The 226,863-nt window shown below is 37.4% G+C and overlaps 2 protein-coding genes across 19 annotated transcripts; both read right to left on the reverse strand.

Annotated features, from left to right (window-relative positions):
* Positions 1–16,842: 16,842 nt before the first annotated feature.
* On the reverse strand, positions 16,843–126,195 carry XRN1 (5'-3' exoribonuclease 1). 11 transcript variants are annotated; one of them, XM_064275540.1, is made up of 43 exons: positions 126,024–126,195; positions 119,515–119,747; positions 115,270–115,367; positions 113,982–114,091; positions 113,767–113,877; positions 112,448–112,530; positions 111,408–111,495; positions 111,157–111,325; positions 110,317–110,384; positions 109,670–109,807; positions 107,834–107,897; positions 107,516–107,621; positions 103,252–103,341; positions 102,294–102,450; positions 100,704–100,823; positions 96,259–96,428; positions 95,254–95,374; positions 95,057–95,155; positions 90,787–90,890; positions 87,107–87,238; positions 82,548–82,710; positions 81,670–81,783; positions 79,286–79,384; positions 76,434–76,549; positions 75,785–75,931; positions 71,509–71,598; positions 70,996–71,131; positions 66,327–66,383; positions 66,062–66,209; positions 62,044–62,113; positions 59,019–59,226; positions 57,777–57,872; positions 51,359–51,467; positions 41,793–41,854; positions 40,010–40,120; positions 39,755–39,877; positions 39,148–39,307; positions 36,238–36,419; positions 34,273–34,386; positions 34,077–34,179; positions 23,120–23,158; positions 22,589–22,749; positions 16,843–22,159 (listed from the first exon to the last, which is right to left on the reverse strand). In XM_064275540.1, exons 1-43 carry the CDS (start codon positions 126,096–126,098, stop codon positions 21,857–21,859), a joined length of 5,247 nt encoding a protein of 1,748 aa, XP_064131610.1. In that variant the 5' UTR covers positions 126,099–126,195; the 3' UTR covers positions 16,843–21,856. The 11 variants fall into 11 exon arrangements, 10 of the variants coding, with proteins under 10 accessions (XP_064131610.1, XP_064131611.1, XP_064131615.1 ...); XM_064275541.1 differs by having other exon boundaries at positions 66,062–66,194; positions 126,024–126,194; XM_064275545.1 differs by lacking the exon at positions 40,010–40,120 and having other exon boundaries at positions 66,062–66,194; positions 126,024–126,194.
* A 187-nt stretch (positions 126,196–126,382) lies between these two features.
* Positions 126,383–226,234, reverse strand: ATR (ATR serine/threonine kinase). 8 transcript variants are annotated; one of them, XM_023555458.2, is made up of 47 exons: positions 226,024–226,233; positions 221,077–221,168; positions 220,039–220,188; positions 217,189–218,066; positions 216,218–216,396; positions 215,548–215,739; positions 213,736–213,926; positions 213,067–213,219; positions 210,952–211,144; positions 210,315–210,577; positions 209,183–209,373; positions 208,997–209,097; positions 208,623–208,794; positions 207,798–207,968; positions 205,529–205,561; positions 203,254–203,439; positions 197,103–197,195; positions 195,663–195,793; positions 192,215–192,358; positions 190,304–190,397; positions 189,214–189,339; positions 185,112–185,318; positions 183,796–183,909; positions 175,855–175,970; positions 172,615–172,735; positions 170,879–171,016; positions 168,620–168,830; positions 167,676–167,854; positions 164,617–164,781; positions 163,451–163,542; positions 160,617–160,708; positions 160,201–160,378; positions 158,775–158,954; positions 158,183–158,342; positions 156,134–156,313; positions 152,968–153,110; positions 149,339–149,436; positions 147,853–148,085; positions 146,788–146,922; positions 145,075–145,275; positions 143,467–143,610; positions 138,274–138,424; positions 135,768–135,924; positions 135,288–135,441; positions 133,985–134,136; positions 128,628–128,730; positions 126,384–127,739 (listed from the first exon to the last, which is right to left on the reverse strand). In XM_023555458.2, exons 1-47 carry the CDS (start codon positions 226,080–226,082, stop codon positions 127,566–127,568), a joined length of 7,770 nt encoding a protein of 2,589 aa, XP_023411226.1. In that variant the 5' UTR covers positions 226,083–226,233; the 3' UTR covers positions 126,384–127,565. The 8 variants fall into 8 exon arrangements, 6 of the variants coding, with proteins under 6 accessions (XP_023411229.1, XP_064131609.1, XP_023411226.1 ...); XM_003416172.4 differs by having other exon boundaries at positions 205,529–205,723; XR_010319141.1 differs by lacking the exon at positions 126,384–127,739 and adding an exon at positions 129,915–130,082 and having other exon boundaries at positions 128,627–128,730; positions 205,529–205,723; positions 226,024–226,234.
* Positions 226,235–226,863: the final 629 nt, after the last annotated feature.

Consider the following 226,863-nt stretch of genomic DNA (forward strand, 5'->3'; position numbering starts at 1 on the left):
AATTAACTGGAGCACCGATTTACTTGGTAATGACATGCTGCCCAACTTTAAAGCTGTCTATTAAACCTGCGGAAACCTTGGTGGCGTAGTAGTTAAGTGCTACGGCTGCTAACCGAAGGGTCAGCAGTTCGAATCTGCCAGGCGCTCCTTGGAAACTCTATGGGGCAGTTCTACTCTGTCCTATAGGGTCGCTGTGGGTCGGAATCGACTCGACGGCACTGGGTTTGGTTTTTGGTTTTTTTTTTTTTTTAAACCTGCACAGCAATCTGTTGATGGTGCTCTGAGCTGTTTATATCTGACAGCTCCAAGACACACAAAGTAAGTACTTAACAACTGAATGAACAAATAGATTAATATGTGCAAATCTCTACCGGGTCTTATCTTCTCAGGTGGCCTCACCTGGCCACAAGACATAGAGGGCGCTGGGCCTTCCCTAATCTCTGAGCTAATCTGAGCATAATGTCAAGTGACTACCAATACAGACCTTCCAGTGTACCGGGAGGTCTGGAATTGGGCTCACTGCCAGAACTGAGTCCTGGATATCCACATGAACACTGAACCACCTCCTTTTTTCTTAACCCTTGTTTTATGAGCCCAGTCTGTTTTGGATTGGGCTCCTGACTCAGTTTCCTGATTTGTATCGCTGCTTCTGCTGTGTCTGAAGACCTAGCCTGAACCCCACTGTGAGACAGAGGTAGGCCTACCATGAAGTTAATGAAGGTTAAACTTCAGGGCCCTCACTTGCCTGGATATAAGGATGCATGTTATATTGGATTAGGGTAGACCCTAGTCTGGTATGACTTCACGTTAACTAATTACATTTGCAAAGACCCTATTTCCAGATAACGTCACATTTACAGAACTGGGGGTTAGGACTCCAATAAATCTTTTTGGAGGACACAAATTAACTTATAAAAGTCAGTAAATGATGAAGACAGAATTCTTTCCCCAATACACTGGTGCCTTCGGAGTACCAGGAAACACACGAACTCTTTCCAGAGGTAAACAGTGAGAACTGATCCTGCTACCCAGCTACCTCTGACAAACCCCGCAAGGCTGCATAGTTGCAACCACGTCAAAGGCTGTTTTCCAGCCTTAGTAGAGAGGGAGATAAAAAGCTCCATGGCCCACCTAAACCTAGAGGGGATCCTGGCTTAAATGGCGGCATTTCCATGGCTGAGCTGCTGTGCGTCTCAGAAAGGGTTACTATTTAATCTAAGGGAAACCAGAGTCACAGTGCTACACCTGCCCTGTGTATCTGCCCATCTCCATGCCCTTAAGAGGCATCCAGCGTCAGAAACATGAGTAGGCTCGTTTCTCCGCCTCTTAAATTCTCCCCACCTGAAGTGTGTTAAGTGCCAGGAAATCTTTTCATTCACTTACCTGTGTATGGTGTGAGAGGGAAAGAAACCACAGGATACACAGGTTTGTGAGCACAGCTTTTGTGTTTATAAACACCTGGAGGCTGGAAATATCTAAAGAGAGGCCACTGCTCAAGAAAAGACCTCTACCTTCTCTTCTCATCACAGCCGTTGTGCTTCTCTAGTGGTCAGACGCCTTTTATTCAAATAACAACAACAACAACAAAAAAAAAAACCGAACCCGTTGCCGTTGAGTGGATTCCGATTCATAGCGACCCTATAGGACAGAGTAGAATTGCCCCATAGAGTTTCCAGAGAGCACCTGGTGGATTTGAACTGCCGACCTTTTGGTTAGGAGTCCTCTTAACCGCTACACCACCGGGGTTTCCTTTTTATTCAAATAGGAAAGTTATACAATCTCAAATGAGTGAGCTCTGAGAGTTAAGATTTAAAACACAGAGAATGGCTGAAAAAAATTTTTTGAATTCATGTATACAAATTAAAAAAAAAAACTTTTTTGGAGGAAAAAATTTCGATCTTTGTATAAAGCAATTAAAAATCCAAAGTAAGGAATAGCAGTGTGGAAAAAAAATGTGAAAAATAAGCCAAGTTAGTAGACTCAGAGTAAGTTTTCAGCGATAAAGATTTTACCTCAGACTTTTGGCTAAGAACAAGGACAGGAATAAAGCCTCCACTGGCGTTATTTTCTTCTTAAATGCAACAAGGTTCTTTTTACTTTTAAAGTTAGATTTATTGAAGTATGATTTATATACAGTAAAATTCACCAGTTTTAGATGTACAGTTCTGTGAGTTTTGACAAATGTATACAGTCGTATAACCACTAACACCATCAAGATAGAGAATATTTCCATCACCCCAGAAAGTCCTGTCTGTACATGGCAGTAACTCTTTAAATAGGAGCATATGGTGATGTCATCTTCACATATAACCCAGAAATCTTGAGTTTAGCAGATTGATCTCAGTCATTTTAGATACAGCACGTGCCAAAAGGAAGTTGCAGTTTCCAGACTGACTTTAAATGGGCCCTTAATCCTTATGGCACAGGGCAAATTGTGTAGACCTAGGGGCTTTCACTCACATGATGCTGAAAAATGGCATAGGGGTGGCGTATGAATTCCTCTCTCTTCACAAGAGGGAAGGAGGATCAAGATCAACAGCCCAAGGCTGATTCCTATGAAGTGGAGGTCAGACATGCTTCCTCATTCTTCATCAATTCTGACACCAATTCTCCCCCTCACAGCACTCTCTACTTCCCTCCTGGGTTCGATAATTCATTGCAACGGCCACACAGAGCTCACAGGCAATACTCACCATTATGGGGCTTATTAGGGAGGTAACAGGTTACAACTCAGGTTCAGAAATGCTTAAACCAAAAAAACCAAACCAAACCCACTGCCATTGAGTCGATTCTGACTCATAGAGACCCTACAGGGCAGAGTAGAGCTGCCCCATAGAGTTTCCAAGGAGGGCCTGGCGGATTCGAACTGCTGACCTTTTGGTTAGCAGCCGTAGCACTTAACTACTATGCCACCAGGGTTTCCCAGGAATGCTTAGGATACAGTGCTTCCATCAGGACAATGTCTGCCTCTCCCTGGCCTTCTGTCTCTACCCAAAGACACTCATTTTTCTCGCTCTGTGGGATAAGAATCCCACTGCTTGGTCTCCTGCCAGTCTCTCCTGCCATGGCTCCTCATTGTCTTCAAGGTTACAGCTCTCTCTCTCTTCCTTGTCTCCTGGTTCCAGGAGCTTCTCAGCACAGTGATACACTCTCCTCTCCTGGCTGTTCTTTCTTGGTGGTGGGATCCTCTCCTTTCCTGCCTCTGGGATGGCTCACTTCCAGCCCATCAGGATGGCAAAAACCAACCAATCCCCTTGGTAAGCCACAATTACCCTATCACACAGTCCTGTTCAATCGCTTAGGTGAGAGTTACAAGACCACGGCTAGAGGGGCCACACAAAAGAGATCCATCACATCGCAGATACATTATATAAAGCTAAGCATAATAAAGGAACCCCTGGGTGGTTCAAAGGCTCGGCTGCTAACTGAAAGGTTGGAAGCTTGAGTCTACCCAAAGGCTTCTGAGAAGAAAGGCCTGGCAGTCTATTTCTGACAAATCGGCTGTTGAAAACCCTGTGGAGCACAGTTCTACTCTGACATACATGGGGCTGCCATGAGTTCAAATTGGCTCCACAGCAACTTTTTTTTTAAGCATAATAACTTAGTAATTCTTGGTTTAGTTATATGACTTGATTAAATCCCAACTACTAGATATGATTGTTGGCAATGAAGACATGTAGTTGGCATATATGCATTTTATTCTGTAAAGAAAAGCGCTGTTTTTGAAATATACTTAGTACGGGCTGTATTTCACAAATTGTAACTCTAGTATACCATGCTTTATTACCATAAAGGAGACTCTAACTTAGAATAACATCTAATTAATAGAAAACAAAAAAGAATGAAATTAGACGTGAGGAACCATAAACAGTAACCACTAAACTTTAAATAACTGAAAAAAAAGATCTAATATTTTCATTGTTAACATTTGAGAATTCTGTAATTGACACCTAAATATCTCCTGTCTTTAGATATGTCATCTTAATGTATAATGACAATGCTGACTGTTAAAGATATTAAGGGAAATTTTTGATTGAAGGTACAAAGGTCTGAGTGTGTTAATATACAGCAATTCTTTATTATAACTTCCAAGATAATAACTCATGATAAATAAGGACATTGCCAGCAGCCACGAGTGAACCTTGAACACAAATGACCTGACATGATTCAGTATGATTGATATTCAACAGGGTATTACAAATTTTAATAAAGTAGTTCACATATCGGGTTTCAGATGTTTGGGTTGCAAGTAATTTTAAAATCAATTTGTTTTAATAATGTGTTTTCTTTTAGTGAAGGAGAAAAATAATTTCATTAGCTTTCTGTTTATCTAAATAACACTCTTGAGTGCTAATGACTTTTTGTGGCTCAACTTCTTTTATAAATCCTGGGGGGACAGGATGAGATCTCAGGAAGATCGTCTTCCAACACAACTAGTGCTCGGCGACCACCACTGACTGCTCTGACAGGGATCACAATAGAAGGTCCTGGGCAGAGCCGAAGAAAAATGTAGAGCAAAATTCTAACTCACAAAAAAAGGCCAGACTTACTGGTCTGACAGAGACTGGAGAAATGCCGAGAGAATGGCCCCTGGACACCCTTCTCGCTCAGCTCAGTACTGAAATCACTCCTGAGGTTCACCCTTCAGCCAAAGATTAGACAGGCCAATAAAACAAACAGTAATACACGTAGCTCAACCACGTATGTGAGGCTAAATGGACACACCAGCCCAGGAGCAAGGATGAGAAGGCAGGAGGGTACGGGAAAGCTGGAAATGGGGAACCCAAGGCCAAGAAGAGCAGAGTGTTGATATGTCGCAGGGTTGGCAACCCATGTCACAAAACAATATGTGTATTAATTGCTTAATGAGAAACTAATTTGCTCTGTAAACCTTCATCTAAGGCACAATAAAAAAAGTGCCTGGAATTATAGTGGTCAAAGTATCCTCTTGATTAATTTTTAATAGTATTGAAATTTAGATTTTTCTGACTCTAGTTTGATGGAATTTTGCCCACATTCTTAAAATTATTTGGGGGATTAACTGAGTTTAATTGAGTAGACTTATCATCTCTCTATTGTATTTAATATCTTCAATTATAAGAAAAAAATTTTTTCCTACCAATTTTGATAGTGGGATTTTGAGATTTGAATTTCAGTTCAATTTAATGCCCTTTAATCAGAATATTCAGTTCTTTTCAGAAAACTAGAATATTCTCATCTGAAAAGTTGATCCTCTTATATAAACAATGAATACACATTGTTCAACCAAATATCATGTATTGGAATGAACAAACCTTAATCTCCTCTTAAGTTTAAAATTACAGGTATTGAAAGTAAGTGGGAATTATTTGGAGAAAGAAGGTTGCTTTTCAATGTTAAAAGAGACTGCATGCAAAAAAAAAACAGACAGCCTGTCTTAGTTCCTTAGTGCTCGTATAACAGAAATACCACAAGTGGGTTGCATTAATAAATAGAACTTTATTTTCTCACAGTTGGAGGAGGATACAAGTCCAAGTTTAGGGTGCCAACTCTAGGGGAAGGCTCTCTCTTTGCTGGCTCTCGTGGAAGGTCCTTGTCTCTTTTCAGCTTCTGTCCATCGGTTCCTTGGTGATTTTTATGTGGTGTAGCATCTATCTGCCTCCATCTGTGCTTGCTTTATTCTGAGCCTGATCTGCTCTTTTATATCTCAAAAGTGATTGATTTAAGACACACCTGACATTGACACGGCTTCATTAACGTAACAAAGAAATCCCTTTTTTCTAATGGGATTACATCCACTGGTTTAACGGTGAGGATTTACAACACATAATTTAGGGGGGACACAATTCAATCCATAACATTTTATCCTTTGGCACCCCCTCCAACTCATGTCCTTACCACGTGCAAAACACATTCACCCCATCACATCGTCCCGAAAGTCTTATCCCATTCCAGCATCAACTCTAAATCCAAAAATCTCATGCTCTGGAGTATTTAAATCAAGTATGGGCCAGAATCTGGGAGTATTCCATCCTGGGGCAAAATTCCTTTCCTTCTCTGGACCTGTGCAATCTAGAATACAAATTATGTATTTCCAAAGTACAATGGTGGAAAAAACAGGGTAACATTCCCATTACAAATGGGAGAAATAGAGGTAGCCAGCAAGTCCAAAACCCAGCAAAAAAAATTACATTAGCTTTCAAGCTTTGAAAATAATACTCTGTTCTCTAGGCTCATCTAGGCAGTAGCTCTGCCCTCCTGGCTCTGGGTATTGACTATGATCTCTGAATTCCAGGTGGAAGCCCTCAGCCCTGGGCATCCACCCTGTTTTCCAGGCCCACTTAGATGGCAACCCAGGTATCTCAGCTTTTGGTGGCCCCCTTTTCCTGGTCCACTTGAGTGATGACCCCATTCCCTCACCCTCGTAGACTTTGTACTCCTGGCCCTTGGTCATGGAAGCCCTGCCCCCTTGGCTTTGGGTGACAGCCCCATTCTCTTGGCCCACTTGAATGGCAGCCTACCTTCAGGATCTGAGATGGTGGCCTTGGCTCTACCCTTGGAAACCTAGGAGGTTGTGGCTCCACCCTTCCAAACCCAGGCAGCCCTGCTTCTGGTGCTCCGTCCAACAGTGGTGCTGATCTCAGAACTTCTCCTGGGATGGCCCTTTTCTTTTCTTGGAGGACAACTGATATTCACAATCAAGTATATCCTGTTTCCTGCCTATGGAATTCCAATAGGCAGACATCTTTGTTTCATTTCATTCTGCCTCTGTCCCTTTCAGTCTAAGCAGATGGGTTTTCTGCTGGGGTAGTTGATTAGATCCATCAGTCATGGGCTTCATCTCTTTAAAAAAAAAGATCGTGTAGCCACATCTTGGGTGAAAGTTCTAGGACACATGTTCTTAGTTTGTCTGACAGAATTTTCCAAATCTTTAAACTCTGGTTTCATTTTGCATAGTTCATTTTTAAGTCTATCACTTCCGGATTTTACTGTAAGCGGAGAAACCACACAGCCCCTTTAAGATCTGTTTAGCAATCTCCTCAGCCAAACATCCAAGTTCATCATTTACTATCCTACCTTCCACCAAACGCTTGAACATAATTTAGACAAGTTCTTTGCTCCTGCATAAAAAGCATTTCCTTTCCTCCATCGTTCTATCACATGTTCATCAGTTCCTTTTAACACCTCACTAGAGGCACCCTTAACGCCCACGTTTCTAGCAACCTTGAAACTGTTGTGCTGAGTGAAATAAGTCAGACACAGAAGGACAATTGTTGCCTGATTCCACTTATATGAAATATCTAGAACAGGCAAATTCATAGAGACAGAAAGTAGATTAGAGGTTACCACAGGCCAGCCAGTAAAAAAGAGCCAGTGCCGCAGGCCAAGGGAGTACATAATGGAGAGTTACTGCTAATGGTCATGGGGTTTCTGTTTGGGGTGAGGAAAAGCTTCTGGAATTATGTAGTGGCGATGGTTGTACAACATGACGAATATACTTACTACCACTGAATTGTACACTTTAAAATGGTTAAAAACAGTAAATTTTAAGTTATGTGTACCACAATAAAAAACACTAAAAGCTAAAAAAATTAAAGGAATATAGGTTCTAAAAAGAGAGAGAGAGAGACTGCATGGACATGTTTTAAACTATCCTAAGTTCTTGTGAGTGCAAGAAAGCAAAGTTTTATTAACTTCTCTCTGTGTGCAGGAGCCGTGGTGGCACAGCCGTTAAGAGTTTGGCTGCTAATCAAAATGTCGGCAGTTCGAACCCACCAGGTCTTCCTTGGAAACTCCACGGGGCAGTTCCGCTCTGTCCTATAGGGTCACTATGAGTTGGAATTGACTCATGGCAATGGGTTTCATTTTTTTATGTGAACATACCCTCTTTTTCTAAAACTAAACTGACTTTGGTTGTATTAAATGCATTTATAAAATGAATAAACAATAACAGAATGGCTAAAATTAAAGACTGAGGAGAAAATTGTTGCCGAGGATGTGGAGTAACCCGAATTCTTATGTGTTGTTGGTAGGAGTATAAAACGGTACAAGGACTCTGTAAAAGTCTGACAGTTTCTTATGAAACTAAACATACACTTCTATGACCCACCAATTCCATTCGTAGGTATTTACCCAAGACAAGGACAAACTAATGTCCACAAAAAAACCTGTACAGTAACATAGCAACTTTATTCATTATATCCCCAAACTGGAAATAGTGCAGCTGTGTAAGCATTGGAGGATAAATAACAAGCTATGTTATTCACACAATGGACTACTATTCTGAAATAAAAAGGAGCAAACGACTGATAGACACAACAATGTGAATGAGTCCCAAATCATTATACTGAGTAAGGGAACATAAAAGAATACATACTGTATGATTCCACTGATCTAGAGCCCTAGAGGAGGCAAAATCAAGCTACGGTAGAAAAAATTTCAGAACAACAGTTGGCTCTGGAGGACTGGGGCGTGAGGATTTATTGGGAGAGGGTATGAAAGACCTTTTTGAGGGTGATAGTCATGTTCTATACCTTGGTAGCAGGTTTCACATGTATGTATGTTTGCCAATGTCATCGAATCATGTGCTTAAGATTTGTGTAGTTTATTCTATGTAAATTTTATCTCAAAACAAGCAAAAAGAGCCATAAACAAATATTGAACTGTAGTTACTGATATGCACGCTGAAGTGTTTGGAGGGAAGTATACTGCTGTCTCCGGCTGACTTTGAAATGCATATTAAAAAAATGGATAGATGTATAGAGGGGATGAATAGATATGTGTTAAAGTAAGAACAGTAACAAGTTAATGGTAGAATTTAGGTGGTGACTATACAAATGCTCACTGAGTTATCTTTCACCTTTTGCATGTGTTTGAAAATTTTTATAATAAAATGTAGGGGAAATAAATAATCAAATATTTACTGCAAACCTACCCTTCTTACTGTCTGGAGTCTTAAAACTTGGCAAGGATATTGGGCAGACATTCTTTCTAGCAAGCCAAGTACTCCAAATTCTAGGAAATGTTTTTGTTTGTCTAGCAATCTCAGCGTTCACCAGGAGCAGCAACAAAGCTTCTTTGTGAGTCTTATTGCGCTGACTTTTTGATGGCTAGGCCAAATGTTGGGAGCCAAAGTCTTACAAGCTTCTTGGTATCAATTACTATGATTTAATAGCCAATTACAGTGTCAACATATGAAACCCTCTAATTTGATGGAATTAATTCTGTATTACCTGGGAGTCACTCCTCAACGTCAGTCTCAATTTCCCTTTCTTAAGAAAGAGCACAGATCACTACACAGTTAGTCACTGTCCAATAGTGTTATGCAGCAAGAGATGAAAGAGTCAAGGTATGTAAAGGAAAGATTACTGCATTAGAAGTGTGGAGATCTGTCTTGTACACCTGGCTGTGCTGCTAAATAGGTGTGTGACCTTGGGTAATTCACCTAACTCTCCTGAACCTCATTTTACTGATTTGTACAAAGAAGGAGTCAGGCTAGAGGTTTTCCACGGTAAATTCCAGCCCTAGAATTCAAATGCCTAATTTAAAAGCATTAATTTCCAAACAACTAATGTAGTTATTAGAAAACATTTTTTCTCTTTAAAATTGTATGGTTTGTTCTATCAATCTTGATACATTTCTTTTATTAGTTTTTGTTGTTTTCAAAGTTAAACACGTATGCAGTTTGTAGAGTCAAACACTCTAAAGGCTTTGTCTTAGTTATCTAGTGCTGCTGTAACAGGTACCACAAGTGGGTGGCTTTAACAAAGAGAAATTTATTCTCTCACAGTCTTGTCGGTTATAAGTCCAAATTCAGGGTGTCAGCTCCAGGGGAAGGCTTTCTCTCTTTGTCGGCTGTGGAGGAAGGTCCTTGTCCTCAAACCTCCCCGGTCTAGGAGCTTCTCAGTGTGGGGACATCGAGTCCAAAGGACATACTCCACTCCTGGCTTTTCTTGCTTGGTGGTAATGAGGTCCTTCCCGGCTCTGCTTGCTTCTCTATCTTATATCTCAAAAGAGATTGACTCAAAATACAACCTAATCTTATAGATTGAGTCCTGCCTCATTAACATAACTGTCTCTAATCCTGCCTCATTAACATCATAGAGGTTAGGATTTACAACTCTTAAGATAATCATATCAAATCACAAAATGGTGGACAACTACACAACACTGGTAATCATGGTCCAGTCAAGTTGACACATATCCTTGGGGGACACGATTCAATTCATAACAGCTTATTGTGAAAAACAGCAGCCCTATCCACCTCACATTTGTCCTTCCCCAAAGGCAATCACTTAAAAAAAAAAAAAAATTGAACCCACAGAAAAGTTGTAAGTACAGTATTCAGGTATTTGGACTTGAATAGTCCACATCTAGAAGGCTACTGTTGACATCTTACCACACTCTCTCCATTCCTTTCCACACTTCCTTTTCGCCAGACCATATGAAATGACACTTCACTCCTAAGTACTTCAGCACGCAACTTCCAAGTACAAGAACCCTTTCTCCATAACCACAGCATCATCACCACACATAAGAAAATCTACACTAATTCAATAATACCATTTGTGCTCAAAGATGCCCAATTGCCCCATAAAATGATAGCAGTTATTATTATTTTTCCTATCTTTGACCTAATCAAGGTTCACGCATTGCATTTGACTATTAGGTTTCTTGACTTTCTCCCAATCCAGAACATAACCCCACTCCCACAGATGCCTCCCTTTGAAGAAAACAGGCCAGTTGTCTTGCAGAATACCCCACATTCTGGATTTGTCTTTGTGTTTCGTTTTATTGGATTTAGAACAAATATTCCTGGCAAGAATGCTGTGTCCTTCCTCTGCATCACAGCAAGAAGCCTATAATGTTGGGCCTTTCCTGGCAACCCTTGGAGTCCTTTGCTTGTAGACAATCCTCACATGTCATCTGTCTTCCTCTTTGTGTATGTTGTTGTTGTTAGGAGCCGTCGAGTTGGTTCCGACTCATAGTGACCCTATGCGCAACAGAACGAAACACTGCCGGGTCCTGAGCCATTCTTACAATCGTTGTTATGCTTGAGCTCATTGTTGCAGCCACTGTGTCAATCCACCTCGTTGAGGGTCTTCCTCTTTTCCGCTGACCCTGTACTCTGCCAAGCATGATGTCCTTCTCCAGGGACTGATCCCTTCTGACAACATGTCCAAAGTATATAAGAGACAGTTCTCGCCATCCTTGCCTCTAAGAAGCATTCTGGTTGTACTTCCTCCAAGACAGATTTGTTCGTTCTTTTGGCAGTCCATGGTATATTCAATATTCTTCGCCAACACCACAATTCAAAGGCGTCAACTCTTCTTCTGTCTTCCTTATTCATTGTCCAGCTTTCACATGCATATGATGTGATTGAAAATACCATGGCTTGGGTCAGGCGCACCTTAGTCTTCTGGGTGACGTCTTTGCTCTTCAACGCTTTGAAGAGGTCCTTTGCAGCAGATTTACCCAATGCAATGTGTCTTTTGATTTCTTTCTATCTAGAATAGGCAAATTCATAGAGACAGAAAGTGGATTAGTGGTTACAGGGGCTGAGGGGAGAGGAGAATGGCGAGTTATTGCTTAAGGGACACTGAGTTTCTCTTTGGGTGATGAAAGTTTTGGAAGTAAACAGTGGTGAAGGTTGCACAACATTGTGAATGAAACTAATGCCACTGAAATGTACATTTAAAATGATTAAAATTTTATCTTATGCATATTTTACCACACACAAAAAAAATACATTGATTTGTTCATTCACTCTTGGCCACATTCCTTAAGAAATGTCAGACACAGAGGGGTATAAAAGCTGTGTTTTTACCTAGAGGTCTGTACTGTCCTTTCAGCCTGACTGTGGATTTAGGTAGGAAAAGGGTCTTGACCACAAATTCCTCCATTTCAAACAAGATAAAGAGAGACTCCCATAAATGATGGTTCCTGCCATCCTACAGCTGAAAATAGTTGGCTCAGGGTTGTTACTCCAGAGATTTGAGTTGGATAGGGAAGGACATTGATTCATTTTGAGAAGCCAGCCACCATACAACCAAGAAGTTCTTCGTTGAACTCAGCCTGGATTCTCAATGGATCTCTCTTTGAAAAAGCAGAGACTTAGCACTGTTTGTTTTTGGCAGTCCAGCATGTATTTCATTCTTCTAAGGTTTAGTCACCTGTAGGCACAATTCAAGGCCATTCTGGGTAATTTTTCAGTCAGGCAGTCCTGGATGTCCTTCATGGTAGGTAATTCCGACAAACTATTTGGATTCCTCAGGCAGTTTTACTACTGTTCCTCACCCATCCAGTTAGGCATAATACTGGTCATTTGACACCCTAAGCAGAGCTGATGACTCAATGAGGTGCTTCAGGGAGGTATCATTAAAATTCCCATGGACAGATAGATGGATGGATATGTGATAAAGTAGAACAGTAAAATATCAATGATAGAATCTAGGTGGTTGGTACATGGGTGTTCACCGTATACGTTTTTAAAGCTTTGCTATATAGAAGAAAATTTTCATAATAAAATGTTGGGGAAAAATCCCTTAAAAAGCGGTGATCAGCTGAGACCTTCAGCACTAGCTTCATCCTGTTAGGTTTTTAGAGTTGTAAGTAGACCAGTAGTAGGGTCACCAGTGAGCGACAAGAGCATGCTAGGTCTTGGAGACACTTGTTGAGGGAAAAAGGCAAGTTTCAGAATGATGCATACAATATGACACCATTTATGGAAAAGAATTGTAAGTAGTTATACTGGTGCAGATATGTGTGTGTATCTATCAAAAAAGGCTACAATACACACCACACAATAACAGTGGTTACCTCCAGAAGGTGGTCAACCAGATTTTAATTTTTTGTCTGTCATGCTTTAAAATTTTATAGGAAACATAGACATGTATTACTTGTACCATTAAAAATTAATTAAAAAAAGGCTAGAACACCGGTTTTAGGACCCAACAGACCTCTTTTGAATCCCAGCTCAGGTACATACTGTGTCTTTGTGCAAGTTAACCTCCTCATGCCTCAGTTTTCTCATTTGTGAAATGGGTTAATTATATTTTTAATATTGTTAATTACATATTATTGTTATTAATGTTGTGAGGATTGTTAAGTGTTAAATAAAGTGACTGGTACCTAGTGGACATTCCGTAAAAGGTAGCTCTTAGTCTTACTAAGCCTTGGGCACAAAACCTCAACGCTGTGTTTGAGGAGACATCATTAATGAGGTGGCTTGTGCCTGTGAGTAATGCAGGTGTAAAGCCCTGTAACGGAGTAGTGAAGACATTTCCAGCCTTGACAACAACATGAAGGATTTGTTTGCCAATTTGTGTCCAGCTTTCATTTTTTTTTTTTTTTTTTGGTAGAACAAGATGTTCTAATATGGTGAGCAAAAGTTACCTCATCACAATCCAGAATTTTGTGGTGAGTATAGCTCTAAAAAAAAAAAAAAATTTTTTTTTTTTTTATAGCTCTGACTCTGTAAGTTGATGTGTTCTTGGTAAGAAATAGGAGTTTATATTTCCAGTAATCCATGATGGTGGCTGCGGAAGTCAATATCTATTTGACATTCTTGAAAGTGTTATCAGCCTGAGAGACTTCTTGGAAGAGACTCCTGTATTTCTTAGACAATAAAGAGACTCTGCAGGTCATAAGTGAGAGAAAGTAATTTTCCTCAGGAAAGCTTGTTGTTTCAGGACCAAATAAACTATGAACTGCAATATATCTCCTCTCAGGTAAAATATAAATGGGTCTGCCTGAGAGGGTGACCCTGGAAACTCTTACTTCACATTTTTCGTTTCCCTTGGATATCCAGCATTTTAAACAATATACGAGCCTCTAAGTATAGCTTCTTAGTATAGCCGCATCATTCTTATCTGAATTACTGAAACAGCCGTTTTCTTCTCGTCTATGATTTCTACCCTATTCTCTACATTGCCACCAAAGTTTTCATTTTAAAAGCAAAGAACTCCCTCCTTAAAATCTTCTAGTAGCTTGTCTTAGAAGAATGTTTTGGGCATATCTTCACATCCCAAGCCTTCTTGTTCTGAAAAACACCATCCTACATGGATGGACCATGGCAATCATGTTTGTATCAATTGACCTTTCTTGCCTAGGCACAGAGGTGGACATCTGACACAAACTCAGGCCCTCTGGAGTTGAGGTGGAGAGATGCTAGTTCTAGGCTGGTTGCTAGAACAGGAGCAGTGTACAACTGGAATATGGAAACCTTGAGTGTTAAATAGAAGAGCAGGGATGAGACTAGATGGGGTAGAATAGCTATTTGGATTCCTGGTACTTTTCTTGTTCCTGGCCCAGGCCCCTCTGAGGCCCAGCTGTGTTCCTGCCCTTGAATTCTAGGTCTTCCTGCATCTTATGATACAGGCTCTACCCCCATACACCCCTCCTTTTTTTTTCCTGCTTGAGTTAATTTCAGTGGAACTTTGTAACATCCAAACAAAATAGCTTTAAGACAGCTCCCTGCCTTTAGGATGAAATCCAAACACTTTAGCATGATCAACAAGGCCTTTGCCTTCATCTCCATTTTTACCTCCATCCTTTTTTTTTTAGTGTGCGCCTTACATCATCTGCAATTCTCAGATACCTTCCTAGCCTGTGAAGTAGTCCTTTCTTGTGTACTTGTCACACTGGTGTGATGTCTCCTGGTTTACTAGTCCAACCTTGTGTAACCATTTAGAACATCAGTCTGGGACATAGCAAACAATTAATAAGCACCTAATAATCAAAAAAAAAAAAAATAATCATAACTATATTTATTTATAGAAGCCCTGGTGGCGTAGTGGTTAAGTATTTGGCTGCTAACCAAAATGGTGACAGTTCAAATCTACCAGCTGTTTTTTCGAAACCGTATGGGGCAGTTCTACTGTGTCCTATAGGGTCACTATGAGTCAGAATTGACTTGACAGCAATGGGTGTTTTTTTGGTATATTTACTTATTGATTCTATTTTTAGGAACTAATTGTAACATGGCTAAGACTCTTAAAACTGTAGGAATCAGTGACTACACAAAGTGTTGAGAAATTCTGAAGGCAACCACTTTCCAAGTTGGAGTGTAACTGGAATTACTCATCTCTAAGAGCTGTCTGTTTCCTGGTGCATCACAGAGAGTGAGTTTTGGTTAATAGTAGGTAAAGCTCCTGTTTGCAGGGTTATTTTTTAAAAATAATTTATTGTTGTTGTTGAGAATTTACACAACAAAACACACACCAACTCAACAGTTTCTACACGTAGAATTCAGTGACATTACTTCCTTCAAGTTGTATAAGTATTTTCTGAGTAGTTCCTCCCCCATTAACATAAACTCACTGACACCTAAGGATTCTATCTAGTTGCTGTTGTCAATTTGATCCCATATAGATAAGTCTGAAAAGAGCATAATGCTGAAGGCAGGCATTCTTTACTAGTTAAACTAAACTACTGCTTGGTTTTAAGAAGATTTCAGGGGATATTTCTGGTTTAAGGTTTTAAAGATTATCTCAGGACAACAGTTGCAGGGGTTTGTCCAGCCTCTATGGTGCCAGAAAATTTTGGATTCCATGAGAATTTGAAATTTTGTTCTCTGTGGACTTTAATGTAAAAACTGTAAGGACTTGACTGCTGGCCCAGGATGTGGTTGTTCCTTAAGAGCCTGACCCAGAGAGGCCAGCATTTCCTCACTGCCTAGATTCTCTGAGAGAAGCTTTCAACCCACAGCCCAGCACAGGAGGTCCCTCCTTAAGGTGACCTACCCTCCCCTCTCATCCCTATGAAGCATGAGCTAGCAAAGACCCTGATCTACACGTCGCTGACCCCCCACAAACCCATGGAGAGAAGACAGAGAGTGAATTGGAGGGTAACATCCTGACACAGCTTCCTGAGGCACCTGATTGTACTTCCTGGGTTGCATTTTCGAAGACTGCCCCATATTCTTGCAACAAATTCCTTTTTTTAAAGCTAGCTTGAGTTTCAGTTTGTTTTTGTAATCAATGATTCTCAGGCAAAAAAAAATTGGTACAAGACGGAGGTCTCAATGAGTATAGCGTTAGGTTACGTCAGGGTGGTTACTGGGGCTGTCAGTGTGAAGAGCTGGCAGACTGGGGAGTGAAGTGGAAAAGCAGCTAGTTTAGTCTTCACTGGTAATCTTAGACCACATGCCTCCTGCTGGATCAAAGTGGCCAAATACCGCATCAGAATTTGATCACTGCTTGTGACCTTTGGTAATGTACAACAGGAAGGATACCCTCAGGTTTATGGTGCAGAGCTGGAAGCAGGTATAAGAGATTTTCTTCCTTCCTCATCCCTTTCTTTCCAACTCTTTCCGTCCCTACCACAGAGATGCTGGTAAAATAATGTATGTTATACTGTGAGACATGGTCAATGTTCTCAGAGTTTGTTAGTCTTGTAGATGTTCCAGTCTTACCTGTAGGAATTAAAGCCTCTTCCGAGGTGGCTCTGTAGGAACTCAACCCTGCATGGTAGAAAAGATAAATGGGATCATGGGAGGAAAAGGCAGGAAGAACAGAGAGTCCATCAGATGCCCAAGTGTGGCATGAAGGCTCTGAACAAACTGGATACTGGAGGATTGCTCAGTGGGAAGGGCATAGCAGTATTTGGCACTACGCAGAGGACTTGCTGTGTATTTGAGATCCAGCTAATAGATCTGAGCATACACATAATAAACCATTATTATTACTAACATGTGTGAAGCACCTACTATGTATCTGGTGTGGGAACCCTAGTGGCATAGTGGTTAAGACTTTGGCTGCTAACCAAAATGTCGGCAGTTCGAATTCACCAGGTGCTCCTTGGAAACCCTATGGGGGCAGTTCTACTCTGCTGTACGGGGTAGCTGTAAATCGGAATCGACTCGGTGGCAATGGGTTTTTTTTTTTTTTTTTCTGGTTTTATGTATCTGGTGCTTTGCATATACATGAACAACACAAGGGTATTGTTTTCCTCTTTTAGGAGATGAAGAAACTGAGGCTTAGACTTTATATAACTTCCAACACTGATACGATAATGACTCATTTACAAATAGTAAGAGATAGAACTAGGATCTGAACAGTGGTCATCTGAATTTACAATTCGTGCTTTTTCCAGCAGCTACGTTGTCTCAGTAGAATTAAGATACAAATATAAAAGGATACGGGGTATGAGTGATACTGTAATGGTTCCAACTTTGGACATTACTGCAAACATACAAGAACAAACAGCTTATGAAATCATTCTCAAGTCTTTAATTAAAATCCATATAGCATTTAACATGTATAGATGTTTAAACTCTTTCAGTGACTCTTATATTTTAAAATCCTTTTGCACAGTATTTTGGGGATAACTTCATGCTAGAAATCTACAAATGTACAACTTAACAACACAAAAATACATTCGGAGTCCATTCCAATGCATGTTTAAAACACTTTACCTGGCAGAACAATGTAAAGATATTGTAAAAACAAAAACTACAAAATGAGCACAAAAAAGTCTTCCCTTTTGAATTTTTAATAAAATACTGCTCTGTATAAGATCTAATGAAAAATTCCAGTTACTTATAAAATAGTTATATGTGAGAAAAGAAATGAATCATATATATACACACACACATATACATATGTATGAATTAAATGGACACTTTGACAACACAGCACACTATTATTACATGTCAAAATAGATGAAAATACTCAAAAGCAATTGGGTGCTAGGTGAAAAAAAAGTAAGATACCGGGGCGGAAGGACTAAGAAAAGACTAAAAGACCTTAAAGGAAACTGTGGGACCAAATTCTCACTATTATTTCATGAGAAAGAGTATGAGAACTGGGCTTCAAATTATGCAAACATCTACAGAGACTTAATTACTTGGCCTGGGCAATTTAATAGTATACCAATTGTGGAAATAATCAAGAGCAATGGGTGTACCGCTGGAAAAAAACGAACTTTGACAGGTTTAACGATGTACAAACGTATCTATTGGAAACCACGGTCTCCTTCACAAATTGCACTTGAGATGTCCGAATGCATTGATGGAGCAAGGCATTAGTAGTGGTACACACACACAAACACACACACACACCACAAGCAGCTATGGATTGTTAATGCTCCTAACTACTAGAACTATTTTATCCATTTTTTCTTCTCTCTCTGAGAGAATGGCCTGTGATATCTGAGCTGTTAACTCAGTAAGTTAACAGTGAAGCTTACAGCTGGCCTGTTTGCTCTGCCCTGTTGATGGAGACCTGCTGACATCAGTTTCCCCTCTGTCTTCTTGCTAACCCGCAAAAGACAGAGAGGTCTTATGGAAATATGAATCAGGTCAGTCTGAAAATATTCATTTCTCAAACATGAAGCTTTATCCTGACTAGGAAAGGAAGCTCCTGTAAACAAGATTGTATCACCGACAAACCTTACAGAATAAAGAACACTGCCAGTTTGAGTACTACTGCTGTCTCTAGAAAAATGCCAAGTAAACATCTGTGATTCATTTCCTTTTAGGCAGACGATGTCTTTCACAGATACTTCCTTCCAATAAATGAATTCCCCTCTACAGTAAAGAGAATTTAGACACAAGATGGTACTAAGAAATACAGCAAGCTCAAAATGCTAGGAAATCACACAACAGTTGTTTAAGAAAATGATGTTCTGAATGACAAGAAGCATGTTAGAACTAATTTCTGTGGAGATCTGGACAGTTTTAGCTATCTCATATAATAAGGTAAAAATTAATCACTATAAAAATGTTTGCTTTATTAATACAAATAGAATGATGATTAAAGAGTGAGTGAATAAAAAAAAACCCTGCAACTTATCATTTCTTTGATCTAGAAGGATGCATTAGTCTGAAAATGTAGTGACTGGATTTGTCTTATTTAACTGTTTTCCTTCTTTCAACCCCTTGTCGCTGCTCCCTCCCCTTGAAACAAAGAATCTAGAATATTCTTGAAGTCTCAGTCTAAAACCAAAGCAAATAACTGATCATAAAAAAGGAAATATAACAAAAACCCTGCATCAATAGTTCTTTGTTACCCTACTCCCATCGTTCCACCACCAAGAGGCAAAAACAAAAAACCCTCCAATCTTCACTACTTGTCCCTTTGAAAAAGCAAGGAAACTCTTAAACTGAAACCAAGATTCACAAGAGGTAAATTTAATTTTTCACAGTCCCAGATGTTTAAAGCAAGCAATACATTCTGTCAGATTATAAAACTCTTAAGACCAGGTAATGCAGGAAACTGTGTATGGGGCGGGGGGGGAGTGAGATTGGAAAGATCAATCTTCAAAGTTCACTTAATTTGCTTAAAAAAAAAAAAAAAAAGATTTATTGAAGAAGAATATTTACAAATAATGTTTCAGTAAAGAGGGGAAGGTTTAAATAGATTTAACTGCTTCAGTTATGTAGAATCATGAAGAAATACGGAGAATCTGCTCCTCTGTACTCTATACGGTCCACAGTTCTCACAAAGTCCACAGCAGAGCCAATGGGTGAACAGACATACTTCTAACCTTTGGGGGTGGTCTGAGTCTGCTTCATCCAAAAGGGAAAAGCAGTAAGTTTCCCAAAGAATGGATCCAATCTCCTCAAGGTCATCATGAGGAAAGAATGGCTCTGCCTTATGTCCTTCATGGGGAGGACACATCTCTCATTAATCTCAGGTCTATGAGGAAAACAATCTAGAAGACTGCCTGACCACTATCCAGACGCTATGGAGCTTGCTCCCATTTCAATCTCTTTTCCATCTTAACCTTTAGAATAATATGTCTACAAAAAGAATGAAAAGAAAACACTTTCACTGCCTATCCATATAGCATCATCAGCTTGCTTTGCTAGAACATGGGGAAGTATTCTCACAGGCTCAGTGGCACTGTGCTTACTGACATTTTTCTTGGAGTTCTCAGAAGATAACTCGTGCCCCTCTCTCTGTGCCCTAAAACAGACGCGGGCTGCTCAGCCTTCACAGTTTCACAGGAGTAATGACTGAGGCAACTGAATGTTGGAGTCTGTACGGTTACGTGAGGGGAAGAAGATTATATACTTTAAATGTAATAAGAGGTTCACACAACATTATTGTTACAATTTAACTTTTTGCTTATAGTCCCATAATAGATACATCCATTTCCTTTTAAAACAAACAGAGTAAAGCTGTACATCTGACCGCCCAGAATGACGTATGGTAATTTCCAAGTTTGAATGTGGGTGCTCAGAAGGGAGCTTGTGAGGCAGGAAGGACAAACACTGAGATTTTTTTCAGCCTCATTATCAGAGTCTCACTACGGATAAACATTGCCAACAAGGAAATGCTGGGAACCAGTAAACATCTGAACCTAAGAAATTAACAGAAAATCAAATCACAGGAGCTCACATGACTATAACAAGTGACAGCTAATGAATATTTATCTCCTTATACTAAAGGCACTACTAATATACAATTATCCTGCTAATATTCAGAGAAACCTTGAAATCAGCAGTTAAAGAAATGAATCCATTTAGTTCAATACCAGCATTTTTTTAAAAAAAAAAACAAATAGAGTACTTTAAGACTCATGATAAAGTCTTCAAAGAGCTAAATGAAATCGAGTGTAATAATAAAGCAGCTCCATAGAAAGATTGTGATTCTTACTTTTAAAAAAGTATGATAACTTCCTTAAAAATATAAGCATATCACAAAAACTAAAAGGTAAATATATATACATATAAAATCAAAACCTCAGGTCCTGGTACTACCGGGAAATTTTCATAAATTTTAAAATAATTTCAACAGCCACAGCTTAAACAACACACATCCACACATGACATGCAAAGACAAAATGCCAGAGTCACCGAACGGTCCAGCATAAAGCTAAAAATACGGAACTAGAATAAGACAGGCATTTGTCACGTAAACCATGTCCATCAGTAACTAATGACTGCGCCTGTTTTATAGCACACTTTGGAATTTAAAAAACATTAATAATTTCATCGATCCAGGAAGCACTACACATGGACCAAAAATGGGGCTCTTGTATGTTAAGCAAGCAGATAAAAAGCTATACAAGAGAGACATACAATTTGTTTTAATTAACAACATGATTGATATTTTGTACTTAATTTTATTAGAAGATTAATTTGTGATCATTGTACCCTGTATATTTTGAAACTTAATCTCATTAGAAATTACTAATGCTGGTTCTTCAATAATCTAAAAAATCGTAATGACTTACTCAAACCTAGATTGCCATTTATAGTTCCAAGCAGTTAGATGAAATATTCTCGTCAGTATTCTAAAGTTGCTTTGGTACAAAATTGAGAATAAAGCAAAACTGGCAGCACCTCACATGCGTGATCATTTCACAGCAGGTCTAAAGGACCTTCGGAGATGACAAGACATAAATTAAAACACATATAAATAAGAGCCACTCTTTTGAAAATTTGTTACATCATTAAAAAGTGAAACAAAGTCCACATTCAGTAAATAATATTTGAGGCCCAATTCTCATGCTTCATTTAATTATCCCTCAATGACAGCATAAAAAAAAGTTTTTTATTATTGCTACGATGATGTCTAATTCGTAGTTTAAGATGTTTCTAATGAGGAAGCCAATGGTTAGAGTGGTACATTTTGATGCTTAGTCCACTGATACTATTTTAGCACAAGGTTTTAATTTAGTCTTTTTTGTTTTTTAAACAGCTTTGTTGAGGTATAACTGACATACAACAAATTGCACATATTTAAAGTGTATAATTTGGTATATAGTCTTTTAAACAGCATGAAAAGTGCCTGACAACTAAAATATTAAAAATTTTCAACTCAAACATATCTTAAAATAGTACATTCTACTTTTATGAGACACAGATATATGGACTATGCCTCATAAAAGGGAAAGGGAAGAAATTAATTTAATTCCAATACCAAATTTATTCAGAAGGTTTAGAAACACCAAAATTCACTGCAAGTTTTCTTGGCTTTCTTCTTGAAGAACTTGGTGTTGCCTTATGATGAGACAGACTGTGGCCTTGGGAGACAGCTTCAACTTGAACAGAAGTTGCAGGTTGAGGAATCTGAGGAGACTTTACAGAAGCTGATGAACCCTCCTGTGGAATCACTTTGGTGACGTCAGAAGACCCTGGCTGGCTTGTCTGAAGTGGGGCAGCTTGAGAAGAACTCTGGGCCTCTTTACTCTCAAAGTTCTTTTTATTTGCAACTCTTTTTTTAGTAACCTTCAAGGGATAAAAGTATCAACAATTAACAATGTAGACAAAAAAGGCCAGTGTCAGATAACACCATTAATCACGCTGCTATAGTTGTCACTCACTGTTGATTTTTCACCTCGATCTCCAGTCTTCAAACCAAACTTCAGTAATTCAGAGAATTGAGTGACAAAAGGAAAGAATTCTCCATAACTTAAATATATAGAGAATTTATATTCCTGATTTTAAATTTTGCTAGAATTATTATTACTAGTTATTAGATCACAAACCCAGAGAGCAGGGGCCAGTCAGACTTGTCACGCCACACATCCTCAGCACTCATATCAGTACTTGTCTTCTTGTTGACGCTGAGCATGTAATTCCTGAATACACTCATTTTGCTCACCCGTCTTTAAACTTAATTTTGAGCAAGAAAAACAAGTTTCCTCCAGGTCTTACCTGCAGAGGTATGAACTGATTGTGTACACCACCTGGCACTCCCCCAGCCACGGGCATGGTCCCGGGATAGGAAGCTCGATGGAAAGTCTTTCCAGGTACTGTCGCTGGTGGTGCCCATGGCATCGAGGCAAAGAGATGAGATGACGAAGGCATCATATTGGCTGTTGAAAACCATGGAAAATTTCTCTTACAAATAAAACTTCATCATCAAAGCCCTGAAACTTAAGGCTTCTTTCTGCTAGCCGTTTTTCCCCCCCTATATTTTGTTCTCTTTGGCAAAAGGGCTACACTTATTGTAATTATTCTTGCTTTTAACACTCAACCTTGGGAGCCCCCCACTGGGACTGTGAAGTCTCTACAGAAGTCAATTTGTCATTATGCTGTCTGGCATGCAAAGTCCGAGAGTACCACATACTGACATGAGCTTTGGGAATACTAGTAATTTTATTAAAATAGTAATAATAAAATGGTTATGAATGGTCCCCAGAGGCAGAGAAGCCTGGGAACAAAGAGAAATCTTAAGGATCTCACCTGCCCCCAGTGCTAAGTTGCTTCCATAATGATCCCAGCCTACAGAAAAAAAATAAATAAAAAGCTCAAGTCCTGAAATCCGTTAACTTTCAAAAACATGCAGATTCTTTCCCCTACTGTAATACTTGTAATTTAAGGATTTTTATAATTTACATTTTGTTACTGAAAGTGCATTGAACTAGTGGTTCCCAAACCTGAATCACCCAGGGAGCTGCAAGATACAGACTCCTTCCTGGGCAGGGCCTCAGGCACAGTGAGTCAGACTCTGAGGGGCCCAGGAATCCGCATTTTCAACAAGCGCCACAGGTGGTTCTTATGCAGACAGCTAGTACCAGTGCCGCACGTGGGAACCACTGCATTCAACAGTGGCAACACGAGCACACTGTCACTGAAGAAGGGATGCACTGTTTTCAGTCTTTTCAGAGGAATAAAAAAGTAGCCTGACCTGTGAAATAGCACTGCTTCATTACAGTGGTCAAATTAGATTTTCCAAGTTGTGGCGAACTTCCTACCTTGAGCTACATGAAAATATCAGATCCATTATGACTAAAATTATATGATTAAGAGGCGGGACCAAGATGGCAGACTAGGTAGACGCTACCTCCGATCCCTCTTGCAACAAAGACTCGGAAAAACAAGTGAATCGATCACGTACATAACAATCTATGAACCCTGAACAACAAACACAGATTTAGAGACGGAAAACGAACAAATACGGGGAAGCAGCGATTGTTTTTGGAGCCTGGAGCCAGCGTCCCAGTCAGCGGATTTTCTGGAAAAACTAGTTTCCCAGTGATGGCTCGGAGACAGCAGTCCATATCAGACCACATAAAGAAGCAGACCATGACAGCTTCTACCCCCCAAACAAAAGAATCAAAATCTTTCCCAAATGAAGATACAATCCTGGAATTAACAGATACAGAATATAAAAAACTAATTTACAGAATGCTTCAAGACATCAGAAACGAAATAAGGCAAACTGCAGAAAAAGCCAAGGAACACACTGATAAAACTGTTGAAGAACTCAAAAAGAGTATTCAAGAACATAGTGGAAAAATTAATAAGTTGCAAGAATCCATAGAGAGACAGCATGCAGAAATCCAAAAGATTAACAATAAAATTACAGAATTAGACAACGCAATAGGAAGTCAGAGGAGCAGACTCGAGCAATTAGAATGCAGACTGGGACATCTGGAGAACCAGGGAATTAACACCAACATAGATGAAAAAAAATCAGATAAAAGAATTAAAAAAAATGAAGAAACCCTAAGAATCATGTGGGACTCTATCAAGAAGAATAACTTGCATGTGACTGGAGTCCCAGAACAGGGAGGGGGGACAGAAAACACAGAGAAAATAGTTGAAGAACTCCTGACACAAAACTTTCCTGACATCATGAAAGACGAAAGGATATCTATCCAAGATATGCATCGAACCCCATTTAAGATTGATCCAAAAAGAAAAACACCAAGACATATCATCATCAAACTCGCCAAAACCAGAGATAAACAGAAAATTTTAAAAGCAGCCAGGGAGAAAAGAAAGGTTTCCTTCAAGGGAGATCAATAAGTTCAGACTACTCAGCAGAAACCAGGCAGGCAAGAAGGGAATGGGACGACATATACAGAACACTGAAGGAGAAAAACTGCCAGCCAAGGATCATATATCCAGCAAAATTCTCTCTGAAATATGAAGGCGAAATTAAGATATTTACAGATAAACACAAGTTTAGAGAATTTGCAAAAACCAAACCAAAACTACAAGAAATACTAAAGGATATTATTGTTTGGTCAGAAAACCAATAATATCAGATACCAGCACAACACAAGGTCACAAAACAGAACATCCTGATATCAACTCAAATAGGGAAATCACAAAAACAAATTAAGATTAATTAAAAAAAAAAATACTCATAACAGGGAATCACGGAAGTCAATATGTAAAAGATCACAATAATCAAAAAGAGGTACAAAATACAGGAGGCATAGAACTGCTATATGGAGAGCGATACAGGGCGATATAGAACACTACAAGTTAGGTTTTTACTTAGAAAAATAGGGGTAAATAATAAGGTAACCACAAAGACGTATAACAACTCCATAACTCAAGATAAAAGCCAAGAAAAACGTTTAACGACTCAACAAACATAAAAGTCAAACACTACGAAAATGAGGATCTCACAATTTACTCAGAAAAACGTCTCAGCACAAAAAAGTATGTGGAAAAATGAAACTGTCAACAACACACACAAAAAGGCATCAAAACGACAACACTAAACACTTATTTATCTATAATTACGCTGAATGTAAATGGACTAAATGCACCAATAAAGAGACAGAGAGTCTCGGACTGGATAAAGAAACACGATCCGTCTATATGCTGCCTACAAGAGACACACCTTAGACTTAGAGACACAAACAAACTAAAACTCAAAGGATGGAAAAAAATATATCAAGCAAACAATAAGCAAAAAAGAAGAGGAGTAGCAATACTAATTTCTGACAAAATAGACTTTAGACTTAAATCCACCTCAAAGGATAAAGAAGGACACTACATAATGATAAAAGGGACAATTGATCAGGAAGACATAACCATATTAAATATTTATGCACCCAATGACAGGGCTGCAAGATACATAAATCAAATTTTAACAGAATTGAAAAGTGAGATAGACACCTCCACAATTATAGTAGGAGACTTCAACACACCACTTTCGGAGAAGGACAGGACTTCCAGTAAGAAGCTCACTAGAGACACGGAAGACCTAATTACAACCATCAACCTACTTGACCTCATTGACTTATACAGAACTCTCCACCCAACTGCTGCAAAGTATACTTTTTTTTCTAGCGCACGTGGAACGTTCTCTAGAGTAGACCACATATTAGGTCATAAAACAAACCTTTGCAGAGTCCAAAACATCGAAATATTACAAAGCATCGTCTCAGACCACAAGGCAATAAAACTAGAAATCAATAACAGAAAAACTAGGGAAAAGAAATCAAATACTTGGAAAATGAACAATACCCTCCTGAAAAAAGACTGGGTTATAGAAGACATCAAGGAGGGAATAAGGAAATTCATAGAATGCAACGAGAATGAAAATACTTCCTATCAAAACCTCTGGGACACAGCAAAAGCAGTGCTCAGAGGCCAATTTAGATCGATAAATGCACACATACAAAAAGAATAAAGAGCCAAAATCAGAGAACTGTCCCTACAACTTGAACAAATAGAAAGTGAGCAACAAAAGAATCCATCAGGCACCAGAAGAAAACAAATAATAAAAATTAGAGCTGAACTAAATGAATTAGAGAACAGAAAAACAATTGAAAGAATTAACAAAGCCGAAAGCTGGTTCTTTGAAAAAATTAACAAAATTGATAAACCACTGGCTAGACTGACTAAAGAAATACAGGAAGGAAACAAATAACCCGAATAAGAAACGAGAAGGACCACATCACAACAGAACCAACTGAAATTAAAAGAATCATATCAGATTATTACGAAAAATTGTACTCTAACAAATTTGAAAACCTAGAAGAAATGGATGAATTCCTGGAAAAACACTACCTACCTAAACTAACACATTCAGAAGTAGAACAACTAAATAGACCCATAACAAAAAAAGAGATTGAAATGGTAATCAAAAAACTCCCAACAAAAAAAAGCCCTGGCCCGGATGGCTTCACTGCAGAGTTCTACCAAACTTTCAGAGAAGAGTTAACACCACTACTACTGAAGGTATTTCAAAGCATAGAAAATGACGGAATACTACCCAACTCATTCTATGAAGCCACCATCTCCCTGATACCAAAACCAGGTAAAGACATCACAGAAAAAGAAAATTACAGACCTATATCCCTCATGAACATAGATGCAAAAATCCTCAACAAAATTCTAGCCAATAGAATCCAACAACACATCAAAAAAATAATTCACCACGATCAAGTGGGATTTATACCAGGTATGCAAGGCTGGTTTAATGTCAGAAAAACCATTAATGTAATCCATCACATAAATAAAACAAAAGACAAAAACCACATGATCTTATCAATTGATGCAGAAAAGGCATTTGACAAAGTCCAACACCCATTTATGATAAAAACTCTCACCAAAATAGGAATTGAAGGAAAATTCCTCAACATAATAAAGGGCATCTATGCAAAGCCAACAGCCAATATCACTCTAAATGGAGAGAACCTGAAAGCATTTCCCTTGAGAACGGGAACCAGACAAGGATGCCCTTTATCACCGCTCTTATTCAACATCGCGCTAAAGTCCTAGCCAGGTCAATTAGTCTCGACAAAGAAATAAAAGGCATCCGGATTGGCAAGGAGGAAGTAAAATTATCTCTATTTGCAGATGACATGATCTTATACACAGAAAACCCTAAGGAATCCTCCAGAAAACTACTGAAACTAATAGAAGAGTTTGGCAGAGTCTCAGGTTATAAAATAAACATACAAAAATCACTTGGATTCCTCTACATCAACAAAAAGAACATCGAAGAGGAAATAACCAAATCAATACCATTCACAGTAGCCCCCAAGAAGATAAAATACTTAGGAATAAATCTTACCAAGGAGGTAAAAGACCTATACAAAGAAAACTACAAAGCTCTACTACAAGAGATTAAAAAGGACATACTTAAGTGGAAAAACATACCTTGCTCATGGATAGGAAGACTTAACATAGTAAAAATGTCTATTCTACCAAAAGCCATCTATACATATAACGCACTTCCGATCCAAATTCCAATGTCATTTTTTAAGGTGACAGAGAAACAAATCACCAATTTCATATGGAAGGGAAAGAAGCCTCGGATAAGCAAAGCATTACTGAAAAAGAAGAAGAAAGCGGGAGGCCTCACTGTACCCGATTTCAGAAGCTATTATACAGCCACAGTAGTCAAAACAGCCTGGTACTGGTACAACAACAGGCACATAGACCAATGGAACAGAATTGAGAACCCAGATATAAATCCACCCACGTATGAGCAGCTGATATTTGACAAAGGACCAGTGTCAGTTAATTCGGGAAAAAATAGTCTTTTTAACAAATGGTGCTGGCGTAACTGGATATCCATTTGCAAAAAAATGAAACAGGACCCATACCTCACACCATGCACAAAAACTAACTCCAAGTGGATCAAAGACCTAAACATAAAGACTAAAATGATAAAGATCATGGAAGAAAAAATAGGGACAACCCTAGGAGCCCTAATACGAGGCATAAACAGAATACAAAACATTACCAAAAATGACGAAGAGAAACCAGATAACTGGGAGCTCCTAAAAATCAAACACCTATGCTCATCTAAAGACTTCACCAAAAGAGTAAAAAGACCACCTACAGACTGGGAAAGAATTTTCAGCTATGACATCTCTGACCAGCGCTTGATCTCTAAAATCTACATGATTCTGTCAAAACTCAACCACAAAAAGACAAACAACCCAATCAAGAAGTGGGCAAAGGATATGAACACACATTTCACTAAAGAAGATATTCAGGCAGCTAACAGATACATGAGAAAATGCTCTCGATCATTAGCCATTAGAGAAATGCAAATTAAAACTACGATGAGATTCTATCTCACTCCAACAAGGCTGGCATTAATCCAAAAAACACAAAATAACAAATGTTGGAGAGGCTGCGGAGAGACTGGAACTCTCATACACTGCTGGTGGGAATGTAAAATGGTACAACCACTTTGGAAATCTATCTGGCGTTATCTTAAACAGTTAGAAATAGAACTACCATACAACCCAGAAATCCCAATCCTAGGAATATACCCTAGAGATACAAGAGCCTTCATACAAACAGATACATGCACACCCATGTTTATTGCAGCTCTGTTTACAATAGCAAAAAGTTGGAAGCAACCAAGGTGTCCATCAACGGATGAATGGGTAAATAAATTGTGGTATATTCACACAATGGAATACTACGCATCGATAAAGAACAGTGACGAATCTCTGAAACATTTCATAACATGGAGGAATCTGGAAGGCATTATGCTGAGCGAAATTAGTCAGAAGCAAAAGGACAAATATTGTATAAGACCACTATTATAAGATCTTGAGAAATAGTATAAACTGAGAAGAACACATACTTTTGTGGTTACAAGGAGGGGAGGGAGGGAGGGAGGGAGGGAGAGGGTTTTTTATTGATTAATTAGTAGATAAGAACTGCTTTAGGTGAAGGGAAGGACAACACTCAGTACATGGAAGGTCAGCTCAAATGGACTGGACCAAAAGCAAAGAAGTTTCCAGGATAAAATGAATGCTTCAAAGGTCAGCGGAGCAAGGGTGGGGGTTTGGGGACCATGGTTTAAGGGGACTTCTAAGTCAATTGGCAAAATAATTCCATTACGAAAACATTCTGCATCCCACTTTCAAATGTGGCGTCTGGGGCCTTAAATGCTAACAAGCGGCCATCTAAGACGCATCAATTGGTCTCAACCCACCTGGAGCAAAGGAGAATGAAGAAGACCAAGGTCACACGACAACTAAGAGCCCAAGAGACAGAAAGGGCCACATGAACCAGAGACCTACATCATCCTGAGACCAGAAGAACTAGTTGGTGCCCGGCCACAACTGATGACTGCCCTGACAGGGAGCACAACAGAGAACCCCTGAGGGAGCAGGAGATCAGTGGGATGCAGACCCCAAATTCTCATAAAAAGACCATACTTAATGGTCTGACCGAGACTAGAGGAATCCCGGTGGCCATGGTCCCCAGACCTTCTGTTGGCACAGGACAGGAACCATCCCCGAAGACAACTCATCAGACATGAAAGGGACGGACAGTGGGTGGCAGAGAGATGCTGATGAAGAGTGAGCTAATTGTATCAGGTGGACACTTGAGATTGTGTTGGCATCTCTTGTCTGGAGGGGGGATGGGAGGATAGAGAGAGTGGGAAGCTGGCAAAATTGTCACGAAAGGAGAGACTGGAAGGGCTGACTCATTAGGGGGAGAGGAAGTGGGAGTACGGCGTAAGATGTATGTAAACTTATATGTGACAGACTGACTTGATTTGTAAACGTTCACTTGAAGCTCAATAAAAGTTAATAAAAAAAAAATTATATGATTAAGACATTGTTTATATTGTCAAGGGCATGCCGGTGTAGCAAAGTAACAAAAGCAAGGGCTTGAGAATCAGATAGATGGGTTTTAAATGCCAATTCTGCTACTTATTTATGACCTTACACAAGTTAAAAAATTTTAATAATACAACTACATGCATGTTGTACTAAAAAAATGTTTTCAACATGAAATAGCAGTTACCTGTTACACCCAGAGTTCAATTGTTTTAGGTGTTTACTTCCACACTGCTCAATAATTTGCTTAGACTACTATTTAGCGATTTATCAATTTTAGGTACTATTGATAAACCTGTCCACTCCTGTTAAGTATATGTTAAGTATGTCACAAAATTTGTTTAAAGATATAAGCAGTGTTTATGGCATGTGCTCGTTTAATACTGTCACTACAGATCAAAGGAGGGTACGCAGAGTCTTGAAAACATTTTTACTCCAATAAGTAATTATCTTTTGCAAGTGCACTGTGTACCTATTCTTAATACTTCTCCATACACCGCATCTGATCTATCATATAACCTACCTTGCCGGCCAAGACCTCCCTCTGCCCCTCTAGTTGGCTCTAGTTACTTTCTAGACCTGCTGGGCAGCTGCCATCCTGGGATTTCAATTCATCTCATAAGATCCCTTATGTTTTTGGTCTCATGGCTTCCTTTTTTTGAACTCTTCTTTGTTTTGCTGGAGCACACAATCTAGTAGCTTCTTAAGAAAGGGTGCCACCAGAAAAAAATCCGGTTGCTGTCGAGTCGATTCTGACTCATGACGACGCGTGTGTGTCAGGGTAGAACTGTGCTCTATAGAGTTTTCATTGGCTGATTTTTCAGAACTAGATCACCAAGTCTTTCTTTCAAGGTGCCTCTGGGTGGACTCAAACCTCCAACCTTTTGGTTAGCAGTTGAGTGCATTAACCTTTGCACCACCCAACGGTGCACTGGAGGTAAACCTGCATGTCTGAAAATGTCTTTATTCTACCCTTGTACTGGATTCATAGTCTGGTTATACAGAGAAGTCTAAGACAAAAATCATTCTGCCTCAGTATTTTGAGCTACTTAATGCTCAACTGCTCTGTAGCTTCCAGCCACTGTTAAACAGTGCGATTTTTTCCCCTCATTCTTGATCTTTTATGTGTACTTCTCCCTCCGCCTCCCCTTTCTGGAGCTCTCAGAACCAGCTCTTTATCACTGGCATTCTGAATGAAAGGCAGTCAAAATCATTCATTGTGCTCATCATTTGGCAGGCCCTTTGTTTCAGAGATAGACGGCTGTTCTTTAGTTCCAGGAAACTTTTTTTATATAATTTTGTGGATACTTTCCTCCTTTCCATTATCTCTGGTCTCTTTTTCTGGAACTGCCATTAGATACATGTTGGACCTGCACGTTGTTGCTCTAAATCTCTCTCCTTTCCTATTTTTCAGCTTTTATCTTGTTCTTCTTCCTAAGATTTCCTTGGCTTTATTTACTGAATTTTAAAATTATGACTCAACAATTTTAATTCTTGTTCTTCAGTTATTCTGTTTTCATAGATTCTGTTCTTTTTGCATGCAGTACTATTTTATTTAACTGAGGTTATTAATTATAGTTGTCTTTGAAGTTTTCTTATTTTCTACATTATCTCTGTTTCTATGTTCTTTTTATTTCTCTTTGTTTTGGTCTCTCTAGAGTTGCTCCTTAAATGTGTAGTGATCTCTCATAGTTTAGATCTATTCATAAAATAGAGTGACTCACTAAAACTGTGATTAGATGTGGTGTGTGTAGGAGGAGGGAGCAGGGCTAGATGATTTGAGGGCTTCACTCTGGGATGACTGGATGGTGAGCCAGTCTTTTGGTTGGGACACTCCCCAAAAGTCAGTAGGTCTTTGGAGGTCAATGAACTTCTCAAAAGAATTATCCTCCAATTTCCTATCTCAAGGGTAGGACAATGGCTGGCTACAATCTAGGAATCAGCCTCATTCATTATTTACTCTGTGCCTGGTGTCCTCACATCTGGAATGCCTCCAGAGGACACAACTCCGGTCTTTTGCCTGAAGAGGGAACTGCCTGGCTATGTGGGGGAGAACTGGGGTGGCCCTATCACTCCCCATGTGAACATTCAACCAATCCCTCTTTTTAGTGCATGCTTCGTCTTTGCCTTCTCTGATAGCTTCTGATACCTTCCAAGTCTGCATCTTGTGGGAACTGCGTGGAGCAACTCTGCTCATCAGGTCATTTGTACACTCTTCTACAGGTGCTTTAGTTTGTAGCCTTCCCTGCTCTGCTAACTTGGTTACTACTTCTTCAGCTGCTTTACATCATCACAAATCTCTTTAATCTTTAATGAGCTGATCCTTCTTGCGATGATTAAGATTGTGTGCCAACGTGGCTGGGCCGTGATTTTCAGTGGTTTGGCAGTTGTATGATGTTGTCGTCACCCCCATGATGAGATCTGCTGTGAGCACACAATCAGTCAAAAGGGAATCTCCTTGGGTGTGTGGCCTGCTGCGAATCTAAGTGGACATTCTGGCAAAGCTTGCAGGCTTTTGTTCATCCAACCTCTGGTTCTTGGGGCTTGAGCTGGAAGCTTACCTGCAGTCTCGTCTGCCAATCTTGGGATTTATTGATCTTTGCAGCCTGTGAGCAAGAGCCTTGCACTCTGAGCTACCGATCTTGGGTTTGCCAGCACCTGCAACTATGTGAATCAGGAGAAGCCTCCAGCCTGACCCACAGACTTGGGACCTTCTAGTCTCTACAAATGCGTGATCCATTTCCTTGATTTAATCTCCCTGTATATATATATTTATACACTTCACTGGTTTTGCTTCTCTAGAGAACTTGGCCTAAGAGACACTTCTGCCATCTTTGCCCTTATAGGTTTACACTTTTAAAATTCTTTATTATTCAGTTTAATGGAACTTGGAAAAGAGGACAACTACATGTTGTAAATTTACCTTGTTTAATCAGCATTATTAACCTTTCTAATATTTGTAGTAAGGATTAGATACATAGAGCTCCTGGAGTAAAACCTGCCATACAGTAGGGAGTAACAAACTATCCCCTAAGGATACTAGAGGGGGAGAAAAATAGTTTTCTAAACTAAAAAAAAAAAAAAAACCACCCCACAAATTACTGGTTTATAAAATGACAGTAATTACGATATGGAGAAGACAACTGCTATCAGAAGAAAGGCTGGGTGATTAACTTAAGATTTAGAATCATAAAATTATAAAATGTTAGTCTTAAGATGATTCTGGACACAAAGAAGTTCAATGATTGTTTTTCAAGGTCAGTCAAAAGAAGAGCCTGGACAAAAATAAGAGTCCCGATTCCACAGTGACCTTTCCACTCCACTGTGGCTTCCAGCACGTTAGGAAGTCACTAACTGGCCACAGAAAGAAGGGAATTACCTGCCTGACAACTCAGGCATAATGCTTGAAGGAGGAGGACAAAGACACGAGAATATAAGAAACATATACGATAAGCTTAAAAGCCTTTTCATTATTCCTTCCCTCATCATTAGGGGCAGTTTCTTTCACATCTATAGCTTCAAAGCCTCCCTCACCTTCTCCCTTCCTCCCCCACCTCCTGTATCTGGTTTTTGATGTTTAACTTAAACTCAAATTCACCTGTTGGCAGTTTTTAGGGGAACAAGATCCTGCCTACTACAAAGAGCTGTCCTGGTCTCATTACATGGAGGCCGCAGAAGAGGGATGTTGTTTCTAGATGAATCTATAGGCTGGGCTTCAGGCCGACTCCTCACAATTTGCTCTTACATTCCTACACATTTGATGAATTTTTGCTTGCCTCAATATGCTTCTTAAAGAAGAACCTTCTAAAAATGACAACTCAATGACAACTATTTAGAAAAACAAAATATCTTACCAGTAGGTTGAGGAAAAACTGGAGGAATGGTTCCAGGTGGTACAGCAGCAGGATAATTTGGAAACATTGGTGGAGGCACAGAGAGATTCACTCCTATCGAGCTCTATGAAAGCATTAAAAAGTTATAAGACAATGCAACAAAAATATTCTATACAGACTAATTAAAAATGTAAGAGAAGTTATGCACAGTTCTTACCAACTGTTGTAAAGCAAAAAATGCAGCCTTCTCCTTGGCTTCATTTTCAGAGTGACACTGTGGTCCATGTACCAGTAAACCATTAGATAATTTTACCTGGCAAACTGTCATTGTCTAAGAGAGAGAATACAATGCCAATGAAATTATTTGTCTAGAAAGTTGATACCCCCTGCCAAAGTTTAGTGTAAACAAGTAGAATAATTTTATTTGACATTCTATAAAAAAGAACTCAAGAATTCAAACAAGGACTATCAATTTATGTTTTGAATCACCATGCAAAATTGCAAAAATTTTGTAAACTTTCAATGTTTACAAAATAAAATACTCTCTAAGCTGGTTGCTGGCACAGTGGTTAAGAGTTACAGCTGCAAACCAAAAGGTTGGCAGTTCAAATCCACCAGCTGCTCCTTGGAAGCCCTATAAGGCAGTTCTACTCTGTCCTCTAGGGTCACACTATCGGTTGGAACTGACTCAGTGGCAATGGGTTTGGTTTTGGTTTTCATAAGCTGTTTGAAGGGTTAAACATCTTAATGCAAATGAAAACCAGCAATTTTTTTCCTTTATACTAAGGGCTGCAGTAAGGACTGCCACCTGTTTTTGTAAACAGGTTTTACTGGAACAAAGCCATGTCCGTTTTTTTACATATTGTCTATGGTTGCTTTCACACTCCAACAGCAGAGCTGAATAGATGCAACACAGACCATATTGGCTGAAAAACCTAAAATATTGACTATCTGGCCCTATACCATCCACTAATTAGCAGTTATTTTTCTAATATGAACCGATTTCCAAAATCTAAGACTCAGAGATTCTGGCTGATTTTATGTTCACATCTAAATTACAGCTCTTTATATTTTGCTTTAATACTTTTTCTTTTACAAAAAGATTTTTTGAAAAATAATCTCCCTCCCCCCACCACCAAAAAGGTAGCCAGCTCTATGCAATATTATTAGTACAATCCTGCCTTCTGTTTTAGGCTAGAATGTGCCAAGAACTTGGATATAAAGAGGATAAAACAATCTTTCTGGTTACAGTACAGTCTGGGGGTCCCTGAGGCCCTTTTCAGGGGATCCTTAAGGTCAAAATTATTTTCACAATAATATTAAAATGTTATTTGCCTTTTTCACTCTCATTTTCTCACAAATGTAAAGAGTACAAAAAAGTTCACTGATATGGTTTCAGAAAGCACACAGCAACGAACCTTGAAGAAAACACTACTTTGCAAGTTTTAAAGTAGTATCAAAGAATATCAAATAGCCGGCTAATTAGCCAAAAAGGCTATGAAAAATTTCCTTCCTTTTCCAGCTATCTATCTGTGTGAGGCCAGATTTTCTTCATATACATCAACAAAACAATATATCACAGGAGACTGAATACTGAAGCAGATAATGAGAATCTAGCTTCTTTAATCAAACCATAAATGGAAAAGATTCACAAAAAATGTAGAACAATGCTACTCTTCTCATTTACTTTTTTAAAGAGTTATTTGAATAAAAAATGAATAAACATTAAAAATATTCTCAACTTTAATTTCGAATATGGTAAATATAGATGATTATAACCTAAAAAAAAAAAAAAAACTTTTTTTTAACCTAAGAAAACAAAAATTCTTCAGAATCTTAAAAAAAAAAAAAAATGGGGGAATCTTAAAATTCTTTGGTGGTTCTGAGACCAAAATGTAGAGAACTGCTGCTGTAGACCAAGATCCCTAGCTCTATTAGTCTGAAGCACCTTGCCAGGCAGATCTGCTGCTGCCCAAGGGACCTCGCCCTCAGCCTCTTTGCGGGCTCTGGTTATGCATAAATGGAACAGCCAGAATGAGAAGCATAATTTATGCTGTTCATAAAGTCAATACAAAAAACCAACCCCAGCCCCATTTTTTTTTTTTTAGTCGAAGATTTTTCATCAATTTATTTAAGCTCAGCATTAAAGAAATTATGTGAATGGGACAGTAGTGTAACATACCTGTGGTGTTCTAAGAAAGGAGAAATCTGGTTGTGGCATTCCAACAAGTGAACAAATTCGAGAAAGTTCAGTTACTGGTGTGGACACAGGAGGCATCTGGCTGGGGGTGGGCCAACACATATTGTCCATAGACTGAACGTTATGGTACTCATTAGCACTGTGAGACTTGTTCATGTAAGATGCTACAAAAGAGAAATATCTATATTAATGAAATGACATCTCATACTATTATTGCCAGGTTTTATATGAGAGCAAGCAGAAAATCGTTAAAATGTGAAAAAATTAATCTCCATGAAGCAAATACGAGAACTATTCAGTTACTGCCTAAAATTACTGACTATAATAAAAATTTTCAGGTGATTATAAATTGCATAAGATTTTAAAATATGTAGTTGACTGTCAAAAACTAACACCTTAGATGACTATATGGTGCTGTTATAGCAAAATGTGAACAAGTAAATAGGGCCTTCTTGAGTCGATTTGTAATTAATTCTTAAGTTTTGAGACTTCAGATTCAGCCTTACTTCTCATAATCTCACCTTACATTCCAAGACACATGGACAAATTTTTTGGATGCTCCAAAATGATGCTTCTTAAAAGTTTTTCTGAAATTAAGTTTTTTAAGTACTTTTATATAGAAGAGGATTAAACATTTTGAAATTACACTGATCCACAAACCACTAATGGGACAAGAATGTACCTCTGTGAAAAATTAATCCAAAACCTTTACTATTACAGACTTAAAAAGAAGTGGCTTGCCCAGAATCACAGAGCCTGTAACTTCTATGATGTGGACTAGACTCAGGGCTCTTTACTCCAAGTCTATAAGCTTTCTTACTATACTGAAATAAAAGTAAAAATTACTTGTCATTGATGGGGGAACTATTTTTATCCAATTTTGTTTAGAACATTTATTTTGCTCTATTTTAGGAGCAATTCTATCACTATGATAAATAATTAGCTTCCTAACAGTTAATGACTCATAGCAACCCTATAGGACAGAGTAGAACTGCCCCACAGAGTTTCCAAGGAGTGCCTGGTGGGTTCAAACTGCCAACCTTTTGGTTAATAGCTGTAGCACCTAACCACTATACCAACAGGGTTGCTGTGAGTCGGAATCGACTCAATGGCAATGGGTTTGATTTTTGGTTTTAACAATTTAGTGCAATTTTTAACTATTTACCCTATTACTCACCGGAGTATAAATGGGACTTGGCTCTGATTTTGTTCTGGACTTTGATGCTTAATAATCTCAGGTCTGCTTATTCTAAAACATTTTTTATTTCCCTGAGAAACTTCTATCCGCTGTCACTTTCGTATTAGTCATTCTCCCTGGGAAGGCTTTGGCAGATAATTACACAGACAGAGTACTAAACTACGGTGGAGACAGAGGCAGTGATGGACATTTACCGGATTTCAACAGCTGCGCTACAGCCTTCACGGGTAATTGCCCATTTTTCAATGTCTGCTTCCTATTATTTATTTACAGCCTTCATGTTGGTTATTTAGACATAATACTGATACCAGTTATCAATACCTACTATGTGCCAGAAGGAACCCTGGTGGTGCAACAGTTAATCTCTTGGCTGCTAACTGAAAGGTTGGGAATTTGAACTCATCTAGTGGCTCCGTGACAGAAAAGATCTGGTGATCTGCTCCAGTAGATTTAAAAAAAAAAAAAAAAAAAACCACCAAACCCACTGCCCTCGAGTTGATTCCAACTCACAGTGACCCCATAGGACAGAGCAGAGCTGCCCCATAGGGTTTCAAAGGAGCACCTGGGGGATTCGAACTGCTGACCTTTTTGGTTAGCAGCCGTAGCTCTTAACCACTATGCCACAAGGGTTTCCTCCCATAGATTACAGTCTAGAAAACCCTAATGGGGAAGTTCTACTCTGTCACACGGGGTTGCTATGATTTGAAAAATCAACTTGATGGCAACTAACAACTATGTGCACCAGATACAGTGCTAATTGCTTTATACATGTTATTTAATGGTCAAAACAGTCATTTCCAATGTTATTATTCTCATTTTTAAACAGGAAAAATGAATTTCAGAAAAGTTAACATATTTAAGTTATATAGTTATTTTTAAACCACCAAGAAAAAAAGAACTAGAATGTGCAAATCTTTCCAGGTGTAGATACCAGGTTTGGGTATCTAAGGAATGCATAATCGGACTAATACAAGTTAAGTAATCATAAGAAGACATTTTAGGGATTATGGTCCTATTGGTTACATATTTATATTAGTACATAACTGACACAAGTATAAAATGATACTCCTTTAAAATTTAAATAAGTTTTCTTTCTTAAAAGTACATTGTCATGGATTGAATTTTGTCCCCCCAAAAATGTGTATATCAACTTGGTTAGGCCATGATTCCCAGTATTCTGTGGTGGTCCTCCATTTTGTGATTGTAATTTTAAGCTAAAAGGATTAGGGTGGGATTGCAACACCTTTACCAGGTCATATCCTCGATCCAATGTAAAGGGAGTTTCCCTGGGGTGTAGCCTGCACCACCTTTTATCTCTCAAGAGATAAAAGGAAAGGGAAGCAAGCAGAGAGCTGGGAACCTCATACCACTAAGAAGCCGTGCTGGGAGCATAGCAAGTCCATTGGACCTGAGGTTCCTGTGCTGAGATGCTCCTAGGCCAAGGGAAGATGGATGACAAAGACCTTCTTCCAGAGCTGACAGAGAAAGAAAGCTTTCCCCTGGAGCTGGCGCCCTGAATTTGGACTTCCAGTCTACTGGACTACGAGAATAAACTTCTCTTTGTTAAAACCACTCACTCGTGGTATTTCTGTTATAGCAGCACTAGGTGACTAGGACACACATGATAAAAAGAACTAAATGAACTGGATTTTGGAAGTGATATTGTCATTAGTTATGGTACTTAGTTTACTTACCTAATTTCTTATTTTGCTTAGGCTGTGAGGAATATCCATATTCCTCTCTTCTATTAGAAGAAACACTGACTTCATTACCAAACTGTTTCATTTCATTCTTATGGTCCACAGTGTCAGAGCCATCAATTTTTAGCATTTCTTTAAGCATCCGTGTTCCCTTCTTTTTGGAGAATGATTGGGATGGAGACGGTGGTAGGAGAAGGAAAGTTAACATTAGATTTATACAGCTTATTGGCCCTTCTTTTGAAGAATCCTATTGTTAAAAATTAAGATGTTAACTACATTCAAATAGAGAATACGGAGAAGCAACAGTCAAGAGTTGGAAAAGAAAAAACACCCATTTTCTGGCATAGAAAAAATGCTTAACCTTCTGCTTAACTTTTGACCCAACTGTCTAGCAGCGATGTTTGAAAAGCAGGGGAGCTACGGTCTAAAGAAAAAGATGGCTAAAGTGCCCAGGGCAGCCTGGTTTTCTTCACAGGTTGACAATAATGATGCAAAACAGAGCCTGTGTGAAGGAAGAGGGTTTTAACAGCTCCGTGGAGTACGCGTGCACAACCAACATAGCAAAACGACCACAGTACAATAGCTCTTGCAAGATACCAACCATGGCAAACGACTGTGGTGACAAGTGTTCTTCACTTGGAGACTCTTTGTGGTGAGGTGACTGTACTTCCTTTTCTTTGGAGATATTCAAGGATGCTAAAAAGTTCTCGATTCCAGGGCTGGGCTAAAAGAATATTTTGTGCATAAAGATGAAAGTGTAAGAGTTTTATGTACAAAAATAGTCATTCTATTCCACTCAATAATCTTCCCATGTGTTCAAAGTTTGGGAAGAGAAACTGAATAAATGATCTTTTACCTTATCAATAGGATTTGGATAACCAGTCACAACTTTGTGGGTTTCTAAGACTTCTGGACTTTCATTTTTCTTTAATAGCTTAATATTATATTTGGCAGGCCCTCCAAAAGTCTATAAAAAAGTTAAGAATGAGCCCCCCCTTTTTTTATTTTCTAAACAAAATTTATATTTACTAAACAGTGTTCTAAATAAATTTCTGCAAAGTTTTTGAAGTGCTATTTTCCCACATATATAATAAGAAAAAAAGGGAGCCTGTAAACTTGCACGGGAAAAAAATTACACCTTTATCTTCATTAACCTCTAAATGAAATTTGGCATCTTCTTCAATTATGAATGTAGGCAATAAACCACAGTAGTATTAGCATTAGCACTGATTTTTAGTTGTATTTAAAAATAATCAATTTTCTTTCAAATCTTAGGTATTTTATTCTGAGAAAGATCCACAGGCTTCCCCAGACTGCCAGAGAAGCCAGCCTAAGGCAAAAAAAGCTTACGAATCCTTTCTCTAGAAGGAAAGGCAATTACAGCATACAAGTTTCTGAAGGCCTTAAAAGTCACACAATTCAATCACCATTCACTGGTATCTAAAATTACTGGGTTCCATTTCCTACCACGTGCCTTATATGCATGTGTACTTACCTACCATGTGCCAAATATTTGCTGAGGAACCTTTTATAAATTATCTAATGTATTACTACAAGAGAGCTAATTTTTAAATTATAATATGCATATGGAAAAGCACACACATTTTAAGTGCACAGGTTGATGAATATTATTAGATTAAAAATTTGTTAATCTTTTATATATTATATATCAAACATATATATATGATATATATTATATATATCAAACAGTAGAGACTATATAAAATGAAGCATAAATGATCTTGGCGTTCCCCACGATAATCTAACTCCCCAGAATTAACAATTAACCCTGTTAAGTTTGCTATGTTGTTCTGTATACTTTCATAGTATATACAAACATATATTTTCATATATCTGGAGGTCAGCTGCTAACCAAAAGGTTGGCAGTTGGAGTCCACCAGCCACTGCTTGGAAACCCTATGGGGCAGTTCTACTCTGTCCTATAGGGTGGCTATGAGTCAGAATCCACTCAATGGGCAACGGTTTTTTATTACAGATAAACACACACACACATTTATACACACATATATCTGTAGAGATATAAAGGAGCCCTGGTGGTTCAACAGTTAAGCCCTTGGCTATGAACCAAAAGGTTGGTGGTTTTAACCCACCAAGCTGCTCTGCAGGAAAAAGACCTGGAAGACCTGGTGATTTGCTTCCGTAAAGACAACAGCCAAGAAATCCTATGGGGTAGTTCTAAAATGTCACATGGGGTTGCTATCAACTGGATTTGACTCGGTGGCAAGCAGCAACAACAACTGATACAGATAGCCTACTTTCCTTCCATTTTAAAGATGAGGCAACTGAGGCTGTGAGAGACAAAATGAGTTTCTCAAGGCCAATTATTAAATGGCAGAAACAGGATTTAAAGCCAGAGGTTTCTTGTTCTAAATCCTGAACTCCAGCTGTGTAATCTCCCACCCATGTGGCTTTCAGCCTGCATTCAGCAATCTTCATGTCATGCATCTTAGAGATTTGCTTGAAAGAGTTGCAAAGTTCAGTTAGATGCCACAGAATAACCAATTACATAAAAAAAAAAACTAGAACTATGATGTTAAGAAAACTTGTCTACAATGTAGAATTGGCAAATGTTGTGTTACATATATTTTACAATTAAAAAAAAAAAAAAGAAAGCTTACCTGCTTATTTGACATTTTTTGTGATCGACACTCATTTTTAGGATTCTTACATTCTTCTTTAACTAGAGACAAGATAATAGAAATTCTGGTAAATCAAAGAGCTTGCTGCATACCAAATAAATTTAGCAAATACTACAGCAAGGTACTGTGTTAAAAATTCAGAAAATTCCAAGAAAACATAAAAAGTGATCGTGAAGAATTTATAACCTAGGTGAGCTGGAGAAGAGATATCCACAGATAACAATAAGGGAAAAGGAAAGGTGGCATCTGAATTGGGCCTTGAAGGATGGGAGGTTTTCAAAGGACAGAATAGAAGGCTAAGTATTTTAGGCAAAAGGAATGATGGGAGAAAAGGAATGGAAGCAGAAAGCAAGGAATGTGTTTATGCACCTCTAAACAAGCACAGGTCAGTTTACCTCAAGGTTAAGGAGCATAACGGATATAAATGGCACTAGGGAAGCAGGCTGGAGCCATAATCTCCAAGGTATTGAAGACTATGGATTTAAACTGGTATACAGTGGCCTGCCAATCACAGACAGGTTTTAAGCTGTGATTTAGGAAGATTAAATTATGGCAATGCCCTATAGGATAGGAAGAAAGAAAGAGAAGGAAGGAATTGGGGGATGGTAGGAGAAATGGAAAGGATGATTTTGACAGAGATTGTGGAGATAATCCATATTATTTAGCAAATGAAGAGGGGGTGGATATGTGTGGGAGGAAGGAAATAGGAGAGAGGAGGGAAGGAAGGGAAAATGAGGACAAGAGAGAATACAGAGGGAACAAAAACGGGAAAAGAAAGAGGAAGGAGAGGGGATAGAAGGGAAAGGAAAGAATGCAAAGGGAGGAAACTAATCTTTTAAAGTATTTTAAGAAAGGAAAAAGCAAACTGACATACATCAACATTAAACTTTTGTTCTAAGACTCACACAAGAACACTAATTGGAATCCCATATAATGGCTTAAATTGAAGAAAATCACAAGGTATCTCAATGAAATATAAAATCTTTAAGCGATATTTATTAGATTTATAGGAACATTAGTCTGTAATTCAAAATATAAAAGAAACAAAAATAACATATAGACAATGGTATTAAAAAATTAGTCTAAGCACTTAGCAAACTGAACCATAAAATATTTTTGAATATAGTTTTTCACAAAATATTTTTAAAGATGATCCTTATATTACATGTAATATGCAAATACATAACCTAACACATATATAAAACATAATAAATGGGACTCGGGGCCCAGTATTTGATTATTTCCTCTGGTGGAAAGTGCTTCAGCTAGCTTTGCATAACACACCTCTGCTTTATTCAGGTCTCTGCTCAAATGTTACCTCCTTAGAGAGGCCTTCTTGAACACCCTGTTTAAAACGACTCTTTGTCACTCTATCCTCTTAATCTGTTTATTTTTCATTATAGCACTTATCATTACTTCAGATTATGGATGTATTGTTTACTTGCTACTATCCATCTCCACCTCAGAATGTAAACACCCTTAGGTCAGAAGACTTGTCTGTCTTGTTCGCTCATTTATCCCCAGAACATAGTCTGGCACCTAATAGCTCAATAAATAGCAGCTGAGTAAATAAATTAATGAATAAAAAAAGTTTCGTATTTTGAATGTACAGATTAATTTTCTGCAATTTGAGAATATTTTGATCCAGGGGAAAGAAAGTAACTGCGTGATGACTCTCGTCTCTGAATCTGCATTCCCTTCTATGCCTGGAACACAGCAGACAATACCAAATGAATTAAAGAGAAGAAAAGTATACAAAATACGTGAGAGGATATGGACAAAATAACTGTACATATTTATAACAACAATCTGTAATAATATATTTTTGAATAAATTAATAGTGTTTACATTCAAAAAAAGTAATTGGGTTGCTCTAAATAAAATTTATCCCAAGAAGCAGTTTGTCAGGGGGCATTAACAAAACTAATGGTGTAAACAAAAAAAACCCTGTGGCCATCAAGTGGATTCCAACTACAGGACAGAGTAGAACTGCCCCACAGGGTTTCCAAGGAGCAGCTGGTGGACCCGAACTGTCGACCTTTTCGTTAGCAGCCAAGCTCCTTAACCACTATGCAACCAGGGATCCAATGCTGTAAGGACCTCCAAAATTTTTCTCCTCCATAAGAGTAATAAGAAAACTGGCATATGCAGCATTGTTCACAATAGCAAAAAGATAAACAACAGACGAATGGATAAACAAATTACGATACATACACACAATGGAATACTGCACAATGGTAAAGAACAATGATGAATCCTCAAAACATCTCATAACATGGATGAATATGGAGGGCATTATGCTGAGTGAAATTAGTCAGTCACAAAAGGACAAATATTATATGAGACCACTATTATAAGAACTCAAGAAAAGGTTTAAACACAGAAAAAGGCATTCGCTGATGGCCATGAGGGTGGGGAGGGAGGAGGAGAGAAATTCACTAACTAGATAGCAGACAAGGATCAACTCTGGTGAAGGGATGGACTACACACAGTACCAGAGAAGTCGACACAACTGGACCAAAGCAAAAGCTAAGAAGTTTCCTGGACACATCCAAATACTATGAGGGACAGAGTAGCTGGGGTCTGGGTACCATGGTTTCGGGGGGACAACGAGGTCAACTGGCATAACAAAGTTTATTAAGAAAATGTTCTGCATCTCGCTTTGGTTAAAAAAAAAAAAAAAAAAGCTGGCATAAATTGTCAGACCAGTAATTCAGAACTATGGAAGTTAACTAATGGCTTGCAGCAACCTGGAGAATGTTTATTCAAGAAAAAAACAATCTCAGTAAGAACAGCAAACTTCGCGGTATTTGAACTCATTCTAGTCTTTTCCTCCACTCTCCAGGCCCATAATTGCACTGAAAAATAACACTCTGTATCCACAATGACAACCAGTAGCCTGGAAGCTGGCAGAGAACGCAGAATAAGGCAGAAGCTATTTCAAAGTGTCATTCCCAAACAACTGTCATTATTTGACCTGTCTGGAAGTTTCCTGGAAGAAGCCAGTTGCAAGGCTGTGTATTTGACCTAATTCAGAGTTTAAGCGCAATAAGTCTTTTCTCTGGAGGTAATATTTAAAAAAAAAAAAAAAGGCAGTGATTACCTTTACAGCTGCCTGACATGATGGGTAACAGTTGAGGTAAAAAACAGACTAAGCAAAATGATTAAAAGGAAAAGCAAGGGAATGAGATATCCTTGTTGTTGTTGTCAGATGGTGTCGAGTTGATTTTCAACTCCTAGTGACCCCATGTGACAGAGTAGAACTGCCCCATAGGGTTTTCTTGGCTGTAATCTTTACAAAAGCAGATCGCCAGGTCTTTCTCCCAAGGAGCCAGCTGCTGGATGGACTCAAACTGCCAACCTTTTGGTTGGCATCCGAGTGCTTAACTGTTGCACCAGGAGGGCTCCTGAGAGGTCCGTCCATTATCCATTGCCATCGAGTCGGTTCCGACTCAAAGCGACCCTAAAGGACCGAGCAGAACTGCCCCATAGGGTTTCCAAGGAGTGCCCGGGGGATTCGAGCTGCCGACCTTTTAGTTAGCAGCCACAGCTCTTAACCACTATGCCACCAGGGTTTCGAGACATCCACAGAGGCTTTGAAAGGCTCCAGCATATTCCTGGAAATCTAGAAGCTATGTGCATGCTCAGGGCTATGCAAATGGTTAGGAAATACTTGAGAAGGCCCTATGCTCTCATCTCTGGCTGACTTTGAGGCTCTTACCAAGCAGTAAGAGAATGCTAAAGCAGAGTTGTGAGCTGACTGGCTGAGTTCTGAAGGCATGCCTTAAACCTGTTGCCATCAAGTTGGTTCCAACTCATAGTGACCCTATAGGACTGAGCAGAACTGCCCCAGAGGGTTTCCAATGAGCGGCTGGATTCAAATTGCCAACCTTTTGGTTAGCAGCTGAATGCTTAACCACTGTACCACCAGGGCTCTGATAAATACTTCAGTAAATATAGAGTATAAATGTAGTTTTTGTTTGTAACTCTTTTTTCTTTATCTGATTGAATAAAACAAAAATTATAAATTTGTGTTGATGGGCACACAATGTATAAGATGTAATTTATATGACAACAGCACAAAGAGGGTGAGGGAACAGAGCTATACAGGACCAAGCTTCTTGGATATTATATTCACAAAACCCAGACCTATTAAGTTGGTATTAATCTGAACTAGCTTGTTATACCCCACCTATCTGACAGTTTTTGTACATACTGTGGAGGCTTCCATGTTGCTATGATGTTGAAAGCTATGGCACTAGTATTTGAAATACTAGCAGGGTCACCTAGGATGGACAGGTTTCAGCGGAGCTTCCAGATTGAGATATGCTAGGAAGAAGGCCCTGGCATTCTACTTCTGAAAATTAGCCAATGAAAACCCTATGGATCACAACAGAATACTGTCTGATACAGTGGTGGAAGATGACCCCTCACATTGGAAGGCACTCAAAATACACAGTGGCTACAATAATGGAGACTTGAGCATACCAACGATTTTGGAAACGGTGCAGGATCGAGCGATGTTTCTTTGTTATATATGGGGCTGCCATGAGTTAGCGATGACTCAAAGGCAAATGACAATAACAGTAACAACAGATTGTTATAAATTAAGACGTTAATTGTAATCCCCAGGCCAACAGCTAAGAAAATGCTAAAAAAAATACAATAAAAAAAATTACAAGGGAGTTAAAAATAGTACCCTAGAGAATATCTATTTAACAACAACACAAAAAAGCAGTAATGGGTGAATAGAGGAAGACAACTACACGAGACATAGCTGCCCTCCTAGCACCTGCACACCCGCTCCCCGCCCGGTCCCTGCAGCCTCCTCTCCGCATCCCCCATGCGCCCCCCTGCCCTGCACCCGGATATGTACAAAGTCCTAATCTGGCAGCCAGCACATCGCCACCTGGCACGGCTAGCCTCCTGTATCCAGTAGATACACTCTTGCGCTTTATCTGGCAGGCTCCCGTAAGATTTTAATATAATAGGCTTTAAGGGGGTTGGTTTGTAACTACAGATTGTACAGGGACTGCCTGTATATAATAGGTGTTTGCACAATATCCAAATCGCGTAATGTCCTATTTCACAGAACATATTATGGATGTTAAGTGATGCATGACTGTACTACCTAATCAATAATTACATTAAACTTAAATGGACTATATACTTCAATTAAAAGGTGATACTGGCAGAATGGAATAAAAAAAAATGGCCAAACTATATGCTGTGTCAATAAACATATTTTAGATTCAAAGACACAAACAGGATGAAAGCAGAAGTATGGAAAAAGATGTATCATGTAAACGGTAATTGTAAGAGAGCTGGAATGTCTATACTAGTATCAGACAAAGTAGACTTTAGCACAAAAATTGTTACTAGTGATAAAAAAGACATTTTATGATGATAAGAGAATCAATCCATCAAGAAGTCACAGGAATTGAAAATATAACAGAGCCCCAAGATACATGAAATAAAAACTGACAAAATGAAAGGAATAGACAATTCAGCAATAATAATTAGAGGCCTCGATACCCCACTTTCATTAATGGATAGAACAACTGGCGGAAGATTAACAAGGAAACAGAAGACTTGAACAGCACTATAACCAACTAGACCTAATAGACATCTATCTATAAGACCCTCTACCCAACGACAGCAGAAAACATTCTTCTCAAGTGTGCGTGGAATATCCTCCAGAATAGAGCATACGTTAGGCCATAAAACGGGTTGCAATAAATTTAAAAGGATTTAGATTATACAAAGTACGTTCTCCAAACACAATGGAATGAAAGTAGCAAGGAGTTAACAGAGGAAATTATGGAATGCACTAACACGTGGAAATTAACAACATACTGTTCAATAACCAATGGGTCAAAGAAGAAATCACAAGAAAATTAAAAATACTTTGAGATGAATGACAATGAAAACACAACATGTCAAAACTTATGGTATGCAACTAAAGCAGTGCTTAGCTGGAAATTTATAGCTGTAAATGCATATATTAAAAGAAGAAAGATCTCAAATCAATAACGTAGCCTTCCGCCTAAAGATACTAAATCCAAAGCAAGAATAAAGAAGAAAATAATAATGACTATAATGAAAATAAATAAAGAATAGAAATACAATTGAGAAAATGAAACCAATCAAGAAAATTGACAAACCTTTAGGTATATTATGAAAAAAAAAGAACAGACTCAAATGACTAAATTCATGAATCAAAGGGGGACATAACTACCAACCTTACAGAAATAAAAACGATAATAAGGCAATACTATGAGCATTGTATGCCAACAAATTAGATAACCTAGATGAAATGGAAAATTCCTAAAAAGATGAAAACTAGTGAAACTGACTCAAGAAGAAATAGACAATTTGAATAGACCTATAACAAGTAAAGAGATTGAATTAACAATTAAAAAAAAAAATTTCCTACAAAGAAAAGCCCAAGTCTAGATAGCTTCACTGGTGAACTTTACCACATGTTGTAAAGAATTCACACCAATCTTTCCCAAGATTTTCTAAAACACAGAGGAGAAGGGAACACTTTCCAACTCATTCTATAAGTCATTATACCAAAACAAGACAAAGACATCTCAAGAAAACAAAACTATAGACCAATATCCCTTGTGAATACAGATGTAAAAATTCTCAACAAAACACCAGCAAACTGAATCCAGCAGCATATAAAAAGGATTATACATTATGACAAAGTGGGATTTATCCCAGGAATGCAAGGTTGATTTAATATACTAAAAAAATTAATCAGTGTAATATACCATAATAATTAAATGGATAAAGATCATCACGAAAGGTACAGAAAAAGCATTGGACAAAATCTAACACTCTTTCATGATAAAAATACTCAACAAAGTAGGAGTAGAAGGGAACTTCCTCAGCCTGATGAAGGGCATCTATGAAAAATCCACAGCTAATTTCATACCTTGACTGACAGATGAGTGGTAGTAAAGTAGAGGGTCAGCAAAAAAGAGGAAGAGCCTCAATGAGATGAACTGACACAGTGGCTGTAACAATGGGCTCAAACAGCAATGATTGTTGAGAAGGGCGTATAACCGGGCAGCATTTTGTTCTGTTGCACACAGGGTTGCTATGAGTCAGAACCTACTTGATGGCACCTAATGACAACAACAACAATTTCATACTTAATGATGAAAGACTAGATGCTTTACCTCCTAAAATCAGGAATAATACAAGGATGCCCATTCCTTCAACTTCTATTCAACACAGCACTAGAGTTATAGCCAGGGCAATTAAGCAAGAAAAAGAAAAGGAATCCAGATAGGATAGAAAGAAGTAAAACTGTATTTTCAGAATCCACACACACACACACACACACACACACACACACACACACACACACACACACACACACACAAATTACTAGAACTAATAAACGAGTTGGGCAAGGTGGCAGGATACAAGAGCAACATACAAAAATCACTGCAATTTCTTTACACTCACACAGAACAATAAATAAAATTAAGGAAACAGTTCCATTAGCAATAGCCTTAAAAGGAATAAAATACGAAGAAATTTAACAAAAAAATAAAACTTGTATACTGAAAAGCATAAGATATCACTGAGAGAAATTTAAAAAGACCTAAATAAATGGAAAGACACTTTGTGTTCATAGACTGAAAGATTTAAAATTGTTGTAGGTAGAAATACTCCTCAAATCGATCTACAGGGTTCAGTGCAAACCCTATCAAAATCACAGCTGGCTTTTTTGCAGAAACAGATAAAGTGATCCTAAAATTCATATGAAATGCAAGGGACTCATAATAGGCTAAATAATGTTGAAAAAGATAAACAAAGTTGGAACACTCAAACTTTCCAATTTCAAAACTTACAAATGAAGACTGTGTGTTGTTGGCGTAAGCACAGACACACAGATCAGCAGAACAGAACTGAAGAATTGGGAAAGAAGAGTCTTTTCAAAAAATGGTGCTGAGACAACTGGATATCCACATGTAAAAGAATGCCTACAGACTTCTACTTTTTACCATATACAAAAAGTAACTCAAGAGCTGAAACTAAAACTCTCAGAAGACACAGGTGTAAATCTTCATGACTTTAGATTAAGAAATGGCTTCTCAAGCTGTGACATCTAAAGCACAAGCAAGCAAAAAAAAAAAAAAGATAAACTGAATTTCATCTAAACTAAAATCTTCTTTGCTTCAAGGACTCTAAAGAAAGTAAAAAGACAGCTCACGGGATGGGAAAAAATATTTACAAATTATACATCTGGTAAGAGTCTAATATCTAGAAATAATAAAGAACTTTCACAACTTAAGAACAGAAAGACAAATACCTAAATTTTGAAAAAAAAATGAGCAAAGGATTTGAACAGATAGCTCGCCAAAGAAGATACACTAAAAAAAAAGAGGATGGGTATAACTTAAAAAAAAAAAAAAAAAAAAGGACAGGAGTGTTGGTGAGGATGTGGAAACTCTGGAACTCACATACGTTGCTGGCAGGAACGTAAATGGGGCAGCCACTTGGAAAAACAGGTTGGCACTGCCACAAAAAGTTATACCTAGAGTTACGATATGACCCAGCAATTCTACTCCTGGGTATAGACCCAAGAAAGCTGGAAGCCAATGTTCACATAAAAACTTAGACGTGAGTATTCACAGCAGCGTTTATAACAATCCCAAAGTAGAAACAACCCAAATATCCATCAACTCATGAATGGATAAATAAAATGCAGTACAGTCAGCCCTCTGTATCTGTGGGTTCTGTATCTGTGGATTCAACCAACTGCAGATGGAAAATATTAAAAAAAAAAAAAAAATTGACACTGCTACTGAAGTGTAGTGTATAGTTAGGCCTACAATGGCTGCATCTGTACTGAACATGTATGAAGTGTTTTTTTCCTTGCCTAAGCAATATAGTACAACAACTCTTTACACTGTATTAGGTATTATAAGTAATCTAGAGATGATTTAATGTATATGGGAGGATGTGTGTAGGCTGTATGCAAATACTATGCCATTTTATATAAGGGACTTGAGCATTCCTATATTTTGGTATCCATGGGGGTCCTGGAACCAAACCCCTGCAGATACTGAGGGATGACTGTATATCCACAGAACGGAATATTAGTCAACCATAAAAAGGAATAAAGGACTAACATGCTACAACATGGATGAATCTTGAAAACATTATGCCAAATGAAAGGAGCCAGTCACACAAAGCCACATATTGGATGACTACATTTGTATGAACTGTCCAGAACAGGTAAAGCCATAGTGGCAGAAAGCAGATTAGTGGTTGCCATCAGTTGGGGCCAGGAGAAGATAGGGAATGACTGTAACAAATACAGGGTTTCGTTTTGGGGTGATGAAAATATTCTGGAATTAGACAGTGGTTGCACAACTTTGTGAAAATACAAAAAATTCACTGAATTGTACACTTTAAAAAAGGTAAACTTTATGGTATGTAAATTATACCTTGATAAAGCTATTAATTAAAAAAAGCAAGCAGTTAGCACTGCAAATATATTTTTCTAATTTAAAACTTACATTTTCTGTGAGGGTCATGTTTTCTTTGCTGACCTTGTATACCGCTGTCATTAATGCCAGATTTATGAAGTTGAGTTACTTGACTTATTTCTTGAGGTAGAACTGCACCCTGAAAGGTGAAAATCTTATAAATTAAACCAAATCTTAATATTATCACTACTTCGTTTCCTCAAATTTTAGTAAAAAAAATTATGTTATTTTTATAAAAATTATATAGCTCATCAGAAAAGTCAAGCAATGGCAGAAAAATACAGAGAATTTTCAAAACACGCCCCAAATCCCAACACCCAGAAAGAACCATCATTAACATAACAACCATCACTCCAGACATTTCTCTAGACATTTATTAGATAGCAAGAGACATAGAAAACCTTTTTACGCAAATGATATTTTCAAGAGAAAGTATTAAATTTAATTTTGCTTTGAGGTAACAAATGCAGAAGTAAAATGGAAGAAAATAATAAATTTTAGACAAATATTTTTTCACAACAGAAACATCCCTCTATATTAGCTTCAAAATAATTCCACCTCTGAGGGAAGTTGGGGTGGAACGTAAGCGGGAGTTATAGAAAAAACAAAACTGGACACGTGTAAGGTAGGGGATGATTATCTGGGGGTTATTTATAGTATTCTCTCTATTTCATCATGTTTAGAGTTTTCCATAAAAATGTGATTAAAGTTCATTATTTCCGACTCTCTATGAAAGTTAAGAATATTATTAGCCCATTTACATTCACTTCCACTTCTCTTTCCCCGATTCCTAATTTTTGTTAAATATTCATATTGTCAAAGTTTTCAAATTATGGAAGACTTATACTACCAGATAGCAAGACTGATTATAAAGCAACTGTACTTGAGACAGTACAAGTATTAAAAAAAACCCACTGCCGTCGAGTCGATTCCGACTCATAGCGATCCTACAGGACAGAGTAGAACTGCCCGATAGTTTCCAAGGAGTGCCTGGAGGATGTGAACTGCCGACCTCTTGGTTAGCAGCCGTAGCACTTAACCACTACACTGCCAGGATTTCCAGTACAAGTACAGATAGAATTAATAAAACAGTATAGATAAATTTCATATAAATATAAAAGATTGTAGCAGATTCCTTTGTTTTTTGATAGGGAGAGGAAGCCCGAAGGCAAAAAGAAGCCAGGTAGTTGAAATGTCAACAAGAAGCAAAAATGGAGGCTGGAGATGTTTAATGTAATCATTTCACAATTTTATTTTGGGCTGGTCCTACTTATTTTCACCTGGAAACAGTGCACTGGGTATAAAGGCATCTCACGTTCTAGCTGGTATCAGACATGCTCTGAAGTAGCTGTGATATGCATGAGTGTATGGGAAGGTCCAACGAAGTTGAAAAGGGCTAGAAGATTTCTATCAGCCTCGTACAATGACCGATGAGGTTTTGGACTACAGCAGTGCATTATGGAGGTTCCTGATACCAAGGAAGGGAATTAGAATGTCAAGCTCAAAAGATGGGTACAAACAACTATTCTGTGAGCATGAAATATGTGCCAGGCATTAAGATGTACTTTGCATCCATTATCTTAACATCATCGTAACAATACTATGTCATATCTTGATTCCATTTCATAGATGAATAAACTGAGGTTCAAAGTGATAAGCCGGTCAGAGAACTAAGTAATGGGAGAGATGACATCTGAGCTCAGATTTGCCTAACTTCAAAATCCATGTTCATGGTACCACTTGAGAAAAAGTGTGCCATAAGTTTAATCAGAAAGCAAATATTCTAGTTTTGAGTACAGTTCTTTGGGCTGTTTTCAAAAACATGTTTCTATCTGATATTCATATAAAGCTATTTGTGCCAGTCACATTGTTAGGGTTTTACTGGGTATATTGTTATATCAAGAAAAGGCAGAATATTTTTATTATGCTGAGCTCTTCAAGATTTGCTCACCAGATGAAAACCAGTCTCGTTATTAACATTTCAGGATCTGAGTTGCATTTGGTCGCTCATAATTCTTGGAACATAAAGGAAATAAAACGTGGGTGTGAATGATTATTTATACCAGAAGATGCACGCAGCAGATTCTGAGAAACTTAATATCAAGTTGCTGGATTCTATCTTAAGGAAACAGGGTGAAAACATGACTAGCAGAATTTGACCTAGACTATGACAGAATTGGGGGTTTCGGCAGTTAGAGAGGAAAGGGCATTTGAAGTGGAAGGAACAAAAAGAGTACATGTCCAGAAATGAAAATTATCTGTTTATGGAAAAGGGAAAGTAAAGAGACTAATCTGACTGGTACAGACTATTTTACCAAGTAGTTGGGCATACTTTTATGAATCAGGCAGGGTTAGATTATGGAAGGCCTTAGGTATTAGTTTGAGGAGTTGAGGTTGGATTTGTGTAGTACTAAAAGGTAGTACTCTATATTCTAGAGTATCAGAGAAACAAACTACTTTAGGGCTGGAAAAGACCACAGGCATCATTTAAGTCCAATGCCTTAATTTCACAGATGAGGGGACAGAGCCCCAGAGAAATCAGAAGATTTGCTCAGTTTGAGTCACAAAACCTGTATTTCCTAATTCTGAGCCCAATACCACATTTATCACACCACACTACTTCCGGGCATAAGCTGAGTTCAGACCCAAGAGCTCTTATTAGCCAGACGCTCTACCCAATTATACCATGGGGCCAACACAGGTGAAAGAGTCTTTAGAAGAGATTAATTAGGCAATAATATATAAGAAAGACTATAGGGGAAAGACATAAGAAACAGGAAGAGCACAAGGGAAGCTAGCGTAAGCCTGAGATGATAATCTAAGGTCCTGTTACTGAGAACTAACTGGGAAGGAACAGATGTAGGGTCTCATTGGTAATAAAATTTTAGGAAGAAAAAGCAAAGCATCTTTACTCGAAGATTTCTAGAATATATTACTGGGGAAATGGTGGTGTAATCGACAGAAACAAGGATAACAGAAGACGCTTTACATGAGGTCAATCTGAGACTTCTTTAGGTTGAGGTGATGGCAGGACATTCAGCTATACCTGTGCTCTAGAAAGCTGGAGATACTGAATTAGATCTTGATTGAGGCTGGAACTAGAGATATAGATTGTATGATAAAGCTGAAGCCAGCGGTTGAGAAAAAAGGCAAAAGAAGGAAAAAGAAACTAAGCTGATACTGAGTTTTGGGGTACAGTCTCTAGTGAAAGGTTGGAAGAGGAGTTAATAAAGAAGCTGGTTAAGGCAACAGGGGACTCAGGGAAATGTTTCCTTTTAGAGCAAAACTCCTTGAAAGTGTTTGTTGCCACTAATTTCTCTTCTCCCCTTGTCTCTTAAACCCACTCCAATTTATCTTTTATTCCCACCACTCCACTGAAAATGCTCGTCAAGCCTTCCAATGACCTTCATGCACTAAACCCGAGGGTCAACTTTCAGTTTTCATCTTAACTGATCCACCAACAGTTTGACAGAGCTGATCACTCACTTCTCCTTGACATCCATTTTTCACTTGCCATCTAGAACGCCACTCTCTCCTCGTTTTTTCCTGTTTCATCGGCTGTTCCTACTCAGTGTTCTTTGTCAGTTTCACCTAATTTTTCTGACTCTTTGAAGATGAAATGCCCAAAGGCTCAGGTATTGGACCTCTTTTCTATCTATACCCACTTCCTTGGCTTTAAATAACATATATGTTCTTTGTCCAAATATATAAATCCACAACTGAATTCTTGATCTTCACCCACAAACCAGCTTGGCCTGCAATCTTCCCATCTCAATGGCCACTCCATCCTTTCAGTTACTCAGACTGTAAGAGTCACATCCTTTACGCCCCTCTCTTTCTCTTTCACACTCACACCCAATTCATTGGCAGAAGAATTACTTTCCAAAATGTTTAGAACTTGACCACTTCTCACAAACTTCAACTACCTTGGTCCAGTCATTATCAACTCTCACCCTGATGATTTCAGGAGCCTCCTAACTAATTTGTTTCTACCTTGGCTCCTCTACAGTCCATTCTCGAGAGAACAGGCAGAGTGATCCTGTTAAAATGTAAGTCAGATCATGTCACTCCCCTGCTCAAAATCCTCCATTAACTTCCCACCTGACTCAGAGTAAAAGCCAATATCTAAATAATGGCTTACAAGGTCCTACATTAGGCTGATGTGTTGCGGCTCTAATCTCATTTCCTACTGCTCACTCTAATCCTTTAGCCATCACAGTTTCCCTTCTCTTCCTTGAGAATGTCACACATGCTCCCCACTTCCCCCACCCAAGGACTACCTCTGAATTTGTCTGGAATACTCTCCTTTCACATACCCTACTCCTTATTTCATTCAAACCTTTGCTCAAATGACACCTGATCATTTCATTAAAAACTGCAACATCTCACCACCCCACCCTAATTCCCACTCCTCTTCCCTGAATTGTTCTCAAACTTACATATTATCTTCTAATATACCATGCAATTTACTTATCTTGTTTATTGTCCTGTCCTCCCTAGAATACAAACTGTTATGATGCCCAGCATTTTTGTTTTATTTACTATATTCTCACTGCACAGAGCAACACCTGGCAAATACATGGTAGGCACTCAGTAAATATGTACTGATGGAGTGAATGAATGAATGATAATGGAGAATTCCTGACACATGAGTGGCTAGCAGTATCAAATAAATTAGACGAAAAGAGAATTTGAAAATCTGGATATGGATTACATTTAGGTAGAAAAAATTTATGGATGATATAAAGAAGGCTTTTAATTATTAACAGAGGAGAACTGTACATCGTCATCAAAAAAAAAAAAAAAAACCCAAACAAATCCAGTGCCATCGAGTTGATCCTGACTCATAGCGACCCTATAAGACAGAGTAGAACTGCCCCATAGGGTTTCCAAGGAGCGCCTGGTAATTCAAACTGCTGACCTTTTGGTTAGCAGCCAAACTCTTAACCACTACACCACCAGGGTCTCATAATTCTTTTTATGTTTTTACCATCATTCTCTTTGCTATTTCCCCCCCTAGCTCTGATAATGACAACATTCCAAAACCAAAACAAAACCTGTTGCCTTTGAGTTGATTCTGACTCAATAATGACTGTAGGACAGAGCAGAACTGCCCCATAGGGTTTCTCAGACTGTGTTCTTTACGGAAGCAGACTGCCACATCTTTTTCCCACAGTGGGTTCGAACCACTGACCTTTTGGTTAGCAGCTGAGAGCTTAACTATCGTGTCACCAAGGCTCCTTAATGCCTGTATTACTGGAGGGTACTGAGGAGTCAGGTTCCAGGCCAAAATCCCATGTGCGATCTTTTGGGGCCGACCATAGGCAATTACAAAGGCTAGAGGCAGGTCTCATGAGGGAAAATTGCCCTATCCACAGCAGACTTGGTACAGAGTCTGGAGGGACTTACAGTTAAGTACTCAAGTGCCTCCCTTCTTTCCCCTCCCCAGGCCAGCCATGCATTTACATTTATCACCATTCTTAGCCCAAATGTCTCTATTTAGAGGCCTCTATTTTTTATTTGATGGGCCCTTGGCCCTTCACAGGTACCTCTGTTGAGACCTCCTTATGGGGAACTTTGAAGACCCTTTTCTCCGTTTTTACTCAGTCTACTCCTAGCCCTACCTCCTCTCTCCCTCCCTACCCGACTCTGGCCCCTGGGCCATAAAATGGTAAGTCTTTTGTTTGGGGCTCCTTCAGCAGTGAGATGATCCCCTCTGTCTGCACTAATATATCTGACCCTTGCCAGTGCCTTCTGTTGGTGAAAAATAGAATACTGGGGGAGCCAGTACCTTCTTTCTGGCCCCTTGCTTATACTACTGAAGTGAGTAAATTGTTATTTCAGTTTGGCTTGTCTTAACTGACTACCTGGACACTGGGAGATAGCTCTCTTTAGCTCAGCTCTTGACACACATTAGAATAAATGAGCCCCTCCTTCTAGAGCCTGAGCTGAGAAGGTAGGACTGTAACTAGCAAAAAATGTAGTAGGAATTCATCCCTTTTCCTCCTCCTCTCTCTGGCTAAGTTTCTACTCTTTCAGCAGAATTTCTTTTCTTAATCTCTACCAAGGAATGCAAATTTGCTCATTCAGATTTACAATCAATTGCCAGCAGAAAACTATGAACTCAAATGGAAACAAATACTTCAATGAATGCTATTAAAAGCTCTTAACTACTACGCCACCAGGGTTTCCTTAAAATTATAGTTATTATAATTTTGAAAACAAGTTAAAAAAAAATCCAAACACTAAGAGAAAAATTATCTATATTCTTATACACAGGTCCAAAATTTTTATATATGTCTGAGAAATATGTAAATTTATGGTCAAAACTGTCATTTCATTTTTTATGAGATTTAAGGAAAAAATAATCCTTGCATGCTTAAAAGAGAAATATAAAAATATTTATTCTTTAAATTAACTGTCCATCAAACAAAGTGCACTAACTAACCTTCTCTTGAATAGCTGGCTGAAAGTGTTGAGACTTTCCAGATTCTTGTAAGGACTGCCAAATGTTGCAAAATTCATCATCTTCTTTAGTAGGTACCTGGCAAAATACAAAAAAATTCATAAGGATATAAAATATGAATAAAGGTTCATATTAAAAATCAAATAATTTATTCACTAAATAATTTATTCTATAGAACTACAACACAGTACAGAATTGTACTGTACATAGAAATATTCTATTGGCATGAAAGTAATCTTCTTTACATGCAACTGGTATTTAATGGTTTTATTAAAAAACTATTCAAAGTACAACAAATACTACAAAAGATTATCCTTGACCAACAGATTTATCTCCTAATTTACTAATATATTACCATATTCAAAGTAACATCTAAAGACTTTATTTAAAAAAATCTTCGGTGCACACAGAAGTAACTTAATAGTTAACAAATCAGCTATTACTTGTAAGGAAGTGATTTTATGCAGATTCAAAACTCTAGAAAAGCTTGCACCACAATTTAACAGTGGTTACTATGAGATTTCAGAGGCTTTTTATTTGTGTCTCTTGTTATTACCTACTTATTTATGTTCTCTAATTGTTCTACAATAAACATGTGTTATTTGGGGTGAAAAAATTTGGTTAAGTGAAAGATCTGGGGCCACAGAATCAAATAAAGTGTCTGATAAAAGAAAACTCAATTTTTGTCCCCAGAAAGATGAAATAAAGGAAACCACCCATCAGTTAAAGGGTAGAAACTTGACAATTGTTTTGTTTTTTTCAAATTGTGCTAAAAATATTTATAACAAAACATTTACCCTTTCAACATTTTTTACCTGTACAGTTCAGTGTGAAAATTGCTTTTGATAAACATGATTTAGTTGTCTCTCTTTTGGCTTTCAAATTTATGTCATTCATAGCAGATAGCATGGGGGCATTTAAACTACTGTGTAGGTAAAAAACTTAAATGCTAATTTGAAAAGTAAATACACGAGAAAATACGCACAGTCTCAAGCTCATTATTTAAACAAAACGCATTCTTCTTTAATGTAACTGTAATTTTATAAGAGTTAGAATGCTATCAATTATAATTTAAAAAATCTGAAATTGACTTGAACCAAATGTTTTGAATAAGGAAAACTAAGTCAAATTAGGTTTTTAGTTAGTAATTCAACAACTATGCTTACAAAGCACACCTGTGATTTGTAACGAGGGTAGAAGGCTATCAAAAACTGGGGGTCTTACTTGAGTAGGAACAAAAAGCGATTGAGGGGAATGGTTGAGGCCTCCCAAATGCCCGGATGAAACTGAGTAATTTGAGCTGTAGTGATTCACAGCTGGTTGTGGTTTCACTATGGCTGTCAACTTCTGATTTCCAGTTTCGGAGCGGCTCCCGTGAGAAAGGTTCACTAAGGCACTTGTTGGCAGTCGATAACCTCTACCAGGTAAGCATCTAAAAATAAAGTTGTATCAGAGTCAGAGGAAAATAATACTAGATGTGCTAAAAAAAAAAATAGGGAGCAGAAAAATCAAGTTTTGAGGGGGGACAGTCCATCATCAAGGAGCCCTGGTGGCACACGAGTTAAGTGCTTGGCTGCTAACTGAAAGGTTGGCGGTTTGAACCCACCCAGCAGCTCCAAAGGAGAAACACCCGGTGATCTGCTTCTGTAAAGATTACAGACTAGGAAACCATATGGAGCAGTTCTACTCTGTCACATGGGGTCGCTACGAGTCAAAAATCAACTTGACGGCACCCAACAAGTCTATCATCAGGATTAATAAACATTATTTTAAAATTCAGCAGAGGAACTTGAATTCATAGACAAATCTCAATTACATTTCTGAAGTTACTCACTAACAGACTATACCCAGTGCTTACCAGATGGGGAGAAAAAAACCTGTTCTAGAGGTGTAGGTGTGCGTACGTGTACGTGTTTGCTGTAACGAAGGGAGGCAAGAACTGTAACAGCTTGTCATTAAGAAGTTTACAACTTAATAACTCAGCATAACTGGAAATTTATGAATTAAACACCAAACTTCTTTAAAAAATTGTGGTTTGCACAGTGTGGTCTAAGAAAGCCCAGGAACTACCTAAGGTATGAAGCCATTCTCAGTGCAGCTCAACCTATGCAACAAGGCAAATGCTAATTTTGTCTCTTGATCATTTATTGAGTCTAGTCTTTCATCCTTAAAGTTCTGGGTCTGGAGCTGGGAAGGCTTAAGAGACAAGGGCTTGTGTTCTCTTTTGGCCTCGATAAATGCATTAGGATATTAAAATACACCTTCTCTTGTCAAATGTTTTCAGTTCTATCACCTAATTTTTTCTGAGAATACGATTTGCTTATACTGTTAAGACCATGGAAAAAGAGAATTACTTTATGAGAAATCTTTCTAAGCTCAAGGTTGCCAGGTACATCTACTGAAGGTTGTGCGTTATAGGAATGACTATAGCACAAAAAAAAAAAAAAAAAAAAATTTTTTTTTTTTTTTATAGCACAAGAAGGTAATTTTTTACACAGCCCTCTGTTACATATTCCATCAGTCAAGAAATTCACTCTGTTTACCTGGGATGGAAAAAAAGACACCGAGAATAAAGTTAATCATATTAAAAAAGTTTCTGAAAGTTGGTTGACTAACATTGTAAGTCAACATTTTCATGAAAAATAAAATCAAACACGGGATCCAGACTCTGCTACAGCATGTGAAGAGTACAGACAAGATAAAGTCTTTAGGTAACAGACATATCTAAATTGCAAAACCTTCAGCGTTCTCAAGGTGACCACTTGGTATAAGGCTTGTTGTTGGCTGGTCATTGCTGTTGAGTTGGCTCTGACACATGGAGACCCTATGTACAACAGAAGGAAACTGCCTGGTCCTGCACTATCTTCACGATCGTTGGTATACTTGAGTCCACTGCTGTGGTCACTGTGTATTTTGAGTGCCTCCCAACCTAGCAGCTCAACTTCCAGCACTAACTGTACTGGACAATACTCTGCTGTGATTTTGGAAAGAGACCGCCAGGCCTTTCTTTCTAGTCTGTCTTCGTCTGGAAGCTCCGCTGAAACCTGCCCACCCCGGGTAACCCACTGGTATTTGAAATATCAGTGGCATAGCTTCCAGCATCACAGCAACATGTAAGCCACCATAGTACCAAAAACTGACAGACAGGTGGTAGATAAGGACTGAAGACTGTAGTTTTAGGCAAGGAGGTTCAACAAGAGTAACTACTTTTTAATTTTAATTAGCCATTAATAAAAACAGAGAAGAAAAAAAAATTAAGCTAAATTCTGTTTAGATTTCCAGCTAATTTTTAGAAGGGGAAGGACAAGTGGAAAGCATTTTATTCTATCCTCACAACAACCTGCTGAAGTATGTATCTTCCTTACAGATGAAGAAATTAAGGGTCAGGATGCTTCCAACTAACTTATCCAAGGAAACACAAATTATAGGTAGGAGAGCCTCACTTTACTATACCGTGATGCCTCTCATTCTGTCGTGATACTTTCTCCTCTAACTTTAATCTTTCATTTTATTGGGTGCTTCCCAAAAACATACTCAAGTCTCACCCACAGCTTACAAGTCCCTACACGGTGTGGGCACTGCTCTTCTCTCTTCCTTAGTCTCTGAGGCTTAGCCACGCTGGCATTCTTTTGGTTTCTTGAATGAGTGAAAATGCCCTTGGTTACATATGTTATCCCTTCTTCCTGAGACACTTTTCACTCTTCTCCCTCTTCTCCTAAACCAAAAAAATCAAACCTGCTGCTGTCGAGTTGATTCCGACTCATAGCGACCCTACAGGACAGAGTAGAACTGTCCCACTGGGTTTCCAAGGAGCAGTTGGTGGATTTGAACTGCTGACGTTTTGATTACTGGCCAAATGCTTAACCACTGCGCCACCAGGGCTGGTTCATTTTTCAAGTCCCATCTAAAATATCACCTCCTCAAACAAGCCTTTCGGGCACTATCAGGGCAGTCATACTGTTACGGCAACCTGCACTTCTCTTTGCCAGCACTGATTGTACTTTAACTAAATAATTAACATTGTAATCAGTTGCTTAATTATCTCCTCCATTAGACTGAAAGTTCCATGAGGGTAGAAATCATGTCTGTTTTATTCACAGTTATATCCCTAGCACCAAGTTTGATGTCCTGCAAATAATATGAAGTCAAATTGTAGATAAATAAAGAAATAAGTAAAATAAAAATATCATGTAAAATATAACCACATAGATACACTCACAAAGAGCAATTATCATCTGGAAATACAAACCTTATTGTTAAACCTCCAGGAAATTCTTCATCAAATAATACTTCAAATAGTACATCAGCCTCTCTATTAGCTATTAAAAGAGACAAAGGGAGTAGGGGAGGACAAGGAGGGAGATTAAAAACACATGACGACAAATCAGCAGCTCATTTTTTGAAGTGCTCAAAAGCATTTATTTTCAAAATTTGTACAAGATATTCTGGACATGAAAAATGGTATTATAATAATAAAATGAATACCACCTAGACTAAGAAACACAGAGCCAGTACTCTAGGAAACCAGTGTGCCCCATTTCCCAACTAACCTCTTTTTCTTCAATTTGAACTTATGATTCCCGTACATTTTTGGAGAGCCCTGGTGACACGGTGGTTAAGTGCTTGGATGCTAACCAAAAGGTGGGCAGTTAGAATCCACCAACTACTCCTTGGAAACCCTATGGGGCAGTTCCACTATGTCCTACACGGTCACTATGAGACTGAATCGACTCAACCACATCGGATTTATACATTTTTGGAGCCATGCTGGCGCAGTGGTTAAGAGCTATGGTTGTTAATCAAAAGATCGGCAGTTCGAATCCACCCGCTGCTCCTTGAAAACCCTATGGGGCAGTTCTGCTCTTTCCTATATATGGTTGCTATGAGTCGGAATTGACTCAGTGGCAATGGGTTTACACATTTCTTCATACTTTTACTACAACTGTACATATACCAAATATGTAGTATTATTTTGCAAGTTTTTAAACATTATATACGTATCATAGAGAATACATTCTGCAACTTACTTTTACTTGGTATAACATTCTTTTGTGGGATTTACCTATTTGATATGTGTTCATTCAGTTTTTTGGGTGTACAATATTTCATTTATGGAAATACCATCATTTATCCATTCTCCTGCTAATGAACATTGAGCTTGTTTCTGACTTTTTGGTATTATAAACACTACCATGAACAGCCTGTAAATAAATGCATCCTTAGACAAGTGATTGTTTCCCTAGGGCTGAAGTGAAATTGCTGGGTCTTAGGGAATGCGCGGAAACCCTGGTGGCATAGTGGTTACATGCTACGTACGGCTGGTAACCAAAGGGTCGGCAGTTTGAATCCGTCAGGTGCTCCTTGGAAACTCTACGGGGGAGTTCTACTCTGTCCTATGAGTCGGAATCGACTCGACAGCACTGGACAGGGAATGCACTGTTTTGTTTTTGTTTTTTATAGCTTTACTGCGGTATAAGTGACACATTATAAACTGCATATATTTAAAATATACAATTTGATGAGTTGTAACATATGCATACAATCAAGAAGCCATCACAGTTAAGATAAGCACTCTCAAAAGTATCCTTGTATCCTTTTGTAATCTTTGTAATCCTTCCTCAACCACTAAAAATGTACTTTCTGTCACCATAGATTAGTTTGCAAAATTGTATATAAATGAAATCATATAAGTATATACATTTTTTTGGTATGACTTCTTTCATTCAGCATACTTATTTTGAGAGCCCCCCATGTTGTATGTATCAGTAAGTTGTTCTTTTTTTATTGCTGGGAAGTATTACGTTGTATGAATATCCAACAATGTGCTTATCCATTCACTTGCTGATGGTCATTTGAATTGTTTCCAGTTTTTTGGTTACTGCAAATAAAGCCGCTAACAAGATCCATGAACAAGTCTTTTTGAAGACATATGCCTTCATTTCTCTTGGGTAAATACCTGAAATGGAATGTCTGGGTCCCATGGCAAATGAATGCTTAACATTTTAAGAAACTGCCAAACTGTTTTCCAAAGTGATTTTATCCTTTTACATTCTCACTAGCAATGCATGAGAGTTCTAGTTGCTCCACATCCTTGCCAACACTTGGGATGCTCAGTCTTTTTAAGTCATTCTAGTTGGTGTGTGATAGCATCTTATTATAGTTTTAATTTGTATTTCCATGACTAAAAAATAATGTTGCAAATCTTTTTGTGTGCTTATTTGCCATCAGAAACCCTGGTGGCGCAGTGGTTAAGACCTACAGCTGCTAACCAAAAGGTCGACAGTTTGAATCCACCAGGTGCTCCTTGGAAACTCTATGGGGCAGTTCTACTCTGACCTACAGGGCTGCTATGAGTCGGAATCGACGCGATGGCAACGAGTTTGGTTTGGATTTTTATTTGCCATCAATGTATCTTTGGTGGTAAAATATGTTTAACTTATTTTGCCCACTTTAAAAATTAGGTTTTTGTCTAATTACTGAGTCAGAAAAATTCTTTACATATTTCAAATACAAGTAATTTCATTAGATGTTTTGTGAATATTTCTTTAAGCTCTCTGTGGCTTTTCATTTGTGACACTGAGAAGTTTTTTGTTTTGATGAAGTCCAAATTGTCAGTATTTTCTTCTACAGTTTAGGTTTTTTTGTGTTCTATTTCAGGTATCTTTGCCAAATCCTGGGTTGCTGAGATTTTTATAATTTAAGCTCTTACATTTAGGTTTCTGATCATTTGAGTTAATTTCTATTGAAGGTATAATGTAAGAATCCAGGTTCAGTTTTTGCGTGTGGTTATCTAATCGTCGCAGCACCTCTGCTGAAGAGCAGATCCTTTCCCCACTGAATTACCCGGGTACCCTGGTTGAAAAACCAATTGATCGTGTATGTGTGGATCTATTTCTGGACTCTTCTATTCCATTGATCTCTATGTCTATCTTTATGTCAATCCACACTCTTTTCATTACAATAGCTTTATAATAAATTTTGAAATCAGGTAGTGTAAGTCCTCCTACTTTGTCTCTCTTTATCAGAATTGCTCTGACTAGTCTAGATTCTTTGCTCTCCATATAAATTTTGGGAATCCATCTGTGAATTTCTATAAAATAAGCTGGGATTTTGAATGGGATTGCTTTGAATCTATGAATCAAAGCAACTGACATCTTAACAACATTGAGTCTTCTGATCCACAAACAAGATATATATTGAGTCTTCTGATCCACAAACGAGGTATACTTCTCCATTAATTTTGGGTAACTTTAATTTCTCTCACCAATTTATTGTGTTTTTTCAGCATACTGGTCTTTCACATGTTTTGTTAAATTTATCCTTTAAATAATTCGTATTTTTAATGCTATTACAAAAGGTATTTTTAAAAATTTCAATTTCTAACTATTCATTGCTAGTATATAGAAAGATAATTGATTTTTGTATATTGATGGTGTATCCTGAAACCCTGGTAAACTTACCTTTAGCTCTAGTAGCTTTAACTTTACCAGATATTACTAACAGAGTTATAAAAATTCTTACTCTATAGCCTAACCAACCCTTGATACTTCTGAGGTTGGTGATTTTTATTAAAAACCTTCCATAATTTCTAAGTGGATATATGAAACCACTTGTTCCCATTTTGCCTTTCTTCCCATGTGACATATAAATACCATAGTTCAAATACCTAAAGACGGCATTACTTTTATTTTGGGAGTTCTTAAAGAGACAGAGAGCGATTTCTATAGCCCAAAGGGAATCATTTCTCTGATAAGTCTGTTTTATACACATAATCGAGTCATATTAATGAAAGCTCAAATCAATATACAAATTTAATTTTCAATTCTTTTCACCGTAAATAAGCTCATATATCCTGTTTGTTTACTTCCCAAAGAACCAAGGAGACTATAATAAAAATTAAGGTAAATCTCTCAGCAGGATTCAATGAAAGACTAAGGTGATAAAATTTTACTGTCAGTTTCATGAAACTTATGCATACCCATCAAAGTCTGTGTGTAATGTGGTATACAGAAATCTCCAAATTCTCAGCAGCCCTTTCTCAACTTCCCTTTCTTTTAACCACTTCCCAAATGATTACGCAAGATAGAAAAGGAGAATTTTCTCTGAAAAATATAACCTAAAAAAAAAAAAAAACTTAACTAAAATATGAAAGGATTTAATTTTTTCCTGATTTGTAGTTGTTTTCTGCACAGATAAAAGGAAACAAATTTGTGTTTTATTTTAGGATATAAATGCAGTTGAAGACATGTCAAGTACTGAGGTCTTACCCCCTTTAATTCCTATGATGGTGCCTCGAAGGCCGACGGGAACTGAAAAGTTCTCTCTCACGTTGACAACACGGTCAAAGAGACGAAATTCTGCATCCCGATCGGGAATGACTCCGTGTTGCTGTTCTAAAGGCTGAAGAGAAGAAAGCTACGAATCCTAATTTGAAAAAGAAGTTTTTCTACTAATACATTAAGACCAATTTTTGTCCCTTCTACATATTCAGAGTAAAAGTGACCGCTCCGAATTCTCTGATACGAAACTTACTCTGTACAGCAAATGGGGCTTCACTGTCACTCGTACCTTCTTATTGTTCTTCCTTTGCTGAGAAAATGAAAGAAAATTTTAAAGTATTTAAAAATATTAACTGATAAAACATTAAATTATTCAAGTACTTTTACATGTCTGAATTAGAAAAGTCAAAAGAAATGATCTATTTTACGAACATTTGAAGTTTCTGCAGAAGCAGCCAAGAGGAATAAAATAAACATCTACAAGGTGCCTGTTGCCTACATTCTTCTTACACAGAAAATTTTGTTAAAGTAAAATTTTTGTTGAAGTATCACGCATAAAGAAAAATGCAAAATTATAAGTGTATGGCTTAATGAATCTTTATGTTGTTGTTAGGTCCTGTTGAGTCAGTTCTTACTCATAGCGACCCCAGGTACAACAGAACGGAACATTGCCCAATCCTGCACCATCCTCAATCATTGCTGTGTTTGAGCCCGTTGTTGCAGACACTGTGTCAATCCATCTCATTGAGGGTTGTCTTCTTAACTGCTGGACCCTCTACTTTACCAAGCATGATGTCCCTCTCCAGGGACTGGTCTCTGCTCATAACATGTCCAAAGTATGTGAGATGACATCTCGCCATCCTTGCTTCCAAGGAACATTCTTTCAAGACAGGTTTGTTCGTTCTTCTGGCAGTCCGTGGTATATTCAGTATTCTTCACCAACACCACAATTGAAATGCATCAATTCTTCTTCGGTCTTTCTTATCCATTGTCCAGCTTTTACATGCATATAAGGTGACTGAAAATACTACAGTATGACAAACTGACAGACGAGTAGCGGAATGAATCTTCATAGAGCGAATGTGTTTATGTAACCACATCCAGGTTCAAGAAATGGAACATTACTAAGCACAACACAAGAACAACCTCCCCCACATCCTTTCCCAGTTACTACCCATCCCCAAAATAACCTTACTTCTAACACGAAAGATTGTTGTTGTTGCTGTTAGGTGCCACTGAGTCGGTTCCGACTCATGGCAACCCTATAGGACAGAGTAGAACTGCCCCTTAGGGACTGAGCTGCCAACCTTTTTGGTTAGCAGCCATAGCTCACCGTAGCTCTCAGCCACTGTGCCACACAAAGGATTAGATTTACCTTTTTGAACTTTATATAAATGCTATTGCGTTCAAGTGCGTTTTTTTACTCCAAAAAGAATACAATGGTCAACACGGATCTATATTAAAAAAAAAAACCATTGATCTATGACAATAATGTGGGGTTGTAGCTACTTAAAAAAATTAAACTGGCATTCATTCAACAAGTCCTTGCCTTCAGAGTCTATTGTGAAATTGGCTCTGAAGTCTGAGTCTTCTGATTACCTGAAAAATGCTAGAAGTAAACTGAAACTCAAAAGAAGAATTTTCTCCTATCTTTGCTACAGGGTCGCTAAGAGTCGAAATTGACTTGACAGCAATGGGTTTTGGTTTGTCTTTTTTTTGCTGCTTTATAGGAATATAGTAATTTATATCCATTGCAATTCATAAAATAGTATTCAAATTAATTTTTTTAAAGTAAATTTTTATGTAATAACAAAAATGGCAAACGTTTACTTTAATGGCAGGCAACTCTAAGTGACATATCCAAACCAAAACTAAACCCACAGCTGTCAAGTCAATTCTGACTCATAGCAACACTACAGGACAGAGTAGAACTGCCCCGTAGAGTTTCCAAGGAGCGCCTGGTGGATTCGAACTGCCTACCTTTTGGTTAGCAGCCGTAGCACTTAACCACAGCACCACCAGGGTTTCCAAGTGACATATAGCTTATGTAAATGTGTACGAGTTACAGAGTTCATAAACTACAGAGGTCAGATGTACTTATACACTGCAAAATGTTCAAGCCTTTAAACAGTCATTTTCTTCTATTATACAGACATTTCATTTATTCTGTCAACAAACATTTACTAAGTTCCATTTACATGCCATTCACTGATCTAAGTGCCGGGCATAAAGCAGTGAACTGTTTTTTTATTCTACTTGAGGATAATAAAGTAAGAAAAAAAAAAGTATGCCATGTTTGAAGGTAAAAAGTGTGGCAAAAATAAAGCAGGTGAGAGGAATAGCAGTGATGACAGACTGCAATTTTAAATAGGGTAAACACTGAAGCCATTACAGACAAGGTGTTCCCAGCCCACAACTGGTGCCCACTGACAACAGCAAGAAGAAATAACTGACAATATGAGAGGAGATTTAAAGTGTGTGTGTGTGTGTGTGTGTAAACCAAACAAAAACTGACACAAGAACTGTGCCCGGGATATTGTATACAAAAAAACAACTCATATACTAGTACACCCCTAGGCATTATTATACTATAAAACAAAACAAACAAACCCAGTGCCGTCGAGTCAATTCTGACTCATAGCGACCCTATAGGACAGAGTACAACTGCCCCATAGAGTTTCCAAGGAGCGCCTGGTGGATTCAAACTGCCAACCTTTTGGTTAGCAGCCGTAGCACTTAACCACTACGCCACCAGGGTTTCCGACACTATACACTATATTACACTATTAAAAAAAAAAAAAAAAACCTCACTAGAAAATTGAATCACCTGGGGAACTTTCACAACAGGCTCAACCAACAGTTACTGAATGATAAGTTCTAGGCTCTGGCTACTCAAAATATGGCCACCTGAGAACTTGTTAGAAATGTTGAATCTTAAGCCCCACCTTAGGCCTACTGAATCAGAACCTATATTTTAACAAGTTCCACTGGTGATTCCTTTGCACATTAAAGCTTGAAAAGCACTGTCTTTTTTAAACAGCTCTACCAGTAATCCTGACAATTAGGTGAATTTGGTAACCACTGTCCAATAAGAAAGTTACTGATACTTTTAATGATGACCCTGCATTATAATGAAAGTGCTTAAATTATGCTCATTTTTTAAAAGTATTTTCTCCTTTTATTACCCTAATAACATTACTAAAGGAAAAAATCGCTTATAAATTATAAGTAAAGAAAAATCACTTATAGTTGCAGCTTCTTGATACATTAAGATGTCAAAAAAAATTCCTGTCTTATCTATATGTACACAGAATTTTAAAAATGTTATCATCAAAATAACAGATTATAACTTTATACAGGATGCTTAACATCCATGATATGTTCTGTGAAATAGGGCGTTACGAGATTTAGACGTGCAAACAACATATTACATACTTAGCAAAGCTACACGGGATACTGCCAGGACAATTACTTCACATATAAGAGACATTAGATACATGTGTTGCACGCAAGAAGCTGTTGTACCCACTACGTTCCGTTCTCTGTTCAGGATTTCTGAACTCTATTATAACCTTATGGGACCACAGATGTATATGCAGTTGGACATGTTGCTCAGATGTTATGTGGCGCGTGACTGTATATATATCTTCTGTTTATAAAGGAAGGAAAAAAATGTGTGAAGCATTTTAGAAAGCTCTGCTTCCAAATGGGTTAAAATAAAATGTAGGGGCTTAAAGTTATATATACTTTTGTTAACTGAAAAATTCACTTCAATAGTATTGCTGGAAAAACAGATTTTACTTTACATTGAAAAACAAACAAAAAGAAACACAATCTTTCTACCCTTAGCTGATTATCAATGACCTTTCCAAAATCAAACTAGAGCCTCTGACCCTTCTTTCAGAAAGAGAAAAAGCATTATCTAGTGGTAATTTTTCAGGCTGTACTCACAACTCTTGAGGATGTGATGAGAGAATTCAAACAACAGGTAAGCATTATTTAAAAAAGAAAAAAAGTTGTCAACTCTGACTCATCGTGATCCCATGTGTGTCAGAGTGGAACTGTCCTCCATAGGGTTTTCAACGGCTGATTTTCAGAAGTAGATTGCCAGTACTTCCTTCCAACGCACCAAACTGCAACAGTTTGGTCAGCAGCCAAGCACGTTAACTGTCTGCACCACCCTAAGATTCCAAGCATTACTGTTGTTGTGTGCTGTCGAGCTGACTCCAACTTATAAAACCCATTGCCATTGATTCCGACTCATAGCGACACTACAGCGCAGAGTAGAACCACCCCATAGGGTTTCCAAGGAGCAGCTGGTGGATTTGAACTGCTGACCTTTTGATTAGCAGCTGAGCTCTTAACCACTGCACCACCATAGATAAAATAGGTATATCTACTACAGAAGTTCATTGTTTTTAAAAACAAAAGCCTTATAAAATGGAAGAGATTAAGTGAGATTTAATAAATACTAATAGAATGAGTTCAAAAGTGAAAAAGTACAATTTAGAATTCTGTAAAAGTCAAAACAATTTTTTATGTTTATAAAAAGATGAACTGTACCTTTAAAAGACTTGGAATAGGAAGGATAAGAGATGACCCTCATTTTTCATTTGCCCACTTTCTATCACAAGATATTAATTCTTAAAATTAGAAACACAACGAGGACATAAAATTTAAATGCTATGCCTTCATATAGTTCAATGCATTTATATTCATCCAAAATCTTCAGAATGAGTTATTAATAGCTATTACAAATTGTTGGAACTTTTTTTTTAATTTTAAGATTATTTGACATTAATTGGAATCAGTCTGTTTTATTTGGTTAAAAGAGAAATGCTTATTTGTAGAATAATATTCACATTAATTTCAAAAATCATCAATAATCTTAGTTACCGAAAGCTATTTTTTTTTTTTATTACCTTGCACTTTTCGACTTCCTCCTCGATTTTCTCCACAATAGCTGCATCCAGAATTTGTAAATCACAAGAAGAACGAGACAAAGTACTGACAGGATGTCCCTTGAGCCAAGTAATAATTTCTTGAACTTTCTCAGCACTACATTAAAAACAGTAACAAAAGCTTTTTACTTTCTGAGGAATTATACTAAAGGGCCAATATAAACTTTCTGAGGGCTATGAATTATAAGAGATGTCAAATTATATAATTAATGGTTAATCACTAAGCTTAACTGCTACTATTCATAAATCTAATATAAATATGAAAATGTTACCTCTAGTAATAAAATCACAAGTTATTTTTTAAAAAGTTACTGATATAATAAATGAAATGAAAGATTCTATTAAGATTTTAAAGCAAAACCAAAACAAACAAAAAAAATAGTAACATAAGAAAATCTTGGTAAACGAGCTATGTCTTTCACTGAAAGCAGAAGCTTGAACCATGAGGCAATAAACACCGTTAATTTTGCTTACCCATTCTCATTTTCTCCTGGCCAAATGTCATCTTCATAGAACACATCCTCTTGGCTATTTTTGGCTATATAACTAAATAGTTCTGGAGCTCTAGCCAAAAAAAAAAAAAAAAGAAACAAAAATGCTGCTTTAAAAAAAAAAATACAAAGCTAACTTCACATAAAGTTCTTCTCAGATAATTTCTGCTCCTAAGTGGACATGCAATGTGTGTTCAAGATTCTTATACAGAGAGTATTAATAAGGGAGAGAGACCGAAAGACTATTCACCGACCCTCAAAACACTCTCCATGGCTGAGGGAGAAACGGTTCTATAACTAGCTTCAATTACTGACTTCCTGTTTGATCATAATGATGAGTGTTAAATGGACAAAAATCGTATCTACAGGTTCACTTCCTAATTTTCACAACAAAGTTGGCATACTCCACAATATGGCGAACTGAAATACATTATAAATTTCTTCTGGTATCCCTTAAAACTCTGCTTCTTCAGCGCAGGGTTTTTAGGAACCCATAGCTGGCTGAACACATTTGCTTATCTTTGCTCTCTCCCCAACCCATTAAAATGATAATAAAGTATAAAAAAGGGCATAAACCTAGAAAGACCCATGAAAAGAGAAACAGAGAATCTGACAGCATAGATGATAAACAAAATGCGGTATATACATGCAACGGAATACTACTCAGCCATAAAGAAAAACGAAGTCTTGATGCATGCCATTAAGTGGATAAACCTTGAATAACATCATGCTGAGCAAAGTAAGTCGCAAAAAGGCAAATACTATATGATCTCACTTCTATGAAATAAGCAAATATATAGAAACAAACGATTATTAGTGGCTACCAGGGGTAGGAGAGAGGAGCAAGTAGGGAATTTCCGCCTAGGGGGTACTGAGTTTATGTTAAATGTGGAAGAATGACTTGGAAAAGGATATCAAGAATTGATGCACATCCCACTTTGGTGAGTGGCATCTAGTGCCTTAAAAGCTAGCAAGCAGCCATCTAAGACACATCAATTGATCCCAACCCACTTGGAGCAAAGGAGAATGAAGAACACCAAAGACACAAGGTAAATATTAGCTCAAGAGACAAAAGGGCCACACAAATCAGAGACTCCATCTGCCTGAGACCAGAACAACAAGATAGTGCCCGGTTACCACCAATGACTGCCCTGAGAAGGAACACAACAGACAGTCCCTGGTGGAGAAGGAGAGAAGTGTGAAGCAGACGTCAAATTCATGTGAAAAGACCAGACTTAATGGTCTGACTGAGACTGGAGGAACCCTTGAAGCCATGGCTTCTGGATGCTCTGTTAACTCAGAACTAAAACCATTCCCGAAGCCCACTCCTCAGACAAAGATTACACTGGACTATAAAACAAAGCAATACTTGTGAAGAAGGTGCTTTATAGTTCAAGCAGATACAAGAGACCAAATGGCTGGCTCCTGTGCGGAGGCAGGATGAAAAGGCAGGAAGGGACAGGAGTTGGTTGGATGGACACAGGAAACCAGGAATGGAAAGGGTAGTGTGCTGTCACATTGCAAGGATTGCAATTACTGTCACATAAAAATATGTGTATAAATTTTTATATGAGAAATTAACTTGAGCTGTGAACTTTCACCTAAAGCACAATAAGAAAAAAAAAAAAGAATTGATGCACAACTTGAAGAATGTAATCAATGTCACTGAAATGTACATGTAGAAAGTGATGAGAGGGCATGTATTTTGTTATGTGTATTTTCACCACAATAAATTAAAAAACAACAAAATGCTTTAAAAAAGGAATAGTCATAGCAGAAGAATTATAAGAAAATTGAAGAAATCTTGCACAGATCATGGGTAGTCCCCAACTTATGATGTATTTGAGTTATGATGAATTGCACTTAGGACCATAGTTTTTTTTTTGTACATCTTATCGGTAGTGATGTGTACCACACACAATGCTGCATTGCGTAATTTGCTTACGTTATCATTCTCAGACCAGTCCCCAAAGACAAATAACAATTAGATTTACAAAGATACTGATAATAAAAAGCAATAATAATGAAAACAAAACAAAAAAGAGGTATTTGACTTACATCAGAACCGACTAACGACAGAGTAATCAGAACAGAACCCCATTGTAAGTTGGGGATGACGTGTAGAACAGAATTATGTAACAATTTAGAAAATGGATGAGAAAAAATAAGAATATTGGAGGGATCAAACCAACTTTCTAACCAATAAGAATCTCAGAAAGACAGAACAGAGAAAATGGTGACGAAAAAATTACCAAAGAGATTCTCAGAATGGAAGGGCATTAATTTCAAGACTGAAAGAGCTGAACAGTAAAAGGAAGGAAAAAAGATCCATACCAAGGCACACATTATCACATTTCTAAAGAGCAATGGTAAAAGGAAGACTCTAAAAAGATTTCAGAAAATGAAAACAGATCACATTCAGAGTCAGAATCAGAATGGGACAGGACTTCTCAACAGCAATAATGGAAGTAAGACAAGAACGGAACAATGCTTTCAAAATTCGGAGGGGAACTAATTCATGACATACAGGGTTCTATATCCAGTCATGGAAACGCTGGTGGCGTAGCGATTAAGTGCTACGCTGCTAGCCAAAAGGTCAGCAGTTTGAATCCGCTAGGCGCTCTTTGGAAACTCTATCGGGCAGTTCTACTCTGTCCAATACAGTCACTATGAGTTGGAATCGACTTGACGGCAGTGGGTTTTAGGATATCCAGTCAAGCTATCAACCAAGTACAGCCGGAGGATAAAGACATTTCCAGGCATGCAGACTTTTTCAGGAAGCTACTGGAGTAAATATGGAGACACAACCCAGAAAGAGTAAGGCACAGGAGCCAGGAAGTACAGGAATCTTACATAGGAGAGTGGTGGTGAGAATTCACAGGATGATAGCAAAGGGAAACACCACAAGTGCGAGCTATGCAACAGGCCGAGACAGCAATCGGTTCGATTTGAAGCAGGAGACTAGGTTTAAGGAAGTCTCCAGGAAGAAAAATGCAACTGAGAGACCATCTGTTCTGTTTGACAGTACAGAGTTTTCAAGTGATGGCACAGAGTTTAGAGCTGAATTAGTTTCGGAAACATATATAATTAAACAATTAAAAAAAAAAATAAGGCAGGAAAAACAAAAATGCATACAAGGAAGTAAACATAATCACAATATACTATGAGGTTCAGCTGTGAACAACCGTCATATTAACATAATTAAGCAAACCTTAAATATGGATTTAAACAAAAATTGTGATAAAACTATAGTGAGAGAATGAGGGGAGAGGGGAAATATGTGTGTATGTATGTGCAGTGGGGATAGTGGACGGGGAGTATAGTAGAAGAGAGCTAATAAAATTTCTTCTTCAGTGGTAGAAAATCAAGGGTATGTTGAGCTGAAAGTGCAGAAAAAGTAAAATAAATACAATCTTTTAGAGAAATATGAAAGTGAACAGAACAAAGTTGCATACTTCAGACTGTACTATGGGATCCACATGCATGAAAAGGTTAGAAACCAAGGGCATAACAGAAAAAACATTCAACTGTGAATCAGAAATAAAAATATTTCCTGAAAATCTTTGCCACCAAGTAACTCAATTTACTTTGGTACTTAGTTTTCTCATTTTGTAATGAGGAATTGAGATTTGCTGACTTCTCAGACCATTTCAGCAATAAAAATCAATAATTCTAAAAAAAGTAACTTTCTGTTCAGCTGGGACTGAAAACTCAGAAAAATCCACTATGCCAAGAGCTGCTTTGTTTATCCACATCAGTCCTCTTATTTCTGACACAGAAATGCAGAACACTGAATAATTTCTAACAGCAAGTTAAGGAAATTTTTAATTAAAAGGTGGCCAATTCTCATCATTCTTTTTCTTTTTAAATAATAACAGGAGTACAGTATTTTCTACTCTATTTTAACTAATGGCTGTGACTTTGGCTCCGTAACACAAAATTAAGTTTATGAATGACATGCCATCTTTTACTAGAGAAAACATTTTCTTCCTGAAAGTGGTATCAGCAAGGCAAAATAAAGTTATTACACCCCTAAGTTTATGCATACATAACAGGATCTTTTTGGAGCCCTGGTGGCACAGTGGGTAAGAGTTCAGCGACTAAGCAAGGGTTCGGCAGTTCAAATCCACCAGCCGCTCCTTGGAAATCCTCTGGGGCAGTTCTGCTCTGTCCTACAGGGTCACTATGAGTCAGAATCAGTTCAAGAGCAATGGGTTTGGTTTCTGGTTTGGGTTAATAAGGTCTTTCTCGGCACTTACCTCTCTAAGTACTCCGCAAGAAGCTGCTCTGCTGCAGATGAATACATCCACTCACTTCCGACTTTCTTGGTATATCCAGGTACCTCCTCATTTTTCTTGTTGAATTTGAGATTCAAACCCACATTTGCTTTATGGTCTCCATGAGGGCTGAATTTAAACCACACATACACACAGAAGAGTTTTAAAATTTTTTCAAGGAGTAAAATGTTTTGCTTTTAATCCTTAGAAAAGCTCTGTTTTGACTGTGGTTCTATATTTTAGATGTTATGTATCTATAAAGTAGCGGTAATTGAAAAACTAGAGGAAAAGCTTCAAAACCCAAGTTAACAATGCAAATAGATAAATTATTTATGTAACTAGAGAGGAAAATAAAATACCAAAATGCAGGGAAATACATTATTGAGGTTCACACACATCCTCTGATACCTTTTTTCAAGGTTCATTTTGTTAGCTGTTAAAAAGACCTTTTTTCCAACCATCTAAAACATTTGTCATTCAGATGAAAGATCACCATCAGAGAAATTTATGCACAATTTTAAAAGGAAATTCAGAGCAATTAAAAAAAAATGAATGCTGAAATATTAACCATTTTATCTGTATCATTTAATTTTTCTGCCACTTTAAGTAAATTTCTCCAGTGTAAACTTACTTTCTCCTAGATCCTCTTCCAATAAAAATACTTCCTGTAAACCTTGAAACAAGGTATCCACTCACTCCAAGGCGACTGGCCAACACATATCCTGGGTTGTACTTTACAGAATATTTCTTTAAATATAAAAACAAAAAGGTCAATTATGGAAACGTGAAGTCATTAAATGTTACTTCTTTACCTTTAAAATGTGGAGATAATCAATACATCACTAACCACTGGACTGTGGCAATGTAAGGATTCTCAAAAGTAAGTGATCCACTTCCCTTTCTTTTTAAAAGGGTCTGTATGCAGAAATTTTCTGCTCTTCTCTCTCTTTCCTTAAAGAACAGAATTCCCAAGGATGGATAAAAGGGGGAGGAAATATGCATTTATGAAACTGTCTCAAGAAATTAACTCTACTGCAAGTACTACATGGCAAACTTGACAGGCAAGAGTATTTTTTTTTTTAAACTAATTTTCATATTCTAAGCAGAGCCTAACAAAGTACCTGGCACAAGATGAGGCTTTGCTACTTATTGCGCTTAATTAAAACAAAACTATGTCATCAAAGTAGTTGCTACTGAGGGAAATTAAGAGTTCTTTATATCTGGACATAAGTAATATTTATTTTCTCTAATACTTACTATCATATGAAAATAACATGTATGAATAGGCTTGTAATTAATATTGTGAAATGTAAAAAATTTGTGTACTTAAGGGAAGAGACCATGATTGTCAATTAAAAAAAAAAAAAAAAAAGTATCAGACTATATCCGTTTTAACCAGAAAGCAAATTAAAGTCTCATAAATCCAGTACCAACTAGAGCGAGCTACCACCTGCCGTACAGAACAAGAATTCACACTTATTTTATACAGATATAAGGAAATTTTATCACCAACAAATACCAAATTTCCAGAAGTTGGTAAGGAATTAAATCAGCTACTATTATTTTTTATAATAATCATGTCTATAATGACCTCCAAAATAGTCTTTTTTTTTTTTTTGGTGGCCTAGAATATGAAGTCACTATTAAAATACAAGAATATATTAGCAAAGAACACAAAACAGTTTTCTCATCAAGAACATCATTAGATTTAGAAATAAAATAGATGAACAAAGTATGCTTTAGTAGTTCTCGATCACAGGCAGTATCCTCTTTCTAATAAGCATTTGGAAATGTCTAGGGGCACATTCAGCTACAGTAACTGGCATGGGCTGCTAGTCCTTAGTGTCTAGGGGCCAAGGATGCCAACTGTCCTGCCATATGCATACTATTGAATACGTAATTGTCCTGCCCAAAATACAAAGAGAACTCCTTTTGAGAAATGCTGGGTTATAATTAAAAACTAATTCAAATAATGAAAAATATTCTGGAAAATGTAAAATAAATATCTTACAACGTTGAGACAGAGAAAGAGGCCTTGAGTAAAAGTTAAAGAAGATACGTAAAGGGCAAGAAAGGATACTGGAGAAGACATGCCAATCCACACTGTTTGCTAGAGTGGGCAAACTCTTCTACATCTAGAAAAAGCCAGGGCTGAAGAAGTGCAAGCTCTTCTACCTTCACTGACTCCCAGAACAAAGCTCTAGCTTCTTTGTCTACTGGTCCACTCTCCCAGTTTCCGGACTGTGCTTTCTGAATTCTTTCTCTAGGAGACCTGATGGTAAGATTTTAAGAGTTCCTCTGCCTTCCATAAAATTTCTTCATGAGTGTACTGATGCTTAATGCCTTGAACTCATTTCACAGGATATAAAACTTTAGATTTTATCATGGTTGTTGTTAGGTGCTATCGGGTCGGTTCTGACTCATAGCAACCCTATGTACAACAGAACAAAACACTGCCCAGTCCTGAGCCATCCTCGCAATCGTTGTTATGCTTAAGCTCATTCTTGCCACCACGTGTCAATCCACCTCATCAAGGGTCTTCCTCTTTTTCTTGGACCCTCTACTTTACCAAGCATGATGTCCTTCTCCAGGGACCGATCCCTCCTGAGAACATGTCCAAAGCATGTGAGATGATGTCTCACCATTCGAGATTTTATCATTAGTAGAAATAAAAGCTTAAGTAGCAATAGCTGGTTGATTGTGAATTAATCTCAGTCAACTTAATCAACCAATAAAAACAAATGACTAATAGCGAACCTGCCCCCTATTTTAAGAGGGAAAAACAAAAAGAGGCCAGGCAATACTTTGGAGAAAAAGGTCCATAAAAAAAAGACCCTGTGGACTTAAATGTAGCCTCCCAATTTTCTCTAGGGTTGATATCATTCATTTTTGGCTGGGTAGAGACAAACATCCTTTGCAGGAAGGCCATTTGTCACTTCTAACTAAAAATAAAGGCATCTGTGCTTGGATTAATTGTTAGGAGGTTGAAAAAACGTTAACTCTATTCCCAGAAGTTATGTTAATCAGTATACTTCTTATAAGCTTGAAGCAAAGCCCCAAAAACCAAACTTGCTGTTGTCCAGTTGATTCCGACTCAGAGGACCCTATACAACAGAGGAGAACTGCCCCATAGGGTTTCCAAGGAGCAGCTGCGGGATTTGAACTACCAACTTCTTGGTTAGCAGCGAAACGCTTAACCACTGCACCGCCAGGCTGTGTAAGCTTGAACAGAATCTGCCATATAACCATTATGGATTAATAATGGGATTTCAGTGATTTTGTTTAACCCCAAAGATCTACATGGAGATTTGGGCACAGATTCCACAATTATCTTTAAACAACACTAGATGCAACTGTGAGCAAATCTAATCAGCATTAAATATCTGAAACAAATTCAAAGGAGATGGCAAAATATCCTTCTAACATTTTTAAAATTTATCGATTCTACTTAATAAATGAAACAATATGAACTGCTGTACTCACATGCTGGTTCTGAATTAAAGCATCAAGATTGGGCTCACACGGAATGCTGAAAACCACACGAATCCTACCTTCTGTAATCACATCGCGTGAATCTTGAACCTTGGGGGGAGAGAGAGAGAGAAAGCATGTTTTAGTCTCCTGCACTACGTTTTATTTATTTTTCTTTTTCTCTGAACAGTGTTTATTATTTCTGAAATACAATGAGAATAAAGTCGGATAGTGGGAATTCTCTTGACATTTGTTAGTGGATGTGATAATATTGTACATTTGAGTCACTGCACCCTTGCTTTTTTTGTTTGTTTTTTTACCCTTGCTTTAATAGCTGCTCATTTTTTTAATTCATTTTTTATTTGCAAATAATTTCAAACTAATGGAAGTTGCAAAAACAAAAACAGCAGAAGGAGCAAGTGAACATATATCCTGATTCACCTATTAACATATTACCTATTCGCTTCACCATTTGCACTCTGTGTGTAATTACACGAACAATCTTTTTCTGAACCATTTGAGGGTGTATTACACACATCAAGTCCCTTACCCCTAAATATTTTAGTGTATATTTCCTCACAAGAAGGACACTCTGTGACATAACCACAGTATAGTTATTATACAAACTTACCCGATAGAATACTTTCATTTCATCTATATCCCAATTTTGTCAACTGATGTAATAATGTCCTTCCTTCACAGAACTCCTTTCTCCCTCCAGTATAGGATCCAATCTAGGATCAGGTATTGCATTTAGAGGTCACATCTTTTTAGCCTCCTTTATTCTGGATTATATCCACAGCCTTTCCTTGTCTTTTATGACAATGACATTTTGAAGAACACAATTCACCCCTCTTTTTAAAAAAGGTTCCTATTTTGTGTTTGTCTGATGCTTCCTCATGATTAGATTAAGGTTATACAGTCTCATCCAGAATACTGCATAGGTCATGTGGTGTCCTCCTCGAAGTATCACATCTGGAGGTACACGATGTCCATCTGTCCCTCACTGTGATATTAACTTTCATCATACAGTCAAGATATTTCTCGATTTCTTCATGGTAAGTATTTTTTTTTCCTCGCCCCCAACCAATAAACGGCCTAAGGGGAGACACTTTCCAACACTGCAAATATTCTGCTCCTAGTCAAAAATTCCCACTAGATTTAGTTTCCACTGATTCTTGCCTGATTCAATCTTTACCATAGATTGGCTATAAAATAATGGTTTTCCAACTCTAGTATTCTCTCCACACTTACCCTCAACATGTTACTGTAAGCAACATTCCTTCCTTTCCCTATGTATTGTCACTATGGAATCATGAATTCCTACCCCCCACCAATGGTTCATAATTCATTAATCCCATTAATCCATTACTGTTGAGTCGATTGCAACTCATAGCGACCCTACAGGACAGAGTAAAACTGCCCCATAGGGTTTACTAGGCTATAATCTAGTAAACCACATCTTTCTCCCACAAAGTGGCTGATGGGCTCGAACCACCAACCTTTTGGTTAGCAGCCGAGTGCTTAACCACTGCGCCACCAGATCTCCTTATAATTCATTAGTGTACTTCATTATTTTGGTGCCTGAACTGTCCCTTCAACCTGGTTCCTGTGTTTAAGTGACAGGCCCATCATTAGTTTGAGCACTTCCTTACTTCCTGGTATAACAAGAGGTTCCAGGCTCATCTTGCAGCTACTCTGCCCCAGCCCTGGAGTGAGCCATTTCTCTGAGGAGCCCTGGTTACTTTTAGTGGGCAATGGTATTAGAGGTCAAGATCTGGGTGTTACATGTGTTCGTTGCTACTGAGGTGTCTTTGTTTCTTAGCCCTTTGAGCAAACAACATTAGGTTATGTATGTATGTACAGATACACGTGCATACATACACATACAAATATACATATTATATACATGTGCCTACATAAATGCATATACACACATATATACATATTTTCGCCATTATGAGTTCACATTAGTACCTTCGATTCTAATCCAACCCCACAGGTTCCTTCTTGCTTTCTTCCATTACGTATTTACATATACCTTATTCCATGTGAGAATTGGGGCTCCACCAAACAACAACACATTTACTAAATCATTCAGTCCTATAATACACCTAAAATAGTTTCAGAACTGCTTCATCCATACCACCAGAATAAGCAAATTTCTGGGAAAAAAAATCAGGATTTAAATTCTTTATCCCCTACCCTCAACTCCAACCTGCTTAAGACTGAAGGTATATAGTCAAATACTGTGTTCACAAACTACAAGGATAAATTTTTCTTATTTCTCCTTTGAGTACTGTATTTTATTTTACAACTAAATGAAGAGAAGTTAAATAATTGTATCAACTTGAAACCAGAAATAAATTTAATTAGTAACAATAACCGAAACTAACTTCTCCAGTGCAGCCATAGTAGGGGGTTCCCAGCATAAAGACCACACTTCTAGGCGGAAACAAGTCATCCAATGTTTTGATATTGGAGAAACGGGAGTCGAAAGCTCGGATGTCCTACGTAAAATAAAATATAAAAGTAAATCACCACAATCGAAATTTCTACAGATTGCACATCATGTTTTTCTTATGCGATTATGACTATGCTGACTGCAAATGTCAAACCTGCAGGTTTTCTACGGAATAATCGCAGATAAAATTTATTAACTACTTCGCATGCATCAGGCACTGTACTGTTCTAGGCATTTTGTATTATTTATTTGAAATATAATTCTCAAGACAACCCTCTGTGGCAGAGACCACTATTAGCCCTACTGTACAGATGAGGAAACTAAGGCACAGGAAGGGGCGAACCTTACCCAGGGTCACACAGCTAAGAAGCCAACTCGGCAGTCTATGCTCTTGATTACTACATTATACAGTACTCCCCAAATTACAGGGTCACCACACGCTCTAAAAAATTTTTTGTCCCCTTACTATGTCTACGATTAGAAACAAACTATTTTTGTTTTACTTAATGGGAACTATTTTTGGTGAATAAAAATCTGAAAATTCAAGTGTGTAAGCTAATGCTAGAATTTTTTTTCCCAAGATTAAGTCCTTTAAAAAAAAAAAAAGATGAGCTCCTTAGCCCTATACACAGTGAGTGTCTGAGCGTGTAATACTCCTCACAAAGTCTTACAGTAAATTGCAAATTATGTTCCGTTATAATCTCTATCATACATTGCTAAATTAGTCTACGTATAAATATTAACGTCTTTTCTTTACACAATGTGCCACAGTGTACATCCAGATGGAAGTGAGACCTGATGGACACTTACTTTAACAATAGTTTGATAAACAAAAGGAAGAACTTGTTTTGACCACTGTTTCTCTAGTCGAACTTCACCGTTTTGATTTATTTGATATTTACGACCTGTGAGTAACTGAGCGTATATAACTGCAGAGGTTTCATTTATTATTATTCCTTTTCTTCTCAGGTAACTAAGAGAAAGAATAACAAAGAAATACACATGTATCCATGAGTGTGACAGGTATTCTGGAAATAGAACTTAGTCATCACCCAAACGGGTTTCTTCCAATTCATCATCAAACACTTAAACAAACGTTAAATAGTGCAGTAAGGATTAATATGCTGTCAGTTCTTAGTACCCAACTTAAGATTTTGTGTGTTACTTGTTTAACTCTGTGGCTACCTCTCCCAGTGTCTGTGTGATGATAAAATGAGAACTCACACCCACAATGATAGGTGTAATAAAAATAAAAAATGGAAAATAACAAGTGTTAATGAGGATGTGGAAAAACTGGAACTCTCTTACACTGCTGGCGGGAGTGTAAAATGGTGCAGCTCCAGTGAAAAACAGTTTGATGGTTCCTTAAAAAGTTAAACAGAATTACCATGTCTTGGCAATTCCACTCCTAGATATACACCCAAAAGAACTGAAAGCAGGGACTCAAACATGTACTTGTACATGTTCACACCATCACTATTCACAACAACCAAAAGGTAGAAACAACCCAAATATCTGTAAAAATGGTACGACAGGTTCTGACCTCCTCTCATTTCACAAGGGGGAAGGAGAATCAACATCAACAGCCGGAGGCTGATTCCTAGGAGGTCAGACTCCTCTTTCCAACCTTTTTACCAATTCTGACACCAGCTGTCCCTCCAATGGCATTCTACACTTCTCTGCTAGGTTTGATCATTCATTGCAATGGCCACACAGAACTTAAAGACCATACAGTTATGGGGTTTATTAGGTTACAATTCAGGATCAAGAATGACTCAGGATGTAGTTCTTTGATCAGGGCAGCCTCTTCTCAGCTGTGCCCACAGGCAGGCCTCTCTCTGGCCCTTGGCCTCTCGGTTCTTTGACCCAGCCTCTGCCCTGCTGGGGCAAGTGTTACAAAGCTCTTTAGCTCTGCCAATAAGTGCCCGGGGGTACCCCACTCTACCAGTAAGCCTCCTGCCTGAAGGTACTCAGTTGTCCTGCTCTGTGGGGCAGCATGTCCACTGTAACTGCCTTGCCCTGTGGACCGGGAAACCCACGTGCCATCTCACACCAGTCTCCTGCTTCTACTGCCGTCATTTCTCTGCCGCTACCTCTTGCCATCTTGTGCCTTCTCAGGTGTTACAGCTCTCTGTCTCCAAAGTCTATGAGGTTCTCAGAGCAGGGACCATACGTACAAAGGACATGCTCCACTCCTGTCTCTTCTACTTGACGGTAGTGAGGTTCCCCCTTTTCCGCCTCTGCGGTAACTCATTTTAAGCCCAGCAAGATGGCAAAACTGACCAATCTCCTCGTTAGGGTTTCATACATCTTATTTGCATTATTAGAAAGCTGTCCAATCCCCTTGGTGGGCCACAAGCATCTTATTTGTATAGCCCCACCCAGTCATTTGGTGGGAGTTAAAAGACCATGGTCAGAAAGATCAAAGATTTCACTGCACCACAGTATCCATTAACTTATTTAATTGATATACGAAATGTGGTATATCCATAAAATGGAATATTATTTGGTTATAAAAAGTACTGAAGTACTGATACATGATATAGCATGGACAAACCTTGGCATATTTTTTAGTTATTGGTGGTGTTTTTACAGAATTGTATTTGTCATATCCTTTACCAAAAAACATCATTTTCTCTTGTGTACTTCTTAATGACATCATTTACCATGGTCGAGCTGTGTGCGCTTCACCCACATTTGATGCTATCTTTCCCATCACCAAAAATAACAAGTGTCTACTATCTCCAGAGTGCTTCCCTTGCTAACTACCAACAAGCACTGGTCTCTGTATGTATGTATATATATACTTGTTTTCTTATAAAAGTGTGGTCATACAATACTTGTCCTTTTGTGACGGACTTATTTCACTCAGCATAATGTCTTCCAGACTCATCCACATTATGTTTTGAGGACTTATTATTTCTGATGGCTGCACAGTATTCCATCATATGTATGTACCACATTTTGTTTATCCATTCATCTGTTGTGTTCCATCCAGCACTTAGGCTGTTTCTGTCCATCCTGCTGTTTTGATTGTTCTCTTTGACCTTTGCTGCCATCGTAGAAACCCAACCAGACTGGAAAGATTAGGTAGTATAAGGGGTCAAGGTCTCTCTATTCCCTTCGCGTTAAACCTTTTGAATAAGTGGTCTATTCCTACTGTGTTTCCCTTTCTTTAACTCGCAGTCATTTCCCCACTCACTCTAGTCGGGCTTTCAGTCCCATCATTCAATCAAAATAGCTTTTGCTTAACCTCTTCATGTCTGACATGGCCATTGCCTTTTTCTTGAAACACTTTCTTTCTCTGATGTACATCATGTAGCTCTCTCCTGACTGCTCTCCTTCCTCTCAGGTTTTTTCCTTTTCCTTTGTTGACTCATCGTTCTCAGTTAGGCTCCCTCTTGTTTTCTTCACCTTAGTCGCAGAGGCCATCATCTGGTCCTTACACATGCTGCTTTTCCTCCTGCCACAGGGACTTGTACGTGCCTCTTCCCTCATCCGGAAACATGCTCCTTTTTCACTATTTGCCTAATGTCTACTTCACGCTCAGATCTCAGGTGAATCAGCACTAACTCGGGAAACTTTTTCCTGACTAAGGTAAATTCCTCCCTGCTGCTGCTGTCGTCAGCTGCCATTGAGTCAGTCCGCAACTCAAACGATCCACAGGGTTTTTATGGCACCTGGTGGCGTAGTGGTTAAGAGCTATGGCTGCTAACCAAAAGGGCGGCAGTTCGAATCCACCAGGCGCTCCTTGGAAACCCTATGGGGCAGTTCTACTCTGTGCTATAGGGTCACTATGAGTCGGAATCAACCTGACGGCACTGGGTTTTTCTTTCTGGGGGGATTTTTATTGGCTAATTTTCAGAAGTATATTGCCAGGGCTCATTTCTTAGTCCATCTTAACACAGGAGCTCCACTAAAACCGGTTCAGCCTCAGAGCAACACGCGAGCCCCCACTGACATGGGAGTGGTGGCTGCGCCTGAGGTTCACTTCCCCTATGGGAGGCAAGAATTCTACCACTGAACCACCACTGCTCTCAAATTCCTCCCTGGCTAGGTCTCAGAGCACCACCCCTTCAGAGCAGTTATCATAGCTGCAGTTTGATCATACACTCATATAAGATGTTAATATCTATCTCCCATCTACCAGCTATAAGCTTCATAAGGGTAGGAACTGTGTATTTTTTTAAATTTGTTATGGCATCTACAGTGCTTACTATTGTGCCTAGCTGGTAATCAATAAGTAATTGATGAATATATGAACAAATGACTTAAAAAATGCTTCTATTTTTTCTTTTTTAATTAAGAGTCTTGACTAAAACAATTTCAATTCATTCAAATAAACAAGTATTTACTAAGTGCTGTGACACTAGGCAATGAATGAGAAAATAGTGGTGACAAAAATAGATGTGTTCCCTGCCTTCAGGGAGCATACTATATAAGGAGAGAGCTATTAAAGTAACCAGACAAATAAATTTATAATTATGATTTTGTTTATGTGCAATAATGAAAAAATTAGAATGCTGGGAGCTGTGATGGGGCATCTTATTGAGACTGTTAGGAGGCAAACGTACACTGCACCTCTATTTCTTGAGAGCTATCTCCTTCTTTTATGCTGGATGGATCTGTATGGTCTTTGTACATTTTCTCTGTTTACTCATCTTTGAATAAAGATATTATAGACTGGTATTAGTTACAAAATTGTGGAGGATTTTCCCCAAATTCTCCAACAGTATACCAATTTAAACTACCTATTACAATTTGAATGGGGGGCTGATGGATATACATTTATAACACTGTTTCATATGCCACTATCAGTCTCTATTATTCTGTTTTGTTTTTGGAAATTCTAGTGTTTGGATGAAGAAAGAGAGGTATTATCAGGATGGGGCACAGGCCACAAGGCACTCTGGTGAACTCAAAAATTAGCATTCTGAAGAAGGCCAGCTTCTCCACTATTTGGTTGGTAAGACCTTGTCTTTCTGAACAAAGGGGCGTGGGGGTCTGGGTACAAAGGAACAAAGGAGGGTCTTCTCTCTATTTTCATTACTTACATGTGGCCAAGAAATTCAAAGGCCTTATGGTTACTGAAATTCACTTCTAAATTCAGAAAACTTATTAACTGTTATTCCTAGTACTAAGTGATTGTGTATTTTCATTTTCTTCATAAAGTATTTTAGTGACAAACTGGACAAGGCTACAACTGCTGTTAGCCAGATATTATTTTAAGCTGAAACTCATTATTTTCTTTAGAACATAAGATGAAGAGGTAGTCCATATTCAGAGTGACTACTACGTTAAGGGGAAATTAAGTCAGAAGTACATTAAATCATCATCTATTTCTATGATATATTTTTTATGACACTCACTGTTCTGAAATTCCTTGTACTTCTTTTGTCCAGTTAGATTGTTCTTTATCTCCAAGATGGATCACTTTAGATGGCGGGGAAGTTCTTCCCAAATAAAGCCTCTGTGTTCCTGGAGGTTCTTCCACGTAAAACCTTAAAAATTAAAATAAAATAAAAAATTATAATACCCAATAGCATGTGGTTTATATAGAGTACTAGCAGTAAGGCTTCAAAGTGAGTAAGTTTCTATAAGGCAAACAGCAAAAAAAAAAAAAAAAAAAAAAAGGCCTCCTTTTATTGTAATGTAAATTGCAGAAAAATAATTTGTAAAAAAGTCAATAAAAATTTTAAAATAAATATTCTTTCTATCTTAAGAAACTAAATACCCAATAAAAGTAAAAAATTTTAAAGAATTAAAAAATGCTCTCAACTGCAATATAAAGTATACAGTATCACTATGATGTATTCTTCCCAAAAAGTTTAATCTGAATCTAGCCAACTGATTAGGCCCAACTTCCTGTTTGCAGGAAATATGGGAGATGGAGGCCCGAGTTAAATAAGACTAAGAGGAAATAATCAGAATGACAAAATTTCTACCAAAAATCTGGCCTGAAATCTTTAAAAAAGGGGGGGAGGGGGCAAGGAATTAAGTTCAGTAAATAAAACCTGTTGCCATCAAGTCAAATCCAACTCATACTGACCCAATAGGACAGAACAGAATTGCCCCATAGGGTTTCCAAGGAGCAGCTGATGGATTCAAACTCCTGAACTTTTGGTTATCAGATATAGCTCTTAAAATTAACATACAAAAAGCAATTGTATTTCTACATACTAGCAAAGAACATGGGGAAAACTGAAATTAAAAGCACATTATCATTTAAAATTTCTCTGAAAAAATTACTTAGGTGTAAATCTAATAAAATACGTTCAGGATCTGTACTCTGAAAACTGATGAATGAAATCAAAGATCTAAACTGACAGAGATATATACTATGTTCATGGATTAGAAGACTGAACACAATAAAGATGTCACTTCTCCCCAAATTTTATGGATGGATATAATGTAATTCCTGTCAAAATCCCACTGAGATTTTTTGTAGATAAAGAATATCTTATTCTAAAATGTATATGCAAAAGCAGAAGACTTAGAATACCTAAAACAATCATGAAAAAAAAAAAAAAGATTGAAGAAATTACTTCACCTGATGTTAAGACTTACTATATAGCTACAGTAATCAAGACAGTTGGAGTTAGCATAAAAATAGAAACATAAATCAATGGAACAGAATAGAGAACCCAGAAACAGATCCACACAATATGCCCAGCTGATTTCTGACAAAGGTGCAAACACAATCCAATGGAGAAAGGACAGTCTTTTCAACAAATGGTGCTGGAACAGCTGAACAGTCAAAAGCAAAAAAATAGAAAAGGAACTTTATTCTAAACCATATATCAGGTACAAGAATTAATTCAAAATGGATCAGGAATTTAAATGTAAAAGATAGAACTATAAAATTTTTTGAAGAAAACAAAGTTTTCAGGTAGGGCTAGGTGAAGTATTGTTAAGACATGACAGGAAAAGCATAATGAACAAAAAAGAAAATTGATAAATTCATCAAAAGGGCAAGGGAACCAAATTCTAAGGATTAAAAAAGAATCCTCAAGATTTCATACAGAAATACAGATTATTCACAAAGGAAAAAAATCTTACGAGCATTGACTTCTCATCAGCATTACATATATATAACAGAAGACAACTGAGATACATTAGCAGAGCTCTGAGGAAAAAAGATTGGGCCTGTAAGATTTTAAACCTATGTATTATATTTTGAACATGTAATAACTCAGAAAACAAAGCATTTTCTCAGGAAAAAAAAATTACAGGTACTTTAGAGAGTTCTAGTCATGTGAAAGTTCTAGTCATGTGAAAAACAACAAAGGAATGGTTTATATAAAATAAAGGTAATGACAAAGAATAACTTGTCTAAACAATCATGATAAAATGATCGTAAATTTGAATACAATGTTAATAACTTATTCTAAAAAAATAGAAGATATGTATTTTTAAAAAAGAATGTGTTATTTAAACAAACCCTGGGAGGAGCATGGTAAAGGTCAGGTTGTATATGCTAGTAATTCTTGTCAAAAAGAGAAGTATATTTGCTAAATAATATAATGATAAACACTTGTAGAAAAGAATTAGGATAAAAAACTTCCAAGATATTGAAAGAAAAAGAAGGGAGAATAATATATATATCTAAAATACTTCAAGGAAAACCTATAAGAAAATAGAGGTATAGCTTTGTGACTAGATTTTTAATAACAGATTCTTAAATATGACACCAAAAGCACTAGCAAGAGAAGACAAAATAGAAATACTGGACTTCGTAAAAATTAAAAGCTTTGGTTCAACAAAAGACTTTATTAGCAAAGTGAAGAGACAAACTACAGGCTGGGAGACAATTTTTGGGAACCATGTATCAGATAAAGGTTTAATATTCAGAATATATAAAGAACTCCTACAACTTAACAAGAAATAAGACAAATAACCTGATAAAAAAAATGGTCAAAAGATCTGAACAAAGATTTCACCAAAGAAGATATACAAATGGCCAATAAGCACATGAAAAAATGCTCAACACCATTAGCCATTTAGGAGGTGAAATCAAAACCACAATGAGGTACCACCTCACTCCCATTAAGAAGGCTAAGATTAAAAACAAAACAAAAACCAGAAAACAAGTATTGGTGAGGATGTACAGAAATTGAAATCCTTATCCATTGCTGGTGGGAATGTAAAATGGTACAGCCACTGCGGAAAAGTCTGGCGGTTCCTCAAAAAGTTAAACACAGAACTACCATTGTTGTTGTTGTGGGCCATTCCAACTCAGAGCTATCCCATGTGACAGAGCAGAACTGCCCCAGAGAGATTCCTAGGCCTTAAGCTTTTGGGGAGCAAATTACCAGGTCTCTTCTCCTAAGTAGCTGCTAGGTGCAATTCCATTCCTAGGTATATATTACAAGACTTGAAAGCAGTGATGCAAACAGACACATGTACACCAATGTTCACTGCAGCACTGCTCACATTAGCCAAAAGGTGGAAACTACATAAATGCCTACCAAGGGGTAAAGAGATAAAGAAAATGTAGTACATACATACAATGGACTACTACTCAGCCACGAAGAGAAATGAAATCCTGATATATGCTCCAACACAGATGAACCTTGAAAACATGCTGAAGGAAGTAAATCAACCAGAAAAGGACAAATATTGTATGATCTCACTTACATGAAATATCTAGAATAGGTAAATGTATAGAGACATAAGTTTCCTAGTGCTTACCAGAAGCGGGAGGGCGGGGGAAAGGTGGAGTCATTGTTTAGGACGCAGCGTGGCTACTGGTGAGGGTCGCACGACATGACTAATGTAACTGATATCACTAAATGTACACGTGGGAAATGGTGAAATGGGGAATGCTGAGTCATGTACATTTTTACAACAATGAAAAAATATTTCAAGAGATGTACAATAAATTATCAATAGTTGTTGAACTTTAATATGTGATGAGAGGGCTTACACTTTCTCTATAGTGTTGTTTTTTTTAAATAATAATTTTATCAGTAAAAAATGAATCAATAAAAGCCATGATGTAGCACAGCAAATGTTAAGTTAAAAATACTGTAAATGAAATCTTACTTACTTAGTTTCTCCATCTGATACAGCTACAACTCTAGCTTCTTCAAGGTGAGGCCAATTAACAAAGACAGACTTTCCAAGCACTGATGAAGCTACATTTTCTATACTCTTAAAGTAAAAACAGAAAAATTCATTCATGTTGCAGGTCCAAGAGAAAACTTCAGAAAGGCAAAGTCAGACAATTAAAAACTGGCTCAGAAAGGGATAGGAGCTGATTGAACGGACACGGGAAACCCAGAGTGGAAAGGGGGAGTGTGCTGTCACATCATAGGGATTGCAACTAGGGTCACGTAACAATATGTGTATGAATTTTTGTATGAGAAGCTAACTTGAGCTGAAAACTTTCACCTAAAGCACAATGAAAAATAAAACTGGCTGAAATGCTTATACCCAGAAAAAAAAACCCAGTGCCGTCGAGTCAATTCTGACTCATAGCGACCCTATAGGACAGAGTAGAACCGTCCCATAGAGTTTCCAAGGAGTGCCTGGCAGATTTGAACTGCTGACCCTTTGGTCAGCAGCCATAGCACTTAAACACTACACCACCAGGGTTCCCAAAATGCTTATAAGTATTTAAAATATATATGTAAAAAAAAAACCTCACCTTAATAATTAAACCAGATGAAATAGCCTGAATTTAAAATAAAAGTTAGAAAGAAAACTTTGCTCACTCAAGGCAGTTATTCTCAAGTATACATGCTCTTCTCGACTTTAATGCAACTAACTTATTCCATCCACTCAAATTCAGTTTTCTTAATTTTTCTTTATTGCTAACTCTTTTTCAATGCGTTTGCCAGAATTTTAGTGTTTCCACTTCTTTCCTTTATTCTTCTTCTTTAAAAAAAATTCTTTTTCTTCTGTTGTTTTCTCTGTCTTTCACTTCATCCTTGAATTTAGAACGTACCCATGAAAAGCACATAAGACATACTAAGAAGGACTCCATAAATTTTATCTATTATTATTACTTGATGACAACAGGTTTGGTTTGGTTATTACTGTTATTATCACTTCTTTTGCTATTTCCTTTTTCTTATTTTCCAAATTTACCTTCCCCTCTGCCAATCTCTTCTCATTAGAAAGGTATTATGACCAACTTAAAGGTACTATGACCAACATCAGGACACCAGGAAGCTTGCCTGCTCCTTACTGTCTCAACAGCCCTGGCAGTAAAGAGTGGCCACTGACAGTAATCCTGAATGAAATTACTTGGTGAGAGAAGTGAGTTTTAGAAAAATCAAACAGAATAGCACTGACTGGGTTTACTGGGTATAGTGTTTTACTCTTCATATAAATAGCCTAATTCTATTTTTAGAAAACAGTTCAGCAAGAAACCTAGATTCTTAGTTCTACCAGTGTGTAAATCTGAGCAAGTGTCTTTTCCAATCTCCATTTAAATTTCTTAATTTGTAAAACTGAGTTGGAACAGATTTACACAATCCCCAGTTGTAAAGTTCTACGATCCCACTAACTAGACTCATGATTATTTTGCTTATTTTTCTCATTGAAACTGAGAAAAGTTGAAAAGAGCAGCAGAAATGTCTAGAAAAGGGCTATTCACTATTCCATATCAAACAGGTATTTTAAAATCTAAGAATTCTCCTCTCATTTCAGTTTGTAGCTGATAATAATGAAAAGGAACACTAGACTTAAAGTCAGGAGATGTGGATTCAAACTTGGCTTCTACCTCTTTCGAGTACATAATCTTAAGCAAATCATTAAATTCCACTAAGTCTCAAGTTTTTTCTTATGAGAAAGAATAAAATCTACTTCACAATGTTCATTTCAAGATAATATACACAAAAGCTTTTTGTAAACTATAAAATGCTGTACAAATATTCAGTATGAAATATCTTAAGTGAAAATTCTAGCTTTAGTTTGTTTTATCCAATTCAATTTATACACATAGGTTAGACTATAACTTTGCAGTTGAAACTAAAGTTTAAATACATATTTTCATTCACCTTTTTTCTGTTTCTCATCCTTGATCATTACATTTCTTTAACAATTAATGATGACTATTTTTAGACTTTTGGGGGGTAACTTTTTATTTTGGCATTTAGACATTTCTTCGTGTTAACATATAAAACAATAGAATGACTATTCTGATAAAGTAAGTTTCAACATTAGAACGAAGCTGCCCCACTTATTCTTTTCCTTACTATACATCTATTTCTTTCACTTTAATCTCCCACCCTTTTGGTTTTCTTGTTTGAGGAAAAGGCTGTCCCCCTTTCCTAGTTGAATCCTCTCACTTACGCTCTAGCTGAACTCCCTTATTACCTCACATGGGATCATACCATCACAAACATTCCCTCCTGCTCCAGTGCCTTTAAGACCTCCTTTCTCCTTCAGCTCTACCTCCCCTCTTTCATACAGACTTTGCTGGACCAACTGCCTCTACTCCACCCACAGTTATGCTTCTAGTCTCCTTTTCAGAGCCCTGGTGGCCCAACAGTTAGGAGCTTGGCTGCCAAAAGATCAGCAGTTCGAATCCAACAGCTGCCCCTTGGAAACCCTATGGGGCAGTTCTACTCTGTTCTATAGGAATGCTGTAAGTTGAAACCGATTCGATGGCAATGGGTTTGGTTTTGGTTTTTTCAATTATAAACTTCTTGACCAAGGCTCAATACGCTGCTCTCTCAACAGCCTATGTATTTAGTCCCAGCCTACACCTCAGGAATTAGTCTTCTGCCCCCACCAATCTATTGGAATGGAATTCTCAAAGGCCAGCAATGATACCCTAAAGGACAAATTCACAGACCTTGCTTCAGTGTTTATTCTTCTCGAACCTATGCAGCATACAGCCCCTGTTCCACGCTTCTGTGATAATACTTTAGCTTGGGAATGATTCCCTCTTACTCCTCTGACCACTATGTCTCTTCTGGCTCCTTTTCCATCCTTTATAAGTGTGCGTTATTCTTTATGCTGAGACCTTGAAACCTCAGTGTTTCTTTTCTTCAGAGAAATGAGCCCCAAGGCCTCAGCCATCACCTCCCTGCTGAAGACTCTTAAATCCCTACCTCCCTCCAAGTTCTTACCCCAGGTGTTAAACGGTCTATAAAGAGTTTTTCTCAACTGAGGCTCTCCAACTGGACCACAGAACACACAAAAATGATTTGATTATTTTTTCTTGATTGTCCCAAGAATGGTACATTAACTATTACCATTCCAGAAGCATAGAAAATAAATTAATTTGTTACATATAATGGATGATTTAAAAATGGCAATAGGGCTTAAATCTCTTGTGGAACCCTGGTTGAGAAAGGCTGGCAGGGCAGTTCCGGTTGAATGTGTTACTACCACCTTAAAATTCCATCACTGTTTATGATTAACCCCACAGACTCTTCCATTCAACTTTTCTATTCCAGTAAACAGTTATTTTTTAGTTAATTAGCCTGGATATCTCAAAGCCATGTTTAATGTTTTTCTCATTTTATTCCCTACATTTAAATAAATAACAAAATTTGTCGATGTTTTTGTCTTGTTCATCTAGCAGATCTATTGCCACTTTCACAGTTTATGTTCTTATCACCTAAAACTTAAACAACCAACAGCCACTGAACTTGGCAGGCTTTTCCATTTCTCTTTTGTGCAATATAGTGTCTTATATTCCCACCACACTAATCTTTATGAAAAAACTGATTTCAAGATAACAGTCATGAAAAAAAAGAGTCCAAATTCCTTGGCCTTGTATTCAAGTCCTCCATAATCTGGCCTCAATCTGTTTTTTTTTTCAACCTTATCTTCCACTATTTCCCAATACAAGTCCTCTGCTTCAGTCAGGTTTATCTACTCCTTCTCCTCAAATACATCACATTTATTCTAAAAAAGAAAAAGCATTAAAAAAAATTTCAGACACACAAAAAAGTTAAAGTAAGATAATGTATCACATTTATTTTTTACTTCAATTTCCAGTCCCTGCTATTCCTTTCAACTAGAATGCCTTTTCCCCTTCCTTTACTCCTCTTGGTCCTAATCCATTTTTTAGCACCCAGCTTAAGTCTTTTCTCATCTGTAAGTGTGTACTTAATCTTTAGCTTACATAGCTCATGTTTTCAAAATTTTTGAAGCATTATTTTTGCTCACTGTATCACAGTAACACATGTCCTGAACTGTTAGGTAATTTGTGTATATGTTTCCTTGCTTTATCCTTATTTAGACAGTAAACTTCTGGAGTTAAAAGATGTTATACCTCTTTGGTAAACACCTCAGAACCTAGAATAGTTTCATCCATATTAAGTACCTAATAAATGAATAATTAATAAAATACTTACAAGTTCGTCTGAGTCTGCATTTGATAAGATTTCCAACATCATGTTTTCTCCACGACTGCTTTGCTGGAATACTTGTACCCCACTTTTCTTCAAAAAAAACTTTAAAAGAAGTCAGAGAATTTAATTTTAATTCTTTTTTAATAATCACATCACATTAAAAAAAAAACGAAAAAATTCTGAACTAAGTAGCCACTAACTTTGTGTTTGATGTGTTTCAGAGTGGGAAATCCACAGAAATACAATGCCTTCTGGTCAACCCTGGTTATTTTGTTCTTGCTTATGTCTACACGCCAAGCATCTAAAGATATTATTTTGTACCTAGAAAATAAATCAGGGTATTTAACTTTAAACTCAAACAGTTTTTTAACTTTCCCTTGAACGCTTTGCAAGAGTTATCCATGCTTTTAAAGAAAGGAATGACAATTCCTTCTTTAAGGCAGAGAAAGTACAGAGGATCCAGCTTCTTTGCTATTACTGGTCCAGACACAACCATGCCCGTAAGTTACTGAGTATGGTTTTCTACCATTAATTTAAAACAAAGCAATATATGTAATTAATTTTTAAAATGAAGGAAAGTATAAAACATAATACAACTCTCCATACCCTCCCATGTTCCAAAACCCATAACATAATATGAACTTTATATAATTCCTATTTCTTCTTTCTGTTTTAACAAAAGGAAATATCACAGCTGATAGATGTACACTTATCTTCAGCTCTATTGTTATCTGGGTAGATTGTATGCAGGGGGGAGGAGAGAAGAGAAAAAACAAGGGAGAAATTATAACGAGAAAGAAAAAATGGGTCTGAGATAAGAAAATGGAGGAGCTCTTTTGTTTCTTCTTTGTAGTTGGGGTGGGGGTGTTAAGAGGCAAAGTTAAAGCGTGTCAAATAATGCTGGCAGCAAAGACACGGGGAATGAAAACAATAAAAATTCACACACCCTCTTGAAGGAAATAAAGAACAGAGATATACAATTAGGAGAAAAAATACCAACTTTAACAGAAGAGGGAAAGAGAGAAACAATCTGACCCAAGTACAGAGCTATAAAAACAAGGAGAAAGAGAGATGACACGATCCTCGGCAAGTTAGATTTAACTCATTACCTACTGACTATAACTGCAGTAAACTATTTGTTAATTCTCCAAATAGACAGTCCAAAGGTTTTTTTTTCCCCCTCTTTCATAGTTGCTGAAAATTACCTTGTGCAACATCGTTGTATGGGGGGGAATTTTTCTGGCCACGGAGAAGGGTAGATGAACTCTGTGTCTCTATCATACCAGCACATTAGGCACTCACTATGTTGGTTTCTTTTCCTTTCTTCCTTTTTGAGGGAGTGGTTACATGACTCCATGGCTTCCAACAATCGCTTCTGAAAATAAAGATTGAAGAGAGGAGGTAAAAGTATAAGAATTCTGTAATCTCAGCATACATAATAAATCTTTACCCTCAGCATACAGAATCATTGTTTGTGTTCCTGAGAAACACATCTTAACTGATGAAACTCTTTTCCATTTCAGTATATGAAAAACTGATGCACTATTTTTTCACTTCAAAAGGCCGCAGTGGTAAATTTCTCTGAAGCTATTACTCAACATTAGTCACTAAGTGCAGATAGGAATAGTAGCAGAAATTAAATTTTAAATGTAAATTTGTCGTAATTCTCATAATTTACCTTAATTTATAGAGTATTAATACCTTACTTTACAAGTCGTGCAGTGGTATACAAATGTCCACCTTTCCAAATTAACACATACACTTAACAGTATTCCAATCAGAATCTCCATGGTTAAAAAAAATTTTTTTAAAGGACAAAATTATGTTAGTGTTCATATGGAAAAATTAACGTGTGAGCAGCAAAGAATAACCGGGGACTTGTCTTACCAGATACTTTTTATAAAGCTACTTCAGTCCAAGCACTTTAATACTGGCACCAGAAGAGACCCACAGAGAATCAAACAGATTCAAATCTATGCCAAAAACCGTATTTCAGATATCATAATGGGGGTGGGGGGACCACATATACCTGACTTCACACCATAACAAAAACAAGTGTCAGAGTAATAAAAAAATAAAAGCATTAAAAGAAAATCTAGGAGAGGACTGACAATTTAGAAGTATGAACTTTTATTTAAGCAAGACAGAAAAAAAACTAATAGCCTTAAGGGAAAATGTGTTTTTAACTATAAGAAGATTTGTGTGACAGAGGGGCCATAAGCAAACCAAGAAACAAATGCTACACCAGGGAAGAATACCCCTAATATACAAAGAGCTGCTACAAATCAGAAAATAAAAAGAAAACGACGGAGAGGGTATAAACAGGCAATTTATAAAAGAGAAAATGCAAAGGGCAAACGCAGACATAAAAATCTACTCAAATTAGTGTCAGGAAAATACATATTTGAATAATAATAAATGGCATTTTTCATCATCAATACATTGGCCAGAACTAAATAAAACAATAGTATCTAGCATTGAAGAAGAAGCAGAGAAGTGGGCACTGAAACACTGCTGGTATGAATTAGATCAATCTTCTTGAAAAATCATTTGGTAACATCAAAACTAACAATGTACATTCTTGTTGACTTAGCAATCCCACTTTTGGGAGCCTACCTAATAACAATAAAAGCTCCAATGCATAAGAATACATAAACAAACATGAAGAATACATAAATATATAAGCACTTTTATTACAGCGCTGTATACAGTGTAAAAAAACATGAGGTAGCCTGAATATCGATCAGAGTAATGGTTGAGTAAGTTACTGTCTATTCATACTATAAAACATGCTGCTGTTAAAGAATGAGTTTGATTTCTATTTACTGACCTGGAGGGATGTCCATGATATTTTTACTATTAGGTAAGAAAAAAATTGGAGAAAATGTCTAAGTATGATCTCATTAAAAAAAAAAATTCTATGAATATATGTTATTTACATTTCTATGACTATGAATAAGGAAGACTGAAGAATAATTGATGCCTCTGAATTATGGTATTGGTAAAGAATATGGAATATACCATGGACTGCCAAAAGAACAAACAAATCTGTCCTGGAAGAAGTACAGCCAGAAAGCTCCTCAGAAGCAAGAATGGTGAGACTTTGTCTCACATACTTTGGTCATGTTTTCAGGAGGGATCAGTTCCTGGAGAAGGACATTTTGCTTGGTAAAGTAGAGGGTCACCAAAAAAGAGGAAGCCCCTCAATGAGATGAACTGACACAGTGGCTGTAACAATGGGCTCAAGCATAACAACAGCCATGAGTATGGCCAGGACCAGGCAGCGTTCTGTTCTGCTGTACACCGGGTTGCTTTGAGTCTGAACCGACTTGACAGCAGCTAACAAAGACAGAGGACGCTAACATTAATTATCTCAGAAAAAGAGACAGTAGCTAAAGCAAAGCAAAATAATAATAATAAGCAAAGGTCCAAGACAGCAAATATAAAATATTTAAATACATACACGCACAAGAACAACTCTACCATAATATACACCCAAAAGCTTTTACCATTTTTGTTAAAGAAAAAAAGAAATTCTTTAATTTCACAACAACAAATACCATAATATTCTAAAAAAAGACAGTATGCATAAACTTATCCGTATGAATAGGAAAAAAGTACATATAAATATGCTAAAGATGGCACCATACATGCATCCCGCCTCTGGCCTGACACAGAGGAGATATCCAACCAACACGTGCTAACGGCAGACATCGCTCTACTCCCTCCCCTGGACTGCATGCCCCGCTGAGGAGCACTGCAAAGGACAGGACATTATGCTGAAGGAGCAGTGATGGGCTCCCAGACTTTTTAAAAAATAATTTAAAGTTCACAAGAAGTTGCAGGAATACTACAGAGCACTCCCACATACCTTTCACCCAGCTTTTTCCAACGATAACATCTTCCATGTGACTACAGTGCATTATCAAAACCGGGAAACTGATACTGGTACAACATCACTAACTAAACCACACACTTATCTGGATTTCACCAGTTTCTACATGTGGCTTTTTTTTTGGCGTATTGTGCTAAGGAACAGTATCAGATGTATAGATTACTGTATTCACCACTGAAACTGGTATACGGAACTCCTACATCACCATAGATCCCCTCGTGCCACTCTTTTATAGTCAGAACCTATCTCCAGCCCTATCCCTGCCAACCACTGATCTGTTTTGAATCACTCTAATTTTGTCATTTTGGGTATCATGTAAAAGGAATCATACAATATACACCCATTAGAGAGATCGACTTTTTTCACTCAAGTGAACTTTTTTCATCCAAGTTGTTATCAATAGCTTACTCCTTTTTATTGCTGCGCAGTATTCCATTGTATGAACGTACTATAGTTTATAAAGGACATCTGGATTGTTTCCAGTTTGGGGTAATTGCAAACAAAGCTGCTCTGAACAATTGTGTACACGTTTCTGTGTAAACACAAGTTCTCATTTTTCTAGAATAATAATTTCTTGATTCTAAGGTACCAGTGGTATTGTAAGGTACACAATCAATTACTAAGTAACAGCCTTTTAAGAAATCTATACAACGCCTACTCTTTGATTCCTAATATTGTTAATTTATGTGTCCCATCACTCTTCCTTTTTTTCCCCTCCTTTCTTGATTAGCCTGGCTGGGATTTATCAATCTGATGAATCTTTTCAAAGGACCAACTCTTGGTTTCATTAATTTCTCTCCATTGTTTGTTCATTTTCCATAGATTTTTGCTCCTACCTTTCTTATTTCCTTCATTTTGCTTAATTTGGATTTAATTTGCTTTTTTTTTTTTTTTTGCTTCTTAAGGTAGAAGCTTAATTTATTCTAAACCTTTTTCTTGCTTAGTGTAAGTATTTAGAATCACTAAGTTTCTCTTTGAGCCCTGCTTTTGTTGTATCACACAGATTTTGATGTTGTGCTTTCATTATCATTCAGATCAAAATATTTTCTAGCTTCCTTTTTAATTTGTTCTTTCATTCATGGGTTATTTAGAAGCATGTTATTTCATTTCAAAATATCTGAGGATTTTCTGGATATCTGTTACTGATTCTAATTTAATTCCATGTGGCTGGAGAATATTCTCTGTATGATTTCAATCCTTTTAAAATATGGAGACGTGTTTCATGGCTCAGGGAATAACCTTGCTGAACGTTCCTTACTCACGTAAAAAGAATGTGTATTCTGCAGTTGTTGGGTGTAGTGTTTTACAAAATATCAATGAAGTTGAGTAGGTTTATATTGTTATTCAAGTCTTCTATATCCTTACCAATTTTTTGTTTCTATGATTGTGAATTTGTCTATTTATCCTACTAATTCTGATAATTTTTGTTTCATGTGTTTTGAAGCTCTGTTATTAGGTACATATACATTTAGGATTGTTGTGTGTTTTTGATGAACTTGAAGCTCTCATCATTATGACATATCCCTCTTAATCTCGTTATACTCCTCGTCCTGAATCTACTTTGTCTAATATTAATAAAGCCACTCCAGCTTTCTGATAATTAGCATATCTAGAGGTTTTGATGAACATAATGAAGAAGTTGTTAAATCTCATGAACAAAACATACAAGGTGATTAAAACCCAGTGCTCATTAAGTTATGCTAATAATCTGATTAAAAATATATGTACATATATATAATTACTTAACGTACTGACCTCATCAATAAAAGGTATTAATACCACAGCTTCCCATTCCTGTTGTTTCCCATTTAGGTCAGTTTTAAAATCAGGTGGATAGTATTCTATAATTGGCGAGTCTTCACTGGTCATCAAATGCTGTGAAAATATAAATGCAATAAAAATATAAGAACTAATGTCAATACAGCATCTTGTTAATGCATTTATACTATTTCCTCCCATTACTGTTGAGAATTTCTGAGCAAACTAAAATTTTATATCTTAGACATGTTGAAATACACTAACTCTATTTTGATTTTTAACTATAAGACTTCTAATTTCACCGCTACTTATTACTTTCCTTCTCTGGTGGCTTAGTTACATGACAAAATCATCTTTACTCTGAACTTTAATTTTGTCGTCTCCATTTTTTATCTCTTCACTCTATGAAGTCTACCACCTAAATTCTCCTTTCCCATTCAGACTTGATTTAATTTCACAAGTTTATAATACTTCTCCATCTATAACCTTATATGAACAATTTATCTTCACGTCCTAACAGATGTGTTCTATTAAGCAATATAACGACTACCATCCAAGATATTTAAAAAAAGAAAAATCTAAGACTCAGTAATATCAAAGAAAAACATTCTAATAAGATACATTTTTATTAAAGATTTTATAAGAGAGGTTGACAAAGCACAAGGACGTCTTCTAGAAAATTAATGTGGAAGGTTATAAATTTTTTTAAAATAAGAAATAAAATAGCATATTTCCAGGGGCAATACACAAAATACTTAATAACCAGTATGGCAGGGGCACTAAGGAATCAAAACTAATGTGGCCGTAAAACACTTGCACAGCCCTAATAGTGCAGAATGGTTGAATATCAAGCCCTGATGTATCTGAAAGCAGGAAAAAAACATCAAAGAAACTTATGAAGAAATGGAGGTCAGAGGTCAGGTTTACTGTTCAAGGAGCAAACAGAGTGTGTGCGTGTGTGTGTCTACCCTAATTTCTAAGACCAACCTATAGAATTAGAATAACAGGCCGATACCTGAAAAAATTAAGTTTACCTTCAGAATCAGTTTAATAGGCTTAGTGAAGTTTTGGTGACCCTCCCCTCCACCTCTGGAAATATCTCTTCCTTCTGCAACCTGAAATACGCTAGCCAGAAAAACGCCGTTTATTCCACAATTTGATAAACGAAATGCTTAAAGCCCAAATACACTCTAAGGTAATACTTATATTGGAAAAAACAACTCATTAGAACTATCCCTATTCTAATAGGTACAAGGGAAAAAAGAGAACAGGAATGAATCTGTAAAAGTAGACAGCTTCAGATTTTGAAGTGTCACAGTGTACTTTCCTCAGTATAAAGACAGGATTTAAAGTGCTGAAAATGAGGAAGCTAGACTTTGAATGCTTATGGAGTTTCTTTGTATTTTTAAAACAAAGCTAACTTTAAATCAAAGAACTCTTTCTCATGAAACTTGTTAAAGAAACACGAAATGTAAAACTGAAAATGAGTATATTTAGCTACTTAATAAATTCAGGTACTATGCACCTAGTTTGGAGGAACTCTTAAATTTCAAAAAGGACATAAAAACATTGAATTCTAAAACTCACCTGGTAACATGTAGGAAGTAAATTTTTGCTAGCTGCTGGAAGTACAGCAAGAAGCTGCTCAAATGGCTTAAAAGGTTTTCCTAGTTCAAAATGGATTTTAAGTGTACTTATGTTCCGTATATCAGATAGAAAAGGTGCATAATGATAAGGGTAGTACCTGTAAAACAAAACTGAGTTTTAAACTAGTAACATTATGAAACAGGTCAGTATTAAGTATATACTTTTTCCCATAGTTTATTTTAACAAAACATGGCAATAATTTTAAAGGAAAAAAAGTACCACCCATAATTTTATCACTTGAGTATAAGAAATGTAGCCCTGCTGGAAAGTTTAGGTCATGTGATGGCAACAAATATCATATTTCTTTAATTTTTAAAGGGCCTTTTCACATTTCCAAAATTGGGATGTATTATGTCATAGAAAGATATCTTTAACGTAATGCTTCTTTTGGAAACCCTGGTGGCGTAGTGGTTAAGTGCTATGGCTGCTAACCAAAAGGTCGGCAGTTCAAATCCACCAGGCAGTTCTTGGAAAATCTATGAGGCAGTTCTAGTCTGTCCTATAGGGTCGCTATGAGTCGGAATCGACTCGACAGCACTGGGTGGGTGGTGGGAATGGTTCTTTTAGTTGCCAAAATGTTGATAACGTAATTTTCTAAAAAAAAAATATAATGTTTAGGATGAAAGAAATGAGGTGGTAGGAAAAGCATCAGCTAGGTCACTTGGGTCTGGGCCCTTGAAGCAAGGCTGGGAGCTAGAGATGGAAGCATCTTTGTTAGAGAAAAGTCTTTTTCAGTATTTTCAAGTAAGAGGAGATTACCTGCATGCATTTAAACCTGGCTGTATGTATCTTTTAAAAAAATACTATCATAAACAGAAAAAAGGAAAAGCCATCCCCAAGGAGGTCACAGTAGGATGAGCCATTATAAAAAGACACAATTTGATTTTTATTCCCTCACCAGCTCCAAGACTGAACTCCGTGATAGTAATAATGCAAAATCCACTGTATTGCCTGAACATAACATGCAGCTTGATCAGCTAGAAAGTCACTGAAAAGAGAAAAAAAAAAAAAAAAACTTCACTCAAACATTATTTTTTGAAGACGAGCTAGTCTCTTTAGAGCTTATTATCTGTTAAGACTGACCACAGTTTGCCTCACACGTTTTACTTAATCAACGAGTAAGTCAGCTGAAAATTATAATTAGAAAAACTCTAAAATACCATTAAAAAAATTTCTATATTGTCAGATTAAAGGTCTGCCTTATAGTTTTCCAAACTGACTACTGGAATAGTTGAACCCGCTGTGCATATTTACTCAGTCGATATATTTTCTTTGGGTTAAAGTTTGAGGACTTAACCAAAGAGCTTTCTATAAAGTGACACTGCCACGCCCCTAAATGGTGGGGATGGGGTGGGACGGGGCGGGGGGGGGGGGGATGGTAATCTGCTTGATTCAGCAGGACGCCTGCAAAAAGCACAGGAGGAAATCAGGGTGATCTTAAAATCTACTTATAGCAGCTACATTACCCTTTGAACAGTGCTTTACCCTCTGAACGATTTTCCTGCTAATATCTTCTTTCTCAAAGACCAAATATCATTATTCAAGCTTTGGGTAAAATAAATCTTCAAGTCACCAAAAAGAAAACCCTAGGCTAATGACAAAAGTGCCTATAAACCTGTTACTCTTTATCACCTAACTTCAGGTAGAAATACACTTAGACATTCCACATCTCTGTATTTCTGGCAGGTATCTTATCAAAATAAAATTTATTACTTTTTTATTATAAAAGAAATAATCTGTTATTACTGAAAACCTGTATAATGAAATATTTCTACTACCCTACAGCAACTACTAAGGGAGCCCTGGTGATGCAGGGGTTACAGCACTCAGCTGCAAAACAAAAGGCAGGCAGTTTGAACCCATTAGCCACTCCACAGGAAAAAAGTGTGGCAGTCTGCTTCCATAAAGATTTCAGCCTTGGAAACCCTATGGGGTAGTTCTACTCTGGCCTACAGGGTCACTATGAGTTGGCATTGACTCGACAGCAACGGGTTTGGGTTTTTTTGGTATGCAGAACTTAGAGAGCCTTTGTGGCACACTGGTTAAAAACACTTGACTGAACTGAAAGGTCAGTGGTTGGAACCCACCAGCCGCTCCACAGGAGAAAGATGTGGCATCTGCTTTGGTAAAGATTTACAGCCTTGGAAACCCTATGGGGCAGCTCCGCTCCGTCCTCTAGGGTTGCTCTAACTCAGAATTAACTCAATGGCACTGGGTTTGAGATAGCAACCACTACTACACTTTGCTATGTTTCTTTTTAGTCTTTTTTCTATGCCCAGGTTGTTTTTTTCTTAAACATTAAAGATAGTATATACTGCATATACGACTTTGTATCCTACGCAGCTTTGCAAATTATTATGAACTTTCTGATAGCATCAGCTTAACAGTTCTAGAGATGGTGGAGGTGGCAGAGACAGTGACTGAAATGAGGAGGAGGAGGAGGGTTTTGATGAACTTTCTTTTTGGACATTTAGTTATTTCTCATTTTTTACTTACAAATAACTTTGTAATATAGATCCTTGTTTACAAGGAGCTTCTGTATTTGCATTTATATCTTTAAGAGAGATTAATAGAAGTATTGGCTTAAAATGAAGAATACTGTAAAAGCTTTGAATGTGTACTTTACAAAATAATTTTACCAATTTATATTCCCACCAGTAATCAAGGGAAAAATTCTACTGTCATTCCTGGCCCAACACTGACTACAACAATTTAAAAAGAGAGTTACTTATTTGTTGGGCAGGCAAATGGAATCTCATTTTCATAAGTCCATAGATATATTAAAATATATAAAGAGAAGGGAATGAAATTAGAAGATTAGTCATTTAACAATTTAATGCTAACTACAGGTATTGCAGTTTATGTAACAGTAATTGAGGACGTATTAAAAATCACAAAGGATTAAAAGCGTTAACTATTTAAAATATTTCTCAAGTCTAAGAAGTCTTGCATGCTAGTGACACCTGACAAAGCTTCAAACGAGCTGATGAGCTGTACCAGACACTACAGTAGATCTAATACTGATGCTTTATCATTAAAAAAAAATAATAGGATAGATGATAGCCAAGTATACTGCACGCAATAAGGATATTTAGCACTTCATAAAACTCTGATTTCACTTCCAGAAAAACAGCCTCGTCTAGTGGTTAAGATCTGGAGCCAGACTGCCTGCGTTCAAATCATGGCTTAGACAGTCACGAGCTGTGTCACCTAGGGCAAGCAGGGCTTCGAAGCGATCTGGAACAGTTCAGTAACTGCCGACATAAACGAGGGCAGCAAACTCACTGCACAGCAACCAAATCTGTTACCCATCCGATTTTGACCTGAGTAGGCAGTCGTTTGAACAGAACAAGGGGATACTGGGTGGGTTAAAGTCAGGATAAGTGTGTGTCAGGGCCGTATCCTTTAGCCATACTTATTAAAGCTGTATGTATGAGCAAATAATCCAAGATGCTGGACTATAACAAGAAGAATGCTGCATCAGGATTGGAGGAAGACTCATTAACAACCTGCGTTACGTAGATGACACAACCTTGCTCGCTGAAAGTGAAGAGGACATGAAGCACTTACTGATGAAGATCAAAGACCACAGCCTTCAGTATGGATTACACCTCAACATAAAGAAAACAAAAATCCTCACAACTGAACCAATAAGCAATGGTGAAAAGACTGAAGTTGTCAAGGATTTCGTTTTACTTGGATTCACAATCAATGTCCATGAAGCAGCAGTCAAGAAATCAAAAGATGCGTTGTATTAGGCAAATACACTGCAAAAGACCTCTTTAAAGAGTTGAAAAGCAAAGATGTCACCTTGAAGGCTAAGGTGCGCTTGACCCAAGCCATGGTATTTTCAATTGCATCATATGCATGCAAAAGCTGGACAATGAATAAGGAAGATGGAAGAAGAGTTGACGCCTTTGAATTATGGTGCTGGGGAAGAATATTGAATATACCATGGACTGCCAAAAGAACAAACAAATCTGTCTTGGAAGAAGTACAACCAGAATGATCCTTAGAAGCAGGGATGGCGAGGCTGAATCTTATATACTTTGGACATGTTGTCAGGAGGGATCGGTCCCTGGAGACGGACATTGTGCTTCGTGAACTGCAAGGTCAGTGAAAAAGAGGAAGACCCTCAACAAGATGGATTGACACAGTGGCTGCAACGATGGGCTCAAACATAGCCAAGACCGTGAGCATGGCACAGGATTGGGCAGTGTTTCATTCTGTTGTACATAGGGTCACTATGAGTGCGAACCAACTCAACAGCCCCTAACAGCAAAGGAAACAAACAGCAGTACCCGTTCAATGATGGCAGCCAACCATGCTGAATGTGTATAGCTCTCCACAGCCCTGCCAATAATCTAATCTCCCGCATCAGGCTCCAGAAACTTTCAGGACCCACGTGGGAGACTGGATTATTGGCAGGACTGTAGAGAGCAATACTCATTCAAAGCAGTGTGGCTGGCTGCCATCTTTGAGTGGGGCACCACCGTTTTGGGGTCAAAATTCCACAGGCAACGGATCTGGTTGCCATGCAACACATCTGCTGCCCTCGTTTACTCAGCAATTACCATAAATAGTTCCAAACCTGTTCGAAGCCCTGTGGACAAGTCACTTAGTTCTCTTGGTTCTTTAAATTTTTCAATCATAAATAGTAATAATCCTACTTAATGCAAAAAAGTTCTTAGAACTAAATGAATTACTATTTTTAAAATGATTAGAATAGTGCCTGGCATTTGGTAATCACTATATAAGTGTTTAATTAAAATAAATAAAACTCAAATGTATTCTTCATACTATGTGCTGCAGTTAAAAAAAATTTGAAAGCCATTGCTTTAGAGGTCAAATTCTTACGGAATATCTGAACTACGTATTACTTGGGGCTGAGCCACATGGCCTTTCAGATAAATGAAATGTGAGCTTTAGAAGATGGGAAGTAGAAAACTAATCATCTCCTATTTGGCAACTGTTATCACAGGACTATAACACATCAGAGCTACTATCTTCTGCAAAACTATGCCAGTCGAAAGATCTACAATAATTTATGAAACAAACAAAAAAAATCCTCTCCTAGTACATCACCCATCAAAATCATGTTACTTTCTAAACAACTGTCAAATCTAATTTTCTCTAAAGTGAAACCATTGACAAAAACGTACTCAGACACTACATCAACCCCCATCTTCGTCATGTAATATGTCCTTTTATATTGTCTAAACTCAGTTTCGAACAGGTCATCATCTTCAGTTTCGTCTTCCAAATTATCTGGGAAAAAAGCCAAAAAGATAATGACAATTCTGAGTATCTTCTTTTTTAATCAAATGCTTTGATAAATGCATATCAAAGTAGGTGCTTATAAGCTATCTTAGAAACCTGCTCCATCCCACTTTACTGAATCATTACTAATAAAGGAAAAGTATAACAAGTACTCGGTCAAAGAAATTACATACACCAGAATACATATAGTCTGTACTCACCCTTAGACGTTGCCGTATCAGATTCATTTTTGTCCAAAGCAGCCCAACAGACGTTTTCCTGGCCCTATAAAAATTATAAATCAACATAAATTTAATGGCAAGGTTTATTTGAAAGTGAGATGATTAACAGGAAGATTTAAAACATAATTAAAAATAACTGGAATGACCTGTAAAAGCTTATTTTTAAAGTAATTCTCAAATAATGTATAAATTTTGGTTTTAAGGTCACTTGTTTTTTAAAGCTATACATTTACATGATCTACAACTTAACATACAGGCCACTCAAAGATATGTAATAATTAAATCAACAGAAAAGAGAAATATATTTAATTATATGTGTTCCAAAAAAAATCAAGAGTATTTCATTACTTAAAGTATTTAAAGTATAAAAAAAAATCATCAAAATCATGTTGCTTTCTAAAGAGCTGCAAAATCTAATTTTCTCGAAAGTAAAAGCACTGGCAAAAACATACTCAGACACTATATCATCCCCCGTCATTTATTACCATTCATTAGTTTTAAAATTTTTATATGTTAAATCCTAGGCTACTGTTAACACTATCTCTTTGTTTGAATTCAATAGTTGTATTACCTATATCCTTTACCTTTGGATCCTATGATTCTTATGACTCTGTTATCTACCCTCCACTTCTTCATTTCTCTTACATACAAGCCACTTGCTTTTGTATAGTTCTTTCATCCCATCACAATCTTTCATATCCTACCCATCTATTTTTCCTCCTTTATGATCTCGTCCTTTTTCTCTTCTATTTTCTGATTGTCTATCTACTACCAGTAACTTTCATTAGTGCCTTTCTTTACTCCCTTATCCCCAGTTCCTTTTCTTCATCCAATCTAGGGTCTCTGTCAACTTCCTGGGCTTGGGCTGTTCCTCTGGTTCCTCTCATTTTGCCAGCATCTCTAACGTTAACCACATATGCTGGAAGACTGGCAAATTGAAGACAGAGACGAAGTGTGGGGAGTCAGGATTATTGGCATATATGTTTTGTGAGTAGAGGTTCCCAAAAAGTTACAGAGCCTGTTTTCTTATAAGAAAAACACAGGGAGTGCAGAGTGACTGCTGCCAAATTCCACTAAGGAAGAGCTATGCAATTAGAAGGGCTGCACTAGAGAAAGGCAGGATAGTTAGTCCTCCTAGAGTAAGAATTATTAGTCATGAACCTAAGCAGAACTAGTACAGAGTGAAAAGTGCAGGGAATGCCATCAATTTTACCAGAATCAAATATTTAAGGATAGACTGAGGAAAATTTCAGAAGAGACTGATCTTCCAACTTAACACAAAAGAAACATTCCTTAGGGCTTATAAAAGATGTTTTGCAGGATACTAGCATAAACTATTGTTCCTGTATTAAGCACCTAACATTTACTAGATAATGGTACTAATTATGTTTAACCCAGCATATCCCTGTATTTTATATATAATTATGTATGTAAATAATTCTTAAGAAATCCCATTGATCTAATGTCTCATATAACATTAAATGCTATCAATATCTACATTAAGAAACTAGGCCAGTCTTTTTTAAATAGTGTGTTTTTGAACAATTGTTTTTAAAAGGTAACTACCATTCTAGGCTTTGAAGAAGAAAGCACAACTTTCTTCTTCAAGGGGAAAAATAAGAAACTGATTTTTAAAGAGTAGGTTTAAATGCTAGGACCTAATGGAGAAAAGGAAACCAAAGCTTTTTAAATGTCCATAGAGAAGATGAAAGTGAAATGAGGCAACCCCAAAATCCTAAGATGAAAAATGAGAAAGAAAAATATTAGTTTTCCCTTTACAGATAAAAATATGAAAGGACACCTAAAATGGGACACCTTTGATTTTTTCTTTTCCTTGTAGTTCTTGGCTTCTTCTGCTGCAACACCTGCTGCTTCATTGAGGTACTTGTTACCAACTTTGCTTTCAAACCACTTTAGGTCCACAAAAACTTCACTGAAGTGCTCACGATCAAACTGCGTAGAAATGTTTAAAACTTATTTAAAAAGAATTTAAGTATGTCTGAAGAACACAAATGAACGTTTTAACAGTGACTACCTCCAGGACATAGGAAATACGGATATACTTTTATACACATGGAAAACCAAAAATCAAAACCAAACCCATTGCCACTGATTCCGACTCATGGCAACCCTATGTGTTACAGAATAGTACTGCTCCACAGGCTTTTCTTGGCTGTAATCTTTATGAAGCAGGTTGCCAGGCCTTTCTTCTGTGGTACTGCTTGCTAGGTTTGAACCGCCAACCTTTAGGTTAGTAGTCAAGCACAAACCATCTGCACCACCCGGGGACCTTCTACACACATAGGGACCTACCTCAGCTATTACTTTGAAAATAACAATGATAAACAAAAGCAAATAAATAAATACATAATTTAGGTGAAATTATTTACATAGAATGAGCAACTAGAATAGAATTATAAGAAACCTTTTCTTCTATTATCATGTTACTTCTAGTTACTTACATCTGATAATTTGACAAGATATTTCTCAAATCGAGGTAAGTTGAGGTGCCCACTTTCATTGATATAACCTAAAAAGAACAAAACCTGAATTTGTAACAAAATCGTACATTTTTTTCCTAAACAATTCTACAGAATTCTTTTCACAGAATGTTGAATGTTGACATCCTAATTGAGAAAAAACACTCAGCGGTGGGCTATGTGACTGGGCCAAGTTTCTGTGAATGCTGTGTTTCCATAAAACGTAAACACTGAAGCAAAATAAAAGAAATTCTAGGTTCACATAATAATAACCCTCCTACATATCCAAAGTTTGTTAACAGTTAAATTAAATATGTTCTAGAACATACCTAGATCATTCAATTTGATATGGTAACTTGAGAAGAAAAGGACTAATGTGCTGTTGCCGTGTTACCTGTTTTATTCAGCTTCACCAACCCGTTACAGATTTCCTCCTCAGGTAGCATCTCTGTTTATCAATTTCATTTTAATTGCAAAATCTTTCCTTCATATTAAATACTCTGATGCTTATCTAGTCACAAAAATGGAATTCTATTCTTAACTGTGAAAGGAGCTTTGTGGAACCAACCAACAACTTCTGTTGGATTTCTTAGGGAATTAAAGGCAGAGGTTAGTTAGGTATCAACGAGTGAGGTTACTTAACTCTGCTCACTTTGACTGCTTGTGAGTCACTGAAAATCTCAACCTTAGAGCTTGGTGCCTTAGACCAAAAGAAACCTCAAATTTTCTCCTATTTCAGTTGTACACGCAATAATCTAATAAAATGAGTGACATTTTAAAAATTAAAGTAGCCTCAAATGCATACTGTTAACATGTGCTCACCCCCGAGCTCTGGCAGGATGTGGACGTATGTTCCGTAAAGAAGAGGCAGTGCGTCATGATTGATGTGTAAATGAGGTAGATGAGGAATAAAGTCATTGCCAACAAGAAATCCCATCAAAATCCAATCATCTATTATCCTTTCAATATCATATTTAAATGCAATCTTGTCCTACAGCAAAATGGAGAAGAAAGGTAAGTCCTATAGAAATTTCTACACACAAATCTTTGGTTCACAGCTATGTTATACTCACTTTTAACACTGAAAACTCATAATCGATATACTCTCTCATTAAAGACAAGTGTAGGAGGTGAAATGTGGTTTCTTCTGGTGCACATACCCTGCAAATTAGTGAGATGCCAGAGTTAATTAGATTCTTAAAGCTCAAGTTTAAAAACGTAGCAAAGCTTAAGGTCAAAATTATCATTAGAAGATAACATGCAATTTATATGAAAGCTGCAGTGGTAAAGCAATGACAAAAATACAACTACAATTATAACAGATAAAAGCATAGTTAAAAATAATTGGTTTACATTATGTTTCCTGTGGAAGAGGGCTCTCAGAATGAAGAAATCCTAAAGGATACGTATGAGATATAAGTACCAGTGGGATCTGGTCCATTTAAGGCTGTCCATCAGAAAACAGACAGACGAATGAGTATATACTTTGAATATTCACTGTAGTATAGTCCAGGGCTACAAAGGTAAGATGCTATCACTTCTTCCACTAAGCTTTCTCTGGTTTGGTATAACCAAACCCATTGCTGACGAGTCAATTCCAACTCATAGTAACCCTATAGGATAGGGTAGAACTGCCCCATAGGGTTTCTGAGCAGTGGCTGGTAAATTCCAACTGCCAACATTTTGGTCAGCAGTTGAGCTCTTAACCACTGTGCCACCAGGGCACAGGGTTATATATTTCTGGCTCTTGGCCCACTGTTTAAGTTAAACTATAAATAATACAAGGTGAGTGAACTGTATCTATGTCAGAATGCAATCATGATCCAGAAAAGCCAGAAATACAAATCAAGTTCTAAAATGATTTTAAAAAGTAGTTAGTTCTCTGAAGGTTAAAGTTGGCTAACTTCTAACCTGCACTTATTCAAATACAACTAAATAAATAAGTTAAACTATACAACATTCTGATCACTGAAAATAATTACAAGTAAATACATGCCTTGGCGGGGAAGGGGCAAAGCAAATGAGCTCTAAGTAGCAAGAGAGAATCAATCTCTTTTAAGATAACAGCTTTATTTCTGCTCTTTCTTCCAACATACATGCAAGTACGATTTACCTTTGTGTTTTTTTGCCACCAAACCGAACCTCTTCTCTTAAAAGAGAGAAATGAGCCTCGTGACTTGTTAATCCAAGCATAATCTATTGAAAAATGATTAAGAAATGTTTCTATTCTACCAGTTTTTATAACATTGGGTTCATGACAAAATCAAATGAAATATATTTCTATATAGAGCAAAACAGGCTTATTTAAGGGCAATAAAGAAACAACTTGATAGCACAGTAAACAAATAACAAGATATGATCCATTTGTATATTATGAATGGGGTAAAGTGAGTGTACTTTAATAAGGAAAAAATCATCACCTTACTCACATGGCCTTTATAATCACCTCCCTGACCCTCCTCACCTCCCCAAAATCCCCAAAACCTTCTCTCGGTTTTCACACATTTCCACTTGCCATGGGAAAATGGGTTAGAAACAAAGGCAGCAGCTTTCCTATGACAGAAGAATGTAGGGCTCTTCTGGAGGTCAGGATATCTCCAGTATATGAAAACTCAGAAAAAAAACCTGGAAAATGGCATTTTCAGCTAATTTTCTCACATACCATTCTCAGTCCCAAAGTAAGTCAAAATGGTCCAGTAAGACATAAAACCAATTGCAATATATACTGTTTATTTCAATCCTGATTCAAACAATAAAATATTTATGAGGTAATCAGAGAAATTAGAATACTAATTGGTTATTTATATATTAAGGAGTTGTTAGTTTTGTTTTATGTGAGACAATGGCGCTGTTATGTAAAAAAAAAAAAGAAAGAAACCCTTCTCCTTTAGAGAAACATTATTAAATATTTACAGATTTTGTAGATTAAATGAAGTAATTATCTGGGATTTGCCTTAATAATCCAGGAGTGGAAAGGGATGGATGGTTAGGGATAGGAGTTGAAACAAGGCACGAGGAGTTCATTAAGCTTAAAAACTTCCAAAATAAAAAGTTAAGACAAAAACAACAATAAAAGAAAAAAAGTCTAGTAAAGTTATTTGGGTCACAGTGTTTTCATATCATGTGGTATTAAAAGGCACGTATTAAGCATAAGGATAAAAAAGGGCCTCCTTCCCTGACCTCAGCTGAGTACCCATAATAGCACTGGGGTCAGTCAGGTCTGCAGACACTACACTCACTGATCCTAAACGATGGCAAAACAGCTCATTTTCCAATTGTTTTTTAGAACTTTGGTAGCGACAGAAACAGGAATCATTATTACATCTCCTGTATCTGTTGCCACAGTCAGTAAGCTTTCCGTACAAGACTGAAGCTATTAGATACGTCACTACAATGGCATAAAATTATAATAACAATAAACATTATACCTACCAAGTCGGCATCTAAACCATAAAGACAGTGTCTGGTATTTGGATCATGATCTGGCTTTGCTTTCTCGGATCTGATAAATTCCATGATTTTGTGCTCTCCTTCTCCGGGAGTCTGAATATAACATTTAAAAAAAATGTGATAATACGCTATACTTCAGAATGTTAAATTTAGAAAAGCTCTTTAAATAAAAATAAATAAATAAATAAGCAAATAACCTCATGGCCTGAGAAGTAGATAGTGACTCCTTGCCAGGACTTGTCTGTGGAAATCTTCATATTTACAAAATACTTCAAATGTTCATGTAACCTGGCCATGAATTCGGTCCCTATAAATAAAAAGTTTTAAAAAGTTTCACCTGAGAGAGACATAAAAAGTGAGTTCCCAGTGACAAAACAAAATTGGATCTGTGTATCCAGGGAAAAGCTAAGTATGAGATCTCTAGATATGGTCAAAAGCTCTCTTGCTTATCCTGAAAATTAAGTCATGTTGTACCTTTCTCCTAGCAAATATCACAATGGTTTCCAGTTTCACTGATTACCCTAAAATGAAGCCAAAGGCAGAGAGGGAAAGTTAAGGAATGTGACTCCTATCTCAGGACTGTGCTTCAAGTATTTTCACACAAGGGTGGAGTTTCAACTCTCTAGTAAACCTCAACCTTCTACTTCCTGTCTGATGGCTTCTCAAGTTCTTCTTTAAAACATGCAGCTTCAGTCAGATTGTCAGCAGTAATAACAGTTGTTGTTGTTATAATTATTAAAATTACTATTAATCTGGCAAATTATTATTATTAGTCTGGAAATTGAGTATAGAATGGTTATGCTTTAGAAAAAGCCCAAATGGCCAACAGTCAAAGGTAATACAGTCTTAAATTACAATAGCGATAAACTGGCTATTAAACTGAGCAACGTGTGACTAGGGCAGTGAAAGAAAAAGAAAATTCCTGTAGTTAGTAAAGAATTCACGAGAAAGTAAGATCTTAAGATTTTTTTTTCCCACAGGAAAAAATTATAATGATGTTAGACAAAGTTCCTTGGAAGTGTGGAGTATGCTGTTACATATATAATTAAACTTGTAATATTGATAAATTCATTTGTCCTTAAAGTCACAGAAATTCTGTTTCTGAGAGTAGTGAGTGCTCTGGCCCAGAACGGGTTTCTCGTCCTGAACACAAGCTAGGTAAGTGAACCTGGGTGAGCCACAGCCTTGCTAAGTCTGTTTTTTCCTACCAATAAAAAGCAGGAGCAGGATGGGATGATCTTGTAACTTCCCTCATCTGTCTGGGAGAGTCTTGTCCAAAGGTGCTCTTATCAACATCTGTAAATCCCTACTGTGGGGCTGTACAGAAGCACTTATGACCAAGGTGACCAAACCACCTCATGAGGGGACACAATTGGGAAAATATAATAAATAAAACCCTAATGCCAAAATAAACAGTGCCTAGAAAAGAAAAATACATTTAACTGACATTTTGTGGCTCTCAAATTTTCCTCTTGCTGAATTTACCTGGTGTAATACAGTTGGAATCAAATCTGGCCTCCGTAGGAAGAGTTTCTCCCTTTTCTATTGCCTTTTTGATTTTGTCTTCTGCCTCCTTTGCTGACCTTAAACGTTAAGGAAAAAAGGTCTTAAGCTTTCTGAAGAGAACTAAAGAACTTTATAAAAAATGTTATTTAGATGCTCTTATAATTAAAATACAAATTCACCAATTCATCTGAAATCCTACAGGTTCAAAAAATACACAAATTTTGAAATGATTAAAATTGACAAAGATGAACCTCCAAACTGCTTCTTTTATTTATTTAAAGAACTGAATTTTTCAGATAAGGACTAGAGAAGGAGAACCTTACAAACTGGAAAAACAAAAACGAAAACAGTTACTGTCAAGTTGATTCCCACTCATAGTGACAATATGGGACAGGTCAGAACTGTCCAAGGAGCAGCTGGCGGATTCCAACTGCCAACCCTTTGGTTAGCCGCGGAGCTCTTAACTATAAAACCCAATTAAAATGTTGTTGTTAGTTGCCACTGAGTCGATTCCGACTCATGACAATCTTATATACAACTTATAAACACTTAATATAAAGTAATTCTTATCACAGGTATAGGAGCCCTGATGGAGCACTGGTTAAGAGCTATGGCTATTAACCACAAGGTAGGCAGTTTGAATCCATCAGCCACTCCTTGGAAACGCTGTGGGGCAGTCCTACTCTGTCCAATGGGGCTGCTATGAGTCAGAATTGACTCGATGGCAATGGGTTTGGTTTTTTGGTTTTATTACAGGTATACAGCAAATTGATTCCAGAAATATAAGTTCATTATATATAACACATTTAATGATAATATCAAAAGAGAAGTACATTATTAAATTGACCTCTACAAATACTATGTAATAATAAACCAGTTATCATCAAGTCAAGCTTGATGTGTATCAACCCCAGGTGCATCAGGGTAGAAGTGTTCTCCGAAGGATTTTCAACGGCTGATTTTTTTCAGAAGTAGGCTCTCAGGCCTTTCTTCCAAGGTGCCTCTGGGTGGACTCGAATTGTCAACCTTTTGGTTAGCAGCTGAGTGTGTTAATACCAAGGGAGCCCCACCCAACGACTCCTACCTAAAAATATCATTATAAAATTGTAATGTATATCTTTGGGTTTTCTCTTTAGAACATTTAACACGAAAGCCCAATAACACTAATGACATCAACTGCCAAAATCATCTGATTTTTGAGGCAACAGGATTTACTAGAAAGAACATGAGTTTTGGAATCAGAAAGATCTAGGTTTGAATACAGGTGTCTCAATCCCTGTCTGGTTTCTCTTACAACTCATTTGTAGTATACCAGTATGCCATTAAGATCTGTGCTTTAAGCAAATTTCTAGTCTTGCTACTAGCTCTATCTACTGTACCCTGTGGAATCCTATTTTTGATGAATAAACTCTTCTTCATATTTAACTGCTCTCTTTCCAACCTCTTCAATGTAACAAAAATTCTGAAGATATCAAATCATCCATAATCTCCCCAGTGGAAGTCATTCTTTCTTCTCCCCATTCTTTGATTGAACAAATGATTCTCCAGTGTTATTATGTGAATAGTTCTGGGGATATAACAAAAAAGACATGATTCCTGTTCTCACAGAGCTTACATTCTAATGGGCACACAGAAAATCAAACAAGCAAAACATTTACCCTGGTTGCAATGTAGAGCATATTCTGGATACGGACAAGGTAAGCCAGTAAAAGGCTACTGAAGTAATCTAGGCGGAATATAATGGCGGCCTGGGGTGAGACAATAGCAGTAAAATGGAAAGAGATTAGACAGATATGACAAATTTAAGATAAATAGGACATGGGTGTGGTGAATGAGGAAGAGAAAAGAGTCTAAAACTACCAGTGGACTTCTGGGTTGGGCAGCTAGGCGCATGGTACTGTCATTCACTGAAGTGGGAAATGGAGGAGGAAGGGTGGTTTTGAGGGAAGATGATGAGTTCAGTCCTGAACATGTTAAGCCTGATGTGTCTGTGGGGTGTCTGAGAGGAGGTATTTGGCAGACATGTGCATATTGAGGAGCTCAGGAGAGATGTTTGCCAGAAAAATAAACCTGGGAGTCATTAGCAAAGATATAGTAATTAAAGCCACCAGAGCGGATGAGATTACTCAGGCCCAGAACAGAACCTTAAGAAATAGCAATATTTAAGAAAAAAGAAGAAAAGAAGATGACAAGGAGATCAACAAGGCACAGCACAAAGGCAGATAAACATTCCTAAATGCTGCCGATAAATGAAGTAAGATAAAGACAATTATTCTTCGGATTTAGCCTTAAGAGGCTATTTGTAATCTCCCAAGAAGATTGCAGTGGCATGGTGGGGGAGAAGACCAGAGGGCAGTAGATACAGAAAGGAATGAGAGATGAGAAATTAAGGATTATGAGGGGAGAGAACTGTTGCCGTGGAGAATGACAAAAAGCCGACTGGGGAATTTCTGGGAAACATGGAGCACTCAATGCCAGCACAGTATTTATTTAGCAAATGCTTGTGGTGGTTATAGTCGATTAACTCTCGGAACCTTATCCATTCTCCTTCTAGTTTTCTGTCCGATACTGAAGAGGTTAGAAAGTTAAAAATAAAATTCTTAAAATTCTGGATTCAACTCAAATTTTACCAGTTAGATGCACCCATGAAAGTTTGAAAAGTGAAGCCTGCATGAAAATAGACTCACTGGGGTGGTGACGTGTGCATGTGTACGCGCACACCAAGTCCACACGTGCATATTTGTTTCAGCAAATGTTCAGTAGCTTTACAGGTACAGGATATTTGTTTTTTCCAGAGTAGATCTGGCAGATGCATTAGAACTCTGCAGCTTCTTTACCCTTGGACCACAGCTAATAGAATAAGTTCTTGGAGCTAGCTGTCCTGGTGGGGGCCTCTGAACTCCTCATCATCCTGGATGTGGTGGTGGTAGTAGTAGTGCCATCTATGGGCCAGTTTTGTGGTGGTGGTGTTCTGGAAGTCTTTCCTGAAGGCCCACCTACATCCTGCTCTGTTGGATCTTAAAATAATTTTTGTTAAGTGCCCAACTCCCTGTATTACACCCCTTTCAGCTTAAAATAGTAGAGTGGTTTCTATAACCTGCAACCGAACCCTGACTGATGGGCAGTGTTTATATAAACCTTCCTCAATATGAGATTTTCTAGCCCAGTGGCTCCCCAAAACTAGTTTAACATATAATTTTGAGGGTCCAACTCCTAGAAATTCAGATTAAATAACTATTTGGCGGTACTCAAGAATCTAAATTTTTAAGAGATGGTCCTTGCCTTCAAGGATTTCATAGTCCTTCCAATATTTTCAGTTATCTTTTCTTTTTTGACATTTAAATCAGTATTTTTTACCACCCTCTTTCCATTCTCACTGCCAGTCTCCTTTAAGGCATTCTCCCACCTTCCTTGACGACTGCCGTATCTAATGCACAAGTGCCCTTTCCACTCCTTAACCTGCCATTATGCATAAAGGATTCATTCTGTTAATGACTCATCAAACATTCTGGACTCAGGGTTTCTTGCCTTCAGTTCTAACAACCTTCTCAACTCTACCTCTGCTGTCCATGAACAGGAACATAGCCTGATCTCATTGTTAGAAATATTCTACATGGCTGGAATTTTGAGTTTAAAATCCTCTCTGTATCTATAACCTCTTTTCATACTGTTACTTCTACTACTACCTAACTCACATAGTGGTGCTGATAATACCTTGAGTGCCCTAACTCAGCTCTCTTCTCATGGTCCATTTTCTGATTTCACTTGCTTTTCCGCCCAGTCAAAGTCAGCATCTAGTCCAGGACCTGGGCATTCAATAAATGTTTATTGAATTCAATTAAATGTCAATGATGTTCTCATTAGCAGCTCAGTCTTGGTTCACTCTGCTGTTCCCAGCCCAGGCAGACCAGTATAGAGGCTTTTCTCTACTACTACCATTTCCAAATTACCAATTAGAAATTTGGAATTTGTGTGACAGAGAACAATTAATAGAGTGACTTTGTATAACCCAACATATGATTCCAGAAATGGCATTTCCCATGAATTATTAGACCCACTTACTTGACCAGTAAAATGTGACATTATGAGATATTCCCATTTCTGTGAGAATGAGAGCAGAAAATGAACATGGACAGAAAACACCTGGTATTAAGTCAATTATCTTAAAAATAATATATCTTATTAATCTAAATAGTATTCTGAAATAAACCATAAATATTTTACCTAAAACGCCTCCCACGCTGCTGGTTCATTTTTGCTCGAGGAGCCACACCATCAACAGCCATAAAGAACACTTTTCTAGGTTTAATAATGCGAAACAAAACCTCTAAGTAGTGAAAAATATCAGTAAAGATTTTATCATCTGAAATCCTGAAGTGAACATCATCATCATTAGGATGGGAGCACTGATGTATAATTCCATTCATATCCAGGTACAAGTTGTCGAATTCAGGAATCTAAAAATAAAGAAAAATGCTCAAGACCATTTATTATAATCAGCCAGGGATCGCTTATGTCTTAGCCTCAGCGGAAAGTGATTATTCAATGATGAAAGGCAGGATACAGGGCATTCTAATTACATCAAAACTGAGTAAACAATCACAGCTGAATAAAGAGAGAAAAAACAAACAGGAAGACTTTGTAATATGAAGACAGATTATGTGGTTATATAATGCACCAATGGTTTGACCAAATTTACCGTCAGGAAATTATCTACTTATTAAAATAACTTGAGAAAACACTAAGTGCTTGGTTCATGTGATGCTCAAAATGGTTTCCTTCCACCCTACTATTTGACAGAGCCTTAATTTCTTCTATAAATGGATAACAGAACAGCTATTCATATCAAAGCCTGTTTGAACATGGTCACTGAAAGGTTTTAGAAATGATTTAAAGCTTTACTGAGTACTGGTTTCACTAAAACAGAGCCACCGATTTGATTATATTAATTTAAAAGCTTAGAGTACACCAAGGAATTTAGAAAACACTGGAAATTGGTGTCTCATTTTTGAAATGTGGACTAAGTAGGTTCTACACCTTGACTAAAAGGGGTTTTGCTGTTCTTGCTAGGTGCCATCGAGTCTATTTCGACTCACAGTGACCCCATGTGACAAAGCAGAACTGCCCCAAAGAGTTTTCAAGGCTATAACCTTCAAGGGAGCCAATCGCCAGGTCTATATCCTGTGGAGCTGCTGAGTGGGTTTGAACCACCACCCATCTGGTTAGCAGCCGAGGACTTAACTGCTGGACCAAAGATCTTCATGGGTCTGGCTTTTATTTGCTTGCATACTTTTATTTTTCTTCTTCTTAAATGTTAGTGAGCAAGTAAGGGGAACACTAGTGAAACAAATAACATTTGTTCCTCATTCATGAAGAACTGAAAAGGACACAACTTAATAGTTATAATACTTGTGTAATTACAAAGAATTTTAAGAGTTCGTCTTGGGTACTAATTTAAAGAACATTACTTTGAATTTTTCAAACATCATTTGCTTTCTTCACATAAATGTAATGCAAATGACCTCTGAAACAAATCAAGTTTAATAATTTGTACATGCAGCAATATAATTTCCTATTAATTGAGAAACTGGCATGCTTTCAGTTTTTGAGTTAAAAAGTTTTGGCCTCTGAATCAATGAACACTATAAAAATAATTCATAAAACACCTATTTATAAGGTATTATACTAAGTACCACGTAAAAAACTTTAAATTTCTTACTAAGTAACAGGCTCAACTGAGATAGCAATTGTGGTCATGTGATTTTCAAAACGCATTTAAGGTTTACTGTTTGTTCTAAGAAATCTGAAAACGTCACTCAAAATCCCAATGTGTATTTGTTGAGGGGGAGGTACTTTACATAATGGTTCCAGTTTCCCTAGGAGAACAAACATACATTAACAGCCAGGAAAATTATAAAAAAGAATAATGAAAAATAAATTTCCCTACATGATGTTAAAACATATAGAACAATTTGAATGAACCAAATAGTTTGGCAATAGTCCGAGTGTATATGAAGATTTAGTATATAAGGAGCGCTTTTCAATTCAGTGAAAGGGACAGGACATCTAGCTAGCCATTTGGAAAAAAAACTGTAACTCACTTTACGACAAAATTAATTCCAGAGGATTAAAAATCTAAATGTAAGACTATGTAGGCAGCTCCTGTCTGGAGAGATGAGAGGGCAGAGGGGGTCAGAAGCTGGTCGAATGGACACAAAAATAGACAGTGGAGGGAAGGAGTGTGCTGTCTCACTAGAGGGAGGGCAACTGGGAGTGTACAGCAACGTGTACGTTAAGTTTTTGTATGAGAGGTTGACTTGGTTTGTAAACTTTCACTTAAAGCACAATTAAAAAAAAGAAAAATGTAAGAAAAAAAGAAATTATATACAATTGTTTTTCTAATTGTACAGTGGGGAAACCCAGAAATCATAAATCAAAGAAATGTAGGTTGGCTATCTAAAAATATATTTTTTTTAATTAATGGGGCTAAAAGAGAGAAACAAGTTTAATTGAAAAATGACAAAATCTTAAGAAATACTTGCAAATTAGGACAGTTAATATCCCTAATATAAAAAAATTCTCAAAAATAAACAAGAAAAAGAGCAAATTTTAAAAAATGGCTTAGAAAAAGTAAAGCAAGTTGAAAATGAAACACAAAAGTCTCCCTCGTCATTTTGAATCTGAAACTCATTCTCTAGTAGTCCTCAAGAAGCGTTCAAACCAAAAAGAAAAAAGAAAACCGGAGTCATTAGGTCGATTCTGATTCATAATGACCCTATACAACAGAACAGAGCTGCCCTAAAGGGTTTCCAGAGTGGCTGGTGGATCTGAACTGCTGACCTTTTGGTTGGCAGCCAAGATCTATAATCACTGAGCCAAGATGTGCTCAGTCAAGGGAGCGGTATTCCCTGCATTACTGAACGCTGGTAATAGTTTTATGCCCTTTATATTTGAAAGCCAGTTTTGGCAAATATAAAATGCTTAGTTCACACTTTCTTTCCTTGAATATCTTAAATATGTTACTCCATTTTCTTCTAGTTGTGGTCAAAAGCTGTGATGGGAATCTAACTTTCCTTTATAATTCACATGCTCCTTCTAGATGACCAAGGCTTTTTTCCTTTTTCTTTAAAATCCCCAAAATTTTACTAGAATATATCTTGGTATGATCTCAATATTGTCAGGTACATGGTGTATTCTTTCAAAATGCAGTTTTAAGTATTTATTTTATTTTTTATTTCAGGAAAGTTTGCTTTAATTATGGTTTTAATCTTTCTTCTCTTACTTTGCTTTGGTTTTTTTTTCAGGGACCCCTATTATTTGCCCTTTTCATCTACCTTGCTACTTTCTCTTGAATCCTTATCTTTTTTATTTTTAAAATATCCCTTTTTTTCCTATCTTTTTTTTATCTCTTCAGGTATCCTTGGAAACTCTATGGGGCAGTTCTATTCTGTCCTATAGGGCACTGGGTTTTGGGTTTGGGTCAGGTATCATTTACTCTTGTCTCGCTTCATTTTAGGCTTCATTTCTGAAAGTATTTTTTCTTTGATTTCTAAATTTTTCCCTAGGTTTTGTCACCTCACTTCTGAGTTTTTATAACTGATGTACGTTGTTCTTTCACATCTTGTTTAATTTTCTTAGTGCCCTGTAGCTCACTTTGAAATAGTTTTGATGCTTTGTGTCCGTATTTTTATTGCATGCTTTTAGTGACTTCAGAGATGTTATTTGTTCCTTTTTTTCCCCCATAATAACTTTGTAAGTAATTTGACTTCAGCTGTTTTTTGCTGGAGGCAGTGGTGGTTCAGTGGTAGAATTCTCACCCTCTGTGAGGGAGGCCGGGGTTGAATTTCCAGCCGACGTACCTCACGCACAGCCACCACCTGTCAATGGACTTTTGTGTATTGCTGTGATGCTGAACATGTTTCAGCAGAGCTTCCAGGCTAAGATTAGGAAGAAAGGCTTGGTGGTCTACTTCTGAAAAGTCAGCTAACGAAAACCCTCTGGAGCACAAGGGACCCGATCTTGTGCATTGGGTCGCCACGTGTCAGGGCTGTTTCGACGGCAGCTAACAACAGTTTCCTACTGAGTAGAATTTAATCTCCCTGAACTTTTAGAACGAAGAGGGGTTCAGGAAAGCTTTAATGTCAAAAAGCTCCCTCTTTTGTTCTTCTTGAGTAGTGTTAAAAAAATGATGCTTTGCTTTCTAAGACTTCCTGATTCTAACCTTCTCCCACTTTTGTCTGGACCTTTTGTTTTCTTGTCTCCACTGCCCTTTTCCTGATCACATTTTATTCCACCCCAGCAGTTTTTCCTCAGGTGGGCACTGCCTTAAATAGCGCCTTGGCAAGTCAGTTTTGAGAGTTCAGTGGTGCAGTGGTTAAGCCCTCAGCTGCTAAACAAAAGGTCAGTGGTTAGAACCCACCAGCTGATCCGCGGTAGGAATATGTGGCAGCCGGCTTCCATAAAGATTACAGCCTTGGAAACGCTACAGGGGGCAGTCCTACACTGTCCTATAGGGTTGCTATGAGTCAGAAATGACTCGATGGCAACGGGTTTGGTTTTTTGGTTCGGACTGCACTGCTCCAGCTGCCTAGGTATTTTTTACAGTGGGTCCTTCAGTCAACCAATATTGGAAAGGATAAAACCCCTTAGTTCCAGCTACTGCCATCAAATTGGCTGGCAGTATTTTTCAGTGAACACCTTTCAGCTATTTTGGAGTTCTGTTCTCAGATCTATCAGATGTTGCCCCATTGCTGCTTCCCTATTTTTCTCACACAGATTCTAATAAAATTCAGACCTACAGGTGTTGCTAGTTTGTCCCTATGTATTTGTATTATGAGTTTACAGGGACACCAGGATATACTGGTTTTGTTGTAAATGTTTCATGTACTTTTAATTTTGCTATTTGTTCTTTCTGCTTTTACATGAAGATTCAGAGAGACTGAAAACCAATGCTGCTGCCACCATTTTCCTAAAATCTCCTTCCCCTGACTTCTTCCCCCTAGTACTAGCTTTTGAATCACTGTAGCCAAATAAGGCCTTATCTTTCAAGGCCTTCTTGAGAGAGCAGCTGGTATCGCTTTATAACATTTGTCTTTTTTGCTGTTGTTAACTACAAGAATCAAACACTTTGAAAGACATTGCTTTGATCAACCAAGTTTTAAAATTTACTTACAGTGGAATAATTAAAAATTAAACAAAATAAAATAAAACCTACTCCCAGTTTCTATCTTCATTAAAGCTTTTATATAACCTCTTAGTGTCTATGTCATGAAATTGCCTTAAAGAGACTATTTTTGTTCTTCAGTTATCAAATTCCTCAGAATTGAGAGAATCCAAGATACTTGCACCAAGTTTTATCCTGAAGAGTACAGCATAAAAGTATTAATGAATTATATATTATCAAGACATCCTGAGCAACAGCTTATTTATTCACATCAGAGATAAAGTGAGTGATGCACAGAAGATACTCAAATGTTTGTTGAATGAGGGATCCAGAAATGCCATATTTAGTTGTCTCCATTTTCCCTAATGTACTTGTATTCTTTTTTTACCCTCCTCTCCGGAAACAAAAGCCTCTGTAAATCCAACTTAACCTATGTTCCAAATAAACTAAAGATAAGCTTGCCTTTTAGAATCGTTGTAAATTTTTCCTTATACATCAGATGTGAATCCAAAAAAGAATTCTTTCCAGAAGTTTAACCCTACCTTCAGGCTTTCAGTACTTTTTAAAAAGATAAACCATGATTTAATGAACAGCACAATGTCGTTCACTGCATTATTTTCCCCCAATATTAATATAATGCTATCCATCACAACTAATTCAACCAGCTACAGAAATTTCAAAACACTATTTTCGGTAAAATATAAAACGAAGGCGATACCAAAATTCATTAAATGTGTCGAATACTGAAGTATCATCCAAAGGCCAGTTTATCTCATAAGTGACTGCCTTCTATTGTCTTGTCACAGTTCCAATATGTGAACTACTGTTTTGAAATCTACCATGAACGTTTCCCTGGGGTCATCACGTACCAAATATTACTGACATTACTAGCAGTGAAGCTGTATCAACCCGCCTCCCTCTCTCCCCTTCCCCCAACACACACACATTATGAAGCCTCTAAATAATTCCCTGCCCAAATGTTTTTTTGTTTGTTTGGCAATAAAGGGTTGCTACTGTCTTTAGGGCAACAGAAAACGAGTAACAAAAGGCATCATAAACATGAACGATGGGCCACGTCAAAGTCCAGGCGCTGGGGCGCGGTGGGACCCAGTTCTGGAGCGTGAAGTAAAGAAGGTGCTCCGACGGCGGAAGCGCGGTTTATTGTCTGCACTTGATCGGTTCTTAGAGGCGGGGAGGGAGAGCTGGAGGGGGGATGTCGCGGGACACCCACTCCGCCTGGCAACCCCTATAAAGGAAAGGGCGACCTGCACCTCCTCGGGGAAGAAAGCGAACTCACTGAAACCTTTCCTTCCCCGACTTAATTTCAGAGTCGCGGAAGGCCCTGCCCGGCAGGAGAGCTGTCAGGCGGCCGTGACCCCCGCGACAGTGCCCACGCGAATACCACCCGCGTCTTCGCCCCCATTCGGATCCGTCGGCCGTCCTCAAACCTTCCACCTCCGCTCCCCTCGCCACTCATCCGCAGACGGCGGGCAGAAAGGCTGGTGGGGAGAGGGCCGCGGAGCCCCCCGCGGTCACCGGCCTTCGGAGCCACGGCCCCTCGCTCACCCACCTGATGCTCTTTCACCACTTCGCTGAGGCAGGGATACCGCTCCGAGATCCATCGGTAAAACTTGGGGACTCCCATTTCGACCGTCAATACCAATTCCAGTCAGGGCCAAACCGAAACCAAACGCCCCGCCGGGGCCGACGCCACCGCCTCCGGCCGTCGCTCCGCCGATGACAACACACCGCCCGCCCGACCATAGAGCGCGCCCGCCGGGCCCTAGAGCGGCCGGATCCGAGGCGGCATCCCGGGGGCGGGACCCGCCGCCTTCCACTCGCGCCGCAGCGCTCGCTGGTGCTTACGTTTGGGCGCCGAGCCGTACGTGCGTGTTAAACAGCGTTCTGAAGATGCCAGTTGCCGGAGCTAGGCTCCACCGGGTTTATACGTGGTATGAAAACCTCACGAGACTGCTGGAAGGGTATTGAACGCTGATTTTTGTTCAGCTGCTTCCAGCTCCTGGGATTGCTAATCTCAGTGTTTTTCAACACAGATTTGGAAAGGTCTGGTGATTTACTTGGTTTAGATTGTTGTTTCTTTGGCGAAGGAAAATTATTTTCTTTTAGGTATGTAAACTTATAACAAAATTTTTTCTGAAATACTTGTTCCCCAAATTGTTTTGAGGAAAAGTTTCCCAGCTAGGCCCTCGATAGGAAATTATAAATGTTTAGTTTTCACATTCGTGCCTCTTGGTGCCATGTTTTTTCCCGATTAGACTTCCGACCTTACAAAAGGCAGGATTATGCCAAGTGAATTTACATGAAATTATTTTTGTTCTAAATTTAAGTTTTTCATTTATTGGAACGTAATGATCTCATTACTTTGTAATTATGAATTATTTTTTTTAAATCTTCAAAAACACAGAAAACCATATTTAAAAATTTTAGATTTTAGAAATCTCTTAAGTATTGCTGCCTGCCATAATCACTGGACTCTGCATTCTGTTACACCTAGCGAATGGCAGCATTTTTAAAATCAAAGAAACTTTAGTTTTCACATTCAGCTTCTTGGCTTAGCATGTTTTTTCCCTGTCAGACCTTCAACCATACCAAAACCAGAGTTCTAGTAAGTGAACTTAAATACGTGCTATTTATGTTCATCTCTCTCTTACTAGACTGTCAATTCCTGGAGGGCAGTTCCTCTGTGCACCAGTCTAGCACACTGCTTTGCCCACAGTATTTATTGATAGAAGCTTTTTGTTGTTCAAAGGAATCCTTATGCTAATTGGTACTTTTAAAAGGAAATCAATGAAAATTGTAAAATCAAAGTAGGTTGGCTTGTTTCTTGCAAAATTACATTTTTAGACCGTAAGAACAAATGATGTTCCATTTTTCCAGTTATTAATACACAGTATGTATTAAGAAAGCAGTTTATTTCTTAATAAATGAACATATATTATTTTAAATATTATTAACAATCAAGGAGAAATAATAATAGCTGCTCTAAGAACATAAACTTATGTTGTATTTTGGAACTGAACAGATACAACCACAGCCAGTGCCAAATGCAATAATCTTACATTACTAACATATTCTTTGAAATAATTTCATTTCACATATAAGGGGTCCAGCCAAGATACATTTGGCATAGTAAGTTTTCGTCAGTAGCTTCTTGTATAAGGTAATGCACATGTCCTTCAATAGATAATGGCAGCCCTGTCACTCTGTTATGAGTCTTGATTACACCTTGTAATCGCTGCTCAATGTCAAGAACATGGGTCTTGGCCTAAAAGGAAGAAACAGAAAATGATAAGGGCTAAGAGCATAATAACATATGGATGTTAATAACTTGGAATTGCTGCCTTTATTGTTTTGTAAGAAATGTTAATGCCATTTTAATGATCGCTACCCCTTTTGTTAGGGAAAATACAGAAAAAGGAAGAAATGAAACAAAATAACTTAAGATATTGCTTTCAAGGCTGGCAATGTTGATCCAACATCAACTGCTTGGACATTTTTCTGGGCTATGTGAAATATCAGGAAATTCCTTCCACATTACAATTCTAGAAAAATAATAATTTTAAAAATCTGCTTTGAAAGTGTATGTAACGTACACGTTTGAATGGATATTCTAACAGCAATGATACTCTAATGCCTAATATTTAGATTATGTTGGTTCATGCACATAGAAGTTCTAAGTGAGCTACTTGGAATTCTACACATTTCTCTCAACTGAGAAAGCTTATCAGAATCTAAGAGTGGGAGAGACATTAGAAAAATTATCCTCGATATATGTCTAGCTTATTAAAAATAGCTAATTACCTGCAAACTTTGAGGTTTTGACTAATACTAGTAATAAGGGAAGGGCTACATCTGTCAAGGTGGATTGTGGGATACTTGGTGTCACCATATTGAAGCTGAGACTTGCTCTATAAATTCAAGCAATTTGTACTCAAGTTTTTCCGTAACTGTCAATTGTTTATGGTTAAATAAGTATGAAGTGTTTTGTCACACAAATGCTAATAATGTTAATAGTAATGACAATAAGGAAAATTAGGGCACTGTCATAACAGATAACTAGATTTCAGGGTAATCACTGGCTAGTCACTGGCAGAATTTAGAATCAGTTCTCATTTGTAGAAATCTATAGTATCAAGCTACACCTTCTACCAACCTTTTCATTGACAACTTCCCCGGTTTCATTATGTGCTTTGGAATTCCCTTTCACTGGTTTACTCCACTCCACAAGAGGATCATGTAGAAAAGTCTTTAAGACACTAAAATTGTAACAGATATTAAGGTAATAATACAATATTTGCAAAAAGAAATCTTAAAAGAATTAGAAGCTAATGATAATACTGTTACAAAAAATACTACTACCTTTTCAGTAACATATGTAAAGTTAGTGTTTTAGGGGTGAGGAGAGGGCAAGAGAAGGGTACAGAGGTGCAAAACAAAGGAGGGGCAGAGGTGGTCTGTGGAGAGTAGAGTCAGATCAGTTCTATGTGCCATTTCTAAATGCTTAGTGTGATTTGGTAAATCAACATACATTGAATGAATGGATTTTATCCAGTGCCATGTCTTCAATGACCATATAATATACTTACAGCTACCATACAGACCCAGCCTAGATCTTTCTTCTGAGTTCTAAATGTCAAATTTAACTACTTATGGGAAACACCCACTTGGATGTCTTACAGGTATCTCAAACTCAGTTATATCCAAAACAAAACTCATTACCTTTTCCCAAATTTACTATTTCTCCTGTATTCCCCAAATCAGTAAAAAACATCATTCACCTACTTGCCCTGGACAAAAATCTGGTGATCATCCTTGCCTCCTCTTCCTCTAACACCCAATTCTGCCTCTTTAGAATCTCTCTACTTATCTCCATCCTTAGTGCCACTACCATCCAGTGCACCATCATTTTTTCCTGAGTTACTGAAACAGTCTTCTAACTAGTTTTCTAGCCTCTGTCTGGTCCAAGCAGGGAACCCAATTTTTCTACTATGCAAATCTGATTATCTCATTTCCTTTTTAAACACGGCGCCCCCCCCCCCGCCCCCGGCTGCTCTCAGGGCGAAGTTTAAATGCGTAAATGGGCCTCACCTGGGTCCTTCGTAATCCAGCCCCTTTTCATCTGTCAGCATCATCTCCTTAGTCTACTCTCTAGAATACAGTATAGAGTTTTTCAGGTGGCCACGCTTTCATTTGCCTTGGTATTTCTATCTTCCCCTTTGCATGGTCAACTATATTTTTAAAGTCTCAGCTACTTCCACCAGAAATCATTTCCTGACCTCCCAGGATTAGGAAAGGCACTTCTAGTGTTTCACAAGATGCTATAATTCCTCTTTCAGAGAATTTGTCTATGTCGGTCTTACCAGTGTATTCTACTATAATGTCTGGTAGAAAACTTTTCAATAAAGATGAATAAATGAATTTAAAACCAGAAAAACCAAACCTGTTGCTGTAGAGTTGATTCCAACTCTTAGTGATCCTGTAGGACAGAGTAGAACCGTTGCATAGCATTTCTAAGGAGCAGTTGGTGGATTTGACCTGCTGACCTTTTGGTTAGCAGCTGAGCTGTTAACTGCTGTGCCCCCAGGGCTCCAAATGAATTTAAAAAGTCCTTAAAAAAAAAAAAAAAAACTAGTTCCCACAGCTAACATCATACTTAATGGTGAAAGACAGAATGCTTTCTGCCTAAGATAGGAATAAGACAAAGATGTCTGCTCTCACCATGTCTATTCAACAGAAGGGTCTGGCCAGGGCAATTAGGCAAGGAAAAGAAAGAAAAGGCAACCAGACTGGAAAGGAGGAGTAAAACTATCTCTATTCTCAGACGGCATGATTTTGTAGAGAGAAAATCTTAAGGTGTGCACAAAAATAACGATTAAGACTAAGTTTCAGCAAGATTGTAGCACGTAAGATCAATAAACAAGTTATCAGTTGCATTTCTATGCAATAGCAATGAACAACCTGGAAATGAAATTAAGAAAACAATTCCATTTAGAATAACATCAAAAAGAAAATACTTAGAGATAAATTTTTCAAAAGTTAAGTACAAGATTTGCATATTAAAACTACAAAACACTGTAGATAGAAATTAAGGAAGACTTAAATAAATGGAAAGACAACCCATGTTCATAAACTGGAAGACTTAATATTGTTAAAATGGCAATACTCCAAATTGATGTACAGATAAATGCAATCCCTATCAAAACTACAGCTGGCTTTATGCAGAAATTGACAAGCTTATCTTAAAAGTTATATGGAAATGCAGGGGCCCAGAATAGACAAAACGATATTAAAAAAGAAGAACCAAGTTGAGCACTCACTTCCCAATTTCAAAACTTAGAACAAAGAGTAATCAAAATGGTGTGTTGTTGGCATAAGGATAGACATATACAGCAAAAGAATAGAAATGAGAGTCCAGAAATAATTCCTTATATTTAGGTCCACTGATTTTCAACAAAGGTGACAGAACAATTAAATGGATGAAAAATAGTATTTTCAAAAGATGGTGCTAGGATAACTGGATTTCCATATGTAAAAGAATAAATACAGACCCACAGACCGAATTACTGGGCTGAGGGCTGTGGGGACCATGGTCTTGGGAAACATCTAGCTCAACTGGTGTAACATAGTTCATAACGAAAATGCTGTACATTCTACTTTGGCAAGTAGTGTCTGGGGTCTTAAAAGCCTGTGAGTGGCCATGTAAGATACTCCACTGATCTCACCCCTTCCAAGGGTGAATGAAGAAAACTGAAGACACAAGGGAAAGATCAGTCCAAACAACTAATGGACTACAACTACCATGGTCTCCACCAGACTGAGTCCAGTAGAACTAGAGTGTGCCCAGCTACCACCACTGACTGCTCTGACAGGGATCACAATAGAGGGTCTTGGAAACAGCTGGAGAAAAACATACAACAAAATTCTAACTCACAAAAAAAGACCACACTTACTGGCCTGACAGAGACTGGAGAACCCCCAAGAGTATAGTCCCTGCACACCCTTTTAGCTCAGTAATAAAGTCACTCCTGAGGTTCACCCTTTAGCCAAAGATTAGAACAGGCCCATAAAACAAAACGAGACTAAAGGGGTACACCAGCCGGGGGCAAGGACTAGAAGGAAGGAGAGGACAGGAAAGCTGGTAACAGGAAACCCAAGGTCGAGAAGGTAGAGTGTTGACATGTCGTGGGGTTGTATAAAACAATATGTGTACTATTTAATGAGAAGCTAGTTTGTTCTGTAAACCTTCATTTAAAGTAAAGAAAAAAAGAGGAAAAGATTTCATTTTAGCTTCATAAAAAGAGCCCCACCCAGCAGCTCTGTGGAAGAAAGGCCTGGCAATCTGCTTCCATAAAGATTATAGCCAAGAAAACCCTATGGAATGAGTTCTATTCTTTAACACATGGGACTGCCATAAGTCAGAATTGACTCAATGGCAATAGATTTTTTTTTTTTTAAAGAATGTTAAGTTCATAATGTTCAGAGTGGACCCTGCCCCCCCCAAATATATATGTATATAAACCCATAACTCACACCATATGCAAAAATTAACTCAAAAATGGAATCAAAGTCTAAAAATAAGAGCTAAAACTATAAAACTCGTAGAAGAAACCACCAAAAAAACCAAACTCATTGCTGCTGGTGGATTCAAACCACCGACCTTTTGGTCAGCAGCCAAGCATTTAACCACTGTGCCACCACGGAGAAGCAGGTGTAAATCATCATGACCTTGGATTAGGCAATGGTTTCTTAGATATAATATCTAAAGCACAAGCAACCAAAGAAAAAAATAGATTAAATGGACTTCACCAAAACAAAAAATTCTTATGCTTCAAAGAGCATCATGAAGAAACTAAAGACAGCCTAGAGAACAGGAGAAAATATCTGCAAATCATATAATTGATAAGGGTCTATTACCCAGAATATATAAAAAGTTCTTACAAGTCAACAATAAAAAGACAACCCAATCAAAAAGTCGGCAAAAGATTTGAATAGATACTTGTCCAAAGAAGATACACAAGAAGCACTTAAAAGACCCTCAACATCATTAGTTGTTAGAGAAATGCAAATCAAAACCATAAGATACCATTTCACACCCACTAAAATGGGTAAAGCCCTGGTGGCATGGTGGTTAAGTGCTCCGCTGCTAACTGAAAGGTCATTCGAACCCACCAGCCATTCCACAGGAGAAAGATGTAGCAATCTGCTCCCATAAATATTACAGCCTTGGAAACCTTATGCAGCAGTTCTACTCTGTCCTACAGGGTCACTATGAATTGGAATCGACTCAACAACACTGGATTTAGAATGGGTAAAAGGAGCCCTGGTGGTGCAATGGTTAAGTGCTCACCTGCTAAATGAAAAGTTGGCAGTTCAAACCCACCCAGCGGTTCCACGGGAGAAGGATCTGGTGATCTGCTTCTGTAAAGATTACAGCCTGGAAAACCTTATGGGACAGTTCTACTCTGCGGTCACTATGAGTTGGAACTCAGCAGCACCCAACAACAACAGGATGGGTCAGGAGTCCCTGGGTGGTACAAATGGTTAATGTTCTTGGTAGCTAACAGCAGGTTGGAGGTTGGAGTCCACCCAGAGGTGCCTTGGAAGAAAGGCCTGATGATCTACTTCCAAAAAATCAACCACTGAAAACCCTAAGAAGCACAGTTCTACCGGGGCTGCCATGAGTCTGAATCGACTCAATGGCAACTGGTTTTAGGACGGATAAAACTAAAAAGACAGACAGTAACTAGTACTGGTGAGGGCGTGAAGAAATTGGAACCATACACATTGCTGGTAAGAGTGTAAAATGTTACAGCTGCTTTGGATGACAATTTGGAAGTTCCTCAGAATGTTAAGCTTAAAGTTTCTGTATGACCTAGTAATTCCACTCACAGGTATATGCCCAAAAGAACTGAAAACATGTGTCTGCACAAAAACTTGTATATCAATGTTTATAGCAGTGTTATTCATAATGGCCAAAAGAGTGGAAACAACCCAAATGTCCATCAGCTGATGATGTATATCCATACAATGGAATATTATTCAGCAATATAAAGGAATAAAGTACTGAGACATGTTACAACACAGATGAACCTCAAAAACGTGCTAAATGAAAGAAGCCAGACACAAAAGGCAACATGGTGTATAATTCCATTTATATGAAATATTAAGAACAGGCAAATACATAAAGACAAAAAGTATATTAGTGGCTTCTGGGAGAATGATAGATACCTTAGTCAAGTTGCTTAAGTGTATGGGGTTTCTTTCAGAAATGATAAAAATGTTTAAAAATTAGTGGTGATGGTGGCATGTATCTGTGAATATACTAAAAACCACGAATGGTACAGTTTAAAAGGGTGAATTGTATAGTATATGAATTATATCTCAATAAAGCTATTACAAAAAATCTTCAAGGACGATGCCAAGTGGTTTCTATGTAAAGAAAACATATTTAAGATCCAATAATTCTATTCAGGTTTACTGTTAAATTATTTGCAAAGTACAGATGACTACCTCATTAAAGGCTCTCTCTGATCTCGCATCAGCCGCAGCGTAACTTCACAAGCTCTTCGAAAAAGACCTTCTGTTCCCATAGGACCCATTCCATTAACCATATTATGAGTCAGGCGAAAAGGCACAATTTCTGGAACTTCAAAGGTTTCTCCCTTAAACACAATGCATTTTATTAAAAAGCAACTTCATTTACAATCTTAAAATCTTTACTCAAAGAATTTAGAACTTCGTGTCTATATTTTCTTAGCAAAGGGTAAAAATGCCCCTCAAAATATTTATAACTATGTTAGAGGCTATATCATGAAAGAGACATGACTGCCCTTGCTTTTGAGGAGCTGAGACCACAATTCTTAGATCAGATCTACAGAATGGACTCACCTTTCGCTGAATTCAGTACAGAGTATTACAGAGACATTCTTATGCATTCACGGTATTTACTCTCATATTAACTTTCTTAAAGTCCTTGAAAATATAAAATATAAATAAATATTCTTATATTTTCCTCTTTTTTAAGACTTTCACTTTAAAATGGGAGAAGAAAACAGCCAAATGTCAGGCTGCTCACATCCCTCAGACAAGAAATGAAACATGTCATATAACTCTAACCTGCCTTTTGTAGGATTGATTCTTTCATACCGCCAATCAGTCTCCTTAAATTTCTATCTTGTATGATTTAACCTATACCAGTGGTTTATCTCTGATTTCTTCTCAACTGGGTTGGGACCCTTCTGGTTTCCTGTGACAGCAGAAGGCAACCCATAGAGAACGAGGATAAAGAAAATAGTGGGCTAACCTACCAGTCTGTCTTTTAGAATTCTAACGGTGGAAAATTGGAGGAGGCCTTAGAGATGAGTCCGACTTCTATAATTTATTCCCAGGCCCCACTCCAAACCTACTTCTCAATCTCCTGGGATGTTTCCTAGGTATCTGTAGTTTTTAAAAACTCTTGGATGATTCTGATATGCTACCATGTTTGGAAACCATCATATTAAACTACCTTGTCTCTTTAAAACCGAGTCTCAGTAGAATAAACTAATCTGCCCGTGTTCACATAACTGAGTCAGAACTTGAACCTACACCTTTGAACTTCAAGTTTAGTATTAGTTTTACTGTATTACTCTTCTTTTGGGTTCTTTCCATCCTAAATAGGCTCTGGGATCCACCGCTCAAAACCAGTCAACAAAGTCTCAGTGTAGACCCTGTCACTGTAAGTGCTACTAACAGGCGTATCTAGGAAGAATAGTTACTGAAGAAAGGAAATTGGGAGAAAACATACAACTAACGAGAGTAAGACACTGCATACCTTATTGAAGAGACAGTTGAAATCCACATGTACGCATTCACCAGTCAAAGAATCAAAGAGAATGTTTTCACCATGACGATCTCCAAGCCCCAGGATATAACCAACCATTGACATGACCGCCGTGGAACGACAATATGCTGATCTGCTGCTGTACCTAAAGGAAACACCAAAACCAAACCCACTGCCACTGAGCCGATTCGGACTCATACCAGCCCTATAGGACAGGGCAGAACTGCCCCATAAGGTTTCCAAGGCTGGAAATTTTTACGGAAGCAGACTGCCACATCTTTCTCCCGTGGAGCCACTGGTGGTTTGGAACCACCGACCTTTTGGTTAGCAGCCAAGCACTTTAACCGGTGTACTACCAGGGCTCCGAAGAAAACACAATACCTGTCAAACATCCTTATGCCATATGGACGGGAGCATCCAAAATATTAAAAGTAAATATCCAACCATAACACTATATTCTTGGTAACTTACCATGAGGTTGGATCAGGGAAGGTTCTCAGAAACCACTCGTGAAAAATAGGAGGATGCCTGGGCAGAAGAAATTCTTGGAATACTTTGAGTTTTTCCGTTAATGCTGCCGACTTTGGTAGCATACACTGGCGCAGTTCCTTTCCTGTCATGTACACTCCTGCAAGGCACAATGATTTCTATTCGTCACCAATACAAACGAGAAAAACGGCAAATTTGTTGTTGTCGTTGTTAAAACAGGACAGGAAAGGTCTACTTTTATTCAAACTGTTACTAAAAAACAGGAATAAATAGAAAATTTTCCATTACACATGGGTAAAATTATCATCTATTATTACAAACCACATTATCTACTTATCACCTCTTATCTATGAAAATGTCAACTAAAACCAGTGTTTTGGAATCACACAATGCCAGAAGATACTAAAAAAACACACGAGAAATATAACGGGAGTGGTGCCCCCTGGAATTGTGAAAACACTGCAGCCCTCACTAAAACTATAGTGCATTCTCGGTTAGTCAACATGTAGTGTACAGGTCCAAAGTGAGTCAGTACTAAGAAACCTGCACTGAGGCTAGCCTGATTCCTAAATTAATCCTGTGGAATCCAAATCATTTGGGAAAGAACTTTCTCAACTGATATATACAGCTCTGCAAAATATTAGCTATGTGAACTTTGACAAACTACTTAACCTCTCTGGTTTTTCCATAAAAAGGGGGGTAATCAGGCTTGTTAACAGTACTAAATAAAATAATATATACGTCATTATAGGAACCCTGGTGGCGTAGTGGTTAAGTGCTACGGCTGCTAACCAAAGAGTCAGCAGTTCCAATCCGCCAGGGGCTCCTTGGAAACTCTATGGGGCAGTTCTACTCTGTCCTATGGGTTCGCTGTGAGTCAGAATCGACTCGACGGCGCTGGGTTTGGTTTTTTTTTGGTATGTCATAATAGCCATAATATAGTAAAAAAATTACTTATTTTCTACTTCATTCTGATAATGATCTATTTATTTTTAATTTATTGTATCATACACATTTTTAACTTGAAATGATTTTAGAGTTATAAAAAGTCACATCAACAATAGTTCTCAGATATTCTTCACCCAGCTTTCCCTAATGTTCACATCCTGCATAACAATAGTACAATTATCTAAACCAGGAAGTAAATATTGTTATAATACTATTACCTAACCTTCAGACCTTGTTCAAATTTTACTAATTGTCCTACTAACATCCTTTTTTCTGGCCCAGGATCCAATCCAGGATCTCACCTTGCATTCAGCTGCCATGCCTCAATGAGAGGACATGTCATAAGGAAATGTACTCAAATTTGGGAAATTCCTGTCTTTCATGACCCTGACATTTTTTAAAAGAGTTCTGACCAGTTATATTTTTGTTTCTCTACTGTGAAGGTACTATTTTTTTCCCCTTGTAATTAGTAAGTATCTTGTGGGGATATACTTTGCAATTCTGCAAATAACCTATTTCTTATCATACTTTTACCCACTAATTTTGGCATCCATTGGTAATTGTCTGCAATAATTATTACTGTGGCATTTGCCAATTGGTGATTTTCTATTACCATAATTCCTTCTACATTTGTTTACTGCAATTCTACTGTAAGGAAGAACTGTTCCTTCTTCCTCATGTATTTATTTATTCAATATTTATTTATATTAGTATGGACTCATGTATTTATTTTGTTCCATGAGTTAAAATCCATTATTATCATTATTTATTTTGTTGCTTAAGTTTTCAACTACCCCAGGTTTGGCCACTGAGGGCCTCTTGAAGCATAGTTCCTGTGTCTTTTCACCCACCCATAATCTTATGAGCACTTACTTTCTGGTACCACAAGATAGTCTAGGCTCATCTTGTGTTTTCCCTGTCTTAACCCCAGAATTAACCATTTCTTGAAGGAGCCTTGGTTCGTTTATTGGAAAATGAGTGCTAGGTGTGCTTACTGCTAATCAAGTATTATTTCTTTTCAGGCCTTTAAACAGCCAAAGCTAGGAAATACGTGTATGTGTATATAGATATACACACACTCACCTATTTCTATCTCTGTATCTATTCATCTGTATTTCTATTTTTAAAAACCATCAGTTTATACTGATATCTCTGATTCCAATCTAACATTGCAGGTTTCATTCTAGCCTTCCTTCTTTCATTGTCTTTCTCCCAACAGTGAGAAAAATGGCTCTTACTAGCCACAATATATTTGCTTATTTGCTAAAGGCCCGTATACATATAGTTTTAGAATTACTAACCAAGACTGCTGTGAAAAAATTTTTTTCATATACATTTTAGTATATAATATATATATTATATATATTTTAGTGAGCTACCTCAAATCCTTTTAGAGTGACGATATAGAAGGAATCAAAACACAAAGGAAAACACTTAAAAAAATGCATACTTAGACATGTTAGTAACAATTATATCCATATTATATTTGTTAGTAGCCAATATACCCATATTATATACTCATAAGAATTAATTTTAGTACCCTTTTCCTTATATAGTTTGGTCAGAATAGGTCTCAAGCCAGCAGTGTTGTTGACCCATTCAATAATCCCACATTCATCATTCAGTGGAATAACTGCATATGTTCGGATATGGAGTTCTCTTCTACGAGATTCTGCATCTTTTCTTAAGCACTATTAAAAAACATACAGACATAAACTTAAAAAATAGAATAGAATTCTAAATTTCTAAGTGTTATCTCAAATATATATAAAGACTATTCATTTCATGGAAAAGAATGTCAATAAAGCCTTACTATGTGGTGTAGAAAGGTTAAGTGCTACGGCTGCTAACCAAAGGGTCAGCAGTTCGAATCCGCCAGGAGCTCCTTGGAAACTCTATGGGGCAGTTCTACTCTATCCTATGGGGTCGCTATGAGTTGGAATCGACTCAACGGCACTGGGTTTTTTTTTTTATGTGGTGTAGATGAATAATTCTTCAAAATGGGGGAGAAGGGAAGGATACCGGGACAGTAACCCTAATCAATTTCCAAGTCATTAAAAATGTCTTGGTTAAGTACTTCTTTTTCATTATTCACCATTAAAAAGACAAGACTGTTGCATTCAAAATATTATAGTTGCATATTTAACAATGACAAAATACTGTTATTTTATTTTTTATTGCTGTATAGATATTACTGAAACATTAAGTCTATAGGCACAAGGACTGCTGTGTAATTTTTATTATCTCAAAAATGCATGAACATGCAAATCAAAACTACAGTGAGATTTCACCTCACTTCAACAAGGCTGGCATTAATCCAAAACACACAAAACAATAAATGTTGGAGAGGCTGTCTGTGGAGAGATTGGAACACTTATGCACTGCTGGTGGGAATTTAAAATGGTACAACCACTTTGGAAATCGATTTAGTGCTTCCTTAAAAAGCTAGAAATAGAACTACCATACGATCCAGCAATCCTACTCCTTGGAATATATCCTAGAGAAATAAGAGCCTTTACACCAGCAGATACATGCACACCCATGTTCACTGCAGCACTGTTTACAATAGCAAAAAGATGGAAGCAACCAAGGTGCCCATCAACGGATGAATGGATAAATTATGGTATATTCACACAATGGAATACTATGCACCGATAAAGAACAGTGATGAATCTGTGAAACATTTCATAACATGGAGGAATCTGGAAGGCATTATGCTGAGTGAAATTAGTCAGCTGCAAAAGGACAAATACTGTGTAAGACCACTATTATAAGAATTCAAGAAACAGTTTAAACAGAGAAGAAAATATTCTTTGATGGTTACAAGAGGAGGGAGGGAGAGAGGGTGGGAGAGGGGCATTCACTAATTAGATAGTAGATAAGAACTACTTTAGGTGAAGGGAGAGATAACACACAATACAGGCAAGGTCAGCACAACTGGACTAAACCAAAAGCAAAGAAGTTTCCTGAAGAAATCAAATGCTTCGAAGGCCAGCGTAGCGGTGGCAGGGGTTTGGGGACAATGGTTTCAGGAGACATCTAAGTCAATTGGCATAATAAAATCTATTAAGAAAACATTCTGCATCCCATCTTGGAGAGAGGCATCTGGGGTCTTAAATGCTAGCAAGCAGCCATCTAAGATGTTATCAATTGGTCTCAACCCACCTGGATCCAAGAAGAATGAAGAACACCAAGGACACAAGGTAATTACGAACTCAAGAGACACAGAGGGCCACACAAACCAGCGACTACATCATCCCGAGACCAGAAGAACTAGATGGTGCCCAGCTACAACCGAGGACTGTCCTGACAGGGAACAGCACAGAGAATCCCAGAGGGAGCAGGAGATCAGTAGGATGCAGACCTCAAATTCTTGTAAAAAGACCAGATTTAATGGTCTGACTGAGACTACAAGGACCCTGGTGGTCATGGCCCCCAGACCTTCTGTTGGCCCAGGACAGGAACCATTCCCAAAGCCAACTCTTCAGACAGGGATTGGACTGGACAATGGGTTGCAGAGGGATGCTGGTGAGGAGTGAGCTTCTTGGATCAGGTGGACATTTGAGACTATGTTGGCATCTCCTGCCTGGAGGGGAGATGAGAGGGTAGAGGGAGTTAGAAGCTGGTGAGATGGACATGAAAAGAAAGAGTAGAGGCAGAGAGCAGGCTGTCTCAATAGGTGGGCAGCAATTGGGAGTATGTAGCAAGGTATATATAAGTTTTTGTGTGAGAGACTGACTTGATTTGTAAACTTTCACTTAAAGCATGATAAAAAAAAAAATGCATGAACAAAAACACATGAGCTCCATGATACCCCAAAATGTATTTCATACTTCTGCAGTTTAATATTACAGCCCCATTTGATTACATGTCTCATCTGATTAATGGTCTATATTAGGTAAGGAGAAATAGTATTATGTTTAATTCTGGAACTGTATGAAGTAAATAAACTAAGCACATATCTATAAATGTAAACTTATCACTTCAAAAGCACATTCACGGACCAAAAACACATTTCAAACTTTAGGAACAAGCCGGCTAAATAAATACCAGTAAAACAGTATGGCAAAGAATCTCTTGTAAAGATCAGTGTGTGGCTGCAAGACCAACACTGTGATACTGCAGTTTTTCACAATCATACTATTTTATTTGACCACGTTAATGTCAGGGAACATGAAATAACTTACTCAGTAGCAAGGCTCAAGGAGCCCTGGTGGCACAATTGTTATGCTCTTGGCTGGTAACCAAAAGGTTGGGAGTTTCAGCCTACCCAGTAGCTCCATGAGAGAAAGACCTGGTGATCTGCTCCTGTAAAGATTACATCCTAGAAAAGCCCACAGGACAGTTCTCCTCTGTCACATGAGATCGCTAGGAGTTGAAATTGACTCAACAGCATCTAACAAACAGTGACAGCTGAGTAGCAAGGCTGACTAAGGTAAATTTATAAGCTAAAACCAGGCCACTTGATACTCCAACCAGAGAAACACAGGGAGTTTTGGGAAGACAATAATAATGACTTTACAGTCAGTGAATTAATGCACCGGTTTGCCAAATAACATTTTAAATAAAAAGTAATCCCTTCACATTGCCTTTGAGATGGGGTTTTTTTTTATTAACTTTTATTGAGCTTCAAGTGAACGTTTACAATTCAAGTCAGTCTGTCACATATAGGTTTACATACGTCTTACTCCGTACTCCCACTTGCTCTCCCCCTAACGAGTCAGCCCTTCCAGTCTCTCCTTTCGTGACAATTTTGCCAGCTTCCCACTCTCTCTATCCTCCCATCCCCCCTCCAGACAGGAGATGCCAACACAGTCTCAAGTGTCCACCTGATATTATTAGCTCACTCTTCATCAGCATCTCTCTCCCACCCACTGTCCAGTCCCTTTCATGTCTGATGAGTTGTCTTCGGGGATGGTTCCTGTCCTGTGCCAACAGAAGGTTTGGGGACCATGGCCGCCGGGATTCCTCTAGTCTCAGTCAGACCATTAAGTATGGTCTTTTTATGAGAATTTGGGGTCTGCATCCCACTGATCTCCTGCTCCCTCAGGGGTTCTCTGTTGTGCTCCCTGTCAGGGCAGTCATCGATTATGGCCGGGCACCAACTAGTTCTTCTGGTCTCAGGATGATGTAGGTCTCTGGTTCATGTGGCCCTTTCTGTCTCTTGGGCTCTTAGTTGTCGTGTGACCTTGGTCTTCTTCATTCTCCTTTGATCCAGGTGGGTTGAGACCAATTGATGCATCTTAGATGGCCGCTTGTTAGCATTTAAGACCCCAGACGCCACATTTCAAAGTGGGATGCAGAATGTTTTCATAATAGAATTATTTTGCCAATTGACTTAGAAGTCCCCTTAAACCATGGTCCCCAAACCCCCGCCCTTGCTCCGCTGACCTTTGAAGCATTCATTTTATCCCGGAAACTTCTTTGCTTTTGGTCCAGTCCAATTGAGCTGACCTTCCATGTACTGAGTGTTGTCCTTCCCTTCACCTAAAGCAGTTCTTATCTACTAATTAATCAATAAAAAACCCTCTCCCTCCCTCCCTCCCTCCCCCCCTCGTAACCACAAAAGTATGTGTTCTTCTCAGTTTTTACTATTTCTCAAGATCTTATAATAGTGGTCTTATACAATATTTGTCCTTTTGCCTCTGACTAATTTCGCTCAGCATAATGCCTTCCAGGTTCCTCCATGTTATGAAATGTTTTACAGATTCGTCACTGTTCTTTATCGATGCGTAGTATTCCATTGTGTGAATATACCACAATTTATTTACCCATTCATCCATTGATGGACACCTTGGTTGCTTCCAGCTTTTTGCTATTGTAAACAGAGCTGCAATTGAGATGGGTTTTTAATGTGGTATTAATTTTAAAATTATTTTTGGTTAAATTAAATATACACCATATTGTCCTTAAAAAAAAACTCGACTGCTGGTATATTTTTTCTATGCTAAGGTTTTTTTTAAGGGTACATAACTTTTTCTGCTAACATAAGGGGTACTAGTGAAATATGGGAGGCCTGGTGGCATGACGGCTAAGAGCTACTAGAACTGCTAATCAAAAGGCTGGCAGTTCAAATCCACCAGCCACTCCTTGGAAACCCTACTCTGTCCCATAGGGTCACTATGAGTTGGAATTGACTCGACGGCAATGGGTTTGTTTTGTTTTGTTTTGTTTTTTGGTTTTTAGTAAAATGTGAGCACTGGATGAGAGAGGCATAAAGCTTGTACAAAAAGAATGAAGTTTTATCTTTCCACAGTATAGTTTAATCTTTATCAATGGAAAAAACAGATGCTATTCATTTAGAAATGTCTGACTATAGAATAACTCAAAATACATAAGAACATACATTTATTATAACCCATGAAAGAGATTTCTCATCTCTGAGATAGAAATCAAGTACTTCCCAATAGAAATGAAAAATGCTAAGGATGACCTTTAAACCATGAGTTGATTAAAGTAGTTTAACCTTTTTTTTCTAGCACTGAAACATAAAACTGAAGTAAATCTGAGAAACAGAAAAGCATATTATAATTTAAACATTAAATAGAAAATATTTTCCCTCATTAATGTTTTACACATTTTTCTCAATATAATGAAAGTAATCTTTTTAATTCAGTGAAAATAAAAGATACTTTCATTCCCTTTTTTAAGAGTCATCTTAAAATACTGAAAAGCCCGTATCACACTGATAATAATTTTGATACTTTAAAATAAAAGTTAACTATCTCCAAACCTTATTAATCAGGGAATTGAACTCCATTAGTCTACAATCCTTTCTCAGGTCATCTTTTGGCTTACACATCATGATGTAGGACTTTCCATCTGATCCTTTTAAACAGATTTTCTTTGGCTTTTGAAGAGAAGCCAGAACTTCCACCTAAAGGATGATGAGTTATATATACATTAAGGCTGAATTTTTTTGTTTAAGTTTCTAATTATTTTAAATATTGAGTTACCTAATACAACATAAAGACAAAGAACAATATAATAACCTATATTATATGGTAAATTTGTTATTATAACAATTTCTTTTGTCTTAACTATCTATGGCCTATGAAAAGAATGGCTGTCCATGAATAAGGGACACATTTTTGCAATGGCTATGAAATAAAAAGATGACTTCATCAGCAGTACAAGTCTTACACATCCAAAGTTACAGTCCCCTTCAGGGCAATCACAAGGTTTAAAAGATTTTCGAAATGTCCTTTTTAAGGACTTTTTTCAGAGCCTGAGACATTGTTTTAAAACGTTTTTAACAGTAAGAAGTATTTATCAATTAAAATTAATTTGACTTTTGGAAAAAGTAAACTCCAATATCAAGTCTACTTAATGAGATGAGTAAATAAGACAAATAATATTGCTGAGACAAAAAAAGAAAAAAAAAATGCATCGCTATAAGTAGTAAGAATGATTTCATTATGTGGTTTGGTAACTGGCTCTGAAAGCAATTTAACAAATCTTTTGAGCCACGGAAATGTTGCTGAAATAGAGTTTTAAACTAAATAGAGTAGCCAGAAGTACTCTCATACTATTTCTTTAAACTAGCTGTACATTTATAGTCACAGGTCATACTTAAATATACAAACAAAAAACAATTGAGTTCTTAGTTGAATTTCACTTCTCCCAAAAAACAAACAAGAAACTAATTTGTTCTCTTTCTCTGCTCCACCTTTTGGACAAACAAGAATATGGAAAAATAAAATTGTGAAGAAAATAAAGGATTATAGTACCAAAATAATATGAGCATCTGAAAAAAATCAAAATAACTGGTTGAACACAGGATCTTTATCACTTAATTTTCTATCATTATTAGCAGAGTTTTACTTTTTTTGTATTTCTAATCTTTTATTTCTTTGCAATAAAATTCACATAGTCTTTGAGAAAAACACTTTTTAACATAATTTAACATTGTAACTTAACTAAATTTTAAGAACATAGTGTTATGGATTGAATTGTGTCCCCCCAAAAGTTATGTTGATATCCTCACCCCCAGTACATGTGAATGTGATCCTGTTTGGGAATAGGATTTTTTGTTATGTTAATGACCAGAGTATGGAGGTTCCTAAACCTAATCACTTCTTTGTTATAAAAAGAGCAGAACAGACAAAGACACATAAGAGGAAGACTAAGGACTTCCAAGACTGACAGCAGTCACCAGATAGTAGGATAGAGGCCCACAGAAGGAACTGACATGGCTGAGACCCTGATTCGGACTGTTGGCCTCCAGAACTGTGAGAGAATAAATGTCTGTTCTTTAAAGCCACCCACTTGTGGTCTTTCTGTTACAGCAGCACTAGGTAACTAAGACACAAAGCTATAGTCATATAAAGCTGAAGTTTACCATATCATCAAAGCCTGCAATATAGGCCCAATGCCCAGGAAATGGTTCATGATTTGCATGGGTGCCCAGAATTGATGGAAGAGTAGGTATCATGACTGACTGCAAAGGAATGAGGATTTCACTAAACGTTGCTTCTTCTACCAGCTTTTTAAGCATTTTAAAATGAATGCTCATGCTTAATGTAGAACTACTTCCATCAACCTGAAAAACAGTAATAAAAAATAATACATTTTAAATTCTCTGTGTTTACCTTGAATTGTAGGATGCTTAACTTCAACCAAAACAAAAATTTCACTTATACAATATCTTAATTAAAATGCTCAGCAGTCTGTAGTTTTATATACATCTCATTTTTGTCTCTTTGTACTCTTTTTCTTCATCAGTAATAGTACCTACAATACAGGATTGTTTAATGACTAAAGGAGCCAAGAAAGGTCTATAATCTATTAGCAGATATTACTAAAACCAAAGAGCTCTAAATCAAACTTTTTTTTGTACCAAATCTTATTTGACAGCAAAATGATACCTGAATTTTCTGCTTTAGTGTGAAGCCTAGTACATTTCACTGCAGACATAATTACGTGTTTAATTATGGGATACTGTACCATATTCCCCCCAGTAGTGATGCTCAATATAAAATATATGCACCTTTAAAAATTGGGAAAACTCTGAAACCCTAAACGTAGTTGGCCACAAGGGTTCCAGATAAAGAACTGAAAACCTGTAGATGTAGGGCACTTAGAACAGTGCCAATGTTTAATAAATTTTGGCCATCACCATCACACTGCCTTTGGTAATATCAAGTACATTAGAAGTCCAATAGGATTAACAGAGATAGCAAAAGCAGATTACTCTTTTAGGATGCTTACTGATGAAGGAAGGAGAGGAATATAGTAGTCTGTATTTTCTCACCTATAAGCAGTTAATAGACTTTGAGTATTTTTCAAGTGAAATTTATCTCCTTATAAAGATTCTCTCCTCCTCCTCTCCTATAACCATCCCCCCACTTTTGCCCTTCCCACATTTTCTTTAGGGTTTTTTACTCCAGTTTCTTAGGCAACATAGTGGGTCACTCCTCTAAGCATGTCCCCACTCTACTCACCATCTACTAAGAAAAGTAGTTATTACACTAGCTGATAACAATCTGCTTAGCTCCCTACAAGACTGTGAGGCAGGGGAACATGTCTTGTTCGCCTTTGTTTCCCTGTGCACAGAGCTTGTCCTCTCACAGACACTGAAATGTGTACCGGAAGAATGAAAGCCAAAACCCCAATTTTCTTTCCTCTCATATAAACAGGTTAACACATGAATTTCGAAAGTTTGAAGATATGACAGAAAATCTCATATGGACAACTTTAAATGACTATCTGTATTTTACATACATATTTTTTTATGGCTTATTTCATATTCTCTACTTAAAGTAATTTCTCATAAACAGAGATAATCTACTCTCAGAAGAATTCACATTACAAAAACCTTTAGAAATTCAGAGGCTATTTAGGAGAGGGACATATGTCAGAAAATTTGAATACAGCTTTATTGAGGTAAACTGCACATATTTAAAGTACACAATTTGATAAGTTTTGATATATGTGTACATCCATATATGTATTTTTATTTAATTAAGTGAAAGGAAACTAGCTCAAATCATACAGCAATTTTATAAAAACTATCCAACAGTGGTCTATAAGCAATTAAGATTTATGATAGTACCGGTCTATTGCACAATTCTAGAAGCTTATCTGTTAGGCGAGTTGCATCTCCAACAAACTTTTCTAAGGACTTTTTCATATGAATTGCTTTATTTAGGATTTCCTTGCATCTGTTCACACGCATAGGATAAGAAGACTGTCAAAAAAAATTAAATGCAGTTTTATACATGATTTTATAAACATAACAAAACTTTTGATTGACAAAAATCAACAAAGAATATTCATGATAACAATTTACTCTGATGCAAATTTGGCAATGCTAGCAAAAGCCATAAAAATGTTATCCTATGGTGAATTCTCTACTTGGAATCTACTTCGAAGAAATAATTAGAAATGAGAATAAAGATACACATATGTCCAGATGTATTACGACAGCCAACAAAATGAAAACAACCTACATGATCAGCAATGGTGCAATAAATTCTAGATGGCTATTACAGAATTTTACAGTTATTAAAATGTGTCTTCAAACAATATTTAATGATATGGGAAAATGCTTATGGTAACAATCTTAAGTGAAAATATAAAATTATAGTGTTAAAATATGCATAAAAAATACACAAAGAAAAAATACATCAAAATTTTAATGAATGTTAGAAACTGTGAATTTTAATTTTTTATATCTCTATTTTCTAAATATATTTATTAATATACTTAATATATCTATATATTTATCATACATATTGAAAAATTAAAAAATTCCCATTAATAATGCAATCATGTTTTTCTAATACTAATAGTTTAGATACATTGGGTTAAAGACTTAAAATAGTCAATCATTTTATACCAAGCACTAATAGTTTATTACGCTTCATAAAGAAAACAAAGGCTGACTTCTTTGATCTTAAACATACTAATCATGGTAAATATCTATGGTAAATATCTCTGAATATTAATTAAAATGAGACATAGTGCTATAATCTCTCTTTTTTTAAGTATCTAAAATTTATGTCTTGATATTACTCTAATATAAGAGAGAAACCCTGGAACTTATATCTATGTAACAGCATTAAATATCCAGTGCTATGTAAAATGGAAAAAGACACTGTTATGATTAATATATTACCTTTGATACAGCTGTCATCATCCACATCGCTTGTTGAGGATAGGCCAGAAACACTTTGGCTATAATTTCCATCAAGACCACAAAAACTTCATCATGAGAATGACAAATTCGGGAGATTAACTGTGAAAAAGCAGTCAAAAACTGGTACGGAGCTAAATGATTTGTGTGCTCTGTGATCACCCTGTTTATCTTAGCCAGGTCATTTCTCATTTGTACACGATCAGAGCGGCCAGCTGGAGGAAAAAAAATTCACAGTTAAGAAAATAGTAAAATAAAGTGAAAAACAGTTATCAGTCCATCTCACAGAAGAATCTACTTCGATGTCTGAAGCTAGATCACTCACTGTTAGGAATGTAATTGCATCCCCCAAAAAGATACGTTGAAATTCTAACCCCTGTACCTGTGAATGTGATTCTGTTTGGAAACAAGTTTTTCTTTTGTTATGTTACTGTGGTCCCAGAGAGGGTTAGAGTGGGCCCTAAACCTAATCCCTTCTGAGTGGTATCTTATAAAGTACAAGCAGTCCCTGGGTTATAACATCTGACTTACGTAAAACCAGTACTTATAAACCACCCCCCATAAAGCCTATTATATTAAAAATTCAAAGTACATACAATGGTTCATAATAACAAACAGGTACTACTTTGCCACGTCATCAAAACACTATTATTCTTACTGTACTATTATGTTAAAGATGTTTTTGTGTACCTGGAAGCATTTCTGTAATGTTTTTATGCATAGAAAGGGATACTATATGCTCGGACAAACACTTGACTAACTGGCGTTAGATATGAACCATACCTAACTAACCATTCCCACTTATGTACAAATTCGCCTTAAAGACAGACTTAGGAACAGAACTCATTCATAATCTGGGGACTGCCTGTACAGACACACAGCAACATATACACAGGGGGAAGAGATCATGGGAGGACTGTCACCAAGGAATGCCCAGGGCTACCAACAGGGAAGGACTCTCCGCTAGAGCCGATGCCCTGATTTAGACTCCTAGCCTCCAAAACTGGGATACAATAAATTCCCATTCTTCAAAGGTACTCACTTATGGATTTTTTGTTAGAGCAGCACTGAGAAACTAAGACACTTGTCAAGTAGGAAAAAATATTTAGTGCCACTGAAAAACTCAAGGGGATTAATTTTGAGTAAAAACAGACAGAACAAATCCCTACCCATTATAATTTTTAGGGTAAATTATCTTGTTTAAATTAACATCTTTAGGTGTGTGTTAGGTTTATCAAGGAATGTGCAGATTTTCACTTAATGCCCTGAACTGCAACTGCTTAAGAAGTCTGTTTTGTCTTTCTTTTCCTTCTTAATATTTATTTTCTTGCTCATAGTTATATAAAATTTTAATCATATCAAATTCATTTCCAGCTTTTTGTAAGTTAGGCTGTCAAGCCAAATCTGCCTTTATACCAAAGTTATAGTTCATTCTACACCCTTAATATTTTTACATAAAAAGTGATACCTTTTTCCCACTCATATGCCTTAGCACCATAATCAAGCCACAGTGATAACATTCGTGGCATTGACTGATATATGAATTGATTTCCATACTGTAGAGATCTGCAATTATATAGAAAAGAAGTATTATTAGTAGCTTGTTCTTTTTTATGTGATATGAATTAAAATTTAAAGACTTAAGTTATCACTTTGGTTATATATAGCCTTTTGACAAAAATTATAGTTATCAATACCTTTGACTCCTCTTGATCATTTTTTTCTTACCATATTACTCACTAAGCCCTATATTGCCTGTACTGAAGACAATACAAGTTCTAACCTCATCAGAGCCCTGTCAACACTTGACCTTAGGATCTGTGCCTTCACTTATCTTCCCATGACCATAACTCTAGGTCAATCACTTCATTTCTGTGAAATTATAATAACTTGGTCTCCCTACTTCCATATTTCTTCTTGTCAATCAATTCTGGACAAACACTCCTGAAATTCTGGCTTTATCATGCTGTCCCCTTGTTGAAAATTGCGATCAACTACCTATAGGTTAATATTACATGAAAGACTCAGCCTGGGATTCAAGCCTTCATCTTGTTTCTTTATAACTTTCTAGTCTTAATCTTTCACTACTCACCAGCATACATGTTCCATCAAGTATGGTTTCCTATCATTCTCTGAACAAACCATTCAATCCTGTTTCTCTGTCAAACATGTGAAAAGTCAGTAAAGTCTTCTCCTTTTCGAATTTAATTATACTTCATATTCTACCTTTTCCACAAGACTTCTGTATGCTTTTGAAATTGTGAAGCCAGGGGCTTTAGTGGTTTGAGTTTTGACCCCAGATTTGCTCCCAAATCCATGCTTTCTGGATTTGCTTAGTCAGTTCATTTATTTTTTGAGCCCTGACTGCAAGGGAAGGAGCTCTGGAGTTGCAATGGTTAAGCACTCAGCTGCTAACCGAAAGGTCAGCATTTTGAACCCACCACTAGCACCGCAGAAGAAAAGACCTGGTGATCTGCTCCTATAAAGATTTCAGCATGGGAAATCCTATGGGGCAGTTCCACTCTGCTCTGCAAGGTTGCTTTGAGTCAGAATCAACTCCACGTAATCAACAACTGTAAAGGAAGCTGAGAAAGCGGGTTCTGGCATGGGAAGTAGCACTCAAACATGGCAAATGTCCACGACACCACATATCTCTCAATGGGTTTGCTAGGCAGATGGTTTTAAAGTCATAGAATGCTACAGCTAAAAGGATCCTGTGAAGTTCACCGACTAGTTTGACTTGTTCATCTAATATTATGACGTTGTCAAAAGTAATGGGCAATTTCTAGTTTAATCTTTCTTAAGCATTTGGCAATGTTGATCATTCCTTCTTTCTTGAACATTTCTTCTCCTTCTACTTTTCCTCTCAGTTTCTATCCAGAGCTGCTCTGGTGTTTCTCTTTCTCTCCATCTTCAGCCCTGCTCTTATAATTCACACGACGTGAATTTTCTATACCCTAGACTTACATGCTACTCATAAGGGAACAACTGCCTAACCTGTATTGCTATCTCATAAGTCTGTGCTAAATTACAAATCCATGTGGCTGTCTTGATTGCTGGGACATCTACATCTGTATATCCCATAGGCACCACAAACCCAGCTTGTCTAAACTCAACTCATCGCTTCCCCCCTCACACCTGCTCCTCCTCCTTCATTTCTCTCTTATGGTGAATGGCATCCTCCATGCACCCTGTTGCCCATGCCAGAAACCCGGTGATAAACTACCACCCCTCCCTTTCCTATTACCAGGCAGCAAGTCCTAAAGGTTCTTACCTCTCTCATACTTTGGAGTGTTTTCATTCCATCCCAACCTTACTCCTATTCTCTTCCTAGGCTGGCTTCTTTGCATATGGCTTCCATAGTAATCTTTCTGAAGTGCAAATCTAATGAGGTCACTTTCCTGCTTAAAATCCTTTAGATGGTCCCATAGCTTGCAGGGAAAAGTCAAATCCCTTAGACAAACCCTAGTGACCTGATTCCTTGCTACCCTTGAAAATCTCATCCCTCATCTTTGCCCCTTTCTTGGTTCATTTTTGGTACCTCGCTAATATCAGAAATTTCCTCAATAAGTGAGCAAGACAGGATACCTGTAATTCCTATTTATACCAGTTATTTTGATATTTGATCATAACATTCTATTATGTACTATTACGTAAATGTTTTACATTTAAATGCTTAAAGTTTCTCTCCCTAATTAAACTGTAGCTCCTTGAGGACAAACACTGATGCTTAACCAGCTATTCAGTCACTTAGGAGATAAATAACTTTCAATAGCTGAGCGTACTTTTAAGCATCCAACTGTTTTATTTCAACTAACTGGACAGAAATATGTTTTAAGATAGCCTTACTTTCTTAAACTGTACTTCTAAAAATCTCATACTATACCTAAAATTGTTTTATGCACATAAAAACCCACTGCTTTCGAGTCGATTCCGACTCATAGTGACCCTGTAGGACAGAGTAGAACTGCCCCATAGAGTTTCCAAGGAGCACCTGGTGGATTCGAACTGCTGACCTTTTGGTTAGCAGCCGTAGCACTTAACCACTATGCCACCAGGGTTTCCTTTATGCACATAGAGAACTCTAAATAGCTCCTTGTTTTGGACGAAATGTATTAAATAAATTCTTTACATCAAAGTGCTTCGTATCTACTAGGACTAAAGAGCAAGGGAAAGCTAGTACTCGTTTTAGAAAACAAAAAAAAATCAATTTAATAACTGTCCTCTGCTTATGCTTTCATTTCAAAATGCCAATAGGCCAGGAATTCTGCCTCAATTACAAGCCATTAATAATCATTTATAAATAAAATTAAGTTTAGATTTTATAAAACTTGAATTTCACTTTGGGAAGAATGGCTTAGTCAAATCTTGCTGCCCTAACATCTCTAGAAAATACTGCTTAAACTCCTGAAAATATTTAAGTGAGAAATCAAAGAACCTAATAATAGGCAACTTTAAATAAATCTATTAATCTGAAGTTACCCTTCAATGTAAAGCAACGAGCAGTACTTGAGTACAATTAGAATGAATGAAATATCATTAATTTCTTAAGAAGAAAAAATGTGTGAAAATGTAACTAGTAGGCACAAGAGAATACCCTATTTGACTATAATACATCAATAATGTGAAACTGAAAGTTATATTTCAATTGTTAACTAGTTTAAGGGATAAGCTCTTTTTAGATGGCTAATGTCAAAATCATATATACCACTTCTTAGCAAAATGGGCTGAATTAAAACATTCCATTGTCATTTAAATACAACCATTAATATATTTGATTTAGGGTGTTCTGGAGCTCTAAAAAGGAGAACTCAGAGGACGGGGATACAGGATAGGAAGGACACTTAATTTTCATCGTATATTTTTGGCCCTGTTGAATTTTTTTAAAATATGCATGTATTAATGTTTCCATTAACAAGTTATTTTTAAAAGTAAAGAAAAAAATTGTATAAAGAAAATATTTACATCTCATCAAAGGTGATAGATTGAATCTGTGGTAAAGCAGATAATATTCTGTATATAATAAGATAATAGTTCAATGTAAACATAATCATCTTGGTGTATTTAATCATCAAATACACCAGTTTTCACACTCACCTTCCAAAATGAAGGACTATGTACCGGATGAGATCACCTTGCTTTTCCATTTTGTTGTCTGTGACCATGGGCATCAATTTGTCATAGTACTTTGCAAGGTAGAAATGTCCATCCTCCCACTCTGGTAGGACCAAGGTCACATCCTGTAAAAAAGAACACAGCACTCGCCTTAGAAAACCTCACACTATACTGGGAAGAATAGCGTGGTTAACGATCAAAGTCTGAGGCCCATGTTGGGCAGGGCAAGGTCAAAGGTAGCCTATCTTCCTTGATCTGGATAAGGAAAAGCTACTCTCTTCAAAGCTTCCCTAAGGATGGGCGGTCAGTTCTAGTGGTTTGACCACTAGCCAGCATGAAATGGTGTTCGGATAAGGCGTTAGCTTTTAGGGAAAGAAAACTCCATTCATGCATGATCCATCAAAAAAATTTCCAGATGGATTCAAGTATTTTATATATATGCATTCTGTTATATCCCACTTCTTTGATTCAGCATGTCTGAGATTCATCCATGTTGCTGCACTTATCAGTTCATTTCTTTTTATTGCTGAGTAGTATTCCACTGTATGAATAAACTACAATTTGTTCATCCATTCCTCTGTGGATGGCCACCTGGGCTATTTCCAGCTTCTGTGAATAAAGCTGCTAAAAAAAATGTGGGTGCAAGTCTCTTTATGGATATTTATTATTTCCCTTGAATAAACACCTAGGAATGTAATGGCTTCATAAGGTAGGTGTATATTAACTTTTTACATTCCCACCAGCAATAATGAGAATTCCAGGTTAGTTGTTTAAATTTTAGCTATTCTAGTGTACGTGTGAAGCGGTATCTCACTGTGGGTTTAATCTGCATTTTCCTGATGACTGAATGATGTTCAATATATTTTCATGGGCTTATTTACCATTTGTATACTCTTTATGAAATGTCTAAGACTTTTGCCCATTTTTAAATTGAGTTGTCTTGCTAAGTTTTAAGGTTCTTTATACATTTGGATACAAGTCCTCTATCAGATGTGTATTGCAAGTATTTTCTCCCAGTCTATAGCTTGCCTTTTCATTTTCTTAACAGCATTTCTTTCTACAGTAGAAAGTATTAACTTAGATGAAAGTCCAATTTATCATTTTTTTTCTTTTATGGTTAGTACTTTTCATGATCTAAGAAGCCTTTGTCTATCCCAAGTTGGTGAAGATTTCCTTTTATGTTTTCATCTATAAGTTTATAATTTTAGATTTTATGCTTAGGTCTATAATCCATTTTGAAGTAATATTTGTGTACGGTGTGAGGTAAAGGTCTAGGTTCTTTTTTTTTTTTTTTTTGTATAGAGATATCCAATTGTTAAAGCACCATTTGTTTGTAAATGATTCGTTTTCAAATTCCTTTCTTGCTGGTATATAGAAATAAAACGATTTCTGCCAGTCTTTAGTAGATAAAGGAAGATGAATATTTTTTATATGAGTTGGAATCAAACAACATGTTAAAGTCACTCAATATTTCTAATAATTTATCGGTAGCCTTCTAAATTTTCTACATAATCGTATCATCTATAATGAATGCTATTTTTTCATTCCATTTGCTGTATCTCTTACTTCTTTTTCTTCCCTTATTATACTGGCTATCATCTCCAGTACAGTGTTAACGTAAGTGGTAATAGTGGTGATCCCTGTCTCATTCCCAATTTCAAAATGAAAGCTTTCAATATTGTACTATTAAATATAGTAAGAGGTTTACAGGCTTTTTGTAGATATTCTTTATCTGGTAAATGACTTTCTATTTCTAATTTTCTAAGAATTTTTAATCATGAATGGCTGTTAAATTTTACCAAATGCTTTTTCTGCATCTATTAAAATATGATTTATTTCTTTAATCTGTTAATGTGGTGAATTATATTGATGGGTATTCATATGATAAGCCAACTTTGCACTCTTCGAATAAACTTAAATCAAAATATTTTGTTTAAGAATGTTATGCTATGTTCGTAAGTGTGATAGGACTGCAATTTTTTTAGAATGTTCTTATTAGGTTTTGGTAATCAAGGTTATGCTAATTTCCTAAAAGAAGCCGGGAAGTGTTTCCTCTCTCCTACTATCTGTGAAGGAGTTTGAAAAAAACTGCTGTTATTTCTTTTCTAAATGTTTGGTAGAATTCGAAAATAAAGTCAAGTAACTCTAGAGTTATCTTTGCGCTAAGGTGTATACCATATTTCTACACACAAAAAAAGTGTGCTTTCTGTATTTGTTAGCTCTGCTCTTCCCCCAGGAGGTATTTTCACAAGCACGCTAAGCTAATTTTCTTTACATGTGGAAGAAGACTGGCATGGTGGCACTTGTGAGGGTGCCCAAACACAGAAGGCACACATTATCTGGGTAAAAACAAGGTAACTAATAGTTAGAATACTATTCATATTTTCTATTTTTTCTTATGTCAGATTTCATTGGTAACTTTTATAATTTTGCTAGGACTTTGTCCATTTAAACATTTTTAAGTTTGTTGACTCAAGGATGTTCATATTCTCTTATATTAGTAATATTTGTACAATCAGTAGTGCTTGTCCTCTACTTATCTATCATTTGGGGCTTCTCTTTTAACTGATTAATCTTACAAGGGTTTAGTAAATTTATCATGTTTTCAAAGAACTATTATTAACTTTTAGCTTTGTTGATCTTTTCTACTCTTTCTGTCCCCCAACTCTCTCCTCTCTCCTTCTGAGACTCTAAGTACATGTTTGTTAGACAGCTTGATATTATCCCATAGGCCACTAAGACTCTGCGGTTTACTTTTTATTTTTTTACCTCTGTGCTTTTCCTTTTGGAGAGTTTCTATTGCTAAGTCTTCAATTTGACTAATCTTTAGTTTTTCAGTATCTAGGGTACTGTCATCCCATTTTATTTATCTTGGGTGGTACTTTCATGAATTTATTTAGGGTACTGTCATCCCATTTTATTCATCTTGGGTGGTAGTTTCATAAATTTATTTACTTTGTGATAATTCCTCAAGCTATGCTTATATTGTATAATCAACTTATGTTGTACAAAGTTTAAAAAAAGTTTTCTGGCTGTTTTTATTATACACGTGTCCTTCCACATAAACTTTAAGTTATTTTATCCAGTTCTAAAAATAAAAGAAGACTCATTGAGTTTCTAAATGAAACTGTATTATACATATACTTGCCTTATATTTTTTCATAATTGCATTGCTTTCAAAGTTAGCCGTTTCTTCCATAAATCGACCCACTAGTAATATGGCTCTACCATGAATTAACATGTTCTTGCTCTCAGCGGGGCTTTGATTCTCAGGAAAACACAATTCGACGCCCTTTTGAATAACCATCAGTGCCTGGTGAACATCACCCTGAAAGAAAAAAGGCAACGACAAACCTTTGATTTTAAGAATACAGTTCTATTTTCTGAAAAAAACAACTAAAATTACCAGCATTTAAACGTCATTAAATATGTTTATGCAAAAGCCCAGGTGCAATTTCAGGTTTATCTCTCCTTTTTCTCTTATATAAAGTAAAATACTAAAAAAGAACGCACTGCTTCCTTTCTTGTAGAATACTTTTATTCAGTTGCTCATTTACTCATTCATTTTACAATCAATCAAATTCCAGGGAGCTAAAGATATTTTAGAGGACTAGGGATAAACACACATGAATAAATCAAAATCTCTGGCTTAAAAAAGCTCCTAGTCTAGTGAGGAAACAGACTATGTAAATTAACAACACAACATGATAAATGCTGTAACAGAAGAATATACATGGGCATTATGGAGGACAGGGAAGAGGGTCCTGAAGATACACAAAGGTGAAGGAGAGCAACAGTCAGGAAAGGTTACCAAATGAGGTAAAACCTAAATTAGGTCTTAAAACATGAGTATCAATTTTTCTGACAGAGAATTTGGTGAAGGACATTCTATGTAGAAGAATCATTTTAATTGGAGAAAAGGCACACAGTCTGGTTTTAATGGAAGTGTAAAATGTTTGTGAGGTAGTGACAAATGGAGCTGACGAGGCAGGTGAAGGTTTGATCAGAAAAGGCTTGTGTACTTTCTACATGTCAGATTGAATCATAAAGGCCTGAAGAATACTTCAAAGGATGTGAGGCAGAGGAGCAACATGATTCGATGTGCATTTTAGCAAAATCACAGACCACAGTAATGTGGACAGAGGAATGGCGAGACCTTAGAAAACACTGTGAAGATAGTTAGGGACTGTAAATGATAAGTGCATGGATTAAAGCAGTGAAGATGAATAAGAGGGGAGAATTCAAGAGATGTTTCTAAGGTAGAAAAGCACAGATTTAGTCTCCAATGGATGTGGCGTGTGAGGGACAGGAAGGAGTTCAAGATGATGCCCAGACTTCTGCCTTAGATTAGTAGACAGAATAAGAGTCTTATTCAGAAAAATAGGGAATATGGGAGGAAAAAAAAAGTATTGACTATTAACCGTTGAATTCCATTTTGAACATACTGATTTAAAGTATTACAACATATAGAAGCCTAGCACTAGTTTATAAAAGGATCAGGTATCGATTAACACAGGCGATTACTTTCACCTTCCATCCAGGAAATATCTCCTCCCTGTTCTTTCTCAGCCACCACAAAGTTGGTGCAATCACAAATGGCACTGATTATAATGACGGCAAGCAGGAGGAGATATGTAAGTAAAAGCCATTTAAATCTGGGGCATAAAATATGTAAGTAGTTCAGATATTTAAACAGCCCCCTTCTTATTACTGTAACTTTAATTTGGGGATTTCTGGGAACTTCTGTAATGATGCTAGTGCCTTCCTGACCAGCTAGATTACAAGTGAATCTTGGCAGTAATACCAGCAAGTCTGTATAGAACTAATTATCTACTAAAGGTGTAAGTAAGAGACAGTGTTATATTCATTTAACAAATATTTACTGAGTGCTTACTATGTGTACCCTGAATTCATAAAGAAAGGTAAAAGCAAAGTAAAAGTTGGCTACTTCCCTCAAGAAAAATGGAGAAAAAATGAAAACTCAAAGAAATGCACTTTCACTCTTGAAATGGGAAAATATTTGGGGACTTAAGACTGGAAGAAACAATTTCTGCCAGTCTTTAGTAGATAAACGAGGAAAAAGGTGATAGATAAAAAAAAGATTGTGAATTTGGATTAGGGAATCTTCTCTCAGTCGGGCCTCTGCAGAAAGTATATAATTCCTAACTACACGTGGTTGTATTTCCTCCGCCATTACCTTGGACCACAGCCACTTTGCCCTCTCCACATACAGTTCAGCGAGCCGTGACTCTCCCGCATTAAGGAGAGCGTTGTAGGCTGTCTGATGGTGACCAGCCTTTCTGGCTACTCTGGCGCTCTGCAGCCAGCATTCTCCAACCATTTCACTGTAATCTGGTCTGAAGGAATGGGACAAAATGGGGGGAAAGAGCATTTATATGTGCATTCAAAGTCTTAATAAAACATCTCTTCCCAACATGGAACTTTCTCAAAATACTAATTCAAAGGAATCAAAGATTAATTTGTTTAAAAAAATTAATTTTAATTTTCTTAGAATGCATCATTCTTATCTATTACAAATCTTCAAAGACTTTTTTCTTGACTTTGACTTCTACCAAAATCTCCCCCAGGTATTTTTTAAACATTAAAAGAAAAAAAGATGTATTACACATAAATCCAGGCACATTTCAACTATATAGTTTAGCTTTGATAACCGACAATAGAAAAACAGAGTTTCATACAGGAAACGCAAATACTATCAAATAAAATGCATAAAGATATAGTGCTAAATTCAAGAGAATGGACACGAAAAAGAAAAGTAGTGTGAAAACCTTTTGTTGAGGCTTAACAAAGCCCTCCGGAGGGCCAGGATGGGTTCCTTAGCTCTGTAGGAATTCTGGGTCATTTCTAGTCGAGCTACCCAGTTTAGAGAATCTTCTTGAGCACTGTCACCTGGAGACTGGTGAAAAAGTGGTCTGATGCTATGTTCCAGCTCACACAACATGTGCAGTCTGAAGACAGATACAGCTTATGTTAAAATGTCATAACAGCCAGCCTATTAATCTCATAGAAAGTACATGATTAAAGCATGTGCTTTAAATCCGTCATGAAGAATCTGAAATTGTGCAGTTTTCTTCGGAAGAAACTTCAACCAATACATATTCTTGGTATACAAACAATAACATTTATATATTTTTAAATTTAGTGTATATACCAATTACTGTTGATTTAAATATTTAGTGCTTTGCTCTCATCCCTAAATTCCTATTAATTAAATTGGTGAGGGGTAAATACGACTAAATTAAGAATGTGTAAAAATCAAACTTTACCACCTACATGAAGATATGAAAAAATATGGACCCATTATAAATCAACACAAAATAGCTGCATCTATTGCTGCTGCTACGGTAAGGGGCCTGGTACAGTGGTAAAGGAATTGGGGGATGAATGTACTTTGAATCATTTTTTCCCTAAGAGTAATGGAAACTTTAATACACTCACACTAGATCCCCCCTCTACGTATCCTGGTCGTGTCTATGAATCAGTGTTCAAAGCAGAAGGATGCAGTTAAATATTCCCAGATTAGAATCAAACTCAGTGGTCCAATCTCTGGTTTCATTAAGCTGCTACCAAAGGGGCTGACACAAAATATAGTGAGTTCTTCTATTTAAGAAAAAAAATTACTAATTATCCTTTTTAACTTACTGTAGTTCAATTACAACATTTGTTTTATAATTTTCCTCAGATGACTCAATAGACCTAAAGTGTTTACTATCTTTTTTTTCTCACCTCTAAAAGTTAATATTCCTTTCTGGTAATGTAATGCCTACATATATATTTTTTTTTGGGGGGGGGGTGGGGTGGGATGTCAAATGCATTTCTAAATAAGAAGGAAGGGAACCAACAAATGCTGGCCACCAATGTGTCAGGCACAGTACTAGTTGTGCTATAAATCTAGGTTATTTAGGTTCCAAAAATTTAGGTTATATAAAAAATAAACCATGACATTACAAGAAGTCAAATAGAAGACATTTTGTTATTGTTTTTAGAAGTCTCATACTTGCCTTTCCAGTTAAAAGGATATATGTTAAAACATTTTTTTTTAAACGACAGGGTTATTATGAGGTAAAAAGAATGAAAGAACTATTTTGTGTAAGATGTACCAAACATACTAGAATTATTCACTCATCAAAAAATTCCAAGCCTGTCAGGTGACATTTATAGATCAGGAATATAAAAATGGAAACCTCAAAATACCTCACAATATATTCATATCCTCGTTGGTAGGAGCCTCTTTCAAAGCTTGCAGCTGAAAGAGGTACAATTTGCTCTGCTCTCACTAGTTTCAAAGTGTCATAAAAAGCTGTGGTATCTCTTTTTTTGGCTGATAATAATAGCTGTCCAAGTCTGACACTCCATGTTGTAGATTTCCCATCTGAAAAACAAATGAAGAATCAAGGAATGTCATGGTAGCTGGGTGCAGGAGCCAGTTCTATCTCATCTGGTAAGATACTCAGCAGAAATACTGAGCAGATGGCTCCATTCTACTTTAAACAACTAAAAAAGACAATCATAAAACAGACTAAGATATTAATTATGAATGTTGCTTAGCTACTTAAGTCAGAATATCTATGGCATATTAAAATGGCTTACATTTTAAGAAGTAATTTTACCTGCTGCCAAATAGTTTTCCACCAAATCCCACTGTGACAGTTTCCAAGCTGCCTCCACTCTGTATGTGTTTAATTCATCTGTCCATTCAGACCTATTAAAAGATGAACTTTTACTCATTTAAAGTGGCATTTACAGATTTCTCAGTTTTAGATGCATATACCCTACTTATATTTGTATTGTATTTTGTATTTAGATACAAAATAGTTATCTCTACCCAGAAACAACCCAGAAAATTTTAATCTTTCCATTTCCCCCAAAAACATTTTTCAATAATTACTTCTAGCTTAACTTGGACAAAAAACAAGAAAGAAAAAGAGCCAAATGAAGGCATAAGCATTCAGAGATAGGTAATTCTAATAACTTAGGATTTTGAATTAAATTTAATAAAAAAATACAGATGTAGCTGGGTAGGTCGGGGGCAGCTGAGGGGTGCACAGGACAGTCATACCAAGTTCATAAGAAAGTTACAAATGCTGTGTCAATGGCATAACAAAGGATAAAAAATAAGCTATCTACGATATATACCTAATTCTCAGAATATTTTCAATCACTTTAAAATTTGGATTTGCAAAATCAGTCCGATAAAGGCTAATTCTTTTTACCTATGCATTCTACTCCTGTACCACTAAGATGGCCAGTGATATTTCAGATCATGACTGCACAGAAGCAGCTGGACTTTCCTCACATTTCTTCTTTATAATCACACCATTTGAATACCTGCTAAGTGCTACACCTTGGGCTAGGTACATTTTCCCATTTAATTATCTAAGAACACTGAAAAGCACATTTTATTATCCTCATTGTATAAATAAGGAAACAGAGAGGCTGAGACTGATACACATCAAGCTCCCTTAAAAACCCTCCTTGCTTTCTGTAGAAAGAACACTTAAAGAAAATATAAAAAATAACCCAATCATTTTTTATTTTATAAGAAGTAGTAGAATAAATACTGAGTACTATAATTTCTAAATATGGACACCACCAAAAACAATTTAGAACAAAGCTAAATGAAATATAATAGAAATGCAATTTTCAAAAGTCAAACTTGAATAACTTTACAAGCTTATGATCAGAAGCCAAAATATCAAAATTTCAGGATAAAAATCTGAGTAGAACGAGCAGTATTTGCTATCCAAAGGGAATGCATCATTCCAAGCATTAGGCCAAGAAGTACCAAAATGAGGTTTAGGCTCTGAAAATTTATTCACATGAATAACCAAAAACCAAAACCAGTGCCATCGAGTCGATTCCGACTCATAGCGAACCCCATAGGACAGAGTAGAACTGCCCCCATAGAGTTTCCAAGGAGGACCTGGTGGACTGGAACTGCCAACCTTTTGGTTAGCAGTCGTAGCACTTAACCACTACGCCACCAGGGTTTCCATTCACACGAATAGGCACATTTAAAAAGAAAGATTATGCTGGTCAAGCACAGCCAGTAATTCTGGAGAAATATTTGTTTAAATGCAAATAGAGATCCTCCCTGAGAAAATATGTCCCCTCAATGATCATTTGCACCAGTCTAAAACAGCATCCATTCTCTAAATGACTTTTACCTTTTCACAGCCCAAAGGATCAGGGAGGCTCTATGTATCCCAGACCCAAGGAAAAAACAAACCCAACGAGTAGGTTTGGATCCACTGCTGTCTAGTCAATTCTGACTCATAGAGACCCAATAAGACAGGCTAGAACTGCTCCATAGGGTTTCCAAGGCTGTAAATCTTTACGGAAGCAGACAGTCATATCTTCCTCCTACAGAGCAGCTGGTGGGGTCAAACTGCTGACCTTTCAGTTAGCAGCTGAGTGCTTTGACCACTGAGCCACCAGGGCTCCTTGAGGAGGCGACAAGGGGAGTCTAACTGTCCAGTGTCTCATAAGGAAACTTGATATCTCAGGTGAGCACCTCAAATTTAGGCATAACAAACTTCCCCAAATTCCTGCTATTCCTTTGTTCATAAGGTCTCTCTAATCTGGAGAGACATATCTCCATCCATTCTATAACCATTTTTTTCCTGCTTTGGCAAAGTTTCCCCTTATCCTTTCATAAATCCCACTACTGTGATACTGTCTGAGCAACAGTGAGCTTCTTTGCTCTGAGACACTTGTAGAATGGTGATATTTATGAATTACAGTTTGGAATTATATCAATTGTACTCAGAAGACGCTGCCTTCAGGATGGTGTAGCTAAAAACAGTGGCCTGAATGTTCTTTGGTTAACTGAGATCCCATTCCTTTTCAACCAGGTCTCACTGTCCAGAACAGTCAATTGGAATCTGATGAATATATCTAGGAACAGTCCTTTCAGCTTTAATCTTTGCCAAACGTAAGTACTATTTTTTTTTTTTTTGGGTAACATTTAGTTTGCTATCATAAACTCATTTCTTTTTAAAAGAAGGCTGCTTTCATTTTTATCAATCCTTTGGGGAAAAATCAACTCACAGTCTGAAGTGGTATTCCATAAATCAGTCACAAAGCTCCCACTTGCCAACACAGAAAACACTTGGTGCCAATACTGTAGGCAGAGCTTAGATGCCCTTTGGAGGCTGAGGAAACGTCCGTATGAGCCTCACCAATAGCAGATGCGTTCTGGAAGTTTCCTGCCTTAAACCCAATCTAATTCAAGGATGGCTTTTTTGGACAGAAAATAAGCAGTTAAGTGCTAGATTGACCTCTGAAAAAGTAGAAAAAAATATTTTTTGGTGTTTATCCCCAGTTTCATGAAAATATACAAAACACTATTATTTAGTAAATATTAAGTCAATTAATTAATGGAAAATTTCCCATTCAGATATAATCATCAAAGAAAAAAAATCATTCCTTTCAGAAATATTACCTGTTAGCATGCACGCCATTCACCTGAGTGATTACAGTAGACAGCTGACCAAGCCCTAACATGGACTTCACTACACCATGATAATGAATAATCTAGAAATTAAAAAAACATTTAAAATAGCAATTACAACTTCAAACATACTTTGAAAACCAACAGTAGTTTAACTGATAATCATTACAAAATATTATTTACCTCGTTATTGCCTACTTTCTTAGTTTAGCAATTGACTTGCCTGGCTATATGGCAGGACCCTCTACCAATATGCTAACACATTTGAATTTTTTTTTAAAAATGCATATAAACTAAAAAAATCTCAGTTTGAATTTACTGTTTTTTTCCAGATTTGGTCTAATTTTCACTTCTGATGAAATATAAAAGTAACAAGTAAAAGATTATTTGTCTTACTATTTCTCATACGAAAGTTAAAACTTATAGGTCATAAAATTATTAATAAGGATTTTGAGTTTTAGTAACTGAAAAGTTAAAAGAGAGCCATGCAATATTCCTTAACACTGAACAAGAAGACAGTGAAAAATAAAGTCTTTGTACTTGAACTTCTGAGAAAATAGAAATGCCAAATGTAAGAAAAAAAGCAACACCTCAAGATTAGACAGAATCTAAGTCACAAATCCATGATGCAACAGCCTTTTCCTGTCCCAAGAGATAGAATATATATAACATACAAAAAAAAAAAATTTTTTTTTTAATTTTTTTACCCTTATTAGTAATTATAGCTCAATGATTCTAAGGGAACAAGTCAGAGATTCACAGGATAGGGAGAGAAGGGCATGTAATATCTGAAAACATTTCTCAGGCTGTAGAGAATCACTATTATTATTAAAAATTGACACAGGTTTTATACTTTTAATACCCAATGAAGATTATATACTTTTAAAGTTATTACATAAAAACATAAATATACTCCACAATAAATTTCATTCATTTGAGGGATTTCTAAGGTCATAGGAATTTGGCATTAGAAGGGAACTCTGAGATCATCTAGCACCAGTCTCTAACTTTATCAATCAGGAAACTCAAGCTCCAAGAGGCTTAAATATTTTCCCAGACATACGGTGACACTGGTAGAGACAGTACCGAAACTCAGGTTTCCAGAATTCCTAGTTCAGTGCTCTGTTTTGGGGGTTGTTTTTCAGTTATTATCTTACCTGGTCTGGTTCTAGCTGAATAGCTCTGTCATAGCAAGCAGTGGCATCCCTCAGTAAGCCAATGCTTTCATGTTCAAGGATCTGTTCTTTTAGAGATGGTTCTGCCTTTCGAATTGCGCTTACTCCAGCCACTCCATCTGGTTCATGCATGGCAGCATACAATTTCTTTGTTTAACCAATTAAAAAACAATCAATTGGGGGAAAAAACACAACTGGAAATAAAAATGTAAACCTACTAGTTTATGTGAAAGGTGTACATGAGAAGTTTCTTCCTTAGAGCAAGAATAAGTTGTTTCAAGGAAGAGTCACAGTAAAGTTATAAACTTATTTCCTGACATTCGATTAACCTCAACACTCTTACTGCACTTAAATAAAAATCTGTATTAGTAACCGTTAATGATTATGAAAACTGTAAAGAACCTCACGGTCCTGAAACACCTTTTGAACTCAAGTGATAATAAATTCTGTTGAGTATAGTTTATATTACAAGTATCTTATTGCATTTTAAAATTAATCAAAAAAATTTAAATAAGCATTTTAATATATTGGTATTGAGATGCCGTCAAGAAACCCAAAACATCAAGTCTGGGCTCAAAGGAGATATGAAAGCTGAAGGTAAAAATTTAGGAGCAATTAGCACAAGGGTATTCTTTAAAGCCAGGAATGGGTTAATGATGGAATAATCTTGGAAATGAAGAGAGAGAGAGAGAAGGAAAGAGGGTTAAGGAAGGAGACTAGAGTATTTCTAAATTTATCAACAAAAAAGTGCCAGCTAATAAAACCAAGAAAAGAAACCACAGAAGATGAAAGAAAACTGGAGAATGGGGTACCCTAGAAGCAATGGGAGGAAATGAGTGTCCTAAAAGAGGAATGGTCAAATGATGCTATGTAGTTAAGAAAATGAGGACTGAGAAACATTTATTGGACTTGATAACATTGAGGCCAATGATTTCCTTAGCAAAAGTACGGTCAGTTGGGTGGAGAAAGAAAAGCGCTGTTGGAAGGGGAAAAGAGTGTATGGGAAGTAATGAAGTAAATGCAGGGAAGGTAGACAACTCTTTCAAACACTCTGGCTGTAAAAGGAAACTGAGAGATTAAGTATATGAAAGAGAATGTACGATCAGGGCAACTTGTAAAAAATTTAGATAGGAGACACCAGAGCATGTCTATATACAGACGGGAATAGTCTAAGAGGAAAAATTAATGATGCTGGAGAAAGAAGGAGTATTTGAAAGCATGAAATCCTTGAAATCAAGAACACAAGTAGAAGGGTCCAGTTCTGACAGGAAGAGATCCTTCCTTAGGAGTAACAGGAGGGAAGGAAAAGAATGTGGGTCCAGATGCCAGTTCATTTGCAGATTTGGTTTCTATTTTCCTAATAAACGATGAAGCAAAGTCATCAGTTGACAGTACGTGTGGTAAAAGCAGAGAAATGAGGGAAAAGGAAAAAAAAAGTCATCCTGAAAGAAAAATAGGCTTACTGAAGAAACACAAAAGGAGGCAGTGTTCAAGGGCCCTGCTAATGCTTAAGATCACAAACTTAAAATGTAACTAGTCAAAAACTCCATCATGTGAACTCTCTCCAGCAATGTTCTGCTGCATACATGCGGGCACTGCCAAGGCAGATGGGTGAGTTTATCCAAGAATGGAGTTTTAACAAAGTGAATACAACACAGTGGGAGAAGGACAAGGGAGTCGAATGTGCTTGTAAAAGAATGACTTTAACAATGAACCACAGACTCAAAGCTAGACAAGGAGTAACACTAAAATGGAAGGGGACTAATATTCATCCTAAGACTACAAACTACTAATTTTCCAGTTCTCTTTACACTTTGCTTTTTGGCCTGAAAAAGCCCACTAATCTTAATCTTATTTGATCCCACTGTATCAGCCCCACTTGCCCTTACTTTCTTTTCTTTCCTGCACAGCCATGACATGATTGCGTAAAACACTATTTCACCAGCATCCTCATGTACACTGTCTGATTCCTAACACAACCAGTATGTCACCAGTCATCACCCCACCCACTCACCTACCCCCAAATTCAGGTCCACATTTCTCACAAGGAGAACAGTAATGGCCTCCTCTCCTTGAATCATAGTCCATTCATACCCTTCCTCTACAAATGTCACAGGCATTTAGCTAAAATGCCATTCTGACCATAATACTTCCTTAGTTCAAACTCTCTAAGCTTCTTGGACAACTTAAAAGGTTCTCTGTGATTTGTGATCTTTCCTCTACCCAAAACTTCATCTTTTCTCTGGCATCCCAAGACTGCCACTTCATTCTTCAATACCTACCATGCTCTTTCCCAACTCCAGAGATGCCTCTGCGTGGAATGTCCTCCTTCTGTTATCTATTTAACTATTACTCATTCTTCAAGAACCAACTCAGACATCATCTTCAAGAAGCCCTTGTGACCTCCTGCTCACCCACTCCCATCCCCTGCTCCATCCAGAGGATGGGTTAAGTGTCCTTCCTCAGGGCACACCTACATCACTGTACTTAAGATATTACACTGAATTGATGCTTACCTCTCCCCAGTAATTTGTAAGCTTATAAAGTAATTACAAATATCTCATGCCTAACACAGCACGCAACACTCACAGATGCTCAATAAAATGAACATAAATGACCAGCAACATTAATTATCATCACTAAATTCACTACATCTACTCCTCACTTATCAACTATCTTATTATCTGATGTTCCACATTTATGACAATAGTAAAAAACCTACTATCCAACTATTTTGCACATTAACAACGTACGTACGGCAGTAATAAACACCAAGGTGCGAGGCAAGAGTAACACTGGCTGTGATGGTTAAGGTTGTGTCAACTTACCTGGGTCATGATTCTGAGTGGTTTGGCAGTTATGTAATGATGTAATTTGGCAGTTGTATAATGATGTAGTCATCATCCATTTTTGTGCTCTGATGTTATCATCCTCCATTTTCGCCTAATGTCAATTTTTGTATAACAATCTAGTCTTTGGAACCTAACCATGTTGATAAGTGAGGAAAATAAGTGAGGAGTGGGTATATACTAATTTCAAACCTGTAAAAATCCAAGATGCTCCTGAATATTTTGCTTCTTTTCTATAATAAATGATTCAAAATGCATTACAGCTCGTGTGTATGCTTTGGAGCGGAAGGAAGCTACTGCCAGAGTATCTTGAGGTATGAGGTCTAGAAAACGAGTTACACTCTGATAGTCTTCATAATCCACAGTAGATGCTACATTATAAAAATAAAAACAAGTAATTAAAGGCTAAAATTTAAAATACGACATTTTAAGCATTTAAATTCAATTTATTTCACTAAATTAATTAATCTAAATGTATCATATTTAGGGCATAACTATCAACATGATGATTACTCCAAGGGTTCTCGTTCCAATTCTATCATTATTACTTACCTTACTTTGGAAAGTCATTTAACTTATTTGAGCTTCTGTTTCCTCATCTATAAAAGGGCAATATTAGTATTTGCCCAGCTTACCTTACAATGTTGTTATGAGGATTAAATGCAAACTTATACAAAATGTTGAATAAAAGAGGTTATAAAAGATATGAAGATGAATTATTTATTATTGGTGACTATAAAATAAGTAGCCCTGGCGGCACAGTGGTTAAAGTGCTCAGCTGCTAACCAAAAGGTCGGTGGTTCAAGCCCACAGTCACTCTGTGAGAAAAAATGTGGCAGTCTGCTTCTGTAAAGATTCATAGCCTTGGAAATCCTATAGCGCAGTTCTATTCTGTCCTATAGGGTCACTATGAGTCAGAACAGACTTGATGGCAGTGGGTTTAACTATAAAATACTGGTACAGTACAGTTATTAACGGGGTCAGAGCAGTATTATGGAAATCCATTGATAAAAGAAAAAGGTATCCACAAAAACATAGGACTATTTTAAGTGAATCCTTAAATTATAAAATTGATAAAGAAAAAAGCTAAAGGATGAAAAATTAAGAGAAGACAATAAACAGAAGTTATGACTCACCCATTGCATCCACCTTGTCTCTGTGTGATTTGCTCTGTGGAAACTTCTCAGCTTTCAGTGTCTGAAATTTGTGCCTTGACCACTGTGTGAGATGGTCAAGCATGGAGAACACTGTCTGTGTACTGAGCTGACACAGATCAGATGCACTATCTTGGGCATTTATGCTATGCTGATCATCATGCTTCAGAACTGCCATAATTTCTGCATAAACCTAGGAAGAACGCATTTATGGTTCATTATATAGTGGTTAAAGTGCTTGGCTGTTAATCAAGAGGCTGGTGGTTCGAACCCACCAGCTGCTCCATGGGAGAACAATGTGACAATCTGCTTTGGTAAAGATTGCTGTTAGGTACCACCAAGTGGGTTCTGACTCATAGTATGACCCTATGTACAATGGAACGAAACACTGCCCAGTTCTGCCCCATCCTCACAATTGTTGCTATGTTTGAGTCCACTGCTCCAGCCACTGTGTGAACCCATCTCCTTGAGGGTCTTCCTCTTTTTTGCTGACCCTTCACTTTACCAAGCATGGTATCCTTCTCCAGAGACTAGTCCCTCTTAATAACATGTTCAAAGTACTTAAGACAAAGTCTCACCATCATCGCTTCTAAGGAGCATGCTGGCTGTACCTCCAAGACAGATTTGTTTGTTCCTCTGGCCCAGAAAAAAGCAGTCCATGGTATATTCAGTATTCTACACCAACACCATAATTCAAAGGCATCAGTTCTTTTTCAGTCTTCCTTACTCATTGCCCTGCTTTCACATGCATGTGAGGCAACAGAAAATATCCTGGCTTGGGTCAGTCTCACCTTAGTCCTTAAAGCAACATCTTTGCTTTTTAACACTTTAAAGAGGTCTTTTGCAGTAGACTTGCCCAGTGCAATGCATCATTTGATCTTGACTGCTGCTTCCATGGGTGTTGATTGTGGATCTAAGTAAAATGAAATCCATGACAACTTCCGTATTTTCTGTTTATCATGATGTTTCTTATTGGTCCAGTTATGGGGATTTTTGTTTTCTTTATGTTGAGGTATAATCCATACTGAAAGCTGTAAACACTACAGCCTTGGAAATCCTATAATGCAGTTCTGCCCTGTCCTGTAGGGTCGCTATGAGTCAGAATAGACTTGATGCTAACAGGGTTTTTTTTGTTTGCTTGTTTTGGTTTTATTTACATAAAATATCATTTTACTATTATTTGACACATTAAGATTAACCATTCTGAGGCAACAATTTCACACAAAAAAACAAGACCATGAATTCATAATAAATTATCTTTCTTTTCTATAATTAAACCATGAAAAGACTGCTGTAAAAAGAAAATCTACTGTAAAAGAGTCACTAAAGGAAAACAAAAATAAACATTAAAAAACTCTTCTAGGTTATTCAACAAATGATAATGAAACCATTTATTAACTCGTAGTAAAAAAGTTAGTACAATATCTCACACTATACATAAAAGCCAATTTCAGAGGAATTAAAGGGCTAAATATAAAAACAAAAAGATTAAAAGAAGATGTAGGAAAACGTGTTCATGACATTGAATAAGAGAAGGCATCACTTAAAAGGGTTAAAATTAAAAAGCTATAAAAGGCTTATTAATTTGGCATTTATATTTAATTTTTCTGCAATGGCAAAAGGCATAAACAATAGTTAAAGGAAAAGAATATGAACAGAGAATTCACGGAAAAGTAACCCAAATGACCAATTAACACAACCTTAATAGTAATAATGAGAATGCAAATTAAAACAATAAAATGTCATTTTATACTTATCATGTTGCCTAAAATGTAAATATTTGAAAATATCAAGTGTTGGCAAGCATGTGAGAAATAGATACACTGGTGAACTGCCAATAGGACTATAAATTAGTACAACCATTTCTGCAGTCTCCATTAAAATTTTAAATGCACATAACATATACTCTTCAGTATCCACCCTGAGAGAGGAAAGAGAGTGAGAGAGACAGGAAGAAAGATACACATGCACGCACGCACACACACACACACACACACACACTCTCTCTCTCTCTCACAAGAAAGCATTGCTATGATGCTCGCATATGTAATATATACTTTCTTATTTTCTATATTAAGCATTGTGTAATTCTTTGATAAACACAAGTTTTTAAAAAGCTGTATGCCTGTAGACACTAACACACATAGCCACACAGTGATGTACATCTCTACTAATATGTAACCTTTCTAATAGTAATTAGACTGGACAAAGTTTCACATGTTCAGAAATACAATCTCTTACCTCCTGCTGATCTTCTTGATTACAGCCCAACAAAACATAGACAAGAATATGTGGAAGAAGATAGATGGTCACCTTGAAGTCATGCTTCATCATAATGCTACAGCAGGTAAAGATTTTACTGGCGAGATCATGTCGTACCTGTAAACTCACATGGTTAGGGAGAATAAATAGTTTCGTACATTTTATTCTGTTGATTGAATGCCAAGAAGCACCACAGGAGAGGGGTATTATTCTCTTACGGAGAGAGGTGTGTACACTCAAGCAAGGAAGGAAGACTTCAGATCACCATCTTTCTGGTCGGAGCCCTGGTGGCATAGCAGTTAAGGTTAACAGTTCAAATCCACCAGCCATTCTTTGGAAACCCTATGGGGCAGTTCTACTCTGTTCTATAGGGTTGATATTCTGGTCATTCTAAATCTCCCCAAGTACCTATGTGCAATTTAAGCTACCTGAGCAGACAACCACCTCAGCATCAATGTCTTCACCCCTTATAGTTGGTTTTTGAACACGACCCTTCTAATTAATTACAGTATGCTTAAAAAAAAAAAAAACAACCGTTGCCGTCTAGTTGATTCCGACTCATAGCAACTCTATAGGACACAGTAGAACCGCCCCATACGGTTTCCAAGGAGCAGCTAGTGGATTCGAATTGCAATTGCTGATCTTTTAGTTAGCAGCCTCGCTCTTACCCACTGCACCATCAGGGCTCAGCTAGCATTAAGTTCAGTGTATTCATTCCCTGAACACACAGATCAAAGGAGGAGCCAAGAAGTATGTTCCAGAACAGTACACTCAGCATGAGATACAGACTTAAAATAAATAACAAATGCTGGCAATTAATTAACTACAGAAAAAAAAAAAAAAGAGAAAATTAAATTGCTGGAGGTTAGAGTCAAATTTTAGTAATATGACCTCTTTCGGTGCACTAACATTACTATTCCCTTACAAATTTTTAAGAGTTTTTTTTTTCCTCAAATGTAAAATATTCATTAATTAAAAAAAAAAAATACACATACAAAAAAACCCCTAAATAATAGATTCCACAGCTGGAAACAGTTAATTTGCTAATATTCTACATTACGCATATTATATTTTCAGTATGTTCATTAACCATTTGTGAGACAATTTCTTGAAATTACTAGATATAAATTATTATATTTTTAAAATCACAGAAATGTAAATTAAATGATTCCTGAAACATTTTCTAGAACACAGAGTACTGTTTTTTCTGTCAGGCACGTAAAAATTCCATATTAGCAAAACATCAGAAATATACCTGTTTTTCTATGAAATTTCATTAAAAAAATTTTTTTCTTTTGCAGGAGGTTCAGATAATACATCCTCTTTTAGAAATAGCCACTAAGGATAATACATCTTATTTATTACATTAGAAAAGTCTTTTTATTGTGTGAAAAACTCTGAAATTATCATTAACATCCTTTTAAACAGTATTAGTGTACAATATAAAAATCAATACATATAAGGTAACGGACATTTTATAAACACATTAAGACTCTGGTAATTTGCTTGTTAAAAAACCTTCTCACCCAGAAATTGTTACTAGTAACAATGAAGAAATTGTTATTCTCTATTAGTAAAAATTTTCTACAAAAATTTCTATTATTATCGGCACAAAGGTTTGAATGCCTTCTGTGTGTGCTAGGCACTAAGACAGATGCTCTGGTTTCCTGTAGAATTTCTGATGAGTTAACAAATTCTGAACAAGGTTCTCTTACCTTTGTTATAAGATAACCTGCCCAAGATGCTGACCAATCTGCAAAGTTATTGCCTAATTTACTTAAGTAAATTGGCTTCTTTACTCCAGACCAATCTGTTGACTTCTGAGAACTCTTATACCTGTAATTTTGAAAAACTGTTTACCAAAAAATATATAAGATATATCATATGTTTCTAACTTTAGTTAAGAAAGTATAACAAACTATATCTATCACTACTACTTTGCCTTAACTGAAATCTAATTAAAAACATCACTTTTCTTGTATCCTTCTTTAGGGTAGAGTGGAATGTCATTCTTACATGCCCCAAGTATCTCAAAGGATTTGAGACTGAGTCTGTCTCCTCCTCGTCAGCGTTCCTTTCAGACCCTTCTTACTCAATTCTAGTATATGAATCACCTGTTCCTTTGAGGTTCAAGCCACCCAAGTATACCGTTTTCTACTCTTCCTCATTACAGGCATCCACTAAGCTCATTAATAACTTTAGCACATGGCTCAATGTCTTCCTTTTCTCCCCAAATCTTATTATCATCCTAAGTGACTTCAATGCTTACCTGGACCACCTAATCAACCTCAAAACTTGTCAATCACTTTCTTCTTTACTCCATTATCAGGGGTCTCTTGCCATTACAAAGTTCTTCACTTCCAAAATCAATTCTTTACTCTATGACCAGTTTCTTAAATTTTCAGTTCTTCCACCCAGTTACTCCAACACATCCAACATGTTACTGAGATCTTTTCTGTTCTCTGCCTTACATACTCTTCCAGTCTGTGACACCCTCCTCCCATTACTGCTTTCCCTAACCAGCTTAGTCTCCATGGTCCTTCACTTCAATTTTGGTAACATCCTCTACCCGCTTCTGCTACACTGTCTACCAGCTACACCCATCTGTCAACCTCCCTGCCTTGAATCAATCTAAACACCTTCACTGAAGTGATACCCTGTCCACAGTGCACTGCAGAAGGAAAATCACTAAATGCTCATGAAATTAATACTACTACAAATTCTTGATCTTCAACCTCAATGGATTCTCTGTGATGCCCAGAAATGCTTCTAAGGTGTCCTGATTAGCTCTCTTTCCTGTTTTCCACAATGGTATTTTCAAATCATCACCACTCTCCTCAAACCACCACTGACACCTTCAGCAGATGAGATCATCTGCTATGCCTACTATTACACAGAAAAAAAAAAACAAAACATTGTTTCCCACAACCAAATCTGAATCCAGCCAGCATTTTAACTTTCCCTATTACAGTGAACGAGATCTCATTCCCTTTAAATTTAATCCCCTGTGGCTCCCATTCTGGATGCTCTTCAAGGTCCTCATTGTATTATCACTTCTCTCTTCCCTTCAACATCTCCCTCTCTAATGGCTCATCAGCATTAACGTTCAAACATGTTTAAATAGCTCTCATCTTAGTTATATGTATGTAGGATATTTTGGGGTTGGGGAGTGGTTTCCTTTTAAATCATCAACATTGGCTGATGTAAATAACATCAATATAAACAACTATAATAAAATGCCCTACACTCAAGGTACTGAGCAAACATCATGTATTTCACTGTATTCCAACTTTCTAAAACTTGAGAGATTCAATAACCTTTTAGTTGCCTAATATTAAACCAGGCAAAAAATCGAAATCCTTTATTTTGAATCATCAGGCACATACATGATTTTATTGAGTTTTATGGTGAAGTGAACCACTGATATTGGGATACAAGCCAGGTTTTGCCTAGTCATATCCTGATCTTCTCTCTTAAAATAATTTCTATGACAACTTCAAACTTAAGTCGATCTATCCAGTTCTAAAACTTAATTCTTCCAAATACAGCCAAACTTTGATCGAAGTATAGTGAAAAAAAAAATTAAGAATATAGGCGTAAAACTTCAAGGCAGCAAAAACATGGACATGCTTTTAGGAAATTATTTCCCCCAGGCCCCCTGAAGCAAATATCAAGTAGCACAAGCTATATCTCGTGATCATTAGCTGATTTGGTAACTTGGTGTTTCATACAAAAGGGGGACAACTGCACTGATAATGCCTCTTATTTTTATGAGGCAGCAATTTCAATGAGTAGATCAGAGCTAAATAAATCTCCTAACTTCAGCCATAAGTATGGTTCATAGATCAATTTCTTACACTGCCCCAAATTTCCCTCTTGAAGCCATATCACCCAAGATAAATAAAGTAACCTCTGCTTCAGATATAAAAGTAGAAGATCATAAATATTCATTGTTTTGCTAAGATCACTCTTGCATATGACCATTTAAATAGGAGCAGAATAGCAAGTGGGCAAAAAAACATTTATATGACACTAGTCAAAAGAAATAAAATCATATTAAACGTGAATATAATGAATGAATATAAAAAAGTGTCTAGCAAATAAGTATGCATGCCTAAGAGTTTTTATAAAAAATTTTATTGTAAGTCTTAGCACTGGGGACTGTTTAACGTAACAGTTCAGCACTGGGCTGCTAAATGAAAGGTTAGCACTGTGCACCCACACAGTGCCTCCCAGTGGGAAAAAGACTTAGCAATCTGCTTCCGTAAAAATTACAGCTTAGAAAACCCTATGGGGCACTTCTAGTCTGTCACATGGGGTCAACATGAGTCAAATATCGAATTGGCAGTACCTGACAACAATTAACAGGCACTTTACTAAAGTTCACAGAAGTTAGGTAATTTACCCAAGGTCACATATATAATACATACTAGAGTAGCTAAAACTACAGTTTTTAACGAAACAAATTTTATCATTTTATGAATTTCAATCAGCTGTAACCAAGTCATTTAAATTAAAAAAAAGCTTAGAAAATTTTTTTTTTTAATATGTAAAGGGAAAACTATATTCATGAAGAAAAATTGGGAAGAAACTAAAATCTCTCTAACTGGGGTTACTAGAGGCTTTGGGACTAGCTTTAAACAATTCAATATCTGTAAAAATTAAACGTCTTCAGCTTCCATTGATATTCAACTTTAAGTAGATTCTTACGAAGTACAAATAACGGCTGAATAAATGAAAAACATTAATCCTTTTAGCTTTACGAAATTTGTTAAAGTTATAGGCTTTAACCCAATGAACAGACTGCACTTTTCATTTTGACAAAACAGACTATAAGCATAAATCATACCAGAAAATACACCTACGAACACACATTTCGAATGCTCAAAAATTATATTAAAAAAATTACTAATTATAAATAATTTAATGGAAGTTATTTTAATGTGTTCACATACCTGGTATTTAGATGAGGCTCCAGTATTTCCCGAACGTGCTCAGGAAACCTCCTCCATAACTGGTGACCTGGGCCGTCACGCTGCATCTCTCTACAGTCATAAATAGAAAGTAACTCCTGCGAATACACATTTCACATTTGTAAGTCAACAATGAAGTAGGAAAACCTGAATATTCATCCATGTTCTACATACTATGGTTATAAAAGCACACAGAGAAATATAAAGTTTTGTAGCAGCAAAAGTGCTTAGGACATTTCTCTCAATACCCAAAACCATTAAGATAGCTTACTCAAGGTCATGAAGCTGTGGCAGTGCTTGAATATGAAGCCAGTTTGTGTTCTATACATAAAATGTACTGAAATATAAGATTGAGAGCTATCTGGAGGCGAAAACTGGAATTTCCTGTATTTGCTGAAGCCTTAGGATATGGTCTTTTATGAACATCAATGAAAGCAACTACATATCCAACAGTCCACAAATTCAAGATATCTCAAATTCTAGACATAAAATATTGAGCTTAAATTCTGAAAATAGATGCAAATGTTAAAGAACAACTTACTATTGAAGCCCAGAGATTAAATGGTTATATTTTACTTTTCTTTAAAAATAAAACAAATGGGATAAAGGAAAAAAACCTTTGCCTCTAATGCCAGCCTTCAAAACAAGAAAAATATGTTAGGGTATCATATCTCCTGTCACCTTTCCAATTCCATTTAAACTGACCAAGTGCAATAGACGCCCTCCTAATTGTAAAATATAAGCACCATCTAGCAAAATATTAATTTTACTATTCTACATAGTATTTTTACTAAAAGTAAACAAATATGTAAATAGGGTAAATAAAGGAAAATCCAAAACTCAGCTTCATTTAACTCTGAAATGTTATTACAATTTTGTTTAAAGCCAGACTTCTCTGATGTTTGTACTCGCCCTAGCCAAGAGCAACTCTCTTAATCGACTTCTAATAACAACTTTATTAGGATCAGCAATTCCCCAACTTTTTCATTTCAGGACTCTTTTCTTGTTGTGTTGTTGGCTGCCACCAGGTCGGCCCCTGACTCACGAGGACCCCATGCAAACAGAACAAAACACTGACTGGTCCTGAGCCATCTCCATGATAACCTGTGGATCAGACCTTTGTGGTCCATAGGATTTTCATTGCCTCTGATTTTCAGAAGTAGATCACCAAGCCTTTCTTCCTAGTCTGTCTTAGTTTGGAAGCTCCACTGAAACCTGTTCAGCATCACAGCAATACAGATGCCTCATCAACTGACAGGTGGTGGCTGCACACGAGGTAGATTAGCCAGGAATCAAACCCAGGACTCCCAGCACGGAAGGTGAGAATTCTGCCACTGAGCCACCAAGCCTCAGTAATGACCCTTTACATTCTTAAAGCTTATTGAGCCCTTGTGCAACGTGGATTGTATCTACTGATGTTTACCATATAAGAAATTAAAGCTGAAAAATATTAAAAATATTAGATTTCTAATTCATTTTAAAATAACTGATAAATCTATTACATATTTACATATAAATGTTTGAGAAAGAACAGCTATATTGTCAAAATAAAAAAAAATTTTGTGATAAGAGTGTAACTGTTTTACAATTTTACAAATTTCTTTAACAGTTGGTTTAACAGAAGACAGACAGATGTTCATATATGACTCTTCAGTCAATTGCAAATTTGTACATCATGTAGCTTCTGGAATACATATTCATGAAAGAATGAAAGTGAAAAGGTAAATATTTTATTATTACGATAAAAACAGTTTCAACCTCACAGACTCTCCCCACCACCACTGCCAAAAAAAAAAAAAAGGGTCTTACAGACCTCATAAAATCACTGAACCACACTTTGAGAACTGACAGATTAACCAATGCTTTCCAGTCTCCCTAGGAAACAGAGTAACATTAATGGCACGTTAAGTGCTGGCGGGTAATAAGCAACTCTTCAGCGGACACCAACACTTTTAATCCCACTAGCTGAGTTCTGTGCTTACCAAAAAATCAATTGTGTTTGTTCCCAAGCCTATTTACGCTAGTGGAACTTATTACTGTAATTATGTAGCTTAATAATATGTTATAAAAATCCAAAAGTACAAAAACATATGGAAGCTGTTCCCATGGAAATTCAGTTGAATGCACTGGAAAGATTTAGAAAAGGCAAACTGCTTTAAAAATTTTGCTACCAGAACCTCTGACGTCTACCTAGGACGTAGAAACTTAGAAAGAGCATCATTCCCTTCCTAACAACAAGAAGACATTCTTTTTAGCAAATGGTGCTGGCAAAACTGGATGTCCATCTGCAAAAAAATGAAACAGGACCCATACCTCATGCCATATACAAAAACTAACTCAAAATGGATAAAATACCTAAATATAAAGCCAAAAACCATGAAGTTCATAGATGAAAAAATAGGATCAACACTAGAGGCCCTAACACACAGCATTAACTAAATACAAACCACAACCAACAACGCACAATAAGCTACATAATTTGGATCTTCTAAAAATTAAACACTTATGCTAATCAAAAGACTTCACCAAAAACGTAAAAACAGAACCTGCAGACTGGGAAAAAATTTTTGGCTATTACAAATCCGACAAAGGTCTAATCTATAAAATCTACAAGAAAATCCAACACCTCTACAACAGAAAGACAAATAATCCAATTAAAAAATAGGCAAAGGAAACAGACACTTCACCAAAGACGACATTCAAGCATCCAAGAGACACATGAGGAAATGCTCACAATCTCTAGGCATTGAAGAAATGCAAATCAAAACCACAACGAGATATAATCTCACCCCAGCATTACTGGCACAAATCAACAAAACAGGAAATAACAAATGTTGGAGAGGCTGTGGGGGAATCGGAACTCTTATGCACTGCTGGTGGGAATGCAGAATGATACAACCATTTTGAAAAACCATCTGGCGCTTCCTTAGAAAACTAGAAATAGAAATACCATATGAGCCAGCAATCCCACTCCTAGACATATATCCTAGAGAAATAAGAGTCGTCACATGGACAGACATATATACACCCATGTTCACTGCAGCACTGTTCACAACACCAAAAAGATGGAAACAACCTAGATGGCCATCAAGAGATGAATGGATAAACAAACTATGGTACATACACACAATGGAGTATTACACAATAATAAAGGACAACGATGAATCTGTGAAGCATCTCATAACATGGAGGAATCTGGAGGGCATTATGCTGAGTGAAATAAGTCAATCACAGAAGGACAAATATTGTATGAGACCACTACTGTAAATACTCACGAAAAGGTTTACATTTAAAAAGAAATAATCTTTGATGGTTACAAGGAAGGGCAGAGATGGGGATGGAAAAACACTTAATAGACAATAGATAAGCGGAAACTTTCATGAAGCGTAAGACAGCATACAATACTGGGGAAGCCAGCACAACCCATATAAGCCGAGGTCATGGTAGCTCCATAGACACAACCAAACTCCCTGAAGGACCAAAATGCTGGGCTGAGGGCTCTGGGGACCATGATCACGAGGAATATCTAGTTCAGTAGGCATAACACAGTTCATAAAGAATATGTTCTATGTTCTACTCTGGTAAGTAGCATCTGGGGTCTTAAAAGCCTTTGAGCGGACATCTAGGATACTCCATTTGTCTCACCCCTTCAAGAACAAGGAAGAATGAAGAAAACTAAAGATATAAGGGAAAGATTAGTCCAAAGCACTAATGGACCACCTCTACTACAGCCTCCACCAGACTGAGTCCAGCACAATGAAGATGGTTCCCGGCTACCACCACTGACTGCTCTGACAGGGATCACAATATCAGGTCCCGGACAGAGCTGGAGAAAAATGCAGAATAAAATTCTAACTCAAAAAGAAAGACCAGACTTCCTGGCCTGATAGAGACTCGAGAAACCCTGAGAGTATAGCCTCTGACACCCTTTCAGCTCAGTAATGAGGTCACTCCTGAGGTTCAGCCTTCAGCCAAAGATTGAACAGGCCCATGGAACAAAATGAGGCTGAAGGGGCTCACCAGCCCTGGGGCAGGGACTGGAAGGCAGGAGGGAACAGGAAAGCTAATAATAGGGAACCCAGGGTTTAGAAGGGAGAGTGTTGGCATGTCATGCGGTTGTTAACCAATGTCATAGAACAATGCGTGTACTGTTTGATGTGAAACTGGTTTGTTCTACAAACCTTCATCTAAAGTACAATTAAAAAAAAGAATTGATGTCTTTACATTATGGTGTTGGTGAAGAATACTGAACACACAATGGACTGCCAGGAGAACGAACAAATCTGTCTTGGAAGAAGTACAGCCAGAATGCTCCTTAGAAGTGAGGATGGTGAGACTTGATCTCATGTATTTTAGACTTGTTATCAGGATGGACCAATCCCTGGAGAAGGACATCATGCTTAGTAAAGAAGAAGGTCAGCCAAAAAGAGGAAGACTCTCAAGGAGATAGACTGACACAGTGGCTACAACAAGGGGCTCAAACATAGCAACAATTCTGAGAATAGAGCAGGGCCCAGTAGTGTTTTGTTCTGTAGGTCATAGGATCACTATGAGTAGGAACTGACTCGATGGCACCTAACAACAACTACTTTACAAAATGAGCAGATTATCCTGGATTATCTGGTTGGACTCAAACTAATCACATGAGTACTTACAAGTGAAGAACTTTTTCTTAGTAGATCAGAGAGATGAGATAGAAGAAAAAGGTCAGAGAGATGTGACATGAAAAGGACTCAATCCTCCATTGCTTTGGAGATGGAGGAAGGCAGTCATGAGCCAAGGAATGTGGCAACCTCAAGAAGCTGAGAACAGCCCTCAGTTTACAGGCAGTAAGAAAATGGGGAAGTCAGTTCCAGTGCTATAAGGAACTAAATTCAGTCAACAATTCAAATCAACAAGTAAACAAATTATCCCCCTCTCCTAAAAAAGAACACAGCATGGCGACACCTTGGTTCTAGCCTAGTAAGACTCGTGCCAAATTTCTGACCTACAGAAATGTAAGGTAATACATTTGTGTTGTTTTAAGCCACTAGGTTTGTGGTAATTGCTTTCGGGGGTGGGGGGGGGCTACAGATGCTGATATTAATTAGACATAACCATCTACCTCATGGGATTAGTTCTCTTGGTTTGGGGGCTCAGGGCAGTGGTCTCATGGGACAATTCAGTCAACTGTATAATCTAGTTCTTACAGATAATATTCAACCTCTCAGTGTCAGGGGTCTTAAAAGCTTTTAAGAGGCTATCTATTTTTATTTTTTTTATTTTTTAAGATACAACTATTGGTCTTTATTTGTGTGGAACAAAAGAGAAAGAAGGAAACCCAAGAATCAAAGAAAGAAGTGGACTATAGGACAAATTGTCTGCATGAACCGCTGCCTCCTCCACTAGGAGACCAGAACTAGATGGTGACCAGCTAACTCTACTGAACGTTATGATCAGGAGCATAATAGAGAAATCCTGATAAAAAAGGACAAAAATGTGGAACAGAACTTTAGATTCTTAAAGAATCTGGACTGACCGGACCCACTGAGCCTGGAGGAGCCCCAGAGACTATGACTCTGAGTTGCTCTTCCATCGTCAATTGAAACTATCCCCTGTAGTCACCTTTAAACTAAGTAACAGTTTAGCCCGAGAGTAAAGATTGTCATTGTCACTCGTATTACACTCCTTAAAAAAAAAAATGTATATACTGGGTTTTATATAAAATCAAAGGGTAAACAGCTATTTTAAAGCATAAACTAGAAGGTTTAGAGGCAGGGAGATTAAGTTAAACAACTAGAACAGAAATAACGAGAATGGTGACCCAATGTGAAGAACTTAATCAATGTCACTGTTCATTATGTCTTGAAACTGTGGAATGGGAGAGAGTTTTGCTATGTATATTTTCACCAAAGAAAATTTTAAAAACTAAGACACTCAGAGCTGTTGACCTTGCTTCCTATTTCACCAAAAAAAAAAAAAAAACAGAAGCAATCAGAAGAGACCTCTATAATTCCCACCGCTTATATCTACCCAGACTAGTGATACCAGTCCCCATATGCTATGCTTTCTCTCCTGGTACAACAGATGAATTGTCCTTGTTTTTAAGTAAACCAACCCCTCCACTTGTGCACTATATCCCACACCCTTCTGCCTATTCAAAAATACTATTATTACATCAGTAGTCTTCCTGTATTATCACTTTTGTCCTCTATGCTGAATTGTTCCCAGCAACATATAAGCGTGCTGTTATTTTTCCCATCTTTACCCCTTTCCTTCCCAGCTACTGTATCTTTCTTCTGCTCTCCTTGATAGCAATACTCCTCAAGAGTTGCCTGCAATTGCTCTAACTCCTCTTTTCCTTTAATAAGGCTTTCTACACTTCACTGAAAAGCTCTTGTCAAAACCACCAATGACCTCTATGTTACTACAGCCAACAGTCAATTCTCAATCCTCAGATTATTACACCTACGATCAGCACTTAATACGATTGATCACTCCATACTTCTTGAAATATTTTCATTACATGGCTTCCAGAATATCATATTGGCAGCTCCTTCTCAATTTCCTTGCTCGTTCCTTCCTCTTTTGCCTCATGTTGCAGTCTCCAGGGCTCAATTACTGGACCATTTTTACCTATACTTTCACCCTTGATCCTTTCATCCAGACTCAAGTTTTTAAATCCCATCTTTATAGTGAAAGCCTCAAAATTTATATCTCTAGCCCAGGCCTCTCGCCGTGAATTCTAGACCAAATATTCAACAAAACACAAAAACATTTAATAAAAAAAGAAAAAAACCATGAAAAAGGGAAAGAAAGTCAAACTGGAAAAAATATTTAGTACACCTAAGACAGACAAAGCTAATTTCTATCATATCCAAATAGGTCTTGCATAGCAATAAAAAATAGACCAACATCAAGAGAAAAATGGGCAAAAGTCATATAGGGAAAACTCACCAAAAATATATATATATAATTAAATGAAATGCAAATTAAAATGGAACAAAACCAGTTTTTATTTTCTTGACTGGCAAAGATTTAAAAATTTGTTAATAGGCAGGGTTATCAAGGGACTATAAGGTGGTGAACTTTTTAAAATAAAATCTACCAAATGTAAACACTACACTTGCTGAGACAGAATTAAATTTCTAGATATTTCTACTGTTGATATAGTCACTTAATTTGCTGAAAATATATGTGTATGTTCTCTGAAACATTTTTTTCAAAGCAAAACATTAAACACAACCTAAATGTCTTAAATAAATTCATTACAGTACATTCATATCATTGAATATTATGCAGTGGTTGAAAAAAGAGATATATGTACTGACATGGAAAACTACCCAATGTAGGCTATTAAGCACAAAAGAAAATCAATTTACAAAACATAATAAACAATATGATCTCATTCTTCAGTGGAGAAAACATATACTTACATATACATAGAAAATATTTAAATATATCTATAATAACCTGTTGCAAGTATACACTTCCATTCTCTCTGCAATTCTTATCACAGGCTCATATTACTTTCATAATAAAAGTGATTGTCAAAAAATATGCATTCTCCAAGTATAGAATTTGGAGTCCTTGAGTGGTAAAAAAAAAAAAAAAAGTTAATCGCTTGGTTCGAACCAAAATTGGTGGTTCTAACCCACCCAGAGGTACCTCAAAAGAAAGGCCTGGCAAACTATTTCCAAAGAATCACAGCCATTAAAAAGCCCTATAGATAAAGAGTAAAAACACACACAAACACATACACACACATATATACACATAAGACCCTATGCAGCACAGTTCTAGTCTGAAACACATGGGGTTGCCAGGAATCTGAATCAAATTGATTCAATGGCAACTGGTTTGGTTTGGCTTAAGTGCAGAATTCTCAACTTTCTTACCAGGGTCTAATAATATAAAGCCAGTAATGACTAAATACTCTCTTACCTGAATGGCATAAGCAGCTGAATCTTGAGCCCGACTGTTATCTGCATACGCCAGGTAAGCTCTTGTTAGCTCCATCAATAATCCATAGGCAAAGCCTAAATCTTCTACTCCAGTCTCAATAAAAACAAGAAAAAAATGCAAAGTTGATTGGTATAAATTTCCTTAAGCTGTGTGTACCGTTCATATGGGTTTTAAAGTGAATTTAACTTACAAAAGACCAGTGAGCATTACAGATTGAATTGCATCCCCCAAAAAGAAATGTGGACGTCCTAATCCCTATACCTGTAAATATGACCCTCTGAAAGAAAGGGATTTTCTTTTGTTATGTCAATGAGGTCCTAAACCTAAGCACTTCTGAGTGGTGTCTTATAAAGAAAGCAGAATAGACACAGAGACACAAGGGGAAGGGAACATGTGAAGACTCCCCTACAAGCAAAGCCAGACCATGGATTACCAGCAATTACCAGAAACTAGGTGAGAGGCCTATAGAAGGAAGAGACAATGGCCAAGACCCTGGCTTGGACTTTTGGCCTCCAGAACTGTGGGAAAATAAATGTCTGTTCTTTAAAGCTACCGACCTTGTGGTGTTTTTATTATGGTAACACTAGGTAACTAAGATAGTGAGGTTCAAACTAAGTTTGATGCCAAGGCTAAAATACCATATGTAGTTAAGAAGTCAAAATCTAAGGCTTGTAAAAAAGGCTATTTCTAAAGTGTATTGAACTTATTCAACTTTTGCATAGTGCTGACATTTTGCCTTGTTTGTTTTCTGACTCTTAAAAAGAAAATCATAAACACAGCATTTCTTAAATTGCATTCTGTAAAACTCTGGTCATTTGAGAGACTCCAAGAAATAATTTTAACATATCCCCTTTTTGGAGGGTCACAATGTACACTGATACATTAAAAGTTCTGTTTAATTTTGTTTGATACGGATTTTCCAAACTCATTTGACCAAAGAATTTTATTTATATACGCACTATCAGAAAACCCTGTGAAACTAGTTTCCCATGAAAACACTAATAATAGTGTTTAAGTAGTAATAATAGCTAAATGATTAGTTAGGCTTTAAATATTTCCCATAATTAGAATGAGAAGCTTTATTTAAAAGAACACAAAAAAATTGGGTTCAAATTTTAGTACTTTGGGCCAAAAGTCTTACAATAGTATTAAAAAACGGACTCAGAAGTTACCTGCATTGTATGTTTGAGATCAAGTTATGATTAAAGATAATCTGAATAGTTCTTTGTAAATGAAATAGAAAACCTGCAAAGGGCAGAGAACTCCTCTTGACATTCCAAGTTGTCATTACTTACCACAAATGTAAAATCTTTTCCTTGGGTTTCAGTTGTTGAGAAGTCTAGTCGACCTGGATCTATTGCCCCCAACTCCCCTAAACATTCTCCACAGAGCAGTCGAGCTTGAGAGTTGGCATCTTGGCAACCTTTCAAAAGCACTGTCACCAACTGTGAGATAACAGGTTCTACTGTTTCACTATCAGTTGCATATTTTATCAGTTTTTCCTGGAACAGAAGTAGAAAGAAAATATTAAAAATGATCACAAATCAAGTTTATATGTAACTTCTACAAACTGGTACATTTTCCTCAACTAGGTAGGTGGGGGAGGATTTGGCACATCTTTGATTTTGTAGAGCATTTATTTCTGCAGGACCCTTAAAATTCTCATTCTTACTTTTTTTCCCTTTCCTACTAACTCTCTAAAGAGTGCCTGTTTCTGTTTTCCTCCTTCTCAGAAGCAATGATTTTCTGAGACTGTCACCTTGGGTTCTGCAAACTTTCAAGCCCCTTCCCTGCAACTAGTGTTCTGATATGCCACATCTTGGACCTCTTTTCAGTATTGCTGCACGTAGCTTCAAACTTTCTCATTCTGTTGGTGATTTTATCTTTGTTCTACCACCCTGAGTTTCTCCAATCTACTTTCTTCTTTTTTGTACAGTCTTTTCAAATTCTAACTACTCTCAACACAGGCTTGTGATGTGCACTTCAGAGATAACTCTGCTACTTACAGGTAATTTGAAGTTCATAGTATTCTCTGTCTCATGGTTATGCTGAATGTGTGAGTCATGTGTGGTTTTCTCTGTTCTCCTAGTTGCTTTGTATAATTTTTTTGATATGTAGAGACTCAGATTTAAGCATCCACCATTATCTAGGACAACACAGAAGCCTCTAGCAGCTTTATTTTCAATGGGTTCATTTTCTTAACTTGCAAACATGGACTCTTAGTTTGACCTCTAATTCTGTTGTCTTACGCTAGTCTCATGCTCTGATATTCCTGCAAGTTCAGCCATCTCTTAAACTGTGCTGTTCAATGTGATAGCCACTGTCCACATGTAGGAGCCCTGGTGGCGCAGTGGTAAAAGTCGGCACTTAGAATCCACCAGCCGCTCCCTGGAAACCCTACGGGGCAGTTCTACTCTGTCTCATAGGGTCGCTTTGAGTCAGAACTGACTTGACGACAACAGGTTTTTTTGTTTCTTTGTTTTTTGGTTTTTTATCCACACACATGTACCTATTTAAAATTAAATTAAACAAAACGAAAAATTAAACACCTTAGTCATACATTTCAAGTACTCAGAAAAGATACATGTGGGATACTGGCTACCACTGGACAATGCCAATATAAAACGTTTTCATCCTCACAGAGAGTTCTTTTGTACAGTACCTTTCTACAGGTTCCACCACCTGTCTGTCAGTTTGTTGTACTTTCGGTTTGCATGTTGCTATGATGCTTGAAGCTATGTTACCAGTATTTCAAATACCAGTAGGGTTACCTGTGGTAGACAGATGTTAGCAGAACTTCTATGCTAAGAAAAACCAGGAAGAAAGGCCTGGCAATTTCCTTCCAAAAATTAGCCAATGAAAGCCCTATGGATCAAAAACAAAAAACCCTATGGATTACAACAGAATATTGTCTGATATAGTCCCAGAAGATGCACCCCTTAGATTAGAAAACCCACGGCCATCGAGTCAATTCTGACTCACAGAGACCCTACAGGACAGAGTAGAACTGCCTCATAGGGTTTCCAAGGCTGTAAATCTTCAGGGAACCAGACTGCCACATTTTTCTCCTATGGAGTAGCTGGTGGGTTCGAACTGCTGACCTTCCAGATATGAGCCTACACCACCAGACCTCCTTTTCCTTACATTAGAAGGCACTCAAAATGCACAGTGGCCACAAAAATGGACTCAAGCATACCATCGATCATGAAGGTGGTGCAGGACCAGGCAAAGTTTCATTCTGTTGTACACGGGCCAGAGTCAACTCAACAGCAACTAACCACAACGAAATCCTAGAGCTTCACTGAACTACCTTCACCTTTGATGTTATCTTCTTGCCACAGCTGGGAAAGAACTCATCTGGGTATTCACAGATGTTTTGAGTGCTATTTCCTGCAATATAATTGTGAAGATATGTATCTCTGGATTCTTGCCCTTCTTTTATCTCTCCATGGCTTCTCCAGGAGCCCTAGTGGTGCAGTGGTTAAGAGCTCAGCTGCTAACCAAAAGGTCGACAGTTCGAATCCAGCAGCTGCTCCCTGGAAACCCTATGGGGCAGTTCTACTCTGTCATACAGGGTCACTATGATTCGAAATCAACTCAACAGCAACTGAGTTTGGTTTTTGTTTTCATATGGCTTCTCCAAGCTCCTTCCCTTTAGTTTTTCTCTTACCAGCCTACAGTAAATTTATCCAGCTGGATATAGATGCTAAACTAAACTAATCCTCACTTAAAAACAATTCTGTAACAATGCATGGCCATTACATCTTAATCAGACTACTCAATCTAACCTTCACGACTCCTGTTACTACACTGCCCTTCATTCTGTGACTAGTTAGCCTATTAGCATTGGGGCTTTACAGTGAAGGAAGGCTTGTCAGGGAATCACCAGATGTGATTCATCTTTTGTGACACAGGTGGCAACAGTGGGGCAGTCGTGGAAATCTCCTTGAGTTCTCAGACTTAGTCATTTACACCTAGGAGGTAATGATCAATACAAAGTTTTCTTACTTTAGACCATAACCAGGCCATCAGCTTGGAAATAACCTAGACTAGAAAACCTCTATGCCAAGAGGAGAGCCCCTTGGTTATTTGTAACGTGCTACATTAAATTAAAAAATCAGAGAGCCTTTAAATTGCCTGAAGCCCAGCAAGGGACAAGCACACGGTAGTTTCAATGTAATGTAGGGCAGGAATTGATTATGTAGACTCCATAGTTAACCAAACCAAACCCAGTGCCGTCGAGTCAATTCTGACACACAGCTACCCTACAGGACAGAGTAGAACTGCCCCATAGAGTTTCCAAGGAGCACCTGGCGGATTCAAACTGCCAACCCTTTGGTTAGCAGCCGTAGCACTTAACCACTACACCACCAGGGTTTCCACTCCATAGTTAGAAGGGCAAAAAACCTAAGTGTGAGGAGATTAAAGGCTCCTCTCATCTGGGAGGGCCATTCCAACACTGGCTGCTGCCCTACACTGGTTTATACAAGCTTAGTGACCTAGAAGCCATGTTCTCACTGCTATCATGTATCTCTGTTTTAAGTATATGCTTGCTTCTAGTATCAGAATAAACACAACCCAACTCTGTGATCCACTAATTCATGAGGGTTTTAGGCTCTCATATCTTATCATATGGGTTCTTGATACACAAAAATGAATAACTTACTTAAATTTTTTCCAGTTTATAGATTTATACCAGTTGCCACCAAGTCGATTCTAACTCAGGACAACCTCATTTCAGAGCAGAACTGCGCTCCCAAGGGTTTTCAATGGCTCTGATCTTTCAAAAGTAGATCCTCAGGCCTTTTTTCTGAAGCACCTCTGGGTGGATTCTAACTGCCAACCTTTCAGTTAGTAGTCTTGGGACCCAGGGCCTCCTAGTCATCTGATGTTTTAAATACCAGTTTTCACTGTCATCAAGGTTAGGGATAAGCTACATGACACTGCCAAGGGACAGAAAAAAGTTCACTGGTGCCTTGAAAGACTAAACTTAAAATTTTAGCTTCACAAAAACTAATGAAGAGTGTTAATCCAGTCAAAATGGTAAAATTACTGACATTTCATAAGACAGATATTTACTTATATAAGCAAAGGACTAACTGCTGCTATACAAACACATACACTTTTACTTAAGGAAGACGTAATAACCTAAAACATAACCACCAAATCGTGACCCTTCCAAAAGCACTCTATAAGCCCCTAGTGTTCAGCCTCAAAGGCCATCTCGCAGATTACTCGTTCTTAGTCAGATGTGACAAGCTAAGTAAAAAAAAAAAAATCACATTTCACTGAATCTACTAAATCCCGAATGAGAATCCCAATTTGCCACCCTTTTCTTTAAACCTTTCAACCTTTCTTCCCTATTGATGCTTTTTTAAATGTATCATCTTACTATACCTGATTTTTATACAAGGTTTCCTTCAAGCTGGTAAGAGCATGAATGCGAACATCCACATTTTCATGCTGAATTGCTTTCATGGACAGCTGAAGAGTTGTTTGAAGGTTGGTGCTCTCAGAAGTCTCCTACGCAAATAGCATAGAAAGGTACCTTATTAATTATTAACCACTTTGAAAACCATTTCTGAAGGCCTTGAGTAGTTAAACTATACCCCAAGTACAAGACATTTTAAAAAATAATAAAACTTCTATCCCTTCCTTCATACAGTATATGTCATTTTTGGTAATTATCTGAGAAAAAGATTCTGTTCTAAAATCTTTCAAATGACTGAAACATTTTACACCCACTAAATAAGAATTCACTTACCTAAAACAAATGAATCTTGATCAGAAGTACAAGTTTCTCTTAACTTACAAAGGGCTACATAAAAGCCTTGAATGAAGTCTATGGATTAGGCAAATAATTCACTCCTTACTTTTATTACTTACTTTCTTAGGACTATAATGATTTACCAAATAAGGGAAGAAATAAAGTCTTCAGACCAATCTTCGGCTCTGTAGTCAATACCTTTGCTACTATGACCCAAGGTTAGGTATCACACTGTCTGCCACAATGTGCTAATGGAATCCTTATTAATACTTTTATAATTTCAGAGAGGCCACTGTACTTAAAGGTGCTGGAACTACAGATCATTCCTCTCCTAGAGTCAGATCTGAGATGTGCACGCCACAGTTAAGAGCACCATGGAACCCGAATCCTCCCACAGTGGTCCCTTCTTTGCACAGGGCAGCGTAGCTGTGGTAGCCTCTTCTTTTGGGAAGTGCAAGGAAGGACATGTTGACCTGGGTAGCAAAGGTACAAGAATTCTATTCTTGACTTTCTGTTCTAATGCGATTACATCAGTAAACTAAAAGCTAAAACTTCCCTCCAAAAGTCATGGATTTATTATAGGATTATCTAGTCACCAGGAATTAACCAGCAAAATATTATCCCCAGGTATGACTCCAAAGAATCTCTATTCAGTGTTTTAGGACTTGAGAACAATTTCACATCCATGAACTCCTAAACCACAAATTAAAAATTAAATACCTTTCTGTATTCCTGGAGAACTGCCTTTATTGTTTCTAGTTCTGGATGATCAGGTAAAAAATATATTTCATGAAGAAAGTCTTGCACAGCATCCCTAATAGTTATTTGAAAAAAAAAAATTTACAAATAATACGAATTCTAAAAATGTAAAGTAGAGACTGAAACTGAGGCCAATTTAATTCACACAAGGGCTAGCTGATTACTGACATGCAAAGAATTCTTCTTAACTATCTCTAGGATGTTCAGCTAAACTAATGCAAATAACAAAATCTAAGAAAATCATTCTGTGGTAGTTGGTTACACTTGTGGCCTTCAAAAAAACCATGCTTCTCAGTACACACACCCATATATAGTCCCTTCCTCTTCAATCTTGGCTGGGTGTGTGACTTGCTTTTAACAGACATAATGTGCTAGAAGAGACACTGTGCCAGATTGGGGTCTGAGCCTTAAACAGACTTGGCAGCTTCCGGATTTGTGCTCTCGAGAGCCCTGAGTCACTATGTAAGAAGTATGGCCATGTAGAGAGAGAGAGAAGCTCTGTGACTACACAGAAAGAGGGAGATACCCAACCCAAATTACCTATCAGGGACCATTGGCAAAACAGGCAGAAGAATTACCCAATTGAGTCCAGGTTGACTGCAAAATCGTTCTGAGTCTAAGTATGAATACTTTTAAAGCTTAGCCTTCATTAACTCATACACAAATACGTATTAAGTAACTACTACATGCTATTATTTGCTAAGCACTGAGTCGACGGCAGTGGGTTTTGGTGTTTGGTGCTAGACACTGAGGATGCAACAATAATTCCTTCACTCATGGAGCTTAAGGTCTTCTATCTAGCCTGAGTGAGAGGATTTTTTTTATGATATGAAAAAAAAATAGAGAAATGATTCCTCTATAATAAGAAAAAATGACTGTATTTGCAATTATAACCCAAATTAGCACTTGAAAAGTGATCTAGATCAGTCATTATGTGGTTTTGTAAATACAAAATATCAAAAATAAAAATATCTTTATTTTCGTTGAATAAAAGCATATTAACCCTTCTTTCAGTGCCTTCTCCCTGACTGGACAATCACCGAACTCGATTAACGGGAGCGGCATACAGGTAAATAAATAAGTAGAACTTAAACCTTCACTTTTCAGAATCCAAGGAACTATGATATACAAACAGTAAGCGAAAGAACGGAAAAGAAAATATATAGGAGAACATTCCGGCCTAAAAAGCAGGCTGAGTTAAAAAAAAAAAATTGTAAAGGTATACTTCGTGTTTTGGTAATAGCAGTCCAGACTGGCTATAGCCTAAGGCCTGTGTTATAAAATCAGGGGAAAGAATTCCAAAAAATAAGACGTGGCCAGGTTTTGGAAAGCTTTGACTGCTAAGCTAAGCCACTTGGAATTCACCAGTTATAAAGTGGAGAACCACAGAATGTCCCAGTCTACTGGAATGATACAGGTAAAGGGGTAGTTTTAAAAGGGTATTCTAGCAACACTATGAAGAAACGAGATAAAAGTTTAAAGGAAGAAAGACTGGTTAAAAGGTAAATGCAATAAAGTAATATGGGTTTCAACCGAGGTAAACTGCAGAAAGCAGGTAAGTAACCTTCTTAATCTTTTTCATTCTATTCAACTGACTTTTAACTGTGACAAGGTAAACTCAGCCTAACCCATTTCAGAACTGATGACAATAATTGAATAACTGAACTGCTGACCTACTAATTAATCAGATATAATTATAATTGAAGCAATGCCAAAACTGAAACTGATTTAAAGCACGTCAATTATTTTTGTTCACTGATGAACTATACATTCAAGGGAACGGGAAACGGTGCATATTACCAACAATAAACCTTGAGACATAAAAATAGGCCTTTAAAAAGCTGCTATCTGTATTAATTTTTGTTACAATACCTGTTTTCGATGATGAGGTAGTGGAATATAGCTGCAGTTTCTTTAGGCTGGACGTGTATGAGAGGTAACAAAGCTACGATGACATGACTGAGAAGGGAGCCTAGATAAGCATGATCCAGGCAACGAACAAAGCAGTCCCAAGCTCTACGTGAAAAAATAAATAAAAATTAATAGTCATATTATTTTTATTATTTGTAAAGGTCCATCAGTAACACTTTAGCTAAAAAAATGATACATTCTAACAATAGATTACATGGATAATATAAAAAAAGGAATGAAGATCATCAGTACATTTTCAAATAGAGTGAAATCCAGCAAATATTAAGTCAAAAAAGCAAGGTGAAAACAGTTTATGGTACACTACATTTTGGGAGGTTAATATGAATAGCTGTATATGTATGTATGAGTATGTGTGTATTGGTTTACAGTCTTAAAAAGGAAAACTAAAATCAAACCCACTGCCTTCGAGTCGATTAACTCGGGGTGATCCTGTAGGATGGAGCAGAACTGCCCCCTAGGGTTTCCAAGGAGCAATTAGTGGATTCAAAATGCCAAGCTTTTGGTTAGCAGGTAAACACTTAACCACTGCGCCACCACCCAACAACTCAAACCTGCTGAACAGGCTTCCGTGACGCTTTCAGACTAAGATGAACCGGGAAGGAAGGCGTGGCAATCTACTTCGTAAAGTCAGTGAAAACCCTGTGGGTTACAATGGTCCGATCCATAACTGATCACAGCGATGGCCTAGGATGGAGCAATTTCATCATCAAAAAAGAACAGTGATTTTAATGGATTAAAATTAATCAAATTTATAAAAACCTGCTGCCAACTCAAAGGACCCTATAGGATAGAGGAGAATTGTCCCACAGGGTTTCCAAGGAGCAGCTGGTGGATTCAAACTGCCAACCTTTTGATAAGCAGCTGTAGCTCTTAACCACTGTGCCATCAGGGCCCCTTAAGAAGCAAATATATATATAAATTAATAGAAATAGATATTTGTGAGTCAGGAAGAGAAGGTAGATTTCTCTGAATGTAGCCCGTCACACAGATTTGAATTTGGAACTATATGAATATTGTACATGATTTTTAAAGTAAATAGAAAAATAGAAAAAGCAAGCCCTGAAGCGTTAAATGGAAACAAATGAGTTAATAAGTGACTTATTAAGTTGGTGGCGTATCTATACAGAAAAAAATTATTTCACCTGACTTTAAAACATATTATTCTGACTATACGTCTCTAACATGATATATTCTAAGGATAAAAAGAACATCCAAAAAGGCTAAAACTGCATTCAATAGTCTTATTGTTAGCAGTAATATTGAAATAGCCATTTTTAGATCATATATGTGTGTGTGTGTATATATATATATGTACAAACACACACACACACACATACATATAGGTAGGTTATATAGATAGGTAGGTAGATGAGCCCCCGGGTAGCACAAATGATTAAGCACTCGACTACTAGCCAAGAGGTTGGTGGTTTGAACCCAACCAGAGCCTCCTTGGAAAACAGGCCTGGAGATCTGCTTCTGAAGGGTCACAGCCTTGAAAACCCTGTGGAACAGTTCTACTCTGCACATATGGGGTCGCCATGAGTTGGAATCGACTCGATGGCAACTAACAACAATAATAGGTAAATAGATAATGTAACAAAAACAAACTAAACCTGACTTTTTGGTTAGCAGCCGAGCTCTTAACATGAGTGATTGTAAATCACTGTTGTTGCTGTTGATAGGTGCCGTCAAGTGGTAACTCCACACACAACAGAAGGAAACACTGCCATCCCTGTGATCAGTTATGGATCGGACCATTGTAACTCACAGGGTTCTCACTGACCTTAAGAAGTAGATCGCCACGCCTTCCTTCCTGGTGTGTCTTAGTCTGGAAGCTTCACTGAAGCCTGTTCAGCATCATTGGAATGTGCAAGTCTCCACTGACAGACAGGTGGTGGCAGTTCATGAGGTGTACTGGCTGGGAATTGAACCAGGATCTCCTGAATAGAAAGGGAGAATTCTACAACTGAACCACCACTGCCCCCTAAACTGGCCTAGGATGGAACAATTTCATCATCAAAAAATAATAGTGATTTTAACAGATTAAAATTAATCAAATTTATAAAAATCCATGTGATCAAAATGACACTAAAAAAAGAGAAAAATTCACTGGAGGTTCCTAAGACACCAATTCCATATTCTGAAAATTGATAAAGGGAAAGATTCAAGTATTTATCCTGCCTGCCCTGTATGAAAGGAGCCCTGGTGGTGCAGTGGTTAAGCACTCAGTGGTTTAAGCCCACCAGCTGCTCTGTGGGAGACAGATGTGGCAGTCTGCTTCTACGAAGATCTACAGCCTCGGAAACCCTACAAAGTAGGTCTACTCTGTCCTACAGGGTTGCTGTGAGTTGGAATCAACTCGACAGCAGTGGGTTTGGTTTGGGTTTATCCTGTATGAATTGTTTTTCCTATGTGAACTCTGTTTCAGGGTAATCAAACTTTTAATGAGAAGTTATGTTTTGTCTTAAGGTGAATTCCCCCTAATAAATGCAGAAGGAATAATAAAATCAGAAAACTTCCATTTTATCACCTATAGTGAAATAAGGGACCTAGGCAATGATCATTAATTAATGTTAACATGAAAAAGGATTAATGGGGAACTTTATAATGGAGGAATTCAAGTTGATATTAAACCTACCAATGAATCCTAGCATTACTAAAAGTAGGACAACCAGGTATTACACGGCTCATGTTGTGATGCAAGAGAAGCACAAAGCACCAGCTATGAAGTATTTTTTCATAATAAATTGAACCTAAATATAATCAAGCATCTAGTTGTAACTACCAATTTATAGGAAAAAACAGGAAGGAGGAGGAAAAACTGGGGGAGAGAGGAAGGAAGAGATAGAGGAACAAATTACATCAGCCATCAGCCAAATCCTACATGCCAAAAACTCAATGGCCCCAAAGAAGTAAAATGGGTGTGGGCCTGGGGACTTTAGCAGTAAGCTGTTTATAAGAGATACTTGTAAGAGGGGTCAAGTAGCCAAATGTGTTATGTGGACCTCGTTTGCATTCTGATTGCAATAAACCAACATCTTTTGGACAATGGGGAAATTTGAATATAGACTGAATTTTAGATGATATTAAGGAATTCCTATTCATGATGGTTATATTTTTAAAATGCCCTTATCCATGAGCTACAGTTGAAGTATTTATGAGTAAAATATTATCCTGGGATTTTATTTAAAATACTTGAATTAACAACAAAAAGGTAGAAATGGATAGATTTTAAAAGTTTGGAAAAAATTAAACACACTTCCTTTTCAATACAAATAGCCTTTCCACTTCATTTCAGTTTGAGCTCAATGTCCCACAAAGAGGCGAGAATTGAAGTTAGTGCTGCCGGGAAAGGTACAAACTTTAAGGAAGTCAGGCAAGCATTCACCTGCAGCACAGCTCAGGAAAATCGTCCTTGAATCGAAGGCCAGTTCTCAGAGTGGTCATCATCTTCACCCTCACGGAGCTGACATGTTTGGGCCCCATCAACTTCATCAACGACATCAAACTGTTCAAAGCCTGTGAAGTAAGTAGAGCTTTAAAAGAGAGCCTTTAAACAAGCTGGCAGGAGCCAATGAGACCTAAGGACAAGTGCTTCCCACCCTAACGTCAGGGTGGCGTGTATTCTCTAGCAACACAAGAGGTATGAATGTTGGCCAGTTCATTTTGTCCAACTTCTTATGTGGAAATTACAAATTTGAAAAATACAAGTTTAGTGTGGATTTTTTTTTTTTGGTGGGTGGGGTCCCTTGAAGGTAAGTTGTTATTTTTGTCCTGGCAGTCCTCTAGAACAGTAATTTTCGAATTCATTAAGGATATAATACCTATTGTTTAATTTTGTCATATGCATCCCAAACTGCTACAGAGCACTTAAAGAAACTGAACTGAATTTAAAACTCTTGAATATAAGAGCTTTGAAAAACAACTTTGAAGTCAATGGAGATTCCCATCAAGAGTTAAGGAAATTTTTGTCGCAATGGTATAAACTCAAGATGGCTTGAATTTAGTAAAACAAACAAGTAACTGACAGCTTATATACCCAGAAAACAAAACGTACATGGAACACAGACTCAAACCTGTGCCAACAGCCCCATATGATTTCCAAGGAGCACCTGGTAGATTCCAAATGCCAACCTTTTGGTTAGCAACCATAGCTCTTAGCCATTACACCACCAGGGTTTCCAATCTATACCCAGTAGTGACCAACTGTTACAGCAGTCATAACGAGGCTTCACTGTGATAAAGACATTTTAAGGTGACAAATACTGAGATTGCCTTACTTCAGAAAACCTAACATTTTTGGTATTCAAAAGCACTCTTGGCTGTGACCCACATCAGACCAACTGGGTCCAATAAGATTCAATTACGTCTGATTTATCAGGAAGAAAGCTGGTTTCTTCCTTCCACTGGGCTAGATATTGTGATGATGTAAGCCTGAAGCTGTTGGGCCATCACGTGGTACTTAAGTAGGGAGCCAATCCAGGGGAATCTGGGTCAAAAAGTTGATTGTGAACAGACTGTTTGAGTCTGAAAGCAAGTTATACCCAAAGGTATATTATCCTTGCAACACTTGTAGTTAAAGAGCTAACACATTCCTTTAAGCAGCTTGGGTTGAGTTTTCTGTCCCTTGTAAACAAAAGAAGTATAAGTGACACAATTTCTCCTTCTGGATTCCCAAAAAGCTTATACAAGTTGTTCAGAGATAAGGAATGTCATACATTTATTTCTTATCTTTGAGTGTACGTAGCTTAGAGGCAGAAATCACGTGTTTTGCATATTCTATATGAATTCTCTCCTAGCACTTTGGAACTCTACTCTCACTACCTACCATTTTCTTATCCTCAATGCCAACACTGGAGCTCAGTAGCTGCATGTTAAAAAATGCCAAAATGCCCAACAACTTGGGCTGCAAATAATCAGCCTAAGGGAAAAAAAGACATAAAACAGATTACATACATTTTATACAGATTGAGTTTCATAAATCAACAATTTAATCACTTAAATCACTTAATTAGCATCACTGATATTTTACCTAACTAGTTTGGAATATTGAAAATAAATATTTGGTGAATTAAGTATCTCCAAAAATACGTATTTTCACACATAGTATTTAAAGAAATTAGTGAAACTGATTTATAATCACCATGACAAAATGATTAAATACTGTACAATGAGAAAACTGTGAACTTTGGAATCATGCAATAAGCTGGGGTGGCCATCTCCGGGATCTGGCTCACTTCAGGATTCAGAGTGGAGAGGATATTTATTTTAAGAAGAGGAACAGAGAAAGACAAATGAGCACTTGCCTTTCTCTGGTCCTTACTCTATCGCATTTAGAGCTAAGCTGGAAAGAAGTACTTAATTAAGGAAAAGGTGCCATGCCAGAACAATGATCTTACATAGGGGTCAACAGCCCCTAAGGTAATAGTGGCAAAGGTCATGCGTACCAACAGTTATGGTCTAGATATCAATGACCATGTCACCTTGGGCCTCCTGGACTGAACAGAGTTAATTCTTGAGAGAAGGTCCTAGAGGACAGGGAATAGGCTTTAAGTCAGCCAAATTTAGGTTTGAATCCCAATTATGACACTTCCTACTGTATGATCTTGGGTAAGTTACTTAATTCCGCTGAGTCTATAAAATAGGGCAATGAACTCATGTATTGCATGGAGTTGCATGAAAGTTCAATGACATACCTCAAGAACTTAGTATATAGGTAAGTGTTAAATAAATTTAAGTTGTTAATATTACAACTAACTGAAAATGTGACTATTCGGCAAAGAAGAACATCCCTCTCTTTCAAAATCTTTATATATAGGCGGGAAAAAAAGGTCAAGAAAAAGAGCTGGGGAAGAATAGCAATTAAGGTATTTTCCAACTCTAGGAGAAAGGTATAGTATTTGATATTGAGGCATCTGATGTAGGTATCTCTAATATGTACACTGCCAAGGGGAGGAGATGAGTAGAAGGTTGTGTACTAACACCTAGTGAAGAGTAGTTAGGTGTCCTACAACTCTCTCCAGATCAGAAGTTGAGATAAACATCTCACCTGTCAAGCAGAGAGAATCATCTGGTTTTCAAGCCTAAAAATACATTTTGTCTGAAATCCTCTGACTTGCACTGAGACTCAACTTTGGCATAGGAAGCCACAATTCGCTAACTGCATGGTTCTGGCCTATGCTTTTTATATGAAAAGCAGATATAGATGACACTCACATAGTCTGCAATTTTAAAGCTCCTGCATTTAGACAAGTAATTCCTCCGGTTCCTCATTCTGTCATTCACCAAACATCTATGCATGCTACAATGTGTGCGGTAGAGCAGTATAAAATAAGCAGCCCCTTTCTCCCCATAAGCTTACATGGTAGACAAGTATGAGTGGAAGGCGCTAAATAAGTAAATACATAAAAAAGGTTGTGACAAGCGCTGTAAGTTCTCATGTGATGGAGAACCAGGATGGGGGAATTAAGACAGGGTGATCAGGAAACTCTGAGACCTAAACAATCAGAAAAATCCAGGCGATCATTCCAAGCAGAGAGAATGTCTAGTGCAAAGGCTCTGAAATGGGAAAAAGCTTGATGTGTTTAAGAAACACAAAGGAGGCTGTGCTGAACCAAGAAGAAAGGAAGAAAAGAGTGGTATAATATGAGAATGGAAAGGTAGGCAGATCATATATGGCCTTATAAATTTTAACAGCAGTGAAAAACCAGCAAAGGCATTTAAGCAGGGGAATGATAGGCACTGGTTGAAACTGTAAAAAGAGCACTCATATGCTGGTACAATTAAGTGATTGTTGGGAGGGAAGAGTGAAAGGAGGGGACACTGAGGAGGCATCCGCAATTGTCCTGGAGAGAAATGATGGCTGCTTGTGTGAGGGTGGTGGCAGCAGAGATGGAAAGATGTATTTTGGAGACAGATCTGCTAGGACTTTCTGATAGTTTCATTACAAAGGATGAAGCAAATGAAGGGATCGTGAATGCCTCCCAGGTTTTAATTCAAGCAAATAGGTACCAATTCCTGAGACAAGGAAGACTAGGGGAGAAACAGGTTAGTAACGGAAAATAAAAATTTCTTTTGATATGTTATGTTCAGACTTGTGTAAGATGCTTATAAGACAGGTGAGGCAGCTGGATAGCCTCTACTTGCCATCTCCACCCACTCCTAGATCCTTTCTCTGTCGTCTTCTGCCTTCTTCTATGCCTGGGCAGCTGACCAGACTGTATCACTCTGGATCACTTGCCCTCTGTCTTCCCACTGAATTCAGCCAATAGGAGGCACCAACAAAAATCAGAGGGCAGGCAGAAAGAGTGTGGTATTTCCCGCTCCCCCTGTGTTTTGAGGTGGTTCTGGCAGTGGCTGCATCCCTCTACAATGAGAGGGTTCCCTCCCATAGTTCTGGCTCTCATCTCAGCCAGGCTCTGGCAACATCATTTCTTCCCCTTGCCTAGGCCTACGGGGGTACATAAGTTTTCTGCTGTTGCTAATCCCTAGGCTTCTTAACATTCCCTGCTTAACATTTGCCCATGATGTTGAAAGAGCCCTTTTGTTAAATTATTTTCAGTTAAACATTTTACTGTGCGCCATCTGTTTTCTGCCAAGACCTAACTATAGTCATGCAAGTCCAAAGCTCAGGGGAGGTCTGCAATGGAATTTCAAGTAGGAGATCATCAATGTATAAATCATCTCCAAGCAAAGGACCAGTAAAATAATTTAAGGAAAATGTTAATAAGGAAAATACCCAGTTAGATATTTAGAGGATAAAATAAAGTAGAAGGAAAGAGCTAATAAAGAAGACTAAGTGACCCAACCCAGTGCCGTCGAGTTGACTTAGTCACCAGTGAAGCAAAAAAAAAATCAAGACAATGTGGTATCAGAGATGCCACATAGGAAGCGATGGTCAGTTGTGCTGAATGCTATTGAAAGATGAATAAAATGGGGACAGAGAAGTGAACGATGGATTTGACAGCAGGAAGACTGCTGGTGACCCTGACAAGAATTTCAGTAGCACAAAATCAGTTGGATTCCTCTACACCACCAAAAAGAACATCGAGGAGGAAATCACCAAAACAATACCATTTACAGTAGCCCCCAAGAAGATAAAATACTTAGGAATAAGTCTTACCGGAGATGTAAATGACCTATACAAAGAAAACCACAACACACTACTGCAAGAAACCAAAAGAGAACTACATAAGTGGAAAAACATACCTTGCTCGTGGATAGGAAGATTTAACATTGTAAAAATGTCTATTCTACCAAAAGCAGTATATAGATACAACGCAATTCCGATTCATATTCCAATGACATCTTTTAATGAGATGGAGAAACAAATCACTAACTTTGTATGGAGGGGAAAGTAGCCCCGGTAAGGAAAGCATTACTGAAAAAGAAGAACAAAGCGAGAGGCCTTACTCCACCTGATTTTAGAACTTATTATACCGTCACAGTAGTCAAAACAGCCTGGTACTGGTGCAGCAACAGATACATAGACCAATGGAACAGAACTGAGAATCCAGACATAAATCCATCTACATATAAGCAGCTGATATTTGACAAAGGCCCAAAGTCAATTAACTGGGGAAAAGACAGTCTCTTTAACAAATGGTGCTGACATAACTGGATATCAATCTGCAAAAAAATGAAACAAGACCCATACCTCACACCATGTACAAAAACTAACTCAAAATGGATCAAAGACCTAAGTATAAAATCTAAAACAATAAAGATCATGGAAGACAAAATAGGGACAATGTTAGGAGCCCTAATACATGGCATGAACAGTATACAAAACATTACTAATGATCCAGAACAGAAACTAGATAACTGGGAGCTCCTAAAAAACAAACACTTAGGCTCATCCAAAGACTTCACCAAAAGAGTAAAAAGACTACCTACAGACTGGGAAAAAGTTTTTAGCTATGACATTTCTGATCAGGGTCTGATCTCTAAAATCTACATGATACTGCAAAAACTCAACTACAAAAAGACAAATAACCCAATTAAAAAATAGGCAAAGGATATGAACAGGCACTTCACTAAAGAAGACATTCAGGTAGCTAACAGATACATGAGGAAGTGCTCACGATCATTAGCCATTAGAGAAATACAAATCAAAACTACAACAAGATTCCATCTCACACCAACAAGGCTGGCATTATTCCAAAAAACACAAAATAATAAACGTTGGAGAGGCTGTGGAGAGACTGGAACACTTATACACTGCTGTTGGAAAAGTAAAATGGTACAACCACCTTGGAAATCAATTTGGCACTTCCTTAAAAAACTAGAACTAGAAATAGAATTACCATATGATCTAGCAATCCTGCTCCTTGGAATATATCCACACCCACATTCACTGCAGCACTGTTTATAACAGCAAAAAATGGAAGCAACCAAGGTGCCCATCAACAGATGAATGGATAAATAAATTATGGTATATTTACACAGTGGAATACTGTACATAGATAAACAACAATGATGAATCCGTGAAACACTTCATAACATGGAGGAATCTGGAAGGCAGTATGCTGAGTGAAATCAGTTGCAAAAGAACAAATATTATATAAGACCACTATTATAATAACTGGAGAAACAGTTGAAACAGAGAAGAAAACATTCTTTGATGGTTACAAGAGGGACGAGGGAAGGAGGGAGGAAGAGGGGTTTTCACTAATTTAAGAATTATTTTAGGTGAAGGGAAAGACAACACAACACAGGTGAGGTCAGCACAACTGGACTAAACTAAAAGCAAAGAAGTTTCCTGAATAAACTGAACACTTCGAAGGCCAGTGTAGCGTGGGGGGAGGTTTAGAGACCATGGTTTCAGGGAACATCTAATTCAATTGGCATTAATAAAATCTATTAAGAAAATATTCTGCATCCCACCTTGGAGAGTGGCTTCTGGGGTCTTAAACACTAGCAAGTGGCCATCTAGGATGCATCAATGGGTCTCAGCCCACCTGAAGCAAAGGAGAATGAAGACTACCAAAGACATAAGGTAATTATGAGCCCAAGAGACAGAAAAGGCCACATAAACTGGAGACTACTACATCAGCCTGAGACCAGAAGAACTAGATGATGCCCAGCTATAACCGATGACTGTCCCAATAAGGAATACAACAGAGAACCCCTGAGGGAGCAGGAGATCAGTGGGATGCAGACCCCAAATTCTCGTGAAAAGAACAGACTTAATGGTCTGAGACTAGAAGGACGCCAGAAGTCTTGGTCCCCAGGCCTTCTGTTAGCCCAAGACATGAAACATTCCCAAAGCCAACTCTTCAGACAGGGATTTGACTACACTATGGGATAGAAAATTATACTGCTGAAGAGTGAGCTTCTTGGATCAAGTAGACACATGAGACTATGTTGGCATCTCCTGTCTGGAGGGGAGATGAGAGGGCTAAGGGGCTCAGAAGCTGGCCAAATGGACACTGGCCAAATGGACACGAAAATAGAGAGTGGTTGGAAGGAGTGTGCTGTCTCATTACGGGGAAAGCAATTAGGAGGAGTATGCAGCAAGGTGTATATAAATTTTTGTACGAGAGATTGACTTGATTTGTAAACTTTCACTTAAACCACAATAAAAATAAAAAGAATTTCAGTAGCACAACCAGAATAGAAGCCAGACTAGAATTGGCCGAAGAATTAAAGAGAAATGAAGCAGAGACAGAAACCTCTTTCAAGACATTTTGCTGATAGTCCTTTTATTCTCTCAAAGGAATGAGAGCAACTGAAAGAAAAAATAGTAAGTCTGAGGATTTATATATTCAGAGGGATAAATAAAACAGTAAAGTGACTTCAGGTAAAAATCCAAGCTAGGGAAGGATAAAAAGGAATAACATATCTTCTAACTTCTCTTCAATCCAACAATGGATTTAAATATAGTTAGAACTGATGAAGTTAGTCTGCCATGCCAAGGGAGGAGGGGTGGGGGGAGGGGGAGAGAAGAAGGTGCTGTAAACATACAGCGTATTTCTCACCATTAGTTCAGGCGATGTGATATCTCTTGGGCCCTGATATGGATCATCACTTGATGCAAATGAGGCAAGTATTGACAAACCATTGAAAACCTGCTGATAGTGTTCTCCAATACGTAGCAGTAATTCATTATGCAGTCCTTGGAAATCCTGTCTCAACAGGCTTCCCAGTTCAATTTCTGTTTCATTCTAAGCCAAAGACACATTTGACAAAAAAAAAAAAAAGTTTTTTCTTCATACTAACATCCTAGAAATAAGTACATTTATCAAACTCACCAGTGGTTCCACAGGAGAAAAGGCCTGGCGATCTGCTCCCATAAGGATTTCAGCCTAGGAAACCCTATGCAGCAGTTCTACTCTCAGAACCGACTCAGTCAGCACACAACAACAACAACAACACTAGTATATGAGGAGCTCTGGACCAGGTGACAGGATTTACTAATGGTGTTAAGAAATGACACTGGAAAAGGATTCTTATCCTGTTCTCTGCTGGTAGGTCACCCATGGGCCTATAGATAATGAAGACAAGGGATCAGACTTTATTTTGAAAAAAAAACTTAAAAAGAAAAGTTTTGGTTTTCTCTAATGTCTTATAATATCATCAATTTAGTATCCATAGACCTGTATCACCAGGGGGGGAAATACAGTATAGTTGCTGAGGGCATAGTCTTTCTAGTCAGACTGCTGGGGTTTAAATTTCAGCTGTCACTTATTAGCTGTGCTGTGACTTGGGCAAGTTACTTCCCTCTGATTTAGTTTCCCTACCTATAAAATGGAAAAATAATAGTGCCCATGTCTTATTTGGTAATTTTAAGAATTAAGTGAAACAATCCATATAAATCTGCTTAGCAGTTTCCAGCATGTAGTATGTACTCTATAAATACTTATTATTATTATTTCACCTCCACAATGTATAGATTTTCTTTCTCAAGATGATAAATACAGTATTCAGTAACTCTCATGTGGGAAGAGATATGTTGCTGACGTATCATAGAACAACTGAAATAAAATAGCATCAGAGAAAACAGTAGAGTCACATACGCATTTCTGACAGGGTCTCCTATCCTCATGTAGTCTCATATTCCTCAAAGATATTGTCATTAATATAACACCAAAAACGAAGCACTAGCTATAATTTTAAATTTTAAAACTACGAGAAACTAGGCCAAATTCCAATCAGAGCACTAAGTAACTAAACACCCACGTTGTATTTCAACTGAAGGAGGCTGCCTCTTCCTACGGATGTTTGTTGTTGTTAATTCATGGCGACCTCACAAACGATAGAACAAAACATGCCAGGTCCTGTGCTATCCCTGCGAATCAGCTGTAGATCAGACCACTATGATCGTAGAATTGTCAACGGCTGATTTTCAGAAGTAGATTGCCAGGCCTTTCTTCCTTCTCCATCTTAGTCTAGGAGCTCCACTGAAACCAGTTCAGCATCACAGCAATATGCAAGCTTCCACCGACAGATGGGTAGTGAGTACGCGTGAGGTGCACTGGCCAGGAAGCAAACCCAGGTCTCCCACATGGAAGGCAAGAATTTTAACACTGCACCACCAAAGCCCCATCTCCCAGAAATATCCCATTGCTGTCAAGTCGATTCTGACTCACAGTGACCCTACAAGACAGAGTAGAAGTGCCCCATAGGGTTTCCAAGGCTATAATCCTTATGGAAGCAGACTGCCATATCTTTCTCCCTTAGAGTGGCTGGCAGGTTCGAACTGCCAACCTTTGGGTTAGAAGCCAAGCGCTTAACCACTGCATCACCAGGGACCTTCCCATAGTTACCTATATATCATTAGGAACCCTGATGGCACAGTGGTTAAGAGCTATAGCTGCTGACCAAAAGGGGCTGTTAACAAAAAGGTCAGCAGTTTGAATCCAGTAGCCGCTCCTTGGAAATCCTATGGGGCAGTTCTACTCTGTCCTATAACATTCCTATGGGTCAGAACCAGCTTGATGACAAAGGCTTGGTTTTTATATACCACTAATCAACTTATAGCTCCAATCAACTAAAAAATACTAAAATGCAATTAGCTGAGAACCTGATCCATGAAAGGATGACTGTCATATCCCATCACTGTTAAATGCTCAAAGAAAATAAAAGAATTCCATTTAATATGCTCCTCTAGCCCCAGGATAAAGCTTACTTAACATAATATTTGAACCTCTATCACTTGAGGATAAATGACCCACCCTCCCTCCTAAAGAACATTATAACAGCTCTCCTCTGTTAATTTAAACAAGAGTAAAATATTTACAAACATTCAATTACCTTCAGATAATGAAGGGCACGTTCTAATTCATCCTTGGAACAGGAACAGACCAAATGAGAAAAAATATATTTGAAGTTATTTATTAAAATCTCTCTACGATTGACATTTAGTTGTTTTCCTAAAGTTCGAATGAGAGCAGAAGCTGCAGGGCTTGCTTTTGCAGCAAGGTCAGGTAGCAGAACTTGTAACGTCCTCTGGAAAAGAAATACAGCAATTACCAAAAAGTACATTTGTCCACTGACAAAACACTCACGTAAGCTTTGGGGGAAAACATTTCTAAATGCCACACAAATTTGGTGTCCATGTAGGACTTACATTTGAATTCGTATTTGCCATTTATTCATTCAACAGATATTTCTTGAACATCTATTATGATATTCTGATTCTGGCACTGCAGATATAGCAGAGAAGAAAATAGGCAAGGCCCACACTAGCACAAAGGATAATTTCTCAGGAGTATGTGTTAGAACCCACCACCTGTCTGTCAGTTTGTCATACTACTGCGGCTTGCGTGTTGCTGTCATGCTGGAAGCTATGCCACTAGTATTTCAAATACCAGCAGGGTCAACCACAGTGGACAGGTTTCAGGGAAGCTTCCACACTAAGACAGAGTAGGAAGAAAAGTCTGGCAATCTACTTCTGAAAATTAGCCCATGAAAATTTTATGGATCACAACAGAGCAATGATCAACTTGCTTACTTTGCACACTTCATCAGAAGGGATCAATTGCTGGAGAAGCGCATCACGTTTGATGAAGCAGAGTGCCAGCGAGGGTAAGGGTGACCCTTGGTAAGAAAGATTGGCACAACAGCTGCAACAACTGACTAGAACATACCAGCGATGGTAAGGATGATGCGGGACTGGGCAACACTTTGTTCTGTTGTACATAAGGTCTCCATGAGTACACTTGACAGCAGCTATCTATCTATCTATCCACTTACCTACCCGTCTATCTGCTAAAATATACTCACGCTCTAACGTAGAAGTTCCAAGGCTGATGTATTAAATGAGCTAACTTACGTTAGAGAATGAACAAGCGTAACCATACATGCAATATTTTAAGAAGTTTTTTAAATTAAAATGTCAATGCTGCAATATTAAAGAAAACCTTTTTAACACACTCACTACCCCAATACTGCAACAAATCTATTTGCATTTCGGCCTATTTCCTTAAGATTTTGTTAAAAAATTTATACAAAGTTCCAAACATAAAACAATTGGCTTTGCATTTATGTATTCACCGTGTATCTAACGAGCACCTACAACAGGCCAGTCACCATCCTAGACGCTGGAGATGTGACACTGAACAAGACCCAGGCCTTGCCCTCAAAGATGCTTATGCCTTATTTATGTTATACCCTTACCTTAATATTAACATTATAAGGCTTATAACGTTATAAGGTAGTACCTACAAAGTCTTCATAACTGTTAGGTTAATGGTTATATAATATTATACGACCTAAATATTAGACATTCAGGTTTCTTCTCAGGGTTCTGTCTAATTTTTATTTTGTTTTGCTATTTGGATAATGTAATAAACATCTGTACTCTTTGATTCCCGGAGTGAAGTTATTGAATGAAAAGGTATGAATATCTTTGTGGTCCTTACCACAAACTATTATATTTCCTTCCAGGAGGATCTGACCAATTTATAAGTCAATAGCAGTACAATTTAAGTTTGTTAAAATTAGTCATAGTACAGCAAAAAATTTTGTATGAATCACTATTACAATTTATCAATTAAGAGTAATGATAAATTTTGTTTTGGGGAAAAGGTAAGAATAAAGAATAATTTACTCCATCCATCTTCAGAACTCAGCCCCAGTGACTTTTCAAAGGTTCCCAAAGCACACCATACTATAAACTCTACAATCTAAATTTTCAGCAGATGATCTATACCACTCGTTTTATACTTTATTAGTCCAGCTCCTTCATGGTAGAAACCACCGTGTTAGACTTTGTCATCATCAATGGAACCAATGACTGCACTAAACACATAAAGACTCAAATAGTTAGTACAATTAATTAGCATTAATCAATTAGTATTGACTCTTCAGGACAGTTAATCATACAGAGCAATGACTCAAGTCAATATGAACTTAAGCCTCAAATCAAAGTCAAAAGAAAATATGTAAATTTGAAAATTCAGGCACTGCATGTTCCTCAACGTATTTACCAGATTTTTTCTTAAAAATAAAACCTAAAATAGAATGAACAAAATATTGAATTGAAAAACTCAGTTAAGTGAACTATGTATTTGCAACTTACAGTAAGGAAACGATTAAGATCAGGAAAATCAAAAACATTGGCAATTTCAGACAAGGTATTTAAAGCCATCTCTCTCTGGTGAGCTACGTCTTGCTTTCTCATCTCAGCATTCTGGCATGGAGTACTAGGAAGTGCTGTCATCTGACTGGAGTGGAGGGATTCTACCAAAAACTACAGCAAGAACAATGCTATTGTCAGTTTTCACACAAGGAAGAAAATTTAACTGATACTTTTTTAAGCTAACATATAGGATGGTAACAGGTACTCTTTCAAACACATTCCCTGAATTAATTCATTTAATTTTTAAAACAACCTTAAAGAGGTAGATTATGCCATAATCTCCCTTTTACAGATGAAGTAACCAGGTTTAGTTAAGAAACCTGAATATCTTGCTAAGGATTACAAAGTTAATATAGGCTAAAGCCAGGACTTTAACAAAGCCTAACTTTTCCGGCATGCATTGAATCTACCTTTTTAAAAAATAAAGTGCCAAATCCATAATATCAAGGCATAAAGGAGTTTATCATCACTAAAAGGCTAAAAGACAGGCATCTCTCTAAAGATTGATAATAAAAAGTAATAATACATCACTATAAGATGATTTTTTCCCCTCTCCCATTTATAATCACAATTCAGACCAAGTTACTGAATATAAAATTGGCAAGATTTAAGTTCTCTTGAATAAACTGAGTATGTCATTAAAAAAAAATACCACTTTTAAAGCAAGGAAAATTAAAAAAAAATATATATATATATATATATCCTTTTTTCCAATGTTTGGAAAGTACTGTTGTTTCCAATGTCAGGGACAATGCTGGCTCTCACCTGACAGATGGGTTTTTTATACTGGCTGAAAAAGTTCTGCAGTTTAACACTTTTAGCTGCAACCAGAGCTCTAATTTCTGTGTAAGCTGCCCCAGAGACAGATGCTGACTTGGATAACAAACAATGCAATAAGTGCAACAGTGCAAAAGGTACCAAATCTCCTTTTGCTGCCCTAAAAAGACAAAAAAAAAAAAAAAAAAAAATTATCATCATTATCTCAGAAACAAAATGCAAATCTACAAATAAATGCATGTGGATATTACTTTTTTTTCTACGATACCTTATCACTTATATCACCATTTTTAACATACACAAATAAAAAAAGTAGAATGGCCAAGATAAATAAGACAGTATATGAACACTGCCAAACATACCTTCCGATATCCCCTGTCGTAAGAATCAAGGTATCCTTTAACTCGTTATTTCTGGATATTTGGGCATGTGTATAGGCTTCTTTCATTCTTAAGACAAAAAGCTACAAAGATAAAATTAATTGGTTAAAGAAATTTTTAGAGCCAGTTTTATGAAAACACAAATGTTGAAAAATAAAAATTATCAACCTCTTTTATAAATCCATCTTCAGAGTCCAAAGATCCCAATATATGCTTGATATTTCCACTAAAAGCCACTCTAACATCCTTGTCTGGGTCTTCCATTAAATTTAATAAAGTTCCAAGAACTATTTTTACATCTGTTTCATCTTCCCTAAAATCAAGATGCTTGCAAAGATGATGTAGATTATCTATGAAAGCTAAAGAATGAGAGCATATTTAACACATTAAATATGAAAGTTTTATTGCAAAAATATTGCTGATAAATAATATACTACAAAGAATCTTAAGGTGTCTTATAACACCAATATTTAGCATTTAAAAGGTTAAAGTGGATCCTTATAAATTTAAATTAACTTATACTTAATAAAAATTATAAATTTAAATCTAAAATAAATTCTAGAATTTTCTAAGTCATAAAGTGAATAATCACTTTTAGATTTCGGTAATCATTATGTTCCCAAGACAGACTTGAAAAGCTCAGTTCACCAATTCACAGAACCTTGAACTAAAGCCTATCTTACTGTTACTGTTAACCCTATATTATAAGATTTAGAGAGTCCTAGAAACCATCTACCATCTATTGCTTTGAAAACTTGAGAACAAGTTGCACCTTACTACCTAACCTACCTAAACCCTACTACCTAAACTTACTAACCTTGGAACTTGCAAGCATTCTTGTAAATCTCATGCTCCCAACACACCCATATTCCATTACTATTGGAAAGTGACCAAGAAGATACAATTTATAGTCTTCAGATGGGCAAGGTACCCTAACCATTTGAAGTTCTGAGAGGCCCAAGGTAGAAGCAGGGGACACATTTAAGAAGGTCCCTGGTATGACTAAAGAGGATACAGAATATTGAACCTCACAACACTGAACCAACCATCAGGTATGCCACATTGGGTTATCAGAGAGGTGTTTCAAAAATCCAAAAATCACTGCCCTCGTGAGTTCTGTGATGCAGTCTAATACAAGGCATCCCATATCTAAGTAATCATTATTACATGAGCATTGAATCTATCAAGCATGGGACTTGCTATAATTTTCTGAGGCAACAGGCTAATTCTATCAGTAATTTGAAAAATGGAGTTTAAATAGGTTTTAAAAATATTAAATAAATCGTAACAAATCACTCACCAAGTTTTACTGGACTAGATGTTTTTTTTTTCAGTAGGAAAAGAAATGGCTTGCAAACAGAAGCTTTTAGTCGAGATGATGAACATTCGTGTTGAGAAGTGACTTTCAGGTTCTTACAGAAGAGGTCAACATGTCCATGTTCAGAGAAAGGTTCTGTTAAAGAACTTGTCAAACAGAACATGCCATGAAGAGTACAGACAAGTTGGCCAAGTATAGAGGCAAATTCTTTCTTGACAATGTCAGAATCATCTTTGACTTTATCTCTGAGTAAAAAAAAAGAACAGGCAATAAACCTTCTTGCTTAATTTTGTGGTCTCAAAAGTCTCACTTAACTTTGTGTAAAAGTATTAGTAAGACAGAGCCTAGAAAACAAATTTTTTATTGTGTTACATATACATATATAAAACAAAGTATTTGCCGTTTCAACATTTCTGACACGTACAACTCAGTGACATTAATTACATTCATCATGCTGTGCAGTCATCACTACTACCCATTGCCAAATTATAAGAAGTTTTTAGTTCTAAAACTAAAAATAACATTTATTCTATATATTCAGAAATAACCATAAATATGCATATATACCCAAAGAACTATGACCTTCCCAATTAAACAATATATTCAAAATAATACATACATAAGAATCTTAGGAGCTCTGTTACAAGAGCTCTGCTGCTGCAGTAAGATAAAAAATCCACTAACACAACTAGCCCGGATTACTTCATGGGAGCTCTGCAGTGCCCAGTTATAAACTGCTGTTCTCCATTCAAGGAATATTCTTCTTGGAAACAGAGTCAGAAGAAACACACATCGTGACTGTGCCTGTGGTGCTGCAAAAATTAAGTCTATTAAATAACATTTCTAATTAAAAAAAAAAAAAAAAAACCACATTGCTGCCATTCCAACTCATAATGACCCTATAAGACAGAGAAGAACTGCCCCATAGGGTTTCCAGGGAGTGGCTGGTGGATTCAAACTGTTGACCTTTTGGCTAGCTGCCAAGTTCTTAACCACTGGGCCATCAGGGTTCCAACATTATTAACAGTACTAATTACGTAAATACATGCATATACATACAGATGTGTACGTAGTCATTGTAAAGTCAAGTAACATTTAAAATACATATAACATCTAATTTAATTAAAAGCTTCTTTTTAGAAAATAAAGCATACTATTTATATGTCCACTGACAAAGGTCTGTGCACATCCTTGCTAAGTAATCAGAGAAACGCAAGTTGAAAATCACATCCATCAGGTAACAAAAAATTTTTAAATATTACTTCCCTGAAATTTTTTTTTAGATAGAAAAACAGTCTGACAAAGTAAAGTGTCAGTAAGCATGCAGAGCAGCAGGAACTAACGTGAATTCTGCTAACAGGAATGCAAACTGGCACACCATCTTTGCACAACAATACGGCAGAACAGAGTTGGGGACATGCCAACAGTTGAGGACATGCGAACCCTAAAACTCAAGAATTCTACTCCTAGAGAAATACCTTAAAATACTGCTTCTCAAACTTAAATATGCACATGAATTATCTGGGGATCTTGTAAAAATAGATTCTAATTTGGAATGCCTAAGTGGGACACGGAAAACCTGGTGCTGTAGTGGTCGAGTGGTACAGCTGCTAACCAAAGGGACAGCAGTTCGAATCCGCCAGGCGCTCCTTGGAAACTCTATGGGGCAGTTCTACTCTGTCCAATAGGGTTGCTTTGAGTGGCAATTGACTCGACGGCACTGGGTTTGGTTTGTTTGGTTTTTTTTTTTGAGTGGGACACAAGATTCTACATTTCTAACAAGCTCCCAAGTGGTGATGAGGCTGCTAGTCTCTAGACCACACTTTTCAAACAGCAAAGCTTTGGAAATGCCCAAAGAGCCATTTACGAAGACATTCATTGAAAACCTGTTTGTAAATGGGAAAACATGGAAACTAGATTGTCCACCAGTAAGAGAACTAATAAATAGTACCTACTCATTCAGTGGAGCCCTGGTGGCACAGTGGTTAAGAGCTTGGCTGCTAGCCAAAAGGTCTGTAGTATGAATCTACCAATCGCTCCTTGGAAACCCTATGGGGCAGTTCTACTCTGTCCTACTGGGTTGCCATGAGTTAGACTCAAATCTATGGCAATGGGTTTTTATTTATTTAATTGGCTACGACACAGAAGTTCAAATAAAAAACTAGGGTTACATGTGTCATCGTGGGTAAGTCTCAAAAACATGATGTTGACCAAAAAATACAAGTTACAAAAAGCAAACAATTCTATATCTTACTTAAAGATAAATACATATATAGTAAAAGCATGACAACATTCACCAGAATAGTAAACATCAAATTCAGAACAGTGGTTACCTTGGGGAGAGGGAAGGGAATGTATTTGGGGAGGGAACATCAAAGGGTTTCTGTTGTATCTAATATTTTCATTTCTTAAACTGGGTAGTCAGTATAATAGTGTTTGCTGTATTCTCCTTTTTTGTATTTATCAAATATTTTATAATATTGTTAAATAAGCATAAAGATACGTAAGGATACATTTCAAACTTTTTACAGAAAGAAAGGGAATAGGATACGTGGGGCAGACTTTCATTTGTTCCTTTTTACACATCTAATTCCTTTTTGAATTATTTAAAATATACCTTTTTTTAAATTATTGAAAAGATACAAGGATCAGTGTTAGAGACTTCATATATAGTGAGATGAGTTAAAACAAAATAAAATGCACTTAATATAAGCAAAATTCTGTGACTACTTACAGTAGCTATCTGAAATTCTCTGGCTTAATGTTAGAAGATTAGTGGCAAATGTGGTCAATTTTAAAGCACCATCATCAGAATGGGGATAAATCCATGGAAGTGAGAGCATTCCACATAAATCTTTCAGAATTTCATCTTCAAATGAACTTTTTACTACAGAAACACACAACAGATGATTAATTGTAACTTTTCCTTAATCACATCAACTCTTTTTTTAATAAAAATATGGATGTTTTAAACATCAAGAGGACACATATATGAACATTCAGTAAATAGGGGTGCTTAACAGAGTCCCATAGATGATCTCCAGAGATTTGTAAACCCAAAGAAGTGACTTCCTAAAAATATATATTTTATAAAAAAAATCAGATTTTCAGATTTCCAAATAAGAAAACTTAAAAAGAAGTTATAAATCATTTATATTGACTGGATAGTAACAGTAAATCAAAATACCACACAAATAAATTTGGAACTCAGAAATAAATGACAAGCTTAATAAAACTATCATCTTTTTTTTTTTTACTGGGTTAATAAAACTATAATCAAGGGGGGAAAAAAAACTTATGGATATCCACAATATTTCTACATTCAGGCTTCAGGCCAAAAATAAAGCCTATTTCTATACGATTTTTTAAAGGTTATTCGAATTTACTGCTTACTTGTACTCACCTTGCATATAAATCAAAGCATCATATATTTTCACCACTTTATCAATGACTGTCTCCAAGTCAGGTTTTTTAATAGATTCTAACAAATTCCTACAAGCCTTAAGCACTTTTGTATAAAAATCCAAAGACATCCAAGTTACCACTATGGAAAGTTTCTTCTTATATTTGTGTTGAGAATCCTTGAAATCATGGCTGTAGTAAAAACATTTTTTAAAAATGGATATTATAGTTAAAATGCACATCATAGTCAAACCTAGTATTGTAGTAAAGTCAAAAGAAATTACGAGTATAAAACAAACTATAACCTTAACCCACTTCAAAGTAAATATGCACATCAATTGAGATGTCATTATTATTTTAAGTTCAATCTCTTTATGTCAGCCTAAATCGCTCTTAGGATTTGGGAATGAAAATTAATGTAGGATAGTTAAAGGTGGCATCACCAGGCTTAAAAGTGAGATACCTTTCATATGGTTAGGTAGGTGTCAGAGGTCTAATAAAAGTCTCGTATAACTAGAACTACAAGAATGAAGTCTTCGCTTTCTTCATTTCTAGAATCCCTAGGGATTTAAAAACTGAGAAGTCTTGAAAACTTCAAAGTAGGCAAGCCCAGCCTTGAAAGCAGCAAAGTCCCTCAGCAATACTTCACAACTGAAGCTTAGTCTTTGCGTTTTAGTGCTCTGTGTGTGTAAGCACGAATTATATGAGAAAGCATAATTAATAAATTAATACAGCAGACTGATGCTAATTTGGACTAACTTGTATCAATGAAAATACTAAATAATATTAAGAATATTTTCAAAGTACATTATTAAAAACTCAATTTGATTCAGCTAACAAAATACCGCAAGTTCTTATAGCAAATATACTTAAATGAATTACTTTAAATTAACACATCAGTTGTCTATATAAACAGGCATTTTCAAACTGCTTTAAATCTTTTGTCCAAATGGCGACCCCCACCCCCCACCCCCAGACGCTTACACAGTAATTACTAACCGGCTTAGTAAACCCCTTCTTCATAATAGAGCAAGGGAACACTCCAACCTAATCAGTTATACATTCAAATTATTTTAACTTCCAAAACTAATTGAATCTGAATCAATGTAGTTTCTCTGCAATCTTTTTCACTTAGTAGTTGAAAGAGTGAGTCAGGAAATAGAGAGTAAATGATCACATAAAAAGTTAACAAGGACTATTGGTCTATAATGTGGCAATACGAATAAGGCTAAAATTTCAGAGAGAGTTCACACTTCACTTGTCTCCCCTAATAATTCTATATTAGCAACACTGAACTGAAAATTTGCCTTTGATGAGTTCTAAATTCCTCCTCTTATCACCACCTATAGGGTCGCTATGAGTCGGAATCCACTCGACGGCACTGGGTTTTTTGGTTTTGTACTCTTATCACCAAATGCAGAAATGGAGTATAGCAAAAAGAACGTTGGCTTCCGAGTCGTTTAGAAACGTGTTCTGCCACTCGATGGGCTATTAGATCATGTGTCTTCAGGGAAATTACTTCAGGCCTCAGACATCAAGAGCCTCAATTTCTCTGGGCCTCAACTTTTATTTTGTAAATTGGGCCGAACAACATTTACCTCACAACATCACTATAAAGAGTTAATAAGAAACGTACATTGCTTAGCAGTGCCTAATATTTAGTGAACTCAATAAAAATTAGGTGTCTTGTCCACTTCATGAAAAGTTTGTGTTCTAAGATCACTTGAATCAAGTGAATAACTAGCTTTCCTAAACCAGTAAATTCAAGTTCATTACAGGAAGCCCACCCAGAAAACACAAGAGGTTGTTTTACCAGTCCGTGTTTTGATGAGAACAGTGAACCGTACACAGTGCAGTGAGTTGCAGGACAACAGTGATTCCCTCTAAAGTCTCAATAACAGGATTGTCCGGACTATTGCATTCAAGAATAACCTGCAGGGATTCAGCTTTGTGTCTCAGTGCACTCCATAATATGCTCTTTTTGCTCATATCCACATGTTTAATTCTACAGTGAATTATAATCACAGTAGGAAAATGTTCATGAATAAATTTGGTTAGAATGTGAAAAATATTTAAAACAACAGATACTATGTAATGTTAACTACTAAAATTTATACTAACATAAATTTAAAACAACTATTTCAGGGCTGGATCAGATACGGCAATTCTCTGACTACATTACAAAAAATAGTTTGTTAACACTTTAAAAATTGCTCATACTTGTGAAGTCTCAGAGATTTTTCATATATTCAAAAGTTAAACCAGACAGGCAAGTAAAGACACGCAGAGTGATCATATTTAAGCCTGAAATAATGTTTCATACTAGAATAGACTAGAGGAACTATTAAAATACTTTAAGTAGTAAGTTTAGAAAGAACAAATGTTCTTTGTACATTTAAGTCAAAGCACTTCATTAAAGGTAATTTTTAAAAGCGAATGAAGTTTTACTAAAAGACTAAATACAAACTGAACGCTGATCGTACTCCTCAGTCTGCTTCAGTGCTCTTTTGGAAGAACTTAAAGACAAGCTGAGTTGATGTCTTTTGGGTGATATTCCATCACTGTTGCCGCTGAGTTTTTCTTGTTGAGTTTGGCACTGAACCTCCTCAATGATTTCCATACTTTCCATTTTTAAGGCTTCATAAAGTGGACCCAACAAGTACTGAGAAAACAAAATTCCAAAAACTGTATCTCGAAAGCATGGTTCTATTACACATAGGCAGCAAGAATGCACGAGGTATTACTTGTACGTTTTCCTGGTGAAGTAAACAATTTCTCAGAGTCTCGTACGACAAAACAAAGACCCAAGTTAATCTGTATTATTTCAGCATATATATCAACTGTGGCTCTACAGTCTTAAAAGGCTTAAGACAAATCCTTTTCTCTGTAACCTGTTTTTCCCCTCTGCCACGAAGAAAAATTCTATAAGGGAATTGCTAACTTTTTTCATAACAGAAATCTGGCAAGATTTATAGATAAAAAATAAACCAAAATGTTTAATCAAATTACTGTGTATCTATTTTATTGTAATGCTTGTACCGCCTCCCATAGTCTAAAAAGGAAAAGGATCATAAAAGGTTTTCTAAAAGTGATTAATTATAATCAGTCAAGCATAAGCTCCATGCGACTACTCAAAGTTTCTGCGATAAAGATAGTAACTGGTCCCTTTTTAATTAATAATGCAACATGCATATTTCACATCACACATTCTACTTTAAAGCACTCCGCTCCTTTGGCAGTTCATTACTCCACTGGCAGTTCGTTTCAAATCCTTCTGAAATCAAAGCAAAAATCCCTAACAGGGAGTCAGACTATACAATGGAAATCATTCTGTTCTGGGTACACAATATTATTAAAGATATCCTATTTTCCCATTATTACATCTTGCACACATGCATGCACTTGAATGATGAACCAAGTACATGCTTAATAAGTAAGCTTAAAAATGACTCACCTCTGCTTCTCCCTCAACTCCAAGCACATCCACAAGAGCCCTACAAATATTTCCGACATAGACCTTCCTGACTGGTAAAGCGGATTCATATCCAGCTGGCACAAATTTAAGAAAGTACTGCAGTAAATGGCACAAAGCTGCTTTTAGCAAATCAGACTTAAGCCGCATAAGCACACCATCTTCAAACATGACACAGAGTTTTTCCAGCAGCATATTTAAATAGACAGGTTCAATGTTTCTATAAGCTTCTGCTTCTAAGGGGAATAATGTCTTCACCAACTTTGACAATGGCTCTTCATAAAGTTTTAGTTGATCGGCATCCATTTCTACAAGGCGTTTTAATAATTCAAAAAATGAGGTGAAAAAAGTGCTGGCTGGTTGTTCTGGGAGCCCTCCAAGTTCAAAGAGTTCGGTTGAGAGGCGAATTGCTAAGGATTTCACTTTTGGACTACCATACTCCAGCAGAGCACAACCTATCTGCCAAAGTAAGAGTTCTTGCCTTCTAAAAAACACAATTGCAATAATACGAATAAGAACCGTTAATAAAGTGACTTCAATAAATTCTAAATTTTGCCAACTCATAAACTGCAAAGGAGCTGGTTGTAAATATCCCATGTGTTCATCTACTTGACTTAAAAATCGGCTAGCTACCACTGGCCATTCCACGGAGTGTCCCATTGCATTTCTTCTGTGGAGGTAAATCAAGTCTTCGAAAAGATGTAATAATTCCTTTGTCAGTGCCCCCAAAATAGCAGGACTCTTGCTTTTAAAAAGAAATAATAATGAACAGATGACTTCACAGATTTTCTTGTGTAACATTTGACAGGATGGACTTGCTGCAATCCTCAGAAGTCTTGTTATAATCCAATTACTGAATTCTTTGAAATAAACAAACAGATGTTAAATAAACAAGCATATCAGAAGTGCTAATTTATTTGCTGAATTCTTGTGTATTGATTTTTAAAGTATTGTTGTTAGTGACTGTCAAGTCATTTTAGACTCATAGCAACCCCATAGGGTTTTCTGGGCTGGAATCTTTTCAAAAGCAGATTTCCAGGTCTTTCTCCCACGGAGCTACCGGGTGGGTTAAAACTGCCAGCCTTTCGATCAGCAGGCAAGTGCTTATCTGTCTGCACCACCAGGGCTTCCTTTCAAAGTATACACTTTACTAACAAAAATAGTCTAAAACAGTCCCTACACAATGCAACTTTATTATAGTAGTTTGGACAGATTAGGTCCTAGCTTTCCACTTACTACTCATATGAACTTGGGCAGGGTTACTTCATTTCTCTGAACCTCTGTATCTTCATCTATGAAGAGGGAATCATGATACCTACTTTATGGGCTACTGAAGGGGGGATCAGGAGCCCTAGTAGCGCAGTGGTTACGAGCATGGCTGCTAACCAAAAGGTTGGCAGTTCAAATTCACCAGCCACTCCTTGGAAACCCTGCAGGGCACTTCTACGCTGTCCTATAGGGTCACTGTGATTTGGAATTGACTCAGTGGCAACGGATTTTCTTTTGGTTTGGGGGGGATCAAATAAGACAATGTACGTGAAATACCCAGCATAGAGCCTGAGTATAAAAATGCTCAATAAATAGTTATTATCACTCCTTCAAGAAATATTGAGTGGCAACTCTGTGTCCCAGGTAGACAATAATAAATCTGTCACAGCCCCATCCTCATAAATCTTACAGCAGTTCCTCAGACTTTAGGACTGCAAGTAAGAGATACATTTCATATCATGATCAAGTATACACATCAGAGTATAACTTCCCCATAGGGTTTCCAAAGCAGTGGATTCAAATTGACTACCTTATCATAAGCAGGTGAGCTCTTAACCAGTGCGCTACCAGGGCCCCACATATACATACATATTTTATTTAAATATATGAAACAAAAGTTTCATGAAACAATACTTACTCTTGCATGCAATGTACTATGTATGATATTTCCTAGATGATTATATTTTATTTTGCTTAAATACTGGTAGCTTCTAAAGTGAGTTCTTAACACACTAATGGGTCATGACCTGTAGTTTAAAAAACACTGGAGCAAAGAACAGAGACAAACAGGTAATTATAGTACAGTTTAATACCACTCTGTACTAAAGAGCATAAAGAAAGAGCAACCAAGCCAGGCCTAGGGCCTGGAGTGGGGAGTCGTGATCAGAAAAGACTTCTTAGCAGACACAAGTCTTCAAGTTCAAGCAAAAAATTTAAAAATATTTGATGCTTTATATATATAAAATAAAAGATGTTTTGCTTTGTAGCTCTTTATGAGAAGACCAATAAAGGGACAAAAGGATCAAGCCTAGAAAAAAGCTTCAACACCTATTAAGAGGTCAGCAAATTTTTTCTTAAAGAGATAGATAGTAAATATTTTAGGCTTGAGGGCCATACGTTCTCCATGGCAACTAGTCAAGGCTTGTAGCACGAAAGCAGCTATAGACAATAAGTAAATCAATGAGTGTGGCTGTGTTCCAATATAACCCTATTTACAAAAACAGGTGGTCTGTCTGTGGCCATAGTTTGCCAATCCTTGATCCAGAAGAAAGTGATTATAAAAAAAGAAATGAACAAACAAAAGTGTGCCAAAGTGTTCAATGGCAAATAAACAGATATTACTTCTATTCCACTCTAAGTACCAAGTACATGAAAGATAATTTAAAAATAAATAAATAAGGGTGGCTGAAATAAAAATAACGATTGCCATTCCATCCCTCAATTGATGGCAAATTTGACCAACAAAAGAAGTATAATGATGCATATGTTGATATTTACAATGAGCAGAATAGGGACGATTTCATAAGACAGATGGCGAATGAATGCACAAACAGCAGAACTTACCAATGCAACTGCCTTTGGCCTCGTTTTGGCCATGGCTTCCACTCACATTTACAAACATAAGTGGGGACGACTTCATGATGTGCTGAATGAAATCCAGCAACATCACAGAGGTTGGCTGAGAGTCCGTTTTCTTTATGAGTTCCACAGCAACTAGAACAATAAAGATTCCTTATGAAGAGTCATGACAAACTGAACAGCAGTTTTTTGGTGAAGGAAGAATGAATCCATAGCAAGGGGAATAGATGCCAGGAAGATGTTGTGAAGCAAATGATTCCTAGATGATGAGGGGTTGGTCAAGCGGAGACAGGAAAGGCAAGTGGTCTAATCGGAGGAAACACCATATGAAAACGCATCTTGCAAATATTCAATAGTCTTTTGTTATTCTTCAGTAACTAATAATTTTACTGATTTAAAAAAGAAAGCCTAAATAACTATCACAAGTTATAAAATCAGTGCTGAATTTGGAATCAAAATTATAAACATTGAACCAAGTTTCACTCGGTATCACCCCTTCCATGTAATCAAAACAGGTATGACAGACGTGACATCACCTTGGTTTTAGGAATCAGTGCCAAGTTGCTAACATTTTGTCTTAGTTTGCCACAAATACGCAATAGTTGACTCGACAAGTCAAAGGCCCCTATTACCTCCCACAGACAGAATCACCAACTCTTAGAGTTCTTTACGACATTTACTGTTTCTTAACCACTGGGATAAGACCAAACTAAAATACGGTCCAGATCATTGTAACTGGCCAAATAGTATATGTAATATTAGTCAATATTAAAGAACTCATACCAACCAGCAGGAAATCTAGACAGCATATAGAAAAACAGAATTACTTTAAAGCCTAAGTCATATTATGTAACAAGCAGTAGGCAAGCCTGTAGAACAAACAACTTGTTTGAGAATCGGAAATATCATCATTACTAACTCTGTATCTAAAACCAGAAAGAGAAAAACACAAGTACACATGTACATACAGAGAAGAAAGTGAGTAATTTATAAGGTTGATGTCAGAAATCAGTGGTTTCTTACCAACATTCACATCTGTAAGGATGCGGTCAACGAACTGACATAGGATTTGTCTTGGCTTCTGTACAACTATGTTATAATCCTCTGGACTGGCACTGAAACACAAATAAAAAGTTTTTAACACTTAAACAAATTCACAATTTCATTTATAAAAAATTATCTAAACTTGAAATGTGTTTTGTTTTAATGTTGGCATTCCCAGTATACTTCTTCTGTTTAAAAAGAAAATCTAAATACGTTACCAATGTACATAGTTATTTTCCCATTCATTATCTCAAATAGAGTTAAAAAAAAATGGGAAGACGATTGTTTTCTTGATTCTTCAACAACAAAGTCCAATCTTGACTGGTTACATACAGGATTACGGTGTTTATAGCTAATAAGCACCATGAAAGAACTGGTCCTGGTACACCCACCAAACCACTGCTGCTGAGTCAATTCCGACTTATAGTAGCCCTACAGGACAGAGTAGAACTGTCCCACAGGGTTTCCAAGGCTGTAAATCTTTATGGAAGCAGGTTGTCACATCTTTCTCCTACAGGGCAGCTGATGGATTCGAATCCCTGGCCTTTTGGTTGGCAGCTGAGCACTTTAACCACTGCACCACCAGGACTCCTTTCCTGGTATACACACACACAAAAAAAACCCAAACCCAGTGCCATGGAGTTGATTCTGACTCATAGCAACCCTATAGGACGGAGCAGAACTGTCCCATAGGGTTTCCAAGGAGCGGCTGGTGAATTTGAACTGCCAACCTTTTGGTTAGCAGCCTGAGCTCTTAACTGCTGTGTCACCAGGGCCCAGTAGACATTAAAAAATATCTGTTGAATGAATGAATGATTCATAAGGATTTTCCTGAATTTTATGTAACTCTTTGATGCACAACCTTCCAGACCTGTGGAGTATTTCCCTCTTCTCTGCCACTGGACCATAAGCTCCCAAAGGAGAGACACTTTTATTTCCCCTTGCATACCTGCAGCACACAGAATTCTGTCTTGTTTGACAGACAAGCAACTAGTAGGTGGCCGAAGTTAACAGATGTTTATTAAAAAAACCAAACCAAACCCAGTGCCGTCGAGTTGATTCCGACTCATAGCAACCCTATAGGACAGGGTAGAACTGCCCCATAGAGTTTCCAAGGAGCACCTGGTGGATTCGAACTGCCGACCCTTGGGTTAGCAGCCATAGCACTTAACCACTACGCACCAGGGTTTCCAACAGATGTTCATAAGTAACATAAATCCCAGGTATGTAGAAAATCAAAAAACAAGTAGTTACATTTGTAGCTGAAAGCATTGTGAAAACAAAAACTTGGTACAATATATCTTATTTAAATCAGTACTGTCCAACAGAAATATAACACAAGCCACAAATGTAATTTTTAATTTTCTAGTAGCCACATCAAAAATGTAAAAAGAAACAGGCAAAATTAATTATAACGATATATCCAAAATACTGTTTCAACGTGTAATCAATATAAAAATTACTGAGCGCCTTTTTTTTGTATTAAGTCTTTGAAATCCAGTGTATCTTACACTTACAGTAAACCTCAACTTAGACCAAGCCACATCTGAAGTATTCAATGGCCACATGTGGCTAGCGGCTACCATATCAGACAGCACAGACACAAATACAGCAACAGAAAAATAAAAAAGCCAAGACATTTTGTCATAAGCCAAGTGCAATTTGGCAAATGTTATTTATTTTAAAATGTGAAAATGAGGTACGTAAGGACAGGAACCAGGCTTGTGGGCGGTCAGTTTCCTATAAAGTTTAATTTTGCATAAGCATAATGCATTCATATGTTACTTATAAAATTTTTAAAAATTAGTCTTTAAAAAAGATGATTATCATTTATTTCATGTATATCACAATAAGGAAACTCATGGGAGTATTTCTTATTTTGCAACCTCTGCCTTAGAACTAAGAGGACATACCCCCCCCCAAAAAAAAACCCAGAGGATATACTCTTTCAAAAAGTGTACTGTGATATTTGATTAGAAATTTAAGTATTACATTAAGTTTGAATATATTCAACAAATATTTGAGTACCTCCTCTGGGGCAAGCATCAAATACCAGGATAACCAAGATACAATATACCTGCTCTAACAGAATTTACAGAATAAAGGACAAGTAAGTAAACCAGTAATTATAACACAGTATGGTTAAGTACAAATACCGCCAAGAAAGAACACAAAAGGGACACTCAATCCTGATGAGGGGCCTATCTGTCAGGGCTTTCTGGAGGAGGCGAGACAAAGCTGAGTCCTTAAGGGGTCAGGCAGGTAAAACAAGGGAAAAATAAAACAAAACCCATTGCTGTGGAATCGATTCCAACTCATGGTAACCCCATCTGTTACAGAGTAGAACTGTTCCATCGGGTTTTCTTGGCTGTGATCTTTAAAGAAGTTCACCAGACCACTGGATGGGTTCGAACCGCCTTTTGGTTGGCAGGTAAGCACAAACCATTTGCATCACCCTGAAACACACAAAGGAGAAGTGGAGGGTGCTCCAAGGGGAGGAAAGAGCATGTGCAAAGGCTCAGCAACAAGAACACGGCCTGCTCTAGGAACTCTGTTGTTGACATGTGTCGTTAAGTCAATTCCGACTCACGGCAACCCTATATGACAAAGTAGAACTGCCCCATGGGGCTTCCGAGGCTGTAATCTTTACAGGAGAAGACTGCCAGGTATTTCTCCCGCAGAGTCGCTGGCTGAGTTCAAACTGCCAACCTTTCAGTTAGCAGCCAAGTGCTTAACCATTGCACCACCAGGGCTCTAGGAAGGGAAAGGAAGTAACTGAGGATGAAGCTTAGAAGGTAAAATGGGGTCAAAGCTCAGAGGACCAGCTAAGGAGTCTGGATTTTGCACAGGGGGCGATGAGACATCGAAGGGTTTTAGGAAGGGGAGAGAACATAAAACACATTTTTAAAAGGTAAATTCAATTGTTATGTCTCTGCTTAAAAAGCTTCAAAGGCTTCCTACTGCACTTACAATAAAATCTAACTCTTTATTCTAGTCTGTAAGGCACTAAATAATCTGGCCCCTGCCTGTCCTTCAATCTTCATCTTATACCACTCCCCTCTTCATTCAGTATGTTCCAGCCTTCTTTCCATTCTTTAAAACCTAGGCTCCTTCCCACCCAGATTTTTTTTTTTCTGATACAAGGGGGAGGAGCCTGGTGGCAGAGTGGTTAAGAGCTAAGGGTTCTAACCAAAAGGTCCACAGTTCAAACCTACCAGCTGCTCCCTGGAAACCCCACAGGGCATTTCTGTCTTATAGGGTTTCTATGAGTCGGAATCGACTTGATGGCAATGAGTTTATTCCATCTCAAACACTCCTCTCCCAGGTCATCATCCAGGTGTCCTCTAGTGGCTTGTGTTGCTGCACCCAAGATCTTCATCCCCATCCCACTGGCCATTCAACACTTTAATTGCAACTATCAATCTCTAAAAATATCTTGATTGCAAAGCAATTTTAAATAGGGAAGTCAGAGAAGGCATCTCTGAAACCGACATCTGAACAAAGCCAGTCAGTGTTCAGACAGAAGAAACAGGCTTGGAGGCAGGAATGACTTTGGTGTATGAGAAACAAGGTCAATGCCACTGGAACAGAGTGAACAAGGCAGGGACAGAAAGCAGTGAGTTTAGAGGCAGGCTGGAGCCAGATTATGCAGGACCTTAGAGGCCTTGTAAGGAGTTTGGATTGTATTCTAAGTGTGCTAGAAAGCCAAAGGAAGGTTTTGAGCAGGGGAGGAATATTATATAATTTAGAGTATGATTTATAGTTTAAAAAAAATCACTTTGGCTGCTGAGTGGGAAATAGATTGTACACGGGCAAAAGTAGCAATGGAGAGGCCAGCTGGGAGATTACTGTAATACTCCAGATAACAAATTATGGTGATAGCAACAAAGATGGTGAGAAGTGTCCGTTATTAGACAATTCTATATGGGTCAGTTTTTCTACTCTTTCTCTTGAAATGGCTACAAATAAATAAAATGAAAGGTAATATAACCTCTGTTGATGAAACAGACTAAGTATAAATCCAAGATACTATTACTTTTATTAATAAATCTCATGGAGGAAAAGAGGGAAGCTAATTCTACATTACATAAAAAAGCAAGGTGGGAAAAACGGAAGGAACTTCACAATGAGCCTGAAGGAGAAAATCTGTACTTCGACTTAATAAAAAGAGCACTTTTACTTTTTTTTTTTTTTACAAAAGTAGACGTTACTTTACAGAACGTTAATGCAAAGTATCTTTGCAACATTTGTGCAAAGTGGAAAAAATTCACACACACAAAAATAGGGTGATGCAATCGGGACAAGAACGGTGTAGGTCTCTTATCTCCTTATTTATGTAACTGAAAAAGACTAAATGTGCTTGTATGGCTGACAAGTGGAGGTAAACACGAGGAGTCCCTGGGCGGTGCAAACAACGGCTAACACCTTAGGCTGCTAACCCAAACGTTACAGGTTTGAGTCCACCCAGAGGCGGCTAGGAGGAAAACCGTGCGGCGCACACAGGGCTCTGCTCTCACACACGGTGTAACCATGAATTCCAAAACGCTCGATAGCAACTGAGTGTGGAAAACGGACCAGGAAGTGACCGGAAGGGACCCCTCTCTCCGGCGGCAGCAGGGCACCCCCCTCACCCCGCGTCGGGGCAAGCTCCGGGCCGCGACAGAGATGAGGTGGAGCCGGCAGACGCCTTCCTCCTCTCGGACCGGCTTCCCTCAGGCCTCCGGCTACGCTTCGGGTCTTTTCCCGGTCTCTGAGGGAGAAGCGCCCAGCTCAGCCAGCGGGCATCTCCACAGGGCCCGGGCCGGTGCTGAGGAGACCGGAGCCGGCGCGCTGCAGAGCGGGGGAGCCCCACGTGAGCCGCCGGCTGGGACCGGGGACGGGAGGGGTGGGGGACGAAGGGACCGAAGACAGCCGGCCTGGCCCTACCTGCCCAGCTCCCGCAGAGCCGGGATCATAGACGCCAGCTCCAGGCCATGTTCGCCCATGTTGAGGCGGCGCGGCCCTCGGCAAGGAGATCCACACGGACTCCCGGCTTCTGCACCGCTGCCTCTGGCGGGAATGCGGGGCCCGACGGAGTCCCGTGGAGCCCAAACCTCCTCCCGGAAGCCGCCGCTGGTCCCGCTCACCAGGCCCGACTTTCCTTTCCGCACAGGACCCGGGGGAGGCCGACGGGCGAAAGGGGCGGGGAGAGAGGCGGGGCGCGTCGGTCAGCTTTCCCAAGCGCCGCGCGGGCCGGAGGCGCGGAGCCTTGACTGTGAGGGGACGACTCTGCTGCTCGCAGCCGGGAGGCTCAGAGACCAAGACCGCGGGATCTGGGGAGAAGGAGGCTTGGCAGGGAACTGCCCAGACGCCCTGGCTGCATAAACGCGAGAACTGAGAACACTGAATGACTGAGAACCAAGACTAGAGGCCAGGTCTCCCCAGGGCGTGACTCCCTCCCCGACCTACGAACCTGCCCTCGAGGTTTTCGTTGTTCCTTTTACCACCACACTCTTGGCATCCTTTCTGAGAGAATCCAAGCAAGAGGTGGGTTCCTCCCTATCCAGGGGAGGATTATCCAATAAGCAAGGTAAGCACGGGCTTACTTGTGTTTACTTACTAATCTGTAATGAACAATTTCATATGGGTTTCTGTGAAGTTGTTCACTACAGAATAGGAAGTAAGCACAAGTAAGCCCGTGCTTATCTTGCTTACTGGGTCATCTGTCTGTGTCAGGGATCGTAAATTTGAAAAGAGGGTTTGATTGTATCAGAAGGTGCTGTGGGG

Source organism: Loxodonta africana, chromosome 23, assembly GCF_030014295.1.
Source record: "Loxodonta africana isolate mLoxAfr1 chromosome 23, mLoxAfr1.hap2, whole genome shotgun sequence".
Classification (NCBI taxonomy): Eukaryota; Metazoa; Chordata; class Mammalia; order Proboscidea; family Elephantidae; genus Loxodonta; species Loxodonta africana.

Coding starts and splice junctions, on each gene's coding strand:
- XRN1 (XM_064275540.1), bottom strand. CDS start 126,098: ATGGGAGTCCCCAAGTTTTACCGATGGATCTCGGAGCGGTATCCCTGC. Junction 71,599..75,784: donor CTTGCGGAGTACTTAGAGAG/GTAAGTGCCGAG, acceptor TTTTTTGGCTAG/AGCTCCAGAACTATTTAGTT. Junction 22,160..22,588: donor ATCAGTTCATACCTCTGCAG/GTAAGACCTGGA, acceptor TATCCCTTGAAG/GTTACTAAAAAAAGAGTTGC.
- ATR (XM_003416172.4), bottom strand. CDS start 226,082: ATGGGCGAACATGGCCTGGAGCTGGCGTCTATGATCCCGGCTCTGCGG. Junction 209,098..209,182: donor AAGATGGATTTATAAAAGAG/GTTGATAATTTT, acceptor TTATCTTTGTAG/CTTTTTGTCTTAAGAATGAA. Junction 207,969..208,622: donor ATAAAAAACCCATCTGTCAG/GTGAGAGCCAGC, acceptor TTCTTGCTGTAG/TTTTTGGTAGAATCCCTCCA.